Source organism: Miniopterus natalensis, chromosome 14 (assembly GCF_054644295.1).
Source record: "Miniopterus natalensis isolate mMinNat1 chromosome 14, mMinNat1.hap1, whole genome shotgun sequence".
NCBI lineage: Eukaryota > Metazoa > Chordata > Mammalia > Chiroptera > Miniopteridae > Miniopterus > Miniopterus natalensis.
In genome coordinates, this window is record NC_142094.1 from 23,232,077 (window position 1) to 23,459,726 (window position 227,650).

Genomic DNA, 227,650 nt, shown 5'->3' on the forward strand with positions numbered 1-227,650 from the left:
TTCCTGCTGATTCTTTTACCATTTCCTGCTAAGGACAGGCCTCAGAATCTAATCGCCGAGTGGCTGTGTGCAAGTCCACAAGGCTTACAAAGAACGCACATTTTGACCCTCCACAGAACCAGCTGGGTAGATCATCCAAAACACTCAAAGTGCAAGCAGTAAGCAACCCAGACTCCCAAACCCAGTGGATTTCCCGCTATGGAATATCGGTTTCAGCTTGAAATACCAGCAATCATCTTTGGTCCCTTTTAACCCTATCCCCCAGTTTAAAACCCTGGCACCAACACTATAATCCCTGTCAATAGCTTCCATTAACTCCCTGCCAAACGTCAGAGCTGATGAGAGCTTGTACTTTAAAATGGTAGTTTTGGAGGCCTTTTCCATTAGAGTACTTCATTTTTTTTCCTTCTTTGGGTCGTGGTGATTTCAAAAAAATTTTTTGAAGCATTTGCATTTGCTCTTCTACCAGTACACTGACAACCAACAGTTTCCTTTTCAAATAGTCTTCCTCCAGTTTCCTTTCCCTGGTTTTCTTCAAGCCATGGAGGAACAGGACAGATGCCTGCAACAGCCAGAAACCCTGGGCCAGAGCTTGTCTCCCTCACTGCCCAGCTGAGAGAGGCTGGGCCACCTACTCTTCACCCTCCCATCGACCTAGTTCTAACGATGGTGTGGGAAACCCACGGGAGGGTGCCCACGAAAGCTCACGGCACACGCTGTGAGGGTCTCATTGGCAGTGCCCCTCTGGGCTGGGTATCATCTCCCCCAAAGTTTCCTCCATTAACCAAAGAGGACCCCTACCTTCCCCTAAACCTCAGCCTCTACAATAAGTTCAAGACAAATTCTATTCCGGACTTAATCCTTTATTTACCAGGCAGCCTTAAGGGCACCTACCTACCTTACTTCACATTCCATTGATTTGCTTGTAAAATGGGTATCTTTGCAACAGGACACCAAACAGTTCCCTGTATAAGAGAGTAACTTACCCCCTCTAGCTATTGCCTTTAGAATGGTCTTTTTTAAAAAGATGTTTTTATTGACTTGAGAGAGAGAGAAAGGAAGGGGAGAGAGAGAGAGAGAGAGAGAGAAAGAGAGAGAGAGAAAGAGAGAGAGATGTGAGAAACATTGATGGCTTTCCTCCTGTATGCACCCCACTGACCCTGGATCGAACCCACAACCTGGGCATGTGCCCTGACCAGGAACTGAACCGGCAACCCTTTGATGCATGGAACAATGCTCAGCCAACTGAGCCACCTGGCCAGGGAAGGATGGTCTTATTTATTTATTTATTTATTTATTTATTTATTTATTTATTTAACTTTTTTTTTTTTTTTTTTTTTTTATTCCTCTCCCAAGGGTATTTTTTCCACTGCTTTTCAGAGAGAGTGGAAAGGAGAGAGAGGGAGAGAAACGTTGATGTGAGAGAGACACATCAATTGGTTGCCTCCTGCATGAGCCCCGACCAGGGCCAGGATGGAGCCTACACCCGAGGTACATGCCCTTGGCCAGAATCAAACCCGGGACTCCTCAGTCCGCGGGCCAACACTAACTACTGATCCAAATTGGCTAGGGTGGGATGGTCTTCTTAAAAGGAGGATCTGTTTGGACACTTGAACCTTCCTAGCATCACAGCTCAGTGGAACACTTGTCAAGATGAATTGAGGTTGCCAGAATTGAGGTCGTGAGATGCCGATGGCCACACAAAATTGCTCTGAGGACTGGTTCCAAGGCTCGTTTCCTTTTTAAAGCTCCAAGTTAAAGATTCTGCCACTTAGCAGCCTCTGGGAAGTGAAGACTGAGAAGGTCTTGACTCTGAACTGGGCACTGCACCAAAAAAACAAGCCGCAAATAGATCCTGTACCAAATCTACTTGTCTCTGGAAGAGACCTGAGAAATAACCAACTTCTCCCACTAAGGTAGGAAAAGTTCGAGTCCAGACAGGTACATGACTTGCTGCCGGTGGTCACATAGCTGATGAGTGGCAAAACTCAGAGGGCAGCGGTGCAAGAAGAATGGTCAGAAGACAAGGCTAAGATTTATAAATCATCAGAATTCTTCCTTTTAGTCCTTTTAGTTTTTATGGGTACATACCAAGTATTTCTCTTTGAAATGATAAAATGGCTGGGATTTGCTCCTAAATAATTCAGCTTGAGGAAGGGGAGGTAAGGGAGCTATAAAAGTGGACAAGTAATTGCCGAACCTGAGCAATGGGTAGATGGAGGTTCATGATATCAGTCTCCCTACTTTAACATATGTTTGAGAATTTCCATAGTAAATATCAACTTTTACAGGGTATCTTTATCTTATTTGTAGTCCATGTAAATAAGAAAACATCTAACTATAAAAGGGACTTTGCAGGGGGAAAATTTTTTTTCTGAAAAGTGACTCCTTCATTCGTGGATCTCATCACCTTGGAGTTTCCCATTCTTTCACTTCTATTCTCATTCCCCCTCCTCCCCTTTAGCACGCAGGGAGGCTGTGGCCAAGGCAGACAAGCATCTTGACAATTCTGGCTCAAGGAAGCAGCTACCATTGTGTTCTCCGCCCCCTCACTGAGTGTCAATGGATGGGTGACCACAGGATGGTTCCCTGGGAGAGGACACAGGCTCATGGGCATCCCCAGCTGAGCCTGCGGCTCCTTCCCTGGCTCCTGCCTTCCCATAACTGCAGCCACACATCCAGTTTCCCAAGAGCGGGGTGCCCCCTTGTTGAAGGTCTCCACGGCCCTGGTCCAGAAGCCTCCCCAGGCGTTGCCAAGTACATAAAAGTTTGGGAACTTCAGTGTTTTAGTCTTGGACTGGGGCTGGGGGGGAAGGACAGCTCCTCCACCATATTTTGGGCCTACAATTTCACAAGGAGAGAAGCTGCAGGCAGGGAGTCTGTAGGAAACCTCAGTACCTTCTGCTCAATTTTGCTGGAAACCTAAAGCAGCCCTAAAAAATAAGTTTTTTTTAAAAAAGACATAAAGACTTCTCAAATTGGAATATGACATTCCAATTCCAAAATTATAGGGCTTTGAAAAACCAATAGTTGCAATGGAAGAGCCACATGCTGAATATTATTGATGTAAATAACTGGGAAAGGGGGATGTGTTACTTCTTGTGGGAACATTCTCACAGGGATCAAAAATATTGGGAACAAATCTCTTAGGAAAAATTTTAGACATGAGAAAACAGGAGTGAACATGTGTGTTAGGGGGAATCAGAACCTTTAAAAATAAATCAAGGAGTTATTTAACTTCTTAAGTCTTATCTTTTCCCCAAGTCATACTATCAATCTACTGTAAAATATTTTTTATATCTTTAGTAAATTATATAATTTTTAATTTAAAAAATCTCCAATTACAGTTTACATTCAATGCTATTTTGTATTAGTTTCAGGTGTATAACATAGTGGTTAAACAATCATATACTTTACAAAATGTTCTCCCTGATATTTCCAGTAACTGTATATAATGATATATAGTTATTATAATATTATTGACTATATTTCCTATGCTGTATATATTTTCTAATTAAAAATTAGTAATGCTTACTATTAAAAAGTGAGCAGCTGGGGAGTGGCAAGGGAAGACTTAAAAGCCAAATCCTTCATCACCTTCCATCCAGAGATTACCACTGCCCTGTCCTGCCTCTGGTAATTCAAAGTGGCACATACAACTCTCTAGCACACTGGATTCCCTCTCATCTTCTCTTATTGCTTTTATTTTATACTCTGTGGCTCTAGCTGGACCCACTGATGTCCTCAGAACTAACTTGGTTGTCGATTTTAGCCAATTCTGTAACCCGTCCATCAATTCACCACCTCTGCAGATAAGCAAACTATCCAAGTCCCCAAACTCAGTGACAATAGTTCTTGGGCTTCACAACCCAAGCTCACTCCTACTCCCAAAAACACACATACTGGAATTCCACTCATATATTTGCTATTATATTTAAAGTTATTGGTCACTAAGGAAGAGAAATGTTCTTGCTCCTTAATTTGTAACCACAGAGCATCAACCAGATTTCAACGGTTCATTTATTTCAGTCCTCCAAGGCTGACCACATTTACCAATTAAATTACTACACTTTAGTTAGTTCTTTTTTTTTTTTTTTTTGCCAGACTCCAGGCTTCCCCTCCCCCCCTTTGTCTTGGTCACAAACATGAAAAATGAACAGAATCACTTAGTAAAATGCTATTTAGAAGCTTAATCATTTGGTCACAATTATTACATTGAGATAGTAAAAATTTTCCTCATGGGGAATCTTAACTTTTGACCTCACCTTCCACCCCCCAAAGAATGAAAGTAACTCCCCATCCTCCATCCAAAAAGATAGCATCCACTGCTGGAATCAGTTGCTCTTCTGACTTGGATCATATGGTCTACATTTGATGACCTTTATTTGATGATATCCCCAAATGGACTAAACTTCTAGATTAGTTTAGCATGTTTCTGTACATTCCCCCAAGGCAATGAATGAATTCTGTATTGAACACTTCTATTTTGTTGCATGTGCTAGTCTTATCTTCACACCTAGATTATGCTAGAGATACAGTTTTGGTTGGTATAAAATATAATGGGCTCAAATAACTGTTGATTGCCAAAATGTTAACAGTGGTGTTCTAGACAGTAGGATGACAAATATTCCTTTCATCTTTTCCAGACTTTGCAAATCTGTAGAACAAAATTACATATATGAGTAATCAAGAAAAAAACAACTCAATAAAAATATTTTGATTGTTAACAAAAATTTAACTTAAAAAAACACACACTGTTAATGGAGAACATTCTTTGGATAATTTCCCTTTGGGTACAATGAGACTAAAGAAGTTGGGTCAGAGATCAGCACTCAGAAACTGTCCGATAAAAAGTAGTTTCCTCAAGGCAATGTCGCTGGGAATACTATAGATTGGAAAAAAGTAGTAGTCAGGAAGACTGAAGGGAAAGAACATTTGTAGATTAAATAGATCGTCCAATTTTATCACAAATGGAACAAGAATAGAATTTCTTTTCACATTTTAGAGTGTCCGTGAGGTGATAATACTACTGGCACATGGGTGTAAAAAGGTTCCTTCCACTCTTCCTAAGAACTTGGAAATATGGAAATGAGATCCCCTTCAAACAAACTGGGGGAAAGGTGTGTAAGTTCACCCCAAAACAACAGAATGAGAAGGAGAGATAAAGTGAGGAACTCCTGTCCTCAAAATTAAGGCAGCCTTCTCCAAGGCACATCCTACTTTAAAGACCAAACTGAAATCTCCCTGACTAGGATGAAAGTTATTTCCCCATAAGGAAAGGGGTGGCCTCTCCTTCTTCTGGGATGCTGGGAATAGATTATCAGGACAAGTCTGAAAGTCCCTACTTTAAGGGGCTCCTCATGTCGTTTTAAAATTCAAATTTATTCAGCTAGAAAAATACAGATCTGTGGTGCCCAGAATGTTGGTGTCCGCTCTTACTCCCATAGCTGCTGCCTTTAGTTAAAGCAGTTCCCATCAGTGCTAAGTGACTTGTGCTGAAAGGGCTCAGGAAAGGCTAGACCCTGTAGAATCAGCTCTGCAGGGCTTTCCTATAACTACTGGCTTTTATTTTTCATTTTTTTTTGTTCAAAATATTACAGATCACTACTGGCTTTTAAACAATGCACTTCTCAGGGATTCCAAATAAAACAGCAAAGGCGTTCTGCTTTGCATCCTAATCTCTCCCTCAACTACCTCAGTTGCAGTGGACACTCAATAAAGGTATTACCCCAACATTCGCATCTTAATAGAGGATTATAATCATTAATAAACTGACTTCAGAATTTAATCCTCAAGACAAGTGGAGATGGAGGGTGGAGTTAGGGGGGAGGGTGGGGAAGACCGTTAGGGGCAAGCAAGAATTTACTCAATAGACCCAGGTTCAAAACCACACGCTTGGACTTGCAGGGCTTGCATCAAGATGCTCCTTGTTCCCTGTGGCCAGAAGACCCCCCCTCCCCCATCTCAGAGGCTTTTCTGGTGATCATAGTGATCGGGAGGGAGTCAGGGCCCAGCCTGACTCGCTCACCCAAGCTAAGAGCCATCCTCCTGCCATTTGTAACTGCACTGTCCACATGTGGCTGTTGCACTTGAGATGCCATTAGCCTGAATTAAATGTGCTGTATGTGCAATGTATACGTTGGATTTTCAAAGCTGCAGTATGGGAAAAAACATAAAATCTCATTAACACTTTTGATATTGAATGTATGTTGAAATGATAATATTTTTGGGTCAGAACATTATTAAAATTAATTTCACCTGTTTTGTTCTACTTTTTCAATGTGGCTACTAGAAAATTTGAAGTCACATATGGCAGCCCATACTCATGGCCTACATTATATTTCTATTGGACAGTGTTGGCTTAGAAAATAATGGCTCCTTTAAGACTGAGGGAACCCTTGGTTAGAAAAAAGAGAGATGTATGACTTGAAAGTGTGGAAAGTGTGCCTGCACTGAAAATGTCCTCTAAATAGGCAGCCCTCAATGAAAAACATGCAGACATTGGTTAGGAAAAACCCATGTCAGCAAAGGCAAAAGCAGCCACGGTTGGCTGTTTCACTAGACATAGGTAACATTCTAAGGACTTCCTGTGTATTAATTCACTTCATCATCACAGCTGTCCTGTGAACTTATACCTATTACACAGATGAGGAAACTGAGGCACAAAGAGGTGTACACACAAATGGGATTTGATTTTCGACCCTGACCTTTTCCAGTTCTGTGACCCCTCACAGGAGCTTTCCTTTCTGGATGAACTTTCCTGGGTTGTTGTTTTTTTTACTTGTTAGTCCTGTTTCCCCAACAAGCCCATCCTACCTTTCTCCAAGCGCTAAAAAAAACAGACACTCTGTAGGGAAAGCCCTTCCCTAGCATCACAGGGCCCTGAATCCTGAAGTTTGGGCAAAACCAGGTTTCTGACAATATGGTGCTTTCAAATCCCTCCTTTTAGCAACTCAGTGGATTGTGAGAACACAAAGTTGCATTTCTGGCCCCAAGAGCCCAAAGGCTAGGAAACTTCCCCAGGTTTTATCATTTTTTTATTTGTCAAAGACCGTTTTTCACCTTTTGCATAATACTTCCCAAACGATCCTGAACTGACAGTTGGCTGCTTGCGGATGTTCTGAAGCTCAGCTAAGGAAATACTCTCAAGGAGCAGCCCAGGGTGGCCCTCGGAGCAGTTCCCACAAAGGGAAGACAGTTAAATGCTGGGGAGAGGAAGCCCTTTGCCTCCCTCACCTAATTTTTTTTTCTTACCATAATCTATGCTCTTGCCTTTCTTTTCCTCAGAAACCACAGAAGTGAGGTGGTTTTACTTTTGATTTTAAAAAGTCTCAATAATAAAAATAAGTTATTCATCCCAGAAAGATGCTGCAATTGCCATCTTATTTGTAACATTATTATCATTACTATTATTGTTATTACTATTATTACTACTATGATTATTACAAAGTGCATTCAGGGCTGGCAGGCAGGGGGCCAGAGGGCGGCCAGATGCTGGCTCTCTTCTTTTGGATGTGGCTACTGAGGCCCAGGGACTATGCGGCTTACTCAAGGTCTTATCTTAGTTGTGAAAGGGCCTGGATCAGAGCTGATTTCCGTTAGCCCAGAGCTTTGGGCAGAGCCTGGTCTCCAGGGTTGGGTAAATTACCCCACCCAAAGGGGCAGCCGCACAGTGCAATTAGCACAGGCATGCGAGCCTTTCTTCTTCCCTCCCACTGGCCCTTCTCAGACTCCTATCTCTCCCTGGCCCCTTCCTGATGTTTGTGTTGGATCTTGCTCCTCTGAGGCTTTAGCTGTTCCTGCCGCCTGAAGCTCACTATCCCCAGATACTCGCAGGGCAAAATCCCTCACGTATTTCAAGTCTGGACTCAAATCTGACCTTCTTAAGGAGGCCCTGATCCCCATTTATTACTATAGTCCACCCCGACACACCCTGAAGCCCCAGGCCTCCTCCTTTTCTTGTTCCTATAGCATTTATCAACTCTCTGCATCCCCACTAGGATGTAAACTAGTTCCCTGATGTAACCCAAGTGCGCAGAAGAATCCCTGGGCGCAGCAGGTGTTCAGTAAATATTGGGGGAGATGGAAATTGTTCAAAGCAGTTCCCAATGCTTGCCAGCTCAGTTTGTAAGAACCTCAGGGCAAGGATTGTGTCCCTGCCATAGGTCCAGTGCCCAGCACATAGGCAGGCCCTCAGATTCAAAGTCAACTCTAATCTGCATAAAATGTCAGGGGAGGAGGTTTTAGGGATACCTTGTTTTCCCTATTTCTTTACACTTTTATTCTATTTCTAAATGTTCTGGAATATGAAAATAAAATAAGCTACAATAAAATTCTGAGTGGCACACAGGACCCCAGTGTGGCTTGCTGTGGACCCTGTGTACACCTGAGGTGTGATGTGGTCTAGAGCATAACCACCCAGTACAAGGAGAAAGCCTGGAAAACTCTGAACACTTTTCTCAGGGCTGGGAAACCAGCCCAGTGGAAAGGGGCCAGGCCCCTCTTGCTTCAGAGAAAATCGGGCTCAGAGAGATTTGGGGAAATCATAAGACTCTTTTCAAGCATGTGAAAGAATGTGCTGATCGGCAGTGTTCCACTCTACAGGTGACAAAGCAAGAGAAAATATGCCTATTGCTGAGTATAACAGAGTTCAGCGAGATTTAGAAAGAATGTCTTCCTCAGAAGGAGATTAAAAAATCCCAGCAGAATATAACCAGGGGAAATTTGAGACATCCGACTCCAGAGTAAAATACCTATTGATTTTAAAAAAGCAAACAAACAAAGCTCTGACATTCATGAGACAAAGATGAGGCTCCTTTCCCCCGTTCTCATGGATTCTAAACATAAGGGTTATACCTAAGAACATAAAGTGGTTGGAAGCCGAGACTTAGACTGAGACAGCTTGGGCTCAAACCCGCCGTTTCCTGTTGTGGTATCAGTCAAGTTGTTTAACCACTTGTGCCTCAGTTTTTCTATCTTTTAAATGGGTGATAACCACACCAACCTCCCAGGAACACTTAGGATCAAACAAGCACATCTGGGTGAAGACCTAGCAAATGGCAATAAAGAACGAAGCCGGGTACCTAGTTAGCCCCCAGTAATCGAGCACTCTTACCATTCAGGAGTGGTCAAGTTAGAAGTCCTTAAAGGTACACCTCCTTTCCCAGAGGTGGAGAGCTGGAACAGAGACCAAGGGATAACCCTGGCTGAGACAGAAGCTTCAAGGAAACACAATAGATCCGGGAACTGGAGGGTGGGCAGCTTGGGGGAAGGTGGCGACGAGAGGGTGGACAGCTGGGAAGTGAGAAAGGAAAATAAGCCGGGACAAAACCTTCCAGAGAAATCTTAAACCCATTTTCTTTTATCTTGAGGGAGGGGGGCCTACTATATGCCAGGCAGGGTGGGGGTGGGAGAGCCAACCTTCACACAACTCTGCCAGGTTCACCTGACGATCCTCAGCCTACGGGCGAGAATGGAGGCTCGGAGCTGTCCGGCAAAGGGGAGGGGGCCAGGACCAACCCAGGTCTCTGTCCACCTCTAGTCACAAGGCCATGTGTAATTATAACAGTAATCGCTCACATGTAAAGTATGAGCAGGCGGTGCTCTAAGCACCTTTCACACATTAACACACTTAATCCCTCACAGTCCACTGGGAGCTGTACCGCTGAGGCCAGAGTTCTGACAAGCTGAGGCTGAGCTCCAGGGGTGCAGAACAAAGGGGAGCTTTCCAATCCAGGGTTAGCTTCTATCGGAGTCCAGACTCAGGCCTCACCAGTCTTGACACTGGGCAGCTGCCAGAGTCAGCTTGTTACAACACAAATCAGATCACCTCACACCCCTCCAGACCCTCCAAAGGCAGAGCCCTGAAGCCAAGCATGACTTCTCCTTAACAGAAATTTCTATTTCAGGCCCCTAATCCTGGCCTCAGCATCCTGGGAGGACCTTCTCTGATAGCATCCATCAGCAACATCTATTCTGCAGTGTGTATGTGAAGCAGAGATAGGGAAAAGCCCACAGTGGCTGTGTGAGGCAAGACCCCACAGAGGTCGGAGTCCTGGAGATAACAGGCCTTAGAGACACCTGACCTCTTGCTTCAGTTCCCCAAAGAGGATAATTATTACCTTAGGGCAGCGGCAAAGAATGAGGTTAGGCCCACCTCTGACTGCCCTTCGCAGGCAGGGGAGACAGGAGGCACGGCTGCTCCTTGCCTAGGCCCATTGTCCTCTGGATGCCCTACTCCTGGCTGTCCCAACCCTTTCCCCACTCTGGCTCGTCCCCAGACCATCCTGGTGCAATGACACCATCATGGGAGCTCCATGAGGGCAGGGACTAGATCTGATCACCGGAGTAGCCATATGTGCCTGACACACTGCAGGTTCTAGTACATTTTTGTGGGCCAGACACAGCTGGATCCAACCATTACGGTATACAGCGTGGGGCTGAGAGCGCAATTGAGAGGAGCTGCCTGTGTTCGCATCCCTGCTCTGACATCTGCCAGCTGATGCCTTGAGGAGCCTTCAACCTTCCTGTACTCCAGTTTCTGCACTTGCTAAAATGAGGTAATACTACCTCCTTCTCAAGGAAGTTCTAAGTATTAAGTGAGCCCTCTAACTAGTAAGTGCTATTAATTAGCATTACTATACTTAGCTGCATGACACTGGGCAAATCATATCTCTGAGCCTTGGTTTTTGTGCTTGCAAAGTAGGAAAATTATCTGCCTCACAGAGTTGTGGGGAAGACTGAAAGAGAATATCACGTGGAGAGGGCTTAGTGCACAGCTTGGAAAACAATGGGTAAGAAGTCACTGTGCTGTATTCAGGGTCTTGCTAGTTGAGTGACCAACTGGCTGGATATGTGAATTAATATTAGTAGTCCAGGTATATGCCCTAGAAAAGACAGAAGTGCTCTCAGCCTCCCCTGCTAAGGACACATCATGAGCAGCACCCAGATACAATATCTCCCAGCCTATTTCCGTGGTTCATCTCCCCAGAGTTGAGTCACCTGTGGTTGTTTTTTCATTGGAGAAATGGTCCAGAGAGGCCCCCTTTCCAGATCTGTGCCTGAGCAGGAGCCTTCAAAACCCTACTCTTACCCTGGCCGGGTAGGTCAGTTGGTTAGAGCTTTGTCTCGATATGCCAAGGTTGTGGGTTCGATCCCTAGTCAGGGAACACACAAGAATCAACCAATGAATGCACAGATAAGTGGAACAGCAAATTGATGTTTCTCTCTTCTTTCCTCTCTCTCTCTAAAACCAATGAAACACACACACACACACACACACACACACACAAACCCTACTTTCAAGGAGGAACTAGCGGTGTTATTTCAGGCATAGGGTAATAGTGAGGGAATATTTGGAGGCAGGAACTTCACCAGTTAGCAAATGCCAAAACAAACCAAAACACCCACTTGCTCCGTGTCTACAAGCTAGATTCTCCCACATGCTGACATAAAGGCCCTGGTGAGGCTGGCAGAGGTGGACCTATACAACAGGACCCCAGGAAGAGAAAGATGGCAGCGAAGGCCCCGCATCCCAGCTCCAAAGAGGCCCCACTTGGAGCAAGAGGAGGTCGACCTGCAGTTGTCAATTCTGAGTTCCAGGCCAAAGGGGTTGTCAGGCAGCCCTTCTCCCTGAGTGCAGGCTTTTGTCACCCTGGCTGGACTCTGAGCCCAGGATGGGGTTCCATGTGGACAAAGGATTTTCGTTTCCTTTTGTTATTATTTATTTACAGATGAAAAAGCTTAGAGGTAAAAATTAAATTATTTGGTTATACATTTGCTAAACCACTTTAATTGAAAAGAACCAACTTATGTACTATTAAGACAAGAGGTCACAGTACTTAAAGTTTTCCTTTGGTTGGTGGTTAATAGGTCAGATGTAATTCTTTTCCCAAGTCTTTGTCTCCCCTAATCAAAATACCCCTGGGTATCTTAAAAAAAGATTTAGCCCTAGCTGGGTGGCTCAGTTGGTTGGAGCGTCATCCCATACACCAACAGGTTGTGGGTTCAGCTCCTGACTGGGGTACATACCTAGGTTGCAGGTTCAGTCATGGGTCGAGGCATGGAGGCAACTGAATCACCTCTCTCTCCCTCTCAAATCACAATGGAAACATATCCTCAGGTGAGGATTGAAAAATAAATAAAATTAAAATTAAAAATTTTTTTTAAAAAAGATCTACATCTTTGGCATAAGCTGCCCATTGAGTCACTAGTTCAGCATGCATTTATTGAGCATTTACTGTGTGCTAGGTGTGGGGCTGGGCGAGAGGTATAAACAAAATGGACCCTGCCCATAAAAGTTTCATCTATCCAGGACAAGAAAAGGACTTCAGCCACCCAAGTCCTGGTTATGGCTGTCATGGAACACTGCTGCAGAGGTTTGGTTTTTATCTGATAATGATGATGTAACAAAGTGTAAGAAAACCGTTGAACGCTCATTGCTCATAATCTTACAGCCTTAGCACAACGATTTCCACTTGCCTTTTCGTCTGGTTCCTAATTATGGCACATGCATTGTGCTTTCTAGCAGCGGCAATCACAGAATACTTACCAGATAATATATTTCCATCATTTGTATTTTTATATTTTCCTGCCTGGTCTTTATAATTAGCTTTTTCAAAAGGCTACCTGCTATTCTATACTGGTTCCTGTGCCAGAGTTACAAACTATTTCCCCATTGTTGGACCTGCACCTTCTTTTTTAGTTGTGGAAAATAGTTGTGTCATTGACTCAATGATACCTATGGAGCACCATCCAGGTCGGGGAGGGGGCGACCGGGCAACCTTGGGCCTCATAAAGGTCAAGGTCCCATTGGTCCTTAAGTCCCAAGGAACACGAGCAAACCATTTCAGTAAAATGAAAGGACACCTTGGGAGATATACAAAGTGAAGCACACTAAAAAGCCCCAGCAAAAGGGACTCAAGCCTGAGGGGCCCAAAGGAATTCTACATTTTCATAATGACTGAAGGAAAGTGTTTGAGGAAGTCCCGGCTCCCAAGTTTCAGTCACCAGCAGAGCCGAAGCTACCTCCACGCAGAGTTGTATTTCTAAATGGCAACTCCTCTGATTTCACTGGCGACTGAGGGAAACCCCGTTTTATTTCAGAATGTGCTTCTTAACCCTACTGACCAGCCAGGAAATCCCAGCCTCCCCTCCTGCCTCCTGCCCCGGGAGAGCGAGGCCAGGCCTGTGCCCAGCGCGGCAGAGTCGCTGCTTGCGGGGGCCTCCGGGGCCTCCTTTCCCTGCTCCACACAGAGGGCGGCAGAGGGGCCCCCGGCGGGAACCACGGCTGGGATTTCCTCGCTAACTTTTTTTTTTTTAAATATATTGTTATTGATTTATTAACTCACATCAATGATGAGAGTTATTGATGTTTCTATCTCTCTCTCTCCCTCTCCTTTCCTCTCTCTGAAATCAATAAAGATATATTTTTTAAAAAGAAGAAAGAAAAGAATGCACACTGATTACTCTACCCCACCAACACTGTCTCTCCCATAAACCCCATTCTCTCCTAAAACCCCCACCCCAGCTGCCAGAAGCTGATGCAGAAGAAAAACCGAAAGCCTGCAGCCCAGCTGGAAAGCCCAGGTCTCAGAGGGCCTGGGGCAGGTTGATGAATTTGTGGGTTCCCCTCTTCCTCTGGGGACTGAGGCCCACAGGACCAGCTGTGCGCCCAGCAGCACGGGAGGAGGGATGGTTACGAGTCAGATGTGCCCTTCTGAAAGCTTCTGCACAGCAGAATTCTCTATTGTTTTCCCCTCCGGGGATGGCTTCCCTTTGGGGACTTGGCAGAGCGCTTACCACAGAGGATCACGCTACCTGAAGAAGGGCAGTTTACTTGTCCCTACAAAGCTTTGAGCTCTGAGGGCAGGTGCAGGTCTCATGACAACTTGGTCAGTACCCTGAACCAGTGAATCAGTAGCCCTTTCTGAAAGCTTCATTCCCTCCCTATCTTTTTTTTTAACCCTCACTTAAGGATATTTTTTCCATTGCTTTTCAGAGAGAGTGGAAGAGAGAGAGAGAGAGAGAAACATCGATATGAGAGAGACACATCAATTGGTTGCCTCCCGCTGGCACCCCGACCAGGGCCGGGGATCGAGCCTGCAACCAAGGTAGGTGCCCTTGGCCAAAATCAAACCCAGGACCCTTCAGTCCGCAGGCCGACGCTCTAATCACTGAGCAAAACTAGCTAGGGCCCCTCCCTGTCCTTATTAGATAGAGGATCCAGGACAAGTGACATCCGTATCCAGTCAGGTCCTGGTGATGGGGTGACAACGGGACCCTCTCCACAAGTAGAGGGCTACATATTAAGTACACTAGGGTCTTTGGTCTGAATTTCTCTGACTTTAAAACATTTCGGAAAATGGAATCTCCCACAAGACACAGCTCAAGGGAGAGGGATCCTCAGTGGTAGGTACTCAGTAGGTGCTGAATAGATGCATGTCTTCTTTTTCGTGTGGCAAACCCCAGGGGGTGGGGATAAGGAGCATCTGCAGAGATTCCGCAAACCACAGCCTATTAACAGCCCTAGAAACAGCCTATTAGAGGAGAAGCCCAGAAACACTAGCACCTAGTTCTCAAACTTGACTGAATATTAGGGAGCTAGAGCCTTAAGAAACCCTGATGTTGGAGGAATGGGTGACTCAGGCAAAGCCAAATGGCCATGGCAGAATCTAGGGGATGAGTATTCACTGGAGAGTTCTTTGAATTTTGCTATATATTTGAATACTTTCATAATGCATTGTCAGAAAATCCTGATGCCTGATGCCTAATCCCACCCCAGAAGTGTACTTAATTGGTGCAGCCTGTGCATCAAAAGTTGAAAGAGCCCTGGGGAGGGGTAGCTCAGTTGGTTAGAGCATTGTCCGGAATCACCAAGGTTGCAGGTTCGATCCCCAGTCGGGCCACATACAAGAATCAACAAATGAATGCACAAATAAGTGAAACAACAAACTGATGTTTCTCTCTCTCTCTCTCTCTCCCCCTCCTCTCTCTCTTCCTCTCTCTCTCTCAAATGAATAAATATATTTTTTTAAGAGTTGACTCTCTCCCCCTCCTCTCTCTCTTCCTCTCTCTCTCAAATGAATAAATAATTTTTTTTAAGAGTTGAAAGTTCCAAAGTGATTTTACTGTTCAGCTAAGGTTGAATCCCCTTGCTCTGATATGGGCCAAGTATGGTCCAAACCAGCAAAATCAGCATCACCTGGGAACTTATTAGAAATGTGAATTTCCAGGCCCCAACCCAGATCTATAGAATCAGAAATTCTGAGGTTAGACTTAACAATTGGTATTTAACAAACAAATGCCTTCTGATGCAAACTAGCTCAAGTTAGTGGTCCCCAAACTTGGTTGAGGAATTTTGGGGGGGGAAATAAACAAGATTCCAGAACCAGCCTCAGACCTCCTGAATTAGGTGCTAGGAGTCAGTATTCTTTTTTTGTAAGTTCCCTGGTGATTCCTGTGTTAACCAAGGTTTGGGCCCAGCCCCTCCTCATGCCAGTCTGGAGTTGAGCCCCTCAGAGGGCTGTGCCATGGCCAAGGCTCACAGTATCCCAGAGGAGGAGGTGATTAGAACCTGGCCTCCTGGCTCCTTACTCCACAGCTCTGCACACTCACTGTGTTTGTTCATTCTTTATGTAGATAAGGTGGTCTTGTGGGAGCCCAGGCTTACAGCTCCCTTGCTGTAGCCTTCTACTTCTCAAACCTGGCTGCACATTGGGGTCACTGCCAAAAGGCCTTCTCACAGTAGGGGCACTGACAGTGAAACCCCCAAGTTGGCAGCCCCCAGCCCCCAGCCCCTAGGCCCCCATGCACTCTCCACCTCTCAGCCTTCCTGGCCTTGAGTTGGACTCTTCTTTTTTCTTTTTTAAATTTATCTTTATTGTTGAAAGTATTACAGGTGTCCCATTTTTTCCCCCCAATTTACCCCCTCCACCTCGCTCCCACCCCCTCCCCAGGCCTTCACCCTGTCATTGTCTGTGTCCATGGTTATGCACATATGCATATAACTTCTTTGGTTAAGCTCTCCCCACCCTCCACCTCCCTTCCCTCTTCCCTCTGAAATATGAGTCTGTTACATGCGTCAGTGTCTCTGAATCTATTTAGTTTGTCAGATTCTTTTGTTCATTAGCTTCTTCTTAAAGAAGACCCTTCAACTTTTCCTGTAGTGCTGGTCTGGTGGTGATGAACTCCTTTAGCTTTTTCTTATCTGTGAAGCTCTTGACCTGACCTTCAATTCTTAATGATAGCTTTGCTGGGTAGAGCAATCTCGGTTGTAGTTCCATGTTTTTCATCACTTTGAATATTTCTTGCCACTCCCTTCTGGCCTGCAAAGTTTCTGTTGAGAAATCAGCTGACAGTCATATGGGTGCTCCCTTGTAGGTAACTAACTGCTTTTCTCTTGCTGTTTTTAAGGTTCTCTCTTTGTCTTTAACCTTTGGCATTTTAATTATGTGTCTTGCTGTGGGCCTCTTTGGTTTCCTCTTGTTTGGGACCCTCTGTGCTTCCTGAACTTGTAAGTCTATTTCTTTCCCCAGGTAGGGGAAGTTTTCTGTAATTATTTTTTCAAATAGGTTTTCAATTTCTTGGTCTCTTTCTTCTCCTTCTGTTACCCCAATAATACAAATGTTGGGCCTCTTGCTGTTGTCCCAGAGGCTCCTTATACTGTTTTCATATTTCTGGATTCATTTTTCTTTTTGCTCTTCTGGTTAGGTGTTTTTTGTTTCCTCATGTTCCAAATTGCTGATTTTATTCTCAGCGTCCTCTTCTCTACTGTTGATTCCCTGTAAATTATTCTTCATTTCAGTTCCTGTAGCCTTCATTTCAAATTGGTACTTTATTACATTATCGATTTTCTCAGTTATTTCCCTAATAGTATGCTTAAACATCCTTATGAACAAAATTCTGAACTCTGTATCTGTTAGCTTGTTTGGATCTATTTCATTTAGTTCTTCTTCTAGAGATTTCTTCTGTTCTTTCCTTTGTGACATGTTTCTTTGCCTCCGCATTTTGGCTGCTTCCAGGTGTTTGTTTCTGTGTATTAGGTAGAGCTGCTATGTCTCCTGGAATTTGTAGAGTGGCTTTGTGTAGTAGGTGTCCTGTAGGGTCCAGTGGCTCAGCCTCCCCAGTCACCTGAGCTGGGCCTTCTAGGAGCTCCCCTGTGGGCTGTGTGCACTGTCCTGTTGTAGCTGAGCCTTGGTTGCTGTTGGTGTCACTGGGAGGAACTGACCTCCAGGCCAATCGGCTGTGAGGACCAGCTGCAACTACAGCCAAAGAGCTGCTGTGCTGGATATACCCCTATGAATCAGGATTTACTTCAGTGGAGCTTTGGTGTTCACCAAGTGCACCCTTTGAGTATCACTCGTGGCTGTGGTAGGGTTGTAATCCAGCGTGGTCGAATCTGACCACCAGGTGCACTGTCTGGGGCCTCCTGGGAGGTGCAAAGTCAGCCTCTGCCAGCGCCTTGCCCAGGGCCACCCAGCATGGGCTATCCAGCAAACCGTAGTTGGCTGCTACTTGTGCTGGGCTTGGAGGTGTCCAGGAGTTGCCAAGCTATGAGCCAGTGCAGGCTGCCGCTAGGGCCAGGCCTGGGGCCACTTATCAAGCTGTATGGGGCCGCTGCTGCTTGTTTAAGAGATTTTAGGAAAGTCTGAAGCATGAGGCTCGAGAGGCCACTTGCACAGAAAAGCCCCTGGAAATGGCCTGGATGAGCTGCAGGTGGGGAGGTCGGGGCCTCCGGGAATCACGGGGCGGGGCCAAAGGTGTGAGTCAGGTGCTGGCGGCTCAAATATGGCGCCTGCCTGCGGGCTGTGTGCCGGGTGGACTCGCCAAAGGAGCCAGGGCCTCCGCCAGCCCTTCTGCCTGGGAGGAAGCCGCCCCTCCAGCTCTCGCCCCAACTTCAGGCAGGTTAGTTCCCCCCGACTGTCCCAGGTCCTTTCAGGCCGCTGCCGGGCCCTGGGCTCAGAGGGAGCGTCCGAGTGAGTCCGTGCGCCGGCCCTTTAAGAGGAGAGCCTGGGGCTCCCGCAGCCTCCGCATCCCTCAGGGACAGTCCCCACTGTGCCCGGAGTTGTGGGGACGTCTCTTCCCAGCCCTGGAGCCCTGGGCTGGGGGCCTGCTGTGGGACTGGGACCCCTCACCCCTCCGAGAAGCCTCCTCCGCCGAGATGTTCCTCCGGGGTTTACCCCACGGCGCCAGGTGTGGGCCCCCGCGCATCTCCAATTCAGCCCCAATCCGCCCGCGTCTCCGCCCCTCCTCCCGGTCTCGATGCATCTTCAGCTCCCTGGTTGTAGGGCTTCTATTCAGCTAGATTTCAGGAGGCTCTGAGTGACGGTGGTTCTGTATTTTAGTTGTCATTTTGATGTGGTTGCGGGAGGCGGCGGGTGCAGCTGTTACCTACGCGCCATCTTCTTTCTCTCTCTCCTTTTTCAATTGTTCCTAGGCCCTTGGTCTGGGTATTTCTGGACGAACATGACTGAGGTCTAAAACACAAGGATCAGCCTGGTGATTTTTTTTTAATGGACTTTATTGTGTCCCAAACCAAACCACCCCCAGGAGAATCACTGGTGTGTGCTGGGAAAAAGCGGGAAAGTTTGGACTTCTGGCCACTCGCCTTTCTCTGGCCCCTGTCCCTGTCTCTGTTGGAGCTGCTGCTACCAAGGACTGAAACAGCAGGAGGTTGGGTTTCTTAACACCTGGCAAAGTCAGGGAAGGCTTGAGTCTTTTACATACAATAGGACCATCTTCAGGTCAGCAGACAGTCTGGTCCAACAGAGGGCTCAGAGATTGCTTCTCAAGATCTGCCCAACCCCAAAAGCACAGCTGTGCAGCCAGCCTGGGAGCTCAGCCTGGAGGGCCAGGGCCGTCAGGCAATGAGATGATGAGAACCCAAGGTCCTCCGTTCTTCTTGGGAAAGGGTTAACTTCTTACAGTTGTGACTTGGTAAAAAGAGCACTGGAATTAGATGGAGTAGATGGTTTCACCTATCAATCTATTAATCTATTTATTCATTCCCCATTCATTCATTCATTCATTCAATCATTCAATAGATAGTTCAGAGGCATCTGCTATGAGCCTGGCACTGCTATTTACTAGGAGAACAGTAACATAACACCCCAAGGAGTTCAGTTATGATTTTCTCAAAGAAGTTCATACCCCTTAAAATATTCTTAGCTCCTAAGGCCATTACAGATGCCCCTAAGACACTGATGAACCCTCTTCTCAGAAAAATGACTATAACCATAAAATTATTCACATAATTTTAGGGGTTTTAATAACCCCCCAGAGTAAGACCTCCCAGTCTTCTACCTAGGACTTTCCACCAGTTCTCCTGGACACATTTTTTCCCTACTATAGGCTTCAGTTTCCCCATCTGTAACATGAATTTTCTAGACTCCCTTGACCAGCTAGTCCCTGATGTACTCTCAAATCTCAGAGATCAGTAATTTCAGAAGCTCCTCCCATCCCCAGTTTTCAGAAAACTGGCCAGTCAAAGTGCAATTAGGAGGAGAAAAGCAGATAGGACCTTGAAAGTTTTGGGGGAGGGCACAAAGCTTTGTCCTTAATAGAGATTCAGGGAAAGAGTGCTGTGTCCCAATCCAAGGCACAGACTTCTCCTAGGGCAAAGGTTGTCTGGATAGCAATAATCCCCTCTGGAGAGCTTAGAGGCTTTGGTGACACCCTGAAGCCACCCCTTCAATCAGAGGAGTTCCCAGGAGGTTGAGGTCATCAAATTCATCTGTGCATTCGACAAATAATTCTTGAGGAAAGACCCAGGGAGACCAGGTAAACAAGCCAGAGGAGGTTCCTGACCTCATGGGATTCCTTTTTAGGGGAGCAGACAGACCACTCACATGTAAAACAAGCAAAAACATTTTAGGGAGTCATAAAGCAAGAAGAAAATAAAAATGGGAATGGGGTAATTAGTGGCAGGAGCTACTTTACTTTCTCTCCCCAACGGTAGTGACCTCCTTGGTTTTCCACTAACAGGACCACTCCAGGCCAGTCACCTTGAGCCCTTCCACTGGTTACTCATTCCCTCTGCCTGTAACACTTTCCCCCACATATCCACATGGTGCACCCCCTCATCTGTCAATCTTTGCTCAAAAGATACCCTCTCAATGAGGCCTTCCCCGCCTCCTAATTTATAACTGCAAGCTCGTCAGCCCCACACTCACTACCTCCCTCTTCTGCTTTATCTGTCTCTGGAGTACTGACATTTTCTAACACATCAAACAGTTTGCATATGCAATTGTTACTGTCACACTCTGCTGGAATGTCGGCTCCCTGAGAGCAAGGATTTCACTGTGCTTTGCTCACTGCTGATCCCCAGTCCCTGGAACAGTGCCCAGCATTAGGAGGTGCTCAGTAAATACTTAAGGAATGAACAAAGCCTTAAGAGGCAATTGCAGTAGTTCAGACACGAAATAATGGGGGAGTATAAAAGGATGGTAGCAGAGGAGGTGGAGGCAAAGGGCAGGGAGAATTCTGAATGCTAGGCCAAGCAAGGCTAGAGCAGGCTGGTCCCCAGCCCAAGTACTCTTCCCACTATTCCCCACATATCAGGCCTGGGGAGCCACGAACGCCGAAATCCCAGCCTCAAACCTGCATGTCTCCTCCCTCCTTCTTGCCTTTCTATTTAGCATCAACACCTGAACTAGATCAGGGACTGAAAAAAAACCCTCATTTTTTAGACTATGCCCAGACCACCAAATTCCCCACAAAATGTAAATAGCCCTGGCTGGGTGGCTCAGTTGACTGGAGCATCGACCCATTCACCAAAAGGTTGAAGGTTTGATTCCCGGTCAGGGCACATGCCTAGGTTGTGAGTCAATGTTTCACTCTCACATCGATGTTTCTCTTTCTCTCTAAAAAAAAAAAAATCAATGAAAAAACATATCCTCGGGTGAGGATTAAAAATATAAAAAATAAAAATAAATGTAAATAAGTAGACAGCCTAAATTTATGCAGAACTTAGTATATTGTTTTCACTTCCCTCTGTTTTTTTTGAGATGTAATTCACATACCATAATATTCATCCTTTTAAAGTGTGCAGTTCAGTGGGGTTTTTAGTGTATTCATAACCATCACCACTAGTATCTAATTCCAGAACCCTTTACTCCAAAAAGAAACCCTATACCCATCAGTAGTCACCCCAAGATACCTCACAGTGGCATATTAATTATTTAGACTTAAAATCACTTGAGAAGCAGAGGGAGCAGGAGGAGTTCCCTGACTCTTCTGGTCTAAGTGCAGGAAATACATTTCTTCTTGTTTGTTTTGTTGTTGTTAATCTTCACCTGAGGATATTTTTTTCATTGCCTTTTCAGAGAGAGAGAGTGGAAGGGAAGAAGGGATGGGCGAAGAGAGAGAAAAATCATGTGAAACAGACACATCAATTAGTTGCCTTCTGCATGCACCCTGACCGGGGACAGGGAGCGAACTTGCAACCCAAATACATGCCCTTGACCAGAATCATACCCGAGACCCTTCTGTGCCAGGGCCGACACTCTAACCACTGAGCAACACTGGCCAGGGCCAGGAAATACATTTCCATGTAAGAGGTGCCCTCCTGGTTCCTGAGGGTTGAGAGACAACTTTATCACAAGAGTTATAAAACCCAGAGCCAAAAAAGCCTATATAAACAAACCTTGTAGCTCCTTTACTAATTTACCACCCAAGCCCAAACTTTGCTTACATTCCTTGCTAATGAATTCTAACTTTATTTGGTCTGTCAACTTCTCACAAATATATTGTTTCTTTGTCTGAAAAGTATTGAGCCAAATTTTATGATCTGAATATTATACTGTGATTCTCCTGTGAGCGTGTATTAAATTGGTTTTTCTCCTGTTAACCTAGTCTAGTATCAGTTTTATTATTTTATAATTAGTCCAGCCATAAGAACTAAAGAAGGGTAGAGGGATAATTGTCCCCCACCCCAATACTCCCCATTCCTCCCTCCTCCCACCCTGACAACCACTAATCTACTTTCTGCTCCCATGGACTTGTCTACTCTGGATATTTCATGTCAATGGAATCATATAATATTTGATCTTTTGTGACTGGCTTCTTTACTTAGCATGATGTTTTTGAGGTTTACTCATGTTATCAGTACTTTGTTCCTTTTCGTGCCCAATAATATTCCATCGTATGGATAGAACTCATTTTGGTTATCCATTCACCAGTTGATGGACATTTGGACTGTTTCCACTTTTGAGCTATCACGGTAATGCTGCTATGAACATTCACATACAAGTATTTGTGTGAACATGTACCATATTTTCAGTTCTCTTGGGTATACACCCAGGGGTAGAATTGCTAGGTCATACAGTGACTCTGTTGAACTTTGTGAGGAATTGCCAGGATGTTTTCTAAAGTTTCACTTCTGTTAGCATCCTCATTTTGCTGATGAGGAAACAGGTGAGGAGGAAGTGAGGCAATTTGCCCACATTCACCAGTTACCGAATGGCAGCCTCGGGGAACTGATGGGGTTCAGCCATTAGAAGGAATCTTCTGCTTCCTTCCAGTGCAGTTTATCCATTTCTAAAACTCCTGAGTGACTTCTGTGTGCCAGTCACAAGTCTAGGTGCTGGAATTACCTCTGAGATCAAGACAAACATAATCCTTGCCCTCTCAGAGGCATAGTCTAGTGGGAAAAACAGACAGTAAGCAAATGATTCCAATTTTGATGAGAACAATGGTGGTCTACAAGAGGACAGAGTGTAACTTAGCCTGTCCTTTGTGCAGTAAGAGTTTGGGCTGAGAGCCAGCCTGCCAAGTTCAAATCCCCTCCCCATGTACTAGCTCGGGGATCAGCTGGGCAAGTTCCCTAACCCCTTGTGTCTTTGTCCCTCATATGGAAATCAGGCAGAGCAGTAGCACCTACTCAGGGATGTAAGGTGGATCAATGCACCAAAACCTGTACAGCACTTAAAACCTGGAACGAGTGAAGCCCGAATAAATACTAGTGCTGAGGTTGCTGCTGCACTGTGTACACCTTACCCATCCTTCAGGGGTGTGAATCCTGGCCCCTCCGATGAGCTGTTTCCCACCCCTCTTGCCCACCGCTGCTCCTGCACACAGCTCTGGCCAGGATTAACCAGAATAGTGCTCCGTTCCAGCATCTGCAGCTCAGCTCATCTAGGCTGATGCTCCAATTAGAATCCCTGAACGCCAGGCTCCTCGTTGTACAGAGAAGGAAATGCTTTTTTTTCTGTTCATCTTGTTTTATCCACTACATTGTGAGCTCCTTGAAGCCAGACTTTCTCACTCCTGTACGGCTAAAGAAAAAAATTGGGGGAGAAAAACACATGGAGGCAAAGTCTTAGCGTAGGTGGTAGGGTCACAGGAGTACAGGCTCTGGAACCAGACAGACCTGGGTCTGAAGTCTCGCTCTGCCACCTGCAGCCACCTGACTGCAGGTTGCGGAGACCCTCTGAGCCTCCTTTCTCATCTGTGCCAAGTGGGCAGGGCAGCTGCCTCTCGGAGCCACGACCGGGATCTGTGGGGAGCTCGGTGCCTTGCTCAGGCAGGACAGACGAGCGTGAGATGTACTGTGACTGCTAAGCTACGCTCTGTTCCTAAGAAGTTCCTGGGTGGCTTTAACACTAAGAATTACAGCGGAGGATGTTAACAAGTCCCCCCCCTCGGTGATCACGCACTGGCAGTGCGTCACATATTTAATCTTCAGAAGTTTATGAGGCCCGTGGCTGCCACCAGTCCCGTAATGGCAGAGCTGCACAGGAGCTGGAGCCTGCCGAGAGCGCGCCCAGTGCGGGAAGTACACAAGGTCAAGAGGAAAGCGAGGCCTCTGAGATATCTTTTGATCCCTATCATGTACATTGGGTCAAATGGAACAGAACTTGCTGTTTGGGGTTTTTCCTCATCTAACCACATAAATGCTTCCTTTGCTATTTTTATTAAATACAAACAGGAACAGAAAGCAGTCCCTTAGCTATAATTCCAGTGCGTTAGTAAGAAGTGCAGAGATTGTGCAATTCCCGGCTGCCATGCCTCATGGCGGGCCCACGAGTGTGAGATGTACTGTGACTGCTAAGCTACTCTCTGTTCCTAAGAAGTTCCTGGGTGGCTTTAACACTAAGAATTACAGCGGAGGATGTTAACAAGTCCTCTCCCTCGGTGATCACGCACTGGCAGTGCGTCACATATTTAATCTTCAGAAGTTTATGAGGAATAGCATCTTTGCCTTTAAAAGGAGTCTTTTCTTCACGTGGGCTGCATTAAGGATGAGCTGCTTATTTATATCAAAAGCAGTCACAGCTGCCCTGGCCAGTTTGCTCAGTGGTTAGATCATGGGCCCCCGGACTAAAGGGTCCTGGGTTCAGTTCCGGCCACAGGCATGTACCTCCGTTGCAGGCTTGACCCCTGGCCCCTGTCAGGGCCTCTGCAGGAGGCAACCAATCCCTGTGTCTCTCTTATATCAATGTTTCTCTCTCTCTCCCTTCCACTCTGAAAAGCAATGGGAAAAATATCCTCAGGTGAGGATTAAAAAAAAAAAAGCCGCCACAGCCCTGGCCAAGTTTCTCAGTTGGTTGGGTTGTCCTCTCATACACCAACAGGTTGTGGGGTTGATCCCAGGTCGGGCGCATAAGGAGGCAGCCAATTGATATTTCTCTCACCTCAACGTTTCTCTCTCTTGCTCTCGCTCTCACTCTCCCTTCCTCTTTCTATAAAGAAAAAAAGTGAACATATCCTCAAGTGAGAATATTTTTAAAAAGCAGTCACCGCCCAGCTGGGCGTGGCTCAGCAGTTGAGTGTCAGCCTAGGATCCAGGCGATCGGGGTTTGATTCCCAGTCGGGGCACATGCCCAGGGTGCGGGCTAGGCAGCCGATCAATGACTCTCTCATCATTGATGTTTCTATCTCTCTCTCTCCCTCTCCTTTCCTCTCTCTGAAATCAATAAAGATATTTAAAAAATAAAATAAAATATATAAAAAAGCAGTTACCGATTTTTTTTTTGTTTGTTAATCCTCACCTGAGGATATTTTTCCATTGAATTTTAGAGAGAGTAGAAGGGAGGGAGGGGGAGAGAGAGAGAAACATTGATTGGTTGCCTCCCACATGCACCCTGACCAGGGCCCAGGATCGAATCTGCAACCGAGGTACGTGCCCTTAACTGGAAATTGAACCCGTGACCCTTTGGTCTGTGGGCTGATGCTCTAACCAGTAAGCCAAACTGGCCAGGGCTACAGAATTTTTCTATTGCAATGAGCAAGAATCCAAAAATAAAAAGAATATATATATTATAGTGGCTTTCCAATTTTTTGTGTTGCATTTCTGAGAGGAGCAGCTATGTGGGGAGGTTATTGTCCCTGCAAGTCTCAGCATGGTACCTGAGCTTACTGGGGTGTGGAAAGAGGCCACGGCAGCCCCTGCTTCCTGTCCATTTTGTATTCAGAGGCACTTATAAACCAGGAGAATTTTGCACAAAAGGAGCCCCAAATATAATTCCAAACTCAGACAAATCTCACTCATTTTGGCAGGGGTGGAGCTAGAATTTACCCTTACTTAGGGCGAGTGAATTGTGCAAACAAGATCAAAGGTAGGGGGCGCGGGGTTCTTAATGATTGAATAAAATATAAGAGAATAAACTGCTAAGACCCCAGTTTAGACAAGGGACCTGCTAATTATAACCCATTCTTAACTAGATTCCCTTTTACAAATTTTCGCTAAGACAGGCTTTTCACCAATTAGTCTGTATTTTGCGGCAAATTGATCAAATTTGATCATGAAATCAAACATAGATTGAAGGCTTACAGCACAGGGAAGATAGTCAATAATATTGTAATAACTATATATGATTATATATAGCTAATGGAAATATCAGGGAGATCACCTTGTAAAGTATATGATTGTCTAATTACTATGCTGTACACTTGAAACTAATACAAAATAACATTAAATGTAAACTATAATTGAAAAATAAAATAGGTTGGAGGCAGGAAGAGGGAGTTGCTTTCCTTTGGCAGTGGCTGAAGTTGGGCAATACAGAAAAAGGGGGGAGAAAAGGAACAGAGAAAACAGAAGAGGAATAAATTGGCCCATGCTTGACTGATATTAAACAGACACCGGTCAGACCTTGGAGAGTGAAAGCTGGGGACAGTACTCAAATGCACGCACTCCTACAGACACCTGAGAGCCCTGCCCATACCAGGCACCCCAGGGCTTTGCCCTAGATCCTTTGTAACCACAAAGTTTCTGAATCAATAACCAGGACACATAATTGAAGGGAAATAGCATATCTGAAATGAACACTGACTCAGAAAACCCAGGCCACTGGGCATAGCTCTCCTGAACCCCAACCTGCAGCCTGAATCACCCTTTAGCCCTTTGGGAGGGAGTAGAGCCCTAGAAGCACACCCCTCCCCCTTTCCTCCTCGCTCTCAGGTGGAGGCAGTTGTGTGAGTGTGGGTGATCCTCTACGTATTCCCAGTAGGTTCCTTTTGTTTCCCTCCACCATTGCCAAGAGGTGTCTGGGGAAAGAAGTCTGCCCTGGGCTGCTCAGCTCATGCTGAGAAGACACCATTTCCAGGCAGCCAGGCATGAAAGCCCGGCCCGCCTCCCTTGCAGATTTCCGCACGGTGGACACCATGGGGTCACTGTGGTTCGGCCGTTGTTAAAATCTTGAAAACTTCCTCCGCTTGAGGAGAGAGGGTCTCGGATACAGAAGAAGCTGGAAGACTCTATGTAACTCCCCCAGGTCTGCCTTAGGCAGAAAACCTAGAGGTCTTTTGCAGGGGAATCAAGAATCCACAACGGAGGGTGAGAACTAGGGAGGAGGAGAGGCCTCTGCCACCTTTGGTACACGTGGTGTCATGCTTATTTCTAGCCAACGTGTGGCCTCCCCTCCAGCCCACTTCCTCCTTCCAGGGGAGATGGTGACTGGGGGAGGGGGGAGGGCCACAGACTGAGCCAGCTGGGGCCTGGGGGGGGGGGGCCTGCCACCCGCTTTGCAATGAGTCATGGGGATTCATTTCACTCTTTAGCTTGCTTGCTTTCTCCTTACATTTGGAGTTCCCACACTTTGGGAGAGAAGCTCTGAAATGGGGTGCAGTGTTTAAATGATGCATGTGCTGGGCAGGAGCGTCTGCGGTTTTCACCAGGGGCTGAAAGGGTTCCCCGACCCCAGGAGGGTAAAAGGTCATGACAGAGGGCCCTGCTCTGACTGACAGCACGGCAGCCGTCTCCTGGGCCTGCCGTTTGACAGGGCTTTATGCAGGCACTTAGCTCAGTGACCTCCCTCTCGCAGCTCAGACATCACCAGAGCTCCCTGATCCCCCTCCGGGACTCCTGCCACCTACAACCATGATTCTTTTTATTTAACAAAGTCTTGTTTTGGCTGCTGAGCCTAGAGGCCAAGTCCCCCATGCAACATTGCCATCTCTCTAACTGGTCACCAGAGTGCATTCCTTTCCCAGGGTACATGTCCACAGGGGTGGGGCGATGGAGCCCAAGGACACTGTTGTGAGCTGGGCAGCTAACACTCTAGCCTCCTTCCTCAAGCAGAGAAAAGGTTCAGGATCTTAACGGAAACCAAACGCGGTGATCCAGAATGTTCGTCCTCGCTGACGTCTGACAGGAAAGTAGGCCAAAGGCTTTTGCATCCAGGCTGCCTGGAAATGGTGTCTTCTCAGCATGAGCTGAGCAGCCCAGGAAGTGGCCAGACTCCTCCCCAGCTCTTTCCTGCACCTCCGCTTCTCCATTCCACTAAACGGCCTCTGTGGCACCCACGGACAGCTGGGAGTGGGCGTGCGTGTGGAAGCATCATTTATAATTAACCCATTTGTTTCTGATTTGCTCTCTATACCTATACCTGCCCTCAGCTCCAAACCTTTGTACAGTTTCATCTTCCTACTCTGAGCTCTGGGCTGTGAGTTCCCGAGGGCAGGGCCTGTGTCCGGATCAGGTTCGAATGTCCCTGTGCCCTAGACACTGAAGAAGGGCCCTAAAGGAGCAGCAGCAGGAATCCACGGCTGCCCCTCTCCTTCGTCGGCTGACTTACTAATGATAGGGGCGGGTGGAATGGTGAGAAGGCAGCAAGGAGCCAGTGGCCCACAGAGGCCAGGAAACTGCCCCTCTCCTCCATTCCAAGCTCTTGTTTTCTCACTCTCTGGGTTGCCCCCTCCCTAGGGGACTGACATGACTGAAAGAAAGCCCCAGCTGGTCACCAACAGGAGGGTCTCCCCCCAGACTGCCACAGGGTGGGGGGGAGGTCAGAAGGGGAGACGAAGGGGCACTTTTTCCAAGAGATAGGAAATGGAGTGAGTGAGCCAGGAGCACCCACCTCAAGGGGAAAGGGAAGGTCAGGGAGCCCTCACCATGAATGGTGTTACCATTGCCCAAAGGCCACACAGGACAAGAGAGTGAGCCTCTTCTGAAGAGGCAACTTCACCTGGGTCAGGAACCCCTTTGGCCATCTGGGGAAGCCCATAGACCCCTTCTCAGAATACTCTTTTTTTTTTAAATCCTCACCCAGGGATAGTTTTCCCATTGCTTTTCAGAGAGAGCAGAAGGGGGAGAGAGAGACAGACAGACAGAGAGACATCTATTGGATGCCTCCTGCACGAACCCCAACCTGGGCCGGGGATCGAGCCTGCAACCGAGGTTCGTGCCCTTGGCCAGAATTAAACCTGGGACCCTTCAGTCCATGGGCCGATGCTCTAATCACTGAGCAAAACCTGCTAGGGCTCTCAGAGTACTGTTTTAAAATGCACATAAGAGGCCCGGCTGGGCATGGCTCAGCGGTTGAGCGTCGACCTAGGATCCAGGCGACTGGGGTTCGATTCCCGGTCAGGGCACATGCCTGGGTTGTGGGCTCGATCCCCAGTCGGGGACGTGCAGGAGGCAGCCGATCAATGACTCTCTCATCATTGATGTTTCTATCTCTCTCTCCCTCTCCCTTCCTCTCTCTCAAATCAATAAAGATATATTTTAAAAAAAGAAAATGCACATAACATACACAGAATTTCAATGGAAACAATCATATTTATACCACTAATCAGAATATTTTTCAAAGTGTAACATAGTGATATATGTGCATCTTTATGAATGCATTAAATAACAAAATCTAAGAGCAAGTCTAATACTTACTTTAATTTTGGAGTAAGGATGAACTGGAGTGGTATTTTGAGGTACCCCACAACAATCATAAAATGATATGAAAATATCTGTGATTTCTATGGATGGCAAAGTCACAGACACTACTGTGGTTTGACACCCACATTCATAATGGAAGAAAATGCTCAATTTCAGTTGGAGATTAGTGAAAATTAAGGTGTAATTTATCCACACTCAAGTTCACAGTCTCCTTTGAATTCTCTTTGTGGAGTTGCAGGGTTAAGAATCCTTAACCTGGACTTTTTCACAGACATGGGATAATAGCAGGTCTTCTAGGAAAGTGGTTCTCAAACTAGCTACACACAAGAATCACCTGGCGAGGTGACAACTGGCCCTACTCCTGGCCACCCAAAGCGGAATCCCTGAGGATGGGGCCCTGGCATCCAGTGTTGTTTTTTAAACTCCTCAGGGAACTTTAGATTCCACCATGCAGCCAGAGTGAAGAGCTGCCGGCGAAATAAACAGAATCAAGGGGAGTGAGCCCCACTGTGTTAAAGAGTCGGGCACAAGAGCAAGGCTGAACTCTGCTTGCAAGACTGGCGCCTGGGCATCACTGCCCACTCATCAAGCCTTTACCTACTGGGAGCTGATCCCAGCAGGCCTTGTGCTAGGCACGGAAAACACCATAGAGGGAGGCCATCTTCGACCTACCCTCTTTCTGACCTCAGGCTGGTGATGCTCTTTCTTGCATTGGGCCCTCCCTCTAAGCTATCACACCCTGCATGGTTGTACCTACTCTCCTCTGAGCCCCACACCATAGTCCATCCACAGCCTGTCCCGACCTACCTCATCCACAGGCGACTGCCTTGAAGAACTCCAGGGACACCACTTACACTGGGTGCCCCTTGGAGTTGTGCGAGGAGGGGAACTGTCCATCCCCAATTAGAATGCAAACTCCTTGAGGGCAGCTCTGTGTCCAGCTCTCCTCCCCACTGCCCCTGCCTCTAGCATCGACTCCGGCACACTCTGGAAGTATCCTAAAGAATTCCTTTCTGTTCTCTGAATCTCAGTTCCCTTGTACAGGCAGGTGTAGGGGAGTAATCATTCTGGATTCTTCCATTTAAGATTCTTCTTCACAACCCATTCACTTGTTTAATCATTTCAATCTACAAATATTTGAGAATCTGCTTTGTGCTAGGCACTATTCTAGGTGCTTGAGCTATATCAATGAAAAAAAGTACAAATCTTTGCCCTCACAGAGTTAACAATTTAGCAGGATGGGGTTGGGGAGTGAGGGAGACACTTACACATCACGGTCAAGGAAATCATACAGCATGCTGGGGGAAATGGATAGAGTAAAGAGGTGAGGTGGTTGGAAGTGAGATGCACTCTCCAATATATACATATATATATTTTTTTTATTGATTTCAGAGAGAGGCAGAGAGAGATAGAAACATCAATGATGAGAGAGAGTCATTCATCGGCTGCCTCCTGCTGGGGATGGAGCCCACAGCCTGGGCATGTGCCCTGACCAGGAATTGAACCTCAATCTCCTGGATCCTAGGTTGATGCTCAACACTGAGCCACGCCAGCCAGATGAGATGCACTCTTAAGTAATGTGGTCAGAGGTGCTCATCTGAGGCGACATCTGAGTGAAGACTTGAAGGAGGTGAAGAAGTGAACCGGATAGAGAGCTGACCCGTGCAGGTGCCTGGGAGCACGTGCCTCCCTCCAGAGGAAACCAGAAGCTAGCCTCAAACCCTGGAGAGACTCAGTGAAAAGTCTCAGGCCTCTCCCTGGGGGAAACAAAGAAGAAATAAAGGAAGGGGTTTTAGGAACTTGAACTTCAAAAGAAACAATTCAGCTCTTATTGTCTAGAAAAGACAATATGACAATGGCATTGGACTGTTCTGGTGAGAGCCAGGGATAGCCAGCCTCCACCCAGCTAACAATGAGGGAAGTGGGACTGGAGGAAGTGCAACTCATGAGCCAGGAGCCTTGGAAGGCCTTCCCCACCCAGGCCCAGCAGCTCTGGACTGAGGGCCGGATGCCCAGCCCCCCGCACAGGCGTCCTGTCCCTGGCACCTCTGGTGGGCCGCCCATCTCACCTGCCCTCTCCCTGTGTTCCTTGAACTCATCAAGCACAGTCTTGTTTCAGGAGCCTTGCATTGTTCTTGTCTCTGCCCTAGATCTCTGCCATAAAATATTTCTGCCACTCACTGTCACCTCAGATCTGTTCTCAAATGAAGGCCCTCAGAGTGGGCTTCCCTGCCCACTCTACACTATAAAAATAACCCAGCACATCTTCCACACTGTTCCTCTCTCACCCACCCTGACTACCACAATCCAACATCATATTATATGTCAGTGTATTGGTTGTGTCCTCCAGCAGCAGAAAGTGAGCTCCATGGGGGCAAAGACTGTGTCATAGCCATCACTGCACCCCTAGAGTCTAGGCCAGTGCCTGGCACACACTAAGCACTCTGTTCGGCCCTTTCTTGGGTTAGGAGATGCTGAGGAAACTACCCAAGTGCTAACCAGATTCCCTAGGAATACCTTTCTCCCAAAAGATACTCACCATATACTGGGTTGAATTGTGTGCCCCAAAAGTCATGTCCACTGGAACTTCAGAATGTGGCCTTGCTTGAAAATAGTGTCTTTGCAGATATAATTGAGTTAAAATGAGGCCATCCTGGATTAGGATAGGCCTTAATCCAACTGTCCCTATAAGAAGAAAAAATGTAATCGCAGAGAGAAGAAGACGTGAGACAGAAGGAGAAGGCATGTGACCATGGTGGCAGAGATTGGAATGATGCACCCACAAACCCAGTATGGCAGGACCCCACCAGAAGCTAGGAAAAGGGAAAGGATACTCTCCTACAGCCTTCAAAGGAAGTATGGCCCTGCCAATACCTAATTTCTGACTTCCAGTCTTCAGAACCTTGAATGAAAACATATCCGTTTTAAGCCAGCCAGTTTGTGGTGCTCTATTAGGCAGCCCAGGGAACCTGACACACCAGCGTTATCTGAAACTCCAGTCTCATAAGTGGATCACTACATTCACTGGTGCCCACCCATGGAGGGCCCCTGAAGAGCCCATGTGCTTTTTCCCCAGGAGAGGGCAGATGGTTTTCTAGATTTTCAAAGGAGTCTGGGCCTTCCAAAGGGTTAAGAGTCCCTGTAGTGGTTACAGACTTATGGGCTGAAGACAAGCCCAGCTCCTTCATTTTGCAGGCCTGGAGGCCATGGACAGAGAATGTCCCTGCCCTCAAGGAGCTAGTCGGCAAGACAGAGTTTACAGCTTGTTCTTGCCAGGATTCCCCTGCCCATTCTCGAAACTGCGTCTTCCAGAAGGAGGAAGCGATGGGCCTGCTGTGAAGCAAGCTGTAAAGGCAAATGCTGACTGAGGGGAAAGAGCACTGAGTCCCTGCCAACAGGATGTCATCACAGAGCAGAGCTGACCGATATGCACATAATACTATTCACGCCTGTCATTTCAAATGTCCTAGTTACATTTTTAAAAAGCAAAAGAAACAGGTGACATTAATTTTAATAAGGTATTTTATTTAACCCCAAATATCCAAATTATCTTTTACTATCTAATCAATATAAAAACCATTGAGATATTTTTATTCTTTTTTCATACTAAGTCTTCAGAATCTACATGTGAACAGCACATCTCAATTCAGACCAGCCACACTGCAAGTGCTCCATGGCCACATGCAGCCAGAAGATGCCACCTGGACCACACAGTCATGGAGGCTTCCAGACAGACTAGCTGCACTTCCCAGTGGAGCCCATGGGCCCCTAGGGCTTCATCAATGAGCTTTGGGAAGTCTATTAATTTTCCCGAGACTACTGAACAAAATTCGAGCCCATGTGCTTTTTTCCTAGGAGAGGTCTGATGGTTTTACTAGATTTTCAAAGGAGTCTGGGCCCTTCCAAAGGGATAAGAACCCCTGCAGTGGGTACAGACTTGTGGGCTGAAGGTGAGCCCAGCTCCTTCATTTTGCAGGCCAGGAGGCTGTGGACAGAGAAGTGGGTGCCTTATTCAAGAGAACATACTGCTTCGTGCCACAGTTTGAACTAAAAGCCACAGTTCAGGACTCCTCGTTCCCCCGCTGCTCCTGACCCAGCCCTCAAGGGCAGCTGGTGTTCTTCGTGTGACATCAGCAGGGGGAGGGCTTGGGGGTGGGAACTGAAGTCAGCAAACAGCAATTTCCACAGCTTCTTGTGCCTACAAGTGTGACACACTCCTTTTCGCTTGTCTTTGCTCTCATACAAATTTCCACAGGAAGGACAACTTCCTCTTTTTTTTTTTTTGCTCTTGTCCTATCTTCCTCATCAAGATCCTAGCATCTATGGGCCTCTACCCTGCCACTCAGAGGGAAGCTCCCAGTAGAAACCCTTCGCACGCACCCCTACCCACCCACCCAGGGCAGACCTACAGTGAAGGCTCTTATATAATGAGGGTCCCCAAATCTGGCTGGTCATCAGAGTCACTGGGGCCCGGGGCTGTGCCTCAGACCATTACACCTGAACCTCTGGGAAAAGGGCCCAGGAATCCTCCACTGATAGCTGACTCTGTTTGTGTTCACCTTTGGGTTTATTTCTTTTTCCTAAGGAAAGTGGCATGGCAGAGGGAGAGCTGGGCTTTGCTGTCACCTGAATTTTGAAGCTGGATTCCTGTCACTTTCTTGCTTTGTAACTTTGGGCAATTTCTGTTTCAACCTCTGAGACTCCATTTCCTTACCTGCAGAATGGAGGTAGTATGAGATTAAATCATCCACAGCTATAAGAGCCCTGCTCTCGGGCCTCGCAGATGTCAGCCTCCCGGGCCTAGCCCCCACCCCCGCCCCACCCACTCCCTATTCTCCCCCATCGAACTTGGAAGTTTCTTTCAAGAATGTGGTCTAGCCAAGCAGGTGTGGCTCAGCGGTTGAGTGTCGACCTATGAACCAGGAGATCGCTGTTTAATTCCCGGTCAGGGCACATGCCCGGGCTGCAGGCTCACTCTACAGTGGGGAGCGTGCAGGAGGCAGCCGATCAATGACTCTCTCATTGTTGATGTTTCTCTCTCTCTCCCTCTCCCTTCCTGTCTCTGAATCAATAAAAATATATTAAAACAAAAAAAAGAATGTGGCCAAATATTTCAGACACCAGCATATTTAGGGTGAAGACACTTCCCTGAGTTCCTCCCAAGATGCCAAAATAAAGATAACTGTAGTTATTTTTCCCAAAAGGATGGAAAAAGAATATTCCTGCAACCAATTTCAGGGTCTTGACATGATCCCAAGCAACACTACAGATTTCCCACAAAGTCAGTAGCTGGAATCCTGCAATTTCCTTCAACAGACGTGTTAGTGTTGACTCACTTAGAGATGATGTATTTTTAAAGTCCATAAACTCCCAAGTAAGAAATTGTTTCAGAAAGTCTCATATTGGATTACTCTCAAAGATCCCCTGAGAGGGCTGCCATGAGGAACCAGCATGGATTTCCCTGTCCCCGGTGCTGGGTGAGTGATGGGGGAGCAGGGAGCAGCTGCAGCAGCCTGGCCTCCCAGGACATCCTGACATCCACAGCCTCTTTCCCTCCCCCTGTCATGGAGCTCACTCCATGTAAGCCAGGCTCCTCATGGTGCCTGAACACCACTGAACCATCCTGGCCTGAATCCTCATCATCACACGTGCCCTCTGTTCCTCCCCAGCCCTTCTCATCCTTCAAGTCTCAGCCTTTCCAAGAAATTTCCAGGCCTTTCCAGGTCCCCAAATTTGTAGGCTCCTTCTTCTGAGTTCCCAAAGCCTCAGTTAGCTGTACTTCCTCCTTGACCTCTTTACTGGAAGCTGGAAGCTGGAAGCCTGGGCTCCTAGGCAGGGCCCAGTGCAGGCACCTTGCACGAAAGAAGTGGTCAATAATTCTTCACTGATTGCTGGATTCGATAAGCACTCAAGGGGTGGAAGGGGAAATTCAAATTAACTTAGGGCCTAGTCTAAATTATATCAGCCTGAGAACTGGGCCTGCAAGATTCACGTTTAGATCAAGTCCCATTGAACCTGAAATTGCATAAGAGAGGAAACAAGAGTTGCTACAAAACAGCCTAACCACAGTGTGCACATATCTTGTTTGTTATCTTCAGTGACGCTTTTGGTTTCAGACACAATTAGGCCTATTGCAAGATTAGTTTTCTAGTCCAGGAACTAGGTCTTCACTATTGGACCAACTGGAGACAGTGAGGGGTGGGCCTCTACTCAGGGTTAAGACCTTTGTCACTTTGAGAAAAACTTTCATAAATGGGCTTCCCTTCAGTAAAATGAATCACCAAGTCAAAGCTGAAGCATGTTGAGAAGGAAAAAAAAATCCTGCCCAGGGTGTGTTTTTCCTGTCATTAGCTTGGTTTATGTCATGGACACAGTGTTGAACTGTGTAACTAATCTAGTTCCCCTTTTTTCATTGATTGCTAGGAAGCTTAGAGTCAATCCTATGACCCACCAAAGTGATGATGTCAATTTCTATATTAGTCTCTTCACCCGATCCATTTTATGTTCCTATCTCCACTTTTTCTCTATTTTTATCATCAAGCTGCTGAAATTTGTCTTAAGTCCTATTTAGAACAAGGAAGTGGGCAAGAGAAGGAAGCTAGTGGTCCTTTTGCCCTTGAGGAATCAAGAATAGATAAATAAGGAGCTAAGTAACAATAATGAAAATAATATTATAAAAATTAACATTTATTTAGCACTTGCACAAGGCAGTATGGTATATATCATCTCACTTAACTCCCCCAACAGGCTAGGTAAGCCCAGAACTGTTTTTCCCCCAAATTAGTATTAAAGATGGAGAAAGGGAAGCCGAGAGGTTAAGTCATGAGGCCAAGACCACATAGCTGTTGAATGGTGTCTGCGTAAGAAACATTCAAACCTGTAGAGAATATTTGTGAGTTTATTGGAGCCAAACTGGCAGTAACTGCCGGGAAGCAAAATCTCAAGGGATTGAGAAAATGCTCCAGAGAATGGCAGTTTTGCACTTTATTTTATACATTACAATCAAAAGAGAAGACCTAAGTGGGTTACATAAAATCCATTGGTGATAGATTAGGGAGGCCGGAGAAAGCAAAGTGCAAATTGGGGGTGGGGGGCATGGACCCCTGGGATTGGATAAAAAGTAAAATGATAGCCCTGTCCGGTGTGGCTCAGCTGATTGAGCTTTGTCCTGTGCACCAAAGGGTCCATGTTCGATTCCAGGCCTGGGCACGTGCCCGGGTTGCTGGTTTGGTTCCCAGTTGGGGAGTGTATGGGAGGCAACCAACAGATGTTTCTCTCTCACATTGATGTTTCTCTCTCTCTCTCCCTCTCCTTTCCTCTCTCTCTAAAATCAATTTTTTTTAAAACACAAAACGATAGACATATGCCTCTTTTACATAGGTGTGTACAGGATTGTTAACAGTCAACAATTAATAACAATAACAATGAGAGAATTTGTGGTCTCCGCCCAGGTACATTGGTTGTGCCCTGAGGGGTCCAGAAAAAGGGACGTTTCCCTGACATTCCAAAGGTATGTTTTTGTAGATGCAAAAAGACAATAACAGACTCAATTAACGTAAAAGTTGACCTTTGTCAAGGAAGATACCAGCCTAGGACATGACTATCCACCATAAACTGCTTTTGGTTAAGAAGTTCATTTCAGACCATCCTACGTAGTTACTTTAGGTCTCTGAGTTTGTAAGGCTACCACGTAGGCCTCCCCTGAGCTTGTCAGGTTTAGTAGGTGGTCCTTTTTTGTCCCCAATAGTATGGCTGGGACCCAAGCCCAAATGTGGGTAATGTCAAAGCTTGGGATCATAGGTGCCATATCTACAAAATGAAATGTTAGGGGCAAAAAGTGAAGGTGTCATAGTGGGGTTCATAGAGAGCCTGTGGAGTTAACAGTAATTTTGGGCCAGCCTGCTCTAAAAAATGCCAAAGTCTTTGATTCAAACAGAGAACATTATTGCTAGGTGCATAGTACCTTGGTTGTAATAACCAATAGCTAAGAAAGTAAAGAGCCTGAGGGGTGCAATGCTACTGATTCTAACTTCCCCTCAAACCTAGGCTTCTGGGTGGACAAGAGGACTACACACCCCTGAGGGGAGGAATGTGTCTCACTGTTGACTCGGCAGATGAAGACAGCTATACCCAAACCCACACAATTGTATTCTGATCACATACAAAACATACATCCAGACCCCACAGATTCCTGTAGAGACACCTGCCTTTTCCATTATAGCATTGCTCACAGAAGTGGTACACAGTTTTTCAAATTTCAGTGAAAAGGAAATAAATAGCAAGCTGGCTACTTTATATACAGAAATAACAAATTAAAAACAGGTCTGCATCCAGAGCAAAGTAAAAGGTTCAGGGGCCTTAGTAGGCCTTAGATGTCTGGGACATTGATTTCTGCCAGTGCTAATGTGGAATTAATAAGAAGTGGGGTCAGCCCCTGGGGTGTGTGCACAAAAAAGCGGTGCTGTAATAAATCATAAATTCCTAACTGGGCAGGTGATAGTGGGTAGTCATGTCCCAGGCCTATAACTTTTTAGTGAAAGGGTTTTAGCCAGCCTGCCCATCATTCTGGTGTATCTAAGGTTAACACACCTTTGAAAAACCAGAAGTAACACCCCTCAAAGGCATGACCACCCTCCTATAACCCAATCCCTGACTTGTTTTCCCCTACAGTTATTGGAGAAAAGCATGGGTGGTCTTTCTCTGTTGTTAGTGGGAATGGGTTCTTGGGGTACCACTGGAATAAGTATTTCCGGAGGCCCCCAAGTGAGGATGAAATATGGGAGGAAGCTTTATTTTCTTGAAATTACACTCCTGGGATTCCAAAGTCCCATTTCCCTTAGTCCAGTTAGAAAAGAAGTGTAGCTGGGGGTTCAGTAGAGCTAGAAGCAAAGCCAGTATATAGAGTTTTCTTTCCATGTTGCAACCAGGTCCATTTCAGCATCAGGGTAGTTACAGTTCCTTAGTCCATTGTGTGTGAGGGTCCACATTGGCTGGGGCCACGTGGGTGAATACAGGAGAGCGCACCCCAAAAATAAGAGTCCCAAGAGCATAAGGGGAACCGAGAGAGTGAACTCCTTTGTTTAGGGGATTAAATATCTCAATTTTTGAGCCCTTGCAGTGGCCATGCCCATCCCAGTCTAGGACCTGTTCCCAGGTGTGACTCAAACTCATAAAAATTCTTACAGGTTTGGATGTTTCTTAGGCCCAAAATGGAGTCAATTTTGCTAAGCCCCAACAAGTCTTAATACCTAACCTAAATGCAATTTCAGTCTTTCCCAGGAATGGAATTTTAAACCAGTCTGGAATTTCCTGGTCAACACTAGTTAACCTGCCTGATAAGACCCCTGCTGCCCTTCCCCAAAGAAAGGTGCCCTGGCCTGAAAGCAATCCTTTCTTTTCTTTTCCCACTAACTTACTTGTCCCACCCTGCTTCTGCCTATAAAAAGCCTTGTAAGTTTGCAGTTGATTTATTTTAAGGAACTAATGCGATGTGGGGACAAATCCAAAATCTGCAGGGAAAGCCAGTAGACTGGAAGGCCACAGGAGTTGGTGTTGCAGTCTTGAGTTCAAGGGCAGTCTGGAAACAGAATTCCTTCCTCCTGGGAGACCACAGTTTTTTCTTTTAAGGCCTTCAATTGATTAGATGAGGCCCACTCATATTATGGGAGGCAATCTGCTTTATTCAAAGTCTACTGATTTAAATGTTAATTTTGCCCAACTGGCATGGCTCATTGGTTAAGCATTGACCCATGAACCAGGAGGTCAGGGTTTGATTCCCAGTTAGGGAACATGCCAAGGTTGCTGTTCAATCCTCAGTATCAATGAGAACTCTCATCACTGATGTTTCTCTCTTTTCCTCTCCCTTTTTCTCTCTGAAATTAATAAAAACATATTATTTAAATGTTAATCTCACCTGTAATAAACTGATCGTGTCCTCTCAACATTCACCTGTTGAAACCCTAATTCCAGTGTGATGGTATTAGCAGGTGAGGCCTTTGGGAGATGATTAGATAATGAGGGTGGGTGGATTCCTCATGAATGAGACCAGTGTCCTCACAAGAAGAGAGCAGAGAGCTAGCTAGCTCTTTGCACCATGTGAAGACAGTCAGGAGATGGCTGCCTGCAACCTGGAAAAGAGCTCTCACCAGAACCCGACCGTGCTGACATCCTGATCTCAGATTTCCAGCCTCCAGAACAGTGAGAAATAAATTTCTCCTGTTTTAAGCCACCCAGTCTATGGTACTTTGTTATAGCAGCTTGAACAGACTAACAAATCTAAGAAATATGTTTCCAACAACATCTAGACTGCTATTTGACTGAACAACTGGGTGCCATAGCCTAGCCAAGCTGACACATAAAATTCACCATCTTGGGCACTTTCTAGCTTTGTGACTTGGGCCTCAGTTAAGACACCTGCTTCAGAAAGTTGTTGGGAGGTTCAGACAAGGTGAACACATAAGTGCTTTGCACAGTGTCTGGCACATGGTGACTAAGGTTAGGTCAAAGTGGGGTCCCTGGCAGCAGAGTATAAAGAAGCCAGGCCTCTGGATTTCCACACAAGTGTCAGTAGCAGCTGAGCCACCTTTAACGAGGAAATGTGTTGTGCCGGCTCTGAGAGCAGCATGGGAGCAGAGATGCATCTTCACGACTCATTCCTTCTGGGAATACAGAAGCCACAGGTGTGAGCTACCTCCTTCTAGGTGGCCTGACCATGGGGTCTTTTGAGCTTCACCCTGAGGACAATGATGCCAATAATGCACAAGCTGCGGGGAAACCAGATCCCATCCCAAGGTCCAGCCCAGTAACCTGTCTCTGTCTTTTGGCACCCTACAGGAAGGATCAGGCCATCAGATACATCCATCCAAGAAAGGATCACCAAGAGGTCCTCTGCGGAGAGTTCATCTTATATGATAAAGTGTTTTATTTTTGCATGAAATCTAAAAATATATAGCAAAAACACATATAAAAGGGAATTATTTCCCTAAGAATTAAAGTCCAAGGTCTAGATAGGTTCCCAGAACTCCACTATCCAGTAGTTATGAGTTATTTGGTACTGCTCTAAGATGCTTAATAAGAAAGAATGACTTGTCCTGACCAGTGTGGCTCAGTTGGTTGGAGCACTGTCCAATACACCAAAAGGTTGCGGGTTCAATTCCTGGTCAGGGTGTGTACAGGAGGCAACCAATCAATGTTCTCTCACATCTCTCTCTTTCCCTCCCTCCCTCTTGCTCTAAAATCAATAAGCATGCATAGATGAGACTGATGAATGTCAGAGGGATGGAGGAGGGCGGGTGGGTAGAGGGGGAGAGAGTAACCAAAGAATTTATGTGCATATATACATAACCCAAGGACATGGACAATGGTGGGGAGAGGGACTGGGGAGGGGGAAGGAACGGGGTGGAACGCGTCATTGGGGAGAAAAAGGGACATCTGTAATATTTTAAACAATAATAAAATTTAAAAAATAATAATAAAAAAATAAAATCAATAAGCATGTCCTCGGGTGAAGACTAAAAGAAAAAAATGGCCCTAGCCAGTTTCCTCAGTGGTTAGAGTGTTGGCCCGTGGACTGAAGGGTCTGGGGTTTGATTCCAGTCAAAGGCATGTACCTCCGTTGCAGGCTCAATCCCCAACCCTGGTTGGGATGCGTGCGGGGGACAACCAACCAATGCATCTCTCATGTTGATGTTTCTCTCTCTCTCCCTCTCTCTCTCTCTGTCTCCCCCTTACACTCTCTGAAAAGCAATGGAAAAATTTCCTCGGGTAAGGATTAAAAAAATGAAGGGAAAAAAAGAATTAATGACTTTGTTGCAATTATATGGACCTTAAAAATGTCCACTCCTAGCTTGGTGGAAAAACTATGGGAACACAGAGCTGCTGCCTCCAAGACAATGGCCTGCATGCACATCCTGGAAAAGGAGCACATGGGGCCAAGGGGAGGGTGAGAGGGCGGGTCCCCATCCTGTGCACTCCCTGCACGTCCGGGCAAGACTGACCTAGACGGAGCAGAGATATTGGAGCCTGGCCTGCAACTCCTTGTTATTGTTCTGAAAGTTAAAGACTAGAGTGTCAAAGACCTTCTACTATAAATTCCAACTTCAGAAATCACATGAAAACACACCTGTGCTCCCCTCCACAGCATGAAATGAGACAACTCGGGGACAAAGTGGCCTATGTAAATGAGTGAGTAAGCGTGAAGCTACACCTAAAGGACCTGAGTACAGCCAAGACTCCTCTCTGAAGCCTGTTTGTCCAGATCTTAAGCCTAGGTCCCAATTTAAAAGATGGGTGTCTCTTGCAGTGCCTTAGGCAGTCCCCGGATCTGCCTCCTGCTTCAACAGTGTTTGGATGGAACAGGCCCAGGGATGCCCCTTCTTCCAGCCTCTGACCACCCTCCAACCTCTTTTCCAGTCACCACCTTCAGAGCCACCTCAACCATCCTCAGCCTTCGAGACCAGCCGAGGCCGTTTTTTCACCTTAACTCCGAGGTGGAGGCTGCCGTGGACGCCCTGGCCACCCCGCACCTGCGGCCCCTACGCCGACCCCTCGGGGCTCCTATTTCCACCTCGAACCCGGCTCTGGAGGGCGCGGCCACGCCTTCCTCGAGTTGATGGAGAATATGCGCCCGGGCGCCCAGCTCTCTTAAAGATGCAAAACCAGCGTGGAGGCCGCATTCTCTTCCAGGACGTGCTGAGTGGGTGACACTCAGGTTGCCATGGAAGCCGCCGTGGCCTTGGAGAAGAACCTGACCCAGCCCCTGTGGGTCTGCAGGCGCTGGGTTCTGCACACAGACCCTCGGCTCCGGGACTCCCAGAGAACCACGTCCCGGGTGAGCAGGTGAAACTCATCGGGAAGACGGGCGACCTCCTGGTCACCTCCGCAGGCTGGCAGCCCGCAGGTTGGGCTGAGCGAGAATCTCTTCGAAAGGCTCACCCTCAAGCATTCTAGGAGCCTTTGGGGCCCCGAGGCCTTTGAGGGGCCCCTCAGCGTTCCCCTGGTATCTGGCTTTTGCCTGAGCCTCTCCCTGAGCCAGCCTTTTAACCACCCTGGAGCCCTCTCCCATGCATCGGACCAAATAGGAACAATAAAACTTTTTGCAGCAAATGATAAATAAATAAATAAATAAATAAATAAATAAATAAATAAATAAATAAATAAATAAATGAATGAATGAATGAATGAATGAATGAATGAATGAATAAATAAATAAAAAATAGTGGGTGTCTCAAGCTTCAGGAAGGATCCCCTTGTTGATTGAAGCAAATGTTTTCAGAGGAGATTGGGATCCCTGTTCATCTCAGGGCAGCTGACACCAGAGCCATTCCTTCCTCTCCACAGCCCAGGACTAGCCCTTCCCTTCCCTGGTTCATTTCCACGCCCACTCCTGAGCAGTGCTCTCCCCCAGTGTGTATTCAACTACACCACAAGCATTGCTTCGTGCCCGACATTGTTCTCAGAGCTGGGCTCCACGACACTGTTCCTGCCCTCAGAGCTGGCATTCTTGGCCTTTACACCTTCCATTTCCTCCTGTGAATCTGCCACTCACAAGTCCTGGCCTCCAGCTGAGACCTCACTCCAGGGCTCCAGCCCGGCTCGTCCATTTGGGTAGCCCATCATCGACTCAGATACACCACGACTCACTGAATTTTTCTTACCAGCCTCCTGCACTTTACATACCCATTCCTGCCAATGACATCATGACTTACCAGTCACCCCAGCCAAACTTCAGTGACAATACAAATGGATGATATCTACTGAGTGCAGATTATGTTCCGGGCAGTGTTATCTAGCTTAACCCTCACCACAGAGATAAGAGGTGAGCTACTTAGATGAGAAAAGGGAAGTTCAGAAAGGTTAATTTGCCCAAGGTCACAGAGCTAGAAAGCAGCACATCCAGAACTGAAATCCAGGTCTATTTCCAGTGAACAGCAGGTGTTTTTTCAGTGTGTCCAAAAACTCTTGGGTATCCCTGAGACCTTTTCAGGAGTCTGTGAGGTCAAAACTATTTTCACAATAATATTAAGATGTTATTTGTCTTTTTAACTCTCATTCCCTTACAAGGGTACCCTGGGTTTTAGAAGCTACGTCATATGTGGTATTACAATAGAATGACTGCAGAGACAGTTATAAGAATCCAGCAAGGTGTCTTTCTCATCAGCTGGACATCAAAGAGACTTGAAAAAATGTAAAAAAAAATTCTCACTAGTTTTATAAAATTTTGGAATATATTATTATTATCATAAAATATGTTAATGTGTAATGGGTTCATTGTTATTTAGGTTTCTTTTCTTTTTAATGCCTAATATGGTAAACATCGATGGATGTAACCTACGGCAACAAGATTCAATAATTTTAAAAAGTACACAGTGGTCTTAAGACCACAAAGTTTGAGAACCACTGACAAAACTTCACTTACTGTCTTTCCTTTGCATTTCCTCAGCATCTCACATCTAAATTTGCTTACAAACCTTCAGATGTTTTCTGGCCTCCAAGCTGCCCTTGATCCCCTTGTCTGGCAGCTGCTATTGGTGGATTTCTCTTGCTGTTTTCTACCCAACATTCCTTGTCCTTTTCTAAATTTTAAATTATGGTTATATATTATTTTTATTTTTAACATTTTAGGGCAAATAATTTAATATGACTCGCTCCCATGTGTATCGCATATCACTTTAACAATAATTTGTATCCCTTGAAAATCATGGTTAAATCTATTTGTTCAGGTGCACTCTCCCTCTGGAAAGCATACCCACACCATTCCCTTCCTCTTCTTTTTCCCCCACTTTTCCCCACAGGCCTGCATCATCTAAACTCTAACGGTCCCCACGAGACTTGCAACCAGGGGAGCAATGGGCTGGGGCAGCTTATCCCAGGCTAACCCCCTGAACCTGTCTCCAAGGCCCCCTTTTCTCTGACTTCCCAGTGAGCTAAGACAGCCCTGCCTAGGCTCTCCTGTTGCTTCCTCTATGCTAAGCCCTTCCTTGTTTTACTGTCCCTGGCTTTAATAAACCTACCCTCATAGTAAAAAAAAAAATTTTTTTAATCTATTTGTTCGAAGAGAATCATGTTTAAAATATTCAGGAGAACTACAAAAAACAGAACCATTTTAAGACAGTGGTTGTCAGACTTGAGCTTGCATCAGTCACCAGAGGCTAGTTAAAGCCTAGATGGCTGACTCCACGGCAGAGTTCAGAGGTCTGGGGTGGAGCCTAAGAGTTTGCATTTCCCAGTTTCCAGCTGCTGCTGCTGATTCAAGGACAACACTTTGAGAACCACTGCTCTAAGGAAATAACCCCTAGTTTATATTTTCTATTAAATTGAATTGTGATACGCATGTTTGCTTCTTGTGAGCTTTACCACATAACAGTATTACATCTTCATTCAAATGGGGCACCGTGAACGGATAAGCTTAGTGGGAACTGTGAACGGATAAGCTTAGTGGGAACTCACTGGGAGCTCAAACTGGTTGGTTACTCTTTTTTTTTTTTTTTGAGATTGATATCTTCCTCCTGGGGCATGGTGTGAGGAGTCCTTTTTTGTTTATTTGTTTGTTTGTACTCTTAATCGTCAATGACAGAAACTCAACTTGAATTGATCTAAACATAAGAGGGAATTTATGGAGTGGGTCAGGACTTCAGGCAGGCCTGGGTTCAGGCATCACAATCATTATCAGGACTCTGTCTGCATTTGGGGCTCTCTCCCCATGTCATCCCTGCTCTGAGGCAGGCTCTCTCCCAACGTGCTGACATGATGGCCCCAGCAGCTGCAAGCCAGGCTCAGACCAGCCTGGAAATCTCCATGAAAAGACAAGGATCCTCTTTTACAGCAGGTCTAGCAAAAGTCCAAGGGTTGACTGTAGCCTCGACTGATTTTGTGTGTGTAGTAAAATACATATCCTATAAAGTTTACCGTTTTAATAATTTTCAATTGTACAGTTCTGTGGTATTAAGTGCAATCATATGGTTGTGCAACTGTTACCACCACTGTTCTTTTGGGGTCACAGTCTGCTAGTTCTCCTCTAAGAAACCACCCATCCCCAGCTCCATGTGGTTTGGTGGGGCTTCCTCTATGTCAGCTCCAGACATGGAATATGAAACTTATGCCTGGCCAATGAGTCATCTCTCAGGTCACAGTATCTGGTCCAGGGACAGCCAGAAACAGAAGCTGGGTCAATGGGTAGATACCCATCATCCTGGGTTATGTTGAAACTACTGGGAGAGGGGACTCTTCCTTGATGTTGCCAAGCTGGTAGAGTGTCAGCTTGGCGGTCCCAGGGGCCACTCACAGGAGACTGCCCGAAAATCAAGAGAGGAAAGCAGATCCTGACAGAGGTGAGGAGAGAAAGATACTGAGGCCTCAGTTATTTAAGCCTATATATTTTCCTTTTTTTTTCCTTTAAAGAGTCCCAATTAATACAGTATGGTAGGCAGAATACTGATCTCCTGTCTCTCCCCCTCCCCTTCCTTGCCCCCAAAGATGTCCATGTTCTGATCACCCTAATCCCCGGAACCTGGGACTAAGTTACACGGCAAAGGGAACTTAATTCCTTGCAGATGGAATTAATGCTGCTAATCAGATGATCTCAAAATAGGACTACCCTGGATTATCCAGGTGGGACCAATGTAATCACAGGCGTCCTTAAAAATGGAAGCGGGCAACGGAAGATCAGAGTGATGCGATGTAAGAAGGACACGAGTCGCCTTTCTGGCTTTCAAGCTGGAGGAAGGGGCCGCAAGCCAAGGAATGCAGAAAGCTTCTAGAAGTTGGAAAAGGTAAGGAAACAGATTCTCATCTAGAGACCCCAGAAAGGAACATAGCCCTGCCAACATCTTAATTTTAGCCCAGAGAGACCCATGTCAGACTTCTAACCTGTAGAACTGTGGGATAATAAATTTGTGTAGTTTTAAGCCACCAACTTTTTGATAATTTGTTACAGCAGCCACCGAGTGTGTGGTGGTTTGTTACAGTTTGGTTTAGAAAATGAAAACACCCTGTATTTTACCAGTCGCCTCCTAACAATGCCCTGTTAAATCCCAGCCACTGACTCCACCTGCCCACAGCGAGGTCCCCCATGGGCCACCCGGTCTGGCCTAAGCCTGTCTTTCTAGCCTCATGTCTCCGTAAGTGCTTCTTTCAGTATCATCTTCAGTCACGATTATTCTCAGTCTCCTCTCTGGGCGTTTGGTGTTAAAACTGAACCAACCCTCCTTTCCATCTCTTCCCCGACAGGTCATGCCTTGCTCTTCCTTCAGTCCATCGTCACCCCACTGTCCCTTCAGGGCTCAGCTCTAGTCCCACCTCCCCTAGATGACCTTGAGCCTCTGCACACAAACACTCGTGCTTTTACTGTTCAGATGTGTGAGGACATTTTGTCTGGCTTTGGACTGAGGGTCCTCGAGGGCCTGCCTCCTTCCCAGGCTGTGTATCTCAGCACCGCCAAGCTCCTCTTCTTAGGAGAAAACAGGCCCTGAGGGGCAGGCACAGCCCTGAGGCCTCTTGGCTTTCAGTCCACAGGTCTTCCCACTTTTCCCTGCAGACTCAGGCCCTCACTAGAGAGTTGGTTCACGTGTGGTTGACTGTTTCCTCAGCCAGGCTGGACTACTTGCTGCCTCCACAGAGACAGCCTGGTCTGCATTCAGCACAGCTCCCTTCCCTCGCTGCCCCCAAACCAGTCTTTGAGCGAAAACTATAAAATCACAGGTTTGTATGAGCAGAGCAAGGGTTGTCTCCCAGGCCCAGCACAATAAAACAAGGTATGTGTACCCTTTTCCCATTCTCCTTTATGGTTTGAATGAGTTATGCTTAGGGAGCTTGACTCGTTGTGGGGTGATGTGTAGTTCTTTGCTGAGCCCTTTGTAATAACCACAGAACTAAAACAAATGTTAAGTGACTTGGGTGAGATCGCTGGTCTTCTCCGAGCCTTGGCTTTCTTATCTGTAAATTAAGGAGTTTGTGGTACTATGCTCAACCTCAATGGCTACTCAGAAAAATGCAAATTAAAATAACAATGAGATGCCATTTTCACCCACGAGGTAAGCAAAAAGTTCTCCCTAATGCTGGAGAGCATGTGGGGAAACATACATTTGTGCATTACTTGTGGGAATGTGAATTGCTGCAACTCTTGGAGAGGAAAATGTTCAGTATCTTAGATGAAAATTGTGCACACCGTTAGAGGCCGGACGGAGGGTGCCCTTGGGAGGGGCTTACTCCAAGGGGAGTGCGAGGTGACCTCCTCAGGTGCTGGCAATGCTCTATTTCCTGTTCTGGGCACTGGTCACACTTGTGTGTTCTTTGTGAGAATTCGTTCAACTGTACATCTACGATGCATGCTCTTTCTGGTGTGTATAGAAAGTTAAAATAATATATGTATGTCCTTTGGTCCAGTAATTTCACTTTTTGAAATCTATCCTACAAAAATAAAAGTATCAAAATATAAGGATTTATTCACAAGCATGTTTATTGGTTTGTAGTGACATGAAAATGGAAAATAACCTGACTGTTTGTCCAACTGTATTGAGCTGGAGGAAGGTTTATGATAAATTATTAATGGGGGGGGGCTGCTGAGTAAGATGTATAATATTATTCCATTTTTGTAAAAGGGCAAACTCGAGGGAACCAGTGTTCATGTTTGAATATATGCCTCTGAGCACAGGTCAAGTGTGTAGAAGGGCGCCCCCCTCACTGCTTACTTAGGTGCCCCAGGGGTGAGAGGCTGGGGGGGAGAGGGGGAGATTTTCATGTCTTTATACTTGACTAGTTATAATAAGCACGTATTTATTTTTAATTTAAAAATTTGGTAAGCCAAGAAAAAGGAGATAGGGGATCCAGGTAAGAGTGGCTCCTCCCTGGAAAAGCAGTGAAGGGAAGTCCCAGGATGATGGCTGAGCATCGGATCTGGAGGAGTCGGTGCTGACAGAGGAGGAAGGAGGGGCTCCTGGAGGGAGGTCTTTGGGGAAAGGATAAGTAGACAATTGACAGTGAATTTGACACAGAGACTCAAAGGCAAACGGGGGTGGGGCGTGGGGGGTGTCACAGTTAGAAGCTCTAAGAGGAACATAAATCTGTGCAAGAAAGGGATATAATCAGAGTGTATTTTACTTAATTCTGCAGTGGTGATATTTGCATAATCATTGTAAAATAAATAGTTTATTCATTATAAATTTTTAGAATCCTACAAAGAAACAAGACCTTGATTATGACAGAGTAAAATGTATACATAATAGAATGTAGATTTATCAACAATGCCTATGTATAAATGAAAAGATGGATGGTCTGGAGGATGAAGAAGTTCCCGTTTAACTTTCCCTAACAGCCTTATCTTAGTGAATGGTCAAGAAATGCAACAATACACATGTATATGAATATATATTTACATATGTATATACATATATATACATTCATTACATATTATAACATATCGTGCAATGAAAATCAGTTAATTTTGGGAGCTATATTGAAAGAGATGAAGAGGGGCAGTAGGGGTAAGTGAGCTAAATCCTTTACTATGGTTGGAAGAAGTCAACAGATAATGTTTTAAATTAATAAATTAAGAAATAGCCTGGCCGGGTGTGGCTCTGCAGTTGAGCGTTGGCCTAGGATCCAGGCGATTGGGGTTCGATTCCCGGTCAGGGCACATGCCCGGGTTGCGGGCTCGATTAATGACTCTCTCATCATTGATGTTTCTATCTCTCTCGCTCCCTCTCCTTTCCTCTCTCTGAAATCAATAAAGATATATTAAAAAAAAAAAAAAAAAAAGAATGGTATGAACATGTTATTACCATGTCCAGGTAACCATCCAAAGACAGTTAAACAAGCTCCCTCCTGGGAGTGTTGAGGGAGGTGCATAGGGAAGGATAGTACCCACGGCTGCTACTTTTCATTTTAAACTCCTTGAAACTGTTTTTTAAGTTAAGGATATTTATGTTAATAAAAAATTATTTAAAATAACTTATTTAATAAGGAAATAAATACAATTTTGTGTATGAATGTAAATAACATTCAACAAATGCTAATTTGGGAATAAGTGAAGTAAGATTAAGAACTACATATTGACGATACCCAGTATCTTTAAGAATGGATGCTTTGCCACCGGGAGCCTGGAGAGACTGAGAACCTAGGTCAGAATCCCAAGGATCATATTTAAGTGATAGGTTTTAAAAGCTCTTAAAGGAAACAAATGGCTGGCAAGAGAGAAGGGTGGGAAAGCGCAATGCTGCGGAAGGATGAGGAAAGGAAGGTTTCAAGGAGGGAGCATCGTCCGTCAAATGCCACTATCCACTCGGGGATGATGGCTGAAAAGTCTCCACTGGGATTAGCAGTATGGAGGTCCCTGGGCGCTGGTCAGTGACCAAGTCCACCGTATGTTGCATGTACGTAAATTAGTATATCGCACTGTGCACTGTATGTGTGTGTATTGGTGTCTTGGACTGCGCTGGATGTGCGTGTGTTGCGGGCTTGGACGGCCTGGCTACAGAAATAAGGGGAGGGTTGCAGTTTCGTTGTTCAGAGTCCAAGCTCCCATACAGCGGGCATGCGACTCTTCAAAACAAGATGGTGTTAAATGCAAGTCCCGGTTACAAACACGTCTTGGTTCTGCAGTTTGGGGATTTCCCTAGGATGCTCTATGATAAGAGCATCCCCATATGCAGGCACTCAATTTTCATTTTATTTTATTTTAAATTTATCTTTATTGTTGAAAGTATTACAGATGTCCCCTTTTCCCCCCATTGATCCATCCACCCAGTATCTGCCCCCCCCCCAGGCCTTCCCCACACTGTTGTCTGAGTCCATGGGTTAGGCATTTATGCACAGAAGTTCTTTGCTTAATCTCTCCCCACCCACTCCCCACCCCCGCTTACCCTCTGAGATCCCTCCGTCTGTTCCATGCTTCTTTGTCTCTGGATCTATTTTGTTCACCTATTTATTTTGTTCATTAGATTCCACATATGAGTGAGATCATGTGATACTTGACTTTCTCTGCCTGGCTTATTTTGCTTAGTATAATACTCTCCAGGTCCCTCCATGCTGTCCCAAAGGATAAGAGATCCTTCTTTACAGCTGCGTAGTATTCCATGGTGTAAACGTGCCACAGCTTTCTATCCACTCATCTACTGATGGGCACTTGGGCTGTTTCCAGATCTTAGCTATTTTAAATTGTGTCGCTATGAACATAGGGGTTCATAAGTTCTTTGTGACTGGTGTTTCAGGTTTCTTAGGATATATTCCTAGAAGTCAGATCACTGGGTCAAACAGCAGTTCGATTTTCAATTTCTTGAGGAAACTCCATACTGTTTCCCATAGTGGCAGCACCAGTCTGCATTCCCACCAGCAGTGCCTAGGGTTCCCCTTTCTCCACACCCTCGCCAGCACATGTTATTTGATGATTTGTTAATGGGAGCCATTCTTACAGGTGTGAAGTGATAGCTCATTGTGGCTTTAGTTTGCATCTCTGATAATTAGTGACTTTGAGCATTTTTTTCATGTCTCTTGGCCATCTGTATGTCCTCCTTGGAGAAGTGTCTATTTAGGTCCTTTGCCCGATTTTTAATTGGATTGTCTTCCATTTTCTCCTTTGTTTCTCTTGCCCTAGGAGATGTGTCAGCAAACATATTGCTATGAGAGATGTCTGAGATTTTGCTACCTACGTTTTCTTCTAGGATTTTTATGGCTTCAAGTCTTACATTTAAGTCGTTTATCCATTTTGAGTTTACTTTTGTGTATGGTATAAGTTGGTGGTCTAGTTTCTTTTTTTTGCATGTACCTGTCCAATTTTCCCAACACCATTTATTGAAGAGACTGTCTTTGCTACATTGTATGTTCTTGCCTCATTTATCAAATATTGAGTGTAATGGGTTGGGTCGATTTCTGGGCTCCCTGTTTTGTTCCACTGATCTATATGTCTGTTCTTGTGCCAGTACCAGGCTGTTTTGATTACAGTGGCTTTGTAGTATAACTTGATACCTGGTATCGTGATCCCTCCAACTTTGTTCTTTTTTCTCAAGATTGCTGTGGCGCCCAGCCGGGTGTGGCTCAGCAGTTGAGCATCGACCTAGGATCCAGGCGATCGGGGTTCGATTCCCAGTCAGGGCTCATGCCCGGGTTGTGGGCTCAATCAGTGATTCTCTCATCATTGATGTTTCTATCTCTCTCTTCCTCTCCCACTCTCCTTTCCTCTCTGAAATCAATAAAGATATTTTTTTAAAAAAATAAAAATAAAGATTGCTGTGGCTATTTGGGGTCTTTTTTGGTTCCATAAAAATTTTTGAAGTTTTTGTTCTATATCTATGAAATGCACTGTTGGTATTTTTGTAGGGATTGCATTGAATTTATAGATTGTTTCGGGTAGTATGGACATTTTAATATTAATTCTTCCAGTCCATGAACACAGTATATTCTTCCACTTGTCTTCCTCTATCTATTTTTGCAGCGTCCTATAGTTTTCTGAGTACAGGTCTTTTACCTCCTTGGTTAAGTTTATTCCTAGTTATCTTATTTTTTAGTTGCAATGGTAAATGGTATTGTTTTTTCAGCTTCTCTTGGTATTGTTTATCAGTTTCAGAACCAGCTATGGTTTTATTTATCTTTTCTATTGTTTTTTCAGTCTCTATGTCATTTATTTCAGTTCTGGTCTTTATTTCCTTCCTCCTACTTACTCTGGGCTTTTCCCGTTCTAAGTCTTTAAGTTATAGGGTTAGATAATTTATTAGAAGGTTTTTTTGTTTTTTGACGTAGGCCAGTAGGGCTATGAACTTCTGCCTCAGGATTGCTTTCATTGTATCCCATAGATTTTGGGTTGTTGTTTATTTTCATTTGTTTCCAGGAGTACATTATTGGTGTATAAAAATGCCATTGATTTCTGGGTATAATTTTGTATTCTGCTACCTTGCCAAATTCATTTATTAAATCTAGTAGTCTTTAGGATTTTCTATGTACAATATCATGTCTTCTGCAAATAATGACAGTTTTCCTTCCTCCTTTCCAATTTGGATGTCTTTTATGTTTTCTTCTTGTCTGATCACTGTGGCTAGGACTTCCAGTACTGTGTTGAATAAGAGTGGTGAAAGTGGACCCTCCTGTCTTGTTCCTGTTCTTAGGGGAAATGGTTTTAGTTTTTGCCCATTGAGTATGATGTTGGCTGTAGGTTTCTTATATATGGCCTTTATTATGTTGAAGTATGATCCCTCTATTCCCACTTTTGCTGAGTTTTTATTAAAAATAGGTGTTGGATTTTGTCAAATGCTTTTTCTGCATCTATCGATATGATCATGTGATTTTTGTCTTTCAATTTGTTTATGTGATGTTTCACATTTATTAATTTGTGACTATTGTACCAGCCTTACATCCCTGGAAGAAATCCCACTTGGTCATGATGTATGATCTTTTAAATATATTGCTGGATTCGTTTTGCTAATATTTTGTTGAGGACTTTAGCATCAGGGATATTGGTCTGTAATTCTTTCTTTGTAGTGTCTTCACCTGGTTTTTGAATTAGGCTAATGCTGGCCTCATAAAAAGAGCTTGGAAGTGTTCCTTCCTTTTGGATTTTTTTTTTAAATATGTCTTTATTGATTTCAGAGAGAAGAGAGGGAGAGAGAGAGAAACATCAGTGATGAGAGGAAGGGAGAGGGAGAGAGAGAGATACATCAATGATGAGAGAGTCATTGATCGGCTGCCTCCTGCACGCCCCTGACTGGGGATCGAGCTTGCAACCTGGGCATGTGCCCTGACTGGGAATCAAACCGGTTATCTCCTGGATCCTAGGTCGATGCTCAACCCAAGCCACACCAGCCGGGCTCCTCTTGGATTTTTTTTGAATAGTTTGAGGAGGAAAGGTGTTAATTCTTCTTTGAATGTTTAGTAAAACTCCCCTGAGAAGCCATCCAGCCCAGGGCTTTTGTGTGCTGGGAGTTTTTTGAATACTGCTTCAACTTCATCAGCAGTTATTGGCCTACTCAGGTTTTCAATCAGGAAACCCCTCAGTCTTTCTGATTGAGTTTTGGAAGGTTGTATTTTTCTAGGAATTTCCCCATTTCATCCAGGTTGTCCAGTTGTTGGTGTATAATTGTTCATAGTATTTTCTTACAATCCTTTGTATTTCTGTTGGGTCAGTTGTTACTTCACCTCATTCGTTTCTGATTTTGTTTGTGTGTCTCTTTGCTTCTTGATGAGTCTGGCTAAAGGTTCATCGATCTTATTTATCTTTTCAAAGAACCAGCTATGGTTTTATTTATCTTTTCTATTGTTTTTTCTGTCTCTATGTCATTTATTTCAGCTCTGGTCTTTATTTCCTTCCTTCTACTTACTCTGGGCTTTTCCTGTTGTTCTCTTTCTAAGTCTTTAAGTTATAGAGTTAGATAATTTATTAGAAGGTTTTTTTGTTTTTTGACGTAGACCAGTAGGGCTATGAACTTCCGCCTCAGGACTGCTTTTATTGTATCCCATAGATTTTGGGTTGTTGTTGTTTATTTTCATTTGTTTCCAGGAAGTTTATTTCTTCCTTAATCTCTTTGGTAACCCATTCATTGTTCAATAACATGCTATTTAGCCTTCATGTGTTTGAGGGGTTTTTAGTGTTTTTATTGTAGTTGATTTCTAATTTCATGCCATTGTGATCCAAGAAGATGCTTGATATGACTTCAATCTTCTTGAACTTGTAGAGACTTGTTTTGTGTCCTAACGTGTGGTCTGTCTTTGAGAATGTCCCTTGTGTACTTGAGAAGAATGTACGTTCTGGAGCTTGGGGGTGGAATGTTCTATAAATGTCAATTAAATCCATCTGATCTAGTGTGTCATTTACGGTAACTGTTTCCTTGTTGATTTTTTGTGTGGAAGACCTATCCAATGAACTCAGTGGGTTGTTAAAGTCCCCTCTATGACTGTATTGCTGTTCACTTCTCGTTTAAAGTCCTCCAGAAGTTTTGTTATTTTTTTATAAATTTAGATGCTCCTATATTGGGTGCATATATTTATCAGGGTTATTTCCTCTTGTTGGATCGATTCCTTTAGTATTATGTAGTGACCTTTCTATTCTCTCATTATGGTCTTCATTTTTAAGGCTATTTTTTCAGATATGAGTATTGCTACCCCAGCTTTTTTTTTCCATTTGCATGGAAAATTTTTTTCCATCCCTTCACCTCATCCTGTATGAGTCTTTTGTACTGAGGTGGGTCTCTCGTAGATAGCTTATATTTGGGTCATGTTTTCTTATACACTCAGCTATCCTATGCCTTTTGATGAGAGCATTTAATCCATTTACATTAAAGGTTATTATTGATACTTTTCTATTGCCATTTTAATTCTTTATGCCTGTGTTTCTCTCTCAATTTCTACTTCTTATTACAGCAGCCCCTTTAACATTTCCTGAAATGCTAGTTTGGAGGTGACAAACTCCTTTGGCCTTTTTTTGTCTGGGAAGCTCTTTATTTCACCATCTATTTTGAATGATAGCTTTGCTGGATAGAGTAGTCTTGGTTTCAGATTCTTGCTTTTCATTACCTTGAATACTTCATGCCATTCCCTTCTGGCCTGTAGAGTTTCTGATGAGAAATCAGCTGACAGCCTTATGGGAGCTCCTTTGTAGGTAACAGATGGCTTTTTAAAATTTTTATTTAAATACATCTTTATTGATTTCAGAGAGAGAAAGGGAGAGGGAGAGAGACAGAAACATCAGAGTTTCTGATGACAGAGTCATTGATCGGCTGCCTCCCCAACACCTCCTATTGGGGATTGAGCCTGCAACCCTAGCATGTTCCCTGACTGGGAATTGAACCACGATCTCCTGGATCCTAGGTCGATGCTCAACCACTGAGCCATGCTGGCTAGGCTCTTGCTGTCTTTAAGATTCTCACTTTGTCTTGAATTTTTGACATTTTAATTGTGTGTCTGGGCATGGACCTCTTTGGATTCTTCTTGCTTGGAACCCTCTGTGCCTCCTGAACTTGTGTGAATTTTTCCTTGATCAAGGTAGGGAAGTTTTCTGCCATTATTTCTTCAAACAAATTCTCTATCTCTTGCTTATTATCTTCCCCTTCTGTGACTCCTATGATGTGAATATTATGTTTCATGTTGTCCCACAGCTCCCTTAAACTGTCTTCTTTAATTGTTCTTTCTTTCTGGATCTGAGTTATTTTTTTCTACCCTGTCGTCTAATTTGCTGATCCAGTCCTCAGCTTCCTCTTATCTGCTGTTTATTCCTTCCAATGTATTTTTTATTTCTGCTATGTTATTCCTAATTTCCTTCATAGTTTCCCCATCTTTTCTCATCATCCTTACAATCAGTATCTGATAGTTTCCTAATCTCCATTTCATTTAGCTCTTCTTCTAGAGAATTCTCTTGTTCTTTCATTTAGGGCTTGTTTTTTTTTACCTCCCTGTTTTGGCTGCCTATTTGGGTTTGTTTCTATGTGTTAAGTAGATCTGCTAGGACTCAGTCTTTCTGGAGGGTCTGTGGTGCAGGACAATGTCAGATGCTGTTTGTAACTGGCCTTGAGTACCCTGTTTGGAGCTATCAACAACCCATGGCTTGTGGGTCCCTCTACTGGGACTGGGTGTGTTTGGACAGGACCAAGATGCACACCAAAATCCACTTTTCCAAGGCCCAGGTCCAGAAGCAGATCAGGTAAAGACTCAAAGCACTCTGAGGTCCACCTCTGCCTACAGGCTGATTAATCTGATTCTCTTAATGAGCCTCAGGCTGTAGACCACAGCAAGGTGTAAATTCCACAGGGTGGGGCAAGAGGTTTTCCAATGGGTTTGGTAATTGTCCCTCCCTCCCTCCTTTCCCCTCCCCCTGCCCCAGGCAAAAGCTGCCTGGCTGGCAAAGATCTGCCCGAGAAAGATGTCCTCTGCAGTATGAGGGACTTAGCACAGCAATCCAGATGGCTGCCCTCTGAGCTCTGTCTCCAGAGCTTGCAACCCTAAATTCTCACACCACTGTAGTCCACTCTGCCCTCCCTCCACCAGAGCCCAAGGTGAGTGGCTGCACACGAAACTTTGTGTGTTGGCCCTTTAAGAGGGTACCTGCATTTCCAGCTGTGTCTCCCAGACAGAAACTCTGCTGCTTTTCACAGCCAGATGACATGTGGGCACCTTTCTCAGTTCTGGTGCTCTGGGCTGGAGAGGCCAGCTTGGGGTTTAGACCCCAGAGTTCTTAGTGGGAACCCCCCCACAGCTGAGATATCCCTCCGGCCCTTCAGCTAATGTCTATGAGAGCCCAGCCAGTCCTATTGTGCCTGCACACTTCGTACCAGTCTCTATGAGGTCTCTGCTTTAAGTCCTGGGATGAGAGTGCTCTCCAGCTAGTCTTCAGTTGATTATTCAGGATGTTTTTTCTATATTTTAGTTATAATTCCAGTTTGGTCTTGGGAGAGTTTCAGTGTAGCTTCTACTCAATCTGCCGCCATCTTCCTCAATATTCTTTTTAATCAGATGTCACAAGAACAAAGCCTTTCTTAGGATGAGAGAGGGGGAATCTAAATATTTGCTCCACCCTAAATTTGTAAGGTTCCTGAGAGATGGTCCTGGCTCTATATGCAGAGTAGTTAACATTAGGCCACTGAGACAACCCTATGGGCATTTCCATTCAAATTCCCCAAGAATTGCTGCTTGCTCAGTCTGTATTTTTGTCAAACAACCTCTTTCCTTTTCCTAACCTCCCTTGAGGCATTCTAGAATATTATTCAGGGGCTATTAAGGACTCCCTAGCTTTCATCTAGGAGACTTCCCTATCAGCCCTGAGAGACCTAGTACTGTGGTTACCAGTCTCAGCCCCCCACTGGTATTCACCCAGCAGAATTCTCCTAATACAGGAGGAGGTGCTTAGAGATCTAGGAGGAGAGTCCTGCAGCTGCTTGGCTACCTAAAGCTGCTGGGAATGTTCATTTTTTTTTTCCTTCTGTCCCCAGGCTGGTTCTCCTTGGGAATCAAAGGCACAGAACAATTTTCTGGTTCAGGATGCTTCTCCCTATAAAAGCTGCTTCGATACATTCTAGCTCTAGCTTCCTTCTCTTAATTCTAAGAGCAAAGGTTCTTGTACTTAATGTACGGAAGAATCACATCTGGTTCTACTAAAATGTAGATTCCTGGACCCCAAGCCCAGAGTTTCTGAATAGTTCTGGGCTAGATCCTGGGAGTCTGAATTTTAATTTCTTTAAATTGATTTTAGAGAGAGAGAGAGGGAAGGGGGGGGAGAGAGAGAGAGAGAGAGAAAGAAATATCAATTTGTTGTTCTACTTATTTATGCATTCATTGGTTGATTCTTGAATGTGTCCTGATCAGGGACTAAACCCACAGCTCTAACCAACTGAGCTACCTGGCCAGGGGGCCTGGTAGTGTGCATTTTAACAAGTACCTCTACATGATCCTGATACAGGTGGTCCTGGCACTTGACTCTAGAAAACAATGCCCTAAACCTATTATTTAAAATGACCTTAACTATAATTACCCCAATTCTTCAATAGTCATTAACGATCATTAAATAATTATATAAAAGAATTCCTGCCCTGCTGGGCATGGCTCAGCGGTTGAGCGTCGATCTAGGATCCAGGCGATCGGGGTTCGATTCCCAGTCAGGGCACATGCCCAGGTTGTGGGCTTGATCAATGACTCTCTCATCATTGATGTTTCTATCTCTCTCTCTCCCTCTCCTTTCCTCTCTGAAATCAATAAAGATATAGTAAAAAAAAAAAAATTCCTGCTATGAACCTCAGAACAACACAGAGTTTCCCTTGTGAGAAACAGCTTAATTAGCAATCAATACTAGAACTTGGAGCTCATATTTGAAACCTATTTGTTTTCTCTATCTTGGCAGGTTAGTACCATCTCTGCTGAATAGTGGTCACCCAAGTTTTATACCTATTATCAGCTACTCTTAAAAGGTGTATGCTGTTCTGGCCAGGTAGCTTAGTTGGTTAGAGAACTGTCCCAATACACCAAGGTTGGGGTTCCATCCCCAGTCAGGGCAGTTGATACAAGAATCAACCAATGAATGCATAAATAAGTGGAACAACAAAGAGATCTTTCTCTCTTTCTTCCTCTTTCTAAAATCAAAACATTTTAAATTTTCTTAAAAAGGTGTCTGCCTAGTTCTCTAAGCACCCCAAGGAATCTCAAAGTGATTTTCATTTATAACACATAAGCAGGTGTCAAGTCAGATCATTCCAAACATACTGCTATATTTGGTATACATATTCTATTGATTAATGTGATAAGATATATTTTCAAATTTAGAAGGTAAAGGCAGGCCCATGGAATTAAGTTACAACTTGGAACATTCTGGCACATCTTCAATGAGTGAAACTTAAGCTAATCTTCCAGAGGAGGTTGGAATTTCTCCTTATTTTTAAGTGGAATGTAATTAGATTTTATGGACTCTATAATAAACAAATGAAGGATTAAATATTCAGAAGCAGATTCCAAAACTATTGAGCCTGCGCCACCAGCATGGCTCAGTGGTTGAGCATGGACCTATGATCCAGGAGGTCATGGTTCAATTCCTGGTCAGGGCACATGCCCAGATTCGGGCTCAATCTCCAGTGTGGGGCATGCAGGCAGCCCTTCAATGACTCTCATCATTGGTGTTTCAACTTTCTCCCTCTCCCTTCCTCTCTCTGAAATCAATAAAGACATATTTTAAAAAACTATTGAGCCTAAAAGGACAATAAGTTGTAACATAAAGCCAACCTATAGTTTTGCATAATCAGTAGGGAAGGTTGAAGATCATTCTGTTTTCATTTTCACAATTTCTTACATAATTATCCTATTTTCTTAGTGTCTAAGAAATAGCATTTGGGTGAAAATTAAAAGCAAGAAAATCATACAAGATTATAGATGACTTTAGCGGATGATGAATCTCTTGATAACAAAACCTGACTTAGAGTGGTAACAGGAAAAGCAAAGTGACTGAGATAACCAGTGGAGAAAAAGTGAGATATAATTCAGAAGGAAGTGAGGGCAGGGAGAGCTCTGTACTGATAGTTGGTATGTGGCTACCACAGATGATGACAGATTCAGAAGCTCATTATTTCGCAGGTTCTCTCATTTGTCTTAACTATTTTTTAACCCTATTTTCATATAGAGCATGTATAAGGCCTTATCACTTCCTGTAGGTGAAAAATTAATATTGGGTCATGACCTTCCTAAGAAAATTACTGGCTTAAAAAGTGGTCGGATTAGAATGGGTTACATGGGTGAGATTTTTTTTTTTACTTGTTTGTTTTTACTGTTAAATATGTATGAATAGTATATACATAATATATGTATATGATCAGTTTAATAATAAAACAAATAAAAGGGGACCTATCTGCCAATTAAGAAATAGAACACTTCCACCCTGTTATGGGAGCTGTACTATCTTTGGGATTTCTCCTGGTTGCTTTCTTGAATTCATTTTTCCCATTCTAGGTTTTTTTAAAGTCCAATAACAATAAAATAAAAACAATTTGAATGACTTATTATGGCCCCCACTTGATTTTTTTTCCCCCTAAAAGATTACAGCTTCCCGAAGTGTAAAATGACTAAAAGGCCCGTTTGTGTAGTGCCACCTACAATGTAAATGCGTCTTATACACTGAGCCATTAAAAAAAATGTTGAAAAATATGTCGTTGCCCTAACATATTTGCACTTTCTCTCTTCAAATTTCATAGTTAGTAACTTGTGATAATCAAAAACAAATTTGGAAATACTGCAACAGGTACTTTGCTACAAAATGGGTAATTTTTAAATCTATATCTTTATAAGTCTAGTTGGAACAATGTGTGATATTAGGTTAATCTCATATTATAGCTGTGCCTGGCTTAATAGCTTGTCAGCAATTCTGAGTTCTCCCTTTAGGTGTAGTCTGTCCCTTCTTATTGTCCATTCAAACTAAAATTGATAGAAACAACTTGCTAACTTTGTAAAAGGTATTCATATGTGACCCTGGGCAAGTCAGTGAAGTTCTTGATAAGTTTCACATTCTGTAGAGGAGTATCCATGTGAAAGTTTTTGAGACAATTATATGAAATAATGCATATAAAATACTTAGCAGAGGACCTGGAATAAATTAGCTGGTGCTCAATAATATTAGCTTTTATAGCTACATTATGTATAAGGTATAAAGAAACTCTAAAAATAAACCAGAAAATGCAAGAGTTGGCAAAACTGTGCCTACAGGCCAAATCTGGCCCACCACCTGTTATTGTGAGTAGTTTTATTAAAACACAGTCACATGGCCCAGCCAGTGTGGCTCAGTTGGTTATTGGTCGCGAGTTCCATTCCTGGTCGGGGCACGTGCCCGGGTTGTGAGCTCCATGCCCAGGGGTGTGTGTGCAGGAGGTAGCCAAGCAATGCTTCTCTCTCATAGATGTTTCTATCTCTACCTCTCCCTTCCTTTCTAAAATCAATAAAAATATAATTTTCTAAAAAAGAACACAGTCACATTCATTCATTTACACATTGCCTACAGCTGCTTTCACAGCAGCATTGAATAGCTGCAATACTGTATGGCTTGAAAAGTCTGAAATATTTACCATCTGGCCCTTTACAGAAAGTCTCCCAAGCTCTGAGTATAAGGAGAAATTTAATTGGCCAAAACTGGTAACACTTGAAATGTGTTACCACATTTCTAATCAAACAAAAATGAAAAAAGGAAAATACACGTCTCTCAAGCCCTTCCTCTTACACGATTCGGGGAGAAGCTGACAGCTCTGGTTCAAACTATGATCCGAGGAGCAGACATGAACAAGACGTAAATAACCTAGAACACTCCACTGAGCTACAGGCAATTGCAACAACTTTCCCAAGGAATTGCCAGGGAACAGGAAGTCTCTCCTTCACCCAGTGTGGTTCCCTGAGAATAACAGTGAAGGAATGAGACTGGCATTTAAACAAACCTGTCATTAATCACTAGGATTTCCCCAAGAGATAGCCTATACCGTAAGACGCTAAAATTCATATACAAATTTAAATGTTTTTCTCGGACAACTGCTCAGGACTGACGGGTATTACGCAGTCTTCTGATAAGTAGGCATTCAATATGTACTTACTGAACGAACGAACGAACGAATAAATGAATGAATGAATGATGCCTGTAGCCTATTTGTTGCTAAATCTAGCAAGATGAAAAAGAAAATTGCAAAGGGCTTTTGTGTCAAAAACCTTTTATTAGCTCAGTATGTAGTCTTTTCCCTAATAATTGGTTTTATGAGTAAGGAAAGAGGAACAAAAGGTTATCTGAAACCTATGGCCGAGACAGGTCATCTCTCTAGCCCAAATTCTGTCATGCTGCCAACACTTCTAAGGGTTCTGGGCATACGTATTTCATGTAAGATTTTGCAAAATTAGCCCAGAATAATGACCAGCTGTGGAAGTAAGGGAGAGCCTCTCCTACCCTTTAGTGACTCTAGAGCAATAGGGATGGAAAAAAACAATGACACAGCTTGTCAGAGTCCAAGCAGATAAAACGATATTAAAAGAATCCAGTGTTGCAAGAAATCCAATACGTCCTATGATAAAATGACAAAGACGTGACACTGCCGTGACTCCAGACTCAACCCAAACCAATGTGTATTAAATAATGAGAGATTCAACTTCTCCTTTGGATCTGAGACCTAGACCAGCCACTGCTGATTTCAGTTTCCTAAACCAACCTTCAACAGCATCCACTCTGTCTGCACCATGCCCGGCACAAAATAGGCCGGGATAGGGCACCAGTTAAAGGGTGCCCGGGAACCCCAATTAAACTATTCCATAATCAGAAGAGATTACCTTTTTTTCACCCTCACTCTCTCACAAAGGTAGTGCAGTGGAGTTTTCCAAAGGCTGCATGACATGTTATAGCATACCAGTAATGAAATCAACCTGTTTCCTATTAAGCCATCCATTAAAGATACCTACAATATATAAAATATGCCGGGGTTTTTTTGTTTTGTTTTGTTTTGTTTTGAGAAAAATTACTTTTCATAGATTGATTTTTGTTTTTTTGTGTTTTTTTTTTAAAAAAAAGTTTTTATTTCAGAGAGACGAAAGGAGAGAGAGAAACATCAATGATGAGTCATTGATCGGCTGCCTCCTGCACGCCCCCTCCTGGGGATCGAGCCCGCAACCCGGGCATGTGCCTTGACTGGGAACTGAACCACGAGCTCCTGGATCACAGGTCAATGCTCAACCGCTGAGCCACACTGGCCAGGCCATAAATGATTGTTTAAATCCAATGGGTTTATTATTGTCATTTTAACATAAATTGTTAATATTTTTCCTTAATTTGAATTTCAAATAGGATAAATATAAAAAGATATAACCTATACACACAAAAACTCTTAGGCATCCTCAATTTTAAGTGCAAAGGAGCTTTGAGACCAAAAAGCTTGAACTACTAAAATCTGGAGAAGCAGGGAAGTCTCAGCGGCCAGCGGTCCTCGGGAAGCATGCTCAGGGAAAGCAGCGTGCGGGATGGGCTGCGTGAGTGAAGGCAGGATTCCAAAGTAGCCCGTGAGATTTTCAGCTGATAACCAAAGATAAAGTCTTAAAACATGCAAAGTCACTACAGACAGTGAAGGACAAACAGCAGAGTATGCTGATGGGCATTAGGATAAAAACTGGTTTTAAGACCAGTGCCTGCTACACTTGAGTTTTATCTTTTGGACTCAACTTGAATAACACGGTTGGGAAGGGGAAGAGCTATCCAGCTTGCAGAGGCTGAGATCACGTTCTCAGAGCCTGGCACGACGAGCACACAGGCAGAGCTCGGTGTTTGTTGAATGAATCACTATATAAATGGAGCTGAGTAAATTTGGTAGCAAAATGGCTCTATCAGGAGAGGCTTCAATGGCAGCAGCTGAGGTGCACAGCCGTGTCACCATGCCCAAGAAGTCACCTTCTCTTTGCCCCGCCATGAGCCTCTTCACTTTGCTTTTGAAGTCTGATTAAGGGATGTCATTAGCAATCATTTCATCTCAAGCATCTAAACTCGACATGACCTAACCAGAACTCTTAATTTTAACCCATCTCCCTCAAAACATGGACTTAATATGGTTCTTCTTTTCCCCTCACGCTTTACATTTAATCCTTTAGCGTGTCCTGTGATTCTACTTCCAAAACACAAACTATTTATCCACTTCTCTCCATCTCTGTTCTGTCACCCTAATCCAAATTGGTTGGATTAATCTTTTTTTAATTGATTTTAGAAAGAGGAAGAGAGAAATGGACAGAGAGAAACACTGATGTGAGAAGAGACACATGGATCGGCTGCCTCCCGAACGTCCCCACGACCGGGGATGGAACTGCAACCTTTTGGCGTAGGTGGTGACGCTCCAACCAGGCTACCCGACTAGGGCTAGGTTAATCTTTTTTTTAATTTTTATTTTTGTTTAAAGTATTACAGATGTCCCTTTTTCTCCCCAATGACCCATTCCCCCTCATTCTTCCACCTCCCCAGTCCCTCTCCCCACCATTGTCCGTGTCCTTGGGTTGTGCATATACGCATATAAATTCTTTGGTTACTCTCTCCCCCTCCCTCCCCCCGCCCCCCTTCCATCCCTCTGACCTTTGGTCAGTCTCATCTATGCTTCCATGTCACTGAATCTATTCTGCTCATCAGTTTATTAAGTTCTTTAGATTCCACGTATAAGTGAGATCATGTGATGTTTGTCTTTCTCTGCCTGGCTTATTTCACTTAGCATAATTTTCTCCATCCTTACTGTCCCAAAGGGTACGAGATTCTTCTTCTTTACAGCTGCGTAGTATTCCATGGTGTGAATGTCCCACAGCTTTTTTATCCACTCATCTCCTGATGGGCACTTGGGCTGTTTCCAGATCTTAGCTATTGTAAACTGTGCTGCGATGAACATCGGGGCGCATATATCCTTTCTGATGAATGTTTCAGGATTCTTAGGATACATTCCTGGGCTAGGTTAATCTTAATAGAACCTAGCTTGTCTTCCTGCTTCACCTCTGGTGCCAGCCCCTTCCCCCTATAATCTATTCTTTCCTTAGGAACCAGAGTGATTTCCTAAAAACACCAATCAGATCATGCCACCTTCCTCTTAGAAATTCTGCAAAGCTTTCCCCTGTACCTGGAATAAAATCCAAACTCCTCTCCCCCATCTCCAAAGCCTCTCCAGCTGGACTCCCTCCCCTACCCCTGTTCCTCCCCACCTGCTTCTGCACCAGCCACACTGGCCTTTCCCATCTTCTAAAATGCCCAATGCCAAGCCAGCCAATGAGTCTGCTGACCTGAATGTGTTTCTGCAGAAATTTAAATGAAGCCGGCAATAGTGAAGCCATGTTACAAGCCTTAAAGACACTGAAGTCATTAAGGTCCCTGAAAATGGCTATAAGAAAAATAAAATGTCTAGAGCCTTCCAAAGCCTGTTTCAGCCGGCAGGTCTAGCAGTCTCTGGAATACTCTACCAAAGAATCTTTACTTTGCTGCCTTTTTTCCCATCTGGTTCTCAGCTCAATGTCAACTCCCCTCTTTTCCTAGGCCTTTCCAGATCACTGTAGCTAAAGCGCCCCTTCCCATTAAAACGTTTACCAGAGCACTCCAGTTCCTTTCAGAGCAGCACTCATACCTGAAATCGTCTTGCTTACTGTGTACTAGCCTCATGAGAGCAGGACCGTGTCTATCTTGTTCATCACTGCAACCTCTACAGTTAGAAAAGCGAGAACAGTGCCCATCGCACGGCAGACATGTAATATTAGATACTGAATGGACTACACATTGCTGTTACACTCAGATTTTATTCCTGGCAAACTGATCTCAAACGAAAACCAAGGTGTTTATCACACATATAAATGTTACAGAATCTTGGGGGTGACCTGGTCCTAAGCTTTCTGAAGCAAATTAATAGCCAAGCCAACACAGAGTTATTCTCTATATTGAATTTGACAACTTTTTTTTTTTTTTAATCCTCACCCGAGGATTTTTCCATTGCTTTTCAGAGAACATGGAAGAGGGTGAGAGAGACACACACATCAATTGGTTGCCGACCAGCACTGGGGGCTGCGCCTGTAACCAAGGTACATGCCCTTGGCTGGAATCGAACCCAGGATTCAGGCCACTGGCTGACGTGCTAACCACTGAGACAAACCAGCTAGGGCTTGACAACTGATCTTGATTTTTGCACTGGAAAAAGACTCGATTTCAATTTTGTCTTTCTTAAAATGACTAACATGTATTAACAATGATGAAAACCTGCAGCCAATTAAGATTTTTCTGGCACATGGTAATATCTCAAATATTCAATGATTGAGATTTTAATGTTTTCTATCTGTGCAATGTTACTGAAGAAATATTCTTCTCTGGCTTTAAATAACGCAATACATTTGAAGTGTCAAAAATCAATTCTTACAAGAAAATGAGTAAATAAATGGAAGCTTTTATTAGAGAGACAAGTCAATTTATTATATTTCCAACAAGGCCTTTCCCCCCTATAATGAATGAGAAACTACTTTACAACAATATAACTTAGTTTTTTAATATTTTCAAAAAGGAAGGATTTCTTTGGGAATTTAGGAAAGTAAACATTTGGGGAAAAATAACAGGAATAAGAGGTCTGTCTACCAGGTACATTCCCAGCATTCTTCCTCTTAAAGAATCCTTTAAGTAGTAGACATCGAAGAACCTACCTTTAGAAAATGAGGCAGGAAAGGTTTACATTTAAGTAGGAAACATGCAATCTAAAATACCAATCACATGTCACTTTAACAAGGCAATTTACATAGTTAGGTATAAATTATTAATTACCATTATGTTGATTAAGGTCCTAGTAAAGACTCAATTGGTCTGTATCTCAAGTTCAAACTGCACTCATCTGGCTATAAAAGTAAATATCACAATGGAATTGGGCCCTTTTGACTAAGAGGGAAAACTCTTCAGTACTGCGCATTTTCTGTCATTAAAAATGATTAAGTCAGGGCCATCTTGGTTCTGAATCTCTCCATTTTTGTTGGAAGAAGACTCACCATCTCTTTACTAAGTTCTAGCTCAACTTCTATCTCCTGGGCAGCCTCAGGGTGCTTTTCACAGTAATCAACAATAAATCTGTAATGTTCCAATGATGTTGCCAAATTTTCTAGCTCTTTCTTGGGATCTGAAGTGATGATTTTGCCATAGAGACGGGCAACTCGAAACTTAGCCAACATGGCAGGGCGAAGAACATCTTCCCCTATATGCTCAGGAAACACTTTATTTGGGTCTCTCAGGGAGTCTAGGAAGAGCTGGTAGTACTTCATTGCTGATTTATTAAGATTATTTATTTTTTTTACGATGTGTGAATCGGGATCCCTCAGCTTGTCAGCAATGGCAACCTTCAAATCCATCATATCATAGTAAGCATGTGCAATTTCAAACTGAATCTGTCTGTTGACCAACAGATAATACTGTGGATTCAGATCCACAATCAGGGGCTCTAGCATGGCTATTCTACGTTTATGCATCTTGCACCGCCTCTCCATGTCAGTTTCAAAGAACGCAAGCACCTTAAAGAGAGCACTGTGGTCTTGGACAACTTCAATATGGTCAGTGACATAACCATCAATCTGAAAGAACTCTTTTGCCTCAAAGACATAGTGCTGACCCAATAAGAAAAGTTCTCTGGCTTCTTCAAAATCTAAAGGTCTCAAATAGCTCACTTTCTCTTCTACTGCAGAGATGGCATCACAGAGCTCACTGGTTCCAAACTGTACAGCTTTCTTCCTGACGCTTTCTTCTTCCTCTAGTTCTTTTTTCCTTAAAGCTCGCAGTTCAGATTGTTTATCAAGGTCAAGCTCTCCTATGTTGTCCTGAAAGAAAAAGTAATGGTGGTTATGGTTAACGAGGAGGACCCTGATCTCCTGCTGCCAAATATCAAACAGAAGGGGGGGAAAAGAAAACCCTCTTCCTTCTTAGCTTGGTGTAGGGACGGATTATTTTAAACATCTTTTAAAACTTCCTCCTAATTATATTCCAATTATATTTAAAATGTAAAAAATTAGGGAGAAGTATTTAAATAAACAAGCCACTTACATACTTTATTCCTCTTTAGGGAACTCAAACTCATTTATAGTTACTCTTTCAGATAAGATAAATACACATGAAAGAATTTTAAAAACTGTGAAACGTTATATACATGTAATGTGTTATTAGCATTTTAACATTAGAGTAAAATTGGTATAAATCCTAAAAATATTTCACAGATATGTCATTAAGATTAATGATATGATGTTTATGCTACGTATAAGTTATTTAGTGAAATATATTAGAGAAATGCTCTAGGCCGGGGTGGCAAACCTTTTTTCTGCCAAGGACCATTTGGATATTTATAGCATCATTCACAGGCCATACAAAATTATCAACTTAAAAATTAGCTATGAAAAAAGCTAATTTTACTGAATTTCAATAAAATTTGTTGAATTTCAATAGATTTATTGAATTTCAAGTCCTGCCTGCAATTGCCTTGGCAGGGACAGACCAAATGGTTTCTCGGGTGGGTATCCGCAGGCTGGACATTCCCCATGCCTGCTCTAGGTCTTTCAAAGACCCTAAAGTGAAGATAAGGTTAAATCTAACTTTGCAGTTAAAGTTCTCTCTCCTACCTCCTGGGACAAAAAACAACAAAATATATAACTAAGATGGTTTAAAAATAAAGTTCACCCTCCTCCTTCCTGGTCAATAAAATTAATCGTCAGATCCCTTAATGCTCAGCCTCAAGGCCTTTTCTTTTTTTCTCTTGATTTTGTCTCTAGACCTACACTGTTCAAAGTAAGAGCCATGTGTGGATGACTATTGAAATGTAGTGAACTTGAAATGTAGTGAGTCCAAAATGAGATTTTGGCTGTGTAAAATAATACACATCCAGTTTCCAAGAGATGTATGAATAAATTTCCAATTGGAAATTTAAAATATCTCTTAATTTTTTAATATCATTGACATATAGAAATTACAATATTTTTTATATTCTGGGTTAAAAATGTAATTAAAATTAATTTCAGCCTGGCCAGGTGTGGCTCAGAGATTGAGCATCGACCTAGGACCCAGGAGATTATGGTTCGATTCCCGGTGAGGGCACATGACCAAGTTGTGGGCTTGATCCCCAGTCGGGAGCGTGCAGGAGGCAGCCGATGACTGACAACTCTCTCATCATTGATGTTTCTATCTCCCTCTCCCTGTCTCTGAAATCAACAGATATGTAATTTTTTAATTTTAATTTTTTTAAAAAATATATGTAGCTGGTGTTCTATTTCTATGGGGCAGTACTGCTCTAAATAGGTGACTCCACCTACACCATGGCTGCAACTGCCATTCATAGGAGGATGACTCGAGAGTCTACAGCTATAGCCCAGACCTCTTCTCAAGCTCCAGACCTATAACTATAGCTCTGTATGTGACATCTCTCAGATCTCATCCTCAGTGGGTCCATAATGGATCTCCTATTCTTTAGTACACAGATTCCTGTTCTGGTGTTATTTTAGGGAAGATCACTTCATCAGTGTGGACAGCCAGCAACCTAGGAATCATCCTTAAGAAGTCCCTCTCCTCTCCCTTTACCCCACCTCACTTCAAATGTATCACCAAGTCCTTAATGTTTTGCTTCCTGAATACCTCTTGAATCCATTCTTCTTCCATCTCCTCTGCCGCCATCCTAGACCAAGCTACCTTCACACCTCACCTGACTGCTGCAGTGGTCTTCTAACTAATCTCCCATATCCACTCTCGCTTTCCCTGAATTCACTCTCCATTCTACTATCAAAGGGATTGTTCCAAAAACCCTTCAAGACTTCCATTCCTTGAATGCCCTGCATGTTCTAGCCCCTTTCTAACTCATATATCACATGCTCGCTCTCTCTTCTAGCCTCACAGGCCGCTGTTCCATCTCTTCTAATACCATGCTCTCTATGCCCTAGAACTTTCAAACATGCTGCTTCAGCTCCTGGGAATGGTGCTCCCTCTTTTCCCAGTCTAGGTAATTCCTACTCAATCCCAGAACTTCCTTCAAATGTTACTTCCTCCTATTATGTCTTCTCAAATCATGTGTCTCTTTGTGGAACTTATCAAAGTTGCACTTTTACATGAAGTCAAAAACCAGGTTTTTTGGTTCATCATAGTACAATGACTTGCATAGAGCTAGCACAAATACTTAATTAAATTATGTATGTTTAAGTTTAATTGAAGAAGCCTTTTGAAATAAACATGACCAAAGCAACAAAAAAAAGGTCAGATTAAGGAAAATCCGAGTAATTTTGTAGCATGGCAACTATTTGAGCTTAAAGTAGTCAGGTGCTAAATTCTGGTGCCCAATCTGGAAAACAACTGAAGGGTAAGAGTTAAATCAGTGTATTTTGCTTGACACAATTACTTCATATATAGGCCATAAGTCTCTAAACATTGTTTACTTGCTTCCTGGCTGCTTGTGTATTTACATGCTTTCCAGGTTGTTGAACAGAAGCAAGCTGACAGCTCTTCCTGGCTCCACCTTCTCTAAGTATAAAATCCCTAGTTGTTTTCCCTGCTTTCCTGACTTTCTTTACCCTCCATCTATAAGATGCTCTCATCTTTGTAAGACTTCTGCTTCTGGGGTTTTGTAGTTGGTTCAGTTTTATTTTGTTTAGTAGTTTTACAAAGTTCTAAATTATTCACTAGTAAAAATTATTTTACTTTAATGACTGTAAATAGAAAAAATAAAGCATAATAACTCCTCTAGGAAAATCTATGTATCTACACTTGGTATACTGCATCCAAATGATTTATTTTCTTCTTTAGTGGTTAGAAACTAGGATTCAGTATGGATCAGTGATGATGATGTTTAACATTTACTAAGGACTTCATATGTCTCGGGCACTTTTCTGAGCCATACATACACACACTTTAACTCATAATAACACTATTAAGTACATACTATTATTACCGGTGAGGAAATTGAAGCACAGAGAAATTAAGTAAATTGCCTAGAACACACAGCTACAAACTGGCAGGGCTGTTTCCAGATATATTTATATTTACATGTATTCACAGGGTAGGGCAAAGGTAGGTTTACAGTTACAAATATGTGAAAGTTTTTTCTTATATTATTAATTATTGTATTATCTTCCATATGGACAATTGTAAACCTACTTTCGCCCCATTCTGCATATATACAGCATAAAGTACATAAACATTAGTAAGAATTGTTTCCTGTCCTCAAGTTGCTTATAGTCTAAAAGGAGGCAAAAGAACACCAATAGGGGTAATATGCAGCAGAATTTAAATGACTTAGGAAGGGGTAAGAAAAGTTCTATAGAGTTTGTAGGAAGGAGATGATATCTGTAGGGGGTGAAGAATTATGCATGTAATAATTATTTACTGAGAACCTAGTGTATGGAGATGATGATATAAATATGATGCAGAACCCACTTATCAGAGAATTATATTCTATCCAAAGGAAAGTCTTCAAGGAAGAAGTGGTATTTGAGATCGGCCTTAAATGGTAAGATTTTAAAAGACAGATGGAGTAAGAAATATTTATGAGAGCTTGCTGCAAGTCTTGCATAATAAGCATGCAGTAAGCCCAATAAGCATAAACCCCCATTTTAAGCTTTTACTTACGTCTTGTTCAATTAAGGAAGAAAAGGCAACTTTTGGTTGCATTACCTGCATTGACTGTTGGGCATTCTGCATGAGAGTCAAACAGTACTTGATCCAGCATCTGGCGATTTCCCCCTTTCTTTGATGATAAAGCTCTGGCACATCTCCTTCAGCTTCAGTAGCTAAAATTGCAAACATGATTTATCTACATTAATGGTCATAATTATAATGTTCATTGTGTACTGCATTCTTTTTATATTACTTTTTCCTCATTATAAAAGTAACAGATCCTCACTGAAGCACAGGAAAAACACCCTACTCCGAATCCCTACCACCCAGAGGCATTCAACTGATATTATTTTTGCATATTTCTTCCTAGTTTTTTCTTATGTATTATCTTTAGGAGAAAACTAAGGTCACGATATATATTCAGTTTTAATTATAGCTTTTTCTTCCTATATTATATCACTAACACTTAATCCATATCATTAGCAACTTTTTAACATTTTTAAGTATAGCATTATATACAATTACATGTATGTTCATACTTTATCTAACCATTCTTCTAATACTGGACATTTGTTGTTTCCAATTCTTCAATTACAACTTTAAACAGGAAGATTTCCCTGCATAAATCTGTCTGGTTTTTGGATTATTTCCTTAGGACAGATTCTTAGAAGTAGAATTTACTGGGTGAGAGATTATATCATTTTAAATGTTCTTGATAAATACTGCCAAATTATTTTCAACAAATACTCTCACCAACAATATGTCAGGCTACTCAGTGAAAGCATTTTGAAAACACTGGACATGGTCATTTTTTTTTAGCTTCGTATTTTGAAGAATCAAAACAAAATGATTTCTTACTGGTGGTTTAGTTTTTAATTTGGGGGGGACAAGCACCTCAGATTTCAACCAGTCTACAATTAATTCAATGTAATAAATTAAGGGAGGAAAAAAAAGTACAGTGGACCCTTGAACAACATGGGTTTGAACTGCATGGGTCCACTGATATGTGGAGTTCTTTCAGTAAATATATTGGAAAACTTTGAAAGTTTGCGACAATTTGAAAAAACTCACAGACAAACCACATACCTAGAAATATCGAAAAAATTAAGAAAAAGGTATGTCATGAATACATAAAACATGTAGATATTAGTCTATTTGATCATGTACTACCATAAAATATACATAAATCGATTATAAAAAGTTAAAATTTATCAAACCTTATGCACAAACACAGACCATACAGTTGCCATTCACAGTTGAGAGAAATGTAAACAAACGTACAAATGCAATATTGTCATAACTGTAAATTATGCTTTAAACCGTAAGTTAACTGTAATACATACTGTACTACTGTAATAATTTCATAGCCACATCCTGTTGTTACCGTGGTGAGCTCAAGCATTGCGGGTATCTGCTTAAGATGCTATGTGCTAATCATCTCTGAGCAGTTCGTCTCCCCAGTAAACTGCATATTGCAGTAAAAAATGATCTCTCATGGTTCTCGTGTATTTTTTGTTGTATTTAGTGCAACACTATAAGCCTTGAATAACACCATGGGACCCACACAAAGTACCTCTAATGATGCTGCAAGTGCTCCCAAGAAGCAAAGTCATGACATCACAAGAAAAAGTTGAACTGCTTGATATGTACTGTAGATTGAGTTCTGCAATGGCCTGCCACTTCAAAATAAATTAATCCAGCATATGGACCAGTGTAAAAACAGAAAAGGAAATTTGAAAAGCTGTCTCTGTAACTACACCGGCAGGCAGGGAAACAAACTTTCTGCGAAATACCTTTTTATTTGATATTGAAAATGCAGCTTTTCTGTGGGTGCAGAATTGCTTAAGAAAGGCATACTATAGATTTGAGGCATACCGAATATGATTTGAGAAGAAGCAAAGTCATTATATGACAATTTAAAGCAAAAGGAAGGTGAAGGATCTAAAGCTGGAGAATTTAATGCCAGCAGTGAATGATTTGATACTTTTAGAAAGAGGTTTGGCTTTAAAATGTCAACGTAACAGAGAAGCAGCTTCTGTCGACCAAGAGGCAGCAGCCAAGTTCCCAGATGCCACTAAGAAAATCACTGAGGAGAAAGGATATCTGCCTGAGCAGGTTTTTAATGTAGATGAAAGTGCCCCATTTCGGGGGAGAGCTACAAAGGACACTTATTAATGAGGAAGGGAGGACGGCCTAACTGTTCTGTGCCAGTGCAGTCGGTGTGTGATCAGGAATGCCCTTACCTACAATGCTGCCAACTCTGAGCCTTGAAGGAAAAGGCTAAATACCAGCTTTCAGTCTTTTGGTTGTACAGTAAGAAAGCCTGGCCACCCAGACCCCATGAATTCAACACCTAAGTGATCCACTTGCTCCCAAACACATCTCTAATTCAGCCTCTAGATCAGGGAATCACAAAGACCTTTAAGGATCATTACACATGGCACTCTATGGAAAGGATGGCCATGCTATGGAAGTGGACCCCGACAAAGTCTAGAAGGATTACACCACTGAAGATGCCATCGCTGTTATAGAAAAAGCCGTCAAGCCCAAAACAATAAATTCCTGCTGGGAAAAGTGTGTCTGGATGACGTGCATGACTTCACAGGACTTGCGACAGAGCCAATCATGGAAATCATAAGATGCTGTGGATATTGAAAAAAAGGGGGGGTAAGAATCTCGGAGAAATTCATGAGCTAACAGCACACCGGAAGACGACACGATGAGTGCACCCGAACCCGTGCCAGGTGAGGAGGCTGATGCAGAAGCAGCAGAGCCAGAAAACACTGACATTCATCAGCCTGGCAGAGTTCTGATAATTCAAGACTGCTTTCGGGTTATTTTATGACAAGAGCCCTTCTATGATACAGGCACATTAAAGCAAATGGGGAAGAATTGATACTGTATAGAAACATTTTTAGAGACCTGAAAAGGCAGAAAAGTCAGACAAATTAAATGTATTTCCATAGAGAGTGCCTGCCTTGTGCCTCCCCACCCACCTCTGCCGCCTCTGCCGCCAGAGACAGCAAGACCAGCCCCCTCCCCTCCCCTTCCCCCTCAGCCTGCTCAGCGTGAAGACAACTAGAATGAAGACTTTCATGATGACCCACTTCGACGTAGTGAAAAGTAAATCACCACCATGCCATTCAGCTAAGGAGCATATCTGTTGTGTACGTGTAAGCGTCTTCATGTGAAAATCTAGTAACCGTCTGAGACATTTTTGTATTCTTCGTGTAAGGACATCACGTGCAAGACCAGTATGAAGTGGAGAGCCTGCCTTACACAGGCACAAGGTGAGTGATTTTCAGTGTAAAATTAGAACTGTTTTCATTTTCTTACTGCTTCATAACTTTGCTTTCAAAGAATTACATTAGCATACAGGATGCCTCTATCTCTCGAAATTGGAGAAACTAGGTATCACCTTATCACAGGTAAGTGGTTTTTCAAAAATCAAAATGTTTTCAATACTGTATTATGACTATGACTGTAATACTATATGCCATGAAAATTTTATAACAATTCATTCATTAGTGTATAGGTTAGACTACAGTGAAGCAATCGGTATTATTGCTTTCTTATCGATTCACAAATCATACCTGTAAATACGAATTTTTTTCATATTCATTTTTATTATCTAATGTAATACTTATAACAGTGTTTTGTATCATATAAGATAATATTCATGTAGGTACTGACAGGATTAACCTTGTAAACTTATAGTACTGATTAATACAATACTATAAATACATTCTCTTCCTTATGATCTTAATATTTTCTTTTTTCTTTATTGTAAGAATACAGTATATAATACACATAAATATGTGTTAATCAACTGTTATCAGTAAGACTTTGGATCAACAGTAGGCTAGTAGTAGTTAAGTTTTGGGGGAGCCAGAAGTTATATGCTATTTTTCTGTGTGGGGAGTGAGAGCCTCTGACTTCTGCGTTGTTCAAGGGTCACCTGTATTTAAAATCATAATGTACATTCCTCTAATTCTTCATAGCCTCTGTATTGTTCTGATCACAATGATAAAGAAAATTGTGACCTTATTACAAAACTTGTTACATAATCAAATACACATTTTTAAATTGAGATGACATATACCATTATACTAGTTTCAGGTGTTTGACATATTCAAGTATTTGTGTATATCGTGAAATGGTCACAGTAAGTCTAGTTAATGTGTTACCACACATAGTTACTTTTTATTTCTTGTGATGAGAACTTTCAAGACCTACTCTCTTAGCAAACTGCAAATATGCAATACAGTATTATTAACTATAGTCATCGTTCTGCACATTACATCCCCTTAACTTATGTATTTTATGACTGGAAGTTTGTACCTTTTGACCCCCTTCACACATTTCATCCACCCCTGCCTCTAGCAACTAACAATCTGTTCTCTGTATCTATGAGTTCAGCTTTTTTTTTAAAGATTCCACATATAAGTGAGATCATACAGTATTTGTCTTTCTCTGACTTATTTCACTTACCATAATGCCTTCAAGGTCCACCTATATTGTCACAAATAAAGAATTCCCTTTTTTTTTTTTTTTACAACCATTATAATAACTAAGATATTTTTGCCCTGGCTGGGGTGGCTCAGTTGGTTGGAGCATTGTCCTACATACCAAAAGGTTGCAGGTTCAATTCCCAGTCAGGGCACACACCCAGGTTGTGGGTTCAGTCCCTGGTAGGGGCACGTATGAAAGGCAACCAATCAATGTTCTCTCTCACATCAGTGTCTCTCTCTCTCTCCCCACCTCCCCTTCCACTCCCTCTAAAAATCAATGGGCATATCCTCAAGTGAGAATTAAAAAAAAAAAAAAAAAAATGCAAGGGCTTTTTGTACTTGATTATATCATATCATTTTTTAAAATAACATACCATGCAATTCTGATTAATGACAATTTCAGAAAAAGTGAAGATACGGATTTTATAAAAAAGATTCACATTACATTCTTTCCATTTTTGTGCAACTGTTTGTTATCTTTTTGCTACAGTTCAATAATAATTAAGGTGGTAAGCCCCCCTCCTCCCCCCCCAAAAAAGAATGCATGCCTTCGGTATTTCAAGCATCTTATTAGAAACGAATGCCTATTATCATGATCAGAGACTTGTTCCCAAACTTAATACTGTGAGTTTACTTTTTTTTTTTAATCCTCACCTGAGGACATTTTCATTGATTTTTAGAGTGAGGGGAAGGGGAGGAGAGAAGGAGAGAGAGGGGAAAGGGGAAGAGAGAAAGAGCAAGAAACACTGATCGGTTGCCTCCCATACGCAACCTAGGCATGTGCCCTGTCCAGGAATCAAACCCGAGTCCTTTTGGTGTACAAGATGACACTCCTACCAACTGAGCCACACCAGCCAGGGCCTCTGAGTTTAATTTTATCTGAGCCTTATTTCCAAACCTCCCCAAGTTTTGCAGAGTCCCCCACACACCCCACCACTCCAAAGAGCAGCTTTTTTGCCCAGCCAGGCACGGCTCAGCAGTTGAGCATCGACCTAGGATCCAGGAGGTTGTGGTTTGATTCCCAGTCAGGGCACATGCCCGGGTTGCGGCCCGATCCCCAGTGGGGGTGCAGGAGGCAGCCGATCAGTGACTCTCTCATCGTTGATGTTTCTATCTCTCTCTCCCTCTCCTTTCCTCTCTCTGAAATCAAAGATAAAAATTTTTTAAAAAGCTTAAAATATTTTTTTTAAAAAACAAAGAACAGCTTTTTCATCTCCAGCCAGTGGAAGAGGTTAGAGAAGCATGAGGTAGGGAAGGGTCAGATTAGTGGTCTTTTGGCTCAAGCAGTGGAGTTCTGGGCTTGGAACCATCCTGCACTCATTTGAATGCCAGCTCTGCCCCTCACTATCTGTGTGACACTGGGCAGTTGGAGCTTCTGTGCTTCAGTTTCCCTATCTGTATATATAGTGTGACAGTGACTGTCTGATAGTGTTGCTATGAGGGTTTAATGAGATGATAACCACAAAGAACTTCAGACAGGATCTGGTACATGTAAGTGCTCAACACCATTATTAATCAAACAGGACTAATAAGAGGATCACTCATACAGGTTTTTAGAATACCTACTTTAATTAAAATGAGTTTTATATTTCATGTCTATATATGGATCCTTACAAGGTAGTTGAAAGCAGTTTTCTCTAATTGTTTAAACATTTGCTTTTATCACCTTCCCTATGCTGTGGTCTATGTTAATAAAGAAATAGTGCTAAACAAGCGAAGGTTAGCATAGCTCCTAACCAATTTGTCATAAATTCCAATTTAGTGGATTCCAAATTGAAATGGATTTCTCATGAATTAAAAGTAGTCCTAAGTGGAAAGAGTTCCCCCAAAATAATGTTCAAAATGATAGCAGTGGTTTAATGAAAGGTCAGTTATTTCATTTTGCAATATGAGTCCTATGTCCAGTTTTACCAAAATATTGTTACATTTGTGGAAGGAGCTGCCATTTGCAAGGAAAAAATTGCTTACAATTTTTTCAGTTTAAATTACTTTGGTTTTCACTAGTATTTTTTAAAAATCCTTTTTAACATGAAATAACAGTATAGTTATTAATCCCCATACTTTCCTGTGTAGTTTGCTTTTTTCCATCAACAAGGGTGTGCCACCAACAACTGCTAACGCCCAGTACAACAGTAGCGCTGCCCAGTTCTATAGGAAGAGAATCAGCGCTCTTCCCAAGCAACACAGAAGCACGGCACTGATGTAAGTCACCAGTGGACTAGATTGTCTCCTTCAGATGAACATTTGTTTCAGTAGAAAAAGAGGTTTTTATCCCAAACACTAAAACTTTCTACCTGAATTCTCTTACAAGGAAACCGTTGATTCTCACTGTTCATGTACTTATGTTCTATAAAGTCGCTGTGAACAACAAATTAGCAAATGCTGAAACATTGCTCCTATGGGAAATACAGGGTTAGGTTCCTATGAGCTTCTGGCACATTTTTGTCAACTGATCAATATATAACCTTATTATGCACGTGTTTATTTAAAGACACCTGTTTTAATATACATTAAAATTAACTCATTAACACTGAATTCATGGCCAACAGCACTATAAATTCCTGCCTGATCGCACACTATGTTTTCTCCATAAAGCACATCACAGCCTTCATGTGCTCAAGAACACTACACAGCACTTCAGCACTACACTTGGGGGCCATTATAAACAACGAATCACCAACAAAAAGCACAAAAATGTCTCAACAGACCACAAAAAGGACACTTGTTTTACAGTATGAGAGCTGAAACAAGAAGGCGAGCATAGCCTTCTTCAGCCTCAGCTGGGGAATGTGCACCTTGGGCGATTCAAATTCTTTGCTATTCTGCACATGTCTGCAAATGATCACAAAAGCACCTAGAGTACTGATGTGGGGGTTACAAGTAAATTATAGCAAGTAGGTGAACTCCCAAATATGAAATCCACAAATAATGAAGACTGACTGTACTTTGGAACCTGCACTTAGATATGAAGTCCTTGATCCTTCCTTTTCAGAAATGGCATAAGAATCTGGGTTCTTGAATTCCTTAAGGACTGAAAGCAGAAGTTACTGGATTGATACCTTACTAAAACGTGCTCAGGGACCTGTGTAAGCATGTTACAGATTTTATAATAATGAAAAGTATTTTTTTAATTGAGGTATTATTGGCATACAGTATTATACTACCTTCAGTACAATGTGATTGGATATTTGCATATTGCAAAATGATCACAAGTCCTGTTAACAGCCATCACCACACAGTCACAAAATTTTTTTTCTTGTGATGAGGACTTTTAAGATTTACTCTCTTAGCAACATTCAAATATGCTATACATACTACACATTACAACCCCATGACTTAATTATTTTATAACTGGAAGTCTGTACCTTCCTCTAAAAAAGATTTCCTTCTAAATAATATTCTATTGTATATATACATTACATTTTCAATAGATGATGGACACTTAGGTTGCTTCCAATCTTGGCTATTGTAAATAATGCTGCAGTGAACACGGAGGTGCAGACATCTTTTTGGTTACTATTTTCCTTTTCTTTGGATATATACCCAGAAATGGAATCGCTGGCTCATGAGGTAGCTCTATTTTTATTTTTTGAGGAACCTTCCTACTGTTTTCCACGGTGTCTGCACCAATTAATACTCCCACCAAAAGTGCACAAGGGTTCCCTTTCTCCACATCCTCACCAACATTTATTTCTTGACTTTTTTATACTAGCCAATCTAACAAGTGTGAGGTGATGTCTCATTGTGGCCTTGATTTTATCAACTATAAATGTTAACTGTGATTTTTAAGACTAAATAAAGCACTGTAATTAAAAAACTAGATATTCAGACACATCACTTATGTTTTCCAACCAAAAATGTCTATTTTTGTCCCTTTTCTGTGGTTTTGCTTTCCATGGTTTCAGTTCCCCAAGATCAACAATGGTCTGGAAATATGAATGATTTCTGGAATTTTCCTTTAATAAGTTTTAAACTTCATGCCATTCTGAGTAGTAAGATGACACCTCACACTGTCCTGCTCCATCCCTTTGTCCAGGGTATCCACACTGTGTATACACTACCTGCTGTTAGTCACTTAGTAGTCATCTAGAGCCACTGCTGCAGTATCACAGTGCTTGTGTTCAAGTAACCCTTATTTTACCTAATAATGGCCCCAAAGCACAAGAGTAATTTAAGCTTTATAGTAGATATGTATACACAAGCTAAAACATAGTATATATAGGGTTTAATACTAACCACAGTTTCAGGCATTCACTGTGGGTCTTGGAATGTATCCCCTGCAGGTAAAGGGGGACTATTGTAATCTGAGTCTTAGCTTAAGAAAATATCAAAACACCAATTGATGAAAATTCTACAAAATGACTGGCCTGTGTTTTTCAAAAATGTCTATATGATGAAAGAGAAGTTAAGGAACGTTTCAGAATTAAAAAGACTAAAGAGGTGTGACAACTAAATGCACTATGCAATCTTGAACTGGATATTCTGGTACTAGAAAATAATTACTATAAAGAACATCACGAGGACAATTAATGAAATAGAACTATCCATTATAGATAAAAGAATTGTATCATTTCCTTTTCTATGATTACATAAGAAAACATTCTTGGGAAATACACATTGAAGTATTACGGGGTAAAGGAGCCCAATGTATGCAATCTTCTCTCAAATAGTTCAAAAAGAAAAATAAAATGCAACTGCAAATGAGGCAAATATTTAAAATAGGTGAATTTATAAGGTCATATGGTAGGCAGTTTTTTGTTTTGTTCTTGAATTTTCTAAAGTTTAAAATCACTTAAAAGAAAGTTTTAAAAATCTCACTCTCTCTATATATATATATAAAATAAAACATGCACACATAAACTTACTGTCTTCTGTGGTTGGGTTCTTTCCAGTTTGACCAAAAATAACGTTAGCAGCTGATAAACAGTGCCTCGCCTCCATAAAGCATAGCTGTTAAGGAAATAAACAAGAGTAAATGCAACTGTCCCACAGCCTTATTTGCAATTGATATTGCATAAAGTCTCTTGATATGGGAAAAGCTATTAAAATCAGGTAGAAACCACAGAGGAGACCCTGTATAGTTGCCAAACATTAAGAACATATATAAAACATTTTATGGTATCAGGTTAAAAAGCTACCTCAATCTGGCCCAGCCTGCCAGTGCCAAAAAAGCATCTGGCAAGGAGGATGCAATAGGAAGTGGGCTCCCAGAACTGGCTGGGGGGGGGGGGGGGGTCAGCTCTGTGTGCACTCACACACCTGAGGCCCTGGGCTAGATGAGGTAGCTGGCTCTGTGCACAGTGACGTCTGTCCGTGAGGCCTGGCCTGTAGCCAGCACAGGTGTCACCTCCTCCTGCCAGCACTGACATTGTGATGTTAACCTGCCAAAAGACCTTTTTAAAAAGCTATTAACGCTCTCTTTTAAGGATTCCTGGTTCTGCCCAGCTGGCATGGCTCAGTGGTTGAGCATCGACCTATGATCCAGGAGATAGCGATTTGATTCCCAGTCAGGGCACAAGCCCCAGGCTGGGGGCTCGATCTCCAGTAGGGGTGAGCAGGAGGCAGCTGATCAATGACTCATTACTGATGTTTCTATCTCTCCCTCTCAAATCAATAAAGACATATTAAAGAAAAGATTCTTGGTTCTAGGGTGTGGGGGAACGACACTGCCTCGTCTATGGTAGAAATTACAGTGCCACCTGGCTTGGCAAGAGAAAGTGATGTCTAACCACACTGACCCCCAGAATCATGGGGCCCTGCTGGGACGAAATCTGGAGCTAAAGCTGAAGCTCTGTGCTGAGAGCTCCCAGAAGCTGAGCCAACAACATGAGCAAGGGCTCAAACTCTCGGGAAGGCAGGAAGTCCAGGTCAGCCTGGCGGGGACCACGCCAGAGATACTCAGGCCAGAGGCCAAGTGAGACCTGAGGACAGCCAAGGGGCCTCTGAGATGTGGATACAGCTGAGGGGAAGACAAACCAGCACCAAAGAGAGCTTAGGATGCAAGGTGCTGGGGACTCTCATACACTGTTGATAGGAGTGCCGATAGACCAAGCCTTTGGAAAACACCTGGGCCTTATCCAGTCCACGCATACTCTATGACCCTGCAATTCTAATTATCATTGTGCCGAGAGAAACCCTCCCACCATGTGGGCCCCAGAATGTTAATCACAACTTTGTTCATAAAAACAAAAACTGCAGATAGCCCAAACACCTATGGACATGAGTGGATTAGAAAATATACAGTCATACAATGAAACACTATCTAGCCATGAAAATAAGCTGTATCTTCATGAGTCCCATAAACACAATGTTGAATGAATAAAGCAAATCACAATATTTAACCAAAAAAAAGCTACCTCAAAGAAGTACAATGCCCCCAACTCTTAGTAATCCAAAGTGGCTGGGAGACAGCTGCTGACTGAGAGTTGGCCCTCCCCAGGTAATCGGTAAAGGACACAACAGTAGCTGTCATCAGAGGCTCAAAGCAACTCAGGCAGCCTTTAGGTTCCGCCCCAAGAGCCAAAGTCCCATGCATGATAACTCAGGCCATTTACATTCTGTCAGAGGACTTAAAGATTTTTTTCAGGTTCACAGATCCCTTTTATATTCTACCATTCAAAGTCAAAAAGAATACATTTTGATAGGAAAAGATTCCTGTCTTCTAAAATCTTTACAATTTATAATGAGGCTTCCCACCAAGTTTTGAAGTCAACGAACTTCCACGGATAAACTTCACAAAACTGCTTCACCAACACAATTGATGACTTCATAATTCAAATCTGGGCACAGTCAACTTCTCAGACACTTGGAGAAGATCTTAATGTAAGCACTTGGCATTTACTGTGTAAGTCACAGGACCACTCAGCAGCAGTACAAAGTTCAAGTCCAACTTTTAGTTGGAAGCCACCCTCATAAATATAATGTCTACTTCATGTTACACATACCTAATTTTGCTAAGAAGACTGTTAATGGTTAGCTGTGATTTTAAAATCTCAGCATTAAATGTAGCCCTCCTGTATGGCAAATTCAGGAGCCATCTTGAGAATATCTGGGGACCACGTGTAATATTATCCCAGCAACGTCTACAAATTAAAGTGCTGGTGTTAAACCTCAAAAAAACCCAAGTTACAGTTTACATAAAGAGGTTTTTTTTTTTAAATATATCGTTATTGATTTCAGAGGAAAGGAGAGAGAGAAACATCAATGACCAGAGTCACTGATCGGCTGCCTCCTGCATGCCCCCGACTGGGGATCAAGCCCGCAACCCAGGCATGTGCCCTGACCGGGAACTGAACTGTTATCTCCTGGATCTTAAGTCGATGCTCAACTGCTGAGCCACGCCGGCCGGGCTACATAAACAGCTTTCATCGTCCCTCCACAATCCCTTAGCCATCATTATCACTTCAGCTTTCTCCAGACCGGTTCCCTGTGAGCAACCACCACTAGAACAGTGAGTGCCTTGCCTTGTGCCCTCTAGGTGGCTGGTAAATGTAGGACTTTAGCACCTGCCAGGTAGGACATCACCAAGTAGCAAAACCTCATCACCGAAACCCGATGAAGATGAGAGTGATATAAATGACAACTGTTTTTCAAAAAACGTGGTTCAAATCTCTCTTTTTGAAATACAACTTAGCTAGCTGTAACAAAAACTTATAAACCATCTTGGTAAAAAAAATAAAAGCACAGGGTAGGGGAGGTACTTATGAAAATTACTACATGCTCCACATAAGCAATGTTTAACAACTTTAAATTTTAAATTACACTTTAATATCTAGATAGCTAAGTATTATCAATATCAACATTGTTGTAGGTGTTAATTAAAATCACTGAATATTTTAAAGCTGCTAAACAAAACAAATAAGGGGGCCCCAGAAGCTAAAAAAATGGTGTCACAATCAGAGGCACAAGATAACACTTTTTGATGATGGCCACAATAAAATGGATGCATGAGTTAGACCCAACTGAATGCTCTGATATATGCAGTAGCATTACTTATACGCTTGATCTTAGACCAAAGTCCAGAAGCGATGCTGCAGTCACCACAGCCCTTTCTCTCTTGCTTATAGCTTTTCTGAATGAAATTCTGTGGGACAATACTTTAAATATAGGGTACATTTAAAGAACCAGCACTAACAAAATCTTAGAAAGGATAAAGGCCCAGTAAGGATACAGCAGCAGGCAACCAGAGAGATCTAAGATGGAACTCTGATAAGCAAAAAATTACCAAAACTTCAGAGAGGCTTGTGAATCAGAAATATAAATAAAAGTAATTTCTATTGCTGAGATAGCTGATTGAGAATGAACAAAAAATCTAGCTGAGAAAAGTGGCTTAAAAGTGTTTTAGCATTAAAAACTCTTAAGGACTAGAGGAACAAATAAGTCAAGAGTATAACAACATGATTCTGAATAATTTTGAAACAACTAAAAAGCCCAAAATTGTGCCTCCAGAGAAGTATATCATAAATATCTGGAACCCTGCAACTGAGCAGAGATATATCCAACATAGAAAAATTATTATAAAGGAATTAATTCTAAAGAATAACTGAAATGAATCACATGCTTTTATCAAAGCCCACATTTAACAGTCAACTTCCTCAGACAAATTCTCATAGCTACCAGAATACCACTGCCTAAAGATAAAGTTATATCTACAAAATAAAATCTGCAATTTAAGGTAACATCTCACTAAAATGAATTGAGATAGCATGCTTATAACAAAAGAGAATTGGTCTTAGGTAAATGTAATTTTAGGGGCTAGAAACGTGTAAGACAATGATAAAACTCAGTATTTTAAGATTTAATAGATTAATGTAACAAAAGCTACAAAACTTTAATACACTGCATTTTTCTGTCTAGTTTACCTCATAAAAGATATACTTTTTTTTTTCAAGGTTAAATTACGGTAAATTCTTATTGTTATTGTTGTTGTTGAGATAATCAGAGTAAGGGCTACTGGTTGGCTATTTTGTATGCCATTTTCCGGTCAAAACCATCACAAGGCCCATGGCATTCTGGCTGGATGCCAGTTGTGTGGATATGTTTTTTTTTAATTGCTGACTCTATTACAGATGTCCCTAAGCTACTTATTTTTTTTTAAATATATCTTTATTTATTTAAAATATATCTTTGTTGATTTCAGAGAGAGGAAAGGAGAGGGAGAGAGAGAGAGACAGAAACATCAATGATGAGAGAGTCATTGATCGAACCTGCAACCTGGGCATGTGCCCTGACTGGGAATCAAACCCCGATCGCCTGGATCCTAGGTTGATGCTCAACCGCTGAGCCACGCCTGGCCGGGCAGCTACTTATTTTTAAAAGATGGTATTTTCAAGGTACTATTTGGTCTATATTTCATGTATCGGTAACTTTGTTAGATAACTTCAAGAACCTTACCTTATTGATGTAAAATTGTGACAAGGTAGCAGCATTAATAGCCCACTCTATAGGATGGTAGGCATTGTGCTCAAGCTGGCGCTTTAGGGTGCTGTGGCAATAATGAGCAGCCTTCTCAAACACTTCCTTATGCTGGTAGACTTGAGCCAGGTAATATAGGTTATGAGTATAAACCTTCTCAAATCTATGAAGAAGAAAAAACAATATTTGCATAAAGGTTTACAATTTATACAGAACTTTCATATATATGTATCTTGATCCTCTCACTAACCCTTTGAATTGGGTGTGGCTAATTTGACAAATAAGGAAACTGATCTTTAGATTTGAACAGGGTCACATATCTAGTAAGTGGCAAATGAAGGTTTTAATCCGTATCGGAATCCATATTCTAGAACTTTTACGAGTGCCTTGAAAGAGAAAACATGCTTTTTAAAAACAATCATCTCTACTATGTGGAAATACGTGTGAGGGCTGATTTTTATACCTACTCACCTTTTTGATCTCTCTTGTTCAGTAAGTTTCTCTTCTTCCGGAAGAAAATGCTCAGTAGGGTCAAGAGGAGGACTCCCAATCTACAATCAAAGAAAAACAAAACTCTAAATTTTACTGTAAACACCAAGCGCCCTCTTCCGGGGGAACTGGAGAAATCAATTTGAAAGCCCAATATACTTCATTTTTTACTAGTTCACTTTCATGTAACCCAAGAAGTAATTTTGTTAACCATAAAATCTAAGAAATAAAAGGAGATTTCCCACAAACTCACACTAGACAAAATTTTAATGACTGTTTCAGGTGAACTTCAAATACACTAAAACCAACAAACGTGCTTTTAGAGAATAATTTTTTTAGGTATTTCAAGCCTTTTTCTTTTTTCTTTTTATCTTTATTGTCGAAAGTATTACAAATGTCCCTTTTATCCCCCCATTGACCCCCTCCACCCTGCCCCTGTACACAGAGTGGCCTGGCTGGTGTGATTCAGTTGGCTGGGCATCATCCCATGCAACAAAAAGGTCGCTGGTTCGATTCCCGGTCAGGGCACATGCCTGGGTTTTGGTCTCGATCCCAGTAGGGGGCGTGCAGGAGGCAGGCAATCGATGTTTCTCTCTCCCCCTCTCTCCCTCCTCTCTCTCTAAAATCAATAAAACCATTTTTTAAACAAGTACACAGAGTTTTGCTATGTGTTTTATGTTTCCTTATTAATACTATTTTCATGAAATATGTATTTGGTATCTTCACATTTTAATTTAACAAGCTCATGTATTAAGAGTGAGAGCCTAGAATCATGAAAGGAGACTAACATCTCAATCTGGCTTTGTGGTGCTCTGCTCTTCCTTAGTACTTTCGGAGGAAGTACCAAGGTAGAAGAGCCATGACTTTAAAGTTCTCCAATTTGGGGATATATTCCTCAAGGGAAAAAAAAGTGTTAATGGCCCAGCCAGCATGGCTCACTGGTTGAAAGCTGACCCATGAACCAGGAGATCAGGGTTCAATTCCTGGTCAGGGCACATGCCCGGGTTGCAGGCTCGATCCCCAGTAGGGAGCGTGCAGAAGGCAGCCAATCAATGACTCTCCATCACTGATGTTTCTCTCCCTCTCCCTTCCTCTCTCTGAAATCAATAAAAAACATATTTAAAAAACAAAACAAAAAAACATGTTAGTGGCCTATAAGCACATATTCTAAATGTACATTCTAAAATTCCTTGTGTAATTAACATGTTGATTTGCTCCTCCAGGGGCAGCTAGTTATAGGTAGAGACCATACTTTATTCACATTTGATTCCCTAGCATATCTGCATAGTACCTGGAACATAGTAAAAACAATGTCTAGTGAATTAAACTGACAAAGCAAGCAGGAGTGCTCAGTCTGTGCATTCTGCTTACAGCACATTCCTCCTATCTGCTTTCATAATTCTGACCCTACACCGTTCTTAAAGGAACACCACGAACTTGTGTTTTACACTGTGTCCAACTACTAAGTGAGGCTGCAGAGTCTAGTGGTTAAAAGCATGGGTTCTGGAGTCAAATCGTGAGGGTTGGCATCCCAGCTTCACCACTTACTAGTGTGTGGAAACAAATCACTTAATCTCTTGTGCTGTTTCCTCATCTCTAAAATAAGAATAATAAAAGTATCTACCTCATAAATTGTCATGAGTATTAAATGAGTTAAAATTTGTAAATCGCTTTAAGTGTTGGCAAGTACAGCTATTAGATGACCACCTAGAGGGGTCCCTAAGTATACTAAAGAGTCATAAACTAATATTATGAGTAAGGAATTCTTAACATCAGTTCTTGACTAGTTTCAATCAAATCTTAAAATTTATCTCACATGCAACATACCTCTTTCATGTACTGAAGATACAGTGCTTCTGATGAGTCTAGGTAACTTTGTGCTGTTTCAATTTCTTCTCTTTCAGACCACAAGATACCCAGATTGTTCTGGAAAATAAAGAGAAATAATAACTATAAATCTCCTAATTACAGTAACTTAGTTTCAAAGTCAATATTTACCTATCAAACAGTACTGGAGTCTGATCAACAATGAATTATTCATATAATAATATGTCCTTACATAGCGGTAAACAGCTGCTGATGGATCCCTAACGATCCCTGCCTCCTGGTATTCACGACCCTGTATAATCTCTTCCCCTTAAGTATGGGCTGGATTTACTGACTTCCTTTTGACAAACAGAATATGGCAAAAGTGATAGGAAGATCTCTTCCAAGATTAGGTTACAGAACACTGTGGTTCCATTTGAGGTGCTCCCTCTCCAGTTCTCTCTCAGAGAAGTCAACTGCCATGTGGTGAGCCACCCTGTGCATAGACTCGCATGGCAAGGAACTGAGGGAGGTCAACTGAAACCCTCAGACCAACAGCCTGCAAGGAACTGAATCCTGCCAACAATCCCATGAAAGAGCTTGGAAGATCCTCCCTGAGCTGAGCCTTCAAGTGCAGCCCCAACATGCCAACAATTTGATGAGAGACCTTGAGCTAGAGGCAACCAGCTAAGCCATGCCTAGATTCCTGATATAATAAAAGTTTGTTTTTTCAAGATCCTAAATTTGGGGGTAAATTTTTATGTAGCAACAGATAATACACATCGAGACAAAGATGAGCCAGAAACATGTTTTCAAATATCTACAATCTCCAGAGAACTCTTAACAGTTATTGTTTGGGCAGGGAACAGGGTAAGGAAACAAAGAGTTTTTAATGCAGATGCTTAACCTGCGGTCCACAGACCCACAAGGTACCCATGAGTAGAATTCAGAGTCTACAAACATAGATGGGAAAAACATTTCGATTTACTTTCATTATGTCCTACTAAAATTTAGCATTTCTTTTAATTATGAATGCAGCAAACAAAATGCAACAGTGGCTCAGTGGTTAAAACATCAGCCTGCACAGGGCTGAGGCTTCAGTTCCCAGTCATGGGCACGTACCTGGATGCAGGTTCAACCCCGAGTCCCGGTTGGGTACATGCAGGAGGCAACTAATCGATATGTCTCTCTCACATCGTATTTTTTTTCTTCTCTCGCTCTCTTATCGTATTTCTCTCTGTCTCTCTCACATTGTATTTCTCTCTGTCGTGTCTCTCTCGCATTGCATTTCTCCCCCCCTTTTATCATCTCTAAAAATCAATGGAAAAAATATCCTCAGGTGAAGATTAACAAAAGAAAGGGGAAAAAAGCAACAATATTATAGTACCTGAGATTTTGTGACCTAAAGAAGTGAAAAAATCTTCATATTAAAATTTGCTGGTATCTCAAAATACTTATATTCATCACTACTTTAAAATTATGAACATTATTAGAGATTGTTGTTTAATATGTTAATAAAGCAGCACATAATACTATATCATACATTTGTTTTAAAAAAATATTTTGAGCCCTGGCCGGATTGCTCAGCTGCTTGGTTTGATTCCTGGTCAGGGCACATACCTAGGTTATGGGTTTGATTCTCAGGTGGGGTGCATAATGATTGATGTTTCTCTCTCACATTAATGTTTCTCTCTTTCTCCCTTCCTCTCTCTAAAATCAATGACAACATATCCTCAGGTGAGAATTAAAAATACATATAGATTTTTATAACTTCTGCATTACTGGTTCCTTTAACAATCCTTTACATTTTACTTTATACATTTAAAATTATTGTTTCATGCAATACAGGCTTTGCTAGACTACAAGGGAATATGGCAACAAAAATTCTTAGAAACCCTAAGAGCTTAATGGTGACTTGAGCATTCCCTGCAACAAAGGCCTCTGATCTTCCAGCTTCACATAAAATATCTATTCTGTAATTGTTTAAAGTTACTTGATCGGTCCTCAGTGCCTATGACTGTAGATCACTGATAACGTACTGAGATTGGGCAGTTTTCTCCTCTGTATTACTTATGAGGTCCTTTGTAGGACCTGGGGATGCTTGAAGGGCTCTGGACTACTACTAACTCACAAATTATTTTGCCCACCCAGCCTCAAATATAATCTCCCTTAATATTCATTTCCTGATCTTAGAAATAGACCCACAAGTCACCTTTTCTCACTCCCTAGTTCAATTTATTTTTCCTTGAGATACTCCATTTGGCCATGACACCAGTAAGCCCAACCCTAGCATACTGTACCTAGCCTAAGCAGTCTAGAGATTTACCTAGTACCAGGAACTGGTTAGCCACAATTGCTTTATTTTGATGGGATGGTGATGCATTTAGCATGCTAGATCCAGGGTAGGCTGTGCCACAGAAAGCAATATTGGTGCGTGATGAATCTTAAACCAAGTAGGAACCCTACAGTGTGTCTACAAATAACTAAAGTCTTTCTTTTGAACCATAACCTATTGAAGTCTTGAAGGTAACGACCATGCAAGGGATCTAAAATTGATTTGATTTTTAACTCCACAGAGATAACTGCTATTGACATTCTACATGAAGTTTTTAAAATATAATATAAACCCTACAATATACCAGAAAGTATTGTATTATTCACAGAGTATCATCAAGTTCTTGCCCTCAGGGTACCAGAAAACATAGGGAAAAAAGTTAAATATAAAATAAAAACAGCTAAAAAAGTACTACTACTGGTGAATTCTACCAAACATGTAAGGAAGAAATAATACCAACTCTACACAAATCTTCTAGAAAAGTGAAGAGGAAAGAAAACTTCCCATCTCATACTAAATCAAAGACATAACAAGAAAACTACAGACTGATATCCTTCATGAACATAGATACATGATCATCTCAGATGCAGCAAAGAAATGATGCTGAATGAAATTAGTCAGACCAAATGTAGAGTATGCACCCTATGATTTCATTAGGAAATCCTAGGAAATGTGGAAGAGGGCAAGGAGAAGGGGGAGAGAATAAAGGAGGGAGGGATTACAAAGGAGTTCAAGAAAACGTTTAGTCTTAGTGGTGACAGATATTCATTACCTTTATTGTTCCAAGTTGTATACTTTATATATGTGCACTTTATTGTAGGTCAAATTGACCTCAATAAACCATAAACACACACAAAAGGTACTCCTTAGACATACAGTGTATCCTGGCAGTGGGGAGAATAATCTACTAATTTGTTAGGAAATTTTACTAAAGTGAAGTAGCTGCATTTCACTCAAGATGATAATGCGAGTATATATTGCTGACAGCAAAAATTAGGAGAAAAATCATTCCTAAGGTTCCAAGAACCAGTAAAGATAGGAGGGGACAGTCTTTTTTGATAGTCTAATGTAGGTCCAGGTTCTGTATATCTATAATTTCCCAGGAAGAAGACTCCAGATTTCAACAAAGCTGTCAAAATACCGTTAACTCTCACAAACTGATACTTTCAAACTTTTCCCTATACACACACACACACAAACATACACACACAGTCTTTTACCAAAACAGAATAATTCTACATAATTCCAAGCATGCCTTATAGTCATCCTTCTCCCTCTTAAGGTTGATATTTTTGCCGGACAGGCGTAGCTCAGCAGTTGAGCATCAACCTATAATCCAGGAAATCAAGGTTTGATTCCCAGTCAGGGCACATGCCCAGGTTGTGGGCTTGGTCCCCAGTAGGTGGCGTGCAGGAGGCAGCCGATCATTGACTCTCATCATCGATGTTTCTCTCTCCCTTCCTGTCTCTGAAATCAATAAAGATATTTTTTTAATTGACATTTTTGGTTAACAAATATAAATCATTATTTTTAATGGCTGCATACTGTTCTGTATCAGTGATTTTCAACCTTCTTCATTTCATAACACACATAAACTAATTAAATACTAAAATTCTGCAGCACACTAAAAAATATTCTATTTTTTGCCAGTTCTTAAAAAAAAAAAATGTATAATTTTGATTCATTCACACCAGATGGCTACTGTTGTGTTGGCTGTTGTCATTTTTTTATTTGACAATCTAAGGGAAAAGAGGTCAGTGCTCCTGACTACATAGTCAGATATGTTTTTAAAATTCTTGTTTTTTAAAATTCTTGCGGCACACAGGTTGGAAATCCCTGTTCTATATGAAACTTAACCATATATCTACTGATACTTTATTCTTTTTTTAGGTTAACAATGCCATGATGAACATCCATGTTAACATACCTTTGCATACCAGTCCCAATATTATTTTAGAATACTGATGTGGAATTCTTAAGTCAGTCTTGACTCAAGAGTTTTGATACCTACTGATCTCCAGAAAAATTTTATGAATTTATATTTCCACTAGCAATAATGCAAATGGCAAGTATTCATTTCCTCACAGTCTCTCCAACAATGAATATAATCAATATCTTTAATAATCTCTCTCAATCTATACAATTTTCCTGTTTCATTCTTTTAGTTTGCTTTATTATTAGTGAGGTCAATGCTCTCATCATGTATAGCAAATATTAAATGTAATACAATGCTAGGGTGTGGTAATGCCATTGGAGTAAACAGGTCAACTAAACAGTAGAGTTCAGAAACAGTCTAGCACAAATAGAATCTAAGTCACTACCGCTATACTGTTATGGTAACTGGTAGGTTAGTTTTAGTGCATTACTTTTCTCTTCAGGGTTTCATATTCACTTTTCTTTATTCTTTCAGATAAATGTATTCACTTTGTTAAGTTCCAAGAAAAAAAACCTATTTTGATTTCAGCAGGAATTGCATCAGAGCTATAGATGAGTATCAGGATAATGATACTATTATGTTTAATTTTGCCACCCAGAAACACAATATATCACTCCTTTTAAGATTACCAGTTCTATTACCCAACACTGCTATTGTGAATGCAATTTCTAAAAATAATACTTTTAACAAATTATCGCTTATATACAGGGATACTATTGATATTATATATTTACCTTATATCTGCCTGCTTTATCAAAGTGATAATTCTAATAATTTCTCAGTTGATGACTTCAGGTTTTATAGGTATACAAGGATCACATATGCGAATGATTTTTATGTTTATAAATTATTTCATTTTTTCAAAATAACTCTTACTTGCTTTCTATATTATTACAATGGCCAGAACTTCTAATCAAGGCTTTATTCCTGATTTAGTGAGGATACCTCTAATCATTCACCCTTCAGAAAAGGTTGGCTGTATTTCATTGAAGGTATCACAATTTGTAAGACACAATTATTTTATATATTAAAAAGAAAACACTGCCAAGTAAATTATAACACAAAATCAATCAGCAATAAATGCACAGACTTCAGAGATATTAAAATATGAAAGAACGTGCATATTAAAATTAATAGAATACACTAAATAGTGGCAATTTTATACTGCTTTAAGGAAAGTTTTCAGTTTTGAGATATTGAAGTAATTTTTTAAAAGTTTATTAAGATCTTGCCCGGCCAGGCATGGCTCAGCGGTTGAGTGTCAACCTAGGATCCAGGCGATCAGGGTTCGATTCCTGGTCAGGGCACATGCCCGGGGTTGCGGGCTCAATCAATGACTCTCATCATTGATGTTTCTATCTCTCTTTCTCCCTCTCCCTTCCTCTCTCTGAAATCAATAAAGATATATTTAAAAAAAAAAAAAGTTTATTAAGATCTTAAGCAGCCATGTGATTAAAATTTCAAATAATTGAGGTTTTGTTTGAATTCAGTATCTTATAGATTTCATTAAATCATTCATCTACTTAAAAAATTTTTAGAATGGCCTGCAAGGTAGCAGGTGCTTAGGTTATATAGAGTGAGCAAAAATAGATAAAGTTCCTGTTATTAGGTAGCTTTGAACTTTATCGGGCCATGATTATAAAATATGACCTATACAATTTCCTTTTTAATTTTGAGGTTTTGAGGCCTACTTACCATAACATCAATTTTGGTAAATGTTCCCTGAATCGCATATATCAGGAACTGGACTACGGGAGGTAGGGGTTTGTAAGCTTAAGCAGAGTACCTGGCACACATAAGGAGTTCATACATATATTTGTATTTTAAAGTGTTATGTCCCCTATGAGAATGTCAGATTTTTTAGTAAACCAAGTACCATATAAATGGGAAAAAATAAGGAATATAAGAATTAAAAGGTAGGAGGCAGAGATCAATTCGGAACAAAAAGATCCAAATAAAGTTACTAAAAGTATGAGGTCAGTCTTGAGATGGATTTTAAAGAATGGGCAGGAATTCCCTGAATAGCAAACGCATGAATATAGCAAAGACAGAAACAGAAGATTCTAGATATTTTGTTTTAAATTAAGAACGTACTCCGGTCAGTCTTTGTAATTTCCTTGAGACCTTAAAGTAAGATTAAAATTACTCTATTTTTTCTTAATAGAATTAACAGGATTAGGACTGGCGGAGAGGAGTTGGAAAAGGCATTTACGATTATAGGAGGGTCTCGAGAGACCACGACTAAACGAAGCAGCAGGTGACGTTGATATGCGGCCCCGCCGGGACGTCTCAGCGGTTGAGCCTCGAATGGAACTGGTTGAGATCCCAGTTCCATTCGGGTCAGGGCACACGCCCGGGTTGCGGGCTCCATCTCCAGCAGGGACGTGCAGGAGGCAACACTCTCTCATCACTGATGTTTCTCTCTCTGAAATCAATAAAAATCTATTTTAAAAAAAGAAATGAGCGATGAGGATGGAGAGAGAGTTTGGAAGCCCCTTATCCCAAAGCTTCAAAAACGTGGGACAAATCGTGCCTTATAGCATCTGCCTTTGGCCTCGGCAAGGGTCGGGGCCCCTCCCCAGCCCCTCGCCTCCGGGGGCAGCAGCGGGCAGGGCTCCGCTCACCTGCGCCTGGATGTAGAGCGAGACGCAGTCCTGCGACAGCCGGTACTTGCGCACCAGCCTCAGGCATTTCACCAGGTGCTCCTCCCCCGCCGACAGCTCCTCGGTGTCGATGTGGTTCAGCCCCAGATAGAACTCAATAACCGCCAGCCTCACGGCGCCCTGGGCGACGGGCCCCTCCACCTCCCGCAGCGCAGCCGGGGCGCAGTCCCCCGCGCCCGAGCCGTCCTCGGCCTGAAGCCGCTCATCCTCGTCCTCAGGCGCGGGGCCCAGGAGCGCTCTGACCTCTTCCAGCAGAACTCGGGCGCCGTATTTGGACTTGTACGGTTCCTTCTCGGGGTTTTTATGCAGTTCTACCCGCGACAGAGCCAGCGCGGCCTGGAATTTCTCACGAATCTCGGCCCAAGCGGCATTCGCCATAGCGGCCTCCGCACTTCAGGTTTCCTCAATGTTTCCAATCGGGGCTCCCGCCTTCCTTCTGCTTTGCGACACTTCACTTACGGCCCCCGATAAGCCCGGCACTGCGTAACTGTAACCAATGAAGTCCGCCAAGGGACCGCAATACGCTCGGCAGTAACCAATGGGAAGGCATAGTGATTACCGTAGCAACCGTTGTCATGGAAATGAAGCTGCCAACGAGGGTGGCCCCCGCCTCCAGCCTCGCCCTCTGTAATGGTGAATTCATCTCTAGTTTGACCCGGTGAAGTTATATCTATATAAAACTACTGGCTGACTTTAATATGACATATGGAAATATTGTTGACAAACATCTCTACTAACTACTTTTGTTAATACAAGCTGAAAGGCATAATTCTTTTGGCATTAGTGTGTAACTCAGCCCATCACGATAAAAATGTAGAAAGGATCCGATTATTATTAATATATAGCTTAATGAGTGAAAGCTATGAATGTAAAAAGCACTCCGTGATTAACAAATATTTTCACTTCCACCTAAAGTACAGGTTGTAGGGATGTGCACAACTTCCCTAAGTCACGCGAGTTAAATCCCAGAGCTGCCATAAGCCACCTTAAGCACCATTTATTCCGTTACGTACCTTCGTAAATTAGCAAGTCAAACAGGGCCCGCGCGGAGGGGCCGGGGGAGAGCGGAGGTTTTAACTACCACCCGCTGGCCACGTAAAGTGCTTTGAAATGTACAAAGGAGCACGGATTTTGGAAGCTCCCCTCTGCTAATCGACAAGTTCACTTTTCTAAGCTGCCAGTGTCTCATAGTAAAACGTAAGTGATATTTTACTTATCTCTATAGGCTTATTCTAAGGAATAAATGAAATTAAATGTCTGTCCTTTAAAAATGTTAGTGTTCCTCAGGATTCCTTCCTACTTTTTGTTCCAGAGATCTTATGCATTTCTAGGGTTTCCATTACATGTGCTGCTCACTTCCAAAACTTGGCCTCCAGGCCACCAATGGTTTTGAAGGAAGGAGTGACAAGATCTGACTTAAAGAATTATTTAGAAAACTGAAGGGGGAACAAGGGAAGAAGCAGGGAGATTGGTAAGGAAACTACTGTAATAAACATAATAGATGCTCAGAATATATCTGTTCATGAATAGGAAAGTGATTGACACAGTTAATGATGGCAGCTAATTACTTATCATGAGCTAGATAAAATTCTTTTTTAAAAGATATGTTTTTATTGATTTTTAGAGAGAGAGGGAGAGGGATAGAGAGATAGAAATATCAATGACAGAGAAACATCATCCATCGGCTGCCTCCTGCATGCCCCCTACTGGGGACCTAGCCCAGAACCCAGGCATGTGTCCCAGGAATCTATCTAAGGGGTGGCTCTTGGTGCCTGGGGCAATGCTCAACCACTGAGCGACACTGGCCAGGCAATAACATTCTGTGTATTAAAATCATCTAATCGTTAGAGCAACTCTGTGAAATACTATTATTATTCCCATTCTGTAGATTAGGAATTGTGGTCCAGAGAAATAAATAATTTACCAAAAGTCATACGTAGGTAGGTTTGCTCCAGAGCACACTTTTTTTAAAAATAAGTTTTTATTGATCTCAGAGAGGAAGGGAGAGGGAGATTGAAACATCCATGAGAGTAATCAATAGGCCAAAACCTGGGTATGTGCCCTGACCCTGAATCGAACTGTGACCTCCTGGTTCATAGGTCGCTGCTCAACCACTGAGCCACACCAGCCAGGCTGGAGCACACACTTTTAATCATTACACTATACTGTCTAGTAGTAGGAGCTCAATAAATAAACCACCAGGGCACATGGTGCTGACCTCTAAAGATCTAGCTGGCTGAGCAGCCAGATGAAAACTAAAACAGAGATTCTTGAAAAATCCTCACACAGACACACACCTAATAAAGACATCAGACTAGGAAACGTGAGATGGAAGAGTTCTAGCTGATATTTGGGGAACATATTTCCTCTCTTGGCTTTCTTATTTATATCAGTATTTTGAGGGTTGAGCATTCCCTGTGAGATGTTATAAAGCAGTCCCTGTGAAACTTGTCCAATGAGTGGTATAGAGCACAGGTCAGTGCAGTGACCTGAGATCTAGCTCATGGAAGATAGTAGAAGAGACAGAAAAATATAAGGCATGTTGTGATGAAAGGGAGTTAACATGTTTGGTCAGAGCACAGCTAATGCCTATCAATTATGTTCATTCCAGTAAAAAAAAAAAAACTAATAAGAGCACTAATTTCTTTGTCTTTTACACCAGGGAGCCAACTTAATGGAAAATTCATTAAGAGCAGGGTGATTATCATCTGTAGTATATAATATTGATCTGAAAGTGCCAGAAAATGCAATTGGACATTCTGTTGAACAAAATAAGAGGTAACCTGGCCAGTGTTGCTCAGTGGTTGAGAGTCAACCCATGAACCAGGAGGTCATGGTTTGATTTCCAGTCAGGGCACATGCCCAGGTTGCAGGCTCAATCCCCAGTAGGGGGCATGCAGGAGGCAGCTGATCAATGCTTCTTTCTCATCATTGATATTTCTATCCCTCTCTCCCTCTTGCTTCCTCTCTCTGAAATCTATATATATATATATATATATATATATATATATATTTTTTTTTTTTTTTTTTTTTTTTTTTTTTAAAGAGGTATAATTGGAAAGGTGGGAAAATTATTATTTACAGATGGTATGACTGTCTTCCTGAAAAAGCAAAGTAAAACAACTGAACACATAAAAAGTAAAAAAGTTCAGTAAATAGGCCGGTCACAAATAAAGGGATAAAAATCAACAATCTTTTATCAAAAGATGCAATAGAGAAAAAGATCACTTTCATAATAATAATAACAAAGTCTAGCATAAACTTAAGCTATTTAAAGAGCTAAATAAAAATAATAGGAATGTAAGACATGAAATGTCTTATTTCCCTAAACAGCATTACATATTATAAGGTAACATGGTTCCTTTGAGAAAATGGTAATTCTGGTTCTGGGACAGGATGAGCCTGGCTATTTTGTCACAGCAGAAATCAAAGAAACTATCAAAGACTAGAAGGGTCAGGTCAAAAGGACTTTCAAGAAAGTGCCAACTTAAAAGGAGGCTCTTGGGCAGTGCTGCCAACACCCTGGTGGAGAAGCTGAGGTCATCACTAGATTCAAAATATTTAAAATGGATAGAAAACTGTTTCAGCAATGCAGACCATTAAGTGCATTGTTGTGAGGGATGGTGCCATTGGTAAAACATGTCTCCTGATATCCTATACAACAAATTTCTATCTGAGTATGTACCAACTGTTTTTGACAACTACGCAGCCAGTTAAAATTGGTGGAAAGTCATATACTCTTGGACCTTTTGATACTGCAGGGCAAGAGGATTATGAAAGATTACAACTGCTGAGTTATCCACAAGTAGATGTATTTTCTAGCCTTTCAATGGTCTCTCCATCCTCAATTGAAAATGTTGATGTGGGTACCTGAGATAACTCACCACTGTCCAGACTCCTTTCTTGCTTGTTGGGAACCAAACTGATCTGAGAGATGACCCCTCTACTTTTGAGAAACTTGCCAAGAACAAGCAGAAGCCTATCATTCCAGAGACTGCTGAAAAGCTGGCCTGTTCACAAAACATCGCTCCAGAGCTCTTTCTGCACAGCTGGTGTTGGTGTCATACTAAAAGCAATGTTTAAATCAAACTCAAGATTAAAAATTGAAAACTAGTTTTTGCAATTTAAAAAAAAAAAAGGGTCACCCTAGCTGGTTTAACTCGGTGGTTAGAGCATTGGCCTGCAGACTGAAGGGTCCCGGGTTCTATGCTGGCCAAGGGCATGTATCTCGGTTGCAGGCTCCACCCCAGGCACTGATTGGGGTACATACGGGGGAGGCAACCAATTGATGTGTCTCTCACATCGATGTCTCTCTCCCTCCCCCCCTTCCACTCTCTGAAAAGCAATGGAAAAAAATATCCTTGGTTGAGGATTAAAAACAAACAACCCACAGTATTTCAAATTCAGTGAGAAAAAGATATTCAATAAATGATATGGAATTGCTAGTCACTTGGCAGAGAGGGAAGAATACAGCTAGATCCCTACTTGTTTCTTAGACTAAATCCAGATTAATTAAAGATTGAAATATAATCAAGAGTTCTCTAGAAAGAAAATGAGTGAAATTTTTATAACCTTGGAGGAGGGAAATACTTTTCTAAGCATAAGACAGCCAGAAATTATATAAGACTAATAGTTATGCCTGGCCAGCATGGCTCAGCGGTTGGGCATCGACCTAGGATCCAGATCTCAGTTTGATTCCCCGTCAGGGCACATGCCCGGATTGTGGGCTCGATCCCCAGTGGGGGGCGTGCAGGAGGCAGCTGATCAATGACTCTCTCATCATTGATGTTTCTATCTCTCTCCTTTCCTCTCTCTGAAATCAATAAAGACATAGCTTTTTAAAAAAAAAATTGTTTGACTGCATAAAAACTAAAGCTTTCTATGTCAAAACATCCATACAGCTAAAAGACAAAAAAATATTCAAAAATGTATTTGCTATGATACATTCACTACTAATAAACAAAGAACTTATCAACAAGAGGCAGACCCCAGTAGAAAAAAGATAAATATATAGGGTAATTTTTTTAATGCAAATGGTAAATAAATGGGATATTATCCTTCACTCGATTAAAAGATACAAATAAAAACGATACAATATCATTTTGTACCTACCAAACTGTCAAAAGCCAAAATCCAGGGTCCCTTTGCTGTAGGGAAACAGGTTCTTTCATTTGTTGTAGGTTGGGACTGTGAACTGGTATTGCTTTGATGAGCAACTTGCACCAAAATTTGATATATATTTACTCCAACCCCTGACCATCTTTTAGGATATTTATCCTAAATTGACAATCAGACAAGTAGGCAAAGATTTATACAAGGACATTGATTCTAGGGTTGTTTATAATAGTGAAAACTTACAAATAACCAACACGGCCATCTAGAGAATCCTGGTTAAATATACAATGAGATACCGTGTAGTCATCAAAATATTGTAGATCTATAGTTTCAGAAAAATGTGCACATGTTGAGGGGAGAAAGAGCAATTCACAAAACTGAATGATTCCTATTTTGTAAATGAATTCCTGGAGGAGACGCTTACAAAAATGTTAGGTATGGGGTGACTCTTAGCTGTTTTTTTCCCTATGTTTGAACTTTTACACCCATCACTTATTTTTAAAATAAAAATTTCAAGCTATTTTCAATTTTAGGAAAAAAGTCACCAGAAATATAAACAGTATTAATATCTTTATTATGGCATAAAGCAGTATTTTATACATTAACTCAATTTTATAGTAAAAACATTTTATGTACAATTGTAAAGAAACCACTGCACAGATGCCAATGTAAAAATGAGCTGTACTTTAGAAGTTCATTGAATTCGTAATTAGAAAATATTTTCTCCGTAGAAAATAGTAAAAATGACATTCCCCAGGCTAGCCTAACAAGCCCATTTCAACCAAGCAGTAGCTAAATTATACATTTATAAATATGGTTTGAATTCTAGGATCCGGAATAAACTTTAGCTTCATTTACTGGAACAGCCATAGCCATGCTTCCCTAAAATTAAGTTGCATAAAGCAAAATATCCAATAATCTTCCTTCTTACTCTTAACTTAGGCCTGATTATTTTTCTAGGCTAATCCATATGAAGATTTTAATAAAGGACATGTATACTGTGTCTTTTTAATCTGCTTAATAAGATTACCCATTTCTCCCCAAACTGTGAAATGTTTCACTTATTAAAGTATGCTCAGCATCTGAGCAAAACCAGCATCTAATAAATTGTAATCCACAAGGCACGTGAGTTCTGTCACCTAACACCTTCCCCTAAATCCCTGTGGCTTGACAGGAAGCCACGAGGAACAGGAGGAAAAGTGGTAACACTAGCAAATGGACCAAGGAATAAAAGCCAAGAGAATGTCTGAGAACTGAGAACTATCCAGTCAGGATTCAAAGATGGCACTGAAGTCCAAATACAGAAAGAACACTGCCTCAAGAATCAGAGCTGAGTGAGCTATCTGAGCCCCTTATTGTAAGGTGATCAAGTAAAAGGCAGTTAGATATAAAGACTCAACTAAGTGTGAGAAACCAGGTCCTGGAAAGATTTCAGTTACTCAAAATAATTAGGAATTAAGGCAAGAAGACAATGCTCCTCTTAAGCTCCAGGATTATGCAGGTTTCTCAGAGAAGTAACATTTGCAAACTCAGACAGACTTAATCTGGCCAGGGACTGTATCAAGTTCTCCAGTTTCCTCAAAGGAACAACTTAAAATAACCACAGTTTGCCTTTTACAAGTTTCCTAAGCAGCTAAAACCTCCCAATGGAGTAACAGTCTAATAGAAAGATTCCTACACTGTGGCTAAAGGGACTAGGCCTTTGAGAAATTAAACCCAGTCATTCTACCTAAAAATTAGAAAAATTAATGACCCACGAAGTTTTCACCATTAAAAGGACGCTTTATCATGCATCTTCACTTGCTCTTCTCTTCGCTTTCAACAGATGTCTCCTCACATATGAAAAATGTTAGTGGTTTTTATTTTTCAGCAGTGCAAATCTCTGCCCCCTACTCCCTTAACTCCCCCTTGGTAAATAATGTTATCTTCCAATAGGAAGTAGAATACATTATCATCAAACCCCATTTATTCAGCCTCCTTACTTATGAAGAGAGTTATGGGGCCATCTTATACATTTGGAATTCCTTAAAGACACTTGCTTTCTATTAAAACATCTATTAAAATCTGTGAAGAACTCACTGAAGCACATATCACCTTACACTGAGAAGCTAAAAATGCATCAAAATACACATAACGATAGTTAATCTACATACTGTCTCCTATCAAATGTATTACCATCCCCCGAATCTAGAGCACAGGCTGTCGTGAACTTTATTACATCCAAGCTAAGTTTGAAACCTTGCTTCAAATCATCACTCAGTACTAATTCTCAGAAGACATGTTACAGGACCACATGAGGCCAATCATCAGGCAGGTGGCTAAGAAATGCCAATTACAGAACAAGGTACTTCTCCATAGACTGTAGCATTCCGCATAGGTATTCAGAGAAGAACACTATTAAGAGATAATTTCAAGTATAAAGACAGGTCAACTTAAAAGTATAGGCAGATACATGCTTGACTTTATCTTATAATCTATAAAAATGCATTAGAATAAAAATGCAATGAATTCATAGACCTTTTCAAAAGGAAAACCTGATACAAAAATAGCAATAAAGTTATAAATGACCATCATCAGATGAAGTAATTTAGATGAAGCTTGTCTCTCTGGAAGAGATGGGCAGGGGCAAGTGGTCAGGAAGGAAACACATGTGCTTTTAACTTTGTATGAAAAAAAATGTTCAGTTCCATGTTGCCAAACATAGTTCTGTTTTGCCATATAAATCTTCCACTTCAATTACTAATCGAACGCTTTACTAAAGCTCCGTTTCTGGCCTTTGTTTTGGAATCTGTTATTTCTGTTACCACCTCCTGATCGCCGTCCTCTGAAGTTTCTATTTCCTTCCCGCTGCCCCCTGAAGTTTCTGCTTCCTTCCCGCTGTCCCCTAAAACCTCGATTGCCTTCCCGCTGTCCTCTGAAGCTTCCGTATCCTTCCCGTGGTCCTTCCAGCTCCGGCTGCTCCGTGGCCACAGAGAGTTGCCAGCGCCGGGAATCATGCCATTTTTCCTGTTGAGAGATGCTTTTGTTTTTACCTCTTTGAATTTTATTGAATTTGGTTTAAAAGGGCATGAGAAAGACAACATTTCTGCCTTCTCTCAAAAAGAAAAATCAGACTAATAACCTAAGTGCTTAAAAGGTCACTGGTCAAAAATACTAACCTCCATAGGCCAAAGGCCAGAGTCACTGAAGTGTGGAAAAAGAAGCTATACTATAAGAAGCACCCTCATAGTGTACTGTCAACACAGTATCATTTATTCTGTTCAATTACTATAGCGCATCCAAAGCTGTCAGGTAGTGAAACATAAATATACTGTGTACAAACACATTTCTCACAGCAGTACTGAATAGAGATATAGCAATTAAAAATGTTCATATTAACCCCACATAACATGTAGGGGGGGGGAAGCTGGCGTGGTTCACAGTTCTACAGAAAGGAAAACAGGCAGGCTGACCAAGAAAAGTACCAGAAAATGTTAGGAGAAAAAAATACTAAAATTCTTAATGGTCTTTTAGTAAAGGGAATAGAGCTGTTGTTTTCCTTTCTATTATTCTGTACTTTCAATAATGAACATTCTACAATTTAGATATGTTAACTTCAAAATCCAAGAGAAAGAATACCTGTATTTCTGTCACTGCTGCAGTACGGACATCAAAGCAAACACCCTAGAAACCAAAACAAATGCAAATTAATCCAGCCTTTTGACCTGAATTATAAAATGCACATTAAGTGATACTCCAAATGACCAGGTACTATGTTTTTTTGTTTTGTTTTGTAATCCTCACCGAGGATATTTTTTTCCATTGCTTTCCAGAGAGTGGAAATAGAATAGGTAAATAGAGTTAGGTCTGAAAATTCTGGTCAGTATGGCTCCAAAATCTATGGTCTGAAACCACTGAAATACACTGCCTTTCATCAGAAAGAGTGTCAATTATTCAGGATGGCCTAACTAAAAGCAGAAAAATAAATGACTTTCTATGTTAATTTTCTAGTTTTTCATAATTCAACTTCCTATGAAGAAGTTTCCTAAAAATTAAATACAGGACACTATCTTTGATAATAACCAGAGGCATCATCTCCAATTAAGGAAGTCCTGTTTCTATATTCAAACGACGCCTGCAACAGACACAGGCAATATTTTATGAGAAACACCCCCTTCTACCCAACAATTTACCCAGTTATAATCATCAGGTACTGATGGATTTTGTCATTTGTGGGAATCTTCATTTACATGTTTACTAAGTACTCAATGCCAGGCGCTCATGGGGTATAGAGATAACTAGAAAACAGTCCTTGCCCTTAAGTAGGTTATTGTGTTCTCGAGGCTCTCAGCCAGCAAGCACAGCAAGTAAAATTTACCTGAATAAAGGTATGCCCTAAGAACTCTGCAATATAGATAAATATGCCCCCAACTCTGCTGTATGGCCAGGGAAAGCTTCACAGGGACTTAGGGCTAAGCAAAGTCATAAAGGATACTACGAAGGAGGAAATATTGTAAACAGTGGGTTCAGCATGCACTAAGAATGAGAGAAAGCAAAGTGTACTGGAGTAGAGGAGGGTGTTGGTGGTGAGGAGGCAGAGATGAAGTTGGTAAGGGGGACAGGAGCCAGCTCATGAAGGATTTTCTCCTCCATGTGAAAGTTGGGACTTTATCCCACACACTATGTGGAGTTAAAGAGGTCACCAACATGGTCAGACATGCAATGAGCTGAAAGTAAACCTGATTTGGTTCACCAAGCCAGTGGGTCTTCAAGTATAGTCCACATACCCCTGGGACCCTGAGATCTTTTTGGGGGTTCCACAAAGTCAAAACTATTTTCATAAATACTGAAATGTTATCTGTCCTTTTCACTCTCATTCTTTCATAAGGGTACAGTGGAGTTTCCCAGACACTACATTGGATGTGGTGAGGTTGCTCTGATGGCTAACTGAGCATGATATTCTTGTTTTAGAGTTCCAGTTTTAATTTCTAATATGGAAAACAGCAATAGATATAACCCACATGAACAACACGAACAAAAGCTTTTTGGTGTCCCCAACATTTGTTAAGAATGTAAAGAGGTCATGAGACCAAAATGTTTGAGAATTGCTGTGCTGGTCTGTGCCATTAATAGAGAGCAGGACTCAGAAGAAAGAACACCAGCTTTGGAAGGCAAGATTTTAAACTTTGAACTTGAATTAAAGATTATTAATTCAATTTTGAATGCTCGTTTTAAGTTGCTTAATAAACCCCATCTTAGTGGAAGTGTCAGGGAAGTAGCTGGATTAAGTCCAGCACCGGATGCAAATGGTTCAGGCTAGAGATAGATACAGATGGGGTGGCTGTCAGGGACGAAGTGGAACTGAGGGTCATGGATGACACTGCCCAGAGAAAACTATATAGACAGTGCAAAGATGCAGCAGCCCTGTAGAACACGGAGAACCACCATACAGGGTTACTTGCCCGCATAAAGCCACTGAACCAAAGTGAGGTCCCAACACAGGTCCCAGCCTTCCTTACCTGCTTTCCTTTGAGAAAGACCATTCCCTTCACTTTGGAATCGATATCCTCACCCAGTTGCTCTTTAAGTTCTTTCCAAGCATAACTAATGTTTGGCATTTCAATTGAGCACTTCAAGACCATGGTCACAAAGCCCTTTGGAAAAAAAGAAGGGGGAAATTAAAGTCTCAGAAACAAACCTAACTGATAAACACCTGCCCTCATGTTTCTAAAATATTTCTGGAAAAGTTCTCCCTAAAAGTATATACCGCCGCCCCAACCCAACCAACCACACAAATAAGTACAAGTCGAAGTAAGGAACTCTGAATAAGACTGGTGGATTGTGCCAATGTCAGTAACCCCGTTGTTCTAACATAGTTTTGCAAACTGTTTCTACTGGGAAACTGGGCAAAGTGTACAGGTAATCTCACATTATCTCTTACAACAACATGGGAAACGATCTCAAAAATTTCAAAAGAGAAACCGAAAACCATACACTTTTTAAAGTTTCTAGGTATACTGGACAAATGTATGTATTTGTATGTGTACATATATTTTAGGATTTTAAAATTTTGAGGTGTAATTCACATAACCACAAACCTTACCATTTTAAAGTGTACCATTTGAGGGATTTTTAATATGTTCACAAAGTTTGCAACCATCCACACTATCCAAAATTCCAGAACATTTCATCACTCTAATAAGGATCCTCATGCCCATTAGCAGTCTCTGCCATTTCCACCTTTTTCAGGAAGACTGGCAACCATTAATCTACCTATATCTGTATGATTTTGTTCATATACATCTACCTTCATGCAAAAGTGAAAACAACTGGGGTAGTCAACAACGGTGTAATAATTGTGTATGGTGCCAGGTAGGTACTTGAATTATTGGGGGGAGCACTCTGTAAAATATGTGATTGTCTAACTACTATGCTGTAGACCTGAAACAAATACAAAATAATGTGGAATACTAACTATAATTGAGAAATAAATTTTAAAAAGTTGAAACAATTGGGAATGTTACACTTGATCTTAACCAAAAGGCAGAGAAGTGATGAAACAATTAGGGAATTTAAATGGAACACTTTCAAATCCTGCTCAAACTCCAAATTATAAAGCATCAGCTATTTGACAGGGACCTTACCGCCTCTGAGTTGATCAAGGAGCGCTGGTCTACAGATGTGGCACCTGAAATATGGGCCAGTGCTGCCGCCAGGGCTTCGACGGCTCCCTTCTCCTCTATCAATTTCTCAGCTGACTGCTTAAAGTGACTAATAGCAGTGGGAGGAACAGAATCCAAAAACCTATGGTTTAATTGAGAATATATTTGTTAGGAGAAGGACAGTAGAAGTGGACAGATTTCATTTTCAAGACAATATCTCAAGATAAATCAGTAACTTTCAAACAAAATATTTCATATGTCTAACACATCATTTTGATGCAGTGTATATAATTATCACATTTCTATCACAATAAATCTATTCCTTTGATTTTATCTAATTCTAACTTACCACCAAACCAGGAAAAAGAAAAAGCTTTATCCTAAGGAAATAAGATATTAAAATGTTCATCAGTGTTTTAGAAAAAAAGTGCACACAATTTTAAGACGTGTATCAATATGGACTGGTTAAATAAACCATAAAACAGATGCTATGAAATGCCAAACTGCCATTAAACCTTGAACATTTTTTATAATAAGCATGTGTTACTTTTAGAATCAGAAAATACTATAGCTACTTCCATTCTGAAATAAAATAATAAAAGACTCCCAAATCAGGTTTAAAATGATACAGGCTTGAAAGGACTATACATTTATTAGGGTGTCGCTATTATCTTGGTGTTGATAAATGTCACATCTCAAATTTGAAAGAAATCGTCCAGGAGAAGGATGAACAGGCTACGTGACAGATGACACAGCCTCGTCTGGCAGGCCTGCCCCTCTCAAGGCCATCTCTCATACACCACCACCAGCATCTTTGTTTCTTTCCTCCTTCCTGGCCATCTCACCCCAAATTTCCTTAACTGGTGTCATAGGAAACCCTGTTTATAGGATGTTTAAAGAAAAGTATGCTAGCCCAGACAGGAGTGGCTCAGCCCTTGAGCATCAACCTAGGATCCAGGAGATCGCAGTTTGATTCCCGGTCAGGGCACATGCCTGGGTTGTAGGCTCAGACCCCAGTCGGGGGCATGCAGGAGGCAGCCAATCAATGACTCTCTCTTAATTGATTTTTCTCTCTCTCTCCCCCCCCTCCCTTCCTCTCTGAACTCAATAAAGATCTATTTAAAATAAAATAAAAAGAAAAGCATGCTAAAAATGCTGAGTTAAAGTCTTTTCATTTGCAGAATTCTCCCAAGCTATTAATATACTATAATCTGGCATTTCTTATTATCATGAACTCCCCCTATTTTTTTTAAACTTGATTTCAGAGAAAGGAAGGGAGAAACATCGATAGGCTGCCTTCTGCATGTACCCCAACCATGGATGGAACCCACAACCTGGGTATGTACCCTGACTGGGAATCAAACCCACCACCTCTTGGTATACACAACGATGCTCCAACCAACTGAGCCACACCAGCCAGGGCTTATGTTTTTTTTCATTGATTTTAGAGAGAGAGGAAGGGAGAGGGAGAAAGAAACATTGATGTGAGAAAGAAATATGGATCAGTTGCCTCCCGTATGCACCCTAACTGGGGATGGAACCCACACCCTTTCAGTGTATGGGAGACACTCCAACTGAGTCACATGGGCCAGAGCCCCCTATTTTTTAAATAAGCATGTCACGCCCGCCCGGGCGTGGCTCAGTGGTTGAGCGGCGACCTGGGATCCAGGCGATCGGGGTTCGATTCCCAGTCAGGGCACATGCCCGGGTTGTGGGCTCTATCAATGACTCTCTCATCATTGATGCTTCTATCTCTCTCTCTCCCTCTCCTTTCCTTTCTCTGAAATCAATAAAGATATATTTTAAAAATAAATAAATAAGCTTGTCACATATTTATAACTGTGGAAAGCACTCTAAAAATGATGCTCAGACTAGGGCCCTAAGCAAAGTACATCTGGAAAACAAGACCTTTTTGGTTTTCATGCTAACTCTACTCACCCCCAGGAATACAATGAACAGCTAGGATGCTAAGCAGCCTAATATCCTTCTATTTGTAGGACAATCCCACACAATAAAAGAATTTTCTTGTCCCCCAATGCCAGTAGCCCCTCCAATGACAACTGTGTTAATCTAATCTAATCCAATTAGATTAACTGTGTTAATCTAACCCTATCTAGATATTTACTAAAATTTAAGTAATCAATTCTCATTCCTACCACGTGGGGAACTGGATTAATGAAGACTTGGAATACTATCTGTGATCCGGCCTGATCAGTCTTCCAGATGGGAAGCACCTACACCATATATAAGATACAATTCCTTAAACTGCTAAGACAAACCAAACAGTGGTTTCCAATAGTGAACAGGATTAGGAAGGGATGAGTACAAATGAGGATTTTTACTTTGCATAATTTTATTTCAGTACTGTCTGAGTGTTTTTATAACAAGAGGATTATAAATTGTTAAAAATAATGAATAAAGAAAATACATTTTAAAAGGTCAAATCTCATTATTGCACAGACATGCAGTAAATGGAGCAAGTGCTGAAACAGACTACAGCAGTGGTAGGGAGCATACCTGATGGCATCTTTGCTGGAAGCTTTTATTATCTCTGTTGCAGATGGAACACCTATCCGTTTAAACTTAATTCCCTACAAGAAAATGAACCATAGTTTAATGCACAACATGGATATTAACTGTTTCCATTGAGATTAATAGTCCTCTAATCTTTTATATTTACCATAGTATTACATATTTATAAGATGAACTTTTTGAGAATGGTTTAAGATTTACAAAGAGTTCCTATATACCATGCACCAAGTTTCTTATTGTTAATTACTAGAAGAAACCCAACTGCTACTTCACTATTAACTCCAGAGTTCATTCAAATTTCACTCGTTCTTCTACTAATATCCTTTCTCTGTTCCAATGTCCTATCCAGGATACTATACTACATCAAATCATCAGGTCTTCTTAGTCTCCTCTAATCTGTGGCCCTTTGTCTTTCCCGTTTTTCATGACCTGGACAATTTTAAGGAGTACCAGTCAGGTATTCTGTAGACTGTCTCTCAGTGTGGCTGTCTGGTATTTCTCGCATGCTTAGACTGGAGTCATGGCTTTTGGGAAAAAGGCCAGAGTTGAATGCCGCCTTATCACATCGTATCAGGGGTATATGTCTATAACTGGTGTCACCCACAATCACCCGGCCAGACGGTGCTTGCCTGCTTTCTGCACTGCAAAGTCTCCCCTGCCCTACCACTCCTACTCTACTCCTTGTAAGCAAGTCACTAAGTGCAGTCTACTCAAGAGGAAAGAGGGAGATGAAGCTCCACCTCCTGGAGGAGGAAGGACATACATATGAATTCCCTTACAGAAGAATTCCTATAACCTCCTAATCTATTGTTTAAATATTTCTGATGTGCTCATGTTATCATTGTCTGAAAACATCCTTTCTAAGAGAAAACACCTCTTATCATTGTAAATATGAAAACAAAACCACTGCTTTCAAATGCAAAGCTATTTCAAAATGGGCTTTATATCTAGGACAACATATAGAACATTTTTCTAATGTCATGGTCACATGCTGGAAATAAAACGAATTTCAAATTAATAAAAATGGAGTAAAGAAACCAAATACTGAATTCAGAACTCAACATTTGAATGAGGCTAAGAAAATAGTTTTACCGCTTTCTGCTCCACTTGGGCTAACTGATATTCTTCCTTGTGCTGATAAAAGCAGATGCAAATCCCAGTCCTTCCAGCTCTACCCGTTCGCCCAGAACGATGAATGTAGGACTCCACATCCTATTGAAGTAAAATGCGTGAGTGAAAAGAACAAAAAGAGACAAAGACCTGAGCTTATCCATCCTAACCCCAACCCATCTTAGTCCTACATGTTCAAAGTCCAGTTCAAAATTGCACTACCTCCATGAAGCCTTCCAGGAGTCACCCTCTAACCAGAAATTATCTTTCCAACCTCTGGCCAGCGATCACACTTGCACTCAGCTGTCAGTTCTGAGGGGAGGGCCTCACAATAAATTTTTAAATCACCCCTAGCACTCAAGAAACAGCTATTATTAACCACATGAAAGTAAATGATACAACTTCCATTTTGCTTTAGTACCCAAAAGAATCAACAAAATAAAATCAAACTATAAAACACTTACCTTTGGTGGAGAACTCTGTATAACCAGATCCACCTCAGGGATATCTAACCCACGGGCAGCAACGTTGGTTGCAACCAAAACTCCAAAGTCACCATTTCGAAAACCTTTCAGGGTGATTTCCCTTTGCTTCTGCGGAATGTCTCCGTGTAATGACTGGGCATCCTGCCAAAGAAATAAACTAGGTTAAGAAAACCAGCTCCAGCAATACGAGCACTTTTCAAATCACCAGCGAGGCCTGTGGAAAAGATTCCTATTTCACTGATAATTCTGCTGAAAATAATATAAAGGGGAAAGAAAACATCTGCTTACATGGACAAGCCTCAAAACTATTTCCAAACGTTGGTCATTAAGTCAACTGCAGCCTACTATGCTTACAAGGTACAGAACACCGGGTAAGAGCGACCAAATCTCTTCACTGGTGTGACCTTGGCTTTGAGCCACCTTTTCCTCCTCTCTGAGATGGGGCCGACGGATTAGGTGATTCTAACATGTACACTCTGACCAGTAATTAAAAGATGCTTCCTCCCTAAAGGAAAGGGAGAGGAAGGACCAACCTGCTTTATGGACACATTCTGAGACAACTCCTGGGCTTCTTTCTTGGTTTCACAGAAGATGATAGTGCGCCCATGAAAACCACTGTACACTCGGATCACATCCCCAATAACTGCTGCTCTTTGAGTCCAGTGGCACTTGATAGCCAGATGCTTAAAAGGAGAAAAAAGATCAATTTCATAAAGCCTAGCTGCAACCTGAAATCACCTGCTCACCACTAAAGGTACTAGAAGCAGTGGTGTGTAAGCCCACCTAGAGCAGACTATACCAATACTGGTTAGAGGAAAAAACCAAACCATGAAAGCAGAGAGCCCTTTCCCTTTTTTCAAAGAGCATCTCATTTCTTTATCTATTTTCTGATGTAACCATGAAAATGTAGGAAAAGAAATACCATTTAGATTCCTATAGTAAACCAAGTAACTAACAAGAGAAACGTTTCTGTATGTTTTGTCCTTTCATCCACTTAAAAATGTAATCAGTGGCCCGGCTGGGTGTAGCTCAGCAGTTGAGCATCGACCTAGGATCCAGGAGATCGAGGCTTGATTCTCAGTCAGGGCACATGCCCGGGTTGCGGGTTCTATCCCCAGTCCGGGGTGTGCAGGAGGCAGCCAATCAGTGACTCTCTCATCATTGATGTTTCTCTCTCTCTCTCCCTCTTTCTTCCTCTCTCTGAAATCAATAAATTTTTATTATTTTTTTTTCAATGCAATCAGTGGTCAGTTACCATACACATCTACTCCTTGGGTGAAATGAGTTCAGGTGGGTACCTGACCCTAAGATGAAAACAGCCTCAGCCCTAGCTGGTTCAGCTCAGTGGTTAGAGCATCGGCTGGAGAACTGAAGGGTCCCAGGTTCAATTCCAGGCATGGGCACCAGTTGCAGGCTCAATCCCTGGCCCTGGCCAAGGCTGGTGCAAGAGGCAGCCGATCAGTGACTCTCTCATCATTGATGTTTCTCTCTCTCTCTTCCCCCCCCCTTCCACTCTCTCTAAAAATACAAAGCACTGCTCTCTAGTGTTTAAAGTCTAGGGATACCGGCTGGGCGTGGCTCAGTGGTTGAGCATCGACCTAGGATCCAGGCGATCAGGGTTCGATTCCAGGTCAGGGCACGTGCCTGGGTTGCGGGCTAGGCAGCCAATCAATGACTCTCTCATCATTGATGTTTCTCTCTCTCTCTCTCCCTCTCCTTTCCTCTCTCTGAAATCAATAAAGATATGTTTTAAAAATAAATAAATAAAGTCTAGGGATAATTTCTGTTTAGAATATTCAGACAGATTTAGGTTCTAAAATATTCTGAAATCAGGCTACCAGATGATGAAATTTGGAGAACATAGATACTATGTACAACTCAAACAGAAATATGTCTTTACTTGGTTTTTCACATGGATTTGTACTTATCTAGAAAAAGTGTTTGTATTTGCAAGTCTTAAAACTATCAGACAGGGGGGAAAAATGATATACAATTTATTATTAATTCCAGCAACTAAATGAATCATTTACCTCCACAGTTATTGCGGTTTTCTGAGTCTTTTTACCAATCAGGTCCACCTGTTCATATGTAGATTTCATGTATTTCTTAGCAACATTATATACCCAATGAGGGCAAGTTGCAGAAAAAAGCAGTGTTTGGGGATTGTCTTCTGAATCTTTGGGGGGAAAAAAAGTTAGTATGAATAACCCCAACAAGCCTACACAGTATCCCACCTCACCCAGTTCTTCCAGGGTCCATTAGTGCTCTGCAGCAACCACTGGGCCACCCAAGCATTGAGACACAAAAACGAAAGACAGGTTACCAACAGGCAAAGAAATGCTGCCTAAATAATTTATGTAAAGAATCCTTGAAACAGCAAAAGCACTTTAAACTTATTTTGCTTTCTAACCATTGGCCTTCATGAACCACAAGGGAAATCTGTCCATTATAACAAAACCTACAAGTGAAAACACCAATTTATTGCACTTTCGTGTATCTCAAACGGCAATATAAGCTGGTAGAACCCTTTTATAAAGCAACTTGACAATGTATATTGAGGAGCATGAACTATTCAGAACTTTCAACTCAGTAATTTCACTTCTGGAAATCTATCCTAAAAAACAAATTCCAGGTCAGCCGACATAGCTCAGCATCGACCTATAATCCAGGAGATCCTGGTTTGATTCCTGGTAAGGGCACAGGCCAGGGTTGCGGGCTCAATCCCCAGTCGGGGGCATGCAGGAGGCAGCTGATCAATGACTACTCTCTCATCATTGGTGCTTCTCTCTCCCTCTCCCTTCCTCTCTCTGATATCAATAAAGATATATTAAAAAAACAAACAAAAAAAAGCCCGGCTGGGCATGGCTCAGTGGTTGAACATCGACCTGGGATCCAGGCGATTGGGGTTCGGTTTGCAGTCAGGGCACATGCCCAGGTTGCAGGCTCGGTCCCCAGTCAGGGGTGTGCAGGAGGCAGCCAATCAATGACTCTCTCATCACTGATGTTTCTATCTCTCTCCCTTCCTCTCCTTTCCTCTCTCTGAAATCAATAAAGACATTAAAAAAAAAAAGAACTGACTGAAAAGTGTAAACACTATACCTTAGATTGAAGCAAAGGTAATCAATCCCTTAAAAAAAAAAAAAAAAAACTAATTCCAAACACTGTGGTGTGAAAGGAAGCTATCTGCACAAAAATGTTTGTAAGCAGAATGATTTATATTATTTAAAATTAAAACACATAAGATGAAATTAAATCATGGCACAACCACCTCATGCACTATTATGCCAAATTTTTATATGTATAGTGAGGTTATATTAATGCACACACACATACTTACATAAAATAGCACAAAGTTAGGAAGAAATATACCAAAAGTACACCAAACAGGTAGACATGAAATTTACCTCTTTACTTTTTCACATTTCCCCCATTTATGATAAAACATAAATTATTTTTAATTCACGTTTTCCTGAATAATATACACCACCTCCCAATTTCCTAAAGCTTCATTTAACTCTCAGAAAACTACTTAATCCCACCTTCTCCCTTTTATCGATTCCTTGAACTTGGAGTTTACCTTTCTTGTACGCCACACATAAAATCTCTTCCACTTGATCAGCAAACCCCATATCCAACATCTGGTCGACTTCATCCAGGACAACATGCTTAAGCTGGGTGAGATCTAGCTTGCCGTTCTGCAGGTGGTCTTTGATTCGACCTGGTGTCCCAACCAGGATGTCAATCCCATTCCGCATACGTTCAACTATAAAGAACATAAGAAGAAGATTCACTGGGTTTTGAAGTCCTTTTATTAGGCCAGGGTACCAAGTACAAATATTTTTACTCTACAATATTTACTAACTACAAGTACAAAGTAATATGCTAATTATTGAAGATCAAGATACCAAGACACTCCTTAATCTAGTGGGAAAAATATGTAAAAATTGACAGTCCAGTGTATTACACAATATAACAGAAAAATGCACCAGTGGAGGTGGTAGCACCTGGAAAGAAATGACTTCCTTAGCCGGTGGAAAGTGTCAGGTTTCACAAAGTGAGAGTAAGAATCTTAAAGAAACAAGAACTTTCTATAAGTTTAGAAAGGATGAGACAAGCTAGAGGGGCAAGTATTCCAAGGATATAGAGACACTCGGGAAAACAGAGTTCAGTATAATTGGGATGAAATGGTACTAATGCAGCTTTTTACTGAGTTGCTACTGCAGCCTAGTGATACTAAGCACTCTACATCATCACCCAATTCAATCCTCACAATACCACTACAGAGTGAGTTTAGCAATGCTATTTTATATACAAGCAAACTGAAGTACAGAAAAATCAAGCAACCTGAACTTAAAATCACACGGCTACTCTGTGAGCAGCCTAGATTCAAACCCAGGCCTTTCTAACGCCAAAGCCTCCATTCATTCCATCAAAGCTGGAAAGAACTAAGCCTTGTGTGCCAATGCTAAGACTTTTTCTTAATGCCTAAATCCTTTCCTGAATTATATATCTGCTCTGCCTAATAAAGCTTCAAGCCTGGCCAGCATGGCTCAGTGGTTGAGCGTCAACCCACAAACCAGGAAGTCATGATTCGATTCCTGGTCAGGGCACATGCCCGGGTTATGGGGTCGATCTCCAGTAGGGGGCGTGCAGGAGGCACTTGATCAATGACTCTCATCATTGATGTTTCCATCTCTCTCTCCGTTCCTCTCTCTGAAATTAATAAAAACATATTAAAAAAATTTTAAAATTTTAAAAAATAAAGCAAGCTCAAGGTCTTACACTGGAAAGTAGCTGAATACCACAGCCCAGGCCACAACATTTGGCCCTTGGGCTGAGGGAAAAGAAAGCCTTCCTATCGGAAAAAAAAATCAAGGATGCAAGAAGAGGCAGGGACCCAACATTCTTGACAGATAAAAAAAGTAACCTTGAGCACCTGAAACCTGTATAATTTTGTTAACCAGTATCACCCCAATAAATTCAATAAAAAGGGAATGGGGGAAGAGTAACCTTGAATCCTGAGTTTCTAGTTCCAAGGGCCCAACTGGATCCTGTCCTTGGGTTCAGTAAGATGCCTTTGCAGCCTTTAGATAAGCATAGATAACACAAAAGTCCTAAGGATGATACACAGGATCTGACACATCATCATGCAGGACCAGTTACTGACCATCTTTAAACAATAACAAAGGAAACCACCAAATGACTAGATCAAGCAAAGCCAGATGTCCAACTAGGACATCCAACAATGAATGGCATTTTCTTTCCCTCACTTTTGGATTTACTTACTTTGACCTCCATAGGGAGTTCCACCATAAAAACAAGCCACTGCCAACTTTTTTGTGATGTCGCTGAAGTCTCTGCTTACTTGATTTGCCAATTCTCTTGTGGGTGTAAGAACCAGTACCTGAAAAGAAAAAACTAAATTGAATTCATAGTATTATGCAGTATTTGTTTCTTAACAAATTTGGACATCTAATAGTTTGAAAGAAACATTATGAGCATTAATAAATAATACAGGTGATCACAACCATGGGATGGATTAAAATATTTAAATATATAGGATTTGTGACCAACACATTATTTTTAATATATTTTTATTGATTTCAGAGAGAGAAAGGGAGGAGGAGAGAGATAGAAGCTTCAATGATGAGAGTCACTGATTGGCTGCCTCCTGCACGCCCCCTACTGGGAATGGAGCCCGAAACCCAAGCATGTGCTCTGACTGGGAATAGAACCTTGATCTCCTGGATCACAGGTCGATGCTCAACAGCTGAGCCACACCGGTTGGGCACCAACACTTTTTTAAAATTTTTTTATTGATTTTAGAGAGAGGAAGAGAGGGAGAGAGGGAGAGTGGGGAGGGAGAGAGAGAGAGACAGAAAGAAAGAGGGAGTAAGAGAGAGAGAGAAAAAAAACACACCAATTTGTTGTTCCACTTACATATGCCTTCACTGGTTGCTTCTTGTATGTGCCCTGACCAGAGATCTAACCTGCAACCTTGATGTATTGGGATGATACTCTAATTAACTGAGCTACCCCGCTAGGGCCATGGCCAATACTTTAAAAGAATTATCCTGGTTTATCTGCAGATATAGATCTACAGTAAATACCCAAAAAAGGCTCTATGGAGAACCCAATAAAAAACAGTAGGTTTTGTAAACAATGCCCAAGAGATGTTTTTCCTGTGCGGATCTGGAGCCCCTGAGGTCTATGGTTAAAGCTATGACAGAGTTAGTTACCTGAGGGGGTCGGCCTCTCTTCCGGTCATGCAGTTCTCCCAGAAGCTTCTCAATCAAAGGGATGGCAAAGGAGAATGTCTTCCCAGTTCCTGTCCGCGCCTGTGCAATTAAATCTTTTCCACTATACACATGGTGAAATGTCTTTGCTTGTATAGGAAATAGGAAGGTCACCCCACGGGCTGTGAACAAATTAACCATGTTATCTGACATTGCAGTTCTTAAAATAACAGCCACACTGGAGGAGAAATTCTGCCTTCTGCTCACCATCTACAAAGTCGGATTCAAATATATCCTTGTAGTAAACAACCTACTTAACTGAAAATATCCACAGACTTAAAGCACCAAATTACGGTAAACATGTATTATTTTAAAAGATTAAGTTGCTTGTCATGAACCTTCATCCACAAGTCAGTATAAGCCTGAAAATCAGGTGCTTTGCAGTCCAAGTCCAGACTGTGCCACACCTGGTTCAGAAAACAGCTAGCTGAGCACCTGGAACTACCTAGCTCACTCACAGGCACACTGCTAAGATGAACTCTAAGCCAGGCTGGTATCATTAGCCTAGAGATACCTCAAGAAGTGGAAGAGGGGGAAAAAAAAATTATCTCCATGGCATCAATTGTTTAATTGCAGCAGCACTATCAGTCATTATACTTCTGAATATGCATATTGTATTGAATAAATGCTAACCACCTGTATAAGAGTCAACAGAGGCCATCACTAGTGTAGTCCCATGTTGAATATATAGATCTACTTCATTATATGGTTAAATATAAGAACATGTCATAGTTCCTCTCAACAAAAACAGTGGAGTGCTTCCAAATAACATGTTCTAATTTATACAATATTCTAAGAATATTACCTTTGAGAAGTTTAATAGTCGCTTCAGATATGGGGAAATTAGAGAAAGCACCTTCTTTTTGTTCCACAGGTATTTCCTATCAAGTAAAGGGCCACAGAGAGAAATCAGTAACTTTACCCTTACAGGTTAATACAAAGAAGCCTTTTGAGAAAGAAACTAGAGAACCTACTCCAAAATACCTCTTTCTCAATCAACCCAAAAGGTAAATCAAGATCTAAAAAGGAAATAATCTATAAAACCCTAAAAGAAAAATCTGTAGCAAATAAACACTATACATACACTATGTATAACCAGTGAAGGCAGAATCAGTCTCAACTAAGAACTATTCCATAGCCATTCCAAACAAATATACTGTTGCACACAGGTCATTCATTAGCCCTTTTCCACAGCAACATCTCTCATATACATCCACAGAAAATAAGGAGCTAACGGTGGCATTATTTGATAGTAAAAAATCTGAATGCCCAACAAAGGAATAATTATGTGAATTTCTAAAAATTTAAATGATAGATTTGTAACCATTAAGATTTAATATTTTTGTTTAACAATATAAAAGTGTAAAAGTCAGGATACAAGACTGCATATAGTACAATCCTAATCTGATTTAAAAAAAAAAAATAGTTCCACATATAAAAAGTACAGCAAGGAAATATCAAAATTCAACAAGTTACCTCTGTATCTGAAAAGTCCTAACTTTTCACTGAATTACTGAATGCAGAAATTCTAAGGAGACATTTTAAATATAAATTTCTATTATTTCCTCAATTCTCTATATCACATACTACTTTTTATAATAGAAAAAAAATTCTTGCCCGGCCAGTGTGGCTCAGCATTGACCTACAATCTAGGAGATCCCAGTTTGATTCCTGGTCAGGGCACATGCCAGGGTTGCCAGCTCAATCCCCAGTAGGGGGCGTGCAGGCAGCCAATCAATCAGTCTCTCATCAATGACTGATGTTTCTCTCTCTCCCTCTCTCTCTCTGAAATCAGTAAAGACATATTAAAAACAAAGAAAAAAATTCTTAAATGTTGATCATGACCTACATCAAACACAAAATTGTTTATTAAATTAGGATTTTTCTTTCTTGACTGAGATTCTGAAAGCTGTAAGAATTAGCTTCCAAATGGACAATTTAATCATCCAGTTCAACTCAAGTTAGTTAATGGCCTAAACAGACTTAAGATCCTACTTAATTGTGATTTATTTGGTGAAACCCCTAAGAGGGAAGCTAGGACCTATTTGCATGACTATATCTCTCCTGTTGATTTCTGACTTGCAAATAAACTGACCTCGACTGAAGACTAGATTTTCTCCAGACTTCAGGGATCTGTTTACCCACTAAGGAGGCATTCTGACTATGCTCCAAGGACCCCATGAAGTACTGACAAATCAAATTTCCTCCATTGTTAAATAATACGTAGTGATTACCTATGTATTTATCTGAAACGACAACTCTACATATCTAAACCTTACCTGCTCCAACTCACTGTTACTTTCTTCACTGGCAGCTTCATTAGAGTTAGAGTTAAGTTCAGAGTGAGAGAATCCATTCTTTAGTTTTGGGCTTTTCCCCCCAGTTTCTCCATTCATTTCCTTTTCTTTCTTCATCTTCTTGGGCTTAGGAGCACCTACTTCTTCAGAAGGCTCCTCATTTTTTTTAACTTTTTTGGTTTTAGAAGAAACAGCTTTCTTTTCCGTGGGCTCCTTTGTTGTTTTTACACTTTTGATTTTAGGAGAAATCACATCGTCTTGAGATGGCTCCTCTTTCTTTTTCGCCTCTTTGGATTTAGAATTCATGTCAACCTCAGAAGGCCCTGCTTTCTTTTTAACTTTTTTAGTTTTCGGGGAAATAGCTTCCTCCTTTTCTTCTGCTGCCTCTTCAGTCTTATTAAATTTTGACTTCTCTTTTTTACTTTTCTAAAAATAAATCAATAAAGAAAATACAAACACTGAATAAAGCATCTGATACATTTGAATAATACATTAATTCTAGATCACTTCAAGATCACACAATTATGAAGAACACAATTTGGGGGTATTTGTCAACACTTGTACTTCCACCTTGCAATAAGGCAAAAATCAAACAGTATGCTTTCTAGTACTATTTCTTAGCTATATGGAGATAAGTATGTATCAATAATTTCATTAGCTTGGAAGAGAATGCCTCTTAGTAACTACTCAATTCATGTTGGTCGAACAAGTTGTAAAATCAAAGTTTCACAAAGGATTTGGGGTAGCTCATGGGATGCTCCAACAGGCTCTAAACTAAATACACTATAGCAAGCGACCAAGTACAGTTTAATTTTGATAAGAGTAATACGCCATATATGTCCACGAATGGAAGACTGTTTGTTAAACAACTTTTCTTTCCTAGAATTCCTGTAAAGGTAAAACAAGAATTCATAATACCTGTTTTGCCTATCTCACAAGAGCAGATGAATTTACATAGAGACACTTCATGAACCAAAAAGCTATAAAAAACTCACAATCTATCACCCCATGTGTAAAAAAAGACGAACCTAATTTAAAAAAAGGGGGTTTGAGGAGGAAGCACACGTTAGAAGGACATGGAATGAGTGAAACCTCAACACCAAACCAGACTATGGCTCCTACCTGAAATGTCTGACCCTCTCCAACTTTCTGTATTACTGAAAACTTAATTACTCAATATTACTGGAAACAATTAGACAGGTGTTGTAGCCTGTTAAAACCTCTCCATCAGAGCCCCAGCACAATCCCAGTAGAGACTATTATATTGAGCTGTTACCTGCCTCCCTAAAACTTCAGGCCTGGCCTTTGCTCTCAAATCATGGATGAGGGTAATCTCTCCCACATGACCATCCTTCAGACAGCTGAAAAATAACATGGTCCCCCCTCCCATTCCCCGCAACTTCAGTTCTTTCATCCCTTGGTTCTACCAAATAAGAGTGGACTTCCCATCTCGGTGGTCTCCTTTGGGATATAAGGGAGTTTGGTCTTGGTCTTGTCCTGCCTAATGTGAGCATCCTACAACTGAACACCATCACTGAGGCAGTGAAGGTAAAGCAGACAAGTGTCCTCCCCACCTGTGAAGGCAAGTCTGTGCCCCTCCGCTTCCTACAAGGCCAAAGCATTGCTGTTGCAAAAGCTCCCCATCAAAAAGACAAGGAAACTGCAAGAAAAGAAACTTCTAAGCCAAGCTTAGGGACCATCTTTGTTCCCACTGACCTTATCTCAGCACAGACTCAGTCACAGTTAAATCACTATCTAAAGCAGCAACATCAAGGAGGCAGACAGCTGTCAAAGTACCAGGAGCACTGTACTCTGCTGGCCTATCTAAAATATATAGTGTCCAGTTAGCACCAAAACAGGGCTTTACGGTTCAACGGGTAATCTTGTCAATAAACTTTAAGAGGAACTGACTTACAGTACTTCATTTTCTAAGGGCTGCTTACCGGAAAACTATGCCGCCCTTAGCAGGATAAAAACGTCACTGCCGACACCGCCCACGTGTGCAGGTGGATTCAATTTTCAGCAGCCTAAAGCGTGAGTCCCTACCTTGACTTGGCTTACAATGCCCTCCGCGCTTACAACGCACTCGCCGGGAGTCAGGTCTGAACTTGAGCCAAAACAAGAGGCCTAACAGTGAACGCCCAACTCCGGGCACCCAGGTTCCAGGACCACGTGGGACACCTGCCCCCTCCCCCCCGCCCTCCCTTCAGTTCCGATCAGCCCGGGTCTCGGCTAGAGCTCCACGAGCGCGGCGGCGCGCCCACCGCCCACCGAAAACACTACTCCCATCCGCCCCGTGGCCGAGACCCACGCGGGTCTCCAGACAAGCCGGGTGCGTGCCGCGCTCCCAGCCGCCGCTCCCCTGCCCCGCGGCCCGCTCCTCTCGGCGCCCCGGCCCCGCGTCCTGCCTGGCCCCATGCCCCTCCGCCCGCGGTGGCACCTTCTCATTTTGTTTTCGTGGTATCTCCACTTTTCCCATGGCCGCGTCTGATTCCAAATCTGCGTCACTAAGGAGTTTCCCCGGCATCGTTCAGCACGCGCAGCGTAGGCCAGCCGCTCTCGTCCACCGCGTGGAGAGGAAGAGACAGCCCTAACCCTTTGGCCCACCCAGCTTCGTCACTTCCTGTAGCGAAGCATTTCCCCCGGAAGGAGAAAGCCCGGGGAGGCCGAGCCCCACGCGGGAGCTGCCGGCGCCAGCGGCGCCCAGGGCCCGGGCGTGTGAACCGACCGCTCGCGGCCTAAGCCGGAAGGTCCCTGCAGTACCGCGGAACTGGAGGGAACCGCAAAGGTTGGCTTTGTGTTGTTCAAACACTGGCCAGGTTCTTGCTAGCCCCGCCCGCTAAATACAGACGTGAGTGGTGCCTCTTCAGTGCTTTCGATTGCACGAGTTTGCAAAATCCTTTCACGAACAGATTCTCGCGACGTGTGTTTTTTTTTAATTGATGAGAGGAGAGAGAGAGAGAGAGAGAAGCAAACATTGATGTGAGAGAGAAACATCGATCCTTTTTCCTCCTGCACTGCCCAGACCGGGATCCCCGCTACTTGGGTACCTGCTGCCCCCACGGCGAGTGGAACCTGTCACCTTTTGGTGTATCTGACGATGCTTCAACCAATTGGGCCACACTGGCCAGGGCGAAAAGTGTATTTTTTTTTAATGTTTTTGTTGATTTCAGAGAGAAGAGATAGAAACATCAATGATGAGTCATTGATCGGCCGCTTCCTGCAGGGTCCCCACTGGGGATCCAGCTGGCAACCTGGCGGTACCAGGAATCGAACCTGGATCTCCTAGATCATAGGTCCGTGCTCAGCCGCTGAGCCACGCTCCCGGGACGAAACGTGTATTCTTGATCATTCTGTCCACCCTGAGAGGAAGCACCCAGATTCACAAGCCTGGTTTAGAACTAGAATTCAACAGGGTTTGGTCATTTACTTATGCTCTCACAAAACAAACTTCCTCTGAAGAACTAGTGATCCAAAGAATTGAGAGACAATTCGTCATAAATTCGTTTTTAAAAACGAGATAAAATCTACCTCATCGGTTGAGAAAATAGCGAATGAAAAGGATTTGGCACATAGAGCACAATAAATGAAAGCTATTAAAACTCATAGGTGTGTCAAGGTGTTTAGAAAATTCAAAATGTAATCATTTTGTGACAAAGGAAAATGCTGGAAGTTTTATTTCTGTATTTCATAAGATTAGTTTAAGTGCACATTTTTTAAAATGACAGTTTAAAGGAAAAATTCCATGGTTCACATAACTATTACTTGATGTTTCAGAGTCTCAATTTTTTAACAGATAAATGTATATAATTTATACTCTGTGATATCCTTGAGCCAGGAGCCTTCAGACAGTGCCTGGCACGTAGTAACCTGTCACTGAATGCCATTCAAATCATTAAAATGGCATTATGGGGGTGAAGGGGGAACCCCTTGAAATAAATTTTAGCTATATGCCCAGGCAGAAAAGCAATTCAATCATACTGGTATTAAGTGTGAGAAAGGGGGGCGTAAACATGAGTACAGTCAACCAACCAACCAACAAAATGCTTAACGTCTGGGATATCTGCATTGTACTGCAGACTTTAGAGTACTTAAGTGAAGGACCATTCCCTGCATCAAGTTGATAAACCACAATCTGGTTGATAAACTACAAAACTGGGATACTGCTGTGATACCGCTATAAATAGTATAAGGACATTTTTATTACCAACAGATGTTCAACAAGAGAGTGAGCCCAGAACACTACTAAATGAAGAGTTGTCAAGGCTTATAAAGTACGTAAGTTCCTTTGTAACATACCTGCACATAGGCATGAGGCCAAAAAGAGGAAACATGCAAAAGGCTCTTTTGGCTCAAAGGTAACCAAATTACTATATTGAATCTACTCATCAGCATAAAATTTAACAATAAGTAGAAGAAATGAATTTTATATACATCTTACAGGAAATGTGAAGTTCTGCTTAAATATTGACTGCGCCAGACTATTTTCCTCTGATGCAGATATGTTTTCATAAAATTAGGGAATTTGTTTCAAAAAGTATGTATACATACATGCACACACAGTGAATTCAAAAGTCTACACAACAAAATGTTTTCAGTAATTATCTCTGAGTGATGTGATTATGAGTGGTTCTTATTTTCTCTACTTTTTCAAATTTTCAACAATGGATATATATTACTAATACAGAAAAAGAATATGGTTTTAAAAACTTATTAAGCACTACCCCAAAACATATGAAACAAAAACAATGTGAGAGGAGGCTCTCAGACATTCACATCTAAATGTGAATTCATTATAGGGAGGATAAATGGTGACAGAAGGAGACTTTGGGTGGTGAACATACAATACCATATATAGATGATGTATTATAGAATTGTATACCTGAAACCCATATAATTTTATTAACCAATAAAAATTAAAATAAATGCAAATTTGTTATTCAGATGTCTAATGCTGAAGGTAATAAAACATTAATTCTAAAACTGAAGATCAGGGCAACTGATTCAAGTTCAAGTAGCTGCACACAGAGTACCAAACTGGAGGCTCTGAATGGCCAAAAAGTGGTACCATCACTTGCTGGGCTCTAAGGAAGCAGCAGAGTAAAGGTAAGTGGCTGAATGCAGCCCAAAGCCAAGAATTTGGTGAGGAATTCGCCCTGCCTCCTCCTTACAGAAGATGTGGAAAGCTGTTACAGTACTGAGTCTTTTTAGGACCTGCCTTACTTTCCTTAATAGGGAAGGCAGCCTTTAGCAAGTGGGCACCTTAAATCCATCTCCAACCTGCTGGCATTCACCTACATACTTACCTTTTTCCTGAAACGCTTCAGTGGCCAAAACAAGTCCTATGAAGCATTCCAAGATATGACTCTTGTTGTGCTTTCACCACTGCTTTCCTCATAGTGAAGATTCCAACAAGAGCTACTCACCATTCACATTTATTTCAAATCTTCAAATTTTTATTAAAAGAGAAGAGCCATTTGAAAACAATATTCAGAATTTTAATATATCTGTGCTGATCAACTTGTGGAGCATCATCGACCACCATGATCTGCTGAAGTTTCTTATGTCCAGAATACAGTGATGGAGAAAATTATTGGCTTCTCCAAGTTTGTCATTATTTGCCCAGATGGGAAAAAGTGTCGCCTTTTCTTTCATATTAGCTTAAATATAATTCTTTTTAAAAATTTTATCTTTATTGTTGAAAGTATTACAGATGTCCCCCGTTCCCCCCACACTGACCTCCTCCACCCTGTTCCCGCCCCACTCCAGGCCTTCACCGCGCTATAGTCTGTCCATGGGTTATTCATATATGCATATAAATTCTTGGTTAATCTCTTCCCACCCTCCACATCGTCGCCCTTTACTCAGACTTGTCAGTTCACCATATTTAGGCTTTGTGGTTTTATTAGCTATTCAGTGTCTTTGCGTGGATGCTCATTCCCATTTCCCTATTCCGTTTACCTGACTTAATTCATGTACAATAATGTCCAAAATCTTTTTGTGGGGCTAGGTGCCTTTTTGCAGAGCTCTCAAATCATTCCACTTAGTGAATGCCATGGGCCTAAGTTTATGTGTCCAACTATGTCACTAGATTCTGAGCTCCTGGGGACAGACTCGGCACTCCTTATTCATCTTTGTACCCCAAACATAGTGTCTGGGACATTATACATACACACCTTCTGACTGAAGTACTTAGTACTCATGCACCTAGAAATAGAGATCCTGTTTCATCTTGGGTATAAATCCAGAGCTTACAATTACTCAAATCAGAGCCAACTGAGATTTTTGCCCCCAGTCAGTTATCTGGAGCCCTGTTCCCCATAATCAAAACTTCTTCCTTTCTCAGTTCAGCACTGAGAGTCCTTTCCTGCTCCTGGGCTTAACTGAAACCTGGCTCTTCCTGAAAAATAGCGCCCCTTGCAGCTCTCTCATATGTATGTTGCTCATTCCTTCACATTCCATGTGCCCTGCCTGGTGTCAGTGCCCTCTTCCTTTCCTCAAAGCCATTTGCAAATTATTTCTCCTTCACTTCCATGTAAGTATACTGTCTCTGTGGAGATATGTGGTATTATCACACTATACCCCTCCTAATTCAGGTAATTTAACAATCTGCTATTTATAGTTGGGCACCTGGCTTAGTCCTCTCCCCTCCTCACTCCTGGTTTGTCTTCATTCTAGGACACTTCATTGCCCGTGAAAACTACCCACGTAACATGACTTCTCAGTTCTTTGACTACCTCAATTGAAATAACCTTTGCCCCCCAGTAGGCCTACTACCACACCCCACACCTGTCTTCCCAACTGCTCCACTCTTGAAATCTTGAATTCAGACATCCCTTGCTGACCTTCAGTCTCTCGGCCCTTTTACATTCTCCATTATCAACCCATCTTCACTTCGCTCCCTAGGCAGTCTAGACTCTGTGGACCACTACTCCAGTCACTTTTGCTGAGTCCTTAACATTTTCACCTTGTCCTGTCATCTCACAGAGCAAAACCCCAATCCTGGATCAGTCAACCATCTCCCATCTCCATTCCAACAGAAGGCCGATTGTTGCTATCAGAAGTCATTCGATCACTCTAGCTGCTGCCACTACAAATTCAATCTCTAATCTCAACTAGCCCCGCAAAGCTACCTGTGACCCTGTTTGCCTCGTGAGTTCTCCATCTTGTTCTATAGAGAATACTTCAGCATTTCTCCACTTTCCTCAAACCTCCTAGCTTAGTAATTCCCTCTTCACCACCAGTAGGTGACAATGCAAGAAAACAATAGAAGACATGAGGCAGGCACTCCATCAACTTTTTACCTTAACACCTTAAAACTTACCTCCCTGATAATCACTTTCTTCCTGACAAAATGTTGCAGATGTGCTTCTACCATCTAAGGCTAAAATTTCAAGTGTGCTTGATCTCATCCCTCTGGGTCCTCATAGGGATTTTGCTCCATCATACATTCTTTCTCTTCCTCCCTCCTTTCTGGCTCCTTCCCATATTATTATTTCAATATACTCAAATTTTTTCATCTCCCCTAACTCCCCATCCCCACCAAGATACACAGTTCTCACTGTGATCTCATGTCCTTCCTTCTACATCAGCTTTAGCTTATTCTTCCCTATTCACAGCCAAATTCCTGGAAGACATGTTCGTTTGTTGTCCATACTTTATTTCCCATTTCCTGCTGAGCCCATTGTTAAATGGCTTCTACTCTCAACCGTATATTAATATGATTGTTCATGTCAAATTTTTTTTTGCCAAGTCCAGTGGCCATTTCAGGCTCATCTACTGGTTCCCTTTGAAAGCCTCACACTTCAGGGCTTCTTGCCCTCTTCTGCTTATCCCCTTTTTGTTTTGTTATCCTTACCTGATCGATAACATCTACGATCTCGACCATCTTCCTGGCATGAGGCCCAAAGGAGATGTAGGCCACCAGGCCAACCTCCACAAGAATGCCTAAACACCACGTTGGCGGCGCTCAAAGAGAAGAAAGAAGGCCTCAGTCCTCTTTTCTTACTATAATTTCCCTGGATAATCTCATCTACTACTTTAACTACAAATACCATTTTTTATTATTCCCTAATCTTTAGAACAGATCCCTCTCCTGCTTCAGACCTATAAATCCGCCTGTTTATCTCCTCTTACATATCTCATGGCCTACTCTATTAAAATATATCTAATACTGAACTAAGCATATTCCCACTCCCTCCCCATATAGCTTTGCTTCATCCTAGTTTACCTTAGTGACAAAAACCTGTTTCATTCTTCTACCTCTCATCATCCAATTCAAAGTATTAAGTCCTAACAATTTTACTTCCTAAAAACCTCTGAAATCCATCCATGTTTCTCAATATCTACCACCACTACTTAGCACAGTGCTTAAGAGTGCTGGCTGGCTGGTGTGGCTCAGTTGGTTGAGTATCCTCCTAAACACCAAAAGGTGGCAGGTTCAATTCCTGGTCAGGGTACATACCCAGATGGCGGGTTCCGGCCCCAGTTGGGGCAAGTGCTGGAGGCAGAAGAGAGATGTCTCTCTCTTCGTCTCCCTTCCTCTCTCCAAGATCAATAAAAGTAAATAAGAGTGCTGGTTCAGAAGCTAGACTTATCTTGGTTCAAATCCTCACTCTACTATGTACTATCCAGCTATGTGGCTCTGGACAATCAACAGCCTCTTAAGTGCCTCAGTTCTCATCATGCAAAATATTTTACTTATCATGTCCAGCCAGTGTGGCTCAGTGGTTGAGCATTGACCTATGAACCGAGAGTTCACTGATTCAATTCCCTATCAGGTCACATGCCCAGGTTGCGGGCTCAGTCCCCAGTAGGGGGCGTGCAGGAGGCAGCCAATTGATGTTTCTCTCTCATTGATGTTTCTCTCTATCCCTTCTCCCTTCTTCTAAAACAAAAATAAAAAATTTAAAAACATATTAAAAAAAATATTTTAGCCCAGCCAGGTGTGGCTCAGTGGTTGAGCATCAACCTAGGATCCAGGAGATCGCGGTTTAATTCCTAGTCAGGGCACATGTCCAGGTTGTGGGCTCAAGCCCATTGGGGGCGTGCAGGAGGCAGCCTATCAATGACGACTCTCTCATCATTGATGTTTCAACTCTCTCTCCCCCTCACTCTCTCTGAAATCAATAAAGACATATTAAAAAAATTTTTTTTTACCTATCATTAGTGCAGACCACTATCACCTCTATTTTGGATTATTCTAACAGTGATTTTCAACCTTTTCATCTCATGGCACCCATAAATTACTAAAATTCTGCAGCACATCAAAAAATATATTTTTTGTAGGTATAAATTTTGAATGATTTACAATAATAATAATTACCTACCCTTTTTGCTCCAAAGTGACTTTTAGTACCTATACTTGTATGTAAGGATTTCTGGTACCAAGAGTTAATCAATCAGTCCTAGCCAGGTAGCTCAGTTGGTTAAAGCATCATCCAGATATGCCAAGACTGCAGGTTCAATCCCCAGTCAGGGCACATACAAGCAGCAAATAAATGCATAAATAAGTGAAACAACAAAAACCAACGTTTCACCCTGGCCAGTGTAGCTCAGTTGGTTGAAGCATTGTCCTGTACACCAAAAGGTGGCGGGTTCAATACCCAGTCGGGGTGTGAGGCAACTGATGGATGTTTCTCTCTCTCTCTCCCTCCCTCTCTAAAATCAATTAAAACATTTTTTAAATATCAAAAATTTTTTAAAAAACATTTTTTTATTTGTATTGATTTTAGAGAGGAAGGAAGAGAGAGAAAGACACTGATTTGCTATTCCACTTATTAATACATTCATTGGTTGCTTCTTGTATGTGCCCTGACTTGGTGATCAAACCTACAACTTTAGCATATCAGGATGACACTCTAACCAACTAAGCTGCCTGGCCAGGGCCTGTTGCCATTTTTTTTGACAATCTAAGCGAAAAGAGGTCAGTGCCCCTGACTAAAGTCAGGCATTTCATGTTTTAAAAATTCTTGCAACACACCAGCATGCTGCAGCTCAATGGTTGAAAATCATTGCTCTAACAGTCTCCTGGCCTCCAGTCTGGCCCTTCTGCAATCCAATCTCCTTGTAGCCAGTAATCTTTCTAAAACACAAATTTCATCATGTTAATTTTTACTTAAATCTGGTTCCCACTGTCTTCAAGGGAATGTTTGAATCCCTTAACAATGCACATAGGCTTTTAAAATCTGGTCCCTGTTAATTATTAATTCCTTCTCTCTCCTATTCTGGTCTTCTGCTCATCACATACAAACCTGAACTAATTGTAGGTCCTCAGTCTTACCATGCCATTCTGTGCCTCTGGGTTTCTGCATATGCAATTCTTGCTGCCTGCAAAGTCTCTCCCTTCTAAACTCCTCTTCCCGCCATACACATTTTTTTAAAAAATGTTTTTATTGATTTTAGAGAGAGGAAGGGAGAAGGATAGAGAGAGAAACATCGATGAGAGAGAAACATGGACTGGCTCCTCCTGCGTGCCTCCCACCAGGTATGTAGCCCGCAACCTAGGCCTGTGGCCTGACCAGGGATCGAACCAGTGACCTCTTGGTGGATGCTCAACCACCAAGCCATACAGGCTGGGTCCCACCATACACATTTACCTGGCTATATCAAGTGATACTTTTGCTTTACTTCTCCTTTTGGGCATCACTTCTAAAAGCTTTCCTAACTCCTAAGACTAAAGAGGCACACCTGAACCTGGTCCTTACCTTTCATACCTACCTTCCTCTTAGGCATTAGGTATTAATCTCATTCATAATGCCTTGGTTGTCTTTAGACTGTAAGTTCCTTGAGGACAGTGACCATGTTTTTGTTTACCACTATATTCCTAGTGATTAGTATAGTGATGGGCACATGGTAGACAGTCCAATCAACATCTGTTGTACAAATTATTGAATGTGCACTTTTTGCACACCCTTTTAATTAACTACACCTAGAATTTAAAATGCTACACCTAACTAATCATGTCACCAGTTTATACAGGCCTTTAATGTACAAGGGATTTCTTATTTTCTACTACATATAGAAGGAATAATCTGAATACAGATACACCACATTTTATAAAATGCAAGTAACCTTAAATAAGATTAACCCAACTGCCATGTTTTAGAAAAAAATTTTTAAATTCTTAACACATAGTGAAAAGAGACAATAAAAGTTTTTTTTTATTCAAAGGTGTAACTGGATAAGTCAATTTGTTTACATCCATTCTTGTGAAATACTTTTTAAAAAAATATGACCAACTTCTTTGCAAATAGCAGACACATACCTCAACTATGATGACCTAGTTTTTGGTGGATAATGTACATGATTAGGCAGAAATAAGTAAGCTCACACTGGTAGATTAACTATCAAATTCTCAGTCAAAACTCCGTTTGTGGCCCCCGCTTCTTGATCGATTTCTATTCCCACTTCGTCTTCTACCATCTTGTCGACTTCCTGACCGACTCCCCTGTCGACTCTGTCTACCTGACCGGCCACCAGATCGACCACCTGACCGACCTGACCGGCCTGACCGACCACCTGACCAGCCACTCCTCTGTCTGGAATTGGAAGATGTGTTTCCATCATAATATTCTTCAATTTCAGGTAACTTGGCTGGCACTGAGAGTATCCAGTCTGAATCATGCCACTCTGCCTGTTGGGCAAATTTATAGGATTAATATAAATGCAAAATAGAAACCATTAGCAAGCACATGCATATAAGACACTCTTTTTTCATACCTATTATCTATTAGCTGAAGGCCATTTCAGTCAAAGTATATGGAACAAAATTAAAAACCAGGGGAAAATAAACATATTAAAAGCACATTGACTAAAGTTTCTAAGTTTTAGTCAAAGGAGAAACTCTCAGGCCCATTTTGAGGCTCTCAATTCATACTCAATTTATACATTTTAAAAGAGAGCACGGGCTTCTCTGCATAAAACAAATAGGCCATTAATAAGTAGTGAACTGCTTTCAGCAGGTATATTTACAAAAGCAAGGAGAGCTGATGATGGAGACTAAAAACCTGTAAACACCATGTAGGGACTAAAAAAAATGTAGCCATTGGAAACAATTTGGTATCAAAATAAACAACTCAACATACACAAATCAGCAGCTCATAAGAGGGTCAATGTCATATCCTGCTACATTAACTGTTTTTGTGATTAGAAGTTGCCAAAGACAGTTAATATTAAAATGCTTATTGGTAAGAGTAAGCAGACAAACACCCACACACACCATTGGTGACAATATATGAATCACCAAAGCCTTAAAAATGTGCAAACCATTTGGCCAAACAGTCATCTTTAAATATCCATCTTACTAAGATAAACATGGCAATGTATAAAGAGTTAGCTATAACAACATTATTTATACTACTATATTATTGGAAAGAATCTAAATGTCTGAAAATAGGACACTAAGAAAAGTGGGACGCCCATATGGCCAAATGCCAGGGATCCACTGAAAGAAAGTAACTGTATAGCTGACACAGAAATGTATTCACAGTATGTTCTGAATTTTTAAAAAGACTTAAAAAACAGAACAATCCCCTCGTTTCAAATTATGTATATAGGGTGTCCCCCAAAAATTTATACACATACTCTGAATAATTATAAAGGCAGTGTTTATTAAAACACATTTCATTTTCAAAATTGAGCTAGCATCTGTAAAAGTGTATATACACTTTTGGGGGACACCCTGGAGGACAATTTCTTTCTTCAACAGATAAAATACAAGGAATTTTTTTAAAGAGAGAGAAAAGAGGGAGAACCTATAGATTAAAAGAGACTTAAGAAACATCAAATTACAATGTATGAACCTTATGGACTTTACATTAAAAAATATTTAGGAAACAATGGGGAAATATAAACACAAATTGGGTAATATCATGGAATTATTATTTTGTGGGGTTAATTACGGTACTACGATTATGTTTTTTAAAAGTGTCCTTAATATTTAAGTATATGGAAATATTTGTGGTTGAAATGATAAAATACCCAGAATTTGTTTCAAAAGTGTACTAAAGGAGAGTGGGGACGTGGATGGAAGTAGGCATGAAACAAAACTGGCCATGAGTTGGTAACTGCTGAAGTAGAGTGATGGGTACATGAGGATTTTTATGCAATTCTATTTTTTATATGTTTGAAATTAGTTATAAAAAATGTTTTAAATTATGATACGGAGTGGACATTTTATAGTAAGGAATTGTTAATTGACTTAGACATGATAATGATATTGTGATTATGTTCTTAATCCCTATCTTATAAAGAAACATATTCAACTATTGAACAGATAAAAAATTTTAAATACCTGTAACCTTTCTGACTCAGTTGTGGGAACATCAAAGCAAACACCCTAAAGGCAAAAGGAAAACATTTTTATTTAGATGCATATAAGCTGATCTTTTTACTAATCTGCTAACACTTGCTGGTAATCTTTATATTCACTAAAAAAAGGAGATGATTAAGTGTGTCCCATGATTGCTTATAGGCTTAAAACAGCTAATACATGATGATGCATGACAGAGAGGGGCTGCTTACTGTATTTTCTAAATCTGAAAAGTAACTAAACACAATATCTAATAAGAATCTACTACTACTAAGAATCTAGAGCATCCTCTAGAAGGTTTTTGTAGACACAATATTGTTCCATGTCCTTTATAAAATGATCTAATAAAGTCATTTAAAAATTTAGCAGCCCAGCCAGGCACGGCTCAGCAGTTGAGCGTCAACCTATGATCCAGGAGATTGGGGTTCAATTCCTGGTGAGGGCACATGATCCGGCTGCGGGCTTGATCCCCAGCCTGGGACGTGCAGGAGACAGCCAACCAATGACTCTCTCATCACTGATGTTTCTCTCTCTCTCCCTCTCCTTTCCTCTCTTGAAATCAATAAAGATATATTTAAAAAATAAAAATTAAAAAAAATAAAAATTTAACAAGAGAGTTTCTCTCCTGAAGAGCTGCAGGGTTTATCAGATAATGAGAATGACGTATCCCAAGATGTTTCCTCCTTGGTCTTGGTTGCCAGTTAAGTGGAAAGTTAACTTAATATTCAAGTATAGCAACTAGTTTAGCCTATGGATCTTGTTATATTTTCCTTCCCCTCTACATTTTTTCTGAATGTGTGTATTTGTCTCATACTTGCCACAAATCTTTTTTGAATGTAAGTAATATTACACTCTGATAATTATTTCCAATAAACAATCAAGTTCATAAATTCTAGGCTAAAATGAAACTGTAGTAAAATTAAATGATTTTTCTCAAAATCATTAGAAGAAATCAGTCACTAAGATTACAGATGGTTTTAACTTTGCTATTTCATAAGTGTATTAAAATATTTAATTCACTTCATTATCCTCATTAACAACCAATAGCAGGCCACTCAAAAATCAACATTGTACATTCCCTAAATAATAAAGTTGTTTAACTATTACACTCATAAGTTACTTAGTCTTAGAAAATAAACACACACACCACACAATAAGTATATATGGGCTGAAACTTAAATAACTTGGACATTAAAGTCAAACTAAGAAAAGTAACTTACAGTTTTCTAAAGTAATGGGTTATTTAAATAACTTCCCCAAAATTTACAACTGGAAACAAACACATTGAGAAAACAATATTATTCATCCCATTAGGCTTCAAAGAAAGAAAGAAGGAATAAACCCCGCTAGTCTTTATAAACATTTACAGTAGCTGATTAAAAACTTCTTAGATGTCTAGAAAAGCCTACCATATTTCCTTTTAGGAGGCACATTCTGGTAATTTGGGACACGGCATTACTACTCAGCTTTCTGTTAAGTTCTTTCCATGCACAGCTGACATCCTGTATTTCTTCTGGGCTTTCCAGAGTCATGGTCACAAACCCCTTAAGGAATAAAAGTCACATTATGTTGGGGAAAAAGCAACAGCAGCAGCGACGAAGTTCTAATTCAATGAAGTTCATGACTTAAACATGCCAATTAAAGAGCCAACACTATAACATGACTGCTAAAAAAATAACTTCTTTGAAACTATATTAATAGAAGATGAGTGTTTATAGGTCACTGAAAGTACCATTCCTTTCTTCATTGTTGTAAAGATTATATTTAATTCTAACCATCATGCTGTAAGAGATAATTACACTAGAGCATCAGAAAAAAGATACATAGTGAAGAATTAAGGAAGCCAATTCTGAGAAAGTTCAAGTTAACCGGCAGTGGAAAAACAAGAGGACATAAATCTCTTCAAACTTTTTAGGGACTATTACATAAGCAAAACTACTTGTTCTGTAAAACTTCGTTGTACAGGAAAAGGATGAACATGAAGAACATATGTGAAGGCACTCATTAACAAATATTTCAGGGCCCTCTGTGTACGTTCCAGAGACTCTACTAGGTGCTAGAGATTCAGCAGTACATAGTCCTTCCTCTCATGGAGGTTACATTCTGGTGTATGGGGGAGGGGAGTGGGGGGTGATGGAATGGAGTAGTCAGTGAACAAATAAGAAAATATATAGAATGTCAGATAGTAATAAGCATCATGAAGAAAAGTAAAGCAGAGCAAGGGAATAGATAGTAAACCAAGGAGTAAGCTATTTTAGGGTGATCAAGAAAGACCTCTCTGATACGGTGGTATCTGAGGAGAGAACAGAATGAAGTGAAGGAGGAAGCCATGCAGTTATTAAAAGGAAAGAACACTTGAAACAGTGCAAGTACAATGGCCTTGTATAGGAGTAGGTTTATGTTTGCATAACAGCAAGTAGGTTAGGGTAGCTGAAACAAGCAAGGGGAGAGTGATATGAGAACAAAGAGATAGCAAAGGGAAGATACCCTGTAGGGCATCTGTGGTAAAGACTTTGGATTTGGTTTAACCCATAAAGAAATTTCAAACTATTAACACCCTGTTTCTAAGACATTCTAGACTCTTATCTAAACAACTGATATACTCTTCAAAAAAATCAATTAAAAAGATGGGCAAACAGTCCCAAATTAAGAGAGACATAATAACCAAATATAACATAAATTTAATTGGACCTAATTTAAAAAAAATACATATATAGGGGAAGAGAGAGGAAGAAAGGGAGGGATAGAGTTAGACAATTAAGTGACTCTCAGCAAAATGACATTGGGCTAAACCATTAACACCTGCCAACTGGAAAACATCAGATGACCCAGCTATACTCACTTATGCTACACCAAATAAGTCACATGCACGTTTACGTCCCCTGCACCTTTTGTTCCCCTCTCCCACCAACTCTCTCTCACAATCTCTCTGTCTCTCTCTCTACCCAGACATCAGAGTGCAATTTTTTGACGGGTCCCCTCACCCAGGGATTCCCCTCACTTATACCATAGTGAGTAATAAATCTTTGAACTACTTGCAACCAATGGTTCTGGTGTGGTTTGTTTTGACATCTGACAATGACATAGCAGGGGGCCAGGTCAGATGATATTACACACACACACCCCCTCCACATATACAGGCAATCCTTACTTTGCATGGTACTGTATTAACTTCACAGAAACTATTTCTCAATCTGCAGTTCCATGGCAACTTAAAAATAAAGAACAGGTTTTGGTATGCAAGTTTCAGTGAACACAGTGCTGTGCAAAGTGAAGGTTTCCTGGATTTCTCTCCAGATAGACAGATATCTGTGGTTCAATTGTAATCTTTTCTCAAGCACATACAATTTTCTTACAGATTTCTACCTTATCAGAGGTGATTAAAGATCGTGGTTCAAAACTCGAAGCACCAGAGATATGGGCTAATGCTGCAGCCAATGCATCCACTGCCCCTTTCTCTTCTATCAGTCTTTGAGCTGATGGTCGGAAAAAGTCAACAGCAGCGTAAGAAACGGAAGCCAGAGACCTATGGTTTAAAAATAGCAAATTTTCTTGGTCAAGGCAAAAGGAAAAAATTAAAGATAAGAGAATGAATGGGAAAAGAAAGAACAACGTTTTTGTACTTTAATATAACTAAGTGTCTGCTGGTAAAACTGGTGATTAAATTTTCTGATATTTGAACTAGGAGAGCTTAAAGATGAACAGCCTAATACAAAAGAAAAAATTATTCAGCAAGGTCAGAAAGCATACCTGATGGCATCCATGCTTTTAGATTTAACTAAATCCATTGTAGAAGGAACACCTACACGTTTAAAAGTAATTCCCTGAAAATGAAAGAATTACATTAAAGAAAAATGGAAGTCTTTACAATTAATTTCTAAATTAATATAGTTTGTTGAATTTCCATTTCTTGGACTTAGAGATTTCCAAGCACTAGCAGATCAAAAGATCTATTTTTTCTAATAAATCACCAATTACAAAATCTAGAAAGAGAAAAGAGATTTTTTGAATTGCCCCTTAGTTACAAACATGGAATTTCAATTGCAAAATAAAGTTGATTCAAAAAAAAGGAAAATCATGCTGTTTACAACTATCAATTTTTTTCTCATTACCCTATCTCACTTTATGAAGTACATGAAATAGTGTATAAAACACATCATAAAAATTAAAAATGTGAAATACCACAAAAAATGTATTTTTTATAGAAACTGGCTATTGTACCACTACTCAATATAATCTTAACTATTACACCAACACAACGTCACAGTCACCATTACAATGCTAGACATCAAGAGATACTGAAATTATAATGCACTTCTGATTTTAGTATCAAGGGAGAAATTCAGAGGAAAAATGAGAAAGTCAGCTCTTCTGTCTTCACAATAAAAGCTGTATTAAAACAAAATCTTGCAGCTAATATAAATTTAGCTCTCCACATGCTTCACATCCAAATGCAGCTTAAACTGAGAAACATTATAAAGATCTATTTGTGAAAACAAATGTAAAAAGAACTCTTTTCTAAGGCACCACTTAGATAATAAGCCTGAAATAATTGAACTCTACTTACTGCTTTTTGTTCCACATATCTTAGTTGACCTCTTTCTCTTGGTTGATAAAAACATATGCAAATCCCAGTCCGGCCAGCTCTACCTGTGCGTCCAGAGCGATGAATATAGGACTCAACATCCTAAAAATAAGAGGTAATACTTTTTAAAAATCTAGCAAGTTACACAGTCATTCCAGCATCCAAATAATAATGCTAATAACAAAACTACTACTACCAAAATACTATTTCTATTTCAACCCTGTTGCTTTTTCCAACATCCCAAAAAATTTTTACGCAGAATTTTGGGACAAAGGGGATATGATTTAAAACCTTATCTACCTCATCCCAGGACTTTTTATAAAGCAACTTTTTATAATTCCCTTGCATGAATCCAGGCTTCAAATCCAAATGAAGTTAAGCAATTTGCAAAGGTAAATCAGAAAATGATTAATTTAACATCAATTTATTCCACTGTTCTTTCCCCAAATCCAATCTCATTTCTTACCTGTGGAGGAGAACTCTGAATCACCAAGTCAACCTCAGGAATGTCCAAACCACGGGCAGCCACATTGGTCGCAACCAAAACTTTAAAACTACCTTCTCTGAAGCCTTTCAGTGTAATTTCTCTTTGTGACTGTGCAATGTCCCCATGTAAACACTGGGCATTCTATTAGAAAAAAGGGGGAAAATAACTGTACAGTTCATACTTAGAATTGATATCACTGTAACATCATACATTTTGTGCTCTTTTTTGCTGTTTCTCAATCTTATTTTCTGATCATTATAATGCACGCTTATTGTTCAAAAAACCATTTCAGAAAAGCTTCCCTGAAAATCCTACTCCTAATAATTCACTGCTAGCAGTTTGGTGAATATCCCCCAGATATATTTTAAATACACACACACTTCTCACATATACTAGCGTATACTATAATTTTATGTATTTACTTATAAATAAGAGGATTGTACTATATATGTATATATGCACTCTTTTCTAATCTGCTTTATAAATTATTTTAGTTATTTTTTCACATCTACAATATAACCTTAATTTTTTATTTATATTTTTTTAATCTTTTTTTTTAAAGAAGAGTTTACTGACTTTTTAGAGAGAGAGGGAAACAGTGATGTGAGACTGCAACATGGATTGGCTACCTCCTGCACACCTCCCACCTGGGATTGAGCCCACAACCTGGACCTGTGCCCTTGATCAAGAATTGAACTGGCAACCTTCTGGTATATAGGACATCGCCCAACCAACTGAGTCACACTGGCAAGGGCCTTACTTAATTTTTTAAAATTGTCTATGATTTTATTTCTTCATATGGATGCAGTATCATTTATTTTAGCTATATCCTACTGGTGAACATTTAGGTTGTATCCAAATCTCCACCTTCAGAAACAATGCTAGAGTGACAAAATTGTACTTCTATCTCTGTATATTTCAGTAGGATACATATCTAGAAGTTGAATTTCTGGGTAAAAAATTATGAACATTTAACAAGAGGTTGTACCCATTTACTCTTCAACATTCTGAGTATTTAATCTCCTCATACCCTACCTAGCCTCCATATTATGAATCATTATAATGCTTGTGAATGTAATAGACAAAAGTGATTTCCCAATGTTATTTCAATTTACATTTCTGTAATTTTACTAAAGTTGAACCTATTTATACTATTTACATATTTATCTACCATTTGTGCTGTAAATAACTGTCCTAGTATTATAAATTTCCTAGTATTCCTACCCACTATTAAAATTCTAAAGTTTATAACAATGCCCTGGCTGGTATGGCTCAGTTGGTTGTAGTATCATCCTATACACCAAAAGGTGGCCGGTTGGATTCCCAGTCAGGGCATATATAGCCAGGTTGTGGGTTCATTCCCTGGTAGGGGTGTGTGAGGGATGCAACTGATTGATGTTTCTCTCTCTCTTTCCCTTCCTCTCTCTAAGATCAACTAAAAAAAATTAAATTAAAAAAAAAAAAAAGTTTGTAACAATGATTTAACCCCAACACATTCATGAATTAATTCACTGAGTACTTCATATGCACCAGGCACTATGCCAGGTTCTGGAACAATCATAAAGAAACAGCCCTGGGACAAGTTGACAGGCATTTTCAATATTATGTGATATGTGCTATATAAACAGGTAAAAGGTGCTATAGGAAAACCTAATAGTGAAACCTAACTCACTCTCATATGAGGGAAAGGTAGCACTGAAGCCGAGACCTGACACATAATAAGGAACTAGTAGTCAGGTAAAAGGGGGAGCAGGAGGCTAGGGAGTTCCAGGCAGAAAAAAATACACATAAGTAGTATGTCTGGGAAACTACAAATATTTGAGTATTGCTAAAGCATAAAGTGAAAAGGAGAAATGGTGAGAGATGAAGCTGAAAAGGAATCTGAATTTTATCCTGAGGTCAATATGGAACAATTGAATAACTAAGCAGGTTATAATGAATATATTTGCATTGTAGAAGAAACACTAGCAATGTACAGAATGTATTAGAAAAGGACAAGACAAAAACTAGGGAGACCCATGTAGCAGGCCCTTATGGAAATTCAAAAGAGGTATCAGTGGCCTCACCAGGGAGTGACAATGACCATCTATTCATTCAATAAATATTTAGTAATATACAACATGCTGGGCACTGGGGGTAAAATAACAAACAAAAATAAGACTGCCTTGGTCCTCATGGTCTTTACACTCTGGTCGGGAACATAAATCAAATAATTAGGCACACAAATAAATTTAGCCAAAAAGTGTAATGGATGATGCACACGTCTAAGAGGCAAAGACCATTTACCTAGTTTGGGGCAAGAAAAAAGTCCCTGAAAAGTGTTGCTCTGGACTGATATCTGAAGGATAAGTAGGAGTTGCTAGGCAAGATAAACTACAAGTTTAAGAACCCTGTAGTGCCCGGCAGGGCGTGGCTCAGCGGTTGAGCATCGGCCTAGGATCCAGGAGATCGTGGTTCGATTCCCAGTCAGGGCACATGCCGGGTTGTGGGCTCGATCCCTAGTCAGGGGCATGCAGGAGGCAGCCAATCAATGACTCTCATTATTGATGTTTCTCTCTCTCTCTCTCTCCCTCTTCCTTCCTGTCTCGGAAATCAATAAATATTTTTTTTTTTTTTTAAAAAAAGAGCCCTGTGGCAACCAGGAAACAAGGCATGTACAAAGAGAGTGCAGAAATTAGGGAAAACTGTAATAGTAAGATGAGGCTGGAAAGGTAAGTAGAGACTAAGCCATAAATGAATTCAAGAACTATTAGTACATGAAACTGGGAGGATTTGGTGAATGGAGTAGAAATGAGTATAAGGGAAACATTACACATGACTCCCAGATTTTGAGTTTCTGCAATAGTAGGAGATAAGGCTCTAAAACAGTTTGTAGTTAACTAGACAGCAAATGGTAAAGAGTAAGTCAAGGGTGATAGATTTCTGGCTTAGACTATGGGTAGATGTATCATTCAACAACAGGGAATGTTGGAGAGAATGGGCATAGCAGTATAGAAGAGAATGAGTTGAATTTTAGGTGCATAATGGATTGGGGTGTCTGTAGTCAGTAGAATAAACATAGGTCTAGATTCTGGAGACAGAACCAACCTGAAAAAAAATCTGGACATCATCAGTATATAGACAATATTACAGGAGTAATTAGATACATGCACCTATACACATAGCTATACTTCTGTATTTCTATACTTACTGACTGCCTGCTATAAGAAAAGCATCATGCTAAATGCTTTAAATAAATTATTTAAATCTTAAAAGTGTAAAAAGTTTATTTTTCTATTTATATATATATTTAAATATGTCTATTGATTTCAGAGAGAGAAAGGGAAAGGGGGAGAGAGCGAGACATAAACATCAATGATAAGAGAGTCATTGATCAGCTGCATCCTGCACGCCTCCTACTGGGGACTGAGCCCGAAACCTGGGCATGTGCCCTGACCAGGAATTGAACCATGATCTCTTGGATCATAGGTTGATGATCAACCACTGAGCCACACCGGCCGGGCAGTGGGAGACATTTTTTTTAAACACCTTTATTGCACTATAATTAACAGGTTGAATTCTTAAACACTAACAGAAATAACAGAAGTAGCACTAGAGCTGTGAAGTATTATGACCCACACTTCCCCTTCTAAAATTCAGAAAGATTAACTTCACCTAAAAATGAACATCAGAAAGTATTACAGTTAAATCCCATAAAGAAATTAGGAGGGGGAAAAAGAATAAGCAGAATAGTACCCCAATAATGAAAGAGCTCAAGAAAGGCATGCACACAAAACAGATGAAAAGTATATGATACTTCTGAATGAGCTACAAAAATTTTTAAAGTGACATATGAAAGAACAAGAAATATCAAAATGAGAAAAATTAAGAACTGAGGTGAAATGATTCAAGGAAGAAGTAGAAATAAAAGATAAAGATGTTTGCCCTGGCTCAGTCAGAGCATCATCCTGTACAACAAAAAGGTTGTGGGTTCAATTCCCAGTCAGGGCACATACCTAGGTTGCAGGTTCAATCTCTGGTTGGGGTGTGTACGGGAGGCAACCAATTAATGTTTCTCTCTCACACCAATGTTGTTTCTCTCTCTTACTCTCTCTCTCAACATATTTTAAAAATAAAGACTACACTAGAAGGAATACAAGACTGAGTAAACATGACAGATGATGCCTTTAAAATAGGAAGGTTTTTGTTTTTTGGGGTTGTTTTTAATATATCTTTATTGATTTCAGAGAGAGGAAGAGAGAGAAATAGAAACCTCAATGATGAGAGAGTCACTGATAGACTGCCTCCTGCACACCCCCAACTGGGGATAGAGCCCGCAACCCAGGCATGTGCCCCGACCGGGAATCGAACCCCTATCGCCTGGATCCTAGGTTGACGCTCAACCACTGAGCCACGCCCGGCTGGGCTAAAATAGAAAGTTTTGAAAATTAAAGAGGATGAAAAGGATCTGAGATAAAGTGACAAAGGAGAGAGCCTATATATATATATAAAACAAGAGTCCCTAAAAAAAAACCCAAAGCAATCAAACCAAATACCAAAAAATTATAACAAAAATTTGCTGAAATTAAAAACATGTATATTTGAAACCATAAACTGCATATGTATATTGTGTACCCAGAAAAAGTGACCGCGAATAACACCAAAATATATTCTAGTATAACTACAAATTTTTAAAGAAAACATTCTTTTGAGTTTAGGCAAAAGACCAAAATCACTTAAAAGGGAAAAAAGAAAGTCTGACTAGGCATCAGACTTTTTAAAGTATGCTTTATTCCATAAACAATGAAAAAAACTAAAAAAAACTTAGGATACTGAAGGAAAGAAAATGTGAACCAGTAATTTTATATTCAGCCAAAATGACTTCCAGGTATAAAGTTATAAACAAGCTATTATCAATAGGCAATACTGTATCCATGAGTCTTTCCTCAGGAATCTATTAGATAACAAATCACAGAAAAAAAATGACTAAAGGGACCATGACATAAGAACTGATGGCACTATTATCAATGGATGTTAACATCACAAAAAGAGAAAGAACTAGACATTATATACCTCCTGATGGAAATATACCACCTATGAAATAGTTTTCTCTAAGTAAACAAACAAACCTGAATTTTCAGAAAAAACAGAAAACAGAGGAACATGTTAAACGATATCACATGGAAGCAATACTCTAGATCATGGAAACTTGGTTTCTTAAACAGTAAAAAAACTACAAGAAAAAAAAAGGAAGAACCTATAAAGAATCTAAATCATTAAAAAGTTTTAATGAAATCACACAATGTAAGAATCTTATTTGGATACAGGTTCAAGAAAAAACTATACAAGGAAAAGCAAAGCATTTATGAGGCAACTGAGAATCTGAACACTAATTGATATTTCAAGGTATTAATTACTGTTAGTTTTTAAAATAACAGCATTGTGGCCCTGGCCAGTGTTGCTCAGTGCTTAGAGCATTGGCCCACGTACCACAAAGAGTTAGAGGTTTGATTTCTGGTCAAGGGCACATACCTGGGTTGTAGGTTCAATCCCCAGCCTGTCAGGGCATGTGCAGGAGGCAACCAATCAATGTCTCTCTCACATCAATGTATCTCTCTCCTTTCCTCCTTTCCTCCCTCCCACTCTCTCTAAAAACCAATGGAAAAATATCCTCATGTGAGGATTAACAAAAAAAATAATAGCATTGTGGGTTTTTTAAAATAATCCTTTTCGCCCGGCCGGGTGTGGCTCAGTGGTTGAGCATTGACCTAGGATCCAGACGATCGGGGTTCGATTCCCGGTCAGGGCACATGCCCGGGTTGCGGGCTCGATCAATGACTCTCTCATCATTGATGTTTCTGTCTCTCCCTCTCCTTTCCTCTCTCTGAAATCAATAAAGATTAAAAAAAAATAATAATAATAATCCTTTTCTTTTAGAGACACATACCCAAATATACATGAACATATGTTATCTAGGGTTTACATGAAAATAATTTAGGAGCAGGAAGTAAGTAGAATTTGAATGAAATAAGATAAATGGTACAGCTGAAGAATGAGTACACAGGGGTTCATTACACTGTTGGCTTTTGTATGTGTTTGAAATTTTCTATAATAAAAAGTTAAAAAAGGCATGGACTTCATTCATTAAATATTTGTGATTCATTTTACAACACAACCCTAAAATAATACCCACTCTTACCCACAGAAACTATGTTTCTACCTCTACATTTTCAAGCTCACATCTGCAAAATCCAAAAAACCTGATGAAAATGGGGAGAATTCTACCCTGACTTAACAGATCACGAGAGGCTGGCTACTACTTCTTTCTGAATAGACTCAATTCTAAAAATGACCATCAAACCTGAGCCACAAAAGACAATATGATTTTTTGTTGAGTGATTCATCCATGTAATCTCAATTAAAGAAACCATGAAAAAAGACTTACCTGTTTTATGTGCGGATTCATGGCCATTTCGGTTACATTCTTCTTGGTCTCACAGAAAATAATAGCCCTCCCTTCAGACCCACTGTAGACTTGAAGAACATCTCCAATAACTGCTGGCCTCTGAGACCAATGGCATTGGATGGCCAAATGCTTTGAGGAAAGAAAATGCCAAATATGTTTCATTAAAATTAGTAGAAAATACTTCTCTTGTACATTTTTCTATCTGTTCAAGAAATGGCTTCACTGGGAGAAAATAAAACAATGATTCTCCTCAATCCCATTTAAAAACAATACAAATGGCCATCAATAGGTGAAAGGAAACAAACTGTAGTATATTTTATACACTGGAGCACTATTCAGTAATTAAAAGAAACCAACTAAAAGAGAGAGAGAGAGAGAGAAACCAACTACTGACACATGCAACTTTATGGATGAATCTCAAAACATATACTGGGAGGCCCTGGCTGTTGTGGCTCAGTTGGTTGCGCGTCATTCTGTGCACCAAAAGGTCACCGGTTCAATTCCCAGTCAGGGCACATAGCCGAGTTGCAGGCTCGATCCTCAGTAGGGGACATGCGGGAGACAGCCAATTGATGTTCCACTCTCACATCGATGTTTCTCTCTCTCCCCCTCTCCCTTCCTCCCTCTCAAAAACGAACAAATACATATTTTTAAAAAAAGATACTGGAAGAATGAAGCCTTATAGAAAAAAAGAGTATACATAGTATGATTCCATTTTTATGCAGTTCTAAAACAGGCAAAACTAATCTATGGTAGAAAAAAATTAGAACAGTGGATGCAAAGTGTGGGGGACTGACTGGATAGAAGGCATGAGGGAACTTCCTGGGATGATGGTAATGTTCTATATTTTGATAGGGTTTGGGTTACACACTTGAACTGTTCAAAACAAACAAATGTACATTTAAAATTCTGCAATTTTTTGTATGTAAATCTTATCTTAAAAAACTGTAAATATTATATGTATATTATATGGATGAACCTCAAAAACATTATGCTAAGTGACAGAAGCTAAATACGAAAAAGTCATACATTATATGATTACATTTATTTGAAATATCCAAAACAGGTAAATCCACAGACAAAAAGCAGACTGGCAGTTGCTAGGGGAAGGGGAAAGTAACTACTAAATGGTTTCAGGTTTCCTTTTGGGATAATGAAGTGTTTTGGGAATAGATAGAAGCAGTGGTTGTACAACATTGCTAATGTACTAAATAACATTGAATTGTACATTTTACAAGGTTAAATTTAGTTATTAGATTTTACCTCAATAAAAAATTTGTAAATACTGAGCTCTAGTGAAAGACATGCATGCTAAAATACTTACGGGGAAGTATACTGATTTCTGCAATTTGAAATGCATCAACAAATAAAACGGATACAGGGATGAGTAGATAAGTGACAAAGCAAATACAGTAAAACATTAATGACAGACTCCGGCTGGAGAGTATATGGTTGTCTACTGTGAAATTCAACTTTCTGTTGTGTTTGAAAATTTTCATGTTAAAAAACTTATACTGTGTGCACATTTTAAATCTGTGCATTTTAACATCTATATCTCAATAAAATTGTTTTTAAAATGTAACACACATAAATTATAGAACACCTGAAAAACAGAGAAAAGCACACAGAAGAAAACTGAGAATCATTTGTACCATCTACAACAAAGTCTTGCTTCCCCCACTCTCAAAAAAAAAAAAGAAAGAAAAGAAAAAAACCTGAATCTGATCAAGCCTCACAATCTAACCATTAACTCACAGGAAAATGAAGGCAGAGGAGCATGTTACCACTAGAGGGTTGCAAATCAGCAAAACTGAGACTGTGGGAAACTTGTAAGACAACTGATCAGTTCTTTTCAACAAAACATTGCAAGGGGAAAAAGGGACAGAAGAAATCTACAGACTATAAAAGATTTAAGACATACAAACCAGTCAATGTAAGGATCTTACTTGGATCTAGATTCAAACAAACTATTCAAAAAAAAAAAAAAAGACAAGGAGGGTAATGTGGACACTGGATATTTAATGATATTAAAGAATTATTCTCTTCTGTGATAATAACTTTGTGGTTTTCTGAGTTGGTTTTTTTTTTTAACCCTCACCTGAGGATATTTTTTCCATTGCTTTTCAGAGAGTGGAAGGGAGAGAGACACAGACACACACACAGACACACACACACACACACCGATTGGTTGTCTCCTGCACAGGCCTCGACCGGTGCAAGGGATTGAGCCTGCAACTCAGGTACATGCCCTTGACCGGGAATCAAACCTGGGACCCTTCAGGCTGTGGGCTGATGCTCTAACCATTGAGAAAACCAGCTAGGGCTGAGTTGTTGTTTTTTAAAGAGCCTTTATCCTTCAAAAAGATGAAATGATAACTGGATTGCTTCAAATGTAGGGGTGAAGAAAAACTATAGGGGCATAGAAAAAGATCATTCCTAAAACCTAGTGATAGGTACATCAAATCCCTTATATTATCCAATTTTTGTTTGAAAATCTCCTTAATACATTTTTTCACTGATATATTTTATACCCTTATTGTAAAACTTTCAGCCATTATGAACAATACAAAGCTTCCTCTGACCATCCCATACTATAAAAGTCCTCTTTCCTAGAACTAATCATTACTAACTTGATGTTTATCCTTCCAACCTATCTTTGTACATTTACGTTAAATACCTAAAGAATCTAGCATTTCTGTGTTTTGTTTTTTTGAAAGTATAAACCTGTACGTATCATTTGTAATTTGGTTTATATCACTCAAATTCATTCTTTTTAACTATTACATTGTATTTACAGATTATATTATTGTTCATTTAGCCTATTTTTATCTATATCTACATACATGTATATCTATTAAATGGAAAAGCTTATATTTATGGTACATACCTATCATAAACCATGCAAATATTATCTTTAATTCCTTTTTTAAAAACATACTATTGGTTTAAATTTTCATGAAGTCAAAATTATCAACCTTTTTCTTTATGACATATTCTTCTGACTTCCTTTTCCTGAAATCAAATAACTTCATCTACATGTGCTTTAAATGACTTTATGCCTTAATTTGGGGGGGGGAAATTCTGGTATAGAATATGAGATGAGGATCTAACTTTTTTCACCTAAGCTTTAACAAATTATCCCAGCACTATTCTTTTTGAATTGATATGAAGTGCCTCCTCTGTCACATTCTACATACTTATTAACTGTCTCAATGGCTGCTTATTTACCTCCTGAAATTTACCTGTTCACACTTTTCCCCCCTATTTATTCTATTCTGCTCCTCAGTCACATAGACATAGAATTACGTAAGTATCTTACTGACTAAGGGCGAAAAAGAGATTTGTCTTGAAGTGGTACCCAAAACTTAAGTTTAGCTTCAACAAATTTCAAAATACCAACTAAAAGTTAAAATCTATCATGCTGGAAAGCTACTTACTTCCACAGTAGTTGCAGCCTTTTGAGTCATTTTTCCAACAAGGTCAACCTGTTCATATCTGGATTTCATGTATTTTTTTGCAACTTTGTATACCCACTGTGGGCAAGTTGCAGAAAAAAGTAAAGTTTGAGGATTGTCTTCAGAATCTTAAACAAAAAGAATTCAAATGCTTTCTTAATATCCCATGATGCAGTAAGCTCTTAAAAATCCCCCCCAAACTTCAAAGAAATAGTGAAAAATTCAAATCGTGGGATGAATTTTGAACATACAAACTTCATTGCAATTATAAAACTTTCAACTTTCAGAACTGGGGAAAAATATGAAGAAAACTGAACCCAGAAGGAAGGTGAGAACTTAAGAAGGAAGAATAAGCAAAGATATCAATAAAATGAATTAGTAAATCTAACTATTAACTATAAAAAATAATAAATACATGGAAGGAAGCATAGAAAGCTAAGAAAACAGTTAAAGCATGCTATTGTACTTTCTTGTTCAGAAAGAGAACAGATACCAAATAACTTGAGTTTTGTTAGAAGAACATTGGGGACAATGTAGTAAAAATTACAAAATAAAAAATTCATTAAGTTTTTATGTAAGAGAATCAATTGCTAATGTGCTTATTTTTAATTAGGATGTACCAGTTTTGTAGGATTCGTGGATGATATCTTCAACTTGTTCAGCAAAACCTAAATCTAACATTTGATCCACTTCATCAAGCACAACATGGCGCAGTTTAGAAAGATCTAATCGGCCACTCTGCAGATGGTCTTTGATACGACCAGGGGTCCCAACCAAGATGTCAATACCATTTCGAATATGATTAACTGTGAGAGGAGAGAAATATCAGCAATATGTAAATCAAACAGATATTTTCCTACTATTTCTTTAGATTTTTAAAGTAGCAAATAGATTTTTGCACTATTATCATACATATTTACTCACTTTGGCTTTGATATGATGTTCCACCATAAAAACACGCTACACTGAGTTTCCTAGTTATATCTTTGAAGTCTTTGGCTACTTGATTTGCCAGTTCCCTTGTAGGAGCCAAAACAAGTACCTGAGCAAGAGGTTTAAAAAACAAAAAGATACTTTTCTAAAGATGTCTAAATTCAAACTGAGAAGACTTTTTTTAAGGTGCATTTAAAACTAGGAATCTCAACATTAATGTCACGGTACTCAAAGACAGCACAGCACAAACAACAAGAACAATAGCTTATATTTATCATATCCTCCCTTACTTCCTACAGGGGCTCTTTTCAAAATTCACTTTCTCAATGAGCTTCCTAACCCTCTTTTCAAGTCCTCTTGCCCGTTACTTCTTAGTGTTTATACCATATAAGATACTCATATTTTATTTATTTCCTTATTGTCTGTCTCACTCATTAAAATGTAAGCTCCAAGAAGGCAAGGATTTATGTTTGTTTGAATTACTGTATTCCTTGTACTTCAAACAGTAACTGGCACAGAACAGATACTCAAAAAATATTAGTTTGAACGCTCACCATGTGCCAGGCACCTAGTGCTTCTCATGAATTATCTAATTTGATCCTCACAAAAACTCTGTGAAGTGGATTATCCTCATTTTACAAATGAGGAATCTGAGTCTTAGAGAAGTTAAGAATCTTGCCCAAGATCAAATAGCTAGAAGTGGCCGACCTGGAATTTCCAGTAGTGTCCTTCTAGCGTAAAAACTTTTTAAGGCAATGCTGGAACTGTGTCCTATTTCTATTATTTGCAATCTTTCCTAATTTCAACTAAGGAGTAGAACTCTGAAAAAGATTTGTCCTGTTGGCCAACCTGATCCAAGGCCATTATAATTTGTTTATATTCATATATGTGATACTTTCATACTGCAATATCATTTAATAGTCTAAAAGAACAAATTGCTTTTAGGCACATATCTTTTCAAATTATGATGCTGATTTTTTCTGTTACTTTTATGAACCTTAAAGTGAACACAGGTTCTAAAAAGGTTATACTTTAAACTAAAATTTCACTAGGTCCTCTCTGTTCTTTACTACTTATAAATTAATACAGATCTCCAGTACCCCAATAACATAGGGACCAGCAATATCATTTCTATAATTTCTTCTTAAAGTCAACCAATGAAATATTAATAATTTGCTGAATGACCAAATAAATGAATATCTCTTTAGCAAATTCATTATTTAAAAGCAAAGGTCATGACTAAAAAAAGAGAAGGTCACTAAATAAACGAACTGTAAATACCTCTAACATTATTAGATATGCTGGCTACAAAATAATTTTAGTTATCAAAGATGTCTGTGAATCCATACACATTACATTCGTATGCAATAACTACTTCACTTTAGCTTGAGATTTTTTTTTTTAAGCTTAAAAAAAAAAAAATCAACAAATTTTTGCTTTAGGATCTAAATTTTTACTTTATGCCACAGGGTTAACTTTTCTATCGGGGGGGTAGGGGGATTCTTAAACTTAAAACCAGTACACTCTTTCTTACCCTTTTCATTAGACTAATGTTTAAACCTTTTACTCTCTATAATGGTTACCTTTGGTGAGCGGCTTTTTTTAACTGTCTCTTGATTTCTTTGGAGTCTTTCAATCAAGGGGATGGCAAAAGAGAATGTCTTTCCCGTTCCTGTCCGTGCTTGAGCAATTAAATCTTTTCCTTCATATACAGGGCCAAACGTCTTAACTTGAATAGGAAAGAGATATGTTACCCCTCGACCTGTAAAATGAGATGTCATTGAAACACTTATTTAAGACTAGCATAAGGAAAAAACATATTACTTTAAAAATGATAATCCTGATTCCTTAACATCTGCCTAAAGATATACCACCTTGTGACATTTACAGTTATTCCTACCCCAAATGGTTTAACTTTTGACAATTACATATAATTCTTTGGAATTAAAAACAGATCAGAATACCAGAAGGATGATGTAGAAACAACTGCAATTAAAGAAGAGCTATTTATGCTTTCTAAATTCTCCTTTTGGTCAGAAAACATAGTTTTTAAATTTAGATTTTCAATTGCATATCCATTAAAATTCATAGTACCTTTCAGAAGCTTTATAGTCTCTTCAGAAATAGGGAAATTGGAGAAGGCTCCTTCTTTCTGTTCACGTGTTAGGGTCTGTCAAAATGAAATCAAAGTTCTAACTAATATAGTTCATATTTGATTAGGTATTTAGAATCTTTTACTCATTTACTGTTTTTAGTTTTATTAAGTACGCTAACAAAACAACTTTAGTATTTGCAAAAACTGTATAGATTAACTTACAAGATAAATTAGTGGAAAATTCTTTTAATTCCAAAAGTATCTCTTTAAATAGCAAGCTTACTTAATACATTCTCCCATAATACACTTAAAAATAATTCACACATAAAACTCCCTTTAGAAATATATCTACTACATAAATCAAAATATATTTCCATTTAACTAAGATATTACAAAAGTTATTTAATAATCCAAATCATATTCACAGATACAAACAATATTAATTATTATGATTAACACCAGCCAATAAAACAGCCCTAAAAGAAATTGCACGAGAAAAGTAAATGGTTTTCAAAAGGAAAAGTTAAGAAGTTGTCCTATAGCTCTAAAAAGCATTTTTTAAGTCACTAATACAAAGAAAAGTTCCTGTAAGCTTGAAAATGTCTTTAACCTATACACAGGTTAGCATAACATTATCATTTAACTTTTAATATTATTATTTAATCCTCATCCAAGGATTTTTTTTCCATTGCTTTTCAGAGACAGTGGAAGGGAGGGAGAAAGAAAGAGAGAGAGAAAGAGAGAGAGAGAGAAACATCACTGTGAGAGAGACACATCAACTGGCTGCCTCCCACAGGCGGCCTGGGGGCAGGAGCCTGCAACTGAGATACATGCCCTTAGCCGGAATCGAACCCGTGACCCTTCAGTCTAAGGGCTGATGCTCTAACCACTGAGCAAAAACAGCTAGGGCTCACTTAACATTTATTTAAAACTTTGTGTACTAGTCAGTGTGTACATAGAACAAAGACAACATATCTACCCATAAACTTTATTATTGGTGTGTTTAAAGAAAGTAGTTCCAGAACCACACAAAAGAGCAATTTTCAAATAGGAAATCAGATGAAAGACATACTATCAAATTCAAATTGTAAGTCATTAAGCAAACCTCAATGCTGTCCGTTTTTAAGATTAAAAGAAAATTATCTATAATCCAGTCAGCTAAAGCCACATTTGAAACAGACACTCCCCCCCACCCTCACTCTATACACATACAAATTTTTATTTACTTATTTTTTAAATATAACTTTATTGATTTCAGAGAGAAGAAGGGAGAAAAAGAGACAGAAACATCAATGATGCCCCCTGACTGGGGATCGAGCCTGCCACCTGGGCATATGCCCTGACCGGGAATCAAACCACGATCTCCTGGATCCTAGGTCGATGCTCAACTGCTGAGTCATGCCCGGCCCGGCCACATACAAATTTTTAAAATAAAAATAAGACAATACTGTATATACTGTTTTGTAATCTGCTTTTTCCATTTAATAAGATACACTGAATGCCTTTCTAACATTCTTCTATGACTTTTAAGATAGATTATGGCATTGGCTTAATAAATATTTAAAAACATTTATTAAGCCAACTGCCTAATACCAGGCACTTAGGATGTTTAAATTTTGGCTGTTATCAACAATGTCACTGTGGTAAGAGTACTGATTCATATATTTCTGCACACCTCATAACTATCTTCTTAGGAAGACAAATTCCAAGAAATAGAATTCCTGAACTCTAACATGATCTAAATAAAATTATAAGCAGTTAAGTCTATTATAATACAGAGCAATGTACCAAGCAAAATCCCAAAAGAGCAAGAGCAACCTTTACCGTCCACTACTAGCAATATAGATATGTAGGGCCTTACTTAGATTAACTCTCTTATATGTTTCCTGACCAAGAGCAAACTCACAAATTAAAAAAACACCATATAGTAAGAAAGGATTCAACATCTTTTCTCAAAGCTCCCCAAAGGATTACACACTAAATTAAGCTCGAATTTATTTAAATTATCAACTATCAGACTTTAAAAATACAAAGAATTAGCCCAGCCGGGCATAGCTCAGCAGTTGAGCATCGACCTAGGATCCAGGAGATCGGGGTTCGAATCCCAGTCAGGGCACATGCCCAGGCTGCGGGCTGCAGCCGATCAATGACTCTTTTCATCATTGATGTTTCTCTCTCTCTCTCCCTCTCCCTTCCTCTCTCTGAAATCAATAAAAATATTTTTTTAAAAAAATAAATTAATAAATAAATCAATAAATAAAAATATAAAGAATTATTAATCTATCAAAGTTGTTTCTTTCTAAGGACCTAAGTAATTCACTGACAATATGTAATACCTAGAAAAATCTATGAACTCTGCTAGAGGAAAACTGCAAAGTCAAAAAGAACAAATTCTGTGCAAGAAAATACTCTAACAGGTACTGGGCAAAAGCAGTAAAGTTCTATACTAAACATGTTTTCTACACTTCCCCCCAAATACTCAAAACAGATTTCTTCAGATCATTTTTATCTTTCATTTCCATTTTAAAAATGCAGTTTTAAGATTGAATTAAAGACTTAAAGATCATTTAAAGTTACTATTGTTATAGACGCAGAAAAAGCAGAAGGCAAAATACACAAAGTCAAGAGGGCTTATGTACCTTGTTTCAGGAAGTCAGAAGTCAATTCATGAGTACTGGTAGGGTCCAAAATAACCGTAAGAAATGCAAGTACTTGACCATCAATAAGCAATTTGGAAAAACTATTTAAGAACCCAAATGTACAGAAAAAGTTTAAATCTGACCATTCCCCACCTTCACCCCAAAGAAAAGGCACTACCTTAAAAGAAACAAGGGACAAAGGGTTTTGGGTGTAGAGACTCCCAGGTCCAACTGAGAGTACTGAACGCTAAAGCAGAAAATATTATAAAACCAATTCTAATTAATCTAAACAATCAAATTAATTTGTATTTCAAGGGTAATGTCAAATGCAAAACAAAAAGTATCCATACCTCCTCTAGCTTATTATCACTTGACTTATGAGTAGAACTATCTAAAGATGACACTCGCTTTGGTTTTTTTTCATATTCATCAATATCTCCATTTGACAGATCTTTTCTTCTTGACTTATGAGACTTAGAAAATTCATTTGAAAGTCTATTATATCCTTCTTCAGTGTCTCCATTTAGCTTCTCTTTCATTTTAGGCTTTTTGGACTTGGGAGCATCCAGGTCATCTGCAACACCATTTTCTCTTGTTTCTGATTTCTCATCTGAGTCATAATGATGTCTTGACTTCCTTCTATCACTCTGTGAAAAAACAAAGAAGCAGTGACAAGAGTCACAAACTCTCCTGTAAGAGAAGTTAGAGAACGTCTCCTCAACCAGCAAAGCTCAACCTACCGTAATCTTGAAAAGTAACTTGGTAGAAATCCAGACTGGTTTCTAATGCCACGCCTTAACCTCATCTATTGCTTTCTTTCTCATCTCTTACATTCTCAAGACTTGGCCTCTAGCCCCTCTCTAATCCCATCATTAGATTTAAAGGAAAGTAAAATAAGTCCTTTTCAGAAAAAAAAATGAGAACCCGAGATTTATAAATTAAAAAACAAACAAAAACTTCTAATATCTCCAAGAGAAAAAAATATTAATACTTATTGAGTACCTACCCAGCATTGTGTAATGTTTTCGGCTTATCTTGTTTAAATCTTCATAACAACCCTATAAGGGAAGTACAGGTCCATAATCCCTTATCCGAAATTCCGATATCCATAAAGCTCTGAAAACCGAAAGTTTTTTTTGTAACTTATTTGGAGACAAAACCTGACCTGACCTGAACTCATTTGGTCGCAAAATTTGACTTGAACTAATGTGAGGCTATTTATAATCCTTATTTATTATACTTAGAATGAATATTCATATGTAATATTAAGGCGTTTGATAATAGGTTGGGGGCCCAAAAACCCTACTGGGGTGTTACCCATCTAAAAATCCCCAGAATTTTGAATTCCAAAACATATTTAGCCCCAGGGATTTTGGATAAGGGATAAGGAACCTGTATTACCTTTGCCATTTTACAGATGAGGAACAGAAGTTCTCAGAGGTAAGTAACTTGCCAAAGACCCACATGTGGAATTTCCTGCAAGTGGAAGTACTAGAAATCAAGACCCATCTGATTTGAAAGCCCATGATCTTTTTACATCATGCTTCCTCTCTGAACTTTGATAAAGAACAGTTTAAAGAAAAAAATAAATAAATAAAATAAAACTATGTAATTCACGTAAAACTCCATTTGTTATACTCCCATGGAAAGACAAATATATTAGTAATCCTGGAAAATTTTTTAAAGTTTTAAAAATTTAGTACTTTTTTTTTTAAAGGACTACTCTGCAACTTCAGTTTTAAAACACCAGACTAGTGGCCAGTGTTTTAATATCTGTAGACAGTAAGCAATTATTTGAAAATTTAGCACTTCAGAATTACTTGGTCAAACTTTCAAAATAAACTAGATAGTAGTGATTAATGATAATAAAAGCTACTATGACCAAAAATTTGACCATGATTTACACAATTTTTACAGCGTATTTTCACATACAATTTTCTTATCCATAAAACAGGAGTTGTAGTGAAAACTGAAAAACGTGAAAATGCTTTGTAAACAGATCTTTAAATTATCGTACGTTATACAGTAATATGTTATATCATTTGATCTTTAGTTAACCGAACTAGCCCACATCTCCCCAAATCAATAGTTTCTATAGAAACACAAGGTTATTTATAGAGCCAGCCTTTGGGGTTTGAATTGCTCCTGGGCCTGCACTTAAGGTAAAGTGAGACCTCTAGGTCCAAGCCCAGCAATATCACAAGGTGACTAAATACATTGTTCCACATCTGATCCACAGTGCCTGACACTCTCCACTTTCTTGGTTTCCACACACTCTATATTCCCTCCTTATCCTCTTACCTCTACCGTCAGTGGTTCTTCTTCCTCCTCTTTCTGTGGGTGCTCCTTAAGTCTGTTCTCTATGTACACCTTCATACCATTTTCATGGCTTTTACATACACTTCCAGGCTTCCTTCCTCACCTGTACTCCAATTCTGAGAACCTAAGGTCCAGCTCCATAGCTCAACGTACGCAAAACATACCAAAGTTATCTTCAACTCTATTTCTATTAGTTAGTATTCTAATCTGTTTCCAAATCATACAGCCCCAGACAGCAGAACCTTATCACCAAGGTAAACTTGCCATTCCAGCCAAGAAATTTTTTTTTATTGTACTAAAATATACACAACATAAAATTTACCATTTTAACCATTTTAAACTCCCATTTTGCAGCAAATACTTCTGGAGAATCTACAATGTGAAAGCCATCAGTTTACAAGAATCTTTGAGATATATTTGGGAAAGATATACACAGGAAAAATGAGCTAACTTTAGAAGGAAGTGCAATAATAAATGACAATTGAATGATAAAGGGAGCACTGGAACAAGACTTCAAAGGGGATTAAGATTACCTGTACACAATGGAGTTGTCAGAACATAACTAAACCTTAACAGATGGATAGGAGGATTTAAACGCAAAAAGAGAAACAAGTATTTCAGGAGGAGCTAAAATTAAAATAACTGCTAGATGATTTCACTTACATGAGGTATCAGGGGCTGAGAGGAGGAGGCAAAGGGGAGTCGGTGTTTAACGGGCACAGAGTTTCAGTTTAGAAGAATGAAAAAGTCCTGGAGAAGAATGGTGGTGATGGCTGTGGAACAATATAAATGTGCTTAATGCTGCAAAACTGTAAGTTTAAAATAGTTAAAATGGCAAATTTTATGTTGCATATATTTTAGTAATTTTTTTAAAAACTGCTTGCTGGAATGGCAAGTTTACCTTTGTTATAAGGTCTGAAGGTGATAAGGTTCTGCTCTCCAGGGCTACACAAAATATATTCATTCTTTTGTCAAATGTCAGCCTTCAAATATCGCTTCCTTACCCTCCTCAGCTGTTTTCTCCAGGTCTCATTCTTCGGAGGGGCAGGGTGGAGGGGGAAGTCTCTACAATTGGACAGGTTCCTTGAGAGGAGGGACTCATTTAAACTCCTTCATGCACAGCACAGAGTATGGCACAAATTAGGCTCAATAAATACTTGCGAACCGACTGAAAATATTAACAGTAAAGGCTATTAATACTACAAGCCACACGATCTCCATCACAGCCAAATCCTGGCGACGTTGGCTGTGATACTCTTCCCTAAACCTCTAAAGACTAGCTACCGAGGTTTGTAAAACTAAGGCCGCTCTCCCCTAGATTCTCGCACACACGTTAGTGAAAGAGAAGTAACACATATTCAAGGCAATCGGTTTTCTTAATCATTTTCTAAGACGGCCAACAAGAACCAAATGACAGGCCTCGCTGCTTATGGAAGGGGAGGAAAGAAACAAGAGTCCGCGTCGAGGGGAGCGTAAGTCAGCCCATCTCGTAGGCGCTGACGGAAAGGGCTGAGGAACCAAAGCCCAGTGCGGCCCTTCTGCCGGTCGGGGGTGTGGAGGTAGGAATGGTCCTGGAGCGACCTCAGGAGAACGAGGGCTGCGCGACGGGAGGCCCTCGGATGCTAAGGCTATGACCTGGTTGTGACAGGCTATCAGGGACAGCTCCCCTCCCCGCCCAAGCCGGCGCAGCCCAAAAGGAGGCGCGGCCTATCTTCAGCGCACCTTTTGCCGCTCCTTCTTCTGGCTCTCGGTCTCCTCCAAGGGTGCCTCCAGCTCCATAATGTCCCCCCAGAGTAGTTTCCCAGGCATCATTGGTCGCCTCCGCCTCCCTCTGGGCACGGTGGCCACAACCACCTACCGCTAGCGACAGCGTGAAAGGAAGAGGGGGCAGGGCGGCCGCCCGGCCAAAGCTATGCGTCACTTCCGGGACACGCACCGCAAGGTGGGGGTAGGGGAGAAGTAATCCCGGATACTCTCGGTTTAAACTCTTCCCTTGCGTCGCAATCTCCAACCAATGAATATGGGCGACCTCCATTGGCCCACCCTTATCCTAAAGTGATTGGCTTCTAGGAGTAAAAAAAAAAACCTGGCCAATCTCCGTAAAGGACGCGCGAACTGATTAGCATAAAATGGTTGGCGGGGGGGCTCTTTCTTCTCTCGCCCCCTCCCCCACCCCGGACCTTTCTCCTTGGCACCGCGGAGACGCTTCGGGGCTTCCCAGCATGCAGTGTGGGAACTAGGAAGCCCCTCAACGGCGGCGGGAAGTCTCCCCGCGCGCGCGGCGGGCTGGTGCGTGAACAGCCCCGTGCCGGACACAGGCGGGGCGCCACGTGCCGCCCCGCCATTCGCCGCCGGAAGCTGCAGGCCTCGGCCCCGCCTATTGCGGGTGAAGCGTTAACGTCCAACGGCTTCGCGCCGGGCCTGCGGCAAGGTGTTGGTGCGAAGGGACTCGGGGGGCTTGAGGTGAAGACCAGGACAGGACCACGGTCCCGCAAGTCTTGTTTCTGTCATGAAGTTGATCCTTGTTTATTTTTAGGTCCTTTCCACATTCCCTTTTTGAAACAGAGGAAACTAAACCCCTAGATGGGGATTTACTCGTCTGGTCACACAGTCAATCGGTGGCGGTCATGACTAGAGAACTGATCCGAATCCGAGATCAGTGCCTTTTCTGCCGCACCGACCTGAAAGCTTTGAGTTTCTTCGCAAAGCGTTTTGGGGAAGATTGCTCCCATGAAACATAAAATACCTAATAATCAGGGAAAATGTGGAGAGAAAACAAGCCTAAATGTCTTTGACACATTATGTGTTTGCAGTGAATAAAAGGATTTATTTTACTAATGGGGATTAACTGACCCTGAATTACATACAACCTTATGTAATTGGAAACCTTTTGGCAACACAGAGGGTTAATTCCTTAGCAGATACCTTTTCTTACATCACTCGCCGAGCTGGTTGGCTTTCTTTTCAGAATCTCTTCAAACACCAGCTAGCGGCTCTTAAGAACAAGAGACCAACTGAGATGTAGGTACAGGAGCACTTCACAGACCACTAGACAATGTCTAGCACACCAGCCTTGTAACCTGAGCATCAAACTTCTTAGAAAAATTGCAACATAACATGGAGTTTAAGGATTGGTTCTGAGTAGCTGAAACCACAAATGTTAAATCTGATTGCCACAGGCCTTCTGCGAAACTATGAATGGGCCTGAAGTAAAGGGCTATACCTTATGGGTTCAATACTGTGAACAAAAAGGAGTGTTCAGCTAATGATTGTGGGAAAATGCACCTCTCCCTAGATTGAGAATAGCCATGCATCTCTAAATCTGTGTTTTTCTAAATCCTTTTGTCCCATCCCTCACCCCCCACCCCCAATTCTACCACGGTGAAGTTCACAGCCCTACAACAGGGTATAATGTGCATAGGAACATGGAGTGGATGTGGCTAAGAATGTCATACATACAAAATTGGGATAAAAGGAACAGACGTTAATATGTTGTGAAGAGCAAACACAGATGAAGTAAAAATTTTAGCTCCAATTTTTGTCATTCATTTTTATGTCAGAAGTCATACAGCAGACCTATTCTCCCTATGCAAGAGACATATTAGCGTTTTTCAGAATGGCCTCCTGTGATTTAGGACACTACAAACCCTGCCTTTCTAAGCCCCAAATTCGTCAAATCAAATCTCTGGCTGCTGTCAGGTGGAAAGGGCAAATGTGTGCAAATTAAACCAAGTCATAAGTAATTTGACCAAGCTGTGGCTTAGCTGGGGGGAAAAACTGGATACTAGTACAAATGTGTTCTCAATGGTTATCAACTAGAAAACTTGGGAATGGGGATGAGGGAATGGAGAATTTTTTCCCCCCTCTATAAATCTCAAGATATTTGTATTTGATGAAATTGGGGGAGGGGTGGCAGCACAATGAAGGGGTAGCATGATTAAAATGCACAATTCAAAATAGAATCTCATTATAACATCTTTATTTTCCAAGTATCTTACCAGTCATTGATATTTCTTTAAAGGAGTTGAGGGGCCTCATCTATTGCTGTGTTTCAAGGTTCTACAAAGATTTCCCTTGCCTTTGGCTTCAGCTCATTAAACTTTATGACTTTAAGATATAAACAAGATGACTATAAATGTTCCTCCCTCTGGTCATTCTCAAACTTACAGGGCTTTTACTCCATATTTAGAAAACAAGGTAAAAAGCCATCATTTTGCATCTGCATGCCAATTTTATGTGACAAGAGGAATTGAACTATCTTTTTGGGTTTTTTTTTAATATGTCTTTATTGATTTCAGAGAGAGGAAGGGAAAGGGAGAGAGAGAAACATCAATGATGAGAGTCATTGCTTGGCTGCCTCCTGCACAGCCCCTGACTGGGAATCTAACTGCAACCTCCTGGATCATAGGTCGATGCTCAACCACTGAGCCACACCAGCCGGGCTGAACTATCAATTTAAAATGTTATGACACTGAAAATAGTTTAAGGTGAAATTATAAATTAATCAAGAGACACTGGAGTCAGAGAATGCTCAGAGTACTAAGAAGTAAGGAGAAAATGAAAGAGGGAACAGGAGGGATGTTTCCATTGCTAGCCACATAACCTTGGCCAACCCAGCTCTAAAGCCTGTTCTTTGTTAGTAATGTGAGGACAAAAATGCCTTCCCTGATGATAGCACAAGGAATTTGGAAGGACAAGATAATATAACAGTACTACGTAGATGATGCTTACATCTATACTTTTAGCTCGAGGTTTTGACAGGTTTTGAAAGCATTGGAACTTTTCAGCCGTAACTACCATCTTCCAGTAATTCACCAAAATGACTAGCACAAAGAGAAAGAGGAGAGACACCCGCTATAGGGTCTCTAAATTTTTTAGAAAATGTGGGGTTGTTCCTTTGACCACATACATGTGAATCTACAAGAAAGGTGATATTGTGGACCTCAAGGGAATGGGCACTGTTCAAAAAGGAATGCCCCACAAATGTTACCATGGCAAGACTGGAAGAGTCTACAATGTCACCCAGGATGCGGTGGGCATTGTTGTGAATAAACAAGTTAAGGGCAAGTTAAGACAATAATGTGTATGAGCCAAGACAGCTTCCTGAAACATGTGAAAGAAAATGATTAGAAAAAGAAGGAAGCCAAAGAGAAAGGTACATGGGTTCACCTGAAGCTTCAGCTTGCTCCACATAGAGAAGCACACTTCATGAGAACCAGTGGAAAGGAACCTGAGCTTCCCTATGAATGCATGGCATGATAAGTGTTTAAAAAAACCAAAACCAAAAAAATATATTTTTTTAAAAAAAGCATTGGAGACAGCTTTGAACATATTTAGCACACGGATATTTATGTATGTATCTAGCTCCTAATTCAAACTAGTTGGAAAGACTTTTAATATTTGTTTAACCTGCCAGGCCAGTGTGGCTCAGTGGTTGAGTGTCAACACATGCACCAGACCAGTCACTGGTTCCATTCCGGGTCTGGGCACATGCAGTGGGGGGAGGGAGGGTGTGGGCTTGATCCCAAATAGGGGGGGTGCAGGAGACAGCATATTGGTGTTTCTCTCTCCCTCTCTTTGTAAAAATCAATTTTTAAAAACAGTTTAAAAATTCAACATTTTAAAAAATTTTGTTTAACCTCTGGAGAGAGGTCTCAGTTTCTTTAGTCAATTACTTTACACACATTTTGAATCAAGCTGTGGAAGGGAGTAGTCACATTATTTACCCCAGAAGAGGGCACCATTCTCAAGAAATGGAAACTGCTGATAAAAAGGGAACACACTTCAAAGGTTTCAAATGGGAGGATTTGCAGAGGCCAGCAGAGTGGTCATTAGTTTCTTTTTGATAACCTCATTATTGTTTCATGACTCTCATGTCTCTCTTCCTCACTCCCTAGACACTAGTCTGTCTTTCCCATTCCCCAAAAGCCTTCTCAGGATGGGTTCTCAAAAAGTAGTGGTTCCCAATCTTTTCGCTACTACAGCTTTTCCCATTGTTTTTATCTCATGGATCTGACATTTTGAAAAATTTTTGTCTGCTAAATTTCATTTAGTAATAATTGATTCATAATCATTCTTCTAATTTTATAAATAAAATACAAATGCAATTTTACAATGTCACACCAGTATGTGATGGTGTTGCTTTACTGAGCTGGTATCACTGGCAAGTTTAACATTTTAGTTAGCAAGGAATTAGTCAACAGAAATGTACAATTTCTATTAGGATTTTTGAAATGTTGAAAATAGCTTACACTACAAATTGGTAATTACAAAATAGTCATGGGGAATGCACAGCATAGGGAATATAGTCAATAATATTGTAATAACTGTGTGCCAGGTGACTACTGGAAATATCGGAGGGAACACTTTGTAAAGTATATGGTTGTCTACCACTATGCTGTACTCCTGAAACTAGTTCAAATAATATTGAATGTAAACTGTAATTGAAAAATAAATTTAAAAAGAAAATAGCGCCCTGGCCAGGTGACTCAGCTGGTTGGAGCATCATTCTGTACACCAAAAGGTGGCAGGTTCGATTCCTGATCAGGGCACATACCTAGGTTGTGGTTCTATCCCCAGCTGGGGTGCATATGGGTGGCAACTGATCAATGTTTCTCTCTCACACTGATGTTTCTCTCTCCTCTCTCTCTCTCTCCCTCCCTTCCTCCCTCCTCCTACCTTCTTCTCTCTAAAAATCAATAATAAAAAACATTGTTTTAAAAAGAAGAAAATAGCTTACCAGGAGCCAGCTACTCTCTGAGGATTCCTAGGGGTCTGAGTTCCCACATTGAGGGCAAACAGGATCTCACATTATATGAACGTCTTATTTTGTGAATACACAATAAGCCTCTGGTTAATATAACAAGCCCCTGCTTTGAATATTTTATTCCTATTAATAGCATAAAATATTAACTGAAAACTTGTTAGCCAAAAGCATAATACCATCCCCAGGCATATTTATATTTTGATTGATAATACTTTCATAATCTTTACCTAAACTGAGTCTTTAATTGGAGGGGTTCTAGTCAACCTGGCAAAAACAGAGGACCTGTATAGTAGGCCATGTATTTACCTATCAGAAAGTTTTGTGAATATATAGAATTATACACACACAGATTTATAACAATATTAGGTGACTGCTGAATTGGGCACTTTCAATAGATTATCTTCAAATCTTACAACAATCTGTAACATAGGTAACATCTTCCTTTTACAGATGAGAAAACTGAATCAGAGAAGTTTGGTAATTTTCTCCATCACACAGCTACCAAGTATTGGAATTGAGATTCAAACTTGTCTTTCTCCTAAGCTCAGGTTGTCATGCAGCCTCAGGAAACCAGTTTTCTCATTAGAGAACAGACTGCAATGGGGAAGAAAAATCAAGAACTAAAATTTCCACATACAAAAATATTGGGGGGAAATGCAAGTCACCTATTATAGAGAATAATCTCCCAAAGAACAATTTAATAACACATATACCCATCTTAATATCTGTAGTAATATGTTGTGTTTAATAGAAGGGAAGTTTACTGGTTTCATAATAGGCTCCATTTAATACATTTAGAGTGTCATAATGCATCTAGTGGAAAATTAGATGGCTTTCATTGATCCCTAAATGTGGTTAGAGCCACAAGACTTTGGATTCCTCACTCCACAAAACTTGTCCAGGTCCCCAAAATCAAAGATAGAAAAGAGTTGTTGGAAAAAAAAAAAAAAAAAAGAGTTGTTGGGGCTCCTTTTTCCAAGGATTGGCAGGGACAGGTGCAGAAATGGAAAACTGAAAGCACTACTCAGGAATCTTACATGAGTTCAGTATTTCGCAAGATCCTTATGGATTCGTTTTTTCTTTTTTGATTTGAGATATATTTAACATAACCCTCACTGAAGTGCAAAACCTTACCATTGAAAGGAATCTTCAGAATCATCTAGTTCAACCATCCTGTTAAATGAAGTACTGGAAATACCTCTGCAATGTATCAGTCAAGGGATCACCAAGTCTCTACAAGAATGCCCTAAATAATGGGAAATTCATTCATTTACAAAGCTGCCTATTTCATCTATCGTTTTGACTAATGGGACATTCTTCATACTGAGCTGAATCTTTCTCCTAACTCCCATTTACTGATGCTAATTCCAAGCTATATGACCCCTCTAAAACAATGCCTCCTCCACAAGGTTTTTCTACCCAGATTACTCTTCTTGGTACTTTGTCCAGGGTTTCGAATATCCTTGTGACCACAGCTAATCTTCTTGGATAGATTGGTCAGGGCCACTGAAAACCAATAATCAGGGCTGAGTGGTCCGACCACTGCAAAACAGAGCAGGGTATCTGACTTCCCCTCCTCTCCACTGGACCTGGAGACAGCTCTCCACAGTGCTGAGCTTCACCTTGCCTCCACCAGTCCCAGGCCAGTGAGAGTTAAGAAACACTCTCCAATTACTCAATTATCCTTGAGATCTAAGGCCTTGAAAATCTTTAGAAACCTCTCAAAAGAAACATCCTCAGCCACAAATCAGCATTAGCATCTACATAAAACCTGCCTCGACTGCTCCATGTTCCCCCAAGAGAACTGACCATTCCACTGGCTGGTCTGAAAAGGCCTTCCAGAAAAAAATTCTGGCAAAGCTACGCAGGTCTTACCATGAGTGGGAATGGATAAAATGGCTTCTCTTCTCTAAATCTCTAATTCAGAACCTCCCTTTTACTCACAAGTCATTTGCAACCATTCTGCTGCTTCCATCTCCATGCCATCTGAGAACATCTTGACTTCTCACTGCCGTGCTATAAGGAGAGCCTCAAATGAGGAGAGGAACTAGAGACATAGTAGAGCCAGATGCTTATTGCCACAGGTATTTTGGACATTGCCAGTGATCCACAACATGGAGCTATTCATGTTCAAGCTGGTCACAGAAAAGATCCTTGGCAGTAATAATAGGATGGAAGGAATTCTTGTTGCAAAGCACCCAACACATTTATGTAAATTCTTTCTGAACACAGAAGATTTTAGTTGTAAGGAAAGTATTTTTGCAACCCCAAAACACTGTATTCAGGATTTTTTTGTACTGAAATCTGGTGAGATCCACTTAACATAACAACTCGGTATTAGTGTGGGGAGACATTCACACTGGGCAGTATGGCAGCATCCTGTGTATCTGAGAAACTAATGAAAATTCAAAGCAATTACACTTCATTGGAAGAAGACAAAGGAGTCCACAGGTGTGGTTTTTTCCATAACAAACAAACTATGTATTCCCAACGAATTTACAGTAAAATAAGCTTTAAAAATTCTTTAAAAGGTCAAAAAAGGGGGGGGGGGACAGTAATTAGAACAATGTAATGAGATTAATAACATATACACTTGGCTTTAGAGAATTCTTATACACTCAGTTGATTAAAACACTCTATATGATGCTGTACATTTTTACAAAAAGTTTTCAAAAAAAATAAGAATTAAACATTTATGACTGGAGTTAGTTGTAGCAGGGAATTGGTTGTGAGTGCTTGACTGCTCTTTGCGCCTTCAAAGTTCTGCAGAAAATTCTGTCTTCTTTTTAGACCATCCAGAATGACTGAATTATTAGATGCCAGACTCTGTGTCCTAAAAATATTAAAAATAGAATTATTATCTTCAAAAGGGACTGAATTTCTAATCAAGGCATTATACTGTCATTTGTTTCTTTGCAGCAGTATAGCATTTACCAACACTAAGTTGCACTTAATCTGAAGTACTTTTTACATTTTAAATGTTTCACAATAGTACCTCAGTTATTTGACAGCTGCTTTCCAAGAAGTTCATATTTTCTGCACATCACCTGTTCTCAGACCCAGTATCAAGTACAGACCGAAATAAGTTCCTGAAGAACTCTTCTATACAACTGAAGTAACCAATATAATCTTATGTAACTTATTTTTTGAGAAGTCATATGGAAGGGGAGAGCTAACTACAATAGTTTCCAATACTGACAATGTTCCCTTCCATGGAGATGCAAGCTGTTAGTCCCTTATCCAACACAGTTGCCTTGCTTCCACCACATTACTGTTTGGGCATTTTGCTTTTGACACTCCCTTTTTTCCACCTTGCCTCCTCTTCATCATGTCCATTACATTAAGATATGTCTCAAAATATCCTCCAATAAGTCTCCCATACAGCTCATCACTCTTAATTCCATATCTCTTTGGCAGTTATGAAGAGCTTATGCTTTGTTCTTGAATTCAATTTGTCTGTTTATTATTTGTTGGTCTCCTCAACTAAATTTAATTGTAAGCTTCCTACAGGTAGCAATGATATTTTGTTTATCTCTGTCCCCTGGATCCTTATAAAAATATGGCTCATGATGTTCAAATGCTATCTTCCCTCCCTTTTTCTCTATACGTCTTTAAGGAGTATAGTTGTAAGTTGTTGTTTTAAATCATAAGCAATTTTTTAAAATATATATCTTTATTGATTTCAGAGAGAGGAAAGGAGAGGGAGAGAGAGAGAAACATCAATGATGAGTCATTGATCGGCTGCCTCCTGCAACTGGGGATCGAGCCCGCAACCCAGGCATGTGCCCTGACCGGGAATCAAACCTTGATCCTAGGTTGATGCTCAACTGCTGAGTCATGCCTGGCCGGGCTCATAAGCAATTTTTAAGAAATTTCTCAAAATTTCACAAGTTTAAATTCTCAACTGCAAGTCAAGGAGTAATTTCCCTTATCTGTTTTGGGTTTGTTTTTGTTTAGCTTTTGCCAGAGAGATAGACAGGGAACCCATGGCTTGTTCATTAACACCACCATTGTCTACTTTGGAGACAACATGTTTTGATAATTTAAAGACTTAATATGAATGAAACTAGTGTTTCAAGCAGAAAATATCTGTTCCACAATAAAGAAGTAAAGATGCTTTAAAAATGCAGATTTCCAGATATTTAGCCTAAGTTATAAATAATCAGAAATGTCTGCAAATATTTATATGTAAGAACATTCACTTCAGATTTATTATAGCAAAACAATGAGGCTCTAAATGTCAAAGGAAGGAAAATAATGGAGCCCACATAATGGAATACTAACCAGCCATTAAAAAGAATGAGTTGGGTCTATATGTATTGATTGCAGAATAGCCATGATAAGTTAGATGAAAAAAGAAAGCCACAGCTCTATATGATTTGTTGTTAAAAAATAATTATATTTATGCCCTAGCCAGTTTGGCTCATGGTTAGAGTGTCGGCCCTCAGACTGAAGGGTCACAGGTTCAATTCTGGTCAAGGGCATGCACCTTGGTTGCAGGCTCAATCCCTAGCCCCAGTTGGGGCGAGTGCGGGAAGCAACCAATCGATCTCTCTCACATCCATGTTTCTTTCTCTCTGTCTCTCATCAGTGGTAAAAATATCCTTGGCTGAAAATTAACAACAAAAAAATTATATTTACAAATGCATAGGAAAAAGTCTAAAAGAATATAGTAAACTGTTAAAAATATTTAGGTCACCTCTATGGAATGGGAATAGAAAAAGTTGAGGAATGGAGACTTCCAGTTTTGCTTTTACATTTGTTTTACTTTCCTCTTTCAAAAAGAGGTACACGATAATTTTATATAATGAAAAAACTAATAAAGATATATGACAAGTTTCAACATGACATTTTAGAAAACTAATAAATAACATGGGAGGAATGCTCACGATATACTATTAATTGAACAAAGCAACATGCAAAATAGTAACTACAATATGAGTCCAACAGAAAAAATATATAGATCAATATATTCAGACTGAAGTATTATAAATATGCTAAATATAAAAGGACTTTTAAAAGTATTTAGATGACAGGGTGATTATAGGTATTTTTTTAAATACTTTTTGGTACTTCTTAAATATTCTATTTTGACCACATTACTCTTATAATCTGAACAGTGTTATTCAAACAGATTGGCCTGAAAAGTATTAGTGGAAAGTAGCCACATCTCTTTCTCAACCTGTGTAGAAAGAATCAGGAATATAAGTGAAAACGTCCAACCCTCTGTTTCAAGTAGTGATTGGTTTATAGCAGTTCCTTCCTATTTTTAGAAATAACTCAAGATTTAGTAGTAGTGGCACAAATTTTGGCTCACATTAAAAATGAACTATGCCCCCCCCACCACCCCCTTCGCTAGAGGGATGCAGGAAGGAAGCAGAGCAGGGAGGGGTCCGGAGGGGAGTGGGGAGTCCCGCGGCTGGCACTGAGCACCCCTCCGACCTGCAGACCCTGGGCCCGAGGATGTGGCTCCTTACTGCTCTTCCTCCTGCCATGGAGCCCTCCCTTCTCACCATGTCCCGGAGCTGGCATAGTAGGGCAGCCCCTCGGCTGGAGCATGAGGAGAGTGAGACCTTCAGTTTGAGGAAGATGATCAGAGCTAAACCAGGGAAAACACTGATTCGGGTATTTCACGAGTAGGGCATGAAGACCAAGAACATCTCGGTTTATGAATGTGAAAGATCTGATGTGCAAATACACGTGCCCACTTTCACCTTCACAGTAACTGTTGGTGACATAAGCTGCACAAGTGAGGGTACAAATAAGAAGCGGGCAGAACATGGAGCTGCAGAGGCTGCCATAAACATCTGGGAAGCCCATGCAAGTATTTGCTGTGCAGTTCCTGCCCCTTAAAGCCTGATCCTTCCAAGCAACCACCGAGAACCAGCTTAAGCCCACTGGTTCATTACAGGAACTGGCTATTCATCACAGCTGGAGACTTCCTGAATATACCCTTTCCCGGGAGGGAGGACCTGCTCATAAGAGAATATACCACAATCTGCAGGCTAGAGTCATTTATGGAAACTGGAAAGGGGACATCTAAAAAACAAGCCAAGAGAAATGTTGCTGAGAAATTTCTTGCCAAACTCAGTAATATTTCTCCAGAGAACCACATTCTTTAACAAATGTAGTAGGACATTCTTTAGGATGTACTTGGCTTTCCTTGAGGAATTCTCCTGGTAAAAAGATCAACCTATTGAAAAGAAGCCTCCTCAGTGTTCCAAAGACAGATTACATCCAACTGCTTAGTGAAATTGCCAAGGAACACAGCTTTAATATAACATATTTGGATATAGAAGAACTGAGGGCCAACAGACAGTGTCTTGATGAACTGTCCACCAGTTCCATCACAGATGGGATCTCCTCAGGCAATCACAGAGTGATGCCACTCACAATGCTTTGATAACAGAAAGAATGTAAACTTGGAGCAAGTCAGAAAACCCTTCAGCAGCACATAAAAAGATCCTCTTTCACCCAGCTGGAGTGGCTCAATTGGTTGGAGGGTCCTCCCGTGCACAGAAAGGTTACTGGTTCTATTCTGGTCAGGGCATGTACCTGGGTTTCAGGTTTGATCTCTGGTTGGGTCAGGGCAAGTATGGAAGGCAACCAATCAATGTTTCTCTCTCTCTCTCTCTCCTCTCTCTCACTTCCTTCCTCTCTCTAAGCATGTCCTCAGGTGAGGACTTAAAAAAAAAAGTTCCTCTTTCACCCTTTCCAAGTAAAACATTTATTGTAATGTTTGAGTTTGTGTGTTTCTAAATTTCTTTCATAGATTCCATCAACACTCCAGATTTAATTATCTCCTAGCTGTTATTAAAATTTTTAATTGCTTCCAAAAAATGAACTATATTTTATTATATAAGAGATTTCATTGTAACTTTATATAATTTTTTCAGTAAAATAAAGGCTGGCAAAATCGTATCATTATAAAGTTTACTCAGGAGTCTCCCACTAGGTAACTCAATATGCCCTGAATTTTAATAATTCCTGTGGGATACTTGCTAATCACTTTTATATACACTTACCGTGGAGAATCTATTCCACTATCTCCTGCCATACTTTGATTTTCTGTTCCTTCCAAGTGACTGTGTTCATGTTGGATATCCTGAGCCATCGCTGGCATGTGTGAAGTGTTGAAAAGTTCTAACTTCTGTGTGAACTGTTTTCTCATTTCCTGATTCTGAGCACTCTGAGTCCAGCTAGCTGGTTTCTTTCCTGTGTCACCAACAGAGTCTTGCGGGGCTTCAGCCTCAGAGTTGGCTTTCCTTGAGCTGTAGTAATCAAATATACTTTCCTCAGCAGATGCTGAGGCCTGTACACATTTAGCAACACTGGGTTCCTCTTCATAGTTAAAACCAGACTGGGTCCCTGAATTGAGGTCACAGCTTTCAGCAGAGAGATTAGGTTTTTGGCTTTCACCTGGGTTAGTGAGCAACACAGAGGGTTTGTAACATTCATTTCCTTTAAGCAGCTGAGGCTCAAACCTCTGAATTTTGCTGTTGTACTCAGTCAGAGATGATGCAGTTACCTTTTGTTTTCCTAAATGATTCCAGGTGCTTCCCCCAGTAAAGGAATACTGAGTGTGGCCAGGCAGCATTTGACACAAATCATCAATCTCAGAAAAGTCATCCTCATCCAGATACAATGAACTGCAGGTACCATCGTCACCTTCTGCTTTATTTTGATACAATGCTTGGTCATCGTCAGAAAGCACTTCATTTTCTAGGCTCACAGTCTCTGCTTCCTGCAAAAATGCCTTTCTCATTCGTGTTTCCTCTGAGTCTCTGTCTTGACGCTCAGGTTGTCTCAAATGGTTCACACCAAGTGGATAATCTGAAAGACCAAGATTTTGGAACTGGTGTGTTGTTTTATCAACTAATCTACAAGCAGAGGATGTTTGTTCTAAAGAGGAGGGACCTGGTGATGGAAGGACACTCTGTGTTTCTTTTGCCTCCCCTAATGTGTCAAAGTGAGAATAACTTTTTCTCAAGACTTCAGGGATTACCTTGTTTTCTCTACCATGCACATCGTGTGTCAGCATGCTTTCCCTAAAGGAACAGTATTGACTAGCATTCTGCGAAACACTGCATTGAGAGTAATTTAAGAGGTGATCTCCAAAGTCATCACTGATAAGTTTGACAGTAGAGTTATTCATACAAATGGATTCTGCCCTCAGTTTATCATTACATTGTTCAGCATATGGCTGTTGGGCCTTCCTCTCAAAGATTCGTGAGGAATCTAAAGATCTTGACCTTTGGAAAGGCTTTCCCTTTGGTCTAATCTGGCTGGGTTTCAGATCACTGGTCTTCTGGATGTTGTGCCCTTTGGTTACCAGGCTCCTTCGGTGAGACAAACCCTGGAAAGGATTACTGATTCTCTTTTTGTAAATCAAATGGGAACCTAACTCTGATGGGTTCTCACCAAGTGGTTTCTGAACTACTGCTTCATTTGGGCTTTTAATTCTGGGGGTGGGCTGTGCATCAGGGAGTTTGAGGTGTTTCTCCAGTCTAATGCTTCCTGGCTGAGGCTCACTTCCCTGACTCCTGGCTTTGTGTCTATCCCTATGAGAACGGCCTCGCCTTCGAGGCTTTGCAGACTGGCCCTGTCTTTTCTTAACTCCCTCTCTTAAAGGATATTTATGCCGGGCTGTCAGCATATCAGTGGAAGTGCCCTGGCTATTATATTTTTTCTGTTCTTCGTATTTTTGCATTAGGACAGTATGTTTGATTAAGTTGTCAACAGTCAGAATGGGATTAATTCGTTTGATTATCTCATGTTCAATGTCTCGAGGGATATTATCCAAGTTATCTTCATCTCGAACAGGCCATTCTTCCGGTGGGAATTGAGCAGAGAAACTGCTATGCTCTGTTCTGGACTTCTCCTTTCTGGATATACTGCGCCAGAAGAGGCTAAAGCCAAACTTCTTGCCTTTTTCTCTGTCTTTTGTGTATGGTAAAGGTTTGGTGCTCTCAGAAACATGATTCTCTTCAGACACTGAAACTGCTCGATTCTGTACCAAAGATTTGGATTCCCCAAGGCCTTTCTGGCCTTTTCTAGTCACTTCTGCAGCAGCTGGTGGTTCCTGTAGATCCTGAGTGCACACATCAGGGAAACACTGGCAAGACTGACAATGGGAAATGAGGGCAGCATTTTCTTTGGCTAACTCTGCAAACTCTGCACAGCTCTCCATGCTCACCAGATACGTGATGCACGTTGGTATCACATGATTTTCATCTGATTGGACTCTCTGATTTTCTTGAGGAGTAGTTGTATTTGTGATGAAGTAAGTTTGAGGAGTAACTATGAAGTAGCCTTCTCCAGTGTGATAAATCTTCCTTTCTTTAATCAGGGTTCCCAGAGTGGTGTAGAGAATATCTTGAGATGGAATTGCAATGCCTAAAACAAAAGCATTTTACACTGATAAATTCTGAATAAGAAACATTTTAATGAGTGAATCAGTAACACAGAAATAACCACACATTTGCTTGATGAACCTAGAGCTAATTATAACACAATATATGTAATTAAAATGCCAAAGAAGTATTAACAGTAATCATAACTTAACTGAATAATAGAAATATAATTTGGTCCACACAAAGACATATGGCTAGGCTAATAGTTAAGTAGAGGAAAATAATCTGAGTTCATTCAAATACAAACATGAAGTAATACAGCCCCATTAGAAATTTAAATTTTCCCTAAGGAAAGTATTCTTAAGAGCAAACATGAGAGTTTTTGAAAACCAGTCTCATAGCTTAAATCTTAAGAATCTAAAGAGAAAATGAAAACCAGTTCATGCTTGGGTGAGAGCAAACTACCTAAGAAATGTCCTTTTCAAAATAGTGGGGTTGAAAATTATATTGTGAAAACAACGTTCAAAATGTATAACACTGGAAGGCTCTTCCTGAAAGTGGCCAGAGGTGACCTCTGAGAATCGTTCGCTACTCACTTAGAAAACCCCAGAAAGTCATGCAGATCGAGAGGTTCAAATATTCGTGTTTACTTTAAGAACACTCGTGAAACCATCCAGGCCATCGAGGGTATGCATATCCAAAAAGCCACTAGTATCTGAAGGATGTCACTTTACAGAAGCAATGAGTGCCATTCCATCATTACAATGGTGGGGTTGGTAGGTGTGCCCAGGCCAACCAGTGGGGACTGGACACAGTCAGTTGCCCCAAAGGAGTGCTGAATTCTTGCTGCACATGCTTAAAAATGCAGGGAGTGATGCTGAACTTAAGGGTTTAGATGTAGATTCTCTGGTCATTGAGCACATCCAGGTGAACAAACTCCCAAGATGCACAGAGCGCATGGGAGGATTACCCCCTACATGAGCTCTTCCTGCCACATGGAGATGATCCTACTGAAAAAGAGCAGATTATTCCTAAACCAGGAGAGGAGGTTGCACAGAAGGAAAAGATGTCCCAGGAGAACTGACAAAACAAAAACTTATGGCCCTGGAATAAGTTCAACATAAATACTAATAAAAGTTTTAAAAAAAGTATAACACTGGAAGAAAATATACCAATGTTAACCTTGGTTTCCTTTGGGTGGCCATACTCTAAGTGGTTACTTTTCCTATGAAAAAAATGAGATCAATATATGCTGATACAGAAAGACTTCCAAAATATGCTTGTAAGTTAAAAAAAGGTGCAGAAATAATGTACAGAATGATCCAATTTATGTTATTCAAAAAAAGGATACATGTACTCAAATATATTTTTTGAAAGTATACATAAGAAAGTACAGACAATAGAAATTATCACCTCTGGGAAGTAGCAATGGAAGGATAGGAGGTGGGGGAAGAAACAAACTTTTGCTTTTTTCATTTGCATTTTTTTCTATAGTCTTATTTATTGCCATACGCACTGTTTTTTAAAAAGTTCATTAGGACGTAAAATAAATACCCTTAACAAATTTGTTGATGCAGGCCTCTTCCTGGCAGGGCTCTAATATAAGGTTCTATAACAGAAAAAAAAAGGATATCACCCAGCTTATTTGTGTTTAAGATGATTTATAAATAGAAACCACCAAGCACATGCAATGAACTAATAGAGAAGAACTTGTTACTCTACCTGGGTAATGTTTCATCAAATGCTCCAACAATGATTCCTGTGTTACTACAGCCTGAGCAGCATTCATGTCAGATATAGCACAGCAAAGAACTTCAGCCAAAGGTATAAACTGTGATTGGGCTATTGGATTCATTTGCACTGGAAAGACATCACCTAAATTGGAGATTTAAAGAAAAGGAAAGGTGATAAATTTCATGGAGTATAAAATATTTGAAATTAATGAATCAAGTATATTTATAAAGACTAAATAGCAGGTAGAACTGCTATTCTTTCATCAGTCCTTACTCAGAATCGGTTAACATGAAATGCACAAAAATAGAAACTGTAGAAGAAAAAGGTTTACATTACAGTCCCTACTTTTAAGAAGTTTGTAGTAGTTGTCAGTACAAGAAAAGTTTCCATAAGAAATTCACAAAGCGCTATCAGAGTTCTGATCGAACAATGCTTATATGACAATTCACATATTTCAAAACATTTTTCATATTAACTATATTTAAAATATACAAAGCCATAAAAAAACTCAAGTAATTGTTGCAACGTCTAAAAGCAAGTAGTGACAGAAATAGGTCTTCTGACACCTAATCCATTATTTTAATCATTCCACACTTTCCTGATTGGAATGGTTAAGATTTGAACTCTCTTTGCCACATATACTACGAGGATGAAGACCATTCTCAGCAATCAGACTGCTGACATTCTAGAAAATGTCAACACCACTCTGAAGGGACGCCCAGTCACTATGGAGGGCCCCGGAGGCACCCTGCAGAGGGCCTTCGATCACATCCATGTAGACACTCGGTCTCCTTGGAAAGAAAAAGAGGCTCCGGGTCGACAAATAGGAAACTGGCTACCGTTCACACTATCGCAGTCTTGTACAGAATGGGATCAGGGGCGTTACAAGATGAGGCCTGTGTGCGCTCACTTTCGTTGCGCGGGGCTGTCTTGTGCATTGTAGGTGTTTGGTAGCGCTATTGCCCTCTACTAGATGCCAGTAATATCTCCCACATTTGCAGCAACCAAAAAGTTCTCCATTGCCAAATGTCAGTGGGATAAAAGGCACAGGTAGAACTAGCTTAGAAATGAGGAAGATATTACTTCATCTGAGACCTTGAGGAAACAACCAAGGGTGGCAGATGCCCAGAAATACAATGATCCATAGAAGGAAAACTGTCAGCTGGGCAAGGTTATCTGGTCTCCGTAAAGTTAGATGGGGGAGAATGGATAGGAACGGGAGGGGGAAATGGGAATGACAAGATGAAGGGTAGAAAGGGGGGTTTGAGGAGCTAGTCTTGGGGTATATTAGGACATTTTAAAAAACCAGTATGAAGATTAGGAAGGAGCCCTGAGTCTCAAGGTGATTTTAGTCTGGTTTCTGGCAGATGAAGTGACAAGAAAGGATGAGAGGCAGAGAGGCCAGCAGTGCTTCTGAAAGTTGAATGTGCAGATGAGAATCATCAGGGGAGTGTGCTAATGCACAGACTCTGATTCGGAAGGTCTGAAGCGGAACCTGTGATTCTGTATTTCTAACAATCTCCCAGGCGATGTCCCTCTGGAGCAGTAGGGGTAAGGGTGTTAATGACAGCAATGTTAAAGTAGCTAACCATTCAACAAATAAAGTCTACATGGGGGAGTCAAGTGTAGCCACAAGGAAGCCAAAGAACTGAGAAAGCTTAGACATACACATCCTGCGGGGACAGCTGCAGGGAAGGTGGTGAGGACTGGCGGGGAGGGTTGCAGCCAAAGCTGCTGAGAGGCCCATAGTACCTACTGTATCTGAACTGGGATAAAGTACTCCCTCAAGGAAGCCGATGAGCAGTTTGCTGTCACACCTCACGCTGGTCTGTCCGCCTTGGAAAGTCACACACAGGACAGAGCTGCTGTTCTGGCAGCCTAGGGAAGCTCTTCTCCTGGTGTACTCGTGGCTGCCCCACTGGATTCTGAGAAACCTCAATGAATGGCTACTCAATACCTCGCATTTCAAAGGGCAGGGATAGGAGATGGTGCTCTCTGAGCTAAGGGTAATAAACCTCTCTCCTAAACTTCATTTCCTCTTTGCCTTTCTTTTTTCCCTCCACGTCTGAGATTCACTTTCTTCTCTTTCACCTCCCTCTTTGACCACACAAATCATAAAATTAAAGTACAATTTCAAATATTTGTATACTTCTCTAACATAACTGTGTGCTTATTTAAGAGATGTTAAACTTTTATATATCTCTCTTCCTCATCTCCCAAAAAGCTGTGACTTTTTTCTTGTATGTGATCTTAAACTGACTACCTGCTGCCACTCCATGTGGACTAGAAGTCCTTAATTCAGAGAGGAGGGGGGAAAGGTCCTCTCTCCTAGGAAGATACGGGCTAAGGTACTGGAGTAGAGAGCAAAACCTAAGAAGATCTAGCTCAACCACACAATACACTTTCAAGCCTCACTTCACCCCTACCCTAAGCCTAGTCACTCTGAACTCTGAGATGGGGGTGGGGGGAGGGTGGATCCCCGAGGCAGCTCATTTCTATGTAAATGACACAAGGAAGTTGTTACAGGGGTCCATTATTTGGGTCTCTACTATGCCTTTGGGCTGGACCTGAAACAGCCCATTTTCTAGTTCAGTCCTTAAGCTCCTTTCCTTTTCTCATAGGAAAGCTTATAGTCTAAATAGGTTTTTCATGGGACTAGGGGGAAGGGTGCATGGGATGTTCCTATACATTTCTTTGCAACCTCCTGTACATTATTATTTCAAAATAAAAGTTAAAAAATAGATTTTCCAGAAAACACTAGATTTGGTTGACAAGCAGAAATGCATGAGAAACAGAACTTTTTCTTCCATTTCAAAAATCCTGAACAACTTTAAAATATATATATATATATATATATATATATATATATATATATATATATATATATGTGTGTTTTCATTGACGTGAGAGAGAGGAAAGGACAGGGGGAGAGAGAGAGACAGAAACATCAATGATGAGACAGTCATTGATCGGCTGCCTCCTGCACGCCCCCCACTGGGGATCGAGCCCGCAACCCAGGCATGTGCCCTGACCAGGAATCGAACCAGTTATCTCCTGGATCCTAGGTTGATGCTAAACCGCTGAGCCACGCCGGCCAAACTTTTTAAAAAGAATCCTAACACTGCTTGCCAAATCCAAAGACACTCTTAGAAATAATTCCTATAGGTGTGGGAAATGTGTATTTTATTTTTAAATTTTTATGTATTTTTATTTTTTAAATTTATTTTTAATTACAGTTGACATTCAATATTAGTTTCAGGTGTACAACATAGGGATTCAACATTTGTATACCTTAGGAAGTGATAACCGCAAGAGTAAACAAATCTACTACCAACTAGGAAGACAACTTATCTTTTTTCTCCTTAAAATTAATACAACCATAAATCAGCTGCATTTTAGAGAACATACTAAATCACATGTAACCTCTGCTTTGGAGCTCCCTTCTAGACAAAGCTGAGAAGTTTCTCAGTACATTTCTTTCACAGCCATTGCTGAGATACATCTGCAGGTGCCATAAATCATTAAGAGTTTCTTGTGCACGAAAGCAGAGTGAACACTGACAATGGGAACATCTGTGACAGATGCAAGAATCATTTTCAAGCTACAGCCACAGTTTGCTTTGGTTACTTTTGCAATTCTTGGGTTTTTGGAATACAATAACTAAAATGCAAAAATTAACTTTCTGTGTAGAAGGTCCCACTTACAGATTTCACACTAACAGGCCAGCCCTTTGGCTTTACCCTCAACTACTACTGAAGAGCATCCTTAAGTCCAGCCTGCTGCAGACCTCTGATCCTTGAGAAGGAGCAGGGATCAGAAGGCGAGGAGACACTTCGGGGCAGAGTAAACAGTTCACAACAATGCTCTCTATTTACACAGCCTTGTAGTCTCGGGTGCCACAAGAATGGGAAAAGCGTTTAGGCTGAAAGACTGGTTTCACAAAAACCATCAACAAAGCAGAATCACACAGATTTGTGCCTGCTACATTTAATACCACCTTTTCTGCAAAGAACATTTTTGTTAACTTATTGATACCTTGCTGCACTTCCAAAGGATTTAGTTGGTTTGTAAAAATTTTTTTAATTTCTAAGTTGTGATAAGGCAAGTTATGAGTTTTAAAACAATTACTTTTTATAAGTCTACTTTTGGGGAGAAATATAGTGCAAGGCAAATTAAATGTATGCAGCCCATAGATGCCCAATCAGCAAATGAAAATACAGAACACTTAACTATCAAAACTGATGACATCCAGTATGTGCCCTGACCTGAAATCAAACCTGCCACCTTTTCGTGTACGGGACAACACTCCAACCAACTGAGCCACCCAGCCGGGGCCATTTATCTTACATTTTAAAGCACCTAAACAAATTCCAGGAGGGCCTCCTCTTGCAAACTAAATTCTGACATTTTAACTTGGGGTGCTTTCATTTGATTTTAAGGTCCAAAAGAAACTGTGCTACCAAATATGCAAAACAAAGGAAAGAGTACTTTGGAAATTCAGAAAGCATTTACATCAGAACTTCTTTGTGTCATACTAAAAGATAAATTTGCCATAAAACTAAATTCTAGGTAAAACTAATCCTAACATTACTTGTTTCATATTCAAAACACAAACTTTTCTGTAGTATAAAAAAGTTTAGTCCCCATACAAATGTGTGTGTGAATTCTTTGCTAGGCAGTCTGCCAGAAATTCATGCATTATTGACCTTCAAACAGTTAAACTGAGCCACTCAAACTCTGCTAATTACCCGGACACGTGAAATCTGAGACCATCTTTTTGGGCGCCTGTATTGAATCACACTGTGGGAAAGGTATCTTCTACGTGCATTAGAGATGACAATAGAGCACGAATAAAACAGCCCGCAGATACGCTCAAGTTTAATAAAAAAGGATGTTTTGTTCTAAGTAATCCAAGAAGCTCCCCTGATTTTAAACTGTACTTTTATCCAATACAGAATTTCCAAATTTCTTTAACATTAAAATTAATCCTGACCTTTAATGAAAGTATTTTGTAACAACATGCATCTCATCAGAGATAAGATGCTGTGCAAAAATTTCTATGGCTTTAAATAGGTTCAGAAAATCAAACAAAATGGGAACAAAAAGAAGAAAGGTTTCAGACCAGCAAAACCAAGCCCCTCTCCATGTCGCCCTTTTATTTTAGTAAAATAAAAGAATGCAAACACTTTCCTCCACATTTAAAAACAAGAGTACCAAAACGCAGAAACAGGCTGCATCTAAGGGTAGCCGGTTTCTCTACCATGGCAGCTGAAATGCCTTCTCAAGCAGGGCAATGTTTATTTTGGACTCCTAGACAAATGGCTCCCCTTCTGGGAAATGCCCTCTCTGGAAAAGCTCAGGGCTCCCCTCAGAGGGCTGGGCTGTTCAACAGCAGGAGTCCGTAGTGCTATCTTCTTTAATAACCACACTCGACCTGTCAGGATTAGTAAATTAGCATTCTTTTCAAGTGATAACATCCACTCATACCCACTATCAGTTGAGCTGCAAAGGCCTTGGGCTCCGAGATTTGGTTGTCGGGACAGACTCAAAGGTGGTCCTACTTCAGGGAGCCCTTTGAGCTTCTAGCAGCCTTCCCCATGACCACCACCCTCACTCTGGGTAGAGATACAGGGACTCCAGACTGGGAGGGAAGAATGTGAATGACTTAAACCCCCTGGCTTTTTAAAAACACTAAAATTCATTCATATTCAGCCCGAAAGCACTTCAGGCCCTGTGGTACCCTTTCCTAATCTCTCTTCCCTTCAAGGCTTCCACTATGGATATGTTAATGACTTTACCCAAGTGTGTTAGTTTTCTAAGGCTGTCAAAATAAATTCCAGTAAACTGTGTGGCTTAAAGCAGCACAAATATATTCTCTCACTGTCCACAAGTCAGAAGTCCGGTGGGCTCTCCTCTGGGTCTCATGGCCTGGGCTGTAATTGGAGGCTCTAGGAAGATTCTGCACCCAGGCTCATTTAGATTCTTGGCAGAATTCGGTTCCTTGTGGTTATAGGACAGAGGACTGAGGTCCCTGTCCCCTTGATGTCTGCCAAAGGGGAGCCCCTTCTCAGCAACTTAAAGCCACACGCATTTCTTGTCATGTTGCCCCCTCGTTTGTCTTCAAAGACAGGATCTTATCACCTTCACGTGCAGATTAGCTCTTCTGTTGTTCACTTCTGCTTTCAGCCAGAGAAAGTTCTGTTTTTAAGGGCTCACATGATGAGGTTGGGCCTACCCAGATAACCTAGGATAATCTCCCTAGAGTCTATAACCTAAATACATCTGCAAAGTCCCTTTTGCCACCGAAGGTAACATATTCACAGGTTCCAGGGATTCAGATGTGGACATGTTTGGGGGGCATTCTGCCTGCCACACCAGGTATAACGGTTGGGGGCAAGGAATAGCTGAGGGGAGAGGCATGAACTGCTGCAGTCCCTGTATCTTCCTAAAAATGGCTGTGCAAGAGAGCATCTATCCTTTCTTTGCCCTCCAGGCAAACCTGGAACTGATTTAATACATTTTTTAAAACTAATTTTTTGTTGTTGTTGATTGGAGAGAGAAAGAGAAACATCGATGTGAGAGAGAAACATCGACTGGTTGCCTCCCACATGCATCCCAACTGGGGATCGAATCCGAAAGCTGGGCATGTGCCCTGACCTGGAAGCGAACCCACCACTTTTTGGACAGGACAATGCTCAACCAACTGAGCCACACTGACCAGGACCTGGGGCTAATTTAAGATGAACCTTCTTCCTAAGATTCCAGAGACCACACAGGCATGACAGTGACTGGTAGCTCTCACTTCTGCTCAGGGTCATGGTGGTAAATATAAAACACCATTGTACAGCTCTTCCTGTAAGCAGCCAGAGGTGACCTCTGAAAATGGTTCACTATTCCCTTCACCCAGAAAACCCCAAAAACCATGCACATCACGAGATCCGAATGTTCGTGTTCACTTCAGGAACACTTGTGAAATTGCCCAGGCCATCAAGAGCATGCATGTCCAAAACCACTAGTATCTGAAGGATGTCACTTTACAGAAGCAATGAGTGCCCTTCCATCGTTACAATGGTGGAGTTGGTAGGTGTGCCCAGGCCAACCAGTGGGGCTGGACACAGGCTCGGCAGACCAAAAGGAGTGCTGAATTCTTGCTGCACGTGCTTAAAAATGCAGAGCGCGATGCTGAACTTAAGGGTTTGGATGTTGACTCTCTGGTCATTGAGCACATCCAGGCGAACAAAGTTCCCAAGATACCGTGCAGAACGTACAGAGCTCGTGGGAGGATTACCCCCTACATGGGCTCTCCCTGCCACATGGAGATGACCCCACTGCAAAAGAGCAGATGGTCCCTAAACCAGAAGAGCAGGCTGCACAGAAGAAAAAGGCACCCCAGAAGAAACTGAAGTAACAAAACTTATGGCCCAGGAGTAAATTTAACATAAAATAAATGCTAATAAAAGTAAAAATACCACTGTACAACGCTGGGGGAAAATTTTAGCCCAAGGTTGTTGTTTGAATAAAAATAAAAGTTCCCTATAATAAAGAAAGTGTCCTTTATATACACATGGTCTTACATTACAAATGAGCATTACACTGGAGGTCAAGCAATCTGATAGAGGTTCTAATCCAGACCTATGTGGCTCTGAGTAAGCCACCTCTCCGGGTCCCAGTTGCCTTGTCTATAAATGTGGAACTGCTAGATCAGCATTTCCCAAAATGTGTTCTGTGGAAAATTCATCCTATGAAATGCTCTGCAAGAAAAAGGTCCCAAGGTTGAATGTTTGGAAAATGCTGCTTGGAGGAGCCACAGTGGCATTGCTAAGGCTCTGAGGACTGTAATGGACAACCTAGTTTAACCCAATGTTTACCAATCATATTTGGCAACAATCACTTTTTTGCAATACCTATTATTACCCTTTAGCCGTGACTTCTCTCCATTCATACTGGCCTCTCCCTGAATAGTCTGTACTTGCTCACCTCAGCATCCTTGCCCTCATTTCCTCCACCTAAAGCACTCTTCCCACACCTAAGAGTTTAAAAGTCCTGTCATGAAGACTGGCTCAAGTGCTGACTGGCTCTCCCATGAATCGTTCTCTGGTCCTATCAGACGGAGATATAGTCTCCTTCCTACATGAACCAATTAAGAAAAATTTAACAAGTGGCTACCATAGTATAGCATTAGGTACACAAAAAACATTGATAATAATAGCAGTCCCTTCATTCCTTATCCAGCAAATATTTATTGAGTACCTACTATATGCCAGTTACTAGGAATACAAAAGTGAACAGAACACAGTCCTTGCCCTCAAGGGGCTCTGGTTCTATTGGAAGAGCAGTGGTTGGAGGCAATGCTAACCCAACAAGAGGGCTATAATGGGTAAGGCTGGGACTCAGCATTGCTAGGTCCCCTTCCTGAATGCCGTTCTCTGAAGAATGTAGATGCTTGGGCATGACTATCATAAAAAGAGCCAGACTTGTCCCTGTGGGGCTTTGGGATACTTAAGGCAGCACAGGATAATAAAGGGAGCTCTAGAATTGGTCAGGCAGACCTAGACTCAAATCTCCCACTTTCATTTACAGACTGTGAGCCCCCCTCGAGTAGTCATTAATGACCACAACTGTGTAATACGATGAACAGTATGTGGCTCAAAGGCTATTGAGGGAAAACATCCAAAAGTACCTGGAATAAGATTTGACACACATCAGTTCTTCTATCAATATCAGCACTCTTTATTTAACTTTTCTTCCCAAAATAGGGATATCAAACTTGACCGTCCCTTGTTCCATGGCACCACTAGTACTTCAAGTTTTTCTTGTAAGGCACTGGTTCTGCCCATGGATGGATTTCACAGCCAGTACTGACTTTTCATTCCCAACTCCCATAGCCTAATTGACCAGACACCAGTTCTGACCACAATCTGGAGAAAACCTAGGAAAAGGCAACTGATGTTGGTAAAGCCACTGCTAGCCCTGCTTTGTTCTATTGGGTAATATTTTATTGTGACCCTTGTGGCAGATATTGTAGGATTGGCACATTCAACACATATTCCCAGTCACCACTTTCCCTGTCTTCCTCTAGTGTGGAGGCAGGAGAGTGTGTCACCCGACTTCCCAGCCTCACTTTAAACTAGTGGCCATCACTGTGGTAAATGAGATAAAGGCAGCTGGCTGGCACTGCCGGGAGAGGCCGCTCAAGGAAAAGGCCCTTCCTTTATCTTTTACCCTTCCGTTCTTTTTTTGTTCTTTTTTTAATATATCTTTATTGATTTCAGAGAGAGGAAAGGAGGGTGAGAGAGAGAGACAGAAACATCAATGATGAGAGAGTCATTGATCGGCTGCCTAGCCCACAATCCGGGCATGTGTCCCAACCGGGAATTGAACCCCGATCACCTGGATCCCAGGTCGATGCTCGACCACTGAGCCACACCCGGCCAGGCTACGCTTCCACTCTTGATTCTTTCTTCCAGCCTAGATCTTGGAGAGGATGCAGCCATCTTGTGACCATGAGATGACGCATGATGTCAAAAAATCACCCACTAAGGGAGGCAAAGCAGAAAGAAAAAGAGCCCAGGTGTCTAAAAGCCTTGCTGAGCCACTGTGCTAGCCAAGGGCTGACGACCTCCACACTTATGAGACAAATCTACCCCTCATTCGTTTATATCACAACAAAACACATCTCTAACCAAAATACTCAAAGACATCTGACATTTATTTCCTCTTCAAATTCTCTCCTATGGGCAAAATCTTTGTTTTAATGGGGACTTTATTAAAGCTTCTGGGTTTTATACCAGACAATGTTTTTATTTTAGCACCTTAACAGCTGTGAAACTAGAATGATGTACTGATGGGTATTTATAGGAAAGACGTCAGGGCTCCTGCTGCTGACCCACATCATGTCAAGTTTGGGACACGCCATGAAGAGCTGCAGGAGCTTCAGCTAGTATTGCTCATTTTTAACTGCTTGGGGAAATTTGTACTAAAAAGGTTATAGTACGGACTCTTCTCTTGAGGAAGGTTTCCTTATTGCATGCAGAAAATCACAGAGGGGAAGATAAGAATTGTCACTGCTGTACAGCCCGCTCTCAGAATGGATATCTACAGTTACAGCCCTGAGAACTGGATGCCTTTCAATCTCTCCTGAAAGAAAGTCTTGTGAAATGGAGCCAAAAGTCAATATCATCATCAACATCAATGTAAGATTAACTCAGGGTTTAAAGAGACAAATAATGAATAACCCCACTTATATTTCAGGGGCAGGGAATCCCTGCCATTTGTTGAAAAAAGGGGGCGTTTGGTCCTGAAAGAGCCTGGATCCATCCAGGCCCCAGGTCCCTGTGGCTGGGTGTGTGTGATGGTGGATTAAGCCCAGCAGAGGCCTCCTGTGCCAATGATGGGAGGGTTCTGCAGCTATGAGAGCTGGAGAAAGCTCTACTTTATTGCACCATGAGATCAAAGTATTTAATGCTGCCTTTTACCCCAGACCACACACACACACACACACACACACACACACACACTCTTTACCAAAAGCATCACAAAACCTTGCAGCCTTGCCTGCTCCTCTACTCCTGATGGTGGGGGTTGGTGACCCAGAATGAGGATGAGCATCTTCCCCAGAATCCATGCCCAGAGGCACCCCCTCAGCAAGGCTGCTTAGCCCAGTCAGGCATCCTCTCCCCCACCCTGAATGGCTTTTGCCCCAGCCTGGAAAGCATCATTGCATTTCTGCATCAATGGTCCCTTTCACTTCTCGCAGACTGTCTGCTACGCTCCAGCGACTTTCAAGTTGATTACAGACTCTTTTGGCCTCCTGAAATATTAACTTTTAAAAGATAAAAGCCACTCTGGGGATACAATTCACATAAATGTAGTTTCACTGAGAAGTGCTTCTAGGCTGTTAGAAACTTTGAAAACATCAACTTTTCAATTTTAAGACTGTGAATTCCCTTTTCTTCAGCACAGAGGGCTTCATGTTGAATCTGGGCAGATGTGGCTGTGCATCAGCAGGACTTTGGCATATTTTCACAAGGTCATCGCCTTAGAAATGAAATGTAAAGTTTGTCACCCTGAAAAGTCTTAAAAGAGGCTGTAAGTCTTGTTTAGTATCAGTGGCTCTGAGCTCTACATGTGAGGGTCATCTGATCACTGCTTCTAGGAGCAGACCACCTACTTACTTCACACTAAGCCAGCCATTTCTGTACCTTTGACCCAAGGCAGCCAGACATTTTCTCAGATTACCTTTCGGTAGGAGGAGTGTGGGTCTGTGCACACCATGCTGTGTGTCCACACAGAAACCACTAAGGTCCATCTGCAGAGGTCTTCTGACCCTCCCCAACCCCACTCAAAACAAACGCACATACTCTGTTCCTCACTCTCTTGGGTTTCAACCCAGAGAAGGGGCTTCAACACATCTTTTAAATACGCACTTGCTTCCTGGCTTATTGCTTCTCTAATACCCCCCTTTTTTTTTTTAATCAGCCTCAGATTGACATTCCCTATTTTCTCCTGAAATATCCCCTCCCCCAAGTGCTGCACAGCTAGTACTCCCGTTACCAACACGCTGAAGATTTTCCCCACTCCTGCTCACTTCACCAAAGCTCTTGCCCAAGCAACCCGCTCCCTTTCCCACTGCCACCTCAGGCTGGAAGCCTGGCAACCCAATGCATGGTGCCTCAACTCAGGTGTAGGAGAGCAAAGCCAATTCTTGTAGAACTGCCTGGAGCAACACAGACTGCTGGGTAATGGAAGTCACACATCCAGTCTGCTTCCAATGTGGCCCATGGAGCAAACTGTTAGCAAGAGAAGCAGAATGTTTCACTTTGAAGAGCTGGGGCTTTCTGACAAATGGTGCTGAAATCTTGGGATCCTCAGCTAAGTCAATTTACAACTATACCACGTAAAAAAATATATATATATATATATAAATGGAGTCAGAGCTGCCATCCCAGAGAAACTGCCAGGTGCATCTTATACCTCAAACCTCTGAATGTTAAAACAGGGCAAAATAATCTTTGGACTAGTCCTAAAGCAGCACTGTGTCCCAAAGAACAGTATGCAAAAACAACAGGAAAGCAAATATTATGACTACTAAACTGAGGACTATAAACTGAAAATTATAGACAAGCTTTACTATATTATCTTCACCTTCTAATTGAAATGCTATTTGGGCTTCTGCCTGAATCAGTGCTTCCTGAATTACTATTCTTTTTTATCTCAAATAATGCTGATGCCTCTCACTTTGGCCTTTTATTTTTAGGTTAACAAAAGAGAAAACTTTAGCCCGGCTGGGTGTGGCTCAGCGGATGAACATCGACCTAGGATCCAGGAGACCACAGTCCGATTCCCAGTCAGGGCACACGCCCGGGTTGCAGGCTCGATCCCCAGCAGGGGGCATGCAGGAGGCAGCCGATCCATGACTCTCTCATCATTGATGTTTCTGTCTCTCTCTCTCCTCCCTTCTTCTCTCTGAAATCAATAAAGGAATATTAAAAAAAAAAAAAACTCTAGAGAGAATTACCTAATTGAAGGTGTGTTTGTATTTCAAAGTGATGTCAGAAGTTCATGGGGAGGCCAAGGGAGGCCTCAACCCAGGGGCAGTGTCCAGGGTCTTGTGTCCATGCAAGAAAGAATTCAAAATCAAGGCAGAAAGATCAACAAAGCACAAAAGCTTTATTAAAGTTCACACTCAAGAAGTGTGGGCAGACTCAAGAAGTGAGTCACCAGGGCTTCAGGTGCTAGGCTTACATTTTGGACCAGTGGAGAGGAAGTCATGAAGGGGTGGATCTGGGCGGAGTGGAGGCAGAACAGGGTGAGGCACCACCTTCCCAAGGGGAGGAAAAGTTTCTGTCCTTATTTGGTCCTTTCCAGAACTTATATGGCATTTGTGCACGATGGTACTGGTCTATCTGCAATGCCAATGACATTATAAGGACATTATAATTTCCAGTAGGTCACCTTTCCGTCAAGGAACCTGGCTTAGCTGGATAGAACTAGTCCTTGTTTGTCTCTGCAGTCTCCTCTGCCTGTTTCCATTGCCAAGGGGAAGGGGGGACACCTCTATCTAACTATCCTGCCTCAAAGGGAAAATGAAGCCAAAGAACTTGGACATAGCTCTAGGTCAGTGATTTTCAACCCGTGCGTCACAAGAAGTTTTTAAACACGCACTCCCTGGCTATTCAGTCAGGGGCACTGACCTCTTTTTCCTTAGGTTGTCAAATTTAAAAATGACAACAGCCAACACAACAATAACTGTCCAGTGTGAATGAATCAAAATTATACCTATTTTTTTGTCAGATTGGCAAAAATTATATTTTTTGGTGTGCCCCAAAATTTTAGTAATTAGTTTATGTGTGCCATGAGATGAAAAAGGTTGAAAATCACTGCTCTAAGTCATAAAACTTTGAGCCACCAGGACTGCTCTGGCTCCTGCAGAGATGTATTTATATTCCAAAGGTTAAAGGGAGGACCCAGGGTCCTTTCTATCCTGTCTCCAAGCAACAAAGGTTTTTCTCCCTCCTTCTGGGAATGAAGGAAGCAGCTGGCTCTTTCTCCTGTATAAAAGCAAAGAAAATTCATATTTCTCCATCACTCACCTATGGAGTACCTGACCTCCCATGATGGAGATTTTTCCATCTGGCTTTCATCACATAGCCCCAGGGGTAAGCACTGGGCAAGGGGTGCCAATGTAGTTATAGTTATTTACATAATAATTTTTTTATTATGTGATTAATCTGTCTCTGATTTAGAACACCTCATGAACTCAGAAAAAAAGTAATAAAGATGAATATTAAAAGCCCAACAGCTATGGCAGCAAGAATGATGGGATCCTGTCTGTCACATCCTTTACAGGGGGATACAGATGAGAGCCCTGAGGCTGGTTAGCAGGATTGGAAGAATATCCATGAGAAGGAACCAGCAGCAGATCTGTTGAAAGGATTGGGAAGTTTGTTAGCCAGGTTATCAGGAGACAAACTTGGAAAGTGCAGCCCGCATGGCACTTTTGGATTTTGTTCTCTCCACCGAGTGAGCCTAGAAAGTCTTACAGGTAGGCTGTAGGTGGGACAAGAGAAGCTTATGTCGCTCTCTCCTACAGGTACGAGGAGAGAGGATAGCAGAGCTAAGCTGCTCGATGCTGCAGGGCGGTGTCTAGATTGCTAACCTTGGGGACGCTTCTTCTGCTCCCCTCCGATCCTTAGTTCCGTTTCTGCCCCAGCTGATCTTCGTGTTTCAGGAGAGGCTCCACTAGGCCACTAGTTGCACAGGTGGAACGAGAGTAGGTGGGAAATTTCAAATGGTGATCACTTTGTCGGCTACTAGAGAGGACATGCGGTAAATGGAGATGCTGAGGAAGGTCAAGTGAAACCTCGGTGAGCAAGCAGAAAGAGTTCTGGGGCCTTCCCACGGAAGCCAAAGGGTGGAGAAGAAAAAAGGAGAGGGCTGTTCCAAAATGCCACCCTGCAGCCTGCATCTCCCTCACTTACGCACTCCCCAACTTGTGGGTATGTGAGAACATGGGCCCCTTCTCAAGCTTCAACTCCCCCTCCCTCCCTGTGGGAATATGATGAAGGCCATCTGAAGTGACTGTAAGGCCTTGGGAGCCTGGCCAGCTCCTAGGTCAAGGGAGAAACTGCTTGTGAATGTGAGCCTGGACTGTAAACAACTGCAGAGAAAGAGCTTGTATTTCGATTTCACACAGCCACCTAACTTGCCCTGTTTGCTTTGTGTTTTGTACTCTGTATAACCCTGTACTGAGAAAGTCTGGGTTGCGGAAATTTTACTGGCTGGCTGCCCCTGGTATGGCAGAAAACTTCACCGCTGGCCACTACTGGTGCACACGTAAGTCCTAGTAAACCCATGTCTTTCACAGCCAGTCCTCCAAGTTATTTCTTTGGAATCAGCAAGCAATACAGTGAGGTTTCCTTGAGCCCCAAGACTTTGCATTTCACCACTACTAGGAGTTTGTGCAAAACTTTTGCAGTGGAGAAAAAGAGGAGTTTTTAAATGGCTTTGTATTGTTTTCTGTGCTACTGCACAGAAATGTATGGGATGTATGGGAGAAATTGATTTGGATGTTATATACTTGTCACAAGTGCTCTAAAGAATTGTCCTGATCAGGAAAAGCTGCAAAGAAAAGTGTTAATGGGACTCCCTTGCCTTTTGCCACCTGTGGGTGAAACAGATGCTCTTAACCCTGAGGTTCTGCAAAGAGGAGAAAACTGTTGGCATCATGCCATCCAATTGGAAGCCTGAAATCTTGCTGGACTTGAGGTGTGGGAGACAGAACAAGTGCAGGATTCTTGTTATGATGTCTGCCTTAGGAAAGGCAGTATGTCAAGAGAGCACTAGAAGGGAGGCAGTTTCCAGATTACGGTACAATTTAGGAGTTTCTGAAATGGTTACTAAATACATGCCTTTTGGAAAAGCAACCTTTTAAACTTCCTAATGAGCTCTTGTGGAAATTAGATGTGCCCATTTGGGGAATGGGTCAACTCAACTCTATGACTGACAGAAATTGATTTGGAAAGGAGGTTTTTAAAAAATCCTTGCAACTAAGGCCTGCTAGCCAGGCAGCGGTTCAGGTTTGCATCAGAAAAGGACAGCTATCCCCTTCTGCTGCCCCAAGCAGGGAGAAGCCACTGGCTTTTGGGGAAGTGAGAGGCAGGCCTAGATTCACAAGATTTCACTCAATTGCCTGGGCCTGGCTCACCCGTGCCTGTTGTGGTTTTCAGCTTTGCTAAACTGAGGACAGGTGTGGTCTCCCTGCTCTACCAGCAGAACTCCAGAATTCTGCCCTGACCATTCTCCTAAACATGATGTATCTTTCTCACTATCCCCCAACAATAACCCCAGACCGCCTGGCCTAACAAGGGTTTTTGGAGACTTAGATTTAATTAAGTCTGTTTTACTTGTGTGGAAATGTTTTGTGAAGAGGTTTTTTGTCTCCCTTGCACCCAACCCTTCTGGAAGGAAGATCTGGGTGAGAGGGGAGAATAAAAGAAAAAACCTGTGAAGTTATAGTAACGAGACACGCTGATTTTACAATGGAAGGAAAGCAAAAAGCAAGGCCCCAGGGAAGGGAAAACTTTAGGCCGGGGGAGATGTAGGGGAAGGTGGGAAAGAAGTAATGATCTTTTTCATAATCTGCTCCTGGAGCCCTCCTCCCAAAAGGAGAATGCTCCCACGCAGCTCTCCCCGCCTGATCCCTGTGCCCCTTTTTCCTAACTGCCCTCCTTGCTGCTGTGAGCACTCCAAATTCAAACTGACCTCTGAGCATGCTCTTGCTGCCTGACCGCTGATGGGAGACAGGAGGGGACAGTCCCAGTTCCTGCATTTTCCATGCAGAACACCTCCAGGTGCTGTCCACACCTTGGGAACAAATGAATTGATGTCATAAGTAGGACTGCTTGAAACTGCCTGCCTGTAGGAAGTCCCTCTACAAACAAGAACTGAACGGACCTAAATTACTTAGGCTGAAGCGGGAAGCCCCAAAACTTATCAACTGGTGGGAGGTGGGAGGCTACATTAGAGATTCTGCCTACTTATGCTCCCTAACTGATGTATAGTCCCACTTGGAGATCCCAACAATTGTTCCCGGGGGTCCATGTGTAGCTTTTAGAGCTGTGTTTATGAAAGGCAGACATTAACTTACCTATGGTGAAAACACTGACTTACACCTAGAGGTGTTATCAGAAATTTTCAGTTGTTTAAGGAAACACCCCAGGTAGGCCAAGTAGCCCTCAAACATGAAATCTGTGAGCAGCTTATCTATAATGTGAGTTATTCAATTTAAAAGGTGGGATGAAATTTATACCTACTTTAGCTGAAGTGATTCATGACCTTGCCTCAGCCTCAGACATTCAGGTCAGCTTCAGCTCACTAGGATAAGGTAGATAGAGGACAGAATTTACCATAGATTCCTTTCTTGCAGGCCATAGCAAAGTCTGTGCAAAATATTAATATATCCAGCTGGACCTGGGTGTATGCATGCCTTGGGCCAAGTAGGCAAGGTTAACACAGAAACCTAAGGAAGCCACCAGGCATTCTAAGGTAGACCTTTATGGTAAATGAAATTTGTTCAACTAAACCAGAAGGAGCCTTGGAGGCCAAGACTAAGACTGATACAGTGGGATTGACCTCATCCTACCCTTTGAGTCCTGCTAGCAATAGCTGGATAAGTGCAGCTTAAAACCCAGTGGATTTGGGCCTAGCTACTGCTGCTCAGATTAAAACAAAATGACCAATGGCATGGCATATTATGGAAAATTTTACCAGTAGACAACTATGGAGAAACATAAGAGGTGGAATCAGGGGGTAAAGAGAAAATAGTTTTGTGTTCCTGCACAGTTGGGGTTTTCCAAATAAATTTGTTGAAAACTTGGGATCCTTGGCTAAGAGCAAGTCTTGGAAAATTAATTTGCAACTGTATAGAGGGAGCATTCCAGATAGATTTACCCAACTCTGGAGGTATGAGGCCAAGGACCTTGGGTATGTCTCTAGGTGAAAAAGCTGAAGCTTATTTGACCCCTGGAGAGAGGTGTTTACATTGCAAAAGGTTAGAGAACCCAGAATACTTTCCATCCTGTCTCCAAGTAGCAAAGGCTTTTCTCCTTTCTGGTGGTGAAAGAGAAGCAATTGCCTTTCTCCAGTGTATAAGCAGAGAAAATAATTTTTTCTCAGTCACCTGCCTCTGAAATATACAGTCACTTTGTGTGAGAGGTTTTCCAACTGCTTCTTGTGGCATCACCTCAGGACTGATGTAGCTGTTATGTGAGAAATAAATAATCTGGATCCACTTCAGAATGTCAGTGTGAGAAACTCCATGAACCACTTCCTAGCAAAACAAAGCTGGTGGATACTATCTAAAAAATAAAAAATTCAAAGTCTCTGGAAACTGTTCTAAGGGCATACACCAAATGAGGAAACATTTATTCAAGAAAATCTAGTAAAACTTGGTAAGGACAATGAGAATCTATGGCAATTCAGCCACCACTCCCTCCCTCTCATGCCCTTCCCTACAATTCCAGCTCAGTTTGAGGAAGGCTCTACTCCATGTGATTATAGCCAAGAATCCAGGGCTCCCTCTCTCTCAGTTCCCAATCAAGGTTTACCATATCTCACTAGGAGAGTCAATATGCCACATTTTCTATCCCCTCCAGCTCCAAACTGAAGAGGAGTATGGTAAATGGGAACATGGGCCCCTTCCCATGCTCTAATTTCCCCTCCCATCCTGTGGGAATATAGTGAAGGCATTTGTAAGTGGACTGTGAGACCTTGGGAACTCGGTCTAAGAAAGGCCAAAAAGAAACTGCTTCTAGACGTGAGCCTGGATTGTAAACAGCTAATGTTCTGATCTCACACAGCTTGCACATGGGCATGTCCACCCCTCCCCTGCATGCCCTGTTTTTCTGTACTCTACAAAACCTTGTTGGGAAAGTCTGGGTGGCAGCAAAACAATAGCATGGGCTGGCCACAGCAATGTGGCCCATCCACAGAACAGATGGGACTTAGCAGGACAACTTCACCAGTGGCAGCCAACTTGTGAAGTTTACCACCACACCGGCTGCCACCAGTATGCACGTGTAAGTCCTAATAAACCCACGCCTTTCACAGCCAGTTCTCCAGGTTATGTCTCTGGAATCCACAAACAATATGCGGGGGTTTTCTGGGACCTCAGCACTTTACTTAAAGAGGCTACATTTAAATTCCTGGAGAGTGTGGCCAAGAAATTGGGGGTTCCCTTCCTGTAGGGTCAAGCGAGGATATAGCCCAATACGCCGCCCCCCCCATCAGTGGAATGGTGTCTGCCTGGCCAGTGGCCACAAGGGGCAGAGCAGCTCATACCCAACTGTTTTCCACATCCTTGACGGCTAACAAGCCTCACCAGACTCTGTTTGTCCTTGACCTGCATACAGGCTGTGCCTAGCATGGCTCCTTCCCCCTCCCCGCAGCTAGTTAAGCCCCTAGCCAACCCTGGCCTGGCAAAGAAACTCACCTGACCAGCCACCATTGGGTCTTGCCCAGATGTAAGTAATAAAGGCTGTATCTCTTCCCTCTGATCCCGTGTGGGTTTTTTTTGGACTAGCAAAGAACAGCATGGCGCTCCTGGGTTGGAGCTCCTATAGTACACTTCCTCTACCCAATCATTACCCACCTAGTCCTGGCTCTGTCCCAGAAGCAACAGGCCAATACTGGATCTTAACCACCTTCACCCCAGCTCACTCAGAGGGCACAGGTTCCACCCTGGTAGAGCAAGCTGAGAAGACTACAGGCTCCATTGTGCCCAGCACCAGAGCAGTGGCTCAGTGTGCCCAGGGGCAGAGGCAGTTCATAAGAGTTCCAAAACACTCCCCAAAGAAACTGACTTTATTTGAAAAGGTGTCCAGTAAAGTTCAAGCTTAAGAGCACTCCTGAAAAAATAACGCCTCTTAAGAACAATGAGCTAAACTACAGACCAGTTCCTGCACCAGGCAGAACCAGAAAAAGAGACAGCTAAGAAGAGTACTCCTGGGGGCAGATAAAACCTCAAAGACTGATCTCAGACACTATCCCTGGCAGAATTTAATTGAATCAGACTGCTGAGCAAGTTTGCCCTGGAGCACTGTTAAAAACAATAGAGCAATCAGTTAGTGATTATTACAGCCTCATAAGAATATTTTACCAAATGAAGCACACATTTTAACAAAGAGTCAGAGAGAGAGCCCTGTTAAAAACCACTGTCATCCCAGGGTGACTGTATGCAAGACCAAGGCTTCATGCTGCCGGGGAAATAGACTTCACTAAAGTAGCCTAGTCAAGTTACAAAAGCAAACAAATACATGTCCCACAGAAGGGAAAGAGAAACCTGTATAATATATATTACCTAAAAAGTCCAGTTTTCAGTATCACAAGATATGCAAAGAACCAGGAACATGTGACACATATGCAGGGAGAAAAGCAGGCAACAGAAACTGCCTGACAGAGGGGCAAGATATCAGATTTGAAGACCTCAAGGTAGCCATTATATGTCCTAAGAACTAAAGAAAACCATGCTTTAAAAAGTACAGGAGGGCCCAGCCGGGCGTGGCTCAGAGGTTGAGCATCAACCTAGGATCCAGGTGATCAGGGTTCGGTTCCGGGTCAGGGCACATGCCTGGTTGCGGGCTTGATCAATGACTCTCTCATCATTGATGTTTCTCTCTCTCTCTCCCTCTTCTTCCCTCTCTCTGAAATCAACAAAGATATATTAAAAAAAAAAAAAAAAAAAAAGTACAGGAGGCCTGGCTCAGTTGGTTGGGGATCATCCCATGCACTGAGAGGTCACAGTTTGATTCCTGGTGAGGACATATGCCCAGGTTGCAGGATCAATCACTCACTGGTTGAAGCCCTTGCAGGAGGCAGCCGATTGATGTTTCTCTCTTCTTTCTTTTTCTTTCTTTCTCTTTCTTTCTTTCTTTCTTTCTTTCTTTCTTTCTTTCTTTCTTTCTTTCTTTCTTTCTTTCTTTCTTTCTTTTCTTCCTTTCTTCCTTTCTTTCCTTTCTTCCTTTCTTCCTTTCTTCCTTTCTTTCTTTCTCTTTCTTTCTCTTTTTCTTTCTCTCTCTCTCTCTCTCTCCCCCTCTCTCTCTCTCTTCCCCTCCCTCCCTCCTTCCCTCCCTCTCCCTTCCTCTCTCTAAAAAATCAATAAAAACATATTTTTTAAAACTACAGGAAAGTACGAAGACAATGTCTCACCAAACAGAGGATCTCAATAAAGAACAACTGCAAATTCGGGAGTTGAAAAGTAAAATAACCCCAAAATTAAAAATTCATTGGAGGGATTCAACAGATTTGAACTGTCAGAAAAATCATTGAACCTGAAGATGGATCTATAGAGATTACATACACAATTCAAAGAACGAAGAAAATAATAAAGAGAGCCTCCTTTACATGCACCAGTCTATGTGTAAGAAGGATATCAAAAGTACAGGAGAGAGGAGAGAGAAAAATATTTTAATAAATTATAGCAAAATCTTCCCAAAGTTGCTGAAAAACTACACATCAGAAAAGCTCAAAGAACTTCCAAGTATGAGAATGCTACACACAGATGCATCAGAGGATGAAAACACTGAAAGCCAAAGACACACACATACACACACACACACACAAAATCTTAAAAGCAGCAAGAGAAAAACAACTCAACACATACAAGGAAGCCCCAAGAAGATTAATAGCTGACTTCTCACCAGAAACGATAGAGGCCAGAAAGCAGTGGGATCACATTTAAAGTGATAAAAGAATGATGTCTCTAGCAAAAACACCTCATGTGTGCATTCCAGATAAAATTAATAAAGATGAGTATTAAAACCCAACAATGTTCTAATTAAAAGTGGGTTTTTTTATGATGATGATGAAAATTTTATTTTATTCTGATTACTTCTTATATCCAGCTTACATATCACAAGAAAGCATTCTGGAAGCAGAATGGAAAGTCATGCATACAAAAGTTTTTTAATTTAATGACTTTTCACTGACAAATGGAGGACAATTATATTAGAAACTGAGTTAAGACTCACATGATTCTTTAATCATGGAGCAGTCAAACTTCCTACAATGTTGAGGCTCCCTCTTCCTCCCATTCTTTTTGCAAGATGGAGTTGTGTTTGACTTCATGTGGAGACCTGTTTTCCCTTATCAAATCACAGAAAGATATGTGGTCTTTGTCTCCAGTTCCTGACACAGAGCTCCTAAAACCCGTGGAATGTCCTGATAATTGTGATTGGTGGGCCCCTAGATAACTTCAGGATGGATGCTGGTTGCCAGAAAGACCAAGACTTGATTATAGGCTTGGAACTTTCATCCCCACTTCCTAACTTCTGGGGATGGATGAGGGGCTGGAGATTGCGTTAATCACCAATGGCCAATAATTTAATAAATCACGTATTTGTAATGAAACCTCCATAAAAACTAAACAATAAAGTTGGGTGAGCTTCCAGGTTGGTGAATACATCAAGGTGCTGGAGAGAAGCTCTGAACCCTTCTCCCCTTTATCTTGCCCTATGCATCTCTTCCATTTGTCTGTTCCTGAGTTGTATGTATCCTTTATCATAAACTGGTAACATAAGTAAAGCACTTTCCTGAGTTCTGAGTCAATCTAGCAAATTACTGAACCTGAGGAGGGTGGTTGTGGGAACTCCTGACTGTAGCCAACCTGCACAGAAGTGTCAGTAACCTGAGGACCCAATACTTCAGATTGGCATCTGAAGTAGAGACAGTCTTGTAGGACAGAACCTTATACCTGTGAGTTTGATGCTAACCCCAGGTAGTGTTAGAACTGGAAGACACCTAGTTGGCATCTGCAGAGAATCAGAGAATTAGTAAGTAAATTAGAGAATTTACTCTTCCTGCTTTCCCCTCATTCTCTACGCCTCCACCCTGTATATTTAAAGCTGGTAGTCCAGGTCAACAACGTTCCTGTAGCCACAGCCCCCATACTCCAAGAGGCCTGGCAAACCCACACAAAACTCTAAGTATAAATAAACAAGATGTCATGGAATCTCAGCTACCGACAAAGTGTCAACCTCAAAATGAGCCTGTAACACAGTATTCAACTCCAAGGAAACTTTTGCACACAAAACTCCCCAGGGGTTTCCTTGTAATTGAAGGAAGTTGAAAAGTTAGTGTCTTAAAAACCCTACTCCATTGTTTCCTAAACATCAATCATTTGGGTCACCTTTGGGATTTAGGACCTATCCACATATACCTTTATCTTTGAATCAACTGTATTAAAATCATTACTGAGGAAACTTTATGTCCCTACTTTAAGTGAGAAATCAGTACTATTTGCTATAATGGTATACCTTAGTTCATTTTTAAAAAATTAATGTATCAGTGTGTACCTAAATCAACTTGTGTACCACCACCAAAGCTGTCTATACATAGAACACTTTAGGAAATACTGCCCTACTCCATTGTGTGGGATGAAAGGGTAAGAACAGAAATAGAAGGCACTGTCCTTGTGAAGTGCCCTGGGTTTAAGAACCAGGCTTCCTTCTGAGAGAGCTGTCTTCAACTTTCTTTCCCAAGGCCCATCAAGTAACCACTGACGTCTACAGGACTTTGATTCAGTTAGGACTAAAAAGAAAAAAGCTATTTTTATTATCAGGGCTTTCAACCAGCAAATCTCACTGTGGGCAACTGCAGGGCCAGACAATTAAGCTCAGTTTAAAAATACACACAGCCCTGGGCTTCCTGAAAAGCACCATCACCGAATGCTACTGCTGCCCAGAGATGGCCCATTTTATGTGACCCATAATTCCCACTTACAGAGCACACCACTCCTTTATTCCCTTTCTTAGGGCTGTGGAGAGTAGGATGATGGAAAGCTTAAGAGAAACAGATTCTGGCAAAGGCAATAAACAAAGTGAACATCAAAACTGCTTCTTGCCAGGCTGGGCATGGCTCAGCGGTTGAGCATCAACCTAGGATCCAGGAGATCACAGTTCGATTCCCGGTCAGGGCACATGCCCGGGTTGCGGGCTCGATCCCCAGTGCGGGGCATGCAGGAGGCAGCCGATCAGTGACTCTCTCATCATTGATGTTTCTCACTCTCTCTCCCTTCCTCTCTCTGAAATCAATAAACAAATATATTTTTAAAAAAACAAACTGCTTCTTGAAGGTAATTTTTTTACCTGTATTCCAATAAGAATCAAAATTTGGAACAGGGATTAAAGAACAATCAAGAAAGTAATTTAAGGGACAAACACATATATCTTGTCCTGCTGAAGTCCCACCCCTACTAGCTTTCTATTTCTGTGACGGGACCTTGGCCCAATCAGATGGCAGAGGCCTTACACAGAAGACAAGGCACTGAGCACCCTGGTTCTCTTCAGTCTGATCCAGAGATGAGCTCCCTCTGGTTGAGGACTCTTTCCACAGCTCCCAGGGGCTGAAAGTGCCTCTGTTGCGTGGGGAATGGGTGGAAATCACACAATTTTCCATTTTTCAAAATACAACTTTTACTCACTCTAAATTACAAATAATTTGGACCATTCCATATTTTTAGAAAATAGTGATTTATAAATTAAACACCAGGAAAAGGCAGGAATTACTGGCCTATGAGAATCATCTTGTGATTCAATGGGATGAGAACAGCACACCCACAGACTGAAGGTGAAGTCCGGAGATGGTCAGGGACTGGCTATTTAGGGGAGGAGTTGGGACTGGAATCCAGGTCCCACAGACTCATGGGCGAATGATGCCTGGTTGAATATGAAAAAGCAAAGCCTGGGCCACACTAATAAGGGGCCTAATAAAGATAAAAGTTGTTTCTATGTCTGTTTTAACACGGTAGTGATTTTTCAGCACATGGAGTCAAGATAGCCAAAGTACACACTCTGGAGTGATAGACTGAGGCCTTCAGGACAGTCTGGGATGTAAGACTGGGTACTGTGCCTGGCCGGGCACCCTGCAAGGTCCACAATAATACTGAATTGCTAACATTTATTAAGAGTTCACTGTTGCTGGGCACGCTTTTAAGTGCTTTACCTGTATATGTCAAGTAATCCTCCAACAACCCAATGTAGTTTTATTATCTAAGTTTTGCAGTGGAGAAGCAGAGGCATAGAGTTAAATCAATTGCCCACAGTCTCAGATAGTAGCCTTAACAGGATTTGAAGCCAGGCAGTCTAGCTCCAGAGCTGGTGCTCTTTTTTTTTTTTTTATATCTTTATTGAGTTCAGAGAGAGGAAAGAAGAGGGAGAGAGAGAGATAGAAACATCAATGATGAGAGAGTCATTGATCGAGCCCACAACCCAGGCATGTGCCCTGACCAGGAATAGAACCCCGATCACCTGGATCCCAGGTCGACGCTCAACCGCTGAGCCATGCCCAGCCGGGCTGGAGCTGGTGCTCTTGACCACTAATAGTTATTGAGCATTATGCTCTGAAATCCCTCCTCCTCCTTCTTAAATATCAGCCCTGAACAGTGGCCCCATAGTTCCCTGAACAGCCCAAACAAAGGATGGGTGAAAGGCCTTGAGGACCACTTGAACTTAGTTGGAAGGTAGCCGGGGAAGCTGTGTTAGGCCTGACCTGGCTGAGGTCTGGCCAGAATTACCACTTTCAGTTATGGTCAATTTGCAGGGATTAGAGGCAGGCTCCTTGCCTCTGCCCTGATGGAGATAAGAAACATGACATATATTTTCCAGTGTGGGGGAAATGCCCCTCGGCCTATGCCCATGGGGTAGGAGACCCAGCATCCCCCAGTGTGCTGCCTGGCACCCAGGTCAGAGCTAGCCTAGCATGGTTCTTGATCAACAACTAAAAAAAAATTAAAAGGCCATGATCAATTCCACGCAGGGTGCAGGCAGAAGATAAGCCTTGAAAATACTTCTACTTCCAATCTCTAAGCCCACAACCTGACAAAAAACTTCCCAACATCCCAAGCCACCACCATAAACATATATCAGCTGATGCTCTTAAAACTTAAACCTGGGGTCACCTTTTGTTGCCTTTCAAAATATTTTCCCCTCAGTTAATATGGATTTTCTAATTCTTCCCAAGAGACTTGTTTCTTTTTGATCCTCTGTGTCCCTGTGCCTCTTGAGAATTTAAATGGATCTTCTGAGGGTTCCCTTTTCTCTGCTTCCTCATGCACCTGCATTGCTTACTCCCCGGTATCTGGAAGGCATCTGGTTTCACAGAAGGCTTTCAAAGACTGCAGAAGTCAAAGGTCAAAATTTACATTTGTAACACACAGTCAGAATCAAAGAAGATTTAACAGATCTATTGTGTACCTACATCAGAAGACTCAATATAGTTAAGATGTGATGTCTCCTGAAATTGATCTATAGATTTAACACAATCCTAATAAAAATCCTAGCCGCCAAAACAAAAAGAAACAAAGTTAGAGGTCTTACAATACCCGATTTCAAGATTTACTATATAGTTACAGTAATCAAGACAGTGTAGTACTGGTGAAAGGACAGGTACATGATCAAAGGAACAGGATGGAGTCCAGAAATAGACCAACACATACACAGTCAATTGATATTCAACAAAGAACCAAGGTTGCTCAGTAAAGAAAGGACAGTCTCTTCAACAAATGGTTCTTTAAAAATTGGACATATATCTGAAAGAAAAAAAAAAATTAACATCTACCCTAATCACATTATAGACAAAAATTTACATGAAATGCATCATAGATATAAATATAAACCTAAAAATATAAAATTTTTTAAAGGTAACATTGGAGAAAAATCTTTCTGATCTTGACTAGGTGAGGAATTCTTAGTATACGACAAACACACAAATGATAAAGGAGAAACTGATAAATTAGGCTTCACTAAAATTAAAAACTTCTGTTCTTTGCAAGCCACTGGTAAAAATAATAATAATAAAAAGACAAGCCACTGGGAGAAAATATTTGTAAAGAACTTGTATCTAAAATACATGAAGAAGTCCTACAATTCAATCAGGAGAAAAAACAATTTTTTTTAATGGAAAAAAGATTTTAATACATACGTCAAAGAAGATACAAATGGTAAATAAGCAAATGAAAAGATGCTCTACTAGGCATTAGGGAAATACAAATTAAAACCACAATGAAATACCGCCATCCACCTATTAGAACAGGTAAAACTAAATTAAATATAAAATGCTTAACTGGAATACTCATACATTGCTGGTGGGAATGTGAAATGGTACAGTCACTTTGGAAAACAATGCTCTCATCCCACACCTAGGTAATTATCCAAGAGAAACAAAAACATATATCCACACCAAGACCTCTTAATAAATGTTTATTGCAGCTGTATTCATAATCTCCAAAATCAGTAAGCAACCTAAACGTCCAGCAACTGGCTGGATGAATGAACATACTGTGGACCATCTACATGATGGGGAACCACTCAGCAACAAAAAGGAATGAATTACTGACACACACGTTGATGAATCTCAAAAACATTATCCAAAGTGAAACACACCAGACATAAAAGATCACATACTATAGGATTCATTTATGACATTCCAGAAAAGGCAAAACTATAGCGATAGAAATCAGATCAGTAGTAGCCAGGGATTCAGTTCTATTTCTGCCCCTAACAGCACCAAAAGCACAGGCAACTGAAGCAAAAACAAACAAGTGAAAGTAAAATACAAACACTAAATATTCACAGTGGTTGCATATATACACAACCCAAGGACATGGACAATGGTGGGGAGAGGGACTGGGGAGAGGGAAGGAACAGGGTGGAACGGGTCATTGGGGAGAAAAAGGGACATCTGTAATATTTTAAACAAAAATAAAATAATAAAATAAAATAAATAAAATAAAATAAAAATTAACAGTGGTTATGTTCTCTCTGGTATTGATTATGGTTGGTGCATGTGTGTGTGCATGCATGCACATGCACTTATGAATGTTTTTATATTTTTGAAAGTACCTGTGACTGATTTTAATTTAATGGATTGCTAGGTAACATTCACATGGTACAAAAGGGTACCCAGTAAAAAGTCTCTCTTCACCCTGCCCCCAGACACTCATTTCCCGTCTCGAGAAACAGCTGCAGTGACCAGTTAGTTCCCCTAATCCTTCCAGAGATAGTTTACACATCTACAAGCAATATGTATAAAAATAACCTCCCCCATTTTTATATAAATGCTAGCATAATGCATGATTCTTTTTTCTTGGAAACAAAAGATTTCTAAAAAGGTCATAAAAAAAGGAAACGTATAAATGCAAGGAAGTTAATAGCACTCATCTAAGTGTGTGCAGAAACACTAGCGCCATGGCATGTAAATAGGTTTTACATGAGAGTTTCCTAGCTGAGTTTGGAAACCACTTATAAACAGGTTTCATTACCGCAAAGGCTTCTAGGAGACCTTGGTGTGCTGATTGTCTACATCCAGGGGGAGGGAGAAAAATCTAGTGCTTCAAGCTTATTCTACCATGGAAACCCCTGCTGCCTAACTCCTTCGGGGGCAGGTGTTTGAGGCATTCTTGGGAAACTCTGGGTTCCTACGGAGCATCTTCCTATGGAAGCAGTTGATCAGCTGATAGGGCTGACCCAGGGGACTCCCCTACAGAGGGCCACAACCTCAGAGCAGCTGTGACGGTGGGATATAGAGAGACGACGTAAAACACCGCCAAAGTTACCCTCCCCCCAGGGAGGTGAGTGTGCTGGAAGATGGAGGGGCTGGGCTGTGGGGAGCAGCGGACAGAATCTGGGCTGTCTGAAGAGTATTAATCATGTGACCTGGGGCAGTCCTCCCCTTCTAAATAACAGCTGCCATGCTTGCCCTGCTCCCATGCATGCATGTAACACACACACACACACACACTCATGCACAATGGAGGCCTCAGGAAGGGGCAGAGTTTGACTTCCTTTGAATTCACAGGTTTCATGGATCAGAGGGCTTCCAAAGGCCCCCTAGAGGTTCAGCTAAATTGTGCTAGTAGGGAAATGAGACTTCAAGGTTTTACAATGCAAAGAACTCTTCAGATTAGCTAACTTTTTACAGATGAGGAAACAGAAACTGCTTGGCCCAACTCATAATATTAAGCTCATTACATGATAATTGACTTTAAAAATTTATCTTTTGGGGGGAAATGTGTGTAAAGGATCCCCTTCTTGTTATGCAAAGCTCTGCACTATTTCTAAAGTAGTTAATTAAGGATTAGGAAGTCCCTTGCAAAATTATTTTTAAATCGAAACAGCTTTTGTCCCCCCAATCTGAAACCGTGAGTTGTAACTATATTGATGTAAGGGTCTCGCAACACAGATTTTTCCATGGCTAATTAGTCTTACATGTAAGTGCAATTACTTATAAATAATATTTTTAAAATGAAATATCTGACTTCTTTTTGGGGGGTTAGTGAGGTAAAATTTTCATACAGAAACTTTCATCCTTGTTAGGTACAAGGGTCTGAATCTTGGCAATTGTAAACAGTAGTGTGACTACCACCACGATTAAGACAGAATATTTCCACCACCCTCAAAATTCCCTAGTGACACTTTGTAATCAAGCCCATCCTAGCTGTAGTTATAAAAAATATTAATCATTCTCTATTAACCGTGATTGTTCTGTTCTGATTAGAGAAAACACATTCTAACCTGACTGAGAGTTGTACACCCTAGGACATGGGACATGACAATTGACTTAACCTTGGAGTGAGGTCCATTCTTCTTTTCTGAGAACTGCCTATCATCATGGAAAGATTAACAGCAACCCCCAGCCCTCACTGCCTGTAGTCTGGTCCCAGAGGTGCCCACCCTTTGTGACCCCAAGCCCACATTGCCTGTAACCTGTTAGCATTATACCTTGCCTGCTTCCCCATGCCTGTAATTCCTACTTTCCCATGTAATCTTTGTCCTTCTACCCAATATAAGCAGCTGGCTTATGGGAGGGCGGCAAAGCAGATTTTCGTGGATGACCCACTGCTTTCCCATATTGCCGGCATTATTGGAATGAACGCTCATATATGATGCAAACCTGTCTCTGCTTAATTGGCTCAAGTAGTGACAGGCAGCCTGAACCCATTCACTGTCTGGTTTCAGTGTCATATTGAAGAAATCACTGCCACGACCTATGCCATTAAGTTTTTCTTCTTTTTTTTTTTTTTTTAGGAGTTTTACAGTTTCAAGTCTTACATTAAGCCTTCAATCCATTTTGAGTTGATGTCTGTGTATGGTGTAAGGCAAGGTTTCAATTTCACTCTTTTGCATGTGGATATCCAGTTTTCCCAACATCATTTATTGAAATTATCCTTTCCCCATAGTGTATTCTTGACACTCTTATCAAAAATCTTGACTGTATACGTGTGGGTTTATTTCTGGGCTTTCTATTCTTGCATTGGTGGTTATGTCTGTCTTTATGCCAGTCCCATACTGTTTTAATTACTGTAGCACTATAACATACTAAAATCAGAAAGTGCAATGCCTCCAGCTTTGTTTTTCTTACTCAAGATTATTCTGGCTATTCAGATTCCACTGTAATCCCACATGAATTTTGGGTTTTTTCCTGTTTCTGTAAAAAAAATGCCATTGAGCCCGGCCGGGCGTGGCTCAGCGGTTAAGCGTCGACCTAGGATCCAGGCGATCAGGGTTCGATTCCCGGTCAGGGCACATGCCCGGGTTGCGGGCTGGAGCCGATCAATGACTCTCATCGTTGATGTTTCTATCTCTCTCTCTCCCTCTCCTTTCCTCTCTCTGAAATCAATAAAGATATATTTAAAAAAAAAAAAAAATGCCATTGAGCCCAGCCGGCATGGCTCCATGGTTGAGCATCAACCTATGAACCAGGAGATCACTGTTCCATTCCCAGTCAGGGCACATGCCAAGGTTTTGGGCTCCATCCCCAGCAGGGGGTGTGCAGGAGGCAGCCAATCAATAACTCTCTCTCATCATTGATGTTTCTTTCTCTTTCTCCCTCTCCTTTCCTCTCTCTGAATTCAATAAATATATATATTTTTTAAATGCCATTGAGATTTTGATAGGAATTGCATTGAATCTGTAGATCACTTTGGGTAGCATGGACATTTTAAAAATATCAAGTCACTGGACACAGACAATAGTGTGGTCAAGGCCTGGGAGGGAGCAGGGTGGGAGGGAGGGGGTCAACAGGGGAAAACAGGGGGACATGTGTAATACTTTCAACAATAAAGATAAATTAAGATATATATATACACAAACACACACATATATGTGTGTGTATATATATCTCAAGTCTTTCAATCCATAAACACAAGATAAAAGTACCGTAAATTAGCCTTAATTAAATTAACAATAAAGCCCACAGCTAACATAATAATCAACGGGGAAAAACTGAAAGCTTTTCCTCTAATATTGGGAATAAGACAAGGATGCCCATTTTCACCACTTCTATTCAATATAGTCCTGGAAGTCCTAGCTAGAGCAATTAGGCAAGAAAAAGAAATAAAAGACATTCAAATTGGAAAAGAAGTAAAATTATCTATTTGCAGATGACATGATCATGTGCGTAGAAAACCCTAAAGACTTCACAAAAAAACTATTACAACTAATCAACAAATTTAGTGAAGTTGCAGGATACAAAATCAACATACAAAAATCAGATGCACTTTTATATACTAACAAGGAATTACCCAAAAATAAAATTAAGGAAAAAAATCCCACTTTCAATAGCATCAAAAAGAATAAAATCCTGCCCAGCCAGGTGTGGCTTAGTGGTTGAGCACTGACCTAGGATCCAGGAGATCACAGTTCCATTCCCAGTCAGGGCACATCAATGATGAGTCATTGATCAGTTGCCTCCTGCACGCCCCCTACTGGGGATCGAGCCTACAACCCAGGCATGTGCCCCAACCAGGAATTGAACCTCGATCTCCTAGATCACAGGTCGATCAATGCTCAGCCGCTGAGTCACGCTGGACACACTAGCCTCGTTTTTTCAAACACAAACACAGGCATTGCTGTGAAGCTATTCTTTAGATGTGATTACTAAGGGACAATATCCAACATAATCTAGGTTTCAATCAACTGAAAGGCCTTAAGAGCAGAACTGAAGAAATTCCACCTATGCATAGCAGCTTTGGCTTGTGCCTGAGATTCCAGCCTGCCCTTCATGATGGCCAGACCTACAGATTTCGGACCTGCCTTGCCAGCCCCCACAATCACAGAGTCATTTCCTTGTAATCTATCTCATACTGGTTCTGTCTCTTTGATTGAACCCTGACTGATACAGGAAGGCAGGCACTTTTCAGAAGGTAGGAGAAAGAGGAGCTTAGAGTGGAATTGGATTAGAGACCCTTGCAGTGCATGTTAAAGGCACTGGACTTTTCCTGAAAAGCTAAGGGGAGCAGCAGATGGGATCTGAGCAAAGAGCAGAATTAGATCTGCTTTTTGGATTGTCATGAGTCTGTCTACCTGTAGGATGGAGACTGAACCAGAGTTATAGGGCCACACAGGAGATGGCACTGCAAAAAGAGAGAAAGCTGGTTCCCTAATTCATGTGGGAAATGGTGAGATCTTGGGTGAGCAAAAGCCCTGCAGTGGAAATGGAGAGAAAGGGATGGATTTGAGAGACACTGAGGAGTTGAGCCTCAGGGGACTTGGTGACCTACTGGCCTGGGGCAGGAGGAAGAAGGTGGAGAAATCCAAGCTGATTTTCAGGTTAACGGCTCTTTTCAACTCATTGGACCTCAATACTACATGGCAGCAGCTAGAGGTGTCTTCTCCTACTCACCAGTTGCTTACTCAAAACATGAGCCAGAGATGCTCATTAACTACCCAGATGCTACATACAGATCATTCAGCTTGATAACAACAATATGCCTACAAGGCACCCTGTTGTGAGCCCTTTGGCTCTTTCAAGCTGAACCCTTCAACTGCCCCTGCACAGAATAAGGTAAAAGGCAACATCTGGCAGAACAAAGCTAGAAAAATATGGCTGGAAACATCCTGGGTGGGAAGGAGAAAGGTGGGAGTAGGGGCCTGGTCAGAGCAGCTGTTTCTGCCATTTTCCAGGCCTTGGAGTGGACCAAAGGCCTGGTGGGAATCTGATAGCCTCTTGGGGAGGGGGACTGCCCGTGAAAAGTACCAGGGCCTTTACAGGAACCCTGGGAGGACTGGTGGCGAATAGAGAGGAAGGCAAGAAACCCAAGCAACACCAGTCAAGTCACAACCTTTATTCTGTTTCCTGTCTGCAAAACAGGCAGAATTATTCCAGCCCTTTAAAAATGGTAACAGAAGAAAAGGAATAGTCAAGCTGGTAGAGTTGGGGGAGAAACCAAGATCTGTCTGGGAGAAGGAAGAGATGAACAGAGGCATTTGCTTTGGTGACTGTCTGAGTGCTCTTGTCATGACCATGAGTTTCTCTTTGGCCTACACTGATCATCAACAGAATGACATTTTAGTAGTGAAGAAAAGATAGGAATTAAAAACGTTCATTACTGGGGAATGAGATCCTATTAGACCAACCCTTTTGCCAATAACAATTATAACTTCGGACAAAACATAAAAACCTTTACCTGAAGGTACTGAAAAGCACGAAAACCAGGTAAAAACTGGAGAGGAGGTCCCCTAGGAAGGAAACAGCACTGGATAAGTTTCCCATTTTTTATAGCTCTTCACCTAAAGGCAGGCCCCATTAGGAGCCAGGCCAGGAGGCTCAAACTTTGGCAGAAACCCAGAGTCTTACTAACTTAAAGAATCTAAGGACACAGTTTGGAGTGGTTACAACAGCAGGAAAGTGATGTTGGAAAAGACTGAGTCACAGAGATGAAGCCCCAAATTTTGCACATAAACTCAGCCTGACTTTATGGCTGAAACATGAACTACACATACACAGGGCACAAGCAGCCTACCATGAGAGATTTTAGCTGCCATTTTTGCAGGGTAGATAGAGTTCACAGTTTTGAGTCCAGCCAAATGAATTGCCTGATTAAATAAACAAAAAAATCAACACTGTACAGAGGAACGTTAACAATCCAGAGTCTCCACAACACATCACTCATAATGTCAGATATACAATCTGCAGTACTAGACAAATGTGACCTATTCAAAGAAAAGGTAACCAATAAGACTCGCTGGCTGACCGCAAGATGATTGAGATGTTAGAATTGTAAGTATTTTAAAGAAGCTGAAAGATAAATAAAAAAATATGCTGGTTGCCCTAGCTGGTTAGTGTAACCAGCTAGACCCAGTGGTTAGAGCGTCGGCCTGCGGACTGAAGGGTCCCGGGTTTGATTCTGGACAAGGGCGTGTACCTCAGTTGCAGGCTCGATCCCCAGCCCCAGTCAAGGCGTGTGCAAGAGGCAAACAATGGATGTGTCTCTCTCACATTGATGTTTCTTTCTCCCTCCCTCCCTTTCTCCCTCCCTCCCTGAAAAGCAATGGGAAAAATATCAGGTGAAGATTAAAAAATACATATAAATATAAATAAATAAATAAATAAATAAGTAAATAAATAAATAAATAAATAACATTTTATATATATATATATATGCTGGTAATGAACAAACAAATTGGAAATTTCATCAGAGAAACAAATTATTTCATGATAACCAAATGGGATCTACCCAAAAATAAAAATATATGTCCATACACAGACTTGCAGAGATGTTCAGAGCCGCATTATTATTCATAGTGACCAAAAAGTGGAAACAACCCAAATAAGCATCCACTGACAAATAGATAAGCTAAGTGATATATCCACAACAGATTATTATTCAGCCACAAAAATGAATGAAGTTCTAATACATGATACAACATAGATAAACCTTGAAAACATTATGCTAGGTGAAAGATACCAGGTACAAAAGACCACATATTGTGATTCAACTTAAATAAAATATCTAGAACAGGCAAATTTATAGAGACAGAAGGTAGATTAGTGGTTGACAGGTTGTGAAGAGAAATAGAATTTGCTAGTGGGTAGTGGGTACAGGGTTTTCTTTTTTGGGTGATGAACATGTTCTGAAATTAAATAATGGTAGTGGTTGCACAACATTGTGAATATCCTAAAACTCACTGAATTATACCCTTTTAAATGGTAAATGTTATGCTATGTGAGTTAAATCTCAATTTTTAAAAAGGTAAGGCAGAAAAAATTATGGGAAACTGAGTGATGAATACAGAACTCTGTAATATCTTTGCAATTTTTCTATAAATCTAAAATTATTCCAAAATACAAAATTTATTTTAAAATAATACCATTTATAATAGCATCCAAAACATAAAGTTCTTAGGAACATAAATTTAACAAAAGACATTCAAGACCTGTACACTAAAAATTGTATTAAGGACATACAAATAGAGAGATATACCATGCTCATGAAATGTTAAGATGTCAATTCTCCCCAAATTAGGGTGACCAATTCTACCAGTTTACCTGGGACTAAAGGGCTCCCAAGATGGCAAGACTACCGTCTTTTTTTAATCCTCAACTGAGGATATGTTTATTGATTTTGAGAGACAGAGAGAGAGAGAAACATCAATGTGAGAGAGAAACATCCATTGGTTGCTTACCTTAAATGCCCCAACCGGGAATCAAACCCACAATTTAGGTGCATGCCCTGACTAGAAATCAAACCCGCAACCTTTGGTGTACAGGATGATGCTCCAATCAACTGAGCTACCCAGCCAGGACAAGACTATCATTTCTTTTATTTCTTTTTTTTTTTTTAATCATCACCCCAGGATAGTTTTCCATTGGTTTTTTTTGTTGTTGTTGTTTTGTGGGGTTTTTTTACAGAAAGTGGAAGGGAGGGTGGTGGGAAAGAGAGAAAGAGAAAGAGAAACACTGCTGTGAGAGAGACACATTGATTGGCTGCCTCCCACATGTACCCCAACCAGAGCCACGGATTGAGCCTGCAACCCAGGAACATGCCCTTGACTGGGAATTGAACCTAAGATCCTTCGGTGCAAGGGTTGGTACTCTAACCACTGTGCCTCACACTGGCAGGGCAAGACTATCATTTCTAAAACCAGGGTAGTCTCAGGCAAACCAGGATGAGTTTCTCATCTAACTTCGTACTGATCTACTGTTTCAATACAATCCCAATAAAAATCCCAGCTGGATTTTTTTTTTTAAAGAAACTGACAAGCTGATTCTAAAATGTATATGGAAAAACAAAGAACCTAGAGTAACCAAAACAATTTTAAGGAAGAACAAAGTTGGAAGACTCACAATATCTGATTTCAAGTCTTATTATAAAGCACAACAGACAGTATGCTATTGGTGAAAGGACAGACTCAAGATCAATGGAAATAGACTCTGACAGAGTCAACTGATTTTCAACCAAGTTGCAAACACAATTCAGTGAGAAAGGCTAGTCTTTTCAACAAACCGTCCTTGAACAATTAGACATCCATATGGGGAGAAAAAAAAGCCTCACCTATGTTTCATATAATTCACAAACATTAACTCAAAATGGATCATAGATCTAAATGTAAAACCATAAAACTTCTAGAAGAAAATCCGTGAGAAAATCATTGGGTTAGGTAAAATAGAGGAAACAAAAAGTATAATCCTTAAAGGAGAAAATAGATAAATTAGACTTAATAAAAATTTAAAGCATCTCTCTAAAAGATACCATTGTAAAGCTGAATAGGCAAGCCACAGGCTAGACTATATAGTCACAAAGCATATCTCTAACAAAGGACTGGTATTTAGGATATATAAAGAACTGCAATAATTCAACCATGACAAAATAACAAATAATAATAAATAACTATAAAAAAGGTAAATAATCCAATTTAAAAAAGCAAAAGATTTGGACAGACATTTTGCAATGGAAATTGATAAACACATGAAAAAGTGCTCAGCCCTGGCCAGGTAGCACAATTGGTTAGAGCAACATCCTGATAGGCCAAGGTTGCAGGTTTGATTCCTGGTCAGGGCAAATACACGAATCAACCAATGAATGCACAAATAAGTGGAACAACAAATCAACGTCTCTCCCCCGCCCCTGCCTCTCTCTCTAAAATCAATTAAAAACAACAACAAGCTCTGCCAGTTGTGGCTCAGCGGTTGATCGTCAGCCTAGGATCCAGGAGTTCGATGTTCTGATTCCCGGTCAGGGCACATGCCCAGGTTGCACACTTGATCCCCAGCAGGGGGCGTGCAAGAGGCAGCCAGTCAATGACGACTCTATCATCATTGATGTTTCTCTCTCTCTCCCCCTCTCCCTTCCTCTCTCTGAAACCAATAAAAATAGAAGAAGAAAAAATTCCATTGGCTACTAAAACCTACAAGACACCCTACTATCATTCAAGACAGGACTTCAGAAACAAGACAGAATAGGAGCTGGAGCACTCCCTCTCCTCACCATCTCTGCACACTCCCCTATGCCATTCCCTAAATCACAGACTGTCAGACATCATTTCAGATGTCTGCCCAACTCCTGTGCAATCAGGCTCCCATACCCTTGAGCTATTTCTCTCCCACACTAGATCCCAGAACAGGTTCTGAAATCAGTCATTTATACCTAGCATAGCATAAATTAGGGGCTGGCCTCTAGTCTTCAAGGGCGCTTGCAATGCTGCCTTACTCTCTCTATGCTCAGAGATGTTTCAGGAAGCACATGGACGAGGGTCATGAGGGGAGGTGGGAAGAGTCTCATATTAGCTCCCCTTCACCAGCCTGACCTGCCTGATCTGTAGTACACACCCCCAAAGCGCACACCAGGGAACTCTGGTCCAACTCAGTCAGAGGCAGAACCTGCCCACACATGTCACTGTGGGATGCAGGAGACTGTGAACCTAGCCTCCCACTCCACTGTCCCTCTTGAACTGAATCTGGAGGAAAAAAACACTCCACTTTCTCCCTGAGCACATGCAATTCTGAATGATACATTGAAATACAGAAACGCCTAGAACAGTACCTGCCACATTAATGAATTAATGAAGCAAATATTATACAAGAGCCACAGGCATTCTTATTCAGTGAGAAATGATGGGGATGAAAGTCGATACCTCGGCTATAAATTTCCTGGAGAAGGGAACAAATTTGTTTGGCCAAGTGGCCTTCTCTTCCTTACCCCAGGAAGTCATCATTAATCCTTCACCTACCTGGTAGGTGTGGACCAAGGGTAACAACTGACTCACCCAAACAAATACAGGTGTCCCCCACCCCTATCCCCTGCGTGGTTCAGCTAGGTAAACAGATGTCTCCCTCCAGCTTTCAGAGCTCACCCCTTTCATCTGCTAATGTCATTTGCTAATATAAAAGAAAGAAATGAAAAAAGAGAACACCTGAGGACTAGAGCACAAACAGAGTTAGCTTGTTAAAGATCCTATGCTATATACCTGAAACTAATACAAAATAATACTGAATGCCAACTGTAATTGAAAAGTAAAATTAAGCCCGGCCGGGCGTGGCTCAGCGGCTGAATGTCGACCTAGGATCCTAGGCGACTGGGGTCTGATTCCAGGTCAGGGCACATGCCCAGGTTGCGGGCTCTATCCTCAGTCGGGGGGCGTGCAGGAGGCAGCCGATCCATGACATCACTGATGTTTCTATCTTTCCCTCTCCTTTCCTCTCTCTGAAATCAGTAAAGATATATTTTTTAAAAAGAAAAGTAAAATTAAAAAAAATAATCCTGTGTACTTCTGTTTAGGGAAATGCTCTCAGCCTGGGAAGTATTTTCTCATCAGAACAAAGCTGAGGTAGAGAAAGTGAAGAGGGAAAGAAAACGGACAAAACACGGAGAAAACAACTTCTGCAGGCCTTAAATTCAAGTCTGCATCTGAGGCTCAGGTCCCTTCGGTCTACTTGGCCAAGACACTCAATTATCATATCTTATGAGGCCCCATAAGCTCCAGGTCCAAAAGCCCAGGAGAAGCACCCATGGGAGCAGAGTGGGTTTTATAAAGCTCATGGCCATACCTCTTTCCCCGCCAGCATTTTGTCTCAGCTGGCTGGCAATATTCCCTATGCAAAAATAGTTTTATGTAGGAGTGAGCCTTTAAAAAAAAACAAAACCAAAAAAAATACAGCAAAGAGACCAAATTAATCTAACCAAATGGATCCTTTGTGTCTTTTCCTCGCATTCTGTTGGTTCTCACAAAATAACAAGCATTGTGTGAAACCTGCAATAGTGCACAGTTGCTCTTCCCTTGCCTCCCTGGAAGCCCATTTTAGCTTCTGGAAGCCAATGTTGCCAAATTCAGGAAAGCAAGCGGACCAAAACTCCCAATTCCTTTGGGGCAAGACAGCCCCTCCTGCTTTCACCACCTTCTGTGACTCTGAGATGGCTGCCCCTCTCCTCTGACCTGACCCAAGGACCCCAAGTTAGACTAGTAATTAGCCATTCTATTTAAAACAGCCTCCCCCATATGAATCCACTGACCTGCATCAAATAAGACCTTTCCCCATTTTGCTCCTCAAAATGTTCCAATAGGTGGTTTTGTACAAATTCCAGCTAAATGTCTTAATTCTTAACAGAACTCTGTTAAAAACCTGAAAATCTTTTCTGCCAAGAGACCCAAATCAGAGGTGATGACCACTGTATTGCACACTCCACAGAATACAGTGTCCATTGCATCCTGAGTTATGCAATGAGGCAGCATTGCCTAGTGGTGGAGAACTGGAGCACCTGGTGTTGTGTTCACTTTGTCCACTGCATCTTTCAGATGACAGCAAACAAGGCCAACCCAGGAACCAGCATTCACCACTGCTCACTGGACCCCAGGTAGTGGCATCATGGCTGCCTCTGGCTTAGCACAAGCCCTCTCTATTTCACCCTCAGGTCTAGACCCCAACTCCACCCACCCCCTTTCTGCAATACACTCTATGCTCACCCTTCGAAAGGGGGTGGGGGAACCAGAGAATGCAACCACTAATTCAAACCAGAAAATCCCAGGATTCAGAACTGAAAAGAGTTTTTCATCCAGCCTGTCTGAAAGACCCCTTCCCCTGTGAGAATTTTGGCTTTCAGAGCCAAAAACCTATTTTCTTCACTCACTCCTGCAAGTAAAAGGAGATGAAAAGTGTTTATGTGGCTTTGCAAATGAGCTCTGTTCTGCTCTTAAGGGAAGAAAAAGGGTGGGGGTGGGGGTGTACCGGACAGAATGGTAATGTATGGAGGTGACAAGCCAAGGTTTAACCCCAATGACCTGAAATGTAGAGACATCATCTCTGAGCAGGTGATGCACAACATCAAGTGCCTCTTGCTCTCGGCTGTTCCTTTACCCCTGGGGACTCAAACAAATGTTTTTTATTTGCTGCTCCTCCTGAGTTGGATTTATGGACTGAGACAGAGCGGGGTTCCTTGGTAGGAGTCAAAATTCAGGGCTGGAACAACTGGTGACTTGTCAACAGCACACCATCAAATCGTCACAACCCCACATAAATGCAGGCAGACAGAACCAGGCTGTTTCAGGGAGCTGACAGCCTGCCTGAGTTTAGTGGCCCGTGCCAGAGAGCTCTCCCTCAGTGGGGCAGTGGTTTAGTTTCCCAAATGAGAAGCTATTTTACACAGGCAAAAGCTGCTGTCTGTCTTCAAACAAATGGGCTCTCTGAAAAGACTGGAAAGGAGGAATTCTATTTAGCCCATGGGATGTGTCCAGAATGCCATTTGTCATTTCTTTTACCCATGCAGTTAACGACCCTAAACCTTCCGCTAGGCCCTGATCCAAGACCACCACACTACTCGATGCAGCAAAATATGAAAACCACAGACTCTGCTCCAAGTCTGTAATTAAAAAAAAAAAAGCAGTCAGTTCAGAGCCGGTAGATTCTGGCCGACCCCTAGTGTTCCCCTTCTAAGCGCCCCCATGGAGCAGAAACCCCGATCTCCTGACCAAACCTCTGGCTCCCCGAGCACAAAGCCTTTCTCCCCAAAGCATCACTTTCCTAAGTAGAAAGTTCCTTCGGCCAGGAACCTGTGCGCTCCGCTGGCTGAAAGATTTGAGGAATGGAGGCCTCCTGGAGTTGTCCCGGCGTATCCTGGGGGCCGGAGCGTGTCCCAGCTGGGGGGAATGCCTTGGGAGGGCAGCCCTCCCCCAGCCCCCCGCCTGTTTTCTCAGCCCCTCCTCCGCCCCGCTCCCTCAGAGTTGAGCCGGGGGGTGCACTGGCCGGGTACCCATGGCTCGGTCTCGCAGCCCGCACTCACCCACCGCCCTGATGCGGAAGCCGCGGGGCGGGCGCAGCGCCCGGCGGCACCAGGCGTCGCGCAGCACCTGCAGGCTGGCGGGAGGCGCGTGCACCAGCAGCACCCCTCGGCGCAGCCAGCCCTGGAAGGCCAACCGCGAGGCGGCGCGCGCCAGCCGCGAGTTCCAGAAGCAGCGCGCGTTGGCGCGGCGAAAGGCGCGGAACACCGCGTGCCCGCCGGGCTCCTCCGCGACCCCCGCCGCCTTGGGCGTCTCCAACCTGCTCAGCACCAGTGCCAGCGACCCCGGCGCCAGCTGCACCGGCCGGGCCATGCTGCGCGGGCGGCCGCGGCCCGCAGCCTAGCGCATCGGCGGGCGCGGTGGGCGCGCGGCACTGGCGGCCGGGGCGCCGCACGCTCGGCTGGAGCGATCGGCTTACTGCGCTCGGCGCCGGCTGTCCGGGGAACCGGACTCCAGGGGGCGGGGTCAGCTGTGCTCCGAGGGTCGGGGGTGGGGCAGGACGTTCCGCCCTGGGGCGGGACTTGCGGCCGTGGGGCTGGCCGGCGCTCTCGCCCTCCAGGCGTCCGATTAGGGTTTCCAAGCGCCCAGTTACCTGGGCACTCCCGCATCCCAGCCCGGGCTCTGCCCTCCCGGCCCCGGGCGGCTCCCTTCACTTCCCAGCTCTCCAGCAGCCCGGAGCTCTCCTTGCTCCAGGAGCCCGCCCTGGGGCTTTTCCAAGTCCTAGGGGAGCCCTGCAGCCCCCAGAGAATCGAGCCGCCTCGACCGCAGCGCTAGCGGCACGGCCAGGGGTCCCCAAAGCGGCGAAGACTAGGGTGGCCGCCGTCTCCCTGGCTCTGTAGTCGTTCCCGGTGAGAAAGGCCACGAGGGACAGACAGACAGCCTGGAGGAGTCATGAACCTCGCTAGGGGCCGGGAGTCAGAAACCCAGGTTTGAATCTCCGTCGACTCCTAACCTGTTAAGGCGTTTTACTTCCCCTCTCTCTGAGCTTCAGCTGAAAAATAAAGAGTTGGGACTCTAGTCTAAAGACCTTTACATCGGTGACTTTCTGAGGCTCTAGGATCTGGTTCCGCCCCTCGGCCATTTAGGTGATAAGGGAAGTAAAGTGTTCCAGAGCTGCCACCCCAGTGGGCAAGGCGCAGTGATGAAATCGTGGGGTTCAGCCCTGGGTTGGATCTGGGGATACGAAAAGACTGAGACACAAGGTTGCCCAGAGAGTAATGGGGGAAGGAACTGTGATCTGTCCCAGCACTGTAGCCAGTGCCTGGGAGCAATGAGGAACAATTCAGATGCTGAGGGACAGGCGCTGGGTGAGGGTTCCTCCATGGAGGAATGGGAAAAGGAGAGGAAGGGCGCTACTGCTACTAGAAATGGGTGGTATAGGGGGGAACAGAGGCGCTTGGCAAGACTGGGCCTCATTCCAGATTCCCCACCCCTTCACTTTACCCATCATCAATAACAACTCTAGTAATGTGGGATCATCTGTACCCTGTCCCTAGGAAGTCGCTATCACAATAAATAGTGGATGACATTAAATAGCAATCACTAACATTAATTGAACACTATATACTGGAGCATTAATGTCACATCTCTGCATTAACTGCTATTAGCATGCATGTTTTACAGATGAGGAAACTGCAGCTAGGTTAGATTAAAATGCGTTTCCGTGGGGCTCAGTGGTTGAGCAGCGACCTATGATCCAGGAAATGGCAGTTCCATTCAGGTCAGGGCACATGCTGGGGGTGTGGGCTCCATCCCCAGTGGGCGGCATGCAGGAGGCAACTGATCAGTGACTCCCTCATCATTGGTGCTTCTCTCTCTCCCTCTCCTTTCCTCTCTCTGAAATCTATAAAGATATATTTTTTTAAAAAAAGATGTGTTTACCAGTCACAGAGACAGTAAGAAATGGAGTCAGACAACTGCCAAGTCAGGGTTCCCTATGACAAATAAATATGACAAAATGTTCAGTTCAAATAAGCAAACAAGCCTGAGGCAACACTCTCACATCTGAATTCTAAGATGGATGGATGGATGGATGGATGGATGGATGGATGGATGGATGGATGGATGGATGGATAAATACAGCCAAGAGCCCGAATGAACTAAACTCCTATGCCTGAGAAAGGACAAAGTAATTCTAACACTATATACAAATCTAAGCTGCATACTAGGCAATCATTAAAAACATTGATAGAGCCCGGCTGGTGTGGTGCAGTGGTTGAGCATCCACCCATGCACCAGGATACTGCAGGTTCGATTCCCAGTCAGGGCATATGCTCAGGTTGCAGGCTCGATCCCCAGCAGGGGGTGTGCAGGAGGCAGCCAATTGATGATGTTTCTCTCCCTAGAATGAATAAAAACATTAAAAAAAAAAAAAAAAAAAAAAAGCAGGTGATAACAATGGTTACCTCTAGAGAAAAGAACAGGGTAAAGGGAAGTTTTTTTCATTGTGCATTAATTACCATATATAAATACTTGTCCCAAAAGTACTTTTAGAAATATATATCAGAACATTAAGAGATTATCTCTGGTGATTTTGACAAATGGAAATTTTAACAACTATCTACTTTATTCTCTCAGGAGTAAATAATTGCTAACAATTTAGTTCACTTTTCTCCTCTCCTATTTCCAGATGACCTTTCTCTTGTCCACCTTATCATGCCTGAAATTCCTGCCCAGGTAATCCCACTTTAGGAAAGACCATGTCTCCAAAGTCACTGTTAAGCCACATACAATGCCTCTCCCATGATCACATTTTTGTGAAGAATTATTTAGCTTATCCAACTTGCTGTTGACTTCAAAAGTACAGTGGCGTTTCATGGGACAGGACACAAGATCTGTAAAGAGCTTTTGGGCTTCAGGACCAATGAGGAAGATTAACATGGCTTGTCCTAGAGAGGAGGGAACCACAAGCTAGTGCCTTTAATTGAATTAAGGGAGTGGCACTACTGGGAGGTACCTTTCCCAAGAGTAGCCCATATGGAGCAGTACTTGCTGATACTTGTGAAGACCAGACCAAGGGGTCAACCTTAAAAACAACAGTGAAAGGGTCTCTGAGGCAATACCATAAGGACCATTGTGGGGGCCTCTCTACGCCAACACAGTGCTTTGGATCTTGGTAGTCAGCGGAGGTGGAGGAGCAGCCCTTGACATCACTACTGTGTGGCAGTTTATGCCGAGGTAACTATAATGAGCACCCCAGGAAAAGACCAGGCCCCTTCCCCCATTTTCTGCATGCCGTGTAAATTCCCAAGTGTTTTTTGTTTGGTTGGTTTTTGGTTTTTGACAACTCCAAGGAGATGATTCCCCAAAACATGGTCAAGATTCAATCTTTGGCCGACTCTGGCAAATGGACCCTGGAGTTTGATTTTATTTGGTTTAGAAAACTGGACCTGAAAGAGAACAAATTCATACTTGCTATATTATAATTGCTATAGAAGGTGAACTGGTCATTTGATGCTCACATCAGCCTGGTGTCTGTCCTAAGCAGAGCATTCAATGCTGTTCACACCCTGACTCCAGCCTGTCTTTCTAGCTTCATCTCCGTTTCCATCTTTGCCCTCCTTCTTTAATCCACACCAAGGATCTGTGCTCCAACAACCCAGAATTACACGCCTTCCCAAGCAGATGTCTTTGCTCACACTATTCCCCCTGCCTAGAAAGCCTTTCCTCTTTCTACCAGGTGGTATCCTACAAAGCCCAGCTCATAAAACCTGTGACACATCCAGGAAGATTTCATCTGTTCTTGGAGCACATTGTTTACACATGTGTTAAGGGCTATAATATATAGTTACTTGTCTCATCAGGCAACCTGAGATTCTTTGAGGGCCAGGCTCCTGCCTGATTCATCTCTGTGACCCAGCACATAGCCCAGTGTCTGGGCCATAAATTCATTCCACCTAAATCAGATCTAATTTAACTAGTGCTTGATCCAGGATAATCGTGCTCTTGCTGCTTTCTCACTAGCCTGTTGTCACTATACACAAAAACATTTCTGGTTTGAGAGTAAATCACAGGAAGACCTGGTTGTCCAACAGTCAATGCCCAGGGCAAAGTCTCAGGGACAGGTACACCCAGGTCTCACACACCCGGGCATCTGGATTTCAGTGATTTATCTGGAGTCTGTTTACAACACACGTTATACTGAGGATCACGTTTGGATTAACCACCTGAAAGGTTTTTCCACACCAGATTCATCAGGCTAAAGTTCCTACTCCTTAACTCAGAAAAATTAAGCCTTGACACTTACGGCTGATTTAGAAACATTTCCTATTTGGATTATCTTTATTATGATCATCGTCGCTTTGACATCACCTTTCTTCCCTTTACCAGAAAAACAAAAAGTCCTGGAGACTTTTGTTTTTATTTCTCAAAAGAAAATACGAGGTTTTACTAAGCAACTGTGTTGACTCAAAGGGCAGAGAAACGGAGGAGGGGGCAGGAGAAGGACATTTAATGCCATTTCTTTTTTTAAAAAAACACCCATTACTTTCTTCATTCTAGTTGTTTTACTTAGAGAAAACTCTGGGCCACAATAGCTTTATCTGAAAAATGAGAGTAAAAATACTTCGTCGACCTGAAGGATTTCTTAGGGTCCTTCTAGGTTCAGGATTCTACAGCTCCACTTTCACACACAAAGATAGAAACCTTACGTATTTTAAATAGTTATTGGGTCCAATGAGGTACTAAGAGATACAAAACCAGAGCCTGAGAATAGATATCCCCAAAGCTGATTCTGATTTGCGTTTAAATAATTTACTTTATCTTTCCAATGGCAAGAGGCCAACGAAGAAAGTATTATTGGGGGAAAAGAGTTCTTAGCTTGGAACACTGAAAGGCTAAGAATACTAGAAATCCCATGTTTCTGCTATGAGAAGTCTTAAAGAAAAAATTATTCTGACATTTATTAAAACAAATGTTGTAGTGTCGTCCCATACACCAGAAGGTGGCAGGCTAGATTCCTGGTCAGGGCACATACCTAGGTTGTGGGTTCGATCCCTGGTCTGGGCCTGTACAACTGATCAATGTTTCTCTCCCCCCCTTCCTCTCTCTAAAATCAATAAAAATAAATAAATAAATAAAAATTAAAAATAAATTTAAATAAAGCAAAGACAGCAAAGAAGCCAGGGATTTTTGCCAAGGAGCAGAGTGAGGGAGTCAGTGGATGGAAAATTGCTAATGGGAGACATTCAGGATAGGGGGATTCTTGCTAAACTGATCTAAAAGAAATCTTGCTAATGGTAGGTCAAGAATTTATACATCGAAGGTTGGGGATGAACTTGATCGAGGATGGAAGACTTGAAGTAAACTGACTTAGCAGGATTCTAGCTAAGACTGGCTGGACAGGCAGAAGACAGAATGGGGCCCAAGGTCAAGGCCTTGTCGAGAAGGGAGCTCAGGGGAGCCTGACCAAAGTTTGGTCAAAAAGAATCTTTGTCAGGAGCCAGTACAAACTTCTTGTCACTCTGCCCCTTCCCTCTTCAGTAAAGAACTAATACCTAAAAAAACATTTAAGCCCTGGCCGGTGTAACTTAGTTGGTTGAGCGTGGTACCATGCATCGAGACGTCTCTGGTTCAATTCTGTGGTAGGCAGTTAGACAGACATGAAAAGAGCAAGGATGATGGGTCGGGTGCAGAAGGCCGCCAGGGTGGAAAGTCCTGGGTGCCTAGCAAAGGACAATTATAGGGTGGGACCTCGCCCCCAGGGTGACCTTTCCTCCTCTAGCACAGCGCTGGTCAGGCAGGTTGGACCCCTGACCTTTCTTCCCTAGAGATCACATCTAGGCCTCAGTTGTATTTCAGCTCCAAGCCCAGAAAAGCGGCAAAACCAGACATGCAGCCCCACAGCTGACCTCAGAACCAGCTGCATTGGATAACGACCCCTTGCCCTGGTGCGGACCAATCAACTCCTGGAGACCTAGACCCTGAAAGGACACACCTGGAAAGCTGGGACCGCCCCTAAAACCTCCACCATTAAAACCCTTAGGACAGAGGACCAAGAGTGATCTCCCTCCTGGAAGCAAGCCCAAGCCTTTTCCAATCCCACCCCTGCAGGTGCCACCATTACCTTCCTCACTCCCAAGCTCCGAACTCGTTTCCTCAGCCCCTTTTTCCGACGATTACTCCTTCCTCTGTGATTTTCTAAATAAATGTTCGCTTATAGTTTGGGTCTTGGCTCAGAATTCTTTCCTAGCCAGAACTCAAGTACCGAGTTGCCGAGCCCTGGTCCGGTCTGGCCTCGTGGGTTTAACCCCTGGTTCTGTTCCTGCGGCCCACACCGGCCCCTGAGCAGGCACGTGCCCGGGGTGCGGGCGTAATCCCTGGTGGGGAGCGGGAGGCAGCGGGCCAATGTTTCTCTCTCACTCTCTCTTCCTCTCCCTTTTTCTCTCTAAAATCAAAAACATATTTTTAAAAACCAAACATTTAAAACATCCCATAATCCCTTTATTTTTATTTCTTAAAAACATGTTTTTATTCATTTAAGAGAGAAAGGAAGGGAGAGGGAGGGAGAGAGGGAAACATCGATGTGACACAGAAACATGGATGGGCTGCCTCCTGCCCACCCCCTAGTGGAGATCAAGCCCGCAACCGGGGTGTGTGTCCTGACCAGGATTCCAATAGACGACCTTTCAGTGCATGGGACAACGGTCAACCAACTAAGCCACATCGGCCAAGGCCCATAATCTCATTTTTGTTTGGTAAGTAGGAAACTGGAATAATTATAATTATATTAACAGGAATTATTTCTAGATGGTGGGATTATAAGCAATTTTTATTTCTTTGAGTTTTTCTATACTTTCCAAAAATTGTATAATAAAAAAAGGCCCCAATAACTTTTGGTTTAAAAGAAATTAAGGCAGCTGGCTCTCCTACACCGGGGCCATCAAAGCCAATAAGCTTTCTAACCAAAATGAAGAAACTCCAGCACTCTACCTCCCCATTAAACTTGGGGTCAGAGGGCAGATCTCAAAGCTGGGAAAATTTACTTCCAGAAAGAAAGCTGGAGCACCAGCCAGTGAAGAAGGCGTGCAACTAAGTGACTGGAGCCAAGTCAGCAAAATTCTTCTTATTTGAAACTTGGAAAATCGGATTAACTCCTTCCTGACAGCCCTCCCCTCCCCCTCCAAAAAAAGAATAAAGTATGGAGCCCTGAGGCACGATGCCAAAACCAGTTTCAGGGTTTTAAAGGAGAAACCACTTCTCTTCAGTTTTATTACAGCCGAGGGTGTAAAGCTGGGCCTCCTATCCCACTATTTACATGCAAATCCGATTAAAAAATGAGTTGGCCCAGCTCCAGGTGCTCAGATCTCAAAGGAACTCTGTTTCCAGCAAGGCCCTGCCTTCTAGCTACAAGTCTCTCTCGTCTGCTTGAGGGAGGGAGGGAAGAAAAGATGCTAAGGCCGCTCCGTCACATGCTGACATTCGCATGGCCTGGGAAGCAAACCATTGCTTTCCCTCTTCTCACAGTCTACCTGTGACCAGCTGTTTCAGCTTCTTAACAGCAGGAATCCAGGATCCCCTCCTCTTCATATGCTCCGAATGCCCCACACGCGGCTGCTCAAAAGCAAGAACATGGCTCCCACGGGAGGACTAGCCCTTGGAGCTGGCAGCCCTGGCTTAGTACTAAACAGATGCAGTTCATTCAGCATTCTACAGAGGAGCCAAATAAAAGAAAAGACTTTGTAGAAGTAACTATCATACAATAATAGTGATCCTTATGGAGCCCCAGGTACTGCTTTGGATAATAAAGAGGAAGCTTCAAAGATAAAGGAAGCGTTCCCATTAGTTCAAATAGCTTACAGGTGTATTTTTCAAAACATCAGAACCCTCATAACAAATTCATGACAAGAAAAACAAAGCGGGGGAGGAGGGAGCATAATATAACATAAAAGAGACTGAGCCCGGCTGGCGTGGCTCAGCGGCTGAGCATCAGCCTGGGATCCAGGAGATCGGGGTTCGATTCCCGGTCAGGGCACAAGCCCGGGGTGGGGGCTCGATCCCCAGCAGGGGGCGTGCAGGAGGCGGCCGATCAATGACCCATCACTGATATTTCTCTCTCTCCCTCTCCCTTCCTCTCTGAAATCAAGAAAGATATATTAAAAAAAAAAAAAAAAGGCTGAGGCCTGCAATGGAAAGTGTGGACCTGGTCACACTGAGCTGTGAGCGGCTTCAGGGGCGTCTTTAGGAGCCAGCAACACGGCAGAAGACATCAGACCAAAATCAAGAGCTACCCTACTGCCCCCCTTCGCCCCCCCAACCAGAACCGGGCCAGGACCTGCGGGCAGACTAGGGGGCCGTCACCGCCGTGAGAGGCAGCGGCTGCGGAAGGGGGTGGGACCGCCCCGTGGACGAGTCCCCTTGCGCCACAGCCTGGGCGTGGGCTGGGTGACCCCGGGGCGGAGGGCACGTGTCCTGGGAGACCCGACCTGGCTGCACCCACCTGTCCCTGGGGGTGCAGGGGACCTGGGGGCATCTCACCCTAGGCCCTGAATCACGGCTTAACTAATACTAGACACTTGTTGGGAGAGTGTGAAAAAGAGAAAGTGTGGATCTTATTTGGATCCCAATTTGAACAAACCAAAAATAAAACAATTTATTAGATATTTGAACACTGACTGGATATTTGATATAAAGAACAAAAGGAAAAACCAAGGAATATGTGAAATATGATTTATGAAGAAATGAATATGCTCTTAAAATAACTCCACCTTCCCCCTCATCCTCCACCTTCCTCTCAACTCCCCCCACAAAATACCTCCACCTTTTAAAAAAATACCTAAATGTGAGCCCTGGCCAGGTGGCTCAGTCACTTGGAGCCTTGTCCCACACCCCAAAGGGCTGTGAGTTCAGTTCCCAGTCTGGGCACATACCTAGGTTGCGGATGTTTCTCTCACATTGATGTTTCTCTCTCTCTTCCTCTCCCCCTTCCTCTCTCTAAAATCAAAAACATATCCTCAGGTGAGGATTAAAAATTTTAAAATATTTATCAGTGTGTTAGGTAAGTTGGTAATTTTCCTTTATGCTCTTCAGTAAAAATGATTACTAACCTTCAGTCATCACCTCTTACAATAAGGTACATCTGGGTAGCAGAGTGCTTATAAAATATACTTGCCAATACGACACAAAAACATTAAAATTTTTAAATAACGTCTTTGAAGGAGAAAGGTGTCTGTTTTTCAATAAACTCTGGCATCATTCTCTTTCCACCCACCAAAACAACAACAAAAACAGGAAAGAAAAAAAGCTGCCTTGGAAAGCAGAAAGAAGTAGTAGGAGCCTTCAAACGGAATTAGGAGACTATAAATGGTGGTCTCTTTCAGAATTGTGACATTGTTCCTCATATTAGGACAAAGATGCACACTGAGAATATTAAGATTTATTTCCTTTAAGTAAACTAATTTCCATTTCATATACATAACACTGTTTGGGTTGACTTCTCCTATGATAGAATCAGGAAATCTAATATCATACCTAAAAAAATTTTGTTCTGTTTTATCTGTTCCTGTTCCTCCATTTTGTCAAAACATACTTGATAAAGAAACCGAGGCCTTTAAGCAAGTGCCCAGGGTCCCATGCCTAGTTAGTGGTTGGGCAAGAATTGGAAGCAAGGAAGATCTCCATCTCCTGGTCTAGAGCAGAAACTGGCAAACTATGGGTGGCAGGCCACACCTGGCCCACTGCCTGGTTAAGTATGGCCTGCAACCTAAGAGTTATTTTTACATTTTAATTATTATTATTTTAAATATATTTTTGTTCATTTCAGAGAGAAGAAGGGAGAGGGAGAGAGAGAGAGAGAAAGATGAGTCATTGATCAGCTGCCTCCTGCACGCCCCCCACTGGGGATCGAGCCTGCAACCCAGGCATGTGCCCTGACCGGGAATCGAACTGCCATCTCCTGGATCATAGGTCGATGCTCAACTGCTGAGCCACGCCGGCCAGGCTTACATTTTTAAATGGTTAAGAAAAATCAAAAGAATAATAATATTTCTTGACAGGTGAAAATTATATGAAATTCAAACCTCAGTGTATAGTTTTATTGGAACACTGGCATGCTCATTTGTGAATGTATTCTCTATGGCTGCTTTTGTCAGCAGAGCTGAGTGGTTGCAGCAGAGACTGTGTGGTCTGCAAAGCCTAAAATATTTCTTTCCTGACCCTTTATAGGAAAAGTTTCCTGTCAGTGTCAAGACTGCCTTACAGAACAGGGCCGGACATATGAAAAGTATTCTTAGTGCACAAATGGTAGGCTTTCTGGGCCTCCTGGTCTGACCCAGTTGCTTTATACTGTATGTTGGATGCTGCTGAAAGAGGAGAGAATTGGTAGCCGCCCTGAGCATGCTCCAGCCAACATGCTGAGCTGAGGTGGCGTAATTTAGTTTCTGTTCTCATTGCACATTCAATCACGGAGCCTCTCAGCTAAGCCTGTCAACAGGGAGGCCAATTAGTGCCAATTTCGATGTGAAGAGGGCTTCCTTAAGGCAAGACTGAGATCACCACCTCATTTCACACAAACAATTCAGGGTCACAAGGTTAACTTGGGTTAGATTCAAACCAGTGCTTAAAAAGTGAAAGGCACCCTTCTAACCAATCCCTAGAGCTCTCCAGACTCCTTAGGAAAACAATGTCAAAGAGCTCACCTAATTTACAAGAAGGGACCTAACACTTGAGGGGTAAACAGCCAACAGGCTCTACAAATTAAACATCCCTCTACAAGACTACCCTCAGATTTCCCACAGATGTTTATGGCAAAGCTTTATTAGAGCCATGTGTAGTAATCAGTTTCCTTGGAATTCAATGGAGGAGTACCAGGTAGCAGGACCTCCACTTCAGAATTCTGATTTTTTTAGGAAATCAGAGACCCACCTCCAAGGTCCAGTGAGTTCTCAAAACACATTTCTTACAAGTGAAAATATACTTTTGCATGAGGAAAAAGATGCATTTATAAGCAATATTATTTTACAGTAGAGTGCCTAAAAATTTACCGTAAATAAAGTTTTTTGGTGTATACTGGAATATTTAAGATGAGCAGAGCTTACTACTTAAACCCTTTGGTGGATCATTTCACAATAAATAAAACTTTTTTTTTTGAGAGCACACAGTTTGTTATTCAGAAGAATCTCACTTTTTTTAAAAAAAAATATATCTTTATTGATTTCAGAGAGAGGAAAGGAGAGGGGGAGAGAGACACAGAAACATCAATGATGAGAGAGTCATTGATCGAGCCCACAACCCGGGCATGTGCCCTGACCGGGGATTGAACCCCGATCACCTGGATCCTAGGTTGACGCTCAACCGCTGAGCCACGGCCGGCCAGGCAGAATCTCACTTTTTAAAAATTGACGTGCCAGTCACATAATATAAATTGCTTATTCTAAATTAATCAAAATTATTCATTCTAAAGTAAACAATTCAATGGCATAATGCCATGATTTTTTGTGTGTGTGTCAATGTAGCCTTTTCACATTTGCCTAAAATTTCATTTATATTTTGAATACTGAGAGAGCACATACACCCACAGTGTCCCTGTTCTTCAAAAGAACTTAAAGTCAAGAACTTTTTTCAAACCTGCGATTTTCAACCAGTGTGCCTCAAGTATTTTTAAAACATGCCATAAAAAGGCAATCCTGCCATTTGTGACAACATGGCATTACGCTAAGTGAAATAAGTCAGGGAGAGAAAGATAAATACTGTTTGATCTCACTTGTATGTAGGATCTAAAACAAAAGAAAGCAAAATAAAAAACAAAACTCATCAAAAAAGAGATCAGATTTGTGGTTACCAGAAGGTGGGGGTGCAGGACGGTACAGGGTGGGGGAATTGGATGAAGGTGGTCAAAAGAAACAAACTTCCAGTTATAAGATAGATAAGTACTTTGATATAATACACAGCATGATGACTCTAGTTAACACTGCTGTATGGTACATTTGAAAGTTGTCGAGAGAGTAAATCCTGCCCTGGCCAGGTATCTCAGTTGGTTAGTGTCCTCCCAGTAAGCCAAGGTTTCAGGTTCAATGCCCAGTCAAAGAATCAACCAATGAATACATGAATAAGTGGAATAATAAATGTTTCTCTCTCTCTCTCCCCCTTTCCTGCACTCTAAAAATCAATTTAAAAAAATTTAAAAAGAAAAAGAGAGTAAATCCTGAGAGTTCTCACCCAAGGAAAAAAATAAATTTTTTCTGTATCTACATGAAATGAAGGATGTAAACTAAACTTATTGTGTTAGCCGGCCGGTGTGGCTCAGCAGTTGAGCATTGACCTATGACCCAGGAGATCTAGGTTCAAGTCCCGATCAGGGCACATGCCTGGGTTGTGGGCTCAGTGCCCGGTAGGGGGCGTGCAGGAGGTAGCTGATCAATGACTCTCACCATTGATGTTTCTCTCTCTCTCTCCCTCACTCTTTCAAATCAATATATTTAAAAAAAAAAAGAAACTAGGTCTCTACGGGAATATTCTGTTTCCCCAGTGTCCTGTCCTTGATGGTTTATCATATTGCTGTAACCAAGAATAATCTGTTAAAGATTCTGGCACTTGTGGGGAAAATGCATATTGTTCACGGTCTGAGTGGAGGTGCACGCTCACTGCACAGTAGTTGTGGCTGTTCTTTCATTGGAGGTGCTAGTTTTCTATTTCATTATTTTTGTATTTTTAGTTGTTTTGAATAGAGGATAATGAGCAAAAATAACTTCATTTCACCATTTTTAACTCAACAAGTCCCCAACCCAAATGTTCGGGACAGCCGCCTGCTAGACATCCAGAATGAAGGCATCTGCCCTCCTTCGCTCTCTCATCCACTCTTCACCCTCAAACATTTTATGTGTGACTCCTTTTCATTATGGTTGATATCTCCATTCTTAAACCCCTATGCTCAACATTTGCAAAGGAAAAGGGGAAACCACTGCCCGGCCAGTGTGGCTCAGTGGTTAAGTGTCAACCCATGAATCAAGAGGTCACCACTTCGATTCCTCGTCAGGGCACATGCCCGGGTTTCGGGCTCGATCCCTGGTGGGGAGCGTGCAGGAGGCAGCTGATCGATGGATGGTTCTCAAGATGGATGTTTCTCTCTCTCTACCCCTCTCCCTCTAAAATCAATTAAAAAATATTTTTTTAAAAAAAGGGAAACCACAAAGGACTTTTATGCATCAAAGTGCCTAACTCAAATGGCCTGACAGCAATGTAGATGCCCCCAAAGAAGTTTATGTGATGCTAGGAACCATGCCAGGCACCAAGGGTACCCTGTGAGCAAGAAAGCGGAGAGATGGCTGAGTTACTGCTGAAGCGGCAACGCATCAGTTTCTGATCAGTTCACACAGCTGCATTATTCTTAAACTGCATCTACCACGAACTGTTTTTCCAAAAGTAGGGCAGGCTCTCAAAGAAGAATCTGAAGTAAATTTCCCTGAATTCCAGTTCATTGTGAAGAGAATCTGAGACATCTTGTTTTTATTTGGTATCTATCATGAGAACTAAGAAAAGCAATCCAAAGGTTTTCACTTCTTTATGAAGCTGGGGAGGACCTTCTAGCTAGTGCTCCATGGTTTGGGGGCCAACAGTCCCCTAAGGGTTTGTGTGATCCGAGGCAGATCCCCACAGTTCTGACTCATCGCCTCAGTGTTCTCACCAGCAAATCGGGAGGATGGGGAAAAGCTGTATCATGTAACTTTAAAAGGAGATTAAGTGAAGCAGGATTTAGGGTAAGAACTGGGGTAGAAGAGGGGAAAAACAATACTGAAATAAGATTATACACTGAAATATAGATTTTACTAAGTATAATCTTTGTTGTGACCTGAAAGAATATACATTTGCTCAAAGTGACTTAAATTAAAAGTTAATACTGAATAGTCCCTGTGCAAGTAGGAAGCATTTTAAGCTGGGCAAGATGGCACTTAAGTAGTTACTACTAGGAACAGTACAAGTCCTGGCACTGACCCTGCAGCTTAGACTTTCAAGTGTTATTTTAAGAAGTTTAATAGAGTTTTACTGTCAATATAAGCACCATTAGATCACAGCTGGCCCAAATCAGCATTTTTTGTGTGTGTAGAATAAAGCTGGAAATTGGATTAAATTTTTTTTTTATTGTAATAAAACCCATTTTCACATATGTGCCAGGTCAATCAATCCTTTCCTGTTTGTACTGACTAAACCCCATATACCGTCTCTCTATTGGGTCCCTCTCTTTTTTACTTACACCAGGACATTTCAGCCTTTTACTTTTTCCAGTTGTCATTCTGGATATAGGTATATCAACAGAATAAGTGCCCATTCTCTTAATAATAATAACAGAAGTATATGTGCAACTTCATAATCTGGGCAATGGAATCAAATGATGACTTTCTTCAAAACCGTTGTCCTATTCAAGCAGAAAAAGGTTGACTCCCAGGACACAGGAACTGGTCTGCTATTTATTAAAGAATATTTAAAATAAATCCTTAATAATTTACAACAGTACTGTTGAAGCAATGTTGAATGCTGAGAAAAGCAAGAGGCTTGTGCATCACAGCTTTTACCTTGGCTTCAGTTGTGTGTGTGTTTTAATTATATATTTTTATTGATTTCAGAGGGAGGGAGGGAGAGGGAGAGAGATAGAAACATCAATGATGGGAGTTATTGATCTGCTACCTCTTGCATGCCTCCTACTGGGGATCGAGCTCGAAACCTGGGCATGTGCCCTGACTTGGACACGAACAGCAATCTCCTGGATCATAGGTCGATGCTCAAATGCTGA

The 227,650-nt window shown here is 41.5% G+C and overlaps 4 protein-coding genes, 1 non-coding gene and 1 pseudogene across 9 annotated transcripts; 2 read left to right on the top strand and 4 right to left on the bottom strand.

The window, feature by feature from the left end:
- The first annotated feature begins 64,291 nt into the window (after nucleotides 1–64,291).
- On the top strand, nucleotides 64,292–64,421 carry LOC148091520 (small nucleolar RNA SNORA33). The gene has a single exon (XR_015715670.1). It is a non-coding gene; the product is annotated as a small nucleolar RNA SNORA33 (small nucleolar RNA).
- Nucleotides 64,422–65,440: 1,019 nt separating this feature from the next.
- Nucleotides 65,441–94,211, bottom strand: KIFBP (kinesin family binding protein). Its single transcript, XM_016198366.2, has 7 exons — nucleotides 93,747–94,211; nucleotides 86,873–86,971; nucleotides 85,028–85,107; nucleotides 84,536–84,719; nucleotides 80,008–80,092; nucleotides 70,689–70,804; nucleotides 65,441–66,865 (listed from the first exon to the last, which is right to left on the bottom strand). Exons 1-7 carry the CDS (start codon nucleotides 94,161–94,163, stop codon nucleotides 65,990–65,992), a joined length of 1,857 nt encoding a protein of 618 aa, XP_016053852.1. The 5' UTR covers nucleotides 94,164–94,211; the 3' UTR covers nucleotides 65,441–65,989.
- Nucleotides 94,212–99,457: 5,246 nt separating this feature from the next.
- On the bottom strand, nucleotides 99,458–120,832 carry DDX21 (DExD-box helicase 21). The gene is made up of 15 exons (XM_016198367.2): nucleotides 120,702–120,832; nucleotides 118,244–118,687; nucleotides 116,770–116,845; nucleotides 115,908–116,086; nucleotides 114,955–115,072; nucleotides 113,246–113,431; nucleotides 111,699–111,844; nucleotides 110,202–110,351; nucleotides 109,648–109,809; nucleotides 109,166–109,285; nucleotides 108,059–108,132; nucleotides 105,524–105,683; nucleotides 104,399–104,533; nucleotides 102,519–102,563; nucleotides 99,458–101,906 (listed from the first exon to the last, which is right to left on the bottom strand). Exons 1-15 carry the CDS (start codon nucleotides 120,786–120,788, stop codon nucleotides 101,640–101,642), a joined length of 2,349 nt encoding a protein of 782 aa, XP_016053853.1. The 5' UTR covers nucleotides 120,789–120,832; the 3' UTR covers nucleotides 99,458–101,639.
- Nucleotides 120,833–129,225: 8,393 nt separating this feature from the next.
- On the bottom strand, nucleotides 129,226–156,358 carry DDX50 (DExD-box helicase 50). 5 transcript variants are annotated; one of them, XM_016198372.2, is made up of 16 exons: nucleotides 155,433–155,893; nucleotides 155,195–155,304; nucleotides 152,563–152,859; nucleotides 149,573–149,648; nucleotides 149,062–149,240; nucleotides 147,470–147,587; nucleotides 147,166–147,351; nucleotides 146,528–146,673; nucleotides 143,070–143,219; nucleotides 136,625–136,786; nucleotides 136,141–136,260; nucleotides 135,324–135,397; nucleotides 134,940–135,099; nucleotides 132,983–133,117; nucleotides 131,556–131,600; nucleotides 129,226–129,896 (listed from the first exon to the last, which is right to left on the bottom strand). In XM_016198372.2, exons 3-16 carry the CDS (start codon nucleotides 152,749–152,751, stop codon nucleotides 129,618–129,620), a joined length of 2,019 nt encoding a protein of 672 aa, XP_016053858.1. In that variant the 5' UTR covers nucleotides 152,752–152,859; nucleotides 155,195–155,304; nucleotides 155,433–155,893; the 3' UTR covers nucleotides 129,226–129,617. The 5 variants fall into 5 exon arrangements, with proteins under 5 accessions (XP_016053858.1, XP_016053854.1, XP_087680508.1 ...); XM_016198368.2 differs by lacking the exons at nucleotides 155,195–155,304; nucleotides 155,433–155,893 and adding an exon at nucleotides 156,254–156,358; XM_087824382.1 differs by lacking the exon at nucleotides 155,433–155,893 and having other exon boundaries at nucleotides 155,195–155,306.
- A 6,741-nt stretch (nucleotides 156,359–163,099) lies between these two features.
- STOX1 (storkhead box 1) lies at nucleotides 163,100–213,276 on the bottom strand. Its single transcript, XM_087824383.1, has 4 exons — nucleotides 212,931–213,276; nucleotides 172,373–172,525; nucleotides 168,323–170,693; nucleotides 163,100–164,130 (listed from the first exon to the last, which is right to left on the bottom strand). Exons 1-4 carry the CDS (start codon nucleotides 213,238–213,240, stop codon nucleotides 163,983–163,985), a joined length of 2,982 nt encoding a protein of 993 aa, XP_087680509.1. The 5' UTR covers nucleotides 213,241–213,276; the 3' UTR covers nucleotides 163,100–163,982.
- LOC107526039 (interferon-inducible double-stranded RNA-dependent protein kinase activator A pseudogene) lies at nucleotides 166,812–167,717 on the top strand (annotated as a pseudogene).
- Nucleotides 213,277–227,650: the final 14,374 nt, after the last annotated feature.

Excerpts from the sequence above, each read along its gene's own strand:
- KIFBP (XM_016198366.2), bottom strand. The coding sequence starts at position 94,163 with ATGGCGAATGCCGCTTGGGCCGAGATTCGTGAGAAATTCCAGGCCGCG. Across the intron at positions 85,108-86,872 it reads ATCTTCAGTACATGAAAGAG|ATTGGGAGTCCTCCTCTTGA; the intron begins GTATGTTGCATG and ends CTTTGATTGTAG. Across the intron at positions 66,866-70,688 it reads ATGCCCAACAGTCAATGCAG|GACAACATAGGAGAGCTTGA; the intron begins GTAATGCAACCA and ends TTTTTCTTTCAG.
- DDX21 (XM_016198367.2), bottom strand. The coding sequence starts at position 120,788 with ATGCCGGGGAAACTCCTTAGTGACGCAGATTTGGAATCAGACGCGGCC. Across the intron at positions 108,133-109,165 it reads CCCAAGTGGAGCAGAAAGCG|GGAATTAAGTTTAAACGGAT; the intron begins GTAAAACTATTT and ends ATTTTCTTGTAG. Across the intron at positions 105,684-108,058 it reads TCCAGCAAAGATGCCATCAG|GTTTTTGGATTCTGTTCCTC; the intron begins GTATGCTCCCTA and ends ATTAAACCATAG.
- DDX50 (XM_016198368.2), bottom strand. The coding sequence starts at position 156,343 with ATGATGCCTGGGAAACTACTCTGGGGGGACATTATGGAGCTGGAGGCA. Across the intron at positions 135,100-135,323 it reads AAAAGCATGGATGCCATCAG|GTCTCTGGCTTCCGTTTCTT; the intron begins GTATGCTTTCTG and ends TTTAAACCATAG. Across the intron at positions 131,601-132,982 it reads GCCTCCTAAAAGGAAATATG|GGTGTTTGCTTTGATGTTCC; the intron begins GTAGGCTTTTCT and ends TTTTGCCTTTAG.
- STOX1 (XM_087824383.1), bottom strand. The coding sequence starts at position 213,240 with ATGGCCCGGCCGGTGCAGCTGGCGCCGGGGTCGCTGGCACTGGTGCTG. Across the intron at positions 172,526-212,930 it reads CTTCCGCATCAGGGCGGTGG|GTGATGTCTTTCCAGTGCAA; the intron begins GTGAGTGCGGGC and ends TCTCCAATTTAG. Across the intron at positions 164,131-168,322 it reads AGTGGAATAGATTCTCCACG|GACACAGAGTCTGGCATCTA; the intron begins GTAAGTGTATAT and ends TAATATTTTTAG.